Source organism: Pelecanus crispus, chromosome 2 (genome assembly GCF_030463565.1).
Source record: "Pelecanus crispus isolate bPelCri1 chromosome 2, bPelCri1.pri, whole genome shotgun sequence".
In the NCBI taxonomy this organism is placed as follows: Eukaryota; Metazoa; Chordata; class Aves; order Pelecaniformes; family Pelecanidae; genus Pelecanus; species Pelecanus crispus.
In genome coordinates, this window is record NC_134644.1 from 31195880 (window position 1) to 31484237 (window position 288358).

General features: G+C 37.8%; 2 protein-coding genes and 1 non-coding gene across 3 annotated transcripts; 2 read left to right on the forward strand and 1 right to left on the reverse strand.

Annotated features, from left to right (window-relative positions):
- Window positions 1-29059: 29059 nt before the first annotated feature.
- Window positions 29060-32474, reverse strand: COXFA4 (cytochrome c oxidase associated subunit FA4). Its single transcript, XM_075706073.1, has 4 exons — window positions 32372-32474; window positions 31680-31768; window positions 31282-31342; window positions 29060-29265 (listed from the first exon to the last, which is right to left on the reverse strand). Exons 1-4 carry the CDS (start codon window positions 32411-32413, stop codon window positions 29209-29211), a joined length of 249 nt encoding a protein of 82 aa, XP_075562188.1. The 5' UTR covers window positions 32414-32474; the 3' UTR covers window positions 29060-29208.
- A 20450-nt stretch (window positions 32475-52924) lies between these two features.
- On the forward strand, window positions 52925-193793 carry PHF14 (PHD finger protein 14). The gene is made up of 20 exons (XM_075728211.1): window positions 52925-53018; window positions 53873-54334; window positions 54958-55068; window positions 65575-66224; window positions 71095-71239; window positions 81531-81690; window positions 90023-90134; window positions 92676-92813; window positions 94696-94842; window positions 98460-98730; window positions 99320-99426; window positions 100937-101032; window positions 102638-102741; window positions 104218-104349; window positions 114128-114296; window positions 127801-127851; window positions 128025-128146; window positions 170695-170812; window positions 191918-192031; window positions 193722-193793. The coding sequence occupies exons 1-20, from the start codon at window positions 52925-52927 to the stop codon at window positions 193791-193793; spliced, it is 3375 nt and encodes a 1124-aa protein (XP_075584326.1).
- Window positions 142679-142842, forward strand: LOC142593087 (U1 spliceosomal RNA). Its single transcript, XR_012830888.1, has one exon. It is a non-coding gene; the product is annotated as a U1 spliceosomal RNA (small nuclear RNA).
- Window positions 193794-288358: the final 94565 nt, after the last annotated feature.

Sequence of the window (288358 nt, forward strand, 5' to 3'; positions counted from 1 at the left end):
TGGACAAGGGAGAGAAATGTAATGGAAGGCTTGTGGGTCAAGGTAAGGACAGGGAGAGATCACTCACCAATTACCATCACAGGCAAAACAGACTCAACTTGGGGAAGTTAATTTATTGCCAATCAAATTAGAGTAGGGTAATGAGAAATAAAACCAAATCCTAAAACACCTTCCCCCTACCCCTCCCTTCTTCCCAGGTTTAACTTTACTCCTGAATTCTCTACCTCCTCCCCCCAAGCAGTGCAGGGGGACAGGGAATTGGGAGTTGGGGTCAGTTCATCACAGATTGTCTTTGCCACTCCTTCCTCCTCAGGGGAGGACTCCTCACACTCTTCCCCTGCTCCAGTGTGGGGTCCCTCCCACGGGAGACAGTCCTCCATGAACTTCTCCAACATGGGTCCTTCCCACAGGCTTCAGTTCTTCACGAACTGCTCAGCGTGGGTCCCTTCCATGGGGTGCAGTCCTTCAGGAGCAGACTGCTCCAGTGTGGGTCCCCCACGGGGTCACAAGTGCTGCCAGCAAACCTGCTCCAGCCTGGGCTCCTCTCTTTCCACAGGTCCACAGGTCCTGCCAGGAGCCTGCTCCAGCATGGGCTTCCCACAAGGTCACAGCCTCCTTCAAGCATCCACCTGCTCCAGCATGGGCTCCTCCACGGGCTGCAGGTGGATATCTACTCCACTGTTAACCTCCGTGGGCTGCAGGGTCACAGCCTGCCTCACCATGGTCTTCACCAGGGGCTGCAGGGGAGTCTCTGCTCTGGTGCCTGGGGCACCTCCCCTCCTTCTTCACTGACCTTGGTGTCATGGGCAGAGTTGTTTCTCTCACATATTCTCACTCCTCCCTTCTGACTGTTGTTGCTGTTGCACAGAAACTTTTTGCCTTCTTAAATATGTTATCACAGAGGCACTACCACCGTTGCTGATGGGCTCGGCCTTGGCCAGTGGCAGGTCCATCTTGCGGCCGGCTGGCATTGGCTCTATCGGACATAGGGGAAGCTTCTAGCAGCTTCTCACACAAGCCACCCCTGTAGCCCCCCCCCCCCCCCCCCCCCCAAACCTTGCCACACAAACCCAAAACACCCCTTTTTTCCAGCTTCCACCCTTGATTGACTTGATTTGACCTTCACTCATCTAAGGAAGGTGGTGATGATGATGATGGTGATTAAAATGTAGCTATTCAAAAAGAGGCAGCAAGAGAGCTCACTGTAAAAAGTTTACTTCAGGCAGTATGTTTCATAGACCAAGCAGCTGCTCTGCTCCACACAGGCAGCTTCCAAAAACACCATTGACAATCCTACTGATGCTCCTCCAGCCTTATGCTCCTCCAGCCTTACCATCCTCTGTGAGGTATACTGTCCCCATCAGATAAAAGACTATATATTTGCCATCATGTTATTCGCTAATGTCTTTGATATCCTGAAGGACAAATCATTGTTTTAATGCATGATATAGTGTAATTCATCATGCAGCAAGAACAATACTAATCACCCTTCCTGCTTGCATCAGCCATCACTCTTCAGTCCCTATTGTATCTGAATCAATCTGAGCTCATTTATATTAATCATGAGTTGTTTGTATAGAAAAAAGCCAGTTGCAAATTGTATGCATAGGTACCATACTGCAGAGAAATAGAGAGTTGAGTATTAGAGAAGATAAAAAGAGGAAGTGAGAAGGATGTTTTCTTTTCTTAGGTTTATAAAGAAAAAAAATAGATTAAACAAACAGCATATAATCAAATGTTACAGAGAAAAAATATTGAGGAAACCTAATGTGAAAATGCACATAAGCTCATTTAAAAGAAATTGAAGAAGAACTTTCAAACTATCAGAAGACTCAAAAATTTCCTTCTGATTCGCACTCTTGAAGAACTGCAATATGAACACTATGAAAACTTGCATATACCTTTTCAATGGCACAGTCTTTAAGGCATAGCTCTGTACCAAGTTCAATGCATTTGCACTGAGATTTATCAACCTCCTCTCCTAAGCGTGCAAGCTGGACATTTATTTATTTTCATTTCCATTATTAAGGGTTTCTGACATGATACCTCAGCTACTGGGATTAATGTGGTATTCTATTGCTTATAAAAGAAGATTAGCTTTGACTCTTCGGTTTACAATTAAACCTAAATAAATGCTTCTTGCAATTATTTGTTACAAAATGCATTTGCCTAATTTTAAATCAAGAAATAATTTTACATCCAAAATAATAACATTGAAATGAAGTGTGCCATCAGAAGTGAACTATATCCTTAAATAATTCTCTGACTCATGGCTATTATAGTTTTCCATGGACATAATATGTCATAAACCAGTGTATTTTAAAGATGACGTTACTAAATAACCCTACATAATATTTCATATGAATATTTCCCAAGGCACAGTATAAAACCAGGGTGTAAAATGTGCTATATCATTTAGAATTAAGAGTCAAGAATTCTTATTTTTCTCTTTAGCTTTTAGTATTTATTAACCTGTCAACCTGGAAGCAAGCCAAAGCTGATTTCCATATTTTTACTAATGACTAAGGAATTTTCTTTTCTACTCTTAAAATTTATAGTGGAATAGCTCATAGAAAGCAGTTTCAGACAACAATAAGAGTAATCTAAAAGTACAGTTCAGCTACAACCATACTTTTTACATTGTCAGTCCCATTTCAAAAGGTCAGTTCCCCCAGAGTATTCATAAAATCCCATATGAAGTTAATATCTGTTAGGTATTAGGAAACCAAGGGGAGAATATAAGCAATCATGATATCAAGACAATATTTATCACTAAGCTAGTTTAATGTACAACAGAATATTAGCATTCAAAAAATCACAGGGAAAAGAAGAAAGAAAATTCACTATTTTGAGCCAAGTCATTGGCTGACATTTTGGTAACCAGATCCGGTAATGGTGTCAGTTTAAGTGCCATGAAGATGCCTTGATTCTCCTCTTTTTTTATTCACCAAATGCTCACAAGATACAGCTCCTTCAAAGATACTCAAGTCACATTTCTACCTGCTAATGCCCAAATATATGATGCAACTAAGATAAGGACTCAGACTGGGGAAACAAACAGAACCTATTCACACTGAAAAATTCCTAGCACTGCAAGGCTTGTATTTTTGTGTAAACTATTCCATTATTTTTTTTTTTGGGGGGGGGGGGGTGTTTGTTTGTTTTCAATGTTTTTTAATAGAGAAAGAAAATAAGAAGCTGTCCCATTACTGTGATATGTAAGAAGCTGAAGAAATTACATTGGCAGCTGCCCTCAAAATGAGACAAATAAGGGTGGTATCACTCTAGCAGTGTGGTTACACTGGACTTAGATCCTAGGCTGAAAGTTTCAGGAAAGCAGTAATAAAGGCATTTAAGGCACAACAACAGTCTCACAAGTTTCCAGGCATGACTTACAATATGTATCAGACTGTTAAGAGCGCTAGAGTTTTTTAGGAATAGTAAAAACAAAATTTCAGAAAGGTTCAAGTGAAAAAGGCTTGGCCTGAGACATATCATTATTGATAGGAATTATTGAACAGATAGGCAAACCATTAGATTATTACAAGATACAAAAATGCCTTTAAAGGATTCATCCATCTGAAAGGATTGGAAAAATATTACTGAAGACATTCTTTTTGAGCTGGGTATATGTTCTGCAATGTGATTTATGAAATAGGAATTCCATCATCTTTTTTTTCCGCTAGCTAAAAAGAAGACTTTGAAATGGCAGATTTCTTCTAGAATTAAGATTTATTGAAGAGATAATCAGAAAGATTAGACTTGTCAATGTCTCCTGGATGTATGGTCTGAGCAACTCATTTTTCATTTTGCCAAACAATTCTTTAAGCTCATAATATTTTTTCTGAAAAACACCCTTCTTTGCATGAAGTCTTATTTTGGTAACTTTTTTAAAGAGAGTAACAAGGTAACCACCAGATTTCTAAGACATCAGAAGTAATCCAAGACTCCTAACCATTCTTTTGTTGCTTCCAGGAATATAAGGTGAAAAACTTGTGCCTTACTCATTTTTATTTCTATTTATTCCTTTCTTCAATAGCTTTATATAAATACACATAGAAGAAACCTTGATAAAAGCACATGTTGTATTTCTCAAGTAGAAGAAAATTCTACTGGTATCCCCACTATTTGATTCACTGTAATAATTAATAAGTGTAGTCACATAGTAGCAGCCCTAAAACATGACAGGGAAGTAAATTGCTCCATGTTTTAAGTGGTAGGGTATTTACATATTTGTCCAATTTTTCCGCTGATCTACAAACATATGAGTGCTTTACATGAATTTTTTACTTTACAACTTGCACATAATGTTTCTACCTGACATCAGATAAAAACTTAAAGGAAGGCTTGGTGTTTTAAAGGAAAACTCTTTTCCCACTTAGCAACAGTTCATCATCCAAGCCCAAGACCTCCTGAAAGCAGCTGCAAAGAAAAGAGTGGATGTTCTGTTTTTTCACTTGCTTTCTGGCTGTCATTTATTTTATTAGCAACACTACAGGGGACCAATTATAACAAGAATAAACAAGATATCTATTTGGGTTTTTCATTATTTGACTGCTGCAGCTCCTTTTCCTCCATTAGAGCTTTTCAGTTGAAAACACCCCATGGTTTTGCCTATAAACAGGATTTTGGAAGCATACTTAGAGTAATGGTATTCACTGGTGCAGAATAAACTCAATCATAATGTTAAAATGAAATCTGGGTTTTTTTCTGCACAACTGCAAGCTTCAGTGTGAATTTCAGTCTGGCTGCACCTTACACTACCTTTAAAAGAGTAATTGCAGTGCTGCCCTGTTTCAAAGACTTTGCCAGAAAAGAACAGCTTAGCCAGTGGTCCCCTGTAGATCTTTCAGGAGATTTACTTGAATTAAATAATAGCTGTGGCCATGTGTCTAGGTCAATGTTGTCAAATTTACAACCTCTGTCAAAGGCAAGGCCAAGTCTTGCCTTTGTTGGCCCATGACTTATGACTTATCTTGTATATCCTTATGGCTTACACTATTTGCCCTACTATAATAACCTTGGAGAAGAAGAAAAGCATACACTACAAACAGAAAATTTTGACTATGTTACAGCCGTTTAGCATTGATTCACTGACATATTTAAGACTTAAATCTGTTGGTTCTTTTGAGTCAGCATGGAGGATCTTTGTGGGTTTTAAAAAAATGTAAAGATGTTGCACTAGGCCTGCCAAAGAAAGGAGTTTATACCACATCAAGACACTGGCTAGTGGTTGGGCATGAAAGTTTGGTGAAAGAACCATAAAAATGAAGATATTTGTTCCTTTGATACTCCAGACACAGTCTGGATGCATCCCCAAGGTTTGCCCCTGCCAGAGTAATTTTTTATTATTATTATTACAGACATAATTTTCCACTAAAGCCCAAATATTTAATACCATATGGACACAAACTCAGAATAAGGGAAATTATTCATACACCTATTCACACTAATTAATGCTTACAAGATCCATGAGAGCCTTTGAGTGAAACTTTGCATTCTTACTTTCATCTTTGTTTTTATTTTGTATGAAGTTTTCCTGCCTTTAATGCTTATATGCTTGTCCTGGTTTCGGCTGGGATAGAGTTAATTTTCTTCCTAACAGCAGGCATAGTGCTGTGTTTTGGATTTAGTAGGAGAAGAATGTTGATAACAGGCTGATGTTTGTAGTTGTTGCTGAGTACTGCTTATGCTAGTCAAGGACTTTTTCAGCTTCCCATGCTCTGCCAGGCGCACAAGAAACTGGGAGGGGGCACAGCCAGAAGAGTTGATCCAAACTGACCAAAGGGCTATTCCATACCATATGACGTCATGCTCAGTATATAAACTGGGGGGGGTTGGCCGGGGAGCAGCGATCGCTGCTCGGGAACTGTCTGGGTATCGGTCGGCGGGTGGTGAGCAATTGCATTGTGCATCACTTGCTTCGTGTATCATTATTATTATTATCATTATTATACTGTTACTATTAGCATTACTATTTTACTTTATTTCAATTATTAAACTGTTCTTATCTCAGCCCAGGAGTGTTTCTCACTCTTACTCCTCCAATTCTCTCCCCCATCCCATCGGGGTAGGGGGAGTGAGCGAGCGGCTGCGTGGTGCTTAGTTGCTGGCTGGGGCTAAACCACGACAATGCTTCAGAAGTTAATTTGTCTCACAGCTGCCCCGTGTTTCTCTAAGTCTGTGAAACACCTTCCTTGCCACCATATGTAGACATATTTCTTCTAGAAGATGAAAAAACACCAGCATACCTATCATCTGAGTATCAAAACATGACAACATTCATATTAACTATTAATAATCATGTGAGCAATAGGATGAGTTACTGTCCTTGTTAAATGTAATTTCTTATCCCTCATATGTATTTTATATAGATTATAAATCTTCTGGGAAAGAACACTTCCTCTGTCTGAAAAAGGATGAATAGTTGTAGCTGTGTGTTTTGGATAAAAGTAGGCAGGGAAACAGTGAGAATGGTGGTGTAGATGCGGCCTGCACATCACAGTTTTTGAGTATAACTTGATGGCAGCTGGTTTTGTGATGGTGTGTGTGTTAGTCTGGAGGCCTCATGCACACACAGTGTTACTAATGTAGGTTGCCAGATTCTGTGCTGAAAATTGTATACAGAAAGATGATGGCCTTGGGGTATTTCAGCATATTTAGCTGCCATTGAACTTCGCACTTTCCTGAAAATAGCTGTTTCTTTCCAACTTATTACAGTCTCATAAAAAATACTGTTTCTTCATACAAGCTTCAATACAAACAAGTGTTTCTTATTTATTTTTGTTAAGTAGACTTGACATTTATATTGCACAGGCAGTATCTCTCCACTTGACGTAAAGCACAAAAGAGTACAATGATTCTGTTTCAAATGATCATTAATACGATTTTACATCCCTAGAGAATGAAGTGCAAGGAAATTTATGAACTGTGTTCCAGGTTCAGAAAAAATAAAAGGAAGATCTTTACCTGGTGAATTTATCAGATCTATGATGATTAACTGTAGGTCAGGTTCTGGCTTAAATTGTTGGAGCAGAAGGTAAGAAATACACCATTTGGATTTTAATTTGGCTTTGGATTTCACCCAATATCACTTACTAAGTTTATCAGTGTGCTTAGGGAGTTAAAAACAATCTGACTGTGGTATCATGACACATGTTTGTGAAGCCCTATCCTTCACGACTGACTAAAACTAGTGGAGAAACATGAGCTTCTTATTGATGAGATTGATACTAATGTTTCTCAAGAAAATAAGCTGCCAGTCCAACATAAACAAGCAGAACTTTTTGCTAAATAAGACTTGCTCAGATATTAACTATCTCACCAGCTGTTATTCCTTCTTGAACTTGGCAGGAGCATAGAAAGGCAGTCACAAGGTCCTCCTTCAGCTATATTTTTATTACACACATTTATGTTGTTTCTCTTAATCTAAGCTTGTAACTTCATAAAGGACTCCAATGATTATGGATATTTATGACTAATAATTTATTAGTCATGAATAAGAGATATCTATGAAACTCTATGCAACCTGTACTGTTGACCACAATCAATTCACTGCAAGACCTTACAGAAGTAAATAGAAAGGCTCATTAAGGAATTCATTCATCACTCTCCAAAAGGCCTTGAGGTTAATACTGTGAAACTGCATTTCTTCATCTGGGTCTGTGTATGCTATACCCTGTACGAATCCATCTTCTCATCTTTCTCCTTCAGTACAAAGATGAATCCCAGATATAGGTCTCAGAAACCTTTTCAAATGCCTTACAAAGAGAAGAAGCTAGATTAAAATGGCTCTAAGAAATTTAACAAAACACAGAAATACAAGTTAATACAAAAAAATATGTACTATACCCTGAGGATATCACAATGATTGTAGTTCAAATCCATTAGACCTATTGCAAAATGTGGATTCACACCACCAATAGCTTACATACCTGGTATGTGGCCACCTGGGAGATGATCTCTCTCCAATGAATACCTCACAGTGACCACCTACACCTCTGTTACACAGAAACTTCTCACTGGAATGAGCAGGATATTTTGAAATTTGATTTGTAGGCCTATGTCAAGCAGCACTGCTATGAGCATCACTTAAGCAACATTAATTTGTAATACATCTACTCAAGAGCTATCTGTTGGACTTCCTGTTTTTTCTAGCTTTGATTTATGTGTTTGACTGTGCTCTTTAAAACCCTCAAGTTTCAATACAGAATACCTCTTACATGTTTTACTGCTTTTCTAAAGAAGAGCAGAAAGCTTAACTTGTTACAGATGACACATGATGTTCAGTTTTGTTTGTAATTTCCATACTTCTTATTACTTTCATACTCAACAACAATTGCTACAGAAAAAGCAAATAAACAGTGTGTGATTTGACTGACAAACCACAATACTTGAGGTTTATCATTTGCAACTCAGAGCAATTCAGCCAACCAAAGCTGCTTCTTTTCAGCCTATTTCCTTAGAAGCTCCATATGGAGTCCTCACCCTCAGTGCAAGGGTTTATTCAGATAATAATGAAATGAAGAGAAAATCTTCGTTGGCTTTTGGTCCATCTTTGGACAGTTTCTGTCACCATTATTTTACAGAGAAGAGGAAGGATCAGTTGATCTAAGGATATGGAGGTCAAAGATAGCAAACGCTGCAATGCACTGGTAGAAAACTAGCAAAAAAGAAAATTATATTCTAAAGAACTAAAGACAGTTAATGCTAATTAATTAATCTAGATTAATTAGTCTATTCAGACCATAACACTATCAAGTTCTTTGACTTGATTTTGCCAAGCTTTCTGGGTCTACATTATTTTTCTCTTATTCTGTGTACTGAGTTCCCAGTACTCTATCTAGCAGCCTAACTGTAGTGGAAGTACTAATAGAGCCATCCTTGTTTTATTTTATCCTAATTTAGTGGCTAGGAAGAAAGTTTCACATGATCCATATAATAAATACAAAATACTAGAAATCTAAATTACACTTTTTCTCAATGTTTTTCAGTATTTCTTGAAAGAAAGAGGAGGTTAGGAGGATTAAAAGCTTTGTGCTGCCACAAGAATGAGATTTTGCCATTCTTCATCCTGCAAGACTCTACAATGGCTATTTCTTACACTGTACTGAAAGAGGAGACCTTTATATAAAAACAAATAAAGAAATTCCCTGAACAACAACAACAAAAGAAAATCTCTATTTGTAGTTTGGTCACAGGCTAAACATTGATATTTTGGTAAAGGAATTAAAAGAATTAAAATAATTAAAAGAATAATTATCTCAGGACAACTTTGACATGGAGTAGAGCACTAGGTAGTAATGAGCCATCAGAGGCCAATAAAGAGCATTTTGCTCATGTAAGAACTATTTTTCTCTGACATAACTCTTCCAGAGTTATCAGTCTGATGCCTCATATGGCAGCAATTAGAATCAGAGGTCTCCAGGAAAATAGCTAATAGATTATGAACAGTGTAATGCTACACCTAATCCTGAAAGCTGCATGAATGGCATAAACAGTTCCAGGTAAAGGTTTATTGGGGCAGAGAAGTCTGTGAAACATTGAGTTATCCTCCAGTAAAGCCAATTTCACACACTAATAGGCTCTTAATACTATTCCCACTCTATAATCCAAATCTAGTAGTCTCTCCCCACCACAGAGAAACATTTTTATATGTTTGCAATGCTGAAGTAGTACCATCATGATTGATTAAACTTAAACTGTGCCAAAATAAATAAAATCTAGCTGGTAATTGATTGTGCTTTCTTTTCTAATCAGCTTTTGAAAGGAAATTAAGGCTTCTTATGCAAAGCAAATTAAGACTTTGTTTCTATATCTGCTCATCTCCCCTACCAACATGTAAATCTGTTGATCTACTTTTACAAGACAGAAGGCAGTGGTTTAAGTTTCTACAATGATTAGGTTACTACAAGCTTCATGAAAATTGGCAACTGGAAGGAGGAGACACAAATATGCATCTCTGATGTGAAGGTAGACAGAAATTCAGAAGTTATTGTCTGTGGTTGGAATCAGCCAAATGGCCATGCAAGCACACATCTAGCACTGGCTAGCAACAGCACATGCTCCTGGTGGATGTCATGAGATGATGAAACACTTGGGCTTACTTTTCTTGGAAGAGTTAGGGGACAACATTAAAAGCTGCAGGCAATGAGGCATTAACAGTTCTACTACTCACAAACTAACTTGCTTTTATTGTGTTTATTCATGTACTTGATAGTTCGAAAATGTTAGGGAGTTTTTTATTTAAATGTGAATATTTATTACTAACATATAGCAAACAAATTGCTCCTGGAATAAGTGGACTTTAATAGGGTACTTTCAGAATCACAGAAAAAGTCATTTCTAACAGTGAGTAGGGAAATGTATTAGAGAAAGGAAGATGTTATTTTCCCAGAAACTAATTCTCCATCTCCTTGCCTCATTGCAGAGCTTCTGACTGTAACCTTTCCCACACCTCCTTCTCCCTAGTTCCTTGCAACAAACTTAACAGAGAGAGAGTCTGGCTGATCCTATTGTTTGACATGCAAATCTTTTGGGAGAAATACTACATTTCAGAGAGAAAGGAGAAATCTTTTGTGTAGCAAGTTTGGTTATTATTATTACTACTATTATTATTCTTATAGCTGCTTCATGCTATTCAAGAGCTAAATAAATAGTAATTTCTAGGGAGATGGAATAGCTGGAAGAGGACTGAGAAAATATTCAGCATTGCATGTTAAAGGGGTTTTTTCAAACTATTATGCCATTTCTTATGTGGCTTTAATGTCAATATGTATGGAACGTCTATCTACTTATATAGAACCCTGGAATTCTTCTGTATGTTGAAATTCTGACTTATTTCCTTTCTTCCTTCCAAAATGCTGAGATTTTCTATGAAGCAACCACTGTCTCCTTAATGTGTTCTAGTACAATCATCCTCATTACCAAAAATGGAGGATTTCTGACATAACTGATAAACTTCCAAGGAGTTTCTTGGGATTTAGAAACACTGCTCTCATTGACTTTAACAAGATCAGTGAGACTCTACTGCATGCAAAGCTTTGAAAATGTAGGTAGAACCATTAAATGTTTATGACTACAATGGTTAGACTCAAATAAATTAAAACAATTGAACTAATAATACCATAATGCCTCACTAGAATTTTATGATAGTTTCTCATAAAGTTAAGACTAATTCATCAAGGAATTTTATCTTGTCCTTCCTTCAAATATTCCTTTTTGATGTCTTCTGTCAGACATGACAAACAATTCCCACAGTAGTACTGTTTAGTGTATTGGTGCTATAGAACTGGGTAAGCTCATTTTTGGTTTCTGTTGTTTACAGACAATTACAAGTATTTTAGAGCTCTTATAAGCTATTGCTTAAGTATTTGCCATTGTGGTATTATAGTCAGTCCAGAATAGGTATACATATACACACACACACGCATACATCTTGAACTTTGAGGAGACAGAAAAATAATGAAGGAAAAATGAAAATTGGTGAACTGGTTCTGAAAATACAATATTTGTCTTAATGTTACAATGCATTTTAGTGATGGGAATGGGAAGACTGGTGAAGAAACAGTACTCATTTTCAGTGTGGCTTGAAAAAAGGAAATAATAACAAAAAGAACAAAAGGGGTGAAAAGCCACAGCATACAAAAATTAACAAATAAGCGACAGCCTTTACCATGATAACTGAGGGAAGAAAGGACCGTAGCCACTAGGAAGTCTGGAATCAGAGGTGTATGCAGAGGAATGTGAATTCTGCAGCAAGATGCATACATCCCACTGCATCATGGAAGGGAGTGGTGTGGACCTCAACACACAGAGCTAGTGAGGGAAGCATAAAAATAGATCAAGTGTCCATCTTCTATTCACTCATCTCTGCCTGCTCTTGTCCCTAACATCTCTCTCTAATAGCCCATCTGTGGATACTTCCCAAGAAACCTGTAGCTATCTGCTGGAAGCCTTCAGAAGTGGAGAATAGGAAGGCTGCTCTGATTTCTCAGCGGAAGAGGATGTGTATGGCATCAAGGAAACCCCAACTATGGAAGGAGACCATGACTGCTGTGCTGGTGTTTGCTCAGGTCTCTGCTCTCTGCTGAAAGTATCACAAGCTCCAAAGTGTCATTCCTCCAGAAAGCTTTACAGAGAACAGGACTGCCTTGTCTGGACACGAGACGAATCTGAGCAAGCACAGCTTCATGTGCCACTGAATGACGGGACTGTGAATTTCACATGTGAAGTAGCTGGGAGAGAGTGCAGTCAAAGTAAATTTTCTTGGTCAACTGCACAGACATCTGGAAGGAGAAAAAAACTGCACATTGCGTTATCACCCAAATAAATTCTGTATCCTTTGTTTTCTGAGTTTTCCTCGGAAGGCATCTTATTAACACGAGCTTTTAAAATAGCCATAGCATGTGACACAAATGAAGTGCTTAAAGTCCATGTCTTCTGGAGGGTGCAATTATAGGCAGTTAGAGAAGACAATTTTTGGTGAGTAGCAAGAGCGTGTTCCACACCATTTCAATGTTTCCATACTCAATAATCATGTTCCCTAGCCTGTAATTCACCACAAACCTCTGCAAATACTTGGGGTGCTGCTGATTTGCCAGTAGGATTTATTGAGTGAATTATGGGATTCACAGGCTACGTTGTCCTTCGTGGTAAAAGATACTTTTTGTCAAGCAGTCACATTAAATTTGTAGCTGGAACTAGCTCCACAGTAGCTAGACATGAAGGGTTTGATCCTGTGAAAACATACCAAAGCAAATAACTTGCCTATTGATATAAAGGTGCATGTTTTGGTTTCAGAGACACTAGTCATATCAGCAAAGCTGTGCATATTGTTTTACAGATATTAAGTTGGATCACATTGTTATCTCAGTTATTTCTCTCTTCATGCAATATATGTATTATTCTTGAATAATCTTCCTGGTTACACAAGCAGAAAAAATTTGCTCTAGACAATAAAGCTCTCCACATATGTTTATGTAATTCACCTAATTTTAAAGTAGCTGACTTCCCTCCTCCTCTTTTGTATTTGTCATCTAAATAAATTAAAAAACCAACAAACAGAAAGTATTGCTTCTGGACTTAAATTTTCTGACATTTTTCATCTTGAGACAATTTTTTTACAAACGAGTTAAAAGCTCCCCAAAGGTCTTCTAACAAAAGTGCTGATGTAGTTTGGTAGGAGCTTTGGTAGGAAGATGCTCTAATTGGTGCAGATGGATAGTCAAAATGTCAGTTTAAGTCCATGGCAGTCACTAAACAAAGGAGTTTATATATAAACTAGTATTTCCTCCTGAGTTAGTTTCGTTCTGACATTTATTTCCATTTGTACTCATTTTGTTTCTCACTGATTAAATTATATCCCAAATCACCTTGTTTTTTCCATAATTCCTTATAGTTAAGCACTACTACCAAATTGGTTTTGCTCAATTTACATATCAAATGCAGTAAAATGTGTTACCACAGAAGAAGTACATACCTCAGAATGTGACAACCTGAAAACATATAATTTTTTGTGTTAAAGTGGGTTCAAAAACTGTGAAATATTTCTTTTTTTTTCTTGCTAGGCAGCTAAATTTGCTCTATTTCTAGTCTGCCCTGGCCAGTCCTTAAAGTAATTTCTAACCATTTAGCTCACAGTAAAAGAAATGCTTCATTTGATAAAAAATAAGTTTATATTTTAAAGTTCAAAGTAGGTCATCTTGGCTTCATTAGGTTGTTATTCAAAATATTCTGAGGACAAGTCAAACCTACACTAATAACACTGGTGAAATTGCACTGAAGACAAAGCGACTATGCTTTAATTTGGTCAGAAACATAAGTGGAAACAGTAGCTTCACTACAGATTTTAATGCAAGCTCTAATCTCTTAAGTGAAAATTTGCAATGTTTCAGTGCAAGTTAGCTGATTTGAGTTAATCAAATCTGGTTAAATGAATAAAGATTACAGTCCTTTTGATAGTATAAGTGCACCTAAGTTGCTGGAGACCACTGGGCTCCTTAGGTCACTCATCACCCCATTTTTAGGTTGCTCATTCTCAGTCCTTCTCTGCTGCGCCTCATGCCTGGAGGATGTGCTGGCTCCCGCTTGGTTATAAACTGTGATACAGGAGCCTTTTAGGGCTTTACAGCATCTCTGAACCTTTTAGGCTGACCCTTAACAGCACACTGACTCCTCTGGATCTGTGTTGGGCTTAGCAAAAGGAAGCTCTGAGTGTGTCTGGGCAGCATAAGCATTTGCTGTGGTTGGCAGGGAAAAGAAATTGTACCGAGACAGAACCAAGATGCAGAAAGATAGGGAGTTCTGTTAATCCAAGTACCTAAGTTAGAAAAGTAAAATAATATTTCATATTAAATAGGTACCAATTGGTTTAATTTAAGGATGTGCTCTCCCTTTAGACAATACGCTACTAGTTCAATCCATTTCTAGAACAGAAGCTCACCTGAACCTCAGCTACCTGTACTTATCCAGGATCCCAAATGTTGTATACACACTATATTAATTAATAGCAATATATCTATATACATATTCTATCATGATAGCATTCTAAATTGAAAGTTAACAGAATACATTTGCTTTTTCATAAATGCTATTCCTAACCTCAGAATGGAAATCAGTAAAGATAATTCCTTTCACTGATTCCACTGAACTTGGAGGTATTTAGTAGATCAGCAAGTTTTACTATTTTAAACCAAGTAATGTTTTACTGAGCCACACCGAACTACATAAGCATATAGTGAACTGAACAGTGCTAATGTATACACACAAAAACTGATCCAGGCAGATACTGATCACAGTATACTCATATAGTCAAGTAATAAATATCAATAAGTGCTGGAAACTAAAAATAACCAAAATCATTGAGTAACTTATTAAATTAACTTATAATCATTGGTTATGTTTTAGTGCAACTACTATTTTAAAAAAACCCACATTTATTTTTAGTATCTATTTTGTGTTGATTCACATTTAAAACAACACATTTCTGACAATTTTGTAAGCTTGTATGTTAAGGTTATCTTAGTTCCTGTTTTGTCTTATGTATGGTATAAAAAGGAGTGCTTTAAAATACCAAAAGAAATTCTCAAAAGCTTAAGTTTTATATTCCTTTAAACCAGTGTTCTTAAGTTTATCAGAAAGAAGTATATCTAAAAGCATTCCTTAATTAAAATTCAGTATATGATTCCTTGGGGTTTCACTTAAAGGCATGCAAACTTACCAAGCAGCTTTCAGTTTTTCCATTTCTCTCACAAAGAGAAAGGGTCACTGAAAAAAAAATTGTCTTTTTTTTTATTCCCTGCCTTGGCAGCCACAGGAGATAGAAAGCAAGGCCTTGAGCCTGGCCAGGTATCCAACAGCACTTCTTATCCTGCAGTTTTCTTTTTAGTTCCCCCTTCTAACAGTGGATGAGGGCAAAGAATATCTACATGCAATTACCAAGTTTGGGGATTTCTTACAATGACTTTGGTTTTATGTACTTTGGTTAAGGTACGTAAGGCTAATGGAAAGATAATCAACTTCCTATTTCTGTTGGACCCTTGACAAATGACTCTCAGCTTTTCCCACAATTTATTAGCTACTCCAGTTTATACCTAGTACGTGGTACAGATGCTACAAGAAATATTTTTAATCTTTTTCTTAGCGAGAAGACTTGTTTTTTAACTTTTCTGCAATAGTAACCGTATTGCTCTATAATGTAACAATGCTCAGAAGGAAAACAAAGTTAGTGCTTGAACATTTTCTGCTGAACTACATATAATAGTTTTCATTTTACTCACAGAAACACTTGCTCAGGGTGGGAAATACAACAACACAGGAGAAGTGAGTCTGTAAGAATTTTGGGGGTAGATATTCATGTAGTCCTTGATATGGGATGATGGCTGTATGGTCAGATAACTTTGGCTAACAAAATGTTTGCTCTCATTTGACCTTCCATTTTATTAGGTCAATTCTTTAAATTTATTTTACGAAGTGTTCAGCTTTGTGTTCTCTCATGAATACCACCACCAGCAGTTAATCCCACTTAATGAGACAGGGAGACAAGAATTCTAGCTACATGCAAACCTTACTCTCAAATTATGTGGTTAGGCTTCAGTTTGAGAGACAGTGACATCTTCACAGAAATGTGCATGTTTTCTTCCATTCTCTTTAGTAGTTTCAGAGGAATGGCCATTTTGAGTATTAATGGATTCATAAAGAAATGAAATGAGCCATCCTTGCCTCAAACTTGATTATGCTTCACAGAATCAGAAAAACAGCAATAGGAGTCACATCTGGATGATTCTAAGCACATCTGCACTTACTTTGCATCAGGATTAACCTATAGGACATGTGGGTCTTGTGGAGATATGTATCTACAGGGCATGATGTATATGACGCAGATCAGACAGGGCTTAGCATTGGACAGGGTCTGCGGTGAGCCTGGCATTCAAGCAAAGTGCTCTACACAGTCCCAGTTTCTTAAATAGCAACCCTTTTTATTCCTCCACTGGCCTAGAAACCTTGTTCAACATCTATGCTGCCTGCTGGATTTTGGTCATCTGGTAATTCCGAAACTGCTTAAAATCAAGCACAAAACAATAAAATACTTACTGGTTTCTTCCCCCCCCCTCCTTTTTTTTTTTCCTTCCTTTTACCACGCTGGTCTGTATACAAATCGATTGAATGTGTATCTCCTATTCTTTTTATCCCCAGTGTGGCCGCATTGCTGAGTTTAGGGTTGAGGCAATTTTACAAATGTTTTCAGTTCCAGTGTTAAAAATAAATTGGACCAGCTTGGTGTTTTCAGCTCTCAGAGTTCAAAAGTGAGAATTATAGCCAGCTATGCTGGGAACCAGAGATGCGGTGAACCCTAAGCTTTTCTTTGGGCAGAGGAAGCTACACTCATGCTTGTCAAGGAGATTAACGAGAAATCTGATTGAGTCTGGAAGACTATTGCTGCAGTGGATTACAAGTTTGATCTTCTCATTTTTAAGGGATAAACAACCTCAAGGGCTAGGACACTGGCACGGAAAAACTGATAATATCACTGGCTGTGAAGAAAAAGTGTGGCCATATGGCAGGCCCAATAAAAGAAAGTAAATGAAGGTGAAGCAATCCATTCAATAAAAGTTTGGTTACATACTGTTGTACAAAATTGTTACTTTTATTTTCGTATTTGTAGATTAACATGTACACTTTCTCCAGCTACTTTTTATCTTATTTATTCAGACTGCATATTCTTTGGGAAAGGCCAATCTAGTATTAGGAATATGCACTGGATCCTGGAGCTATCATAGTGCAAATGTTTAAAATCAAGTCTTTGAATAATCAGGTTAGAATAAACACAGGGATCAAGATTTATAGCTGCTGGTGGAGTGTGAAATTTCTAAAACTGCACAGTACACTACATAATATGGAGGGAAATTCAGGAGAATTTAACAGTTGATGAAAGAGATGTATCCTCTAACTCTTTGATCTCAAAGACCGCAAGAGTAATCAGAGAATATTTACCAAATAAAAAACTTATATAAAAAATAGAGATTCTCACAACTGGTCATTTCCCTCTAGACTGCATGTGTCACTGTTTCTTAAACAGGCCATATCCCTGAATATAAAACCAAAAAACCCCAACCAAACAACAACAACAAAAAAGGTTAATGATAAAAAAAGCAGGATTTCAAAGTTGTTCTTTGCAATATTTTATTGTATTCAAACGCTATCACAAGAAAAATCCTCACATGTATATTCTATATATACTTATTAGCAAAAATAGGGCTACCTACCTACCCTAGAATAACACCCAAAAAGTAAATCACAGGAACACCCAAGAGCATTCATTTCAGTGATAGCATATCTGCACTAAATGCAGCTTTCTCACTTCTCAGTGAATGATTTCTGAGTAAGATCAAGAAAAGGATTCTGATGGTTTTAACTCTATCCTAAAGCAAGATGACCACTGAATCAGGTAAACTATTAATCTGTTTAAACCTTGTTACTCCTATTTTGCCAAGGCTGAGATGCTTTGCCGAAAAAGCAGCCAGGACGCTTCCTGCCAAGAACCAGACATCTCATGCATGTTTCATAAATATGTTTCTCTACTGAAAACACAAGGATTAAGCAAACACCAGTTCAGTTTGCAAAAGCTTCCACTAATGATTTTTAAATAACTCCAAAAGAAATCTTGGCTCTATTTAAATCAACAGGAAATTCTCATTGCATTCAGTATGTCCAAGATTTTATGTCTAATTTTTAGCCACCATACAAACCCTTCCAATTTTAAATGAGGGTAACAAGTCATACAGGTGCACTGTATATGATAGCGCCTATTTTTATTACACTTGTTAAACTTCTAAATACCTGAATAGATGCCTTTTTACTATTAAGTAAAATCTCCTTTAAAATTTGGGCAGATAGATTAAACCAAGCTTATGCCTGCATTAAGTGTTCACAGTAAATATTAACTGAAAGAAGCCAAGATTTCATAGTAAAGCTCTGCCATTTATAACATCACCACACACCAAAATTTTGTGTGGAATAGACCAGTTCCCAAGGAAGCACCTTTTAAAGCAAGATGAAAGACATTTCAACAAAATAGCAATCCTATATTTGAAAAAGTGTTGATAAAAAGTCCTCCTTTACTTAGAAAATCATAAAATTATGGAAGAATGGAGAAATAAATATAAACACCAGCAAGGTTTGCTTTTCAAGCATGCTGGGATACCAACATGGAATATTGAAACACGTTAACAAAATAGGTTTATTGCCTGATGTGCGTTATGAGCGTAATCACTATTGTAGCACCTCACACACCTGGGAGGGCCGTGGAGAGAAGACAAAGAGAGATTTTCCTTTCCAGGCAATAAAATGTAAGAGACCTGTTCATGAACAGACATTGGGTGACTGCAGTAGCCTCCGCTGCTCTAATCATGCACAGATGTAAGTGCAGCTGGAAGGGCTTGGAGGGTTGTCGCAGCACAGCATTCGGTGGCCCGCTTCCAGCCCCGGCGACGCAGAGCTCAGCCCTAGAAACCCTGCCTGCTGCTTGCCCAACGTGACCGCCCCTCTTTTAAGAACTGGGGTCCCTGTATGGATTCAGCTGCAAAAAGACACAGCATGCTCATGAAGGAGAGAAGAGCATATGCCATTTAAATGCTGCGGGAGATGAGTGCTCTGTAGTGGCTGCACGCATGTAACCATATTAATATGCAACATATCACCTGAAGTGCAAATATTCAAAAATATTCCATGTGTGTATACTATATCTATATATAGGATGTATTATATGTACATGTATGTACATACTTGAGTAGAAAGTATTTTATAATCACAGCTGTACAAAACCCACTTATTTATAATGTACATTCTTTGTCCTGTTTGTATTTTTTAGTGTGCAAACATAAAAAAAATCCCATAGCTTTTTTTCTTCCAATCAAAAAAAAAAAAAAAATCAGAGAAACAGCCTAAATCCTTCAGTCTTGCCCTTTAAAATCATTAAATATGTTCTAGTCTGCATAAATGCACAAGGCAGAGGGCAGTGCTGCACGGCAATAATTGAGATAGCTCTTAGCAAGCTGGCTGGAGACCGGCAGCCGTGTCCTGATGGTAGTGTTAGGCAGCTCTGCTAGCCTGGGCAGATGCAGTATGCTATGCTTCTGTGGCTAGACTGCTACCAGTGGGAAAAAATAGGCTTGTTTGCCAAAAGTCGTACTGCTGCGGAGTACAGCATTTTGCTGAATAGGTTTCCTTAAAGCTTAGGGGATACTTGAAAGTGAACCGTATGGATCCTTAACTGACGGCGTTAGCCAGAACACCCAAGCACACCTCTCACCAGAAATCAGAAGCTAATTTTTCTTCTCTGTTGGAAGCTGCATGTGTTAATTAGTCCTAAGAAAATTAATATAGTCAAGATTGCTTGAAAAGAGCAAATTTTATTTGGCTTAGGAAATAGAGATAAAATCCAAAATAGTACGCATTCTACAGAATTAATGGAGTTGCGTCAAAAGATTATGCAAAAACCACCTTGCCACGTTGCTAAAGTCGAATCTATTTGTATGCAGGTACAAAATAGTAAATATACAAAGTAGCTCTAAAAGTTATCTCAGACACCCTTGATTGGTACATTGTGTTTTGTGAACCATCTCTACACAACTGAAAATCCAGTCCTAAAGGGCAATGTTCATCTCATGCAAAGCAATCACAAAACTCCATTTGACTACAGTGGCATGAAAATTTCACCCCAGATGTTTCTGTGTTTCTTCCTTCCTCCCTGACCCTAAAAGAGTCAACAGCCTTTTAATACAAAGCCTGCTGTAGCTGATGGGGAACTCTCCTTTAATTTCAAGAGGTTTTGTATCAGTCCTTGTACAGTATTACACAACACTGGTTAGAAGCAAGTAACATTGTATACCTCACTTCTGAATCTACAAAGATCTCATATCCCTACTTGGTATTAACAGTCTTACAGTAGAAAACAAAACAATACAGAATACAAATACCTTTGTGTTCTTTACAGATGCAATTTTAAGTCAAATATATTTTTATTATATTCTTTGTGTATGTGGTGATAATTGTTTTTGATATTAAGATACTGAATCACATACAATCTTCAAAAAGCTAATAATCTTCCAGCTATTTAATGTACAGTGAGTATCCTTTTGCAGATATCATCGTGGCCAGGATTTGATATGCCTTCTTTTTCAGAGAGGTCAGGCTTCCACCAATGATCCTCAGTTTGTTGGTAGATATTTTTGTATCAAGGCAGTTTTCTATTGCAAATTCTACAAAGTTTTACTTGGATCACTTATCTTTCCTGCTTACTCAGAAAGCCGGTGTCACAGCTGTAATGAGATGTTGATGGGAAAAGGGGCGATTTCTTTTTAACACAAAAGTAGCCGGTGATTCTAGCATGTCAGGAAATAGCATAGCCTAACAGAAGGAAAGCTCCTGACAAGCAGAAGATATATGAGTGAAGAGGATTTCTCAGGTTAGTAAGCAGAAACCCTGGCTATCTAGCTGAGGAAAGGATGAGAGAATAAAGACTGAAGACAAGAAAAATGGAGACCTTAGGCAACATATCTATACACATTTATATACTGCTGTCACTGAGCTTTTTTTCATTTTCAATAAATGCAACATACAAACAAACAAAAAATCCATCCAATTTTCTATGTCAAAATTCATATACAAAAAAATTTCCCTGTGACAATAATTTGTAATGGAGGAATTCATTACACTTCCACTGCACATTTTACATCCTCTGCTTTCCTATGCCTGAGTGAGTAGGCCACTTGTTTCTGTTTCTCCATTCTCCTTGCTGTGGATGTAACAAATCTCTCTTTCTGGGGTCTCAAAAAGCTCATTCTTCTTTCCCGTAAAAGCTCTCTGTAATGACTGAGAAACACAGCAAAATACATCCAAGTAGAACTTCAGATATACTACTGGACTGTTTATTTTGCATTTGATGTGCACACAGGTAGATAATGAAATATTAAGCTTCATCCAGGTGAGCTCCAGTGTTTATGAAGCATCCTGTTTAAGCTCCATGAGCCTGTGAATGCAGCTACATGAATCATTTGACTCCCGGGGCAAGCAACTAGGCTTCAGGATTAGGAGGTCTATTGCTATGTACTGTATAAATCATATCTACCTGCCTGACCACTGCATGCTGTGCTCCGTGGTGGAAATATTTCTTTGGCAAGATACTCTAAATTTGAGAAGCACATTTTAATTTTGTCCGTTGTTCTCTATTCATTATCAGCTCAAGATCAGGTTAATAAATTGCAGAATTTGTAAATATTCGACTCATCTTTACTCCAGCTACAAGGCCAGCTGTGAAAGATTTGGTTTGATATGTGAATCAGGTAAGGTTTGAATCATCGTCTTTATCCTCACCATGTAAATCATAGAATCATAGAGTCATAGAAATGTTTAGGTTGGAAAAGACCTTTAAGATCATCCAGTCCAACCATTAACCTACACTACCAAGTCTACCCTAAACCAATCAAGGGTAGACTAGACTAAACCATGTCCCAAAGTGCCACATCTACCCGTTTTTTGAACACTTCCAGGGATGGTGACTCCACCACCTCTCTGGGCAGCCTGTTCCAATTCTTGACCACCCTTTCCGTAAAGAAATTTTTCCTAATTTCCAACCTAAACCTCCCCTGGCACAGCTTAAGCCCATTTCCTCTTGTCCTATCGCTAACTACATGGGAGAAGAGACCAACACCCACCTCCGTGTGGCAGTCTAGATCCCTCTTAAACACGCAGCTGTTGTAGCCTGGGCCATTAGTCAACTCCTGACCTTATTCCCCTCTGCCAGGAACTGATAAGCAGACAATTGCCAGGGCCCCAGATAAAGAGCAGGTCAGGTGGTGGTTCTTCACTACCTGTCCTTCCATCAATGCAAAAGATTTTTTTCATATTTTGATGTTGTGCCACCAGCATAAAACAGCTCCTGGAAATTTTGGCTCTCCTTATTTTGGGGAGATATTAAATTGCCAACTTTGTTACACTGCATTACAGAAAAAGGGACAGGGTCCCTTCTCCGATGCCGAGTAACAGTTTGCTGAACAACTCTTTCCAGCAATGCAGGCGTTAAATTTTCATACATAAAGTTAGATTTAAGATGGAAGATCTTCTGAAACCCTTTTTCTGTTTGAAGGTGTAAGACAAGTTTTGTTTAGGTACAATAATGTAGGGTGAGACATAAAATACTACAATCTTAAACTAATATAAGCAGTTACTGACACTGAACTCACTAAGAGAAAGCATATCAAATTAAAATACATACAGTTCAGACATGATTCATACATACAATTTACATTATTTGAATGTTTTAGAAATAAGTTAATCTTTAAAGAATGCCATTCTGAGGCTAAGTAGAAAGAGTGCTATTTTCAAAATTAATCATCAATTTGTTTTTATTTTTATTTCACACAATTGCACTAATACAAACTTGTCATTAGTAGTCTAAATTCAGAACAGGGTGCACCAGACCTTCTTCTGCAGTTATTCTGCTACTGCATTTTTATTTTGAGTAATAATTTAAACCCATTTGAATATCATGCTTTTGTTTTTACTCTCAACGTAATTCTCACTGCATCCTAATAGGGCAAGCAGTTACGATATGTGTAATGAACAACTGCTGCATCTGTCAAATACATGTAGAAATTGATGGACATAAACAGAGAAAGCTCCTGCACTCAAACCAAGAACTTGCTGTAATTGATGTAAAAACTGATGCGGTTCCATCTGCCTATTCTGTCACATGTATATTACTCCTTTTTTTCTGGAATAATTCCTGAACTTTCCTGGGCTTTTATAAATGGGAGAGACAGATATGATTTGCACGTGCAGAAAACCGCTTCAGTGATCCCTGGTCATTTTAAGCACATTGTCTCTATAGCAGAGATGAATTTTCCTCCCCTAAGCTTCCAAAATGCTAGGAAGTTAAATCTGTTTGACACATCATGAAGATAAGGACAACATCTGAAGAAAATTATCCCCTTAACACTATATCAAAATCCCATAGACTATCATGAGATGTAAGTGGTACTAGAGTAGGAAGTTTGAAATTGGGATGAAATTCCGTTTTCTTCCTGTTGATAATGAGTTCTGCTATTTTCCTACTTTCAATCTAGCAAAAAAAAGGAAAAAAGAAAAAATGTTATCAGTGCTGAGGAAATCTTATTAGATTCAACCCTATTTTTAAACAGCTAGGACCAAAGTCTTCATTCAGACACACTGGTGCCACCCCATTAAATTCCAGCAGTGGCACCACTGGTGGAGAAAGAATGGCACTCAGATTTTTCACCATTAAGTAATCTGTTTTCATTACCTTCTCAGCAGTTTGTTTCATTTGCCTGCAGTAAGGGAACTAAAATTAGAAAACATTTCATGTTCATAGTTAGTCTGCTTCCAATGTGAAAAAAACCAAGACTATAAATTTGTCTGTTGGGTTATGCCTTGTGCAGTTCTGCTAAAAAAGTTGTCTTTACATTATAGTGATGAACTGTAAATGGTGTAGTGCATTATTTTGTCCAAAGTAATTCAAATTAATGACCCTAGAAATACTATTTGAGGTGTCTAAGTTATAAAGCATTGCCAACACTCATGAATATTACCCGTAGAATTTCTATCCTCCTTTGTAATGTATGCATTGCTATGTGTTAATAAACTATTTTATGATCATCTTCAGAACTTGCTGTCTCTTGCAGGAGTTCCACATGCCAGTCTCATATCAGTTCTAGTAGCAAATGAATGACAGGTAAGTGCTGATAGCAAACTGCCAAAAGTTTGAATACATTGTTCATGCCTTGACTTGCATACTTAAGTTCTCATTTCATGTTACCTAAAGTAATACTGATTCTAACTGAAAAGAAAGTAGAAAAAAAATTGAGCAAGTCAAAGTGCAGTGATCTCATAGGCTCTTCAGCTGGTAACCGTGAGAATAACATTAGCTTAGAAAGTCTAAAAATTACTTTTTAGTTTCATTTACATGAAACTTTAAAATAGGAGAAAAAGAAAAGAATGTAGAATACTTTCCTTGTTTAGATAAATGTTACTCTGGATGCTAAAAATAGATTTGCTTCTCAAGAATGGAAGGGGCGTGTATTTTCTTGCATTGTACTGGCTCATGTCATTCTTACGAAGAAAGTGTTAAGCCTTACCAACCATAGATAATAATGTTTTGAAATGATTAAAAAACCCCCAAAGTTCATCCAAGCTGGATGGCACCAGAATTAACACATATTTGGGAAACATGCCATCATAGTGTTATCCAGAGACATTCCTAAGAAGCTTAGAGATCAGAGGAGGAGATGAAACGATTTTAGCTTCATAGGAATTTCTCATGACTAAGTACTGATGCCAAGACCACTTCTAAGGAAAAGTGGATGGATGGTGAAATCATGAAAGCATGAAGTCAACCAACTCCTGGATGTCAAAAGAGAGGACTGAAGAGTAAGCTTTTCTATGAAGTGATATAAAAAAATTACTGTGGCAACGATGCAAGTGAACACCTATTTTTTGGAGTTCTGATAGGCCTGTTGCTTCACTTTGTCCTGGAAAAGGGTTTTCTAGCTCATACAGTTGCTTTCACAGTAAGGCTGGCCAATGAGTAGAAACAGTAACTTTGTGTGCACTTGCACATATCTAATTTTTTTTCAATAACTCATTTTCTGTTCTAAATACCTTTTTAAAATTCCTGTAATAACTTTTCAACCTTTATTTCTGACAAAGTATTACAGTCCAATCAGCAGTAAACATATATTTGCTTAGTTTTAAAGGTCATTCAATAGTCACACACCAAACTATCTTTAAAGGTAAAGCAGAGCTTGGAAACAGATCTGAAATGTATTTCCTCAGACGACATTTGGCTAGAAATCCTATGCAAAATTTAAATTATTCTTTTAATATCAGGCACAACCTTCTAGTTTCTTAGAGGCAGTTAGATACTTTATACTCACGAGGAACTTGCCCTGTTGCAGGCAAATAACAGAAATCCTACTTAACTGGCTATACTAAAAATACAACAAAGGAAATATATTACAACATGCTGCATGGAGTATGTGTTCATGTGCCAAAACTACGGAAACCTACAGTTCTTTCTGTCCTAGGTGGGCAGAATTAATTTCAGATTTGACCACCCTGCTGTGTGTCAGGATCACTGATAAGGAGGCACACAATAACTGTGTTAACAGAGACCTGACAGTGGCAGGCTCAATGCTGTATTGTAAGAATAACAGTCAAACCTTCTGTACGTGGCTCATTAATCATAGAATCATAGAATCATAGAATCATCTAGGTTGGAAAAGACCTTTAAGATCATCCAGTCCAACCATTAACCTACACTACCAAGCCCACTCTAGACTAATCAAGGGTAGACCAGACTAAACCATATCCCGAAGTGCCACATCTACCCGTTTTTTAAACGCCTCCAGGGATGGTGACTCCACCACCTCTCTGGGCAGCCTGTTCCAATGCCTGACCACCCTTTCCGTAAAGAAATTTTTCCTAATTTCCAGTCTAAACCTCCCCTGGCGCAGCTTAAGCCCATTTCCTCTTGTCCTAGAGATGTCCTAATGAGAAATGCAGGCCAGGCCTACACTGATCATTCAAAAAAAATCTGCCACAAACTGGAACGTAGCAGCTGTATCCATCTTAGCCGAAGCGTAAGACAGCAGAATATCAGTCTCTTTCAGAGAACGCGTGACATCTGCTCAAGCAAAATTACATGCCATGGTGTTAATGAAGGACCTCAGTTTTCCTATTAATGATGGCATTTAGTTGTTTGATAAAAGTTAACAGCCAAAGATGAACATCAGAAGCTAGAATCCTAAAAATCCAAACTACAAACGTTTCTTCACACTGTCTTCAGGGAATACCATCTTTGACTTCATGAAGAGGAAAGAGGTAGAAGATGGCTTTAAAGAAAATGCTTGAATATTTTAATACAGATAGAATATTGCCAAGCTGTGAAAACGGTCCTCTTTCAGAAACAGCACACTACAAAAATGCAAAGAAATGTACTGGATACTGATAGACCGCTACCAAGCAATTATAAACTAGGGCCAAGCACGTGCTTTGGTTTTACATGAAATAAATGGTTCCTCTGTCCCCTAAGGAAAACGCACAGTGGAAAAAGGCAGGAATTTAAGGCCTTGCAGGACTGGAATTTTAAGAATAAAAACAATACATGAAATAAGAAAAAAAAGGAACCAGGAACTAACAAAATGCATTTGTATGTTTAAAAAAAAATACCTCACTCAAATTACTGAGGAAATAGTAACAGATCAGAGCTGAATTACTAGGATAGCTCTATCAACCCATAAGTCAATTATAAAATATCAAAGATTGTGGAACTTTTCTTCTAGGCAGTTGAAGAACACATATTGTCATACTACCAATAAAGCTGATAAATTTCAATGCTTCTATGTCTCAAAGCTGAAGATTTAAGCAAGTGCTTAATTTCTGCCCACAGAATAATTTAAGACAGACTTACAGTAGGTAGCATGGCCTTAAGTCTCTATGGGTGTGAGGGTTCAACAGTAAGAAAACCATCTGCAGTGAGAAATTAGTCTCATGGAGCCAAAAAATAGCACAGTATGTTTGTATGAAAATAACATGTTATTGGTTGAGGAGGTAAGCCACAGAAAATACGCAGCATTCTTCATTTGGCTGTTTCTTTTTGGAAATTACGTAACATTTTTCAATTATTGAATATCTCAAGCATTAAAGATTGAGGAAGAAACAAAATTCTTATGATGTTTATTAGTTTTAAGTTTAGCAGGTAATGGTGACTATTGTCTGTTACTATTTAAAATAGGACAGAAGCATACGTCCAAAATAGGAGCAAGTGTCCCCTCAGGATAATGGCCTTTAGAATGAAATATGATGGTGTCAACTTGAAAGACTTAATGTTTTGTGTATTTTCAGCAGCAAGCATGCTGCTATGAGGAAAGGGGAAGTAGCATTGAATGAATTGCCTTTTTGTTTTCTAGTCAATCCATATTTAAAGTTTTAAATAGCTTAACTACCTGTTAAACATATTTTGAAGTATGTCAAGGGCAGACTGTTTATTGTAAGCCTTTATTAAGAAAAACATGAGTCTACACCCTCTTCAGCTGTGACCAAAGGGAACACCCTTGTCTAACCTTACTAAGAATTGGGTTTAATTCCTGGGTATTGGTCTTTCTTGAAGTCCAGAGAAACGATCTGTTTGGAGACCACGGTAATATCAGTAAAATCCAAAAGGCCTACCAACTTGTAAGTTAAAGGAATGCTTCCCATTTTCACACGTGACTGACTTATTTTTCAAACTGAAGAGAGAATGTTGCAACAGAATGTTCTACTTCCTAAAAATATTTGGATTCAGATAGCAACCACAGTCCCCAAGGACGCTTACAGACTTTGCCCACCACTGTAAACATCATCTCTGTCATAACACTCATTTACTTCTTCAGACTCCATGAGAGCCTCTCAAACAAGCAAGTGAAAACTGGAAGTAAATCCACCATTTTGGTGTATACTGAAAAGTATGCTGCTACCACATCCAACTGACTTGTAAGATTCTTCCATATAAAATATGAAGTCTTTGCAAATATTTGTTATTTTGCAGTCAGTTACCACAGAACAGTTTTTCTTCTCCAGTAAAAGTTCTTGCTGCTCAGTTTCTTTGAGTCTATCCTTATAACAGCAGCTCTGATTAGCTACATTCTCAAAGGTCACTTTAAGTGGACTGAAATGTATCAAGATAGGAACAGCTGTACTCTGTTGGATAGTCCAGAATTGTATCTCTTAGCCAGGGAAATACCAGATGTTCACAGAAAAGCACAAAGAAGAACCTACCGTAACCTACCGTAAATTACAGACTTGCAAAAATATTTTCGTCTTCCCATAGCAAGACTCAGCCAAGTACTAAAGTATGAGCATTTGCCCTTGCTGAAAGACATTTATGCTCTTATATGAAAATCTATGTTACTTCTCAAATCCTGTACCCTGTTCTGTTTACTGTGTGCTTCCCTTCCTTAAAAGTGTGATCCACAGGAAATTCTGAATGTGTTCCTAGAATTTTATTTTTTAAATATTTAAGATTGTCATCTTGTTTATTAACAAACAACTTATGACTTAAAAAAAAAGAAAGAAAAGAAATGAAACCTTTTGCAGAAAGCTTGGACCGTTTGGTTTTTTTTTTCCCCCTCCAGCAACATATGGCAACATCTGTTGCCTCCCTGCTGGACAACTTGTTAAGTACTGACTTGTCTGCTACCACAGCTTCTTAAAGTGGCAAGTAGAAAAATTCAGGTGCGATTAAAAAACCCCAATATATATATACACACACACATAAGTATGTGCTTTCAAGTTCTTGCAGTTTGGTATACTGCATGAACATGCAACTAGTTCTCCAAAGTCAACAGACTGAGTATAAAGCCCATCAGGACAACTTTGCTTTCCTGTTGAGGAAACATGAATTGACTTTTGCTTACTATTTGACTGATCATACAACAAACTGTTAATAGGACGATATTCTCATTTTGCAAATTGGACTAAAGAGTAGACACTTCAAGTTTCAGACATTTATTAATCCTCATCAAAACACTTTCAAACACACAACCAAGTGCAGTGTGAGGCAAGTTTGACCATTTCCTGGATGATTAAGCTGACAATTGTGCGGATGGCTTCCGGAAGACCTTTCTGTGCGGCTTATGGAGATGAGTGTGGTGTTCAGAAGTCAGGACGGTCCTTTTTCAGCCTACTGTAGTCTACATTAACAGAGTAGAACTAGGAAAGAGGGGAAAAAAATGAGTAAGAAGCTTGACTATCCATTTTCCATGGTATTTACTAAAAAACATGTATCACTTGAACTCACGTCAGGAAACTGAAATCACAGTTTGAGTCTGTACGCTAGACATTAATAAATAAATACATAAAAACTTTGAAGAGCAGTTACTTTTTAATATTATCTTCATTCTGCATACAGTATTAGAAGCTCTGCATTTAAAATGAGGCAGTGCTCCTGTCTACAACTAGAGAAAACCCACAGTACCTCTTCTTCAATCCCCAAAATTAAAACTCCATTCACAGGGATTTCTTACAGTACTGCTAAGTTTATCCTTTTTGCCCAAAAATCTATGTGCTCCTGTATATTGAAGGCAACACCTAGCTTGCCAAGTGGCACAAAGCATGGTGTATGTGAACAGACGGTGTCACAAGGGAACATTTAAAGCAGTGCTGTAAAAGCCAAATTTGGTTTAAGTAGCTGCATCTAGAACTGCAAGGTATGACAAGGAAGAAGGAAAGCAAAAACAGATCCTTTCACACTCTCAGTTTATATTAGCAAAAGTTGGATCCCATTACAAGCAATTCAAAACAGCCCAAAGTCCCCGAGGACACTGAATTTACAGACTAAAAGCTTATTTTGGCATCCCTGCCTGACTAGACATCAAGCACGTGATGCTATAGCTTTTCTTTAAAAAAAAAAAAAAAGCAAGAAACATTTATCTATTACCTTGATTATTTTTAGTTATGCCCGATTTAATTTTTTTTTTTTTTTAACTTCCCCAGAAGAAACAAAACAGCCTACAGCACATTCAAATTACACATTTCTGTGCAACTCCTACAGTAATGATCAGGTCTTCAACTCTTTTCTTTGGAAAGACTGAGGAAGCTGATATAACAAAGAGAAGTTTACAAAAGAAAAACAAATTTCATCAAAAGCTAAAACTTGTTGTGTCAGAGCTTTTTACTAAACAGTCATCCTCAATTTAGAGTATCTGCCTTTCCATTTCCCACAGTGCAGATTTGGAAAAAAAATCCCCAATGATACACACACCCAAATATGGTAAACCCTTAGGTTGTGCTTGCATGCTAAGGCAGAAGGGGAACGCTACACAAGGCATGCACTCCTTTAAAGAATTTGTGCTGCGCACTATGTTGAATTTGCCTCTTTTAGATATTTAAGAAACAGAAACATTCCAGAAGCAGCAACGAAACCAAGGTGTTATGTTCTTCCTGGACTTTTAAGGGAACTGCGAGATATTTTATTTTGGACTGTGGGGTTTGGGTTTGGTTTTTTTTTTTTTTTGCATATTTCAATGATTGGAATAGTAAGATATGGTACTGAACAGACACTAGCTTTGAAAACATAGTAGGTTTGCTTTTTTAGTAGCTTGAGGATAATCTTAGAATATTCTTAACCGGAATCTACTAAAATACCACTTTAATAAAACATGATAAAAACACGACTTCTGTAAACTACCAGATGTTTTACACATCTTTACATGCTTCCTCATTAGTTCAATGAAATAACTTGAGTATTACTTAAATTTCTATTGCATCCAGTTACAGACAATTCTTTTGTTTTCAAACAATCAACTGTAAAACTGAATTAGTGTTTACATTAAACACAGACATTTTCCTGCTTTGCTTCTAAAGAGTAAAGGCCAACAGTTTACAGCTTAGAACTTCGGAGGTTTTGTCTTTCTCCCTGTAGTTTATGTCTGAGTATTATGAGCTAGTATATTCTTCCTCTCGCATAGAATTCCTGTTTTTCTTACAGTGCAATATATATGACTACTTCCATATAGACTCCTTTCACCCCATTATCAACCAGCTCTAGGAAAGTTTTAAATGTCAAACTCAGCTCTCTCTGCTCCGAGTTCTAGAGACAGACAAATGTTACACAGCAGAGAAAATACATCACTCATTCAGCGACTTCCCAATCCATTCAAATATTGTAAAGCAGTAGGCTACACCTTTGCTATCATGTTTCCTACAAATCTGTATCTTTCATTTTACCTTGTACTGGTCACTGGGAGACAGTTTGTTCCAAGGTTCTGGATTATTTTTCTTATCCCAGCTACCGAGAAAAAAAAGCAAGATATGAGAACATATTAAGAGAATCACACTACCTTCAAAATAAATAAAATTCATATGTGTGCTGTGGTTATTAGGCCATGGAGAGTCACCCATCCAAATAAGTTTCCACAGAAAAAGACACAGTCCTTTGGCCACAGTGTCTAAATATCACATGGTAAACAAATGTATCTCCAAATCAAGGAAATCTCCATACAGTTAGTGCCAGTGATATTGGAGCAAGACATTAAGGCCTCCAGAAACATAAAGAGCGAGGCAGTAAAGTTTACTTTAATATATAGAGCAAGAGGACTGGGTGCTGTGAATTATTTTATACATACCAGACATCAGGGTTGAACACTGCCAAACGCATGAGATACAGGGCTGCACCAAAGCCTCCAGAGCCAATGATCAAAAACAGAGGGATCAACTAGGAACAACAACAAGATTATATGTCATACCGCAGTGTAACAACATAGCATTACTACATAGCATTTCTGACTACAGCAATGACAAACCAAAGAACAAGCTCCCACACTTTGAACCGTAATGCACAGTGCTCTAAACCCCTAACATATGCTCCCTGTGTACAGGACATCCCTGAGGGCAGAGAGAAACTAGCAGGTACGAAGAGAGAGACATGAAAAAACATACTACTACATGCAGAACAACCAAGTGTCCCATAACAGCACGTTCTGGAAAAACGAACATCAGTCCCTGCACTGCCCAAAACAGCCCCTACCACCTGTACCCCCGATCATCAAGAAAATGGCAGCGAGGGGCTGCAGCGAAAGAGTCTAACAAGAATAGAAGAGCCACCTTGAGCCTTGCTGCTGCAGCATGAGAAAGGCCCAGGCGTACCAGAGGAAAAGAGGGACCTGACCCCGATCAGCCCTGAGCTACCCACAGGCCGTCAGCCGCGGCCCACCCGAGGGGCCAGGCATCCAAGGGGAAAGGAGACGGAAGAGCGAGGATGGGGGCGACGGCGGGGCCCAGGCCCCGCAGCCGCCGGGGCACTGCCGCGGCTACTCACGCTGGGGTGCTTCCTGGCGTGGCTGACCATAACGCGAAACATGGCGGCAGCAGGCGCAGGCGAAGGTCTCGCTCTCTACCAGGCTCGGGAGCCCGTCCTCCCCCTTCAGCCGCCGAGGCCCAATGTCACCCGAGGCCCCCGGCGCGGCAGGTGCCCGCCGCCGCGGCCCGGATGTAGCAGCTGCGGCGTTCGCCTGTTCGCCCTCCGCCGCGGCAGCCCCGGCCGGCGCCCCGCCGCGGCGCCCCGCCCCGCCCCCGCCGAGCGCCCCGGGCCGAGCGCCTCCCGCGTTAGCGCGGCCGCCGGCCGGCGGCGCCGCTCGGGGAGCAGGCACCCACCGGGGCACCCCGGGCCCGCTCCGCCGGGGGGGAGCCGAGCAGGCGCCAACGCCGCCTCGCCCCGCCCGCTGCTGCGAGGGGTGGGCAGCGCCTGCGCGGAGGGCGGCGGGCAGCGCGCGGGTGCCGGCGGGGCGCGGGGCACCTCCAACGGCCGGTTCCTGAGGGCCGCCCGCCTCTCCGCGCCTCCTCGGCGCTGCCCTCTCGCACCGCCTGCGAGCCTCGGCCACGCAGACGGGCGCCAGAAGCCGCCGCAGCCCTTGCCGACGGCGCCTGCCCGCTCCGCGGCGGCAGCGGGACGGCTCTGAAGGTGTGCGGCGGCGTGTGGGTGCGCAGACGTAGGCCCGCGTTCGCCTTCTCCTCTGCGGGGCAAACCTCGCTGTGGAGGTTTGTCTTTACCGTCACCCGGCTTAAAAAGTTGAGGGTGTGGATCATAGAGTCATAGAATCGTTTAGGTTGGAAAAGACCTTTAAGATCATCCAGTCCAACCATTAACCTACACTACCAAGTCCACACTAAACCAATCAAGGGTAGACTAGACTAAACCATGTCCCAAGTGCCACATCTACCCGTTTTTTGAACACTTCCAGGGATGGTGACTCCACCACCTCTCTGGGCAGCCTGTTCCAATTCTTGACCACCCTTTCCGTAAACAAATTTTTCCTAATTTCCAACCTAAACCTCCCCTGGCGCAGCTTGAGCCCATTTCCTCTCATCCTATCGCTAACTACGTGGGAGAAGAGCCCAACACCCACCTCACTACAACCTCCTTTCAGGTAGTTGTAGAGAGTGTGTGGTTTAAAGGTGAGATGAGAGTTAGGGTTTCGTTATCTCGAAAAGCACAAAAGAGTGAAATTCATCATAAAACTGCCCAAGCTAATTGCTCCGCTGCAGGCAGGGTGGCATCAGTTGGGTGCGTACGCAGCGCTGAGAGAGACCTTTGATGTTCAAATTTAACGTACACGTGACACACAATGAAAAAATTATCTTTGGCAGAGACGTTTATAGTGAAATGTTAGGTATTTTGGCCAAGGTTGGGTTGGATTTTGTTATTGTTAGGTAATTCTAAATGAGCAACAAGAGCTACTTACTGTATAACACAAAGCGTATCCAAGTGCCTTCCTAGTTTCATCTCCATTGCTGTGTATCTTATTTTATACAGAATTGGGAACCTAATGCCTGTCTTTGGGTAGGATCACCAGACACTTTGATGTATGATTTCTTTCACAAAAAGTAATCCAAAAGGTAAGTTTGCACCCAGTCATTAAGAAATCCATTTTTAGTTAGCAGGAATATCAGCATGCTGCTGACAGACAGCAAAAAAAGACAAAAAGAGTCCCTTTCTTAGGTTAGAAGCAGAATAACTTTACATGAACGCTAATGGTTTGTATGGGTGTATACCAAAGTAAAAATTAATTTAGTGAAATGTCAGAGAGCAAATGCATGTAAGCAAACAGATGTCTTTTATTTCACTTACCAGTTCCACATACTGGCTTCTGCGTATTTTCAACAATTGTCTCAAATTGTCCTTGTCACAATAAATTCTAAAAAAAAATTATGTGATTCCTTGCTTATCATTCCATAATCCAACATTTTTCAGTTTGCCAGAGCCAGTTTAATCTGCCTAACAGATAACCATGGACAAGACAAAAATGCTGGCAGTTGGCCATATTGAGTAACTCGTACAGATACATTTGACAAGTCATTGGATGACACCACAAAAATTAGAATACGTTTTCTTTGGAGCAATGCAATCCTATTACTTGTCTCTCTCATTTGTTTCAGAGTTGATGAACAGAAAGGAGCATAGCTGCAGTGCTCCAAGATTCTGTTAACCGTTTCAGTATACATTATGTCGTGGGGACAGTATTTTTCCAGTTTTTCCAAATTAAAAGAGCACTTTGTCCATCCAGTTAAAAGTATTGAAAATAACAGTATCGCTGCTATTTCTTTTATAAGAGAGAAATACCTGAAACCTCCAAGGGTAACCTAGAAGGTTATGCTGCTAACCCTCTGGTACAGAATTGAACTTTTCACCATGTATTTGGATCACAGGAAATACCAGTTCCCAAAGCAGCTGCAGGAAAACCAGGGAGAGACGAAAAGGTAGATGGATAGCCAGTAACCATGTGGGGCTGCTGAGCAAAACTCCCTGCAGATTGAAACAGTCTGCTTGCTTCTGCACAGCCGACATAAGGCTAAGTGGCAGAAATTCAGAGACTTTGAGTAGCCTGTTTCTACGCTACTAAGGGAAGAAGACCATTAGGGATACATTATTTCCACCAGGCATGTCTTGGGCACCTATTTTTAGGAAATACATCATGGGTTTTATATGCTTCTCAGTATATTTTTTTCCAATGATTTATACTTTTGCTGGCTTCTTGTGCTTTTATGAATTTAAACAGAGGCATAGTAACTGATCAATTTGCAAAATTTGTCATGCATTTTATGGGCTTTCATAAATTTTAACCATTGTGTACATCAACTTTTATTGCCTGGGCCTGTGTGGCTCAGCTGGTTCATTGTTCATATACATGTCTTATTATTTATGTTACGTGGACTTTTGCGTATGTTAATGAATTCTATAGATAAAAACATTGAAGTGTGAAAACAAGCAGAAAACAGATTTTTTCATTATAATTTTAGAAATCATGAGTTAATAGTCTTAAAGTACACTCAATGCAAGCATCGCTAAAAATGCAATCTCTCAATTGCTTGGCTTGGTGAAATTCTGAGTATAAACTCAAGCCACCTCAAGGCATCTTGATGGTGGATCTGTGGTTCCTAGAAATACCTACTTAGCTGCCATGTTTGTGTGCTTGAACTATGCTATAATTATATAAATTGTATGTGCTAATTTACTGTAATGCTGTCAATATATTGGCCATACTTGAAGACTAAGAATTTTCTATTACTCATCAGGAATCCATCCATTTCCTGAAAGAGAACGAACACTAGATAAAGGTAGGGAATTTTACCACTCTCTTATCTGTTGCTTAGCTACTCAAGCTGAAAGTAAACACATTTAATTCCTCTTAAAGTTTCATGTCTTTGTGTTCACACCTGACAATTAAATTTACGATGCTTTAGTTAGACTACACACTTCTTTTATTCTGAGTAAAGTTAGTTCTGTGTAGGTTTCTGCTCTTTTGCATAAGTGAATCTATAAATCCTTCAGGTATTTTTGGCAAGGTTTTGTGATGAACCGGTCCATTAAGAATTAAGGGGCTAGATTTGCAGCAGTGCTCAGCACTGCTGAAAATCAAGTCCTCAGGTTATTCCGGTGCTTTATAATTTCCTTTTTCCTCTTTTCTTTTGTTCTCCCATATAGCATCACCTCATGACTTCTGTCTCTGAGTTGTCCCTCTTTGATTGCTATCATATCTTGCTCCTATCCTTAGGCTCATTTGAGCTTTTGGTTTCAGAAACTTTTCTTCTATTCCAGATGCCTTGTTTTCATATTTGGTGGCCTTCCTGTTTCTAAAGCCTTTCTTCCCTAAACCTTACCTGTTATTACGAGTCATATATCCACAGATTTCTCTCTGTTTAACACCAGTTATGGTGTGCTTGATTTTTTTATATTAAAAGCAATCAATTTTAGCCACAGATATAATCATGTCTGCAGAACAGGAATATGAAGTCATAATAAAATCAGAGGTTATTTGAAGAATTGCACTTTTAAGGTTTGACAGAATCAGTCGATTAAAAAAAATCAACAGAGACATAGTCACTTTGAAGTTACATATTTTAATTGGAGGAAAATAGGAAGGAAAGACTTCTAGATTTGGAGACGTTCCAGCTGGTCACAGATGAAGAAACTAAACTCATTGTGAATTGTCCTATATCATCAAGGACACATCTCTGTTAATCAGAACAATGTATAAACTGAGGATTTTCTGTGGGACACACCAGTTTTGGTAAAACGGCAAAGACTTTTAAAAATAATCTTTACCAGAGAAAAGGAATTCTAGGAGAGCAAAATATATTTAACAACTTTGAAAAAAATGTAAAAATGTAAATGTAAACACTGGCTTACATGCATTAAATCCATAGGGATTTTTGTGATCTTTTTGTGGATTGTGATGATTTTTTTTTTTGTGTTGGTGACAGGAAAACAGCTACTGGAAATCTTGAATACTAACAAAATACAAGAGCCATAACAAAGAAGAAATTAATAACAAATGGTACTGAAATATATGGTACAGAAGTATTCTACTTCTTCTCTCATGTCTGTCAAAAGTATGGGTTGATAAAGCTTATTGTCCTCATACAGCCATTAAATGTACACAATAATCTTAGCATTATAAATAGATCATTATTTTATAAAAAAATACACTTGATTTCAGTTGGGATGAGTTTATATAAAAACATGTTATGCAGCATAACGCGCTAACAACCATATAAGCAAAATTTCTGTTAAATAAGGGTGCTAGAGATCTGGAAAAGAAAAAACTTGGTGACAGTGGTTGTATGTTCTATTATTAAGGGTAGAGTAGTTTTCTAGAGTTTATAATCTGCTCAGCAAGTCAAAGAATAATATTAAGACAGAAAACCTTTTTTTAGTTCACTTGCATTTACGTATATAACTTATGATTATTAGTTTATATTACAAATACAAATTGTGTCTCGGATTTTTACAGTGCTGTTTGTAAACTTAAAGACATTAGCCCTAATATAGAAAACTTTTGTAATATTACGCTTTTATTAAGTGTACAGCTATATAGACTGCTGTAGCATTAAAGTAATTATAGTTACTTTAAAGCAAGTAAATCCTTACTTTAAAATAAAAGTTTTTGTTTTAAAATGAAAATAAATAATGGTTTTACACAAAGAGAGCGAGTATGTGAATATGTGTTATTTAGCAAAAGTGAAATTACCGGTAATAAAATGAAGCAAGGATTTCCTTAATCTTTCTTTCCTGAAGTTAAGCATCTTCTGTCAAAATGTGGATGTATTTACAAGTATTTAAAATTTTATCCTTGAACATAATTTTTATAAAATACCAGTTCCTCAGCTGTCATAAATTTTTATTGGTGAAACTGCACCAAAAATTTAGAGGCAAGTTGTTTGTCCATACAGAGTATATAAAGAATCATTGGGCAGGACATTTTTTAGCATAAAAATGCTCTTATCCATTCCTTGCGTAGAAAACCCATTAAAGTTTATATTTCACAGGGAACCAGCCGCCTGTATGGGTTGTTCATAATGGAATATTGAGGTTTTTTACCTGTCAGTTAACAGATTCAAATCTGGCTCAATTCAGTCTCTTTTGAGATTTTAGAGCAGCATGGGCCGAGACAGTGGGAAGCTCCTCAGGTAACAGGTCCTGCAGGAGCAAACAGGTTAAAGCAGCTGTCACCAGCAAGAGTTCTTCTTAGCCTACTGAAAATAAAACATTTCAGTTGAAAGACTTCAGTAGTTATCGGAGAAAACCAGAAATAGAGATGTGTAAGAGCAGTAAGACATTCTGAAATGGATGAAAATATTCAGGTTTTAAATACCAACATTTATAAAATGCATGGGTTTTTTAAAATGTAGTATCGTTCCGTGACTATTAGGAACAGAAGGCAAGAAAAAGAATGACATGCCAAAAGCAGAACAGCTGAGAATCTAATACATAAAAGAAACTAAATTGTGGTCCCTGCTTATTCTCTAGGTTCAAGAGAGCAAATGAAACAGCTGGTCTTTATATTTCAAATATATTTTGTTTTAAATTATATAATCTGTCAAAAGTTAGGATGCACAAGTAGAAGCCCCACACAGCTCGCACCCGACTGGAAGGCTTGAACCTGACCAGAAGACCACAAGAAATTATTGGAATGATCCCCCTGAAAACTATGCTGGTTCAGTGCCCGTTTACAGATACTCTCTTTCCTGTCACTGCATCCATAGATGGGATTTCCCTGTGAGCTGCTCTTGTGTTGAAAAAGCATCTGAACTCTATAAATAAAAGATAAGTTTAATGGCTCAACAGAAAGTCGAAATCTTCACTAAAAATGTAACTAGGTGCTGCTTCAACTATTTAACAACCTGTTAGAGACAAATTAAAACTGCTTCTGTTTCCAATGCCTATAATTGTCTTACAGCTTTTGATCTTTCATCTTAATACAGGAGGTTAAAGGATGTTTTTTAAGTTTCTGCTAAGGAGTAAGGAGACACTCATTTGAATAATGTTTCCAGGACCATTCTGTGCAGTTTCTTTTACATATGCTAGTAAAAGAAATAGGTAGTCCTTACAAGCCCTCCTCTGATGTTCAAAATTTGAGTTAGCTTTTGATTAATCTTTTGTTGCGTACAGTTTTACCAAAGTTTACTCAAATCTCAGCTGATTTTTTTTATGCTGGGAATCTACACTGACTGAGGCAAGTCATGGATTTCCAGGGCTGGCATGACAGTCAGGTTCACGCCAGCAAAAACTATTGTATTTCATCAGCTATTGGCTAATTATTTATAAAAATCTGATCAGAGTTTGCTCTCTGAATAAAGCTGTTCTCCTTTACTGGAAAAGAATAATTTGGTATTGACAGCCCTTTCCAGGACATACTGCTGCTCAGGAGAAACTGATGCAGCTGCCATAGGAGTGACTCAGACGGTCTGGGAACAGAGCAAGCTGCCCATAAGCAGCTTCTGAAATGTAAAAATACAAAAAAAAAAAAAAAAAGTATAATTGACTGTGCAACAGCTGTAAGGAATGATATATGAGACCTCACGTTCACTATGTAGTCCAAACATTAAAGAACAATACAATATTAACAAAGAAACATGAAAACAGTGTATGTTTACAAAGTATAGTCTTACTGCTCTGTCATCTGCACAAGCTGTGTCAACAAAGGATTACACAGTTAGAAATAATAGAATAAATTTTGTATTCTCATTTATTTTTCTGTATTTTTTTCTTTAATGGAGAATGTCAGTATTTTAATAGAAACACAATTTATAGAAAGAATAAGGCTCCCAAATCTAACAGTTTCAATAAGCCAAAACTTGTTCTCATTTAAGACAGTGATACAGCCTTTAGAGGACAGGATTAGACATAATTCTGATCAAGCTATTTTCCACAAACCTAGGCTGGAGAAAATCTCATCTGTCTTCCACTAACATGAGTCGTCTGCTTTTGCTTTCTTTATGGAAAGGGTAAAGAGGGATTCTTGCGATTTATGAACTGGAGGACAGATAATGCTGTTCTGGAAGTAAGAATGTTGTTCATGTACTTTCCAGAGAAAACATTATTTGCCTCTCTTTTCTGCTGTAGTTTTTAGAGGAAGGTTAACGTTTGCAAAGTAGAAAGGTTTACTGAATAGAAATTGCATGAATGTTTTTCAGGTAGTTTAGAAATCCAGTATGTTTTATGCATTGCAGCAAGAAGAGACACGTCAATCCAGCTGCTGATACCAGATGACAGAACTATTATTGATTACTTTAGGAGTCGTTGAATTATGTCGCAGATCCTGGCGCTGTTGGGTAATACAGAGCTGTTGAAAAGCATGAATGTGGAGTGCGTTTTGCTTGTGTTTCAGTGAATGACACTGCTGTGGGGGCAATAAATTTCACAAAACTTTAGAAGTGCAAAAGCTAGTGGTTTAGTTTAAGCAAGTCTACCTTCTGAAATCAGTAGAAAGATACAGGTGGGCGGCTCCCAGAGGCGATCTAAACTACAGCTAGAATAAATCACTCTTTCAGGATGTCATCCTTGGCCCTTGCCAAAATCATTGGAGGTGCAAGTTGATGCACTGGGATAGGCTGCAACTGTGTTTCAGAAGATGCCACTGGATAAACCTCATGCTTTCATTACCCTTCAGAGCAAAACCAAGATACCTGCAGTATCCTGTATGAACCTGGTAAGACCTGGACAGCTTGTGCAGAACATCTAATAATATCTGTTTCTTGGTATTCTCACTGTGCAAAAACATTAGTCTTGGGGTTCGTCGTGCAAGGGCTGTGATGTCAGGCACTGCAAGGGCTAATCAGTTTTGTAAGCAGCCTGATTTTGCAGACAGTGGCATTTATAAGTCAGGATAAACGGTATCTTGGCAGTGGTTTAAACTTTTTCCTCGCTTTGCCACCTGAAATACCATTTAGAAATAAACAAAATCTGCATGGAAGGGCATAGTGCCAGGTTTTTGTAAAGAAGCAAGCAGTGGATCTCCAAGCCCTCACTCTCTTACACTTACAATATCTCCAGTTATCAGATTCACTCGAATCATTAATACTTTATGCAGATAATTTCTAGTGTAGCGGAATGTCAAATCCAGTCCCAGCTTGCCTCCTTTCTGGGTTTTAGCCACTAAAGAAATACACCGTACTCACTCTACTTGGGAGAAAGGAGATAGAGTGTGTTTCAGCCTGGATGCAGATCGAAGCGCTGCATTGTACTCTAACTCATCTGCCACAAATTTTGAGAAATTACATTTTTTGTCTTTATATGCATTTATCTAGATTAGTACAAAAGTCAGGGTTCTGTTTCTAAGAATACAAAGTGTCCCATGATCTGTCTTTAATGAATGACAAAAGCTTCATCAAAAGGTGCATGGAAGTAATTGCTTTGGCTACTCCCGAGTTTTGCTTGTGTTTTTTTTTGACTTTTCTGCTCTGTTAAAAATTGTGTCATGTACCACTTATCAAGAAGTAGTATTCCCCCATTATCTTTTCTTTAAATACAGTTTCATTTAAATGTAGGGAATTATTATATTTATGGGAGAAGGATAATAACGTTTTGATGTGTGACTGAGCCCATCCTCCTCCTTTGAAGGATATATGCAGTATATCTGTAAGATTCACATTGTGTGATTGCATGAAATATATACCTGTAATAAGTCTTCTGAGCAGGAATTTCTTATTTTATTTGAACAGCAGAGTCTAGACTGAAGTGCAAATTATGTGAAGGGGAAAACTACAGCATATCTTGATATTTTTTCTTCTATGTACTAAGACATCAAAAATTTTCCTTGAGAACAGGCAGAACATAAAAGCAAATTTAATTAAAAAGGAGTGAGTTTCATAAAGTACTTTCATTTTTTTCTGTGAAGTGCTGTTTTCGTCTTACATCGCACAAGAAATAAGGTTGAAGACAACAGAATGTTCTGTTTGTTACTTGCTTGTTTCAGAACATCCTTGGTCCAAAAAAGTTGACTCCTGTCTTTCACTAACATATTTGTCTGGCTAACTTACAAGCTTGTATACTTTGAGATGTTACTCCATTGATGCTGTCTCTGCCCATCTGTTTTTCCTCTTTGAGACTTGCCCTTAAGAAACACCTCCTTCAGGCTGCCATCCCTATTTACGAAGACATAAGCAGAACACTAACACTTGTGTGAAAGAGCTGTCTTAACAAACACATGTAGTACTCCTAAAGTGTTCAGGCACCCAATACGCCTGTCTTTTCTCCACGGAATGCAGAACAGATGTGGGTGAACTGAGTAAATTTTAAAATTTGTATCTTCTATAAGCACAATTTAAAATGCTGGAGCTCTGAAAACAAATACATATGACAAAAACATGTGTCATAGGAGATACATTTTGCACAACCTCTCCACAGCAGAATCATTGCTAATAAAAAAAAAAAAAAAAAAAAAAAATCACGTAAGGAGGCCAGTCTAGAGATGAACTAATTTTTTTTTGAGTAAAATAAATAAGTCTTTAAAAGAACAATCTTCCTTATCAAACTTGGATTCAGTATATTTGTTTGCAGGGTAAAATGAGCTTTGATTAAAACTTGGCCAAACTGAAATGATTCATGTGATTTAAAATCAGAAAATTCCAGTGCAATGGGTTTTAAAAGAAGTAATCCACACTGCATCTTCTAAAGAAACAAATCAGGACAGTGGGAATTTTTGCGCCCTGTCCCTCTCCACCCCCCCATTTGATCCATGAGAGGAGGAAGCATGATTTTCACGGTCATAGTTCTTTTAAATCGACTTGCTGGAATACTGTTTCATGACTGTAGAATCTGGAAGAGAAAGAAGAGTCATTGGAGGGGCAACAGAAAAGACTGTGTACTGTGGAGTCCATGAATCTTTTTTCTTTAGAGTCACCGAATACAAATAAATAGTAGTAAGAACACAGACAGGTATGGTTTTATTACATGGAACAGTAAAGCATGAAGTGAATCACTAAGGCCAAGGTTACACAGTCATTTTAATTCGCAGTGAGTCCGGAGTGCTACGCAGAGAGACAGTTTTATCCATCCTTTGGCCTTGGCTACTCATGTGAGGAAATTCAGACCTAACATGGACTTGCTGGTGAGCTGGGCAGTTGCACCTGCTTTCCCCTCTCCTTTCCCATCCCTGTGTCCCTGCCCCTGGCTTGCACGGGATCAGTTGGTCTTGGAGCCACAGGGCTTCTTGGTAGGGAAGCTTTCTGTCAGATCAGAATCTGGCTTACTGTGTGGTTGGATAATTGCAAAATTTGATACAGGTATTGAGAATGGAAGATGGCGGATTTTATGTGTAACTGCACCCTACCATCATTGTGACTAGGGAGATAACATTATGGCTGGACATTCTCATTTAAAAAAAGTTATAATCATGTCAGTGCAATTGAGAAAAAACTTTTATATTTTAATTTTTACAGCATTTCCTAAGTTTGACAAATATTTAAAGCAATCTGGAAATTTATTCCATTCTGTATTTGATGAGAAAAATCCCAGTGTTCTCGTGTTTTTTGTTTGTGCTTTCTTTCCCTTTCCAGTAGAAGTATTGAAGAGAGAGAGTTTAATCGAGGTCTCTCATTTCTCCCCTTCTTCTCACCTGGAAATGGGAAGAGGAGGGGAATGAGAAAGGGGGAAGGAATAGCAATCGTTATACAATTAAGATAAAACTTACAAAACATTTAAGAGGACAAAGAAAGGTGTATCTGCAACATGAGGATGTTGTTCCTGCTAAATTTCAGAGACTGTAACAAACAAGAGCTTCTCAAAGCTCCCCTATTATTTTCTAAAATGAGGGTATTTTATGTTAAATAATTTAAATACAGGGTTTCTGCTATTTCCCCTTATAATTATCACAGTGTAATATGCATACTTAATCTTTCTAAGCATAAAAATTATCATTGCTATAGGATGATATTTTGCATACAAATATCTTAATGGAAGATGGAGTGGAATCTTCTACCTAGAAGTCTTGCCCATGTTTGGGACTGGAGATGTTCAAATCTCAAGGATCTCTGGTCTATGAACCATTGCAATGACAGTACATTCCCTCTCCACGCACTACCACTATATCCTCTAAAACTGAGTACTTACCTAATGCTAAGCTAGTTTTTAAGTAATGTAGAATTAAAAAAAAAAAAAAAAAAAGAGTCTGTTTCTCTTTTTCACATGGAACAAGCCATCCCTCTAAATGTCTGGCCCAATATGGAAGAAAATCTGCTTCTTTTTCAGAACTCCCACAGCTCTGCAGGATTTCATCCCAGTTCTCAAGAAATGCTTGAAATTGAGACTGACCTGTAAAATATTAAATTAGCACTATTATTTCTTAAAGATTTATATATTGAAACATTTATTTCACAGTACCAATTACACAGAGACTTCTGAAGGTCCAGCTCTAACAGGGACTGTTCTGGGGGCTCTTCCATCACTTTGGAAGGTAAAATCTTTCTCTGACTTGCAAAATCAGTTCACCTTCCCACATTTGTTTTCACGAACTTGTGCTTCTTCCCTAGCAATTGATGGTCGCAAGCAGTAAGATTGGCCTTCGCTGTAGTCTATTTTCTCCCCAGCCACAGAATGAGATCAGATCCATCAGTTCTTGCAGCACTTTCCAGGCAAGATGCCAGTATTTGTGCCATGTGCCGCCAGCAGGGTACCTTAACAAAGACATGTCTTGGTGATTGTTTTTCTTTTTTAAAAAGCAAAGAAAACTGTGTATATATGTCTTGATGAAGCGGAACTCTAACATAACTGAATGGCTTTTCTTTTGCAATAAATTGGATCTTAAATCAGCTCAAATTCTTAAAATACATTTTTTCAAGAAAAACCTGCATAACTTGGCAAAACCAAATTAAAAACAGCTTAGTTTCTATAAAATCTGTGATGATAAAAGATGTCTTCTGCATCTTTGCTACACATTGTGCTAATCACTGAAATAATGAATATTAGAAAAAGAAGCAAATTGATTCCTAAATGTCACAATTACATTTAACAGAGAACATTAAAAGCAGTTCTTTCCTTTCTTTATTGCTTACTGTTTTTATTATTTCATTATAATTTTTCATACAAATCCAAACCAGGCCAGCTCAGCTTCTTTTGTTTACAGATAATAACTAAATAGAATTTAAAAGGAAGCTATAGAAACCCCTTCAGTAGAATTTATTTTCTAGCAATTCACAAAGATTTGTCAGTATAGCTGAAGCATCTTTTGTCCTCAGTGAGACCGAAACAAGATTGTATTGGAAAAGCTTTATGTGAGAAGCGTCATTGACACTCACATTCAAAGTAATTATTCTTGTAAAATTAATTAACTTTTTTTTTTTTAAAATCCAAGCCCTTAGCATACTTCCCATTAGTAACAGCAGGTCTGTGCTATGTTCATTGTAGCAGATGTTCTTTACATCCTAGATTTTTTCAGAACAACAGAATGGTTTGATGGATGAAAGGCTGCATCTGGAAAAAGTGTATCAGTCAGCGTCATTAAAAGCCTGAGCCAGAGCCCACTGAAATCAGTGGGAATAGCTGGCTTATGCTCACATTTTTCATATCTTGTTAAGAGGGAGTGAGTCTTGATTATTAAAAAAGAACGGAAGGATGTTCTTTACTTGTATTGCATCTAATTTCTTTCTCCAACAGTGAGGAAGAGAAAGGCTGTAATTGGTGGAAGAATCTGTCATTGCACATATAGATGGCTGGGTCTGTGACCCCAAGAGGCTTGTAGATTTGCACAGCAACTACCAGGTGGCAAACCCCCTTGGGGAGCCTGGATAGAGTCCTAAGAAGTGCTGGTAGGGGTAACTGGTTGTAGTGCACCACTACTATTGACAAAGGGAAGAACATTTAAGCAAACAAGAACGAAGCTAAAGACTAATGTTTCTATGACAGTATTCTGTAAAATGCTTCCTGCTCCCCTTAGGATCATGGGAAGACGTGGAAAGACAGACTTTCACTACCTTGATTGGATAGTATAAGTAGGAAGAATGCACATTCATCATGAATGGAGAACAGTTTCAGAATAAAGGGAGTACTTTATCTGAATGAAGTGTCAGGGAAGTCCAAGAGGGAGTTACTCCATAAGGGAAGGTGAACGAGGAGCTAGTGCTGACAGCAGGGCAGGGAGGACACAGTGCCAAGCCCAAAGAAGAAGAGCAGAGCAGGTCTGGTGATGGTAACCAGTGTCAGCCAGTCTCTCCAGAGCTGCAGAACCACCCCCACCCCCAGCAAGGCTTCTCCCAGCTCTTTCTCACACAGCTCTTTCTCCAGTCTGATCCCAGGTCACAGGGCTGCATCACATCACTGCTGGTCTTGAGCACTGACAGCCAAACTGCCCTAGGAGGGTGAAGAGCCTGCTGGTGCAGGTCCGTAACAGAGACCGACACTGTGTGATTTTAAGTTTGACACTTAAAATCTAGAAAGTCATAACTGGACGTTTAAACTGGAGACTGTGAAAAAGCTCACAAATGCACAAATGAAATGGTGATGCTCCTGCAAAGCTTGGAAGAAAAACTTGGAAGTTCTGTATCCTCCAGTAAAGGATTGGCCAGAGCATGCAAATACTCTGGTAGGACATGGGAAACTAACAGTATTATTTAAGTGAATTCCCAAGATGGGAACAAAACAGAGGTACACATGCTTATAGGCAAATGCTAGAAGTTTAAGAAGTAAGATGGAGGAACAGGAATGTCCTCCCTTTCTTAAAAAAATGATGTAGCAGACACTGGAAACTTGGTGGGAAGAAGACAATCAGTGGCACACAGTAATATTGAGACAGAAATATACATGAGATGATAGAATAAACTGTGCCCAGGCAAAGACACAGTATACAGTCAAGAAATCAGAATGAAATAAAATCAACAAATTAACCACCTCACTGAATTTGTCTGGATTGAATTCCAGGCCTGAATTGGACAGAGGTAGTACTAGGTCTCTCTTCGTTACCACCCAGAAAGGATAGCAACACAGACTGAAATATTCTGAGAAAAATCAGGAAGGTAGCAGTTGTACTGAGAGATTTCAGTTACCCCCCTTCAGACTGGATGAACATGATACTGAGATATAAGCAGAGATGAAAATGTTAGATGTTATGAATAACTCTTCCACAGAATAAGTGGTTAGTGAGCCCACATCCAAAAATACAAACCTTGACTTCGTACTGAATAACTAGCAGGATCTAATAAAAATCTTACTGCTGAATTGCTCTTCTCTAACAGTGACCATGTACTTAACTCAGCATTCCTACAAAGGCAGCATATCTCAAAAAAAACACACTTCTTGTGCTCTACTTCAAAAGGGACACAGAGAAAATGAGGAAGCTTCTTAACAAGGTATCTGAAAGGAATAGTCCAAGGAATTAAATTCTCATAGGCATGTAAGCTACTAGAGAACACTATACTACAATCACAGCATTAGTGCTTCTCACTTACGGAAATGGCAGAGAAAACATAAAAGGAAGCTGAAATCACTTTCCAGGAAATTCAAGGAGACTACTATAAACAGGAAGGAATCCTTCAAATTGTATTTAAAACAAGAAAATAAAAAAGTGTCATAAGCTCTAATAGATTAAATGTGAAAATATGATTAGGCAGAATGGAAAAAGAATTTGAGAATCAACAAGATAAAAGAATCAAAATTAGTACTAAGTCTTATTTCAAACACAGCAAAAAACATGCCAGCATCCATTGGGCCAGCGTATGATTTGTATGAAACGTACTTATGGAGATCAATTCATTCCATCAGTATTTTCTGTGGAAAAGACATGAAGATACTCCCGTGCTAGAATGCTATGCTCTGGTGGAAGAGGGCTCAGCAGACAATCTGGCTGAATTTGAAGTTATTCTGGAAGCAGATAAAATATTAAGAAAAAAAGATAAAACACTGATAAAATACTAGGAAACCACCACTATCACAAAAACTCTGAAAGAGCTCAGGTATGAAACAGTTCAACTACTAATTGTGTAACCTCTTATTCAACTGGGCAGTAAATAAAATAGCAGATGAAATTCAGTCTAGATAAATGCAAAGAAAGTGAAATGCAGTGTAGAAAAATGTTAAGAAATCAATGCTTCTGAAGAAAACCAATGCTCACTCTATATCCCAAGAAAAAAAAAAATCGTAAAAATTACTAGGAAAGGAATAAAGAACAAAACAGAAAACATTATTATTCAACTGAATAAATGCACTATTTGCCTGCATTTCAGTTCTGTCCCCTCATTACAGAAAGGCTACATAGAAAGATTGGAAAAGATTCATGGAAAACAAGGGTCATTGGAGAAATGGAAGTCTATCTCAGTCACACTATCAGAAGTGACTGTGTCAGCTCAGACTCTTCAGCCTGGGAAAGAGATGACTTGGGAGGTATAGCAGAAGATGGCAGGAGCCAGGTTCAAAACAAACAAAACAAAGGTTGTTTTCAAACATAAGGTAGTAGATCTGTGGAATTCTGTGCCAAATAATGTTGTGATAATAAATAACTCTACATGGTTTACAAGGGAGAATGGACAAGTTCTTAGAAGAAAGATTCTTAGAAGAAAGACTCATTACAGGCCACTGAATAGACAAAACACATCAGGATCAAGACATTTCCAAAGCTGAAAATAATTGGAAGTTGGGAAATCAGTAGATAGTATCATATATACTTGCTCTGTTCCTGCTTTTCTCTGACTGTCCACTTAGGCTAGATAGACCCTTAATGTGAACCATTACAACACCTCTATAGTCTAATACTTTCATAAGTCTTTATTATTATTAATTATTCTTATTTCTTTATACAGTGGCCCAAATTATGTGTACTTTGCAAACAAAAAGAACATGGCTTGCTTAATGAGCTCGCTATCTGAAAGTCACATGATAAAATCTATTAATATTCCTTCTGTAGCTTTTATGTCTAGGAGCTTTAATCATGACTCAAAATTCTGCTACACCTGAAATAAATCACAGACAGTAAAACAATACAAAAATGAAAATACTAAGTCTGCCCCAAATGGATTGGAAATACAAGCACAAAACAAGAAAGAGAAACAGACATCTGTAGCAGGGAAGCGCAAGTAAACTGTGAGACAATGTGAGAGGCAGTATCCATTGGACCTTACAACATTTTTTGGGAGCATGGTGGTAGAAGGGAATCTTGAGAGGAGAAATGAACTAAGTTTGCAGGTATTTACATGGAACACATTTTAAGTATGAAGGATGCCTGGAAAAAAAGCCACAAACTTGTCTGAAAATTTAACAGAGAACAGGAGGCCAATACATTGTGTCAAAAAAATTCGTATGGCAAGTGTCATCTGCTGTAAAGAAACGGCAGATGAGAGAAAGAGTAATCTGTTAAGTGTACTGAAATCAAACTCAAGGAATTCATGACTGATGCAGCAGAGGAGAATTTACTGGAGGGATAAAAATGGAAAAGGAACATAGTAGAAGCTGAGAAGAATCATTACAGTAGATATGGCAACATCAGAACTGCATTTTTGAAAACCAGAGAAAGGAATATTGATGTAAATGAGAAGGAAGATGAGCCTAGACAAGAATTTTAGCTGAATGGGTGGATAGGAAAGCTGCATGTGAGGTATGTTTTGCACTGAATCTTTTGGACATAACTTCAGTGGCAGGATCTGCAGCAAGGTCTGAGTTGAGGATGATGTCCTTTGTGTGGGCATGAGTGACACGGGGGTGGTCTCATAGTGGCTGAAAAGGAGCTACGCATATAGAGCCAGGGTAAGGTCTCTCTTTTAGCTCTGTCAAGCTTGAGCTAACAAAAATCTACAAAATGACTTTTTTTCTTAAGTTAAAATAGCTGTTTGATTAAGGGGTTGCAGGACTAGAACTCAACACAGAGTGGGGAAGAGAGGGTGTGGAAGGCAGGAGTCTGCTGCCTGTGAGTATCTATATGAGCACAGGTATCTTACATGGGACCTGACTGCAACAGAAATACATAGATCCATCTTTCCTAATCCTTGGGTTTAACAACTGCATCTTGTATCAGCAAGTAAGAGAGGGCGTAGGGCCCATCTCTACTTAATCCTAAAAAAACCCACACATTACTTAGCATGACAATTCAGACAGAACTAAAGATATAGGTAGCCCTAATTCTAATATTTTTTTAACTTTTGCAATCTTAATATATATCTCTTTAATTCAGAAAGCTGTTCTATTGAAGATATATACGGTTGTTTTTTACTTTTCCTGGACTTTTTTACAACATGTGTACCACGTAATCAAAAAAACCCCAAATTAATGGACTGAGGCTGAGTGTGGCCTAAGGAGCGCAAGAAATATCTTAATATCTGATGGAAGCATTCCCTGGCAGCATTTGACTGCAGTAGACCTTGTAGCAGTCTGCAGTTTATTATTTCAAAGTCTGTTGTTCAGAGACTATTGATACTGAATTTCCTCACTTTGTAATTTAAAACAGCAAGGACATCTGATTCAGTCTTTTTCTCTTTATATTTTACCATATAATAACTAGACAAAAGAGCAGAGATCACGGAGAGAGGTGCTTGTTGTAATGGCACAGTTAAAGAGTGAAAGCTGGAACAATTCTCTTTGGAAAGATATTTGAAGAGGTCAGTCTCCCTACTACACATGGTAATGTTTTGATGGACAAAAAAAGAGTTTGCTGTTTGGATTCAGACAGGTAGGTCATGGCTTTAACTGTCTGCTCACTGACAGGAAAAAAAAATATTCAGGATTTCATACTATTATTTCTCCATTCACAGTTGATGGATGAGTGAAAAACATACTTACTCTTGAGTTTATTCCCTAGATGAGGAAATGTTGTATTATTGTATTTCTTTCTTTGAAAACTTGACACTTTCATTAAACTAAGAATGATATTTTTAAGGTAATTTATGTGAGTGTGACTGTATTCTCTGCTGACTTGCTATTGTGTAACTCTTTCTAAAATGGTCTTTACAGAACCACAACAAAGATTCTTTTTTTCTTAGGGCCAAAGTACAGTCAGAATATATTATTTTCTCTCTTTCTCCTGTAGTTGAAGAGCAGCACTGAAATGGAGATTCAGACACCTACTCTTGTAACAGGCTGGGCACTGAAGGCTCGACCTGAAGAGAACCACTGGAATGCTGAGATAATTGAAAGACCTGATGTACTTGACATGACCTGATATACTGAAATATTTCTAGACATTTTTTAAGTATTATGTTAGTGATGGAGCTGCCATGACATGTACATAGTAGATGTACTATTTCAGCTCTTAATAATTTTGCTCTAAAAAGGACATTTTAAGATAATTTTTTGTAGGTGTATGAGGGTAGCACTTAAAGGTGCTAAACTGACAACACTTACAATCTATTTAATGCATATAGTAATGTCAGTACAGTGCCCAGCTCCCAGCAGTGTGCCATTAATACCTCATTCCTTCAACCAAAAAGGCAACTGAACATTTCAACATCCTTGATTATCTGCTGAGATTGACAAAGGCCTTGCAGAAATACGGGGATCAGACAGTCTCTCTGAAGGCTTCTTTCATTTGGAGCATGAATTCTCCCTTCTTTTCCCCTTATTTGAAATAGTCTGACTCTACTAAAGGAGGTTAGCATCTACTAAGGGGAACTTATCTTTTAATAGATGTTTTAATAGCCAGAAACTTCCAAAGAATGATGATCAAAAGATAAACTGGTAGTTCTAGTTAATTTCTATGCCGTATGTTTTATTTACTTTTAATTAGTAAATTTGGAGGATCTGTTGGTAAGCATTATATTTGTAGTGCCCAGAATTTTAGGGAAACAGTGAATAAATTTTAGGTACTTCACGGTTCTTTTCATTTTATTGATGTGGTTTTTTTTCTGTTGAGGAATGAGGGCGAAGTATGCAAGCTGACTACAGCAGATAAAAAAGAATGTGTGCATGCTATTTTCAGAAATAAAAGTAAGTGTGAATATTCCTTTTGAGGTGGAAAAAAAGGAAGAATAAAAAGAAAGATTTGGGACAAGAAAGAGCAAGACAGAAGGGCTGAGAGGGCTCGAGTCATGGGACAGAGCACAAAGAGGGAAGGAGGAAGGAGCAGTTGGGCAATGTGAGGTGCTGAGGAGGAGCAGGGGCAGGCAGCCATTAATTAACATCTGCTTGATCACCTCTTCTTGCCAGAACTGTGTAGGTAGAAACTGGAATAATCCTAGCATTGCAGGCTGCCCCAGAGAGCTGAACTGAAAGCCAGACTGTCCATACATTTGCTTTGACTTTCATGTTTAAAGGAACTGTTAAGTTCCTCCACTGCTCTACAGGGCGCTCCCCTCCCCTTGCCTGTGTTACACGCTCAAAGCCCTCATTCTTCGAAGCCAGCTGTGTCCCTCAGTCTGCTCTTCTACATAAAGCCAAATCTGGGGTCAGTTCTGTTCACTTTTCCTTCCCTTTACGTGTGATTTGAGTTGTCCTGCCAATCACCGTGTATGGGACAGGACCAGGGGCTTGTCCCTTGGCTGGCAAGGGGTACTGCAGAACTTGGTGCTGCATGTCTGCATGGATCTGCAGAGTCTAAACGAAGGGATCTGAGCCCTGCTACTTGTCCTATTAAGACTGCAATTGTGTGTGAAGAGAAAGTAGGATGGGGATGCCAGTTGAAGGGAAAAAAACCCTTAAGGAGTGAAAAGCTAAGATATACGCAACTCCTACTGGAACAGGGAAGCTGATCAGAGTTTTGAAGGAAAGAGTAGACTGCATGGGCCAGTAGCATGTGCGTAGGGCTAGCAAAACCAGATTTAGGAAAGGAGTTCATTGTGCAGTCAGGCTACCTATGTAGCCAAAGAATTTATGGAGGAAACAGGAGGTACCTGTGTGAACACATCAACTATTGATGTGATAATGTGCTATAAAAAACCTGGGAAATTCAAGAACAGAATGAACATAGAATTCTCATTTTTCTTTGGAATTTTCTGCCCTTCCAAAATACTCAACATCTGAAACACATAAAATTATTGTTGAAAGTATTTTAGATGCATAATTACATCACACACTAACTGGCCAACTCTATGCTCTATTTAAAAATAAAGAAGACTAATACACCCATAACACACTAACTGTCTCTGCAATAGCAAGAGGCGTTTTGGCTCTGGGAAGGCTTGCATGGGTGATACACCTAGAGCTGTGCTAAATGTAGCGCAGGCTCTTGGCACGGACCGTATGCTTGCCAAACTTTACCTTGCCTCCATGCTTCATCGTAAAATTAGTTTGACCCTACTTGCATTTAGCCATCGTTAAACACACATCTTCCAATAAGTCTGAGGAAAGAGCCAAAAGACAGATCATTCCCTCAGGTTTTTTTAACACTTCATAAAGGTTTTGCGCAGCTTTTACATGTGGGACTGGCAATACCGAGCGTGCCCAGGGGCTGGGGGTAGCTCTCGCAACTGAGATGTTGGGACCCCTTTGCCAAAGGCAATGGCACTGCGTTGCTCTCCGCCATCCAACTCTCACCATTAGGTTTTGTGCTTAGCTCCTGGAATGGCGCGATGTGGTCAAACAAAAATCCCTCTGTTTGGGCTGGTTTTGGGGGGTTTTTTTTTGTTTGTTTTTGGGGTTTTTTTTGGTTTTTTTAATGGAATGGCTTGAATGCAATGGCTTGCTGTTTTTTCCTAGTGTGCAAGAACAAGTTTGACAATGCAATGAATCACAGAATCATAGAATCGTTTAGGTTGGAAAAGACCTTTAAGATCATCCAGTCCAACCATTAACCTACACTACCAAGTCCACACTAAACCAATTAAGGGTAGACTAGACTAAACCATGTCCCGAAGTGCCACCTCTGCCCATTTTTTGAACACTTCCAGGGATGGTGACTGCACCACCGCTCTGGGCAGCCTGTTCCAATGCTTGACCACCCTTTCCATGAAGAAATTTTTCCTAATATCCAACCTAAACCTCCCTTGGCGCAGCTTGAGCCCATTTCCTCTCGTCCTATCGCTAACTACTTGGGAGAAGAGACCAACACCCACCTCACTACAACCTCCAAGGAAGTCAGCTCTTAGAACAGGGGTTAACTGAAAGCAGTTCTCTCATGCTTCGTTTCCACAGGGGGGAACGGAGGAAGTGCCAGACTGCTTTCTGAGCTGGTTTTCCTAACAAAGGAGCTCCTGAACAGGCACCCCGCTGAGAATGAATGGGTCTGCACCGCGACTCCGCGTCAGGTCCCCCGACCGCGGGGCTACCCCGTATCTCTCTCCCGCGGGAGAGGCCAGCGCCGGCTCCGCGGCCTCGGCCCGGCGGGGGCGGGAAGCGCCGGGCGCAGGACGGGCACTGCCCCCTCCGCGCCTTCACCTCGCGCCGCGCAGGCGCGCTCGGAGGGCGCACGCGCCGCGGGGACCGGCGGCGGGCGGCTGCGCAGGCGCAGCAGCGGGACCGGCCGCCGCGGGCGGGCGGGCGCGGGTCTGCATCCGGGTCGCCGCCGTGCCCATTGTCTGGGGAAGGGGCCCGGCGGCTCCGCGGCGCTGCACCCGAGGGCTCCTGCCCGCCCGCCGCTCACCTGCGCAGCCTTTAGTAAGTGATCCTCAGCGGCTCCTCCCGCCCCCGTCCCGGGGAGGTGCGGGGGTCCGCGCGGGACGCCCCGCCCCCTCCCCCGGGCGGGCGGGCGCATCGCCGTCCCTCGGGCGCCCCGCGGCCCCGGCTGCCCCGGCTGCCCCTTCCCCGGGCCTCGCGTCGCTGGCGCGGGGGGATCGCGCCGAGGCGCCACGTCTGGAGGTGCCGGCGGCTCCGGGGGCCTCAGGCGAGCCCCGTGTCCGCCCAGCCCCGCCCCCCCCGGGGTCCCTGCCGGTGCCCGGGGCGGCGGGCAGCCCGCGAGCCGCGGCCGGCGCCGTGCCCTGTTGTTTGCCGGCGGCTGAAGGGAGTAGCGCCGCTCCGCCGGGCGGGCAGCTCCTGGCCGGCTGCCTGTGGGTAAACCCTTCCCGGCGTGCCCGCCGCCGCTCCGCTCCCTCACCTGTGGGAACGAACCTCTGCGGGAGCCCGGTGCCGTCTGCGTCTGCCGGCTGCTCTTCGGGCGGTGTGGCGGAGGCTGCCCCTGCCTGTCACGGCCATTCTGCCTTTCCTTCTAATTGAAATATCTTTAACGATGCTGAATTCTCGTTCTGGCACCTAGTAACAATACTATGTTTTTTTCCCTGCAGTGGACCGCAGTTCGAAGAGGAGACAAGTGAAGCCTTTGGCAGCTTCGCTGCTGGAAGCTTTAGATTATGATAGCTCTGATGACAGTGATTTTAAAGTTGGAGATGCTTCAGGTAAATATGCTTGCTCATCTCCTCGGTTCAGAATTATCTCATTTTTGTTTTATGGTTGCTCATTTAATATCATATGGGAAACAGAATGGTATTAGTGAACTGTTGGGACTTGGAGCCACTTGAAGTTCAGTGACTCGATTGGATAACAGGAAATTCTTATGCTGCAGATAAGAAACAACTGATTAAACAAAACATCCATAGAGTACTTCAATTGCAAGTAATTTTTTCTTAACGGCAAACTCATGATTATCAAACAAGTTTTGGCAGAAGCATCTGAATAGCTTCTGTGCTGACTACCTTAGCTTATCTATTGCTTTTTATTTTTTCGATGTGAAGATAATTTTTTAAATATTCACTGCATTTAGTATTGAAATAAGGATGTTCTAAAGCTATTTTGTTTTGAATCAGTCTGGATAATAGTTTGTTGTGGACTTAAGAACTTGCCTATTTCTCAAGGTTAATTCCACTCAGTGAGTGAAAACCTTAAGCAGAAAAATAATCTGTTCAGGTTTTTACTGTTTTTTACAATAGGCAAATTTAAGGTGTCCATTCCGATAGCTATGCAGAAGGGTGTACGCATTTCGTACTAGAAGGAAGTCCTTGCCTCAGTGTTTTTGTTCTGCAGTCTTTTCTATGTGTGCAGATTCCTGTACCTGCAGTGAACATCCACAGATACTGAAAGTAAACAAGATGGCAAAATAACACAAATAAATTCAAGTATATCGGAGGGAAGGGAAAGAAGGAGCAGGACCATCTTTGTGAATAAACTGCACATTGGATGTTCTGTGGCATATGCTCGGGGAAATAAGCAAAGGGATGCAGGATGTGTAAGATGTAAGGGAAGCATTATACCAGCTTGTCAAATAACTTCACTTTGTTATTTCTGCACTGGGGACGCTGATCTATGTTCTCATGTGAATGCATCTTGCAAAAATATTCCCCATCTCTATTTAAAGGCTGATTTTTTAACAATTATTTATTTAGCAATCTCTTCCTTATTAATGAACTTAAAAATGCTTAATGATCATTTTGCCAGTGCCACTTTTAAGATGCCCTAATGCTCCTTGGTTTTTTTTCCCAAGCTTAGACATATTTCCCTTGGTTGATCTGGGTGAAGCAGGCTGCAATGACTTAAGAGAGTAAAACTGATGTCATCTTACCAATTTCATACTAAGACATTTGGGGGCTTGTTTCATTTACTTTTTAAATCTTGTTTTGGGGGTTTTCAGTCCTTTGTTTTGAGTAAGGGCACTGCCTTTTGTAAAGACAATTTGCCATAAAAGGAAATGATTTTCAGTTCCCAAAGAAAATCTCCCTATTCTGGAACAGTAGTGTAGGCAGGATTTAAGGGAAAAGGAGAATTGGAAATGGAGTATGGGAGATGGACATGTAATCCAGAGCAATATATTATTTAATTGAAGACAATCATTAATTAATTAAAAATAATGAATAAAGCTTCGTGACTTGACTACGTCTAAATGCAGAGGATTCATTTGTAATTCATATCCCCTTTGACTTTTAGGATATCATATGTACACATGGCGGGGGGGGGTGTCAGTGTCTAGCCTTGAGAGTATTTCAATCTCAATTTCATTTTGAGGAAGTTGGATAGGTTTTTCCTTAAAAAAACAACACTGAATTGAAACAAGCATATGAGAAAAACCCAAGTTCTACTTATAAAATGTTTTTTTAATTACTGTTTTGTGTTCATATATCTCATGTAGCTTTATTTTAACATTTCAGAACCTATATCTATCACTTGGAGAAATTAATGTTCTGTTTAACAAAATTTAAAATTTAGTGAAAACACTTTGAAACAGCAGCAGAGTTTGACATTTTACACTTTATTCAGAAATCTTGCTTATGTAAAGAGAAGGTTGTGAGGGTTTGGAGAAGTTGGGGAATAGAAAGTTATTAAACATATAACCTCTTAAGTTGAAAGAAAAAAGAAACGTTTCTTATGTGTAATACAAGTTAAATGGATAGTTGTAGGATACTTGGAACAGAACATCTGTGCTGAGAATGAAGCTGGTATAACATAGCCTTAAATTTGGTTGTACCTAGTCCATTTAGATTTGGGTGGAAGAAGTGCTGAAATAAAGGGACTTCTTTTTACATGCACACACATAAAAATAAAATTGATAATTTCAAAGTTTTATATATATGTATATATAAAGAATATGTATGTACACACACAGAGTCAGCCCTACTACACAAATTCTGTATTGTTGCTAATAGAAAACAGATTTTGCTTTTTTTCACTGTCGATTCAGCCTTCAAAGCATAATGTGTATTTCTCCATTGCAGTCAGGCTATTGCTCTTTTTCTTCTTTCAATGACCGTAGAGGTCTCTATGTGCAGCCTGTTGCAAATCAGCTTTTAGTATTTGTTTGAATTCAGAATTTCATTGTGTAGTTTGCTTACAAAGGGAAATAAATGTGACAGAAGGAAGAAACAGTCTTTCTCCATTGAAAATGACCATGAATTCTACTCATGCACTCAGAAAAATCCCGTAAGTATGGTAATTCCACAGCTCTGCAATGTATGTTTATGTGATTCACAAATGGAGATATGGGTGTTTAAAAAACCAAAACTAACGTGAAAGTTAAGAGTTAAAGGGCTATTTAAATACTGAATTAAAAGAATTCTGAAGTTGTAGTTGTTTACTCCCTGTTGATTATGTTGCATCTGTATGTATGAGCTTTAGGTTGTTAAGTGATATTTGCTAGTAGACAATATTGTGCAAGTCTAGGAGACCTGAGCCCTGAACATTTAAGCTTTTATACATGTTCATTGTTCTATCAGATTTCTGGGAATATGAGATGCAGTAAGGATTTGAGAAGTTGGTATTAAGTATTTTTAGGAAGGAATTGGCATTTCTGAATTTTTGTATTCACAGGCCTGATGCCTTGGTAAATTATTTTAATTACAGAAAATATTTCTGATTACCTAAGGTCCATTTCCACCAAAAAAATCCATAGGAGATACTGCCTTTACTTACAGCGTAGTTAATTTCTTTTCTTTTGGATTTAGGTCACACCAATAGGCAATTACTGTCTTTTCCACTTTAAAGAGCTCACCATTCTGACATCTCTTTAGGGAAACTGATTTTAAACTGTTATATTCTTGTAAATTTACTTAATGTAAATAGTTTTCAGGCCTGTGGGCTTTTCATTATATTAATACTGAATGAAGTAATTTTTTAATGGCCTCTCTGTTTCTACGGAATAGAAGGTAGTAATGCCATATTTTAAAGAACTGTATTTTTCTGTTTTTTATAAACATCTTGAAAAATTTGTTCCTTAAGTAAGAATGTCGTATGTAATCTTAATGTGCGATCCATCAAAAAAACCTGTCCCTTGCGAGTCAAAGCATACAAGTATGTGACGTGAAATGATGGTACTGTAATATACTCAACTGAAGTTTTCTAATAATATGTTAAACAATACAGACCAGTTATTTAAGTCTTGCTTTTAAGTTAACTAGAGCATACTTTGGGGTTTTTGTTGGTGTTTTTTCTTAAAATTTTTTTTTTTTTGTTATTTAATGAGAGCAGCTAGAGATATACTGATGTCAGAAATCAGTGTATAGTTGTAGAGTAATTCCCAGCAGGATTCCAGAGCAAGGATTCACGACTTTTCTTCTCTCATCGGTGAAGTTGGTCAGTTTTGGCAGCACATATACAGAAATTAAAATGATGCAGAGAAATGTAGTGTGGTCCCTGAACAAGAATGATGTGTGAATTTAAGGACTGGCTCGCTCTCTCAGTGTAGTTAAGAAGAGCGTAATTGAATGCTGCCTTGAAGAACTGGATTCTGTCACTACTTCTGCTACAAGTCTCCTAGACTCAAATTTTTAGAGACATTTGTAAATGTTTGTTGTTTTGGTGTTGAGCGTGGAGCCTAACTTGCATAAATATTATGTAATATTATTGCAATCGAGGTCAGTAGGAGGTCTGTTTAAAACGTGTAATGATTTATATAAATGCATATATTAGGTATTCTGAAAAACCGATGACTTGATCTAGAAATAAAAAGTTGCAAATATCTTTATCTTTCTGTAATTCGTTTCCTCTTAGCACAATGGAGATTCCACTTTTGCTTTCCTTTACGGGATATTGTAACATAAAGATATGTTTGCGAAGCACCAAAATACTATAGTGATAAACACTACTGAAATATTGATGAAGAAACTAACTGATATGTTTGGTTTTGAGAATAAACTTAAGTGGTACGCAACAGAGAAGTTGTAGGGTGTTTCAGTAGACAACGAAGGTAAGAGAAAATATTGAATAGCTAATCATTAGTAAATTATCACGTAATTGCACAACCTTAATTGTAATAATCATTTCAAGCCTTGACTTTGCAAGTGTAATGTGTAGTCCCTCAGAGTGGAATTCCCAAGGGCTTTTTTCTACTGAGAAAATAGAAAACAAGGGCATTATGTTCTCTTGGGTTATCTTAATCCCAAGTGAGATCTTCTGTCTGTACAGATGTCTGCCATTTGAAGTAACACTTTGGCATTTGTGTTTGAGCCAACACATTGGCTCAAAACTGACGAGCATTTTGAACTTGCATTCTCTTTGGAAACTCCAAGACTGCTGCTGTTCTGTGTGTTTACTGACAGCAGACGAGTAATGCAACAGAAATCTAGGCTTTCATTCCAGTGTCTGGGCAGTGGGTTTAGTGATGGGGTGACATGATTTTTCTTTGTTTTCCCCCTCCTGTGACTCTTTGTGCCTCGTCTTTCCAGTCTGTCTGTCCTTTATGGAACCCTTGCTCATCAGTTCAGTGTCGTTCTGCTTGTTCAGTCAGTCTTGAACAGGATTGTCATGGTCTCCTACTTTACTACTCCTACTTCACTTTCTCTTGCATCTCCTCTTTTTTGTGCGTATGTCCATCTCTTGTGCATTTCCTGCCACATGGGGAAGGTTCTTCTGTGCTCTATTAACTCCAGTTTGGCAGGATGGTCTGTTTGCAGCCTGGCCACCTCTGAGAGTCTAGACATGCTCAGTGAGGATGGGATGTTTCAAGTGTTTCTTGAGCATATACTTGTTACAGTGCCTCGGAGACTTAGCATGTCCGAGACATATGTTCAACTGTCTCACAGATGTCACTTCTCTCCAACAAGATGTGAAACTCTTAGGTGTTTCTGGGAAAAATATATGTTCTAGTTGTTCTATTATTCAGTAATTTGTATTGGAATCCAATTTCATGGATTATTTAGGACTGCAACTTTGCTGAGGGAAGTCATGGGGTACGCAATACTTCATCCCAAACAAGTAAACTTTGATGAAGTTAAAAGCAGGGAAACTGGGAAATGTCAAGCGAATTCAGGAGGTAGGATAACCAATTCCATCTGTGTTATAATATTGTAAATAAGGCAGTTCCCAGTAAGTCAAGTCAGCAACCTTTAGTTTTGAGTGCTTTTACGACTTGAATAGACACCTGAAATAGACTGAAATGCTGTGTGATATAATTACTGCTAATGTAGAAGTGAGGAAGCTGCTTATTAAACAAATTTCATTTATGTTCCTCTTCCATCCTTTTTTCTATTAAACTAAATACTTGTCTTCTGAAACAAGTGTAATCACAGAGCAGTGATCAGTTTCATCTGCCTAGTCTACATCTGCAGTTAATACAGATCAGATACTTTTTTCAAAACATTATGTGAGCAGATTTTTCTCTCCCTAGAGCGGTAATATCTTAATCTATGTTGGGTTTGTTTTGTGTGTTCTTAGTTGTGTTACTTTGGACAGTTCCATTTTTTTAACTGCCAGCATTAGTAATGTTGAATTGCTAGTAGTCTACTAATGTTTAATCCTCATACTCTGCAAAACAGCATAAAAAGCCAGTGGCATATATCTAACTGGTGGTAGATTTTCTTTTTTGAAACTATGTTGCAAGTGAAGTATTAAGCCTTTTCAATTCTAGCTTTCACTATAGTTGTATCGGTCTCAGCATAATCGACCTCTGTGGCTTTAGTCCAATAGACAAATGTGATCAGGAATTTACCAGTTACACAACTCTGCCTTTGGCAATTTAAAAGTTCATATTTTCCATATATGATCTAGGTTTCCCTGCCTTAATTTTACAGCCATTTATTAAAATCAGAACTTTCTAGTTAGTTTAAGCATTTCCTTAAGGTATTTTGGAATCTTTAAAATTATTTGCAATTTCTAAATCAGATGCATAGGAAGTACAGCTGCTTTTACACGTTTGGTATAGCACACGTGCAAAGGAGTTTTTGTGACTATGGAGCTATTCTTGTAAGGAAGTTTGTGGGCAGAGGCTGTTGTCAACAAACACTTTTTGCAGTGCTTTCCGCTTTCCCTGACTGTCAGGATGAAGGTAGTCTGGGTGAGGAATTGTGCATGGTGTGTAACATGGTGTTTTAGCAGAGATACCTGGGTAATTTTACATCATTATGTCAAAGATTTGTTGTCCACCTTGTGATCAGGAGAAGGAGGCTAAGGGACCACTAGACAGGGTGATGGTGATTGAGTGGCTTTGACCTCCAAAAGAATTAACCCCACTTGTAGCCTGTTTTTTGTTAAAGAGGGTATCGTGAAGCACACTGTGGGCTGGACGACTTCTCACATGATGCCTGTAGATTATTATTGAACAATATTATTTAGTAGGAATAACTTCAGACATGGTAGTTGTTTTCTATATTGCATGCTCAGTTTTTCAGGTTTTTCACTCCTCTTCAATATTCCAGGATCCTGGATTGTATTCTTTGTATGTAGCTTTGAGCACCTGGGTAAGACTCAACCAGACAGGATTCAGTGCAAAACCAAGAACTTTCCAGAATGATGCCAGATGCTTCTCTTCTGCTATCTGGAGTTGGTTAGGCTTTGTTAGTGGAAGAGACAAGCCCAAAATCAAGTCCATGATTTCCTTTAACTAGCTTATCCTTCAGACTTCACTTAAAAACAAGCAATAAAACTGCTTTTTATAGAGTTGCTTGTTAAGCTAAATACCGCATTGAAGAATCAACTTGTCTTCTGTGAGTGGGTGGCCAGGTACTTACATAGTGTAGCACTTACTCTCTGTATCCGTGGATTTTCTTAGAATGTAAAAAAGAAAAATAAATAATTAATAATAAAAAAATCTTGGGGTACCATATTTAAAGTTGCTTGTAAAACAGTCCTGCAAAACTCTGGGAGGATTTTTTTTAACTGCTGTACTGATTTCAGTAGCTTCCCACTGAAGTCTTGTGCATAGCAGGTATTATACAAGGCTCCACAGCTGATGTGGAGATTAGTAGTCACTTTGTTTATCTTTATTACACTTTTTCTTACATTAATTCTGGAGCATAATGTTCTGTCCTGGAGAATTCTTCTCTGAATTACCCTCTTTAGATTTGACTGCTACCTGCTGTTGTGCTCAGTAGAGCTAAAGATAGAAGGTATACAGAAAAGAATGATGCCTTTCTCACAACCGTTACCTCTCATATTTGTTCTCAATGGAAGTCTGTATTCTTCGCTATTTGACAGTGTATTTGGCTCCATCTTTCACCGAGAGTAGCTTGACTTCTCTCCCATAGGAATGACATGATATGGTTGCCAATTTGAAAGAGCCATTCTTTAAGAATTTCTTTCAAGGAGAAAATTGTATACTACAGCCTCTTCCTAACTGAAAATGCATCAGACAGAAGAACACCTGCAAAAATAGCTGTTATCACAGAATAGCTCTTTCTAGAAAAGTACCTATTATGGTGGATGTATTCAGACAGAAGAGGGATATCCCTTACTATAGGTATCTCTGGTGCGTACATGCATGCAGAAAGGAGAGTACAAAGCATAATGTGCAGGCAGAAGGCAAAGAGAATTTGAAGGAGAGGTGAGTAACTAATGTTTATTTGTTCTCTGGTTTATATTATTTGTGTGGCATGAAGCAGCTAGAGAGTATTCTCAGTGCTGTAGTACTGATGTACCAGAATCACTGTTGCTGATTTAGAGTGCTGTTAAAGATCGAACTATATCCGGACTAAGATTCCCCCAAAAGTTAAGTGGAAGCTTAAATTCACAAGAAGTCTAAGCATATTTAGAGATGGAACAGCACAGTTAAAGCATCCAAACAAATTACTGTCATGGAGTTATGGCGGGGAAGTAAAACAAAACAAAATATTGTAAGGTAACTTAAAAATCCATTTAAATTAATTTTAACATGGCAAAACCCTATACTACCTTATTTAGTGAGACAAGTAGTGTACATTTGCACTCAGAACCAGTGAAATGAGATACAAACCCACATTTTGCTTTTAAACATATATATATATGGCATTCAATCTATGATATAAATGTCTAGTATGAGAGTCTAGCTTTAGGAGTTACTTGTAAAGTGTTTGTGAGAGCTGGCAAATACAAAATGCTTTGGATTGGAAGCCACCTTTAAAGATCATCTAGGCCAACCCCCAGCCATGGGCATAGGCATCTTTCACTAGATCAGGTTGCTCGAAGCCCCATCCAACCTGACCTTGAACACTTACAGTGATGGGGCATCCACAGCTTCTCTGGGCAACCTGTTCCAGGGTCTCACCACCCTCATCATAAGAAGTTTCTTCCTTATATCCAATCTAAACCCTACTCTCTTTCAGTTCAAAACCAGTCCTGCTTTTCCTGTCACTGCAGGCCTTGGTAAAAAGTCTCTTTCTTATAAGCCCCCTTCAAGTACTGAAAAGCCATAATAAGGTCTCCCCAGAGCCTTCTCCAGACAAACAACCCCAACTCTCTCAGCCTTTCTTCATAGGAGAAGTGTTTCAGCCCTCTGGCTATTTTTGTGGCCCTTCTCTGGACTCACTCCAACAGGTCCATAAATATGTATTCAATCAAAGCTATTGTAATTTAAAAATAATTTTTTAGATTACATTTTAGTTAATACTGTTTTTTATTTCTTGGGCATGCCTGAAGAGTGTTCTGCTATTTCAAAACTTCAGTTAATTGTCTTGTACTTCCATTACTACCATTAAGGATGGTAGGTGTAGGGAAATGACTTACTCTTTTCTCAAAAGACTGTACAATAACTTGTGTTACTGCATTCTCATTTTTTTTTCTGGCTCTCTAAAGGTTAGAACATTTGCAGGAAACTTTTACTTTCTATTAGCTTGTAAGGGGACTGATAACATTAATATCCTGATCAGTTGCAGTAGTGCTGATGGATATTTTTGTTTGTTTATAATTATATAATCTTCTCATCAAATACTTCCATGTACAGGTATATGCAGAAAAAGACAAAACTGATCATTATATCGAAGTAACAACTGAGTTACTGCCTAGTCATAGACAGTGTTCTGTGGGGTGGAAGTAAATGCCACGTGAAATGTGTAACATGCTGGCCCCACTGTTTGTTTATTTGGCTTTATACAGAGTTGGATGTGCACAGAAATTCTCTGTGTAAGGTGATACTGAGTGGCGGGGGGAGGGGGGAGTTGTGTGGTAACTAAAGTGATTAAGGATTTTTTTTTAATTTGCAAGCATCAACATATTTCTTCTTTGCATCTGTGTGACAGTGCATCAAGAACTTGGTGATGGCTCTGAACAAACTGAAAACTGTAGCCATTACCTAACTGATCCCTGCGTTGGATCAAGCTATGTTATGTTTTCTTGTTAATTTTAAAACAACATTTTCTGAGTTTTTCTTCATTAATACTAATACTTTAAATGAAAAGTAGTAGGTGAATATAAGATGAGACATAGTCAAGGGGGATGATGTTTATAATATTTAACAAGTTCACTTGTCATCTTTTTCAGTAATTTTTACATGTACTTTATAGTACAGATGCCTTATTTTTGTGATTTTTTTCATACAAATCCTCTTCTGTTCCTTTCTATTGCACAGATTGGCCTGTGTTAATTAATGGAAATAGTGACTACACACAGAGCAATACCATATGAGTGGTGTAAGGTTAGAATTTATGCATTGTTGTGTAGCTGCAACACTGAATAAAGGCATAATTTATGTGGGATTAATAAGTGAAATAGCATTGGAAATTAAAAGAGCCCCCAAACCCAGAAAAACAAACCTGTACTGAAAAAGGAGGTGACGGATTATCCATACTATTGTTAGTACTTGTTATGTAAACTCTTCATTTTGTAATTTTAAATCTGCTCTATTGGGTAGCTATTTTAATTTGAAGATTTAGAAAACGCCTCTGGAAATCAAAAACTGGAATGCTCTTTCTTTAAGATGTGACTTCACATGGAAATTATTCTGTGCTACTGCTTATTTTTAATATGAGCTGCAGTTCAAAGGAACATTTAATGTTCATTTAATAAATTCTGCCATCTTTTTTTTGCCATCTTAAAATGCACTCATGTTTAGCAGATTCTCAACATACTACTCGAAATAGCAGTATTTGGACACCAGCTGAAAAAATAGGTGGAATACCTTATGAGGGAGAAACATGCATCATTCTTTTGTTTAACAACTTGCTTCAACAGATTTTATTTTTGGGGGTACATTTGTGTCGGAACTTTTTTTTAAATTTTCATATGCTCAACAGATTCTGAAGGAAGTGGTCATGGGAGTGAAGATGCATCAAAGGACAGTGGTGAAGGTTCCTGTACTGAATCAGAAGAAAATATCCTGGAGGAGGAACCAGCAGAAGAGAAAGTAGAAGAGCAACAGCCAAAAAGCTCCACTGAAGAAGAGGTACCAACAGCAGACAAAGAGGTAATTAAAACTGAAAAGAAAGAGCAAGAAGATGAAGAAGAAAAGCCAAAAAAGAAGAAAGAGAAAGAGAAAGCAGCTGAACCTGATGCTGTGGCTGATGAGCAAACAAATGAACCAAAAAAATGGAACTTGCGCAGGAACCGACCTTTGCTGGATTTTGTATCAATGGAAGAACTAAATGATATGGATGACTATGATAGTGAAGATGACAATGACTGGAGGCCTACTGCTGAGAAAAAAAAAGGAAAAAACGCCCTGCGAAAAGAGGGCAGTGATGGAGATAATGAGGATGATGAAGATGATGGGAGCGGAAGTGATGAGGATGACAATGATGAGGAAGGAAATGAAGAAGATAATAGCAGCACAGCTAGTGATGGAGGATCCAAGAAGAAGAAGAGTAAAGTTCTTAACAGGAGTAATGCAGATGATGAGGAATTGACAAATGATAGCCTGGCTCTTTCACAAAGCAAGAGTAATGAGGTAGTGCAACCAACTTTCTATAATATATCTGTTGACAAATGGAAACTACTCCCCAGTAGCTATTCCGTTAATTTGAGAAGTTAAACTGATTGGCTGGAATTGTGTTTACAAGAATAAGTGAAGCAGCAAAATTGTGCTCAATAGGCACTGCATATTAAATAACCTTGCTTGGACCATTTGGTCAAATCTAATGCCACTAAAGTCAACAGAGGGACTTCTCTTGGCTTTAGGAGGGGTTGGATTAGTTCTAAAGCAAATAGGAGGTCCAGTATGCAAATCAACATGTATTAGCAAGACTTTTAATTCTGTTTTAGCATAAATGTTGTGTATCTGTGATGCTCTAAAAGTTAAAAGCATCTGTGACATATTCATAAAATAGCTAAATGATAGGTTATTCTTTATCCTAGCCCTTCTTTTTGACAAACATCAAAGACTGAATACTAAGTTCACTGGTAGAAGAATTCTAAGTAAAGAATTATGCACACTGGGTTTAAAATCAAATAGGATAATCATGATAATTTATTTTGGGTTTGCTTATAATGCTCACAAATGAAGTAATTTCTTACAGTACTAAAAGCTATTTGGAAACTTATTATTATATTAAATATCTTCTAATTGCAGAATGGGTAAATTATGTTGAGTGTTTAATTATGCAACTTTTTTTCCCTATGCACAATTACAGTTGCCTAAACATTGTGCCTGTGGAAAAATTAAGATATTAGGTTGTCCGGATGGTTGACTTTATGTCTTGCAGTAGCAAAATTTTGAACAAAGTAAAAGGAGTTGCTGTAAAATCTACATTCAATTTTCAGGAAATAACTGCAATGTCAACATAACATTTGATAAATGATAGTGGTATGGCACTATTTAAGGTTCTGCTCTTCCAGTTAATCTTTCTTTTAATGTGTAAAATGACAGGGAACTAAACAGAGTATTTGGAAGAATTGGTTGTCTCTGCTTCAGATACTTTTTTATGTATTTTATATATACACACATATATATAGATATGATTGTGAGCGAGCTGTGCTGTTTTAATTACTAGTAATAATTGTGATTGGAAAAAAAAAAAGCATAATTCTGTTGGGGTGTGGGGTTTTTTTTTTTTAATTTACTTTTTGTATAGGCATCTTCTTCACTGTCCAGCTCTGTAATTCTAGTGTTGTTACCTGTATTCTCTTGGCTGAGGAGCTGAAAGTGCTCTACCAATACTGATGATCAGAACTTCAAATACAGATAGGCAGTTTTCTTTCAGAGTTGTTTCCTGTATCAGAATGGAGATATGAGTCTACATTCTTAGGCATATATTCTTGAATATGTCCATAATTTCCATTGATTTGGAAAATTAGGCCTGTTTCAGAAACCCAGATCTGTCTCTGATGTATCTTTTGCAAAGCTTCTTAATATGCATGGACCTCAGAGTCTGTTCTTGCCTTGGATTTAGGACATTGATCAAAAGATAAAATAGAAATTTGAAAATTTGAAGTTCAGATTATAATTTTGTGACTGATAATTTATCTTTACTGCATGTAAAGCAAAGTACTGTTTATGAATAGGTCTTTAACAAGAAGTCTTGCAACAGTGAGTATCTGTAGACTGGATTATAGACTAATTTTTAGATTGATACTCAACTGTATTATAACAGTATACTCTTCACTACTACAATATTTTAAACAGTAACAAAAAAAAGTCTAGCAGACAAGTTTAGCAAAATCTCATTACACTGCAGAAGCTAAGTTCTTAGAAAAACAGATGTCTGAATGTATAATTAATTTATGAAAGAATGTTCAGGTAATTAACTCTGTACATGTAGCAGTGTCCTTAATATGCATTCTTCCTTTCCTTTACTTACTTTTTGGGGGTGGATGTTGCGGGGGTGGGGGGTGGTGGGGATGGGTTGTTTGGGTTTTGTTTCTGTGTGATTTTTATTTTATTTTTCTACATTTTACAAAAATATTTTGAGGTCTGGATATACAGTATTTTAGCCTGTGCTGTAATGAAATACTATGTGCTTTTCTACTGTATTAAGCACAGAAGACAAACTTGGCTTTCTTTTCTAGGGTCAAGCATCATTAGTAGATAAATGGTGCTTTTCTGTTTTTATAATTGCTACCACTTTATGGGATTCTTCTGTTCTCAGTGAGGTGGCTATTTTATTTTTTAATTTTTTTTTTATTCCTTTAAAGTGAGAAGTATATAAGCATATAGCTTGAAATGCTCACTTTCTTCATTAACACCACCATTTCTGTGGTGTTAAGGAAGAAATTCAGCTGAAATCCTTTCTGTCCCTTGGGTAGGGAATAGGACTTGTTCAGGAGTTGGCAGCAGTTACCATCTCTGTGTAGAGTTCCCATGCTTTAGACAAGCAGGGTCAGCTTCTGGGATGGGGTCTTTCAGGTGCTTACATGGACTAAGCAGGGGAGAGCAGCTTACATTCCAGATCACTCCCTCTCCATGTCTGCGTAGAAAATTAAGTCATTCTGCTGCTCTGTTTGACCTTTTGGCTGTCTTCATATAAGGTAAACCGTAATGGATGGGGATCCTAGCATTAGATCCAAATTTGATGCCCTTCCATCATTGGCTGTTTCTTTTTTTTTTTTTTTTTACCCATGTTTGCATATGTTCTCACTGCCTAAACAACAGCTATTCTTATTTCAGTGTTGTTTTTACAGTGCAATTCCGTTTGTTTAATTTAAAGTAATATTTTCGGGGTGGGTTTTTTTTTGGTGGGTTGTTTTTTTTTTCTTTTCTTTTTTAATTACCAGACCTTGGGCTTCTATAACAGTAGAGATTGCAGATTTCTTTTAAACTTCTGTTAGTGAAGCCAAATAACAGTTTAAGTCGAAGGTACTGTCAGAAGCAGCTCATTTCTGTCTCATTGTGAGATGCATCTGAGAAGCCTGTGCCATTGCACAATTAGTCTCCCAAAGTTAGGGAGTATCTACTGCCATTTTCCTATCTGTAATGTGAATGGTAAGCTAAATGTGGGTATTTTGAGAAAATATGGGCCACAATATTTTTGAAGAAAAATATGCAAGTTTCTTGTTTTCCTCAAAATGCTTTGCAACTTTGTCCTAAAAGGAGGATGTTGGAAGGAATGCTCTGTAAGTCTGAACTCTGTAGGGGAGAATCTTGTATTTTTCACAATTAGTGGACTTCCTGTAAGCAAGCATGTCCATGTGAATGGTTGTATAATCTTTCATTTTCACCTGTAGAAGAGTGGTTTTTATTTTTTTATAGGTCATGTTTCTGTATGTTGTTTAGAGAATGCGGATGGGAGATCCAGAAGCCTTTCCTAACTGCTAGGAATATGTGTGACCTTTCCTAGGTCAAAATTGTTGTAACAAGCCACCTCTATTACTTGAGGTAAACTATTTGAGCCCAGCTTTGGGTGGTAAGATTATTTTACCCCTTTATCTTGCTTTGAAATCAAGCAAAGATTCCACCCCCTTACAGCCCAAATACCTGCCCAGATAAACCTAAAGTACAAAGAGACTTCATTAATGACTCACTGAAAATTTTGTGTGGAGAGACTTACTGTATCAGATTGAGAGTCTATCACGAAACAATTGCATAGATTAGTGTGAGAATTTAAGATCCTTGAGGAAGGATACCTACTTCAGGTAGCATTCATGATACTTTTTACGTGCTTAGGCTACACAGGCACAGTATTGATGCTATGTTTTATGTCATAAATGGGGGGTTGGAATGAGAAAAAGATGTTTGAGAGGGCATCTTCTGGTGTGGGTTTTTGTTTTTTTTTTTTTTTTTTTTTTTTTTTTTTTCCTGGTAGGATACCACAGCAGCTTTGGAATATTGTCAGATCTCCAATATTTTGAATGGATGCCATTGAGGCATGAGCTGTCAGCCTCTGCTATGAAACTATTACTATTTCTTTATCCTGCAATGATTATTTTTTACTAGTGTGCCTAATTTTACACTTCCCTATATGCCTTCATATCACCAACGAAGGTAGTTCAAGCTCAATGTTTGCTTCTGGTATAAAAATAAAAGAAAATGTATGTAAGCCATGAAACTCAAAATGAAAATAATATGCCTAGCTGGTGTTTATGAAAAAACTAAAATTTACATACAGCTTTATTTGGTTTGTGAAACACTGCTCTATGTTTCCTTAGACAAGTTCCATATTAAAAGCCACATTCTTTTTAAGTAGTGTAGTTCACATTGAAGGCTGCCAAAACAGAGCAATGTGCTTGTTCTGAAAATCCTTACTCCTGTATATAATTAGAAGAAAATAAGTTGTTATAGCTTTAATAAATCATATGGTTTGCATAGAGACATATAAATTTACATTACAACAAAATAGAACTGGGTTGATAAGTTGTTATATTTTACATAACTGAAGTCTTGGCAGACTTGTGTTAGCTGTGTATTTTCAGATTTTTCAGATCCATGTGACTTTTCTTTTTGGAAGGTGCAAATTTTAACAAAATGAAGCAACTTTTCTGAATATTGGGACATTTTAAGGTCACCTTTGGCCTTGGTGTTTTTTTTTTTTTGCTTTTAAATGGTTTCTTAGGGGTGTGTGTTTGTTCCTTTTTGTAGAACATAAATGGTATAAAGACATATATGTTTCTGTTTGAGGAAATAAGACTGTTTGCTGGCCTTTGGACCTTAACAGATCTCTGTGTATATTGAGATCAGATTGTATCCATCCTTTCTCCCAGGTGTTACATTTGTGGATGAAGTGTTTAAATGTTTTGACAACAAAGAAGCATTTATTCTTGTGAAAATAATTTTCCATCTTTTTTTGTTTGTTGTTCAGAATTAAGCAAATAACAGGTCTTTTGCTTGTTTTAAATAAAATTAAAATTCCTGGCATAATCCTTGTGTCTTCATTTTTCAATATTAGGACTCATTGATCCTTGAGAAGTCTCAAAATTGGAGTTCCCAGAAAATGGACCATATTTTGATTTGTTGCGTTTGTCTTGGAGATAACAGTGAAGATGCTGATGAAATAATCCAGTGTGACAACTGTGGAATAACAGTGCATGAAGGTAATGCAACCCTTCATTCTCATTGTGGGAGGAAAGCATATGCTTTGCTTTTAATAAAATGTTGACTTGCTTTCTTCAAAAACAGTGAAGCCTTTGAACTCTGGCAGGTATTTTCTTGTAATACTATATGGATCCATTTTAGTGATGAAACAAGCATCTTCAACTTTAGCGAAGGAAATATAAGCAACTGTGGGACGGGACATGGTCTCCAGATACCTATATAATGAATCACAGTGTGCAAATACTGGAGCTATAGATTGCATTTTCAGGGCTGTAGTGTATTATATTAAATATATTTTTGTCTTACCTATTTCAGTATATGAATTTGATTGCATAATTGCAATATAAGATCATGAGAATAGGAGGTCTTCTAAAAGGGAAGGTTTTTTAACATATATTTTTGCTGTACCAAAAAGGCAGAGGGATGTGGAGGAGAGAAAGGAATTGTCCATGGCATTTAGTTATAAGTGAAAACAGCTAGCCTTGAACTTTCTCATGATTTTCACTGACAATTTGAAATGGGGAAATTCTAAAGTTAAAATGTACTCAAATTGTTGCTTTGCTCATTGCTTCGAAATCTAGTTTATGTGTGTGTTATAAATGTAGGAGGCCTGGTTTTAAAGAAACAATTCTGGAATAATTCTGAGGTGAGCGTGTAGAATAAATTTATTTTATTAATTTTATTAATTATTTTATTAATTTAATTTTATTTAATTAATTAATTTTAACAGCCTTACACGGAACGTGAGGCTGTATTGTGTGTTGTTGCTCTTTCTCTTGAGATGGAAGGTAGGGTAGATACTAACAGAGAGGCATACCTATTTTGTTGAAAAACGAAACCTGTTTTTTTCTTCATTAATAAGGTTCCTTTTTTTTTTTTTTAAGCATTTCCTGATATCCTCTACCTTTTTAGGGCTTTGCTTTTTTTGAAGGTTTCCCAGGAAAATGAGATAGGCTACTTCAATCCTTGAAATTAAAAGAAGGTAGACTTTCATTCTTCAAAAGCATAAAAGGCATTTATTTAATTTATGTAACTCCCATAATTTAAACATTTTTTGGAGTTGTTTAGCATGCGTTTTCAGGTAGGAATTGCTTTTCTTAATCCCCTACTCCCCTTCTGTTTTGTGATACTAGATTGAAAATTGTTTCGAAACAGTATTTTTCATGCATTGAGCTGTAGTTCAATTCTTCGCTTAGCATCAATTGGGAAACTGAGGATGGAATTTCTGTCCTCTGGTTCAGGTACCTTATGTTAAGTGTCTACATGTACTCTAACTCCCATTGTGGTCCTTTGAAGAGCTAGTCAGTACTGTCAGTGGAGCTCAGAGAGCAATTTACTTGGCCTAATTTATGATGAGCTGAATCACACTCTAGGTGCCTTTGAGGGCATTAGTCAGGTCTTCATTGACTATAACAAGTGTTAGACTCCTAGATTTAGGTGTCTTGTTATGCTTGCAGAATTCCTTCCTCTGTCTGTGAAGTTTTTGGAAAGTAATGTGCAGAATATATTCAGTTTGAGATGCAGTAAGCTATTAACAGTTAGTTTTATAGAATCTTGATAGACTTTTTTCCCCTAGCACAGTCTAATATTAACTCATGAGAAAAGAAAAAATGAATGAAAGTGTCTTTTGATTATATTTATGAATGCCTGTTTGAGATTTATATAAATTAAAAACATTATATACAGTCAATACATCTAAACCCTAAAGCCGTGGACCTCCCTGAAAATTTTTCTGTGAGATTTATTTAATGATTGTGCAGTTAGTCATGTTAAAGTGCAGAATGATTGTGATAGAAGAATGATCTTCTGCCTTTATAGAATACAATGATGGCAAATTTGTTTTTTATTCCAGAGGAGTTCCTTAAAAATCCCCAAAAGATTGCTTCCTCATTTTGTTTAGTTTGCTAAACCTTTGTCCCTCCAAAGGTGAGATTATAGCTGGCTTTCCTACACAGGAAAATAGTTCCATAGTTCAGAAGTCACTTGAATTTTAGTAGTTCAAAATCTGTCTAAAAGTAATTGCTACCATTCTTCTTTTTACAGTGTTATAAGCAAAGATTCCCTCTAGTCCCACTGATATAAAGAGTACAATGTGTATATGTTTCTTTTGTGTTATTGCAACAAAGCAAAATAGATTAATTCAGAAGATTTAAATTTCTAGTTCATTCGGGTAGGTTCTACAGTCTGTACAAGCTAATTGTTGGTTAATTTTTCACACTTATGGTTGAAAGTTTAGCTGTTTACAATTTATTTTAATAATAAATACTTAAAATCATATGTAAAGCAGTTGTGAAGTTCTGTTTTAATAGGTGAAGTCTTAGGAAAAAAGAATAAGCAAGCTGAGTAGGTGAAAATAATTGTTGACTGTGAAAGTGTAAATTTCCCTGGCAAGAAGCTGAACTTCAAATCTATGGTAAATGCAGTTTGGAAGTTTACTTGATATTTCATGTGGATATTTCATTGCTAGATATGTATATCAATTTGTAAATAAAGTAATATAGTTTTAAGTAGAAATGAACATTTATTTCTGTGTATTTTTTCTGTACTTTGATATTTTATAATGATAAGTAAGAGCAGGTACTATTTTAAAATCAGAGCTTTTTTCAGTAATTTGTTTAAATAGTTGCATGCAGCAAATCAAAATTTTATTAAAAAAATTGGAACATTTGAAGCTTTAGTTTGATTCAGTGATCTTTATATATACATATGTTCAATAACTTGGAGATACCTGCACTCCTGCCCAGTAGTCATTGGCTCATTGTATTAATTGAGTAATAAATGAAGACACAGACTATCATAAAGAAGTTCCAGTCAAAACCAAAATGCAATGCAACAATTACTTATTGTTCCTGTTAGCTTAATCATTCAACTCAGGTGATTTCCAAATATAAATTGAGAAGTAGTTGAAGAAATAATTACTGTCTAATCACATAAACATTGCATTTTCAGAAAATGCAGTTTCTAGCACAGTACTGAATGAAGAGGCTCCTATTTATCCATTGGATAGAAATCAGTGCAGTGATGTTTACCTGTGTTGGCCTGCAGTTGGGAAGGATAATATGCACATTTCCTGTGAACTGATTTTGATACTTAGCAGTTGTCTTTTCCCTAGAATCTCAAACCCAAGATGCCTGTTATCCTGAAATGCCCAGACAAAGCTGCTGGAATACCCCAGGGTTTTTCTTCATAGTTTTGTATGCAATTTCAAGTTGTATTACAAATTGGTATGTTTTCTCTACCTTTCAATAGCACTGTAGATATTTATTTGTAAGGAAGTGCACTCCTTTCACACCTTACTGGTGTCCCACCCAGGGACCCACATAATGATCATAGAATCATAGAATAATGATGATGTTGGTGATTTGATTATTCTTTCCCTGAAGACCTTATTTTCTCTCTCCTTGTTGACTATTATAGAAAATGTTTTACTTCACAGGGAAGGGGTCTTATACCCTTGGCTTGTGCCTTTGTGCTCTGCTGAAGGGGAAGTTTCTGTCTACCGCAGGTGACTGAAAAGGTTTTTCTATGGCGGCCACCTCTGTATTTAATATGAAATTATTCACTAGCCATGAAAATGCTGCCCCTGAGTCGAGCCTACTTCTGGACACTGGGGCTCCCTTCCTTCCCTGGGGTGGGCTCTTGCTCTACATATAGCTACTGGTCAAAAGGCAGGCCCCATGTGATAGTGCATCCCCTTCATGTGAAAGTGAGCCTTCCAGTTGCTAGCATAGTTGTTGGCAAGAATCTGTTACCCTCTTTCAGAGGGTAAGCTAATTCTGCTTTGCGTTTTGAGTCACGAGGGGTCTAGATCTCCATTCTCCCTTGCTGTGGTAAATTTTGTCTTTTCTAGCGCAAGGTAGCTTATCGCTGTGCAAACTGCTCCATTACTCATACACCTGGATACTAGGTACTTTTGAGTACCTGGTGCAGCGGCTGCCTGTTCATTCATGATTTCTATTCCTTTTGGTTTGCTCGCTTGTGTTAATCTGCTATTACATGAGGTCTTCCATGGGAAAAAGAGGGGTGGTAACTCGTCTAGGAGCAACTCTCCAGCACTCATGTGGAACAGAGCAACATGGCCAGGAGTTACAGGGGGATTCTGATTCAGACCTAGAGTTGTGGACCCTTAATGAACACTTTTACTTGCCTTGCTGACAAGTTTTGAGATTGCTGTAAATTCAGTTTTCTTTCCAATCCAACTATTTGCTGTCTGATGTTCAGATCACCTGCATGGCCTGCATCGCTTGTCCAAAAGCTATCTTTCTTCTGGAGACACATGTCCCAAAATCTATAAACACTGTGGAGCAAATAGCTGGTTCAAAATGATAGAAGTCTGTAACTGCCTCTAGAACTGCATAAGTAGCATATATGTAATGCTAATTTAATACCCACTCTTATACTTTGCATTCATCTTTTATGTCTAAACAGCCTGTAATTAATAAATAAGTCCATCAGTTAAAAACTTGTTCTCATTTCACATATCAATCTTTTTTTTTTAAAAAAAAACCAAACATTTACATTGTTGGGGAAATAATCTTTCTTACTGAATTTTTAGTAGTACCATTGCTTTTCAGAGTTTTTACTTCTGTCTGGAGATAATTCTCATTTCTTTTCATAAAAATCTTCTTGAGGCACTAATCTGTCATTTTGGATAAACGCTTTTGTGGTAAGATCTTGTAATAGCAGGACACCCCCAACTGTGGTGTCAGTTTTTTTGACATATTGATTGCAGCGTGTCTGAAGACAATGTCTGGTGCATATCATAGCATGTGCCATAACTGTAGGTAGTACACTTGCCAGCTATTGCCCTTGGGTTAGTTGCTGTGAACGAAATGAGAGTTGTTCTACATTTTTCCAGCTGTTTCTTTTCCATCCCCTCTATTGGTTTCTTACTTTACTGTGATGTGTATGGCAGGGAATAAAATTTCTCTTGCTAAAAGCAATAGTGTAGTCACCGTATGATTTACAGTGTAGTAAAATGGTTTTGCATTTTAATTTTGCTGCTTACCCTGGTCTGCTGCTGTTTGGTATAAAAATTTGTTTTGCAAAATCATGTACTTTAGTACTCTCCATTTACTAAATAAAAATACTGTTCTGAATTTATGGTGCGTGAATTGATTAATGTCTTTATTCTAAACTGGTGGTCTGATTAAGGATTGAATGTAATGTATTTTAAATACTGTGGTCTCACAGCATTTATTTTTGCAAACCTGCAGTTTACCTTAAAGTCCTGTTTTCACGATCTTCATAAGAAGTTCATGTTTCAGAGTATATGTAGATGTAGTTAGCGTATGCTGATGTTCTGTCTGACTGGCAAAAAATTACCCTCCCAAGAGAGGCAGAGGAACAGAGGCAGCCAAGGCAAGAATTAGGTGTCTCTTCCCGGTTCCCTCAGTGGTGTAAATTTCAGAACAATTGTTTTAGTGGTAGCAGTTTAAAGTGTTTGCAATTTCATTTTAATGACAATCACATAAAAAAATAAGCTATTGACAGAGTACAATGACTTTAAAATCACGGAATAAAAAAGTGCATTTTCTGTATAAAATGACATACATTCGATAGACAACTTGGCTGTAATTGTAATATATAGATGCAGTTTGTGGAACAGTAAATGTTGTGAGAGTTTTAACTTCATTTTAACTTCTTGGCTTTCGTGTGTTTAAATTTGTAAGTTAATACTATACTAAAGCAGTTTTATTGTTTAGTGTAAGAGGTATTCAAAGAGGTAGCAGACATGGAGTTGTGATACAGTAATCTAAGAATATACAATGTGAGCATTTAGTGAACTTTAGTTGAAAAGGGTCTCTAGGGTATTCTAAAGAACCAAAATTCATAATTTCTGTGAAAATTAAGGAAAGGCATCATGCATTTTAAGCAAAATGTTTAAAAGTTGTTTTATTTTCTTCAACATATTTTCCAGTCAAAGGGGCGGGTGGTTGACTTAATGCCGAATAGGTCACAGGTGCAGAGATAATTGAAACCAAACACGTTGTTTACAAGATGTGTATGCTGTTCTCTGTTGTCCTTTTAAATCCTTAGGTAGCACCACAACTGTGGTGCTTTTAGAAAGAGGCTAAAGATTACCTCCTGATGTTGCTTGGGAGATTTACTTGTAGTGAGCCCTTAACATTGCATTCTGTTCCTATGCCAGTAATTCCCAACAATTCATACAGGAAAGTTGGATTGGACAACTTTTTCTTGCTCATCAGCTTAACTGTTTAATACTAGAATGGAATGATTTATCAAATAGCAGCTTCATATCTCCATGTCTCTGCATTTTAGTCACAAAAATAATGCTTTTCAAAATTGTTGTTAATAGGACCAAAATAATTCTTTTAGCATAGGAAAAGAAGACAGACGGTAATAAGTGGAACCTCTGTTGTAGTCAGCAGTTTTAAGGATCCTAAAATGACATATTTAAAGACGTAATTGTCTGTTACACATAAAAGAATATTACTGTGGTGAAAATCTGAAAACACAGCTGTTTTGAAAAACTCTAAACTCTTCATCTATAGATTGTAACTTTTCAGACAGATTTGGACAAAAGTGCATTGAGTTTTTTTATCAAGTGCCTTTTATACTGTAGGTCTGATTTAATACACAAAAATTCAATTATAGCCATGCAGTAGAAACCACTTTTTTTCCCCCCAGTTTCAACTTACTAAGGGAAATATGAGTCCCTTGCATGACTATCGTGAAGTTACTTGAAATTGGAAAGTGAAAGCCGCTGAAAGTGTGGTCTAGAACTGCAAGTTCGTCTTTTTCACTAGTGTGAAATTGCATCTGCTTGCTTGAATGTATTTGATAATCTCTTTATCCGCAAGTCTATATTTTGACAAGGTGTGTATAGCATTCTGTTGTTTAAAAACGTGATGTTAATCTGATCAAATTCGTTCTTCTGTTGGCAGTATTGCAACTTGTGATAACAAGAGAAAAAATAAAATTGGTATATTGAGAAATTTTGAAAATTTATTTTTTTTAATTTTGACACTAGAGGCACTAGGTGAGCAGCATTCCTCAACTTTGCCAGGGTTCTCATTATGGTTGCTAAATAATAACCAGAAAGTAGATTTCCATTTCTTGAAAAACCATAAAGTATTGAAGTTTTTTTGTTTCACAGTATGTTGGAACAATTTTGACCTGCTGCAGTTAGGCTGCAGAATTAGAGAACATCTAGTGCAATAAATACCATAATGTTTACATATGGAAGTGGAGGAACTCGCAGAAGAGACTGAGATATTTATTTGGAATAATGACCACCTGTGATCAGAGCACTGGCTGTGGGAGAATAGATTAATATCCTTGCTCTGGTTTGGACTGGGCAGAGACTTCAGACTGTTTCACATCCCAGGTGAATGCTATAATGATCTTAGCTTTTCATTGTTCCAAATACATTTACTTGGACTGAAGTTCAAAGTTTTAGCAAAATTGACATATTTCTACATAGGCTTTTGTTCTGAAACTGCTTTTACCTTCATATCTCAATTGAAGTGAAATAAAGTGTTTTTTTCATTCCTTGTACATTTGAAAAAACAAGCCTTACATCTGCCCCTGTACATATCTGGCATCTTAATGTCAAATGACATCATCATTGTGTTACCTGTCCTTCTTTGAATCAGGACAAATATATTTTGTCATTGATTATTTTTTGTTTCGAATTATTTTACTGTTTTTGAATCATGAAAGTTTTATTAATTAAAAATTGAGCTAGTAGTTATTTTTTGCTTCATTATATATTTTTGGCCTGCAAGGAACTTTCACTGCTATTTTTTAAAAGGAATTTAATTCTCTTTATATACATATTGATTATTGGTGTCAAAACCACATACAGGGTTTGTCATCTTATTTATAGATTGTAGCTTTACAGAAATTTCATGAATACAGCTGTTCAACAGATTTGTATTATCCATATGGATATTACATTGATGAAATCTGATCTCTCCTTTGGTTTCTGTTCTCACTTAACAACCCAAAAGCAGCAAATGATTCTTTATAACAAACATAAGAAAAATTCTGTGCTAAAATACATGCGTATCCTTAGCAAAAATGCAGCTTAAGAAGTGGTTTGTAATTGATTTTGGGACTCAGCTCTTCATTTTAAGTATTACTAGATCAAATTTAAGCTTCAGCTGTTGGGTCCCAAGACTTGAGTAGAAATTGTTAAAGTATTACTGCTTCTATAGTGTTAGGCAGTGTTTAATAAGGACATTTAGGAAAATGTTAATGTTAAGAAGTCTGTAGGAATTATAAAAAGCTTAATTATTCATCAGCTCTATGATATCAATGATATCAATGGGCTGTGTACATTAATGTAATTGCTTAAAAGTTTTTTAAAAAGTTTTAGCTTTACTGGCATGCATTCAAGATTGTGTTGTTAGAATTTAAAAAATTACTTTCTGGAATACTACTTAATACTACTTAATACTACTGGTACCGCATTATACAGAAAACGGAGTTACCTATGTGTAAGCTGTATGATATTTTATATACCTAATGAAACTTGTCTGTGAATGTACTTCTGGGCATTCCTAGTACTTTGATTCTGGAATGCTTTTACAATGAAAAGAAACATTCTGGCTTCTTATTTTAATTCTTATTGATGAACCTCATTCTGTAGTGGAAGACTATATTTCTTAAATGGTTCCTACAGTGTTACTGCTTATTTCCTGAATGCAGTTTTAGTCTATTATGCAGAGCTCTGTTTCTGTCACAAGGGGAGTTAGAGCACTGTTGCTATTTTATTACAGTCAGTGGTTAATGAACCAAAGTAACAAATCATGTTATTTAATTGCAGAATTCAATAATTTAACTGTTTTGCAAGCACAAATGTTTACTTGATCACTGTTTTTGACAAATAGCTGGATTTAATCTTTTAGTAAAATTTCTACTGTGTTTTAATAACAGATAAATGTTCAAAATGTGGCATATGCAGAAATAGTTTTGTGGCGATAAACTTTAAGATTTTCCTTTTTGTGATTTGCAGTAGTAATAGTACTACTCTTATCCTTGTGCAAAATTTAAATTAACAAGCTTCTAAATCACTTTAAAAATACCGTTTTCCTAAATTTGTGGTGATTAAGCATGCATAGACACCTTAACAATCATAAAGATTACAGTGGATATACGAAAGAAGAATGGAGAAACTGAATGATTGAGTTTAGCTATAATTTAAAACTAGGTAAAAATGAGAATGGTGATTGTATAGTTGTCCCAAGTATTTTTTTTTTTTTTTTAAGCAGTCTGGTGTCTCAAAACTGTCAATATCTGCTCTGCAAACTGTACTTTGGTTTTGAAGTTATAGGTCTTTTAAGCTCAGTCCTACTACCCCTAAAGTATGCAAATGGTGTTTTTTATTTCATGTGTATATTCCCTTTTAGTTGATTTGGATGCTGAATGCAAAGTGAAAAAGTGGAGTGTGTATTTGTAGACTGAATACTACTGGCATAATCAACCTCTTTAAAAAACAAACAAACCAACCAACACCCCATGCCACCCCAACCCCCAAAATAATGTTCATTTTCAGATTAAGGAGAAAGATAGAAATATCCAAGAGAAGCCTGCAAATGCTCACAAATCTGCAGTCTGAGCCATGATACTCATGGATTCTTCACTTGGTGCTAGTATTCAAGAAACCATGTTATAATTTGGATTAGGCTGTTGATCCAACTGAAAGCAGACTTCACAGGTTGCGTGGGAAGATAAGTAGCTCAACATAAGCACTACACAGCCACACTGGAGGAGAAGAGTGGGATATGGTATACAGGACCTTACAGGATAATGATAAAGGAATGAAGAACCGTTCTTGTAAATAGCTCCATAAAATAGTGTAATTGATCAGTGTGTTATTGGGATTTTTTAAATTTTCCTTAGCTTGTTGCATTTAACTTGAAATATATTTCTTGATTTGAAAAAATGCTTTGAGTTTTTCTCAGTTTTTGTTGGTTGTTTTAAGTCTTGTTTCCTTACTTTCCTTCTTAATGGATAGTCTGGAAGAACACCAAGCGTTGCTAAAAGAATGAAGTAAACCAGCCTTTTTCTTCTTGGTTTTCAGTTGTAATCAAAGACAGTCACATAAAATAGTTCGCTTCTTAGAATTAGGGTCTCTTTAAAATGTGAATTTTGCACTAAAGATAATCTGTGCAAAAATATTGTAAGCTTTCTTGGGACTTTCAGTATCATTCCTCTGAATGTATATGTGTGTGTGTGTTTCCTGCTGAAATCATAACTGACAACTGTCTACTTTTACAGTTGTCTTTTCTTATATTGGTTTTCCATTTTTTGTGTGTGTAGGTTGCTATGGTGTTGATGGAGAGAGTGACTCTATCATGAGCTCAGCTTCAGAAAATTCCACGGAACCTTGGTTTTGTGATGCATGCAAATGTGGTGTCACACCTAGTTGTGAATTGTGTCCTAACCAGGATGGGATCTTCAAGGAGACTGATGCAGGCAGGTAAGACTGAAGAAGTGATGTTTTGGATTTGATGTCATCTTACATTTAAAAGATTGGGTTTAGCCCTAGTCTGTTCCTGTAGAAGACAGTGTCATAAATTAAACTTTGTTGTTGATGTCCTCTCTCTCTCTCCCCCCTCACTTTTGAGTTGGGTGCTCTTTGGATAGTCAATCACCTAATTTTTTGTGTGCTCCTAATGTTTTTCATGCCCATTGTAATATTAGGAAGACGTTGTCTTAAGGTGAATTTGAGTATGAAGATCTATGGAGCTATGAGCAAACGATGTACCTAGGTGAAAAAAAGATCACCATTTACTTCAGGGACTGATAAATCCTGTTATTCAGTATGATGTCAGTGTATATTGTTAGATGTTTATAAATGTCTTACTGGATATACCAGAAGACCTTTCTTTGTTCCCTTGAAGTACCTGTGTGATGCATCTTTTTTGACAAAAAAAACACACTAGTGAAGGTGATGAGAGTCTTGAAAAAGAACCTTTTATTTTTTTGTTTGCATCAGGAACGCAGGTTACATTTAAACAAAAAGGTTTCCTGTGTAGAGGAAGTTAATACCCCATAAACTCTTACTCAGTATTCAGACATCTGCAAGGATAATGGCATGACTTTTCTCACTTGACCAACGGCTTGAAAAATTGATGGCAGGGACTGGGGATCAGAAACCTAAGAAAAATTGTGTAGTTGTTTTGGGTTTGCTCAAGGTTGGAGGTTGCAGTGAGAAAAGCAGGGTCTGAGTCCCTTGAGCCTCACTGCTTAATAGTAGTATTATGTTCTAGCAAGGACAGCTGCTGGGGCTGGTCACAGTGGTTCTCTGATGGTGACTGAGCTTGTAGTGTTTGGTATCTGCTGTCAATCTATGGAATTTGAGCATGTGTTCTGGTAGTTCAATTTTATCAGCTGCCAGAAAGCTGCATTTTATGCCTTGCTAGTATTGTGCTTCTTTCATGGTTAATCCTGAAGAGTAGCAAAACACCGAAGTGCTCTTCTTCAGTTAATAATGCGACAAAAAAGAATGATGAAGTCTGCAGCAGAGCAGGAAAACACCTTCCAGACTTCGTGTCATATTGGACTGGGAGAAGTATGTGGCCATTGGGAAAATGAAAGAATGTGCTCCATTTCATTGAAGGAAAAGTAGGCTTTATCCTTTCTGTAGTATTCTGCTTTGTGCAAGGTAATGTCACTGCAACCTTGTACAAACTCTGCTCAAGTCTACTAAGTATGATGGAAGTGGGAGGACAACTCCATGCTTTTTAGGAGAGCTAAGGATGGGTGTCGCTGATGTCAGGTAATGGAAAAAGTAACAAAATCATGTTGAAGTTGTGCTAAAAGTATTCAGCGAGACCTGGTGTATTATTATTATTTTGAATGATGGGAATTAATTCCATTCTTCATTTTTGAGAGTATGCTTCACTTTCACTTCTGATAATTTCCAGACAGCGATGAACTTTTTAGGAAGGACTTCAGGTCTAAATAGAGAGTAAGTGGATTAATTCTTATGTGATGTCTTCCATTCCTGTCACATTTGGAAAATAAATTAAGATGTAGGTATTAGTGGTAACTAATTTTCTATAAGAAAGGAGAGAGCAGGATTACCAGTGATGTCTGATCTATGGCTAGTGTTACTGTTTTTTGGTGTTGTTTTTTTTTTTATGGTGGTGTGTGGGGTTTTTTTTTTTTTTTAAGACCATGACAGTTAAGTTCTTCTTCCATACATTTTACAGTTATATGAATTGCAGGTGTGTGGTAACATACAAAGCTTTCACATACTGGGCCCATCATAAGCTTTTCATTGATTATATTAACATGGGAAGGCAATAATTAGTTGGTAAGTTCAGAGGAAAGAGCAGCTTTCTTAATCCTGTTTGAACGTATCTGTTTGAGAGGTAGGAATATAAAAGCCTGCAGACGTTATCTTACTGATGATGATGGATGAGCCAGAAAGAATCCAGTTAAATATTCAGTATTAGTACAAATACTTTAAAATTCAGAAATGTCAACATGTGTTACTGTAAAACCTTTTGTGTTTTTTAATATGCATTCATAGACACATTACAATTTACACTTAGCTATGTATTGCAGAACAACATCTTTTGTATTAGCAAATCACAAAATATAACCATGTCCTTGCTTTTTCTTCACCCACTGGTTTATAGTGGTCTTCATGGTTTTTCCTACTTGTTGTGAAGAGTTCCCTAGTTAGACTTGCACAAATGCTAGGAAGTGAGTTAAGATGAAATAAAAAGTTTAATCTTACCATCTGTGTTAGTAAGGTTTTGTATATGTTATCACTTAAGTATACAGCTGTCTTGTAATGTGTGCATAAGCGTATCTGTATCCGTATCTTCCCCCAGTTCTTTGGTGTTTGCTGGTTGTTTTGGGTTTTTGGTTTTCTGGTTTGGTTTTTTTGTTTGTTTGTTTTTTTTTTACTTTCTGGTCTTACACAGACTTTACTGTTGCTAATACTGTAACAATCTGGTCCTGCCATCATTAAAAGCTCAGCAGAGCTCAGGGTGATGTTTTGGAAAATTTTTTTTGACATACTGTGTTGTCTGTCTTCAGTAAAGTAAATACGTTATTAAAATGTCGTAAGTTGATTCAGGTTTTGTGGATGAAATTGTACATGCCCTTTCATTTCTCCCTTAGTTTGTATTTTTTTCTGATACCAAAAACAATTTGAGTTTGTGCTGGGAATAAAGAGATAACGAGGGTATTCGTAACACTGAACTTTGACCATAGGATGCAGATGCTAGCAATAACCTTTGGAGGCATCTACCTTTCTCCACTGAATATACACTGAGCTCAGCTTCTCAATTTGTAGCCGAGATGCATTTTGAAGATATACATACAGTATGTAAAAGAAATCTTTTTTTTCCTTCATGTCTTCTACATGCATCTTATAAAGGGGAAACAATGAAAGTAGAAGAAAATACTGTGCTATTTAAAAAAAAAAAAGTGACACAAGTGAGTCAGGGTTTGTAGTGAATAATTTTGATTCCACAGAAGCAGTTGTGCTTCTTTTTAAATACTTTTGGGGTTCAGATGCTCAGTTTCTGGTCTGTCTTAAGTTCGACAGTGTCTGTGCGTCTCCCTTATAAAGCTGTTACAGAATTAAACAAATTGTACCTCCCAGTTCTGTTTTCTGTTTTAGTAATAATGTTGCTATGTGGAAAAAATATTTTGAAAGACTAAAGTCAGTTCTCTAACAGTTAGGAAATTTGAGAATCCATATCGCCTGGCAAATCTTATTTCCACCTTTTTATTTCCATGCTCTGTAAGTCAGTTTAAGCACTATATATGTAATTTCCCCTATAACCATAATAGTCAACATTTTAAAAATTGTTTAAATTTCTTCTTATAAAATGGTAGTATGCTTTTGGTTAATGTGGAAGCGTTTTCCCTATGACACTGGTTCTCTGTGCAGAAGCACATGCCTGCTTTGGTGATTGTGGGCATTAACACATTCATTTATTATTGTTATTATTGCATTTTTACCTGCTAGATAATGTGATATGGCTGTTGTCAATAAGTATAAGCTTATTTTCCCAGATGAATAGAGCTTATTTACTATAAAAAACAAATACTACCTACCATGTGCAAATTTTTGTGCTCTCTTTCTGTTATTTGTTTGCAAATTTGAATTCTGAAGGGTAATGGGGCACTGCAAGCTAAGGGGTAGGGTCTGAATAACAGAATTGTTTAACTCACCATTGCTCTCCATCCCTTTACCACCTCTTTAAAAGAAATTCTTCATATGCATCGGTACTAGAAATTGCACAGAGGCGAGACCAAACCTATTCAGTTTCTTTTCATAATCAAGTTGGAATAATTTCTCTGTTCCTATGTGAAAGGTGAATCATTAGAATGAGGTGCTTAATTTCTCAGCAGAAGCATTTTCACATTAACCTCTTGGTTTCACAAGCGTAAATGTGAATTTATGAAATTTTATTTCTCAAAATGCTATTATCCAAGAATATGAATTCTGTCCTTGTTTCAGTATGGAGTTTTTCTTCTTCCCTAATCAACATCTGTCATCATTGCTCCAAGCTAAATGGATGGTAAAGTAACAAGGAAGATTATTATTCTTTGATTACCCAATTTGTCTTAATTACAAGCTTCTAAAACATGTGCAGCTAAACAAATGAGCAGGAAAATATTTAGAACTGGTATTAAAAGCAGCTAAAATTGCATCAGCTGTGAACTTGACTGACTTGTGTATGTTTTTTAATAAAGATTCAGGTCTGAGTTTGCATATAGGTCGTTAAAGAAATGAGGCACTTTTGTGCCAATCACACTGAAATGTCAGCTTAAATCTGTAATACTGTAATACTTGGGTGACATGTACTAAAACATTTTGAGAAGGTCAGTATGAAGCAAGCAGCCAGCTGTTGGGTTTATCATAGATAAAACTCCTACAGAGTGCAGCAGCATTTAATACACCAGTGGAGCATGAAAAAACTGTGCAAATTAAATTGAGAAGCAGCTGCTTGTAGAAGATGTGTATCTTTATATTGAACTTTGGAGGGTACATTTAGGAGGCTGTATTAAAACTTGCTATCAAAAATCTCCAACCAGAACCTTGGATTTTTCTTAAGAATAGTAATTGTGGAGATGTGTATCTTCCGTTTATACAAATTTGTTCTATATAACACATCTTAAATCAATGGAAGGGTATAGAAAATAAATCCTGCAGAATTCAGATGTTTTTTATTTACAAACAAGCAGTCTCTTTATCTCAAGGCTACAGGTCTCATTCTGCATGTGGCATTTGCCTTTTAAAAAAAAAAAAAGTATTTTGATTCCTTTTGAAAACAAGTAGAGTATGCTCATTTAAATGAGGTATTTATTTTACTAAATGCATAATATATACCAAAATACACATTCATGCACACACATGCGCTTTTTTTGTAGAAGAATATTTCATAAAGGTATGGTAGTGATTTAGGCCAAACTATAGCCAATTCTGGATACAGTATGGAGGGGCAGAGATGGTACCAGGTGCTCCACTGCTTCCCTGCAGGAATATCTTGTGCCTCCATTGCTTTTGTGGGGAGGTAGACAGAAGATGCACTTTTCATATAGTAATGAGAAGAATCTTATTTTTTGCATATAACACTGTATAAGTTCGGAGGTTGTGCTGGCATGCTGGAGTGTTTATACTGTAATAAAAACAGTGGTGAGCTTTACTCACTATCTGAGCAGCAAGAAGTTTGGCAGAACACTTGAGTATCTCAGCTTATTCTCTGGCAGTTAGCATGCTGTCATATTTGTACTATGTTATTTAAAGACAAGGTTGTAACTCATCTTTAAACTTTACATTTTCTTTGAGTCTTCCAGTAGTTACAGTGCTGTGACCAAACCGTTTTGTGGATGTGGAAAACCACAGTAAAATCTGTAATGACAAAGCAATGCAGTTGTTGCATGTAAATGTGTATTTAGGATATAAATTCTTCTCATTGATTTAAGTTTTCATGTGTTAAAGGGAATTTACCACTTAGCATCTCAAACCTGAGTGATTTAACAATAGGGTAAAAACTTGTTTTCAAATATGCAGGTGAAGAGTCTTGTCAGGTATGACCCTATGGATCAGTCAGTGTTGTGACTTATGTTAGATTTACTGAGAAATTTCTTATAGAGTGAAGTGAGTTAATGGTTTCTAAGTAGTTTCTTACTGTTACTGGGATTTTTCTGTTATTCGGTTATTATCACGGACTATTTTGGGGGAAAATCCTAAATAAAGTCTGTCCACCCATTTTGTACATTGCAAGATCATTGTTTTCTTTTGTAAAGACTTCAGTGTATATGTATTTTTGAGCTTGCTACTGAATCTTTCATATCTTGCTTTTTTTGAATTTCTGTTTGGATATATGAGTCATATATAATTAGCATGAAACTTAGTAATTCTGAATATGGTAAATTCCAGCATTGTAGGTCTGAGGACCGCTGATGAGAAACCTGCTGATTTGGGAAACGTGCGAAATCAGGGTTACATGTAGCTCCTGATTAGTATAACCATCAACTTCAGTATTTCTCTCATCTGTAGACAGTTATTAAGCAGTTAATAACAGCTTAATAAACATGCTGTTTAAATGCAGCTGAAATGCAGCAGATCTTATTGCTCTGGTCCAATTGAATTTTTTTTTATTGACACACAAAACAAAGAGGAGGGAGAAGAGATAGGCTAAACCGTGGTAGAAGATTGGAAAAAAAGAGCACGGCAGCATGGATGCAGATTTAAGTAGGTGGTGACAGGTTTGTGCTGAGCCCCTGGTATTTAGTGAGATTGGAAAATTGCAGTACATGGATATTGAGAGCCAAGGGAAAAAGCATTTCTGGCAGCAGCATGAGTCGTCTTGAACACAGGGAGTAGATTCTATGATTCTATTAAAACAGAAGTTTTAGTTTTCACTAGTGATATATTCACTGTTAAATGTTAATGACTGGGAAGATCGTAAAGTGCTGAGTTAACGTACTTGCTAAGTACGTTGTAACAGGATATTTCAGCTCAGTTATGTCCAAAGTCTCTAGTTGTATCCCATGTCATCTGGGAGCTCATAGGTTGAAAGTGGTAGCTGCATACCTCTGCAGTTTTAAGGCTGTTTTCTCGAATATTTTTTAAGATAACAGAAAGTAGCAATCCTGACTTCCTGTCTATGACAGTTTGCTCCTACCTAGTGACTTAGCAAGAGGTAGCAAATAGTTTCTGGAGTTCTGATAAAACAGAAAGATTATTTTGGGGAGGAACACTTCATTTTTTTGGAGTAGTTTGTCTCAGTTGACTTGTGCATGCTGTGTAGAACAGATTTTGAGTTTGTCACTAACTGATGGTTTGTGACAATGAGAGTTGGATCTTTTAGAAAGTGTTCATTACCTAAGAGGAAGAAAATTGTCTTCTGCTGCAAGGCTGTCTTCTGGTAACTGAGAGTTTCAGGAGATTATGAAGATGTCTGTATGTCATGGTTTAATCCCAGCCAGCAACTAAGCACCACGCAGCCTCTCGCTCGCTCCCCCGCCCCAGTGGGATGGGGGAGAGAATTGGAAGAGTAAGAGTGAGAAAAACTCCTGGGTTGAGATAAGAACAGTTTAATAATTGAAATAAAATAAAGTAAAATAGTAGTAGTGATAATATAATAATAAGAGTAATAATAATATACAAAGCAAGTGATGCACAATGCAATTGCTCACCACCCGCCGACTGATACCCAGACAGTTCCCGAGCAGCAATTGCTGCTCCCCGGCCAACCCCCCCCCCCCCCCCCCCCAGTTTATATACTGAGCATGACGTCATATGGTATGGAATAGCCCTTGGGTCAGTTTGGATCAACTCTTCTGGCTGTGCCCCCTCCCAGTTTCTTGTGCACCTGGCAGAGCATGGGAAGCTGAAAAGTCCTTGACTAGCATAAGGAGTACTCAGCAACAGCTAAACAATCAGTGTGTTATCAACATTCTTCTCCTACTAAATCCAAAACACAGCACTATGCCTGCTGCTAGGAAGAAAATTAACTCTATGCCAGCTGAAACGAGGACGTTGTCAAAGGCAGGCTTGAGACTGAAGCCATTATCATTTGTGTTGTATTTAATTACTAGACACTGTGGTCCAGATTCATGTTGTCTCATTTTATGCCCTCAAGGCTGAAGATTTAGACCTATTACCTTCCAGTTTGTTTATGGCCAGTGAAGAAGAGTACAGCTAAGTGACAATCTGTTCATCTAAGTTTCAGATAGGCATTTCTGTAAAACAACTCAGGTATGTTTATAACTGAATGCAGCTCCTATCTGTGTTGCTTAAAACTAGTTAGTTTTGGTGATATTAACAGGTGTAACTGTAACAAGGCAAAGTCTGACTGATGCTGTGTTGTAGGTACTTCATAGCTCTATGCCTGGAGCTCAGTGTTGCTGTGACTACCTGTATAATTTTGTTCCTCCCCTTCCCACCTCCTGCCCCATCATGAAAGTATCTCTGTGCCTTAGCTTTTTATAAGTAGTATCAAACTCTTCATGTACGCTTCATATTACATAAAAAGTGGTGTGGAGCCCCACGTAAAAGCCATCAGAACAGAAAGGTGATGGTAGCCCAGCCCTTTATCCAGACAGGCAGAGCAGTTGTGCTGACTTTGAAAAGCCTTACTCTATCGTTCAGTGTGTGAGCCGCTGAACTCCAAATACACATGCTCTCCCTGCTTGTAATGTACTTTCCTTCAAACACATTTCTTCTAGCATCTGTAACATTTACAAGGCACTTTGAAATGTGCAAATGGTGAGTATAATATAGGAACAAAATGTTGATAACAGTAACCTAATTTTATCTGCTGTTTTAGGTGGGTCCATATTGTTTGTGCCCTCTATGTTCCAGGAGTGGCATTTGGAGATATTGACAAACTGCGGCCAGTAACACTTACAGAAATGAATTATTCAAAGTATGGTGCCAAGGTAAGTTTAGAAGAGACAAGTGGCTTTATTTTACATTTTTACATGTAATAGAATAACATACATCTTCCCAACTTTATTTTTCCTGATTATAGAAATTGCAGTGAGGTTCAGGATTAAAAATGAGATTAAGTTTGTTCATGGTTGTTACACCGTTGCTCTTCCCTCCCACTTTCTTTCTATTTTCCTTACATCTGTTATCCATAATTTCTGTCTTCATTTTCCCCCTAATTTCCATTATTTTTTACACAGGTGCTAATTACTTTCTTTTAAAGGCAGTTAGTGGCAGATTGCCAAAACGTGGATGGAAAGTGAAGAGGATTTGTGGGATGCGAGATGGAGAAATGGAAGTTTAGGTTGATTAAGAAAGTGACAGAGGTACATTGAGTAAGAATTACTTTACAGTCTATGTAATTATAAGCTAGAATGGATACAAAAAGGTTGCTGCAAAGCAGTATTTTAAAAAAACCCACAATAACATGGGGCCCTCAACTTGAACAGAAAAATGGCTGTAAAATTAAAATGGTTTTACATATAAATGTTTTCAATCCAGACCAAAAGTGATCACACACAAACTGTACAGAAAACCAGTGCAATGGGCAGAGGACAGCGCTCAGTAATTTGCTAAATACTGTTTCTGTAGCTAATGGGGACAGTGTGGAGAAGCCATATCTATCAGGCTAATGTGAGGGAAGGTGGTTGTACTCCTGCTGCTCTAATGCTTCATTTGTGCACAGTCAATTTCATTTTCTGGAATGTCAGTTTGTCAAGTTGAATACTAAATGAAAATATCTAGTACATTTTTAAAAATACATATAATATCTGAAATAAATTAAAAAACTGTGGATTGCCTGTGTGCAACATGCCTGTATCAGGAGCACGTGCAGCATGGGCCTGCTGAGGCATTTAGCATTGTTTAGAAATGTTTATATAAAAACAAGTCGGAGCAAGCTCCCAGAACCCTACAAACTGTTGTTGTAATGAATCATCCATTTTATTTTTTTTTTTAATTAAAATGAGTGATGTATAGGAGCAGGGCTAAGAATTTGGACGTATTTTATTACTGTGAGTAAGGTGAAAGTGAACTGCACAAATGAGGACTCATTACTCTAGCAGAGCTGTAAACAAACGCTGTTTGCTGTATCAAGTGTGGAAGTTGCAGCTTGCTTAGCAAAATTTCCTCCTGCAAAACCAGCTTCATATAATATTCTTTTTCACTTATTTTCTTACCTGTTTCACTCATTTCCTATCTGTTACGTGTTGCTGTTGCACAGCTAAAGGGTGCCCTTTTATGGTAGTGTAGGCAGTGTTTTGAGATTCTTCAGTCACTGAGTTTTCTTTGCCATTCCTTTCTGTTGTTTAACTTTCTGCATGGAGATATTTTCTGTAGGTGATGCACAGCTTTGCTCTGTATTCAGCTTGTGAGAGATTAAGAAACACACACCTGTATAATTTTAGATCACCTTTATGCACTGGATAGCAGCACTGCTTAAGCAGCCCATGTTCCCATTTGCTTGTTCCTGCTTACGTGCTCATTACTCTAGTTTGCTGGCACAGCTGTTTGGTATGAATTTGTGGTGAAACAGACTGAGGAATTGATCTGGCTGAAAAATAAGTGGTGGGGTTTTTTTCCAGGTCACATTAGGGGATGTCAGTTTGCTGTGTTGTAAAAGGCTGTGCCTAGAATGCATGTAGCTGAAGCCCTAGTGCAGTGTTTAAGTGAATCACAACCTTCTTTACTGATATTTACAGTTCTTGAGTTTTCTTTCTGCATTGTCACACATTTGCTCCTCGGTTGTTGCTTATCAAAGGACATCTATGTAATTATCTACGGTTTTCAGTCATCCAGAGTACTGCTCTCTTTCTGTTGTTTGTCCTCTGAACTTATAGAATCACAGAATCATGGGATCATTTAGGTTGGAAAAGACCTTTAAGATCAACCAGTCAACCACTAAACCAATTAAGGGTAGAGTAGCAATTTCAGTTTCCTGGCTTGGTGGCTGGATTATTTATAATGAAAGTAAAAACTAGGAATCATTAAGATTGGAAAGGACCTCTAAGATCATCAGTCCAACCATCAACCCAACACCACCATGCCCACTAAACCATGTCCCAAAGTGACACATCTACCAGTTTTTTGAACACCATCAACTTGTTGAACAATTGAATATTGCTGAGCAGTAATGTTGTTTTATGATACCATACTTCTTATATAAGTAATTGTGCATTAATTGCTTGGGTAGTATTTAGTTGTTGCTCTGAAGGGGAATACAAGACATAGAAGTTCATATAAGAATTCATCCAACATGCTGTTTAGGTTGTTTAAGCACTTTTTCCTTGCTAGGTGAAAATTAAATCAATAGTGGGGGTTGGGACAGAGTAAACTTCTTAAGTAGTGTCAATTGTCAATAGTATACTTGGCTTCTGTACCACATAGGAGTAAACCTGCCTGTTTGTTTTTATATGCAAGATGTGAATTATCAAATACTAGGCAAAACACACCTGAAATATCTACTGTGGCATTTTCTGCTCTTCTTTATAAAGGAATGCAGTTTTTGCGAAGATCCTCGTTTTGCCAGAACTGGTGTATGCATTAGTTGTGATGCTGGAATGTGCAGAGCTTACTTTCATGTGACCTGTGCTCAGAAGGAAGGCCTTCTCTCAGAAGCAGCAGCAGAAGAGGTAGCTATGGAATGGGTAGAATAAAAGACTCGTATCAAAAGCTTGTGAAGATGACCTGAAATTGTGCGCTGAGCAAATTTTTTTGTAAATCAGTAGCAAGTCGTAGGCTGAGTAAAGGGACTATCCAGGGAGGGCTGTTTGTTCACAAAATTGTCCAACTCTGAGCACCTTTTGAAATGGCCTGGAGAAAGGGATAGAGAAGGTTAACACAGAAGTTGGCTCAATAGACTATCAATCAATACAGACATGAATTCTAACCCTAGTTGGTGAACTTCACCTAGGTTGACATACTTACCTAGCTGTTTATGTAGTATAGTAATCTGTTTCATACCAAATAGGACTGTCTTGGGGAATTAACTACATATCTAATGCCATTTTTTTTCATGCATTTTTTCCAGTGTTTTCTTCAAATTGCAGTACAGGTATATGACTTTCCTTGTGGTAACATTAATCTTAGGAATCAGAATGAAAAGCAAACATTTATAACCTACTGATAACTTTTTATATCTGTTCTTACCAGTTTTCTTCCTGTAATGTGATTAAAGCAATTTAGATTTGAAGCTCCTACTTCTGAATTCATTTTTACAGTATAAGTACTTCTAGGTTGCCCAATTTCATCCTGATATGTATCATTTGCATTAAGCCTATCACGTTCGTAGCTGCACAATTTAACTTCTCATTGCTTTGGGAAGTACTACAGGTAGCACACAAACAGGCATTACTTGCACTATTGACATTGACACTTTTGTTTCTGAAAACAGCGGGCCTCTAAGTGATTCTTAAAGGAATCACAAAATACTTTCTTCTGTTAGACTGATAAATGGGAAGATAGTACAATTACCTCGTTGTTGTTGTCCCTGATAAATTATGTGTAATGTTGATTCTTCAAACACTCCATGTGAATTTCTTCTAGGCATATGCATTTACTTGTCTTTCCACCTTAAAGTTTTCTTACATGTTTTCTGTCACCAAAATATATTTCATCAAGGCATTACAGAATCTTAATTTTAGGGTGCTGCTAATTTTTGGAAGTAAGTTCTCACACACTCTGAAAATATAAATCAAAATAAAATACGTTTGTAAGGAAAGGCTGTGTAGATTTTATTGCTCTGTGTTTTATAGGTGGAGTAAAGTAAAATTTGATAGGCAAATTATTTTTTTAATATTTTTATTACTTTATGAAGAAGACTGCTTTAAGTTCTCCTTAGTCTATCGATTTATGATGATGTTTCTGCACTTTTGAAAATATACTGGCAATGAAATATAGTCAAACCATATCTCTGCATGGCTCAGGTATTTGCAAGTTTGCAAGTGCTAAAAGTGGCTATAAACTTAGAGCTATGATAATGTGCAGATCTGATGGAGTGAAGAATGAAAAATGGGAAAAAAAATCATCTGAGATATGATAAATCACATGGAGGTATAGCCACAAAAACATTTGGAAAATCTTTTGAGAAAACAAAATATACTGTTTTTTCTGTTACTCAGAATTGTTAATCCCTTGTAGGATATAATGCAAAAGACAGCACAGTGAAGCAACAGGAAGTTAACAATACATGTTATATGTTAAATGGATTTATACTTAGTAATTTTTTCTGCTGTTTATTCTGGGAATGAGCAAATAGAGACTGAACAGTAGAGAGCTGAATAGTTAATGTGTTTAAAAAAAGTTTAGAGTCACACAGTGAAAAAAATGGAAAAACACTTCATACGGTAAATTACATGACAAAATGATATAGAAACATACATATTAGCTATTTTTAAAAACATGTCTATTTGAACATGTGAACTGATTGCCAGAATGTTTGTGCTGTTTAGAGCCTTTTGACCTTGTATGTCTTACTTTATTTTTGTTCCTTCCCCTTTGTTTTCTCTGAAACAGGACATAGCTGACCCTTTTTTTGCTTATTGTAAACAGCATGCGGACAGGTTAGACAGAAAATGGAAGCGGAAGAACTACTTGGCATTACAATCTTACTGTAAAATGTCCTTGCAGGAAAGAGAAAAACAGCTCTCGCCAGAAGCTCAGGTATTGTATTCATGACACAAATGCATCTGTATTAGTCATCCGTGTTAAACAAGAAAGAAATGAAGAGGATGGGAAATTGTTATTATAGTAGGAAATGAAATGTGAAATATATTGATAGTGCATGGTCATTTAACAAAGCAGTGAATTATTTGTAGGTTTTGGTCTCTAAGAACAATTCTCAATAAACTACTTTTCAAATAGGGATATCTATGCTTGTCTGAATTGGAAAATCTTACTTTGTTTGGCTTTGTGGCAAAAAGTTGATAATTGCATTTTCATTGTAATTCATAGATTCTGTTTAACATTTTCTTCAAGATTCTTAACAAAAAAAGACAGCCAGGCAGGAAGTCAGGTATAGTTCTACATCCAAGTTCAGTAAAAATCCACTTTTCTCCCTTAGTAAACGTGGCAGAAGAGTTTAGCCTAAAATTTTTTCTTGTTGGATCCTTTTTCACTTTTTATAGGCCTAAGTAGAATTCTGTGTGCTGGGTTTTTTCATAGTAAAGATTTCCTAAAAAAAATTATGTAGGTATAGAAACTGAGTCTCTGCTGCTGACTGAGAGTTGTCTGAAAATCTTAGGCAAAGTCTGTATCCCTGTCTAGTGGCAGATCCGTGTACAATTGTTACTGCATAAGCTCAACGGATAAATATCCTGTTGATATAAAGGTTTCAATCCTTCTGAGGGAATCTGCATATTTTGATAGGTTTTAATGCACGTACTTTATTATTTTTTCTGATTCTGAGGAATTTATAGCATACTTTGCTTTCACTACTTAGGCTGAACTGCATTCTGTGGAAAAATCATACCTATGTATAAAAGCAGGTCATCTGAATGAATCCTGCCTGATATGTTGGAGAAAGTAGCAGATGCTGTAAATAACGGAAGGCAGTTATGGGAGAGAAATAACTGCTTTTTTTTCTGAAGGGAGAACTGTAATGTAATGATCAGAAAATAAATCTTCATATCATCTGACTTTTTATTTAAAAAACCCATAACTTTCTAGTTCTTCAAAGATCTTTGAATAGGAGAAGAGAATATTAATCTAAAATGACCTGTGCATTTGACAATGAATATGGACAAACTTTATCATAGAAGAATTTTGAATAACATATTTCTGTGGGGTATGTATTGAGCTTCGTGTAGCTTCATTTAAAACTAGTTACATAATTCTTGCTGAATGCACTCAGCTCTCAATTATGTGAAATGCACCTATGTAGCGGAGAAATTGCAGTAATATGAATACTACCCAACATAATGGTAAGTGATGGTTGTGCAAAATCAGTTTGGGTCCAACAGGGCTTATTAGCTCTGTTTTCAGGTATTTGTTATGCAGTGCTGATAATGCTGGTAAGTTCCCAGCATTTCCCTCTTCCTCCTCTTTCCCCCAAACCAAGACCCTGCAGATTTTTTAATCTAAATTATTTGGCTTAAATGTTTAGAAACTGAAAGAATGAATGCTGAAAACTGCAGGTGGAGTTACTTGACATGGTGTCATAGGCATCTTGATACAAATTTGATAACTTGCATACATTTTTGTAAAACTATTTGATTTCACTGTTGATGGCTCTGGTGTTGTATGAGTTTGCATTAGTATTGTGTGTGCCTGAGTTTACATGGATGGAAACAGATTGGATGCTTGAAAAATACATTTCCGTGTCCAGTTGTGTGTATTGAGATTTTATGAAGTAATTGTTTGAGTAGTTTCTGTGCCTTTTTAGAAATGCACTGTAAGGGGTACTTAATACATACTAGAAACGTCTGACTGGGTGGTTGACAAAAAGTATGTATAAACTCACCCCTTACCTTACCATATATTGTCTGCATGAGGAAGTTAAAATCCCACCAGTAAATTCAGCCATCTTTGTTAAATTGGGATTTTGTCTGAGAAATAAGAATCTTGAGACACCTTAGTCTGAAAAAAAAGATTAAGAAGTAAATAGATATATATATATAGTGTGTATTTGTATGTACATACAAAAGCTCACTTCCAGGGGAGTTTGTAGGCTTATGTAAGGTTTACAAACATTGAGCTAACATAAATACGCAGTTGTACAAATACTTTATTGGGTATTGTGAAAGTGGATTTTTGAGGCACACTTTTGAAGGAGAAAAAAATGCATATTTGGTGCTTTGTAGCCCAGGCAGGAATAACTGAGCCAAGGGTCTGGCAAGTCCTGTGGCCCAAGAAAGTAAATCCCTCTAAAGAATATATGTAAATCGGTCTAGGGTTGTTATGGATTGTTGGAAGATGTTCTACATTGAAATACTTTTTTTATATCAATAAAGGAAATGTACATTCCTTGAGTAAAGTGTATGCTTGTAGATTACTTAAATCCAAGTAACTTGAGTTCAGGATTCCATTTAGATGTTAGTCATTTTAATCTGTCATCTCTTTGTGGAATAAAGCTGTGGGTATGCAGTTGTATGACATCTTAAATGACCCCAAGGGTTTCAGAACTGAGCATGTAATCAGTAAAGAAGCATCTTAGCTGAGAAAGCTATAAACCTTCTTTGGAGATTCACCACTTTCCAGTGGAGAATAAAGCGAAGCAGTAGCTTTAGGTGGATCTGTTGCTTGCTGCTGTGGGTCCAGGAAAAAAGCCCTTGGGGTCAGAGCTGGCCTGAAAGCCACATTTGCCGTGTTTCTTGAACATTAATGACCAAGACCTGGTAAGGTAACGTGTTTAAACTGTCTGTAATATACCTTCAGCAATGCTATTTGTAATTAGAGATGTTCCTCAACCATAGCATCTGTGTGTGTGTATATATATATATGCACGCTTTTTTGCTTTTGTCTCAGGAGCATCTCATACCATATGGTGGGGCAGTTGGATTAGTTTAGTTTCTTCTTTCTGCAGGCAAGTAAACAACTTCTGAGTCAGCTGGAGTTTTGCCTCTGAAGGTTTGTATGTCGATGTCATTTTCTGCTAGAATTGCCCCTACATAGAGTTCCTCAGACAGTGTTTTCCAACGTGATCTTCTGGGGTTGATCTCCCAGATGGTCACAAATATACAGATGTCATCAACAACATACATCGTGAGCTTCTCTTGCCTACTTCGCTTCTGTTTGGGTTCTGGTTTTGGCACATTATAATCAGCTAGTTTAATATTTATAAGGAGATATGGCATTGAGAAAGGAGTTCCTATGAAAGGATGTCAAATATGGCAAAAATGCTATTCATCAACTTTTATTGCTCATGTAGATAGCAATTTAAAGTGTATCTAAATGTATTTTTGATAGGTGAGCCAAGGCTCTTCCCAGCAGTGAGTTCTCACAGTCCCATCAAATTATCATTATTAAAAGGGCTTGTCTGAAAGCCGGCAATCATTTGTGTTACTTTCATTGGTGGGGAAATCTCATCAAGAAACCTGTGAATACCTCCAAAACCTACTGAAAGGATAATGTTATTTGTGTATGCGTTTTGAAGTAAAATCAAATGTCTGTATCAGCGGCTGTTTCTTGAGTCTTAGAGTTACAGAGTGAAAATAGCATTGATTAAACCGTGCAGCTTTTAAAATACAAATAAATTACAGATGTGTTCCAAAAGGGTTTAACTCGAAACGAATTTTGAATTGTTCCCTTACATTTTTAATTTATGGAATTCTTTATTGTAGGCTCGCATCAACGCCAGGCTACAGCAGTATCGTGCCAAGGCAGAGCTGGCTCGCACCACCAGGCCTCAGGCCTGGGTTCCCAGGGAGAAGCTACCACGACCGCTTACTAGCAGTGCTTCAGCCATACGTAAGCTTATGCGCAAAGCCGAGTTAATGGGAATTAGTACAGACATTTTTCCAGTGGATACTTCAGATACTAGTTCCAGTGTTGATGGAAGAAGAAAACATAAACAACCAGCTCTCACTGCTGATTTTGTGAATTATTACCTTGGTAAGAATGAAAATTACATTTTTTCTTTTCTCAATGAAAAATTATCGCTTTGCTGTATCTGTACTGGGCTGATTCATTGGCTTTTTTATTTTACTTGTATTTGTTCATTATTAATAGATGAATATGAATTATGACTTCATTTTAGATCAGGTATATTATTGCTTGGTATCTGTATTTACACAGAAAGTTAGTGATTTTTTTAAAAAGATTTTAGAAAAGAAAGTTTTTCAATATATAAATAGTAGGCAGTGTCTTTGCTAAGAAGGGAGTGGAAGCTTAGATACCTTTAGTGTCTTTTTTTTCTTACGTTTTCCTGCCTTTCTGTGTGGAATGGCATGATTTTGTCTTTGGGACTGTTCACTAGATGACTGATCAAAGCTCACCATTTAAATAACTATACCAGTTACGCAGTAGAAAGTAAATGTTATGACTATTCATTCTACTCAGTCTCTGTAATAAAACTATAGGCTATAGTTTTGTGGTTTTGTGTTGTTACTGTTTTATGCTTTTTGTTGCTTCACTGTTTTCAGTGCATAAAACTTGAAAATGTAGCCAAGGATAGGAAATAATGCAATTTTCTTTTAAATAGAGAGAAATATGCGCATGATTCAAATCCAGGAGAATATGGCTGAACAGAAGAATATCAAGGATAAATTAGAAAATGAGCAAGAAAAGCTTCATGTGGAGTATAATAAGGTGAAGGAAAAGGGATAATAAACCGTTGTACTGTTTTAGTATTGCTACTGTTAACTTTGATAGCATTTTGCTTTCCAAACAAAATGACTTAGAAAGAAAGATAAAAGCCATTCTTTCTTTAAAATTAATATTTAAAAATATATTTCTTCTTTTAAAAATATTCTGTGGCCCATCCCCACCATGCAAGCAGAATCAACTTCTAAAAATGTCATATGTTGGCTGGGCACAAGTTCTTTAACTGGCCTCGCTGAGAGCTCCAGTAACAAATTGCACATAGACAGCCAGGTCCCTCTCATGAGTGAACTGTGTCGTAAGGCCCTCCTTTTTTTCATTCTTTTTATGCATTTCATTTAAGACTTTGAGACAACAGAGCTTGGCTCCTCTCTCTGTGTTTTTTTGTTTTGCTTGTGTGCCGTTCTAGGTTCTTTCTGAACCTGTTTGGTTCTCTGCTTGGAACCCTACTTGATAACTGGGAATCTAGGATTGTTGGAGTGTTATTTATTTATTTATGTCAACTCCAGCTCTAGTTGTTTTCATCCTAGATTTAATGACTTAGCTAATTTTTCAGGCTTAAATTATCAGTATTCACACGTCCATAGTGCCTTCTGAGTGTTTTGTTTGGGTATAGGAAATTTGGGGCCCATAAATGATGGCATTGCACCCCTAAAATGTTGCTAATGTAATTTTTTATTAACTCATCATCATGGTTAAAAAAGCATTTTGTGTTTTTATTGCATTTTTACTAAATAATTATTTCTTTATTTTAATCTTTAAAGATTTTGAAATGGAACATAGAAATACTGTATCTTTTGTGACAGATGACATGCTGCAATTCTTGCTGAATTCAGCAACCTATCAAGTGATGGTTAGTGATGACAAAAAATAGTGTTGCTATTAATTCTTAAACTGTTGGGTGTGCGTTTTAAATGAGAACATATGGAACTGAAGCAGCAGGTCCTTGTGAACTGCACGAAGATGATAAAGAGGAAGGAGATTGTGCGTGGGGCTTTTAACCAAATTAATAGGTTGTTTATGGTGTGTGGTAACTAACAGTTCCTTCCAGAAGAAAAAAAAAACCCTTCTTTTTCTGCTTGCATCCTTTAATAAATTATATCTCTTTCTATGAGAGTGAGTGAATGTTCTTTGGTAATGCAATATAGAGCTTTAATTCATTTATGTGGTTACTTGTTATAATCTTGCAGCTTAAGTAGTATGGACAACACATACAAGATGTTGCTGGATTTTAGTTTTGCCTTCTAATTGACTTTATTTCCATGCTGAAATGCTTCAGATCTTCTTTACACAACAGGTGGCTGCCCAGGTTTTCATCTTAGTTCCATTAAATTGCTGAATGATTGCACTGGTCTCAGCTACATTGACATGAGTTCCATTGTTGTTTAATCCCACAATAAAGTAATGTACCCTAGATAGGTAAGAGGTTGAATAAATTTGACTGAAGAACTCTTAATGGATTTTCACTCCTGTTGATTTTTTTTCTGTAACTTTTCAGCTGTGTGAGTCCTTGGAAGAGCTACAAAATATGAATGGAAAACTGCGAAATGAAGGGCAAGGCATTTGGGCTCTGCTGGGTAGAATCATTGGACAGGTTGGTTGGTTCCACACATGCCACCACCCTCCCCGCCCCTTTTTATAGTTCATAGGCAGACCTGGTTTTCCAAGAATAGGCCTTTTTGTTTCTGTCTGTCACTTCTGGGGCCGAATAAATTGATTTGATCAGACCCAGGCTTTACTCTGGGGATAATGTTTCCTGATTGAAATATCTAGACTTCTGCAAACCACCTACTGGGAACCTGTAGCTTAATCTTGTTGTTGTAATAGCGATCTTGTTTGCAAAATTCTTTCATTTGGTGTAACTGATTGAGCTGTCATTTGTGATGAATCTTAACGTGAAGCATGAGTTAATCCTACCATTTTTGTCTCCACATTGTCTTTAGTTACTATAGGCTTCAAATGATATGGTAATTCTTTATGGCATTTATAAGATACAAATCTTTAAAACTGCAGTATGTAAGTGATGGTTTTTAATTGGACAGAACAGAATGTTTTGGTCAAATTAATTTAAATATCTAGGAGAAGAGAAGGTTTGGATTACTTCCTCTTGCCAGCCATTATCTTTGTTCTCACTGATACAGAGAAAAGAGAGAAGTATAGATTCTTGCTGTGTTTTGATACATGTTTTATGTCAAAGGTATTAAATGGCACTGGACATTTTAGGTGTCAGAGAGAGATTGAAACGATTTCCAATTATGATTTTAAGGAAGATTGAAGAAACTGTTCATTTTGAAAGTGCAGACATACAATTAGGTCACAATTTTGTCATATCCTTTGATACTGCTGAGTTTGTGCTGCTGTTCAGAAAATGAAGCTTACCCTTTCTTTATGCAGTAGTAGTTCTTAAGGTATGCTAGTTTCTTCTGGTTCTAGTTGTCTGCCTACCTTTTCTACTTGTGGAGAAGGATTCTCATACAACATATCTCTTGAATCAAAATTCCCCCCCCCCCTCCACTCCTTTTTAAGATGGCTTTGAGTACGTATTCACAGATATATTTCCTGGTGCAAATGTTACTAAATTAAAAAAAAAAAAAGAAGAAGAAAAGTTAAGCAGAATTCATTTGCACAGCTTGCATGACACTTTTTTTCCAGTTGGTTGAACAGATGCAGACCCACGGGGCTGCTGAGAAATGACTTTGATAGATGGTTGCTGTCTGAGAAGCTACCATACTGCAGATTAGTAGAAACCCGAAGAGAATCTCATCCGCTTTGTGGAGGGCTTGGTCCAATAAGATAATTTTTCTAATTAACCTATCAAGCTCCAATGTAGCAGGGATGTTGGGGAAAATAAACTGCCTCAGTATTCTTCTGTCAGTTTTGTGAATTTCCCTTTGCTTGTTTCAGCTGCCTAAACAAATGCATCCTTTTCCATCCCTCTGTACTAAGCTTGAAGAAAAATTGTAAAGGTAGTATTTCAATGTGGTATTTATTTATTGACTTGAAAAAAATGAGTATAATATTACTTTATCCCAGTATGATTTTGTAATGTAAACATCTGTAGTTGCTCTTGTCTGCAAAACAGCAGGCTAAGCAATTTCCCACTCAGAAGTTGAGTCTTGTTCTTCATGCATTGAGATTGGAGTGGTATTCTCTAAAAGTCTCAAGACTCATGTATACTGCATTTGTTCAAATCCAATAGAAATTGAACATACCAGCAATTTTACGTGCTCCTAAGGAAAGGAAACCAAGTAAAAAGGAGGGAGGAACGCAAAAGACATCTATGCTTCCGGCTGTACTCTATAGGCAAGTAATGAAATCTTGACAGAATAGATACAATATCTAGTATGTTATAGTTTCACAGAAGGGCTAGGAGAAAATTGTTTGCTTCGGTTTTGATTAACAAAATGCTTCAGAGTTGTCTATGTGTTTTACTTACTTCTGAAGGCTAAGTTGAATAGTAGTCAATTCTTCACCTTAGCATGCATCAGTAAGTTTGGGGTTTTTTTTTGCTAATTTGACAGCAGTGCTTGAAGGACAAAAGTAACTCTTTACAGCTGAAATAGAAGCATCCTTTGTCTCTGTGGTGCAAAAACTTTTAATTGGTCATCTTGTCTTTTGAATGCAAATCATCTGTGTTGATGATTTTGCGAACAGTGCTGCTGCTTGTTTAGTCACAGTGGCTGGGTACCTAAAACACTTGTCATATAAGAATTTTTACTTTTTGCTCTTGGGTTGCCAAATGCTTTGGGATATCTTGTGTTTTAAATTTCACTACTTCTATTTCTATTAATTCCGAAGAAAATAAAATGCATTTAGCTACTCTGTCATTGTTTTGCCTTTCCCCCTCTTCTGTAAGTTGTGAAGCTACTGACTGGGTTTTAACTAAGCCTAAGAGTGGAAAATATACAAGGATCCCAGAGCATGACTGTGCAAAATATACATATCATCTTGGATCATCTTCTCTTGCTACCAGCTGAGAAGTGTCATGGTCTGCCGCTTACCTAGAGAGCAGCAGCCAGGCCTCCAGCCACAGCAAGTGGGCAGCATCTTGCCCAGCTAGCAGGCTAAATGAAGAAGATGGGTTAGATAAGCAAAAGTTAATTCTAGTGCTGTAGAGGTGGAAATCTTGAGAACACGGCATTGGGCTGAGGATTTGGCAATTTAGACATATACACAAACAAATAATATGAGTCATGCTTTACTAGTTCTGTTTCATTCAAATCCAGTAATTTAGTTCCTCCCATTTTATAACGGAATCAATGAACACCTGACCTTTTTGAAATAACTAAAATTTCAATTCCAGTAAAATAGTAATAATAAAAAGGAAATGTAATTTCCTGTGAGTTGATACATTGCCCAACACAACAGCAGCACAGAACTATTTCAGGATGCTTGCATTATTAAAATAAGTGTATGATTGTTAAGACTGATAATAGCAGCATGATTTTCTATTGAAGTGTTTGGATGGCACAGGTAGTATTTTTTCCATTTGCCACTGGTACATTTTGTTGAAATATCAAGTAATTACTTACTGGTTAGAAGTCCTCAAAAATCAGATTGAAAGCCATTTTATTGTTAAGTTAACTATATTAGGTGCCTTTTATTCTTTACTGTGTATAGGTAGACGCTCCTTAAAAAGTAATTATGCACTTAAATGATGCATTCAAATTGAAGTTGCCACATGTTTGTATTGAAAATGGGGGATGTGCTGGGATGTATCGTTTATTCTTTATGATTTCAAATGTAATTATAATGCTTTTCTGCTACCTACATTAAAAGTTGTGGAATTTGCAAGAAGAACCACGACCAACACCTACTGCTACTGTGTGATACTTGTAAACTCCATTATCATCTTGGTTGCCTGGATCCACCTCTTACAAGGATGCCAAGGAAGACCAAGAACAGTTACTGGTAAGAATGCAGTTGATGTGTTGTCTTATGCTATCTCTGTACTTAAAGTAGGACATAAACATGAATAAACTTGCAAATTCTAAGTGTTTTAGATATTGATACAATGCAGTCTGGACTGAGTTATTTTGTTTTCAGGTTATTAGCAGCAATATTTCAACGTGGAAAAAAAAAAGGTGTAAAGATTTTCTCATTATTAGCCACTGTGTAGAAATAGATTATAGCTTTAATTTTCTTAGCTTTTGAGTTCATTTGTGATTATTAGTGCTGCTGTATAATAATAGTAGGAAACTATAGGCCGCCTTCAGGAAATGAAAGACTTAGTCTTCTGTTTATCTTAGGACCCAGATATGCAACTCTCTGTCCAGATCTTTAGGGAAATACTGGTAAATACTTAAAAATAAACTTGTCAGTAGTAGGTCAGTTTATTGCAATATGGGAAATCAGTTGGGTTTACTTCTGTCTTATGACTCAAATCTGCAATGGCAGAAGCCTGTGCGTAACCATACTTACTGTAGTTACGTTTCCATGAATTAAAGTTCTTTTTGTGCCAGTGGAGCAGAACAAAAGCTAAGTGGCACAATGGAGAACTGATAACATGGTAAAGGTGCTGATTTCCAACCTGTCATAAAATTAGTGTGCTGCTGTGTTGCGTTAGCGTTCTGCATGTTTCTGAACTGCTCTGAAATGTGTTAGAAGCACTTACTCAGAAGCAGTTTTTATCTGGCAAGAAGTTAGTCTACAGCATCTCCAGGAATCATCATCACCTTGTCTGAACCATAAGGTATCAAATCAGAGTAGTATAAGAATTCCTTCTAAAAATACAGTAAAACTATTTTAATAGGGAAAACTTGGTTTCCATTTTTCTTCATGTCTCTATTTTTTAAAAAACTTCCATAAAACATTTACTTAAGTCATCTTTTTGGGTAGTTTTGATGACTGTGTGCAGGAAAGATGGCCAGTACATGAAATGGGAGGTCCCTCTCTTTTTTTATATCCTAACAGGACAAAACCTGGATTTACCCCAGTAAATTTAATTAGTAAATTAATAGACATTTCCTTTAAAAGCTGAAAATCTCAGAAAGGTTTTCACCATTACTAATATTTTCTGAACTTAATTTTCCTTTAATTATTTAATGTAGTCTGTGTTTTGGACTTTTCATTATTTCAAGGGCAATCTGAGCTCTTTGGTCAAATTTACCAATCAATTATGTTACATGGAAGCTTTTTGGGGTTGGGTTTTTTTTTTTTTTGGTAGCTTCTGCATTTGTGCAGGAGGTTCTTGATTTTTGTTCTGCTTTTTAACTAAGTTGAAAAGGCTCACTAAAAACCATCAGCCCAAAAGATGTAAGACTACAATTCTCAGTGGGTGTTAAAGGCAGAATAGGTCAGGTTAGGTAGTAAAATGCTTTTATTTCAAAGCTACAACTTATCTTTGTTGTGGATTTTATAGTTCAATTATATCTCAGATCACAAACTTAGCTTTTACTTCTAATTAGCTAAGGCATATTCTGGAGTGTGAGACAAATTGAGCTGTATTGATTGCATTCTTTTCATCATTGGGCATGCCTTTATGTATCCTTTTCAGGATCAGTAGAGAGCATATAGAATGGACCCTTAATCTAAGTTTGAGTTCAGCAGGTCCCCCCCGCTGCTGTTTTGAATACAATTTTAATCTTTTGATTAAGCTATGAAGAAAAGTGCAATTTTTTTTAAATTTTTTTTTTTACAGGGGCTATGTACTTTTCAGATATTTATATAGGATATAATGAGAACTTACTGAAAAAGATACAGTAGGAAAATGGGTATAGTGGGAAATTCCTTGAAACATTAGGCAGGTTGAAAGACTTTATTTAAAGGGGTTAAAAATGTTGACTTTAGTCCTCTTTAAAAATATTAAGCAGGAAACAGTTAAAAATAATTCTTTCTTAATTTTTACTTTCTGTTCCATTATCAGTGCTAACCATTTACTCATAATTGCTAACTTGAGCCTTTGCAAAAGGTTTGATGATTAGAGTTGTATACTTTATCAATAAATATTTATTTAAACATTGGGTAGTTTAGCATGAGTTTAGTCCATATGCTTCATATTTTATACTGTGTTTGAGGATACTAAATGATTCAACTTGTGTGTGATGCCACATAGATTAGTTAATAGTTATACTTTTTGTCCATTTGGTGCTCAGCATTTAATAGAAATTTAAATTATAGTATACAAAAAAGGATTTTGAAATGAACTAGATCCACTATTACATGTAATGGTAAGAAAAAAAATGAAATCTTTTTCATATTTAAAAGCTAATTTGTTAAAGAAAGCACAAATTATAATTAGTTATCTCAATGTTTCTAAACATTAAAAGGAAGTAATGATTTTAGTCTTAGTGAAATCATAGTAAGAATTTAGAGCTGGTGAACACCAGTGTCTCACAGCTTGTTAGAAACTGGTTTCGAGCACTTAACACTAAGAATTTCCCCTGTTCAGAGGCCTGATAGTTTTCTCCAAGGTAACATTTATATATCTTGAATATTTTAGAAAGAAATTGTTTGTAACATAGTGGGGTGGTTTGACCGTGGCTGGATGCCAAGTGCCCACCAAAGCCGCTGTGTCACTCCCCTTCTCAACTGGACAGGGGAGAGAAAATATAACGAAAAAGCTCATGGGTCAAGATAAGGACAGGGAGATCACTTGGCAATTACCGTCACGGGCAAAACAGACTCGACTTGGGGAAAATGAGTTCAATTTATTACCATTCAAAACTGAGTAGGAGAGAAGAGTGAGAACCTGTGTAGGGTGATGATAAATAAAACCAAATCTTAAAACACCTTCCCACCACCCCTCTCTTCTTCCCGGGCTCAACTTCACTCCCGATTTTCTCTATCTCCTTCCCCCGAGCAGCACAGGGGGACAGGGAACGGGGGTTGTGGTCAGTTCATCACACGTCGTCTCTGCCACTCCTTCCTCCTCAGGGGAGGACTCCTCACTCTCTTCCCCTGCTCCAGTGTGGGGTCCCTCCCACGGGAGACAGTCCTCCATGAACTTCTCCAACGTGGGTCCTTCCCACGGGCTGCAGTTCTTCACGCACTGCTCCAGTGTGGGAGCAACCTTCCACAGGGTGCAGTGCTTTGGGAGCAGACTGCTCCAGTGTGGGTCCCCCACAGGGTCACAAGTGCTGCCAGCAAACCTGCTCCAGCGTGGGCTCCTCTCTTTCCACGGGTCCACAGGTCCTGCCAGGAGCCTGCTCCAGCGTGGGCTTCCCACGGAGTCACAGCCTCCTTTGGGCACATCCACCTGCTCCAGTATGGGCTCCTCCACGGGCTGCAGGTGGATATCTGCTCCACCATGGACCTCCATGGGCTGCAGGGGCACAGCCTGCCTCACCATGGTCTTCACCAGGGGCTGCAGGGGAGTCTCTGCTCCGGTGCCTGGAGCACCTCCTCCCCCTCCCCCTTCACTGACCTTGGTGTCTGCATAGGCGTTCCTCTCACATATTCTCACTCCTCACTCCAGCTGCAGTTTGTGTCCCGGGCCTTTTTTTTTGTTTGTTTGTTTCCCTTTCTTAAACATGTTATCCCAGAGGTGCTACCACTGTAGCTGATGGGCTTGGCCTTGGCCACCGGCAGGGTCCGTCTTGGAGCCGGCTGGCATTGGCTCTGTCAGACATCAGGGAAGCTTCTGGCAGCTTCTCACAGAAGCCACCCGTCTACCCCACTGCTACCAAAACCTTGCCATGCAAACCCAAGACACACAGTAAGTTCAAAGCCTGTCCTCATTTCAAATGGATTTATTTTGAGAGGAAGAGGGTAACAACTCTATGTAATAAAACATGAAAGCATTAATTTCTATCTGTTTTGATGTGATGCTTTCAAAGTAGACCAGCAGTTCTAATCGTAGAGTAAAATGCCGTGGCATACTTTTATTGAAAAATCTGGAAATTTTCAGTTTTTTAGAAATCCTGTTGAGTAAACACTAGAATATTCTTTTGATTCACATGTTATCATAAAATTAAGTCTTGTCATTCTCTCTGACAACTTGTGTGCTTTTATGCTCCTGCCCATTCTGGATGGACTGGGAACTCTGTATTTTTCTGGTAGAGAATGATCTGAACTGATACAAAAGTAATACACACGTGTTAACAGACAATACAGTGAATCAAAATTTGGTTGTAAAATATTGACTTTTTGATTAAGAAAATACTTGGCGGCTACCAACAGGGACTAGCTCTTCCTATTGAAATGAGATTGCTGAAAAACAGTGGTAACTTCTGGTAGCATATGAAATGCTGGAGACTGAGATGAACCAAAGAAGGACTAATGATCATATTAGGCTTGGTGGGTTTTATTTTTGTTTTGGGAAGCCAAGTTATTTTAGTGGTAACTGCTGTGGGGAGTATTTGCTACAGGACAGAATAAGCTGTGTAGTTCCTGACCAGCAGTCCCATGAACACTCATTCAGTATCTGGACAGTCATTCGTATTCCTTACCACACTCATTCAGTACTGATCCAGCACATCTTGCTTGTTTTTTCATCCTGAGTCATTAGATAATGATATAAAATTACTACCTTACATAAATGTGAGTGCAGTGTACTATTGTATATAACATAAATTTTTATGTATTTGTCACTTGTGCTAATTGAAGGATGTTTGGGTCATTGCAAATGGCAAATTTTCAGTACCTTTACTGTCTGAAAGATGCTCTTTGAAGCTCTTTGACAAACTATTTTTGCTTCATATATACTGTCTTTTACCTCCAGAATAAGAGCAGTCCTTTTTTTTTTTTCCACTTCCAGTACATCATTCAACATGTGTGATTTGTTCAAATTAACAGAGCATAGGTGTCATCTTAAAGCTGTGGTCCATGTTTCTTAAATTGAAAGTGGTTTAATTCATTGCTAAAATTGCAAGAAGTGATTTATCACAGAGTATGTCTGCAAGACCTGTTTCCTCCTAATTAAAAACAAGCCAAACTCTAACTAAGAACTGTACAGTTTTCCTTTTTAAACACTGAGGGCAGAACTATTTTCTGGAAGCACTTTTGTGGTGTTCACTCAGCAAAGAAGATTTAAATTTACTCTTTACAGTAAGCACAGTATGCAGTGGATGCTGGTTTCTTCCAAATCCTCCTCTGGTCTAATGCCCAGATGTGATTAAAAGAATGACTGTCTTGTTCAGACTGAGTCCTTTGTATTTTCCTCACAGAAGCCACTCTGAAACTATGTACCATGATGCAGTCAAGGCAGTCTAATTCATTTTTTTCCTCAATTTTTTTCCTAATTTTTGTAGTGTTACCTTTTCAATAAAATACTTTCATATGTTTTTATCTGGTTTTCTGTCTCATATAGCAAAGATGCTGTTTGCTTTGTTATTAAAATTTCAAAAATAAAAACGGATTCATGTTAAGTTTACCAGTATGTTGACTTTGAGCCCTGTTTGTGAGATCTTCAACTTCGTGACCTTTCATTTATAAAGGAATGGTGTTCAGTGTTTCTTCAGCTCTTCTCATCATCATTTCACAAATTTCCATGTGCCAGGCCCTTCAGTTAAAATGGATTTAGATTTTTTTGATGCGTAAAACTGCCGCATAAAGAAATGTCATAATCTCATTGTTTGCACTAAATTTTTGGGAAGTAACAGGGTTTTCTCTCTATGGTTTTCATTGCCACTTCACCAAAAAACCACTTCATCTCCAAACTATCCCTTCCCTCCTTGTTTCTCACTGATGTATATGTTCACTTTTTTTACTTTGTAAATTTCTAGGTTAAAGGCATCATGCTATCAGTTTCTAAAATTTCGTAAACAGAAAGCACTGTTTGGTCTTTGAGTGCTTAGTAAAACCCCAAAGTAAAGCCCCGTTATAGGTTAACACGTTTCTTGAAGCTGCCGACGCTCAAAAATCTATTCACCACCAGGCAATGCAGAAACATTTGCATCATGCAGTTACACAAAAACAGTGTTTCAGTGTTAGCCTGGACCATTAATCTTTTTTGAAAATTAATAATGTGTGTTCCTTCTCACTTGCTGTTCTTGTCTTTCACTAGTGAGTTGAGAAGATCCGTTTGCATTGTGAGATGGGAAGGTATCTCTGGTACCATTGGTTCTTTTACCAAGTCAGATTGAAAACACAACAAAACCATGCAACTTTTTTTCTTCTGTACGATGTTAGCGCTTAATCAAAGACTTTCTGTATGATTAAAAGGTTTCAAATCATCACTGAGATTTCTTGACGGATCAAACGTTTCCAGTGATTTTTAGTAGTCAGCATATTATTGCCTACTGCTGATTTTCTCTGTGAGTCTAGATTAGGCAAGTCCAGACTAAAAGCAAAGCAAAACCTGTGTACAGAAGTTGAATCTTTGGCACCATTTCTCCTGTTAATTTGCTTGTGCTGCATGGCCATGCTTTCTAATTTAGAGGTAGTCGCAGATTGTTGGAACAGTTGGAAAGGTGACCTGTTGTGGTAGTTTCTCTATTCACTGATTGTCCTTGAAGAGGTGAGATTAAATGAGCATGACTTTAGCGTAGCCAAAAGGAAGAAGAGTCATATGGCTGCTTTCTATGAATATGTTGGGATTAAACAGCAGAATGAGAAAAGAGTTCTTTAAATTCAAGAACCGTGTTGAAATAAACCATAATAGGAGCTGAAAGTTAGAAGATTGTTTCCAAGTCAGAGGAGTGTGTGTCTGTAATAGCTTTTCTGTGGGCGTTATGGGAGCTAACAGCCAAACTACTTTATAGTTGAAGCTTGACTGCTTTATAATAGGGTTGATAAGATGTGGTTGCCTGTGATAGTAGAGGCTATTCCAGTAAATCAAGACGTTGCTTGTGAGTTCATGTTTATAACTTTCCTTTTTTCCCCTCACCTTCAGTGTATTTGTGAAGTTTTGTTCTGTGATTCACACCCCCCCACCTCCCCCATCATACTATGGTTTTGCAGCTTGCTTTTTGTCAGTCTAGCTTTTTTCTAATTTTGATTGCTGTGACACTTGCACCACCTGTTTCAGAGCAAGCTCGATCACAAAAATGGAATTTCAGGAACTTGCATGCAATACCTCATCTGCAATACCTCATCTGTTGATGGAGATGTTTCTTGTCTTCCTCGCTAACATCAAAGTTAGAATACTTCATTTATTTACATTTAAATAGGGCCCTAATGAAACTAAAGTACTTTACAGATCTGCATAGTCAGTTTCTGTACAACTGTCTGAGCTTATGTAGCAGAAAAACAGTGTCTTTCCCTTTTAACAGTGCAGAGCTAAAGAACAGGAATGATTTAAATCATGGGTGTAGGGAGGTAGATCCAAGAGGCTGGGTTCCCAACTCCAAATGTTGCGCTAAAAATCATACTACTATTTTTTTGTCTTATAAAAACTTCAGGGTTTTTTAATGCAGCTCTTTAGTTGTAGAATGCTTATTTTTTAATTTATACATAGTACATATTTTTACCATAATAATGGGGAAAATAAACTTTTTGTAAGAATTGCTCATCACAGTATTTTTGAACAGTTCATAGCTATTGCTTACATCTGCATAAGCAGATCATAGTAAGTACTTTCAGTTGTGCTTTCCGTTACATAAATTAATGACACAACTGATGCTGCAATATTATGGAGGGCTGTGCTTTCTAATGCTTACCAAACAGAAAATCTCCTTAGAGTTTTGAGTTGGACAACTTCAAGACAGTGCATCATATAAAAGTACAGAACTAAAGTAACCTTTAGCTAAGCAGACACACAAAATTTTGAGGTAATGCTGTTACGTCTAAAGCTTCTCTCTCCTGTTACATCATTGGAGAGCCTTTTGCCATAAAATCTTACAATAATAATAGTTTGGTCTGTGTACTTTTGTTTATTTACTTAAGTGCATGTGTATACATATTTGTGGGAGTTTATAAACACAAAAGTATGTAAACATAACTGTAAGAGTAGTGTTTTGTGAAAGTTATTGTACCTTATATTTTTTTATAGGTTTTATATTTTAGTGTCCTAAGGAGGCCTAAAAATGTTATTAGGTACTGTGTCTGTAGCGAACTGAGGTTTGTGTTTGTAAAGAGGAGGAAGAACAGAGTATTGCACACTTGTATGCTGGCCCAAAACTGTTTGCAAAGTATAAAAACTGCATAAACTGACTTCCTTGTGTTTTGGCTACTAATGAAGTCTCTATACTTAAGTAAGGGAGGGGAGAGACACTGTTATCTTTCCTGCAATCTACCCTGCAGTAGTTCTGCTTTTTCTAGACCAGCAAATACTTGTAGCACTGGCATGTGTCTTATTTCCAGCGGTCTCAAGTGCTTTAGAGGTAGAAGGTGATTAATCTTCATGACATAATGATGTAGCCACAATTATCTTAATTTTGCATACAGAGAGATTGAAGGAGAAAGGTGTTGACTTAACCAAGGTTTCACTGATACAGTTACCCAATCCAGGATTAGATCCCCTCTATTTTGACTTGGTAGCCACTGGTCTGTCTAGCGGACCATGATGACTGCGGTTGTCTTTTGGTATAGCCAGGAGAGATCTGAGGTTATACTGTTTGGATTAGTTTGAAAGAATTAGAAAACATGGAAAGTTGATGGAGTTGATATTGTGTTAGCCCTTGCTGAAGTTTTTAGGAGAAACTGTATTCCTGTTGAACATGTACACATGAAAAAATCAGCTCAGACACAACATACATACTTGAATTTGTCCTTTTGTTTAGATACGGGATGAGTATGCCTTCTTGTCACAAGTGTGTATTAACATTTAACTTCAAATAATTAAATACATGTTTTTTGTTTGTCTCCTTCCAAAGCAAATTTGCTCCTTCATTTAGATAATTTTAATGTGTGTATCACTGTTAATGCCAATTAATAGCAGAACATAACGTTGATTTTTTTTTTTTAGTTGGTATTATAAAAAGAACATTGTTAATATGAGAACAGTGATGAATTGGAAATTGTTTGAAAGGATTTACAGGTTTTTTTGAACTGGAAGTATAATGTGAGAAGGAATTAAAAAATAGCTCTTAATCAGTGCATATAATTTTTAAATTTTCATTAACATATTTTTAGTTAACATCCACTTTTATGACTTTGCATAAGATGAGTATTTTCTGCAAATGAGAACAAAACTTGATGACTTCCTATCTTGTTAGTTCTGTCATGGAACTTGTTAATAGCATTACTTTAGCATCTATTCACTTTTGAATTCTGATTTTGTACTTTTTCAAAAACACAACAGGCATTTCTTTCAAGTCAGCGTTCAAAGTTTGTTAATATAAGTCTCCAGCTTCTATATCTTTAATTCTCTTAGCTGGTTTTTTTCAGATTTAAAATCCACTCTCTTAGAAAATACATACTAAAATTGAATTTCATAACTGATATGTCTTCTAAATCCCTGCCACTAAAAAGTGCTTTCATCAGAATTAATTCAGCAGCGTGTCATTATAAAGATTAAACTGCAGCAGCAGTTACAATAATGAATAGATTACAGATCAGTAGGCACCATTAAAAATGGGGATATGGTGGGATGCAAATGGTGTAATAGGGTGCATCTCTCTTGAAGATTAAATCCTACTTTCAAAATCTTGGTTTTCAAAAAATAAATACTGTCAGAAAGAAAACATCAATAAGAATGTCATGCTTGTTTTTTGCTTATTTGCTTAAAATATCATATGTTTGTGGGACTTTTTTAGGTGTCCATTGGGTTTCTTGACTTTTGAATTTATTTTAAACCCAAACACTTTAATATATATCTTCTTCTACTTTTGTGACTGCAGTTTTAAATAGAAAATCTGCTACTTTGCAGGCAATGCTCAGAGTGTGACCAGGCAGGTAGCAGTGACATGGAGGCTGATATTGCCATGGAAACCTTACCAGATGGGACCAAACGATCAAGGAGGCAGATAAAGGAACCAGTGAAATTTGTTCCTCAGGATGTGCCACCAGAACCGAAGAAAATTCCAATCAGAAACACGGTAAATGATGGTTGAGTTGTTGTTACGCAGCTCACATTCATAATAATTTTGTTTAAGATGACATGTTTTGGATATTCTGAATTGTGGGATTTCAATTTGATTGATGTGCTGTTTTTCTTATAAATTCCCTTTCCTCTGTTTAATGCTTTATTACTTGTGTTAATTATATAGTTTTGCTACAGTAAAAAGCTGGGAAACAGTCCTGAACTGAGAAGCAGTACAGGCTTCTCCTTTTACCTGGGTCACTAAGTCCTCTGTTAATTGCAGAAAAAGGGAAAATTCAGTTTGCACTTAAACTTTGTTCTTGAATGCTAAGATTTAAATATATTAAATTGCCAATTACAACTGTGAAGTAATTAGTCATTTCCTTATGTACAGGCAACCTACTGACAGACTGCACATCTTGTGGCTATCACAAGACCCTGTTATTTCAGTTTGTTTAGCTTACTAGTCTTCCTAGTCATTGTATGTTTTCTCAGACTTTCCTGGTGGATAGTTTTTAGAGAAGCAAAAGCTCTTGCTTCCTGTACTGATGAAATATTAATCACTGTATTCCGTTGTGTTTCTCTGGTGCTCTAATCCTTAAAATTTTGCTCTCCTACTTGCTCATAAAACAAGTTTTTTTCATGTGTAATGTGTCACATCACCTATAAAATGTACATAAAAGGATCAAAGGGCTTTTAGGTCCAGTTTAGGGAGTGAGTAGCATTCCCATGGCCCTTTGGACATGAGTAGTAATTATATATAAACTCATGGTTCATCTTCCAATATAGTTCTTAGTATTAGGAAATACTTAAACCCTCTCATGTTAGGGTTACATGTACTTCATCTCTCATGCCACTCAACTTTATTTTCCTCACAGGGCTTTCCAGACTTTTTATGCTTATACTAGCAGATACAATACTTAAGTCTTCTGAGTATACACTGATAGGATTAGACAAGTATTTTCCTGACCGAACCTTAAATGTTTGCTTTAATTACATTTAAAAATTCTTGGAATGTTTGGGCCGCAGCTTTGATTTACCTAATGGCTTCCTTTTCCTGGACTATGACTAAGAAGAACTGTAAGAATGACTGAAGCCAAAATGATTAGTTTAGCTCAAACTATTAGGAGTGTGAGTAATCCAAAATTAAATTTTGTGAATACTTGAGAACCTCCACAGGGGAGAAACTTGTTTTTCTTTCTGTCATTGAGGGAAAGTTCCCTTCTTCCCTATGTGTAGGAACACATAGGTTCTTACAGCTGTGTAGGTAAGTTGAACTGACTGTTGTCATGCTGTTGTTTACACTGAAAGAAGACTTATCTGGTGTTCCTGCATACTGAACCCTTTGCACCTCCTCTCCCTTTTTTCTTCTTTCTCTCCTCTTCCCTCTTTTTACACCTAATTTAGGTGTATTAGGGGTTGGGGAATCACAGTTATGGGACTAAAGAGAACTAAAAGTATTGCAGGGAAGACATTCATAGTATTAATAGACAAAAGAGTGATATAAGGCATTGTACGGAAATCCGTAGGAAGAAAAGACTGGTTTATTCTAATGTGCATGTAATAACTGCCCAGCTCGTTCTGTGCTAAATGGAGAGAAGTCTGATTGCTCTGAAGTGTTGCCCTCACACTGTGACACTGGCGTGCTACACTGGTGCTACATCGGTGATTTGGGACCTCATGTGTTAGAGAGTATGCCTACATACGTTGTGGTATGTAATATAGAGATTAAATTTACTTTGAGTGGACTAGTATGTTGGCATGGTACAGAATTGTACTGTGGAAGAATTGCTGCTACCAGTCTGAGAACGACTTTGTTCCTTTGCTTGAATTTTTAGGTTCTCTTCCAGTTCTCTCCAGCTCTCTGCTTTTCTACAACATACAGATTTGCAAGATAACATCTTTGCTGTCCTGTCCGCAGAGCTCCTCTATCAAAGTTATCTTCACTCTTTTAGCTTTCCCATACTTGACAGGTTTTTTTAATTACTACCTTTTTTTTTTTTTAATTTTACTTGTTTCCTACTGTCTTCTACTTAACTACAGAAGAGAAGGTTCACACTCTTGACACCTGCTGGACTTCTTTCTCTGAACTAGGTTGGATTCCTTTGTTTCAACCCTTTCATGGTCTTGATGCACTTAGGCTATATAACAAAATGAAGATAACAGGCCTCTGAAGACTTGATAGATACTTCCCGGCCGCATGGGATTCTCATTCACCTTTGCTATGAGCCCAGGAAAGTTGGTGTTAGTTTTTGTTGCTTGTTTGTTTTGTTTTGTTTTGTTTATTTAGGAAGAGACTACATTTTAATTCCTTAGGTCTGGGGCTGTCTGTATTTTTGAGGGGGAAAAACCTGACCTTTGAAAAACTTCTCTTATGAAGTTTACTTCAGTTTGACTACACAGAGAACATCTGTGTGGTGCTTTTCAACAACCATGACTAGATACTTGTTTTGTCCTTTGTATACTCACTTTTCAAATCCTTTAAAACTGTTTAAAATAAAGAAGAAAAAATTAACAATTTGAAAATACACGTACTTCACCGTCCTCTCTTCGCAGTGTGCTTTGTATCTCTAAGCATGTTTTATTTGATCTAGTTTTATTTTGGAAGGAATTGGCAAGCCTGCTTAGCTAACAGTGTGTAATCAGCCTTGCTTACATTTATAATCAACAAGTGCAATTATAAGACTGTTGAATTGTGTATTTGTTGCTCTTAAGGGAATTTCCATTTGTTTTGCATGAATTTATCTTGAATTGATATAATTGAAAGCAGGTTTTTTTGCCACATGCCTAAGAGAACAGAATGCGTCTTACATGTTTGGATTTCATTGTAGTGGTTTATCATAGTTAAATCTTCATTACTTTGTTGACAGAAATTGTGGGTAAGCCCTAATATTTTATTTTGATAAAGATGCATTGGGTGTTAGTAATGACAATAATAGCTGGTGTCTGTAAGACATTTTATACCAATGCATATGATTAGCTAAGCCTATATGCTAACTATATGAAAAAAAAAAATCATGTTAAATTGTACTTTCAGAATTAATATTTTGCAATCAGCTTGTCCTGCAGCTCCTATTTGGTAACACTGATTTCAGAAATGATAAAGGATACCCCCTTTCATGAAAAATTCCTTTTTTACTTATTTGTAGTATTTTTTTTTCTAATTTCTGTGTGCTTGGAGTGTACTATGAAAAGACACTTTTAGAAGTATTCATAATAGTACCATTGTTTCTCCTCTAAACTAAGTATGTATGTACACTTAAGTCCTGCCTTTTTCTTTTTTTTTTTTTTTTTTCTTTTTACTCGTTTGAAGCACCAGAATTCATTGATGTTGTGGATTTTCTTTTTCAGGGCTAAATTGTTTTTTAAGGAAAATAGTGGTGGGTTTTTTCTGCTTTAAAAGTAACCTTACAATTTCCTTTTGTTTTGCATTATTGCAAAAAATAATAAGGACATTTAATTTTACCTTCTGCAACCTGTACTATTTCTCCTTCTTTTGCTTTCTGAACTTAATGGTTCTTTTCAGGTTTTTCTCATCTTAAGTCCCTTAAGTACTTAGCCTTACATCTCTTTCAGGATACGCTTAGCAGAGGTTTAGAGTGGGATGCTCTGCATTATTTTTGAATGGTCTAAGTAGATTAGTTTTAAAAAATACTAACAAAAAAATACAGACAAAGCACCTACAAACTGGTTTTAGCACAGGGAGATATTGTGTATAATACTTTTGTTTTACAAATAAATACTGTTATTTAGAATAAATTATTATTTCTTGCTTTTGTTTCAAATAGGATAAGATAGTAGAGGAGTGATTATTTTTTTTCTTACCAAGTATATTAAAAGATAAACAAGACTGTTATCTTGTATTTAACTGAAGCATTCCCACTGAGGTGCTTTCCAAACATCTATTCTGTAACTTAATTGTGTGATGTCATAGATACAAGTTTTAAATAAAACATGGCTACAGGAGGCAAACAGAACATGTTCCAATTTGAGTGTAAGTATCAGTGCTTCATAAAAACAGCAAATAATTTTAAAATGCTTATCTATACCTGTTAGTAATCATTTTAATGAACATTGTTCAATGATTGGTCAACCACTTAAATATGACTTCTAAATAAGTACCTGGAAGACCTTTTAAAGCAACTGTCTAATATTCAACTTAAAAGAAATTGCTGTCAACAGGACATTAATGCTCTAGAACAAAATAGTCAGGAGTTACTCAGCTCTGTGAAACTTAAGGTTTTTCAACACTGAATGTAAAAGCTCAACTGAGTCTATGACATGTCAATACGAGCATAAAAGCTAGATCAATCAGCCTGCCAAATACATGGATACATGATAGTATGGGATTCGTTCTTTTGGCTTGAGGTCAGATTTAGAAAGGAGGAAAGTAAGATGAATTAACTCAGCACAATGCTTGAAGTGGATGGAGTATATCAGAGTTTTGCGTTCGGGTTTTTTGTTTGTTTGTTTGTTTGCTTGGTATTTGGGGGTTGTTTTGGTTGGTTTGTTTTTGAAGAAAGCAGGGGAAAAAAACCCATAGATGAAAGATCACTTTTTGATGTAGTAAAGGCATGAAGAGATGGCCATATTCCAAATGGTATTCCAATGGTGTAAATATTGATATCTCTGTAAGTAAAGGTAACTACCACATCTATCATTTCTGCAAATAAGTACATTTAAGTTCTGGAAAACTGAAAAGAATCACTTGCTTTAGCAACAACTGCAAACTGACTTTTTTCTGGCCTTTTTGCTGCCCTGCTTCTGTTTCGCTTCTTGAAACCTGTGTGCTTTGGAGGATATTAGTGTTAAAAAGGATATAAAGCAATCCTGCTAGTTCTCAAATTCTGTTATATGTTTAAGTCTTAGAAACAGTAGTTTCAAATTAATTGCCAGATTCAGTGATAGTACAGCTTGACAGCAGGAATGTTGCAAAATTATTTGCTTTTCTAGAAAATAAGAAGTTCTCAGAAGAATGGAAACTAAAAAAGAAATAGGGAGAAATTGTAATTCTGTGTAATTAAGCTTCATGGTCGACTTGTTTCTCTTTATAATCATATTTTGATTTACTGCTGTTTCTTTTTGTCTGGCAGTTCCCTTGTTATTACTGCCAGCTTTCCGGAAAAATAAAATAATTATTTCAGAGATATATTTTGAATAGTAGTGATTATACCTGAAATGGTACATTCACTTTGATCTGTATTGAGCGAGTGTGCCATCTGGTGTCTATATATCTGTCCTTACCTTTATTTAAAATAATTTGATGCCTGTGTGGTGCCATCAATAGAATATTTTTTCTGCCTTTTAACAAAACAAAGGAAGTCAAAGGGATTTTTCTGCAACTGGCTTGATTGTAACTTTTTCATTGGCAAAGCATGTTTATAACATTGAACTCTTAATACGGATTGGGTGACATCATAGATTAAAAACTGTATGTTAGCAAAATGGTCACGGTTTGTGTTTAACAGGAAAAGATCTCATTATCTGTGCAGTTTCAACTTTGGTAGGTGGTTTTTTTTTTTTCTCAGGCTTTTGAAAAATCTATAGTTTGCTTTATACGGGACCTTGATAGCACAGTAATTTCATTAGGTTACTTTTTTGGTAGTTGTGGAAGTTTTCCCAATTCTGTTTTCTGAGAGCATTCTACTCTGCTGATGTTTCATATCAGAGTTGTCTTCTGTTGTGTAGTAATGAAATGACTCCTTGTTACGACCTCTTTGTTTGGAATGATTCCATAACATTCTCATATTTACTGATTTCTTTTTTTTCTTTTTTTTTTTTTTTTGTCTTTAGATTCTCATTAACAAGCATCTGTTAAAGTCTGTATGAGTGAGAGGGTTAAGGTTAGAAAGTTTTTGTTACGTGTGATATATGTGTCGATGAATCACAGTTTGGTACAAGGTAAAACTGTGGAGGTTTGTCATTAATAGTAGTGTGTCAACTATAAGGTGACATAAGAGAAAAATGAAAATGACTGAAGCATTTAGATAGGAAACAGAATTAAAACACAGTTGTAATCTTATGCTGGCCCTCTTCGATGTGTATTTCATGTAGCTGCATGTCTTTCTAGAGCAGTCACCATAGCTGCAGGTCAGTTGGAGAAACAAAAATCAAGTATGTGCTATTTCAGAGAAGAAATGTGAGATTTACAGATCTACAAAAATCAAAGCATCTTAAGTTCTTCACCTTTGACCCTCTAATAATTACAACACAAAACATTATAAACTTTTTACACAATAAAGAAATTGTCATAGTACCAATAGTTTTGTCAGGTGTGTATTAAGTAATTTAATCTATTTTTTAATGTGAAGTCTGTGAATAGTTTTGAATTATTTATATGAAATCCTCAAATGAAAAGGCATGCCTTCCTAATGATATCCTGGGCCCCAAAACTCCAGGAGTACTTGGAGTACTGACTGAATTTCCTGTGCTCCCCTTTACAAAGAAAAGTAATACTGCTAGTAGTGCTGGTTACCACAAGGTATCAGAAACTCAGTGCTGAAAAGAAGAGCCCTATGTATATGAGAGTATTGTTTCTGTGACATCCAAGAGGTACAGAAGCACCAGCATAATACGGAACATCTTTCCTATTAGCAGAAGCAGTACACGCTAATGTGAAACCCCTGAATTTACAGAGATGCAACAGTATAGGCAGATGTGCTGGGCCTCTGCTGCCTTTGTGTGTGTGTGCAAACAATTAAAAGAAATTATAACCAAGTAACATATTAAGCAAAGGAGAAACTGGGTGCAGTGCTGTTTACTGTGATGTTTGCAACAGTTGGCAGAATGAGCATGACTTCCGCAAATGACTGGGAATCTCTTAAGTTCTGTTGAGTATCATTGTGCTCTAACCCCTCCTGGGTTTAAATTCGCTTTCTCAAATAACTTTTTGGAATTGCCATGCAGAAATCACCATGGGCTTACCAAAACCCACAGTGACTGAGCAGATCAAATCCAGAACCATGCTAGTTGACCTTATATGAAGTAGATTTGAAGCATTGCTGCTAACCACAGATGTGTTCAGTATTTCATATTATTTTCCATGTCTTTGTGATACTGATAACTCCTGTATATCTTTGTGTGTAGAAGAAGAAATTAAATAGGTGACAGTATACATTTTTATCCTCCAGGAGCACTTCAGGAAATGCTCAATATTTAAAAGGAGCACTTATGACTCTTAGGAATCGCCTCCACCCTTTTGGTCAGTTGACAAGTTCTTGGTTTTCCTTTTCTTTGAGCTGGCAAAGCAAAACTGCTCCAAGAGAACCTTCTACCTTCTATTGAAGTGTTTGGATGAACCGATTTAAAGCACGTGTCTTAAGGACAAAGGAGAGAGGCATAACGATGTGGTTTGCTGACAGCCATGGTGGTTTTGGGTCATGCGGGCACCCATCCTGTCATGTTCACCATTCTGCTTTCACTCTTTGAAACTAACATACCAACGCGCTGCATCTGTGAGTGACAGCAGTCAGTCTGTTGCCTTTGCGGCTTTGCTTTGCTGCTTTGTTTCCTTTGCTGTTTTGCGAACAGTCTGTTTCTTTTCAGAGAGTTCATCCTAGGCTGTATTTGTTGCTTACAGATGTCTTTCATTTGTCTCATGTATGGAATTTGTTTTTCTAAGAATATCCAAAATCTTACAGTCAGTGCGTTACCTCATCTTTTTCGTTTTACGTACATTTTGTATTGTTGTCCAGTTGTTACTAAGTTGCTTATGAACAACTTGAATGTGAAATTTAAGTGTTCACTTCTAGCTTTTCCAAGTCCAAAATGGAGACTCCCACTCCAGTCTTTCTTCTTCTTCCTCTTTTGGGTTGACAATTTGATCCCATTGTTGATCACATTTTTTTTCCCCTCAACATTTGTCATTCAATTTTGGACAGTTTTTTTAACTGTCTGGTGTTGCAAGTGTCTTGAGTACAGCATTTCCTTCCATGAGTTGGAATCACGTTATCCCCACACTTCTACTAATTTCTTGTCCATATATCTTCTACAAATGTCACCCTAGTTCCAAATTACTCATGCGTTTGATCCAGATCATGTTCTATCATTTGTTGCTTCATCGTGCATCATTCATTTCTTATGTTAGCATTCTATTTTTCAGCCATATATGTCCTAATTATTTTTAATTCCCTAAGCTGATATGCAGGTTTCCACACCACAACAGTAGAATGCTGCACACAACAGATGCATACTTTTGTGTCACAAAACATGACGGCAGAAAGAAACCCATTTTTTATTTACCTTTCCCTTGCCCCAGTTCTAATTTCTTCTTGTTTTCTAGCGGCATTCCCTGACATTCTTTCTTAATTGTGTTTTATTACTTACATTATATATTAAAAAATACTATATATTTAACGGAATATTTTAGTAACTGTCAGCTTAGATCATTACAAATTAAATTAGAGAGGGGCAAGCAAATGCTGGTTTTTTTCCTACTTCTCTTTGTTTTCAGGTTTGATAGCTATTTGCATGTCGTGTCCATCACAGTTTCTCTGTAGGTAATCTTGTAATATTTTGTGTGGATTTTTAAAACATTGAAGAGGCAAAAAGCAGTTGTGTGGGGGTTTTGGGTTTTTTTTCCCAAATTTTGAATGTGAAGTCAGAAGTTAATAAAATAACTCAGAGGAATGGTGTATGTTTTAATACTCTGGGATGGTTCTCCAACTTCCATAGAAGACAAGCTTTGAAGTAAAAGACCAAAAGGGACATTTTTAATCTTTAGGTTTCATTACCCAGAGCATTACTCTTTTCTGAGGGAGGGCATTAAGATTGCTGTGAAAGCTAAGCGTTAGTAAGATATTCTCGGAAAAGATGGCTTGCTTTCACCTCGATGATTTCATTGAACCAAATGGCTCAGTCTGTTTACCTGAGAAACACCATCTTAAGTGATTTTAAAGAGTTTAATTAGAAGCCACTTTGCAGACATATAGAGGTGGGTTTTTCCCTCAAAATGTTTTGCTAAAAATTTAATCTATTTTTATCTTTTATTATTTTGAACTTTTTCATTGATTCCCCCCCCCCTTTTTTAAAAATACTTCAATTTTATGCTTGCATCTTAATTTTAATTCATTGATCTTGGTCTGCTCAGATTATTTTAGGATGTATTGCTAATGAAATAAAACACTATTTTTCTCTTTCATTTCCGTTCAACGTAAGGTACATTCTATGTGACACAGCAGCTAGATCTTTTGACTGTTTCTTCATTTCAGAAAAGAATAGCTTTTAACTTGGTTTTCTAACAAAAATAAGTTATACAGTTGCCTACCATTCAAGTACCGTTGCCTCTAGTAACCTGTTGACCCATTACATCACGATTTGATAGAGAGGTATATATGCCTAAGGTAATTAAGTTCTTGGGTAATTTTTAGAGCAGCTGGATGGGAAGGATGAGTGCTGACTAAGGAAGAGGTTTTAGTTATGAGCTCGATTATCCTTTACGTTTGGTCTCTCGCTGTCCAGTGTAGAACATGTGTAGTTTGGAACCTGCCTTAGAGTGTCCTCACTTTAGCTGGGGAGCATAGGGAGAACGTGGGGATATGGTGGGAGACATGGTTTGAATGTAGTAGAGAAGGAGAGGTTAAGAAGTCACTAGAGAAGGGGAGGAATAGGAATATTATGGTATAGTATTAGGAATTCAAATTTCACTAGTTTTGCTGGTTTTAGCATCTATGTATGTATTTATTTTTAATTTTTAAGGGCCCTAATTGTGAAAGGATATGAAATGAAAAATAGCATCTGCCTTGTTTGTCATGATTACGACGTTGGCATAAGTTTGTCTGATTTTCTGGGGTAGTTAACCTTATATAGGATCAGTACTTAATTAGCCCTTAGCTATAGGTATATAGTTTATTTGCCAACAGAAATCTTAAGTTGTCTGTGTAGTAACCAGAATGTATGTGCCTGCATGGCGATTCCATTGATGCTGTGGGATCTAAAGCTCGGTGGCTGGAATCCTCCAGGGAAGTGTCAGAGCACACAGCACACTTAGCTCGTACTTGAGTGCACGTTGAATGAATTCCAGAGTTGTGCAAGTACAGAATTTAGGATGAGACTCAACCAAAGACTTGCCAATCAGCTGTCATTAAATGTCAACATTTGAAATATTTTTTTTTTACAGAAACCTTTTACTTCTACATAGAGGAAATGATATAGTTACACATTTTGAACCACATTCCATTGCTCAGTACTTTTTTTTGATTCCTGTCCTAAAGTGGCATCTTGAGGCAGTTGCCATCTATGGGCTGCATCTGTCTAATTCAGATCTAGCTGTGTTTTGTTCTGGACTGAGTTGTCCATTCCAGCTGGTCGATATTTTAGAACATATCTATCTTCTGCAGTGAAACAAAAAAACCTGCTGGGATAGCACTGGTATTAATGGGGATTTTGCCTGGCTGATGACAACATGACTTTTTGTTTTCCTGACTTAGTCTTTGAGCACTTTGGAAACGCGGGGACAAATTTCACAAAACTGACTTGGTCCGTTTTATGATACAGAGAAGTTGTAATTTGAAGGTATGTCTATAATATTGAATTGCCCAGTGTTTTGATTAAAAAATCCCTGCCTTTATATGCATCTTACACTGGATTAACATCTTTTTCCAAATAAGTTCTGAATATGAACAAGTTTCTCTCAGTTGTAGTATTTACCATTGGACATATATAACAACACTGTTCCTTTCAGCTTTTCTTTTATAAGAAATCTGAAATTTTAAATTGTTTATGGCAAGTACATGCAGCTCTAATATTTGATGTTTATAATCTCTTATGTTCTGATTCTGAGCCCACTAATGACAGAAATCATTCAAAACATTTTAAAAATGCCGATACAGTACTTTGAGGCAAACAGCAATGAAAAATACTGGACAAAGTAATCCGGGTTTATCTGATTCTTTTCTGTGAATGTGTAAGGTAACTTCAGTGAAAACATGTAAAATTAAAAATGCCTAATTACTGGAAGTCTGTTGTTGAAAATCACAGAATATTCAATTTTCAGTTGTGAATTTGATGTTATTTTCCATTGTGAATGCTGGCAATAGTATAATGATTCTGAGCAGAAGTTAGCACTGCAAATATGTTTAAGTGTGGAACTCAATTTGGAAAAACATTAATGTAAAATTCTGTTACTTTAAAAGCATATAAAATACCCTACAAAAGTGTATGTCAAAGGTGTTGATTTTAATGTTTGTATTCTAGTGATTGTCAAACACATTTAAGTATTTTTGAACGTTTAGAAAACTAATGTATGTCTAATGGAAGCATAATGCAGGCGTAATTTAATGTGACTTTCCTTGTCATATACATCACACATTATATAGCAGACAGATGAAAACCAACATTTTCTTGACAAAGGTGACTTAAATAATTTATAAATCTTGTCTCTCCATTTTGCTGAAGTTTAAATATGATTCATCTCTTCTTAAAATACAGTTATTAACTTGTAATCTTTTCCACTTAGGGTAAAAAATAATTTCATTGTTAGCTATATTTCCAAATTTTGTATCAGTTTTCAAGATGGCATTACTCTGACTGTACAAAGCATGCATAATGGTCTCTTGCTGCTTAAACATGGAGAATGCCGACCATAACTGCACATATTGGCATGCACTTTTACACCTACTTCTTTTTAATCTTTACACAGCTGCATTCAACAGGGCCCACATGGCTTAAAATTGTCAAAAGTTTGTAAGTGTTCTTGGGACTAATGCCAGAGGTTGAAAGTAGTAAAATTGGCAGTTAATGTGCGGATGTCTGATCAAACTTTTTTCCATCTAGTTTTAATTTACAGTGACCTTGGGTTGTGTAATGTGTAGTTGACATGTAGCCCATGTTATGTTAATACCTCTAATATTACATTGAGAAATACAGTTACTTGTAATAAACCGGTTCTTCCAGATTTGGACTCTTAGGTATCTACTGTGTGGCTTGTGGAAGGTAGAACACCTCAATTATGCCTGTATTATTAAATGCGTAGTAAATATTGGTATGTATTAAATAGATAAGATTTTACAATTTTTTATAAATCGTCTTTAGGGAAATGTGAAAGAGAAACCTCAGTGGTAATTAAAGTATTCTAAAGTGGCACAAAATAGACTGGTGTTTTCCATTCTACTACATTCCTTTCTACTACAGAGTTAACTCTTGCCTAAAAACAAAAAACACTTCCCAAACAGTATGGTAACGTGCACAAATCAAAATCTGTATAGGTAGAAAGGTATAGATGTGTTGAAGTGGCAGGTTTATTTACAGTATATTCAAATGCGTAAGATAGTTTAAAATAGTGAACAGTCTTAATTTGAAACTAGTATAAATCCCCTTCAAAGAGGACCCGAAACAGGAGAAACATGATAGTACTAGCTTCTTTGGAATTGGATTTATGGCTCTTTGTGATTCTCAACTGGCTTAAGATTTTTTTGATCAGCTGGTTTTTACTTCTTCTGAGATGAACACTAGCTACTTCAAAAAAAGTTTTAAGAAATCATAAAGTAGTCAGGTTTTTTTTTTATGATATGACAAATTACTTCCTAAGATGATGATATCCTCCTAGAAAAACAAGCATTTTAAAGTTTGTTTGTTTGTTTGTTTGTTTGTTTTATTCATGTCAAAGTATCACACATGGTGGGTTAGTGGAATAGTCTCTGATGTTTTTCATTTCCGTCTGCATCCCTTCTAATTTTCTTTCCTTGTTAAACAAGGAGGAGAGAGTGTGATATTGTCAGCTTGTGGCAGTTATTTAATGCATGCAGGTTATAATGCTGCTGTTTCAGAGATAAAAATGTAGTGACTGAAGCTGGACTCGTGTGAGTTGCTCAGAGCTGCTTATAAACCTTTGGTGTTTGCTGTTACAGTTCCTGGAAACGTCTTTTCCTCGATGTTGTTGGTATTCAGAGTTTTTGGCCAAGTGCAATACTGAAATAATTTCCACTTTTTGCATTACCCATTCCATCAGTTTTGTACCAGTCATATGCTGGTATATGCTACAGCTTTATGAGCATCTCCCCTATACCCATTATATTGAGCGTCAGTCTGAAAGCTTTAATTCTTGCTTACTCCTCAAAACCTATAAGAATTATTTTCTGTTTCTGTTTTGATGAAGTTTTTTAATTTTGATTTTTTTTAATCCAATCACTTGGCTTACAAATAGAGCACGTCTAAGTGCTCAAGGAATTTACTGTAATATACTGTTCATATAAATTTTCAAATTACACATTTTAGTATTGGGAAGTTTGTGCAAAGTCTGTAAGAGATTTGTAATTCTCGTGGCAGTCTTTTTTAGAATAAAGCTTCACATGCTCGGGTCAACAAACGTATTTATATTTATTTTTTGGCTGGTTCTGTAGATTTATATCCAGAATCTGAAGCTGTTGTTCTAACATCTGTTATTGTAGTTCTCTTGCAGTGGTTCTGTAGTTAATGCTTTAAATTATTTCCTGCAGTATGTTTTTGTTGTTGTTATGAATAATAGATAAACAGCAAAAACATTATGTTACCTAATACTGAATTTTAAATATATTTTCTTCTAGAGAACTAGAGGACGAAAACGAAGCTTTGTGCCTGAAGAAGAAAAAGCTGAGGTTGGAATATAGTGTTTTGTTTTTTTGTTTTTGTTTTTGTTTTTTTTAACAGTTTCACAAAAAAAAAATTAAACTTTGGGCTGACGTGTTACTTTCACTGCTATAATTGGAAATATTTGCTTTCCTTCCCTCCTTTCCCCCCCATTCCTTTCTTTTGCCTTCTGCTATGACAGGAACGGATTCCCAGAGAAAGGAGACAGCGACAGTCTGTTCTGCAAAAGAAGCCCAAGTCAGAGGATTTAAGGACTGAATGTGCTACCTGCAAAGGGACTGGAGATAATGAAAATCTAGTCAGGTAGGTTTGTTGCTCTGACCTTATAAGGAATTAAAGTTCCATCTTCATCACTTTGTCATTGTGATTATAATGAAGAAAATGTGTTTTTTTAAAAAAAACAAACAGAAACTTATTTAGGGGAAACATTACATCAGAAATATTGACTTGATTCACTTATTGACCTGCCAAACACATTTACACTGTGGATTAAGATGTAAATAACCAAGATAATCTGTTTTTCTAACACAAGAGAATTAATTTTCTCTTGTCAGGGTGAATTGTCAGTGTTTTAGAGCAGGTCAGAAAGATAAACAAACCAGCAATTTAATGATATTAAAGCTACAGGAGCATCCTAAAAGTAATTAAATTAACATAATTAACAATTTTATGAGCTGAAATGTGGATTATGAGGAATCTATGTTTATAAAAATTTATTAATGCTGCCTTCATTAATGCAGATCATGCAAGGGTTTGATTATCATGTTTCTTATCTGAAACAGAAGTGAACAAAAAAAATCTGTTGAACAGTGTTTTAGTAGATGCAGAAATCTAATTAAAGTGTAGAATAGCTGCCATTGAATAGCTAGTGTTGACCACAACTTCTTCTGATTTTGACTTTATAGCTGGCATTGTGCCCTCTTCGCAAAGCTGTAGAAACTGCTCACAATTCTTGAAAGAAGAGTAATAGGGCTTAGCAACCAGAAAGCAGACTTTAATTGAATCTGCTGGGCTTTCATTAAAATGATCTCATAATAAGTTTAGATAAAAAATTGTGTTGTATTTAGGTCCTGTATGCTTCAATTAGATTTTTCTGGACAAGATCTCCTCTTTAGCTCAGATATAATTGTTGTTTTTAACTGGAAGGATTAGTACATCTTTAATTTATTTCAAGGAATCAGAGTTGTGAGAAAAGTCTGAATCAGTGATATATTGCAAGCAACACATACCTTTAGAATCAAAATGTGTCGCATGTACAGATGTCTTGTACTCAGAATAGCTGATTTTAGTATCAATTACAGCATATGATTTACTGTAGAAGTTGATACAGTTCAAGGGCTGTGTGCCAGATTGTATTTTTATTTCCAAATTGGAGGCAGATTGCCTCTTAGAGCTCATCGGTAACTTTGTGACTCTCTTACCTAGACAAGCTACTACTGCTAGGTACTCCTGGATCCTGCTCAGTACCGGACTGTGAAATAGAGGCAGGATGTTACAGTGATTGCTGATACAGTTATACTGATGAGAACTGATGGCAACAGTTTTTAACTGCCCACAAAAAGATAAAGGGCTTTCTTCAGCTGTATTGTTGGCAAGAAATAAAAGATGCAGGAGGACCATTTTGCTGTGGGAAGGAATCCTGGGAACAAGTACTGTGCTTTACTGCAAAAAAGGCAGTGAATTAGTTTTCTTCTTCAGGCTTTTTCTAGAAGTGTTTAATACCACATTTGAGGACTTAAAGGATAAGATGAAACAATGCTGTGAAGAACTGTACATTTAAGTTGCAATTAAAAAATATGGTAGAAAATTAGTGATATGTCTTGTTTACTACATGAAAAGATCTTAGTAGTAATTTAGATGGGCCAAAAATAAGCATACGACATGCCAAAACCCAACAAATTCTCTCGTAAACTGTCCTCATAATTAGGCTTGGAAACAGAATAGTAATCCTGCATGGGAGGAGAAAAGGAGATTCTGATGTTCTAGTCCTTTGTTCATAATTATCTGAAAAATATTTTCTTCAATCTTCTGCCTTATTTTCCATATTGGTTTTTAAAAGAGATTATGAATTTTAAAACTTGCTTTTCTTCAGATAATTCCTATAAACAGCTGCAGTTTTATCCAAATTAGGTATTAGGTAACCACTGCTTCTAAAGTGCTGTGGGGGCTTATTTTTGATAATTACTAAATGATGGTAAAGTATTTAGTAAATTTGAATTTTTTTAGTTGTTTTTTTTTTTGGTTCTTAAAGCTGTATTTCTTTTGATGAGAGTAAATTTAGGGACTGTCATAAGATGCTGGCTACCAGATAGGCTTTCTGCTATGCAGCCGAAGTTGTGCAGGGGTGTGATCCACAGAAAGTTTTCAGAGTCCTTTTTTCTCTTCCTTTATCACAAAGTAAGAGAAGCGACCTTCTGCCTTCACTGCTTCTTTCTCCTGCCTGTACCATTGTGCAGGACTCGGAAATAGTGTTATTTTAAATGCAAGTTGATAGGGCAAGAGATGTTTAGGATGGGAAAACAAAAGTATTTTTTCAATATCCATTTTGTTTGGCACTGTCTGTTATTAAAGACAAAACTTTGTCAAAAAACTAGTGATCACTGTCATCATCTTTGCTCTTCACTCAACAAATGTTTTCTAATTACTGGATTTTATTTTCACCCTTTCCTACCCATCTGCAACTAGGAAAAGGGAGGTTTGTGGGAATGTCATAGAAGAGATTTTTCTGGTTGTGAAAGTTGATCACTAAGTTAAATGGAAATACGCAACTGCTGAAACTGCAGATTTCAGGAATAATCTTGGTGGGTCTTCTAGCTTTTCCTGCTGTGTGTTACCTCAAACAGGGCTGGTTACATGACTCTTGAACAATCTGCTTTTAAAAATTATAGGTTTTTCTAAAATTTCTGTGGCTCTCACTTTGGGTTTGCTAACTGAGTAGGGATTAGAGGAAAATAAGCAATTATTATTTCAAAAAATGTAGCAGAGTATCTAGTAACGAATCTGGAATAAAAAATATTAAATTGTTTAACTAGTTATTACTGTTTGACTAATGGAGATTAATTTTTTTTAAATCTCCATTTTAGGTGCATGTGTGTAGCATTGGATGGCTGAGGAATTGTTTGTTATATGTGCAGTGTCTTTACTTAACCTGCTGTTCATATGGTTTAAAATCTTTAAGTAATTGCCTGTGAAAGGATTTAAAATTCTTCCTAAAAACGTACGTTTCATTCTGATAAATTATAATGGTTCATTAATTGGCTGAAGTTTGCCTTAGTGACTATAGTTTTGTACCAAAAAAAGTTATTGAAGTTAGAATATATTTAATTATTAACATTTGTCTAAAACATATTGACATGTTCTGTACTTTTATATGTGCTAGTAGTTGCCATACATCAGATTATATAGATAGACCATTTCAGTATAGTAGCATGCACTAGAACTGAAAGTTTAGGTTTTGTGGTTTTGTCCACAAAAAAGGATTAAGCTTGTGATCCTTTTGTGACACACTTTTTTTTTTAGAATTTACAGTGAATTTATTTTATAAATTATTTTATATACATCTGTTTAAGTTTTATTGAACTAAATACTTCTGCAGTTTTTACCTTTTAGAAGATTAGTGAGTGGCACAGTCAAGATTTACAAGTTAGTCAAACAGTGAAATGTTAATTGAAAATATTTACTCAAATGAGGCGAAGTCTGATCTGTAACATAACTATAAGGAAGCTATATCTGTAATTACATAAAAGTGTGGATTTTGAATATCTTTTTACTCAAATGAACTGTAGTTGGGTTTTGAGAGGAACACTAAAATATGGAGGGGTTTTAATATTTTCTATTTGATGTAGATAGGTTTGATGTAAGGCATGGAGACACAACACTTTTAAAAAGAGATAAGAGTTCAGTGAAAGGAGTTATAATGTGCACTTGAAACTAAAATATTGTGAAACCAGAGGGTACCTATAACAATATACCGCTCAATCTTAAGGAGTAATCAAGTATTGAAAATATTTGCTTGAAATTGAAGACATAGTTTGAAATACAGGAGTTTCTAAAGCTTGATATGAAAGATAAATTTTCTAACAAACTCAGAATGTAATTTTAAAGGATGTATTTGTTTTTAGAGGTGACGACTACCGTTTGGTTTAGAAAACATTATGTAATGATGCTTTTCTTTTGTTTCATTTTGTGAATATTCTAAAGGTTTACATAGTTGAGACATTAAATAGGTTTCCTGAGTGCCTATTTACAGTCTTGCATGAATCACTTAGAATGATAGCTCTTGCAAAGGAATTGCTTGATTCATAAGTATCTCCTTTTTTGTGAGGCCACATGCAAATCTTTAAAAATAGCTCCCTAATAGCTCCCTTTAGAACTTAACCATATCTAGGAGAAACATGGATGAGGAAGTATATTTCAGGTGGCTCAACATGCAATAGGTAAAGCTTGCCCTCCATCTTGCACCATACTTCAGAGTAAGTGATTGTGCCACTGTAGACACAAAGTGCTTCTAGCATTACTGTCTATTCTGTTTTGGCAAAAGAAAAAATTAAGAGAAATTGTGTATTTTATTTTGATATGTAGAACAGTTTTTTAAAGAAGAATGCACAGGCTAATCTAGTGTAAAATCTTCCAAAGGAAGACTTCTAAATGACTTCACGTCTAAAGAAATGGCCTCTTCCCAAAAAAATAATCCAGCTCTCAGCTGCCGCTATTAAAAAAATAAATATTATAGCTTCAGTTGTTGGCTTTAAGATGTGCTTGGGTAATGTTTAGGAGTATAGCGCATTAGCTAAAATTGATATCTCAATACTAGATTTGAGAAAAGCAGATTAAAATTAGAATATTGTTTACGTATGGGGCAAGATCATATTTGACGAGGTTAAAGAAATCTCTGAAAAAGCATTATACTTCTTCATCCCACAATTTAGAGCAAGCATATAGTAATACATTCTTTTATAGTTTTGTGTATTGAATTTCTGTGCTTTATTGTCAATTAAGTTAGAATTTTCCATTTCGTTTGATTTGCAGCAACTGAGGGAAAATTATTACTTCAGCATTACAGAGAGGGTAAAATAGACTAAGGTCATGTATTTGAAAGAATATAGAATAGAATTTTTTGGAAACATAGATTTGAATGCTGGTTATAAAGTATTCAAAAAGCGTAAAGCTGCAAAGCAAATTATTAAGGATGTATTTAGTATTTATTTTTAATGCAGATGTTTACTAGGAAATAAGCAATTGTGAAAGTGTTTCTTTTTCCCAATGTACTAAGTCTCACATTTCAAGCAAGTGTAATGTTCTGCATGTGCAGTCGGTGTATCAAGGCAGGCCTGAAAGGGGAAGGTGAGGAGTAGGAAGGGAGAGAGAAGAAAAAATATGCAGTGTCATATTTACTAAAGAAAAAAACTCTTGAGTAAAATTGACTATAAGATTTGTCATAACTTTGAGTCACCAAATCATACTATAACTGAAAATCTTTAAAATGTATGCAACATCTGTAATTCTGGTGCTACAAATGTATGTATCAAATGTAGGATAATAATTTATGCTGTATAAAGGATTGAGTCCTTAGCTGCACAAAGTGATCTACTTAATTCTGGTTTTGACAGAAAGTATGTTCTAGATAGGCTTTGCTGAATCTGGAAATTTTCTCTCTGAAACTGTTATTCGCTATATTTCCTTAATTGCATGTCTTGTATATGTTCATCTTTGCATTTTTGTTTCTTACGCTTCCATGCAGAGGGGCATGCCAGCCTTCAAGTTAAGGATTTCTTCCTTATCTGTTAGCTGCTAGTTTTGAAGCTCTGCATGAGCTGAAGTTTATACCAGAACAAGCACATTAATTGCTAATTGCTTTAAATGCACTGCAACAAAATTAACAATCCATCATAGTAATTGAAAGCCTATGATTTACAGTAGTTTCAGAAGTTTAAGGCTGCTAATGTAGAGATTAATCACAAGGAAAATGTTAGTTAATTCAGCCACAATTTGCAACAATCTTATGTTTTACAGAGGATTACAAATGCATTATTTTATTGGAATGAACTACTTGAATGAAATGAAACTTAACGTTCAGTTGTGTAGTGTATTTCTGCTATATAATTTACAGGGATTAATTCTGCGTATTAACTTTTTTAATTGCTTAAGTTACCTGATAGATGATTTTTTCCTGTCATTTACCTCATTTTATTGCCTTCTAAAAAGTGTTTCTTTTTATGCTAGATAGCAGGATAATACATACAAGGGCAAATGCACATTTTTTTATTCACAGTGGACTTTATTCAAACTGAATTACCTATGCTGCATTTCATTTTACTGTAAAATACCACAGATGTTTCGTTTTCAGTAAATTCATGTGCTAGGGCAGACATTCAAAAAAAGCTGTAGGCATTGTGAAGCTCTCTTGTGAAGTACCTAAAAGTCAGGCATAGGTCTGGTAGCAAGACTCATACTGCCATCATTCAGGGCTTCTTTAGAAGCAGAGTGCTAGGCACATTTGCATTTGGGCTACCCAGCTACCTAAAGCTACGCATGCCTGGAACATTTGAAGTTGTACTGCAAAAAGTCCATGGCGGACTCTTGAATTTTCTGTTAATTGGGAACCAATCTATTTACCTGGTACCTAGAGGAATTCTTTAGTACATTTGTCTGTTATTTTCCTGAAATAAGACAGCAGAATCTGAATTGAAGCCCAGATTATTTTTTCCCCTGATTGTTTTGCTGGTTAACTCTTAAGGAAATTTAAGCCACTTAAAGAATAGAAGTTCAGGTCTTTGGATACTGATTTTGTGTTCCATTTCTGCTTTGGTTTGATTCTTGATGTTGTATGATCTTGAAGGAACTATCTTAAAGATAGTCTGTGTAGGAGTGACCCAAAACTGAAATTTTGGAGATACTGCCATGATTAAGAGTTGTTTCCATTCAATTCTGCATTATCAGAATTGGGAAAGCTAGGTTGGGATATGCACAGGACCATCTAATGTTATTTTTGTGTAAAGCTTAGCATTGAGCCTTCATTTTGAAGAAAGGAGTAAAACTGCATGAAGGGTTATTCTGCCTACCTGTGCTTTCTGATCAAATGCAGATACAGCAAAGGATGACCTTCCCCCCTGCCCCCAGGAAAAAGGCACGATTTCTGTGAATTTCCTTTTTTTTGTATTTAATGGCCTTTCCTGTTAAAACATTGTGAAGTAGCATTTTTTTTTTTCCAGGATCTAGAATAGAGGAAAAAATGCATGTTTATTTCTCTTCAGTGTTATGAAAGTTCTAAACCACTGTTGGAGTATTATTGTGATATTTGGCAAGGTTTGTTAGTGTTCCTCTTACCAGGTGATTGGCGGGGGGGAATCGGTGTATGCATCCCCAAAATGTTTTTCTTTATGTTATTTCTTGGACTGTTCAGTGATCTGTCAGTCAAACCTCCTTGAAGTTTCATGTTAGATCTTTTTACAGTTGTAGACCAATGACTCCTAAGCTCTTGTATACTGGGCTTTAATCTGTAGAACCTTTGTGAACAGTGGTAGTTTATGAACTCTTCAGGTACAAGTTTGGTTCAGGTGTTTAATTGTCAGAAGTTCTTAGCATTGAAGTCTGCTGATCTGAAAAGCTTGTGTACTGGTGTTATGAACTTCAGAAGCATGTAACAAGATAACCACTTGTAAGTAAGAATTTCAAGCAATTCTTTCTACAGGGTTACTTTGTTTTCTACTACCAAGTAGTATTTTACCATTTTTTTGATCAGTGAATTTTTAAAATACAGTTATCCTTTTCTCTCCTTCAGTTACAGCTGCTTGATCAAGTCTGTGCTGCAGTCATGGATTTGTACATTACAGCTTGAAACTATATTTGGCAGTTGTCATCTGTTACCAAAGCAGCTATGTGTTTCAGGATTTGTATATTATTTTTCTGGTTGCCTTAGCAGATACATGCATCAGAGACCTTTGCACCTTTTTATCTTCTATAACTCCTAGGATTCGGAAGAATTTATAAAATAAAAAAATAAAATGCGAAGTTGTCATAATTATCTTTGCTGTAAGTAATGAGTGAGTTCTTTAGATAAAGCGGTCATTGAGTGAGGTACCTCTTCAGAAGACTAAAATTACTTTAATGGAAAAAGATGCAGAGAATATGAAATCACATCACCTGTGACAGCAGAGGGGAGGCTGATGACATACCAAACTATTTCCCAGTCTGGTTACCAGTAACAGGTTATGGCTGCAAAAATATCTATCTTGATGGGGTCAGTGTCTTCTTATTTTTGTGGGCATTCTTAAGAGTTTTTTCTTACAGCATCAAACTTGCATCAAATAATTCAATTCAGTCGGCATTTCAATTTGTCAGATACTCCATCATTCTGGCCAAACTGCTTCAGTCACTTTCAGTGCAGCAAGGTTATCACATCAGAGTATTTCCTAGTATAGGATGCTTAGAAAACAAATGTCAAATTCTTTATCAGTTTAGTTGTTTGCATCGTTAAGCTGAGCCATTGCTACAGAAGTTATGAAACTGAAATTAATAGTTATGAAATGTATAACCTGAGAATGTTCATGGTCAGGTATTAAAATAATGTGGTAGAAGACCACAGTAGAAGACAATAACCATTTAAATGCTGTGTTGCAGCATCAGTTTTGACTTGTCACAATCAGTGTCAAGTGAACAACTGTGCAGTTAGTCTTCTGAAGTAAATGTCTGTCCACAGAACCATAATGTAAATTATGGACTATTTGAGTAAGAAATCTTAATATGCAAAACAGTGATTCTTATTATTACACACATTTTTTTTTTCTCACTTTTGGTACAGCTGCCCAATACTTTTACAAGTCTTTGATCTGTAGTTAGTTAATCATTGTGGGGTTTTGATAGTACGAGGCCTGAGGTTTGGGTCCACAACTTCAACTACAGTATTCAAAACAAATTTTATCTTGAAGTAATGCGAGAGTATGTTTTACATTACCAAAGAATCCCATACATGAAAAGCAGTTAGAGGTACAGGGAGCTTAAGGATTTTGAGTCACTTTTCTCAGCACTGACCATAGTTATTCTTCACATGATGAAAATGGCATATAGCACAAGTTTTCATTAATAAATCAATGGAGCAAAGTTGCATGCAACTGGTTGCTAATTTGGGTCTAAATCAACAATTTTCCATATGGTGTTACTACCTGAGAGGCTGTAGATAATCTACATGTATATGGGATACTTCTGTTCTTTTTAGCTTAATAATTCTATAGCCTAAGATATTTCAGAGCTACTTACTGGAGAATATACTTCTAAAACCATAAACAACGAAAAATGGAAAAAAAGCTCTTGTCGTAAAGCCTCTTCAGTGTTATGATTTGGTAAAGACTGCTTTTTTCTTTTCAGCGTATGTTACAGGAGAAATTCAGTTTTATTATTGAACTTTGTTTTGAGGTAGCTGAAATAATTTGCATGTAATAACATCTAAATAGATAATTTGAGAATGGTGAAAGTTAATATTAGTCTTTTTATAGAATGTAATGTCTCTGGTTTTGGGGGAAAGGAATAGAGTTATAGGTTTTATTTGTTGTTTGTATATATTTCAGCATAATTTTGATGTCCACTAGATTTTTTCGTTTTGTCTAGTGTCACATGTCTTACTTTAGTTCCCTATTGGTGTGGCCATTGAAATGACAGATTGAATAATCTAGACTACCATACTTTTTTTTTTCTGTAAGCAAATCTTAGGAATTTGTAAAATAGAATTCTGTGTTTTTAATATTTTTTCTGCCATATTAATAATTTTGTTATTTTCTTTTACTTGATTTTTAAATTTTTGTTTGTTTTTATTTTAGTTTGATTAATTTGTGTTTTAAAATGTTTGTCATCTATACCATATCCAAGGTTAGATTCAGATTTTGCTTTGCCTTACAATTAGTAAAACTGGCTTCTCCTTTAGAACAGCTAAGATTGTTATTATTAGTTATACTTTGTGTGATTCCTTTACATTATTATCTCAATGAAATTAAATTTTTGTATCTGATTTGCTTCAGGCCATTTAAAATGCCAAAGACAAGGTTTCATATTAAGTCAGGAATTCAGTATCGCTTAATGTTTCAGGTAGCACTTCATTATTTTACAACCACCTCATTCTTCTTCTTCAGATTTTTTTTGTAAACATTTACCCTTGAATGGATTTTTAAAATACTTGCTCTTTGCCTTAAAGTGGTTTTTTTTGTTTGGTGGTTTTTTTTTTTTTTAATGTTGTAATTTGAACAAATGCTCTTTGGATATTGTTGTCATGTGGAGATGAGAAAAATGCAATTTAAGAATTTTGCCATGCTGTCTTGAATAAGGTTACAGCTAAATTTTTAAGCCTGTCTCTGACTTCATCTTGACGAAGGCCTAGTGACTTCACTTAGTTTTGAGAACAAAGGCTGTGGAAAGGATATGCAAGAAAAATAGCTTATATTTTCTTCAAGGATAGCTAAAAGGTTTTAGCAGGGACTAATACGGGTCTGTTCCCTTTTTCATATGACTGGTTGTAACAATGCAAAGGTCAAGCGTAAATTAATTTGCAGTTCTTTAATTAACTGGCTGAACTGATGTTTTATTTTCAGTCCGTCTCTGTCCCGTGCCCACCCCGAATTGTCAGTTGAACTAAGTATAGTAATGCTATTGTATAGCATGTGTACTTACAAGAACAATAAATCCCTCTAATTCTGGCTTTGAGATCTGATGAGATGCCATATTAGGGAAATATGCAGTAAAGTGTAAGCTGACATTGGAGTATGGTGTAGTAACTGACTTTTACCATCGCACATAAACAGAGTAATTATTCTAAATCATAGCATCACTTTCAGCTGGGTAACCACTAAAATCACTGTACTGTGGTTTCCTGAAAATGCCACAATCCTTCAACTGCCAAATTAAGCCCAGGGAGAACAACCATCAGTAGTGCCTGCACAGTTATGTAGAAGGATGAGCCCTGAACCAAGTGAAAAGATGTTCTGGAAGAACAGTAACCTTTCCCATGATGTGCACATTTTCCATTACATTTCTGACACAAAATGCTGTGAAATGATTTAATGGTGACATTTTGTTTTGCTGACTTTCCTTTTTCTTTATTAAAAAGAAACAAAAGTTAGGTTAGGCAAGTAGAGGAAGGGTGGCCAAGCATTTGAATTCTATTACAGAAATCTCTGTTAAAGACAAAAACAAAGCCGTTCTAAATGTACACTGTTTCTGACATTGGATTTTACTGGTTTGGGGGGAAGGGAAATGTACATATCTCCAGCATCAATATTGATCACCTTGTTCTGTAAGGTTAATTTACATTGTTGCTTTGCAGTAATTGCATACCAGGTATGATAATTCAGTAAAGCATCCTTTCTAATTAGCAATCACAGAGACCTTTACACATCAGCTGTACAGCACAGTACACACAGTACACTTGTTTCTGCTTGTCATTTTTGCTGTATATTACTAGAAACGATTGTAGAAAGGAGCAAAGCATGAGCAGACATAGTACACTGAAAGGTCAGCACTTGTCACTTGGCAAAGGATAAATTTTTATGGAGTGAGAAAACAGAAATCTGCTACCCATTGATGTCATACAGGAGCTTGTCTGCATCTAAAGTAATACCTGTAAGAATGGTTGGACAGAAGAATTACTTGTCTAAAGTGTGGTTCATGCATCCTTTGGCGGCTTTTGATTTCCTGTTTCAGAACTGATGAAAAAAGCCTTGCTTGTTTCTAGCACAGTGTATAATTTTATCGTTGAAAAACACAGTTTTGCTTTTGTTTTCTTAAGGATGTATGAAGTTTGGCACCTCATTTATTTTACCCTTCTTCCATCCAGTTTTAATGTGTTGGATGATGGTTGCTGTCATTGTAAGTCATTCTGTTTCCCTTAGGGGGCATGTAAATATGAATAAAATATTTTAGTTTGGAGTCACTGGAAATAAACATAGAATTTCAGTCATACAGTAACTTACTTGAGAGAAAATATATATTTTGGAACATGTTTGCTGTCACATTATTTATTGGTTGTTCAAGAAGGCATGCTGGCTTTGACAAATTCAGAATAATCTTAAGTTCTGGGCAGAGATCCTCAGTTCGTTTAATTGAAATCTAAAACCAAAATCAAATACAGCTAAAAGTGAACACAGACAGCTAACTTCCTACTTTTTCTGAAAGCTAATATGTACAATTGTTTTTTAGGGGTAAGATGTGTCTTACAAAAACTGTGTGGCTTCAACATCCCACATATGCTAAAAAAGTTTTGATGAGTTTTTTGTGGTTTTGAGAGGAAGCTCAAATAGTAGTGATAGCCAAAGGGGAATATAGTACTGATACTTAAAAATTGACGTATTGCTCTGTTTTAGCTTGAGTAGATAGAAGGTAAATACAAGTATAATTCAGTGATAGCAGTGGACTGATAGCAAACTTAGTAAATTCTAAAAAATAATGTTCTAATAAAGGCTGAAATAATTGTAAAAATCCTAATGGCAGTAACCTAAATGATACAATTTGCTGACGTTTATTTGACCATAATATGTAAACAATAATTTCAGAGCTGTTTCTTACAAAAGGCTATTAAAAATGAAATAGATGTGATGAAATTGTTTTGGCAGCCTTTCGTTGTTTGCTAACAATTTAATACAGCAATAAAAGCTAGCAATAGCAGCACCAAAATTGCATAGCAGAAACTTGATTATAATTTGGTAAGAAAATATTGTATGAATAAAAGTGCACACTTCAGTGTAAACTGCAGCCAAGGTTTATCCTTGGGTTTAAAAATCTCATAAATTTGAAGAGCTTTCTAAGTGTTCTTGTTACTAAAAGTCAGAGACAAATTATGCCTGGTGCTGATGTCGCTACATAGGGAAATAGAGGAGAGGAGTTAAATCTTCTGTTCTATTAAGTATGCCTGTACTAAGCCTTCCTAGGCCTCAAAATGGAAGTCTCTTTGGACCTTGTGATACGGAATGCTTATTTAACCATTCCCATCTCCGCTCAGCAATCTAGGTGAATAAAACATACAAGGGAATGGATGAGACTGTTGTCTGCATTTTTGCGTATAACGGAGAGCATGCTGATTAGCACAACCAAGTAGGAGCACAGACTTGTGGTTTATGCCTGGTGAAAGGCAATTCAAATTAAAAAATTAATCTTTAAACCCCGTCTTTACGAAATTGTGAAGTCCATTGAAATTGTGCATTTGACTGTTGTTTCTTTTGTAGGGCCATTTTTGAGTTAATGGAGTCTATATGCATTTCTGAATTGGCTGTCCTTTAACTTGTGTATAGAAACTCAGACTACATGAGGAGGTGTGCAGAAGAATTTTCTGGAAGTGAGGTGTGTTTTATTGAACTAAACATTAAGTAGGTGCAACTGAGCACATAGATGATTTAATTGTCAAGAATCTGTGCAAGTGCAGAGCAATTTTTATTTGAGAACATCAGCTGGTTTTGAGACATTTAGGATATTTAAATTATATTTCTATTTCAATTATATTTTAAAAAGTATTTTGAGAAAAAGGTGAAAGTATGGAAACACTGCTCAAGAGGGAGCTTCTGGGAAACTGAGAAAAGAAAATGAGATAAAAGAAGGGCTAAGTAGGCAGAGAGGAATGTAAATGACTAATGAATAGAGGAGAAATCAGATTTCTAGTTCTGTAAACCTCGAAGTAACGAACAAAACCCTGAAATTTCACATGGAGGCAAGAAGGAATTCCGGTCTAGAAACTATTGCGGATGTAACTTACTGACTGTATGTTTTGCATTACCATTTGATGATGCTGAAATTGAGAAGAGGAAAGATTTGAGGATGGTACAAAATGTGACCAAAAAATCAGCACTGGAAAGGTATAGTTGATTTTTTAAGATGTTCAGAAAGAATAACAAATGGGATTCAGTAACAGTATGAGAAATTGTGGCAGGGATAACCTTATTTATAAAGCTGTTTGCTTCAGTATTGAAGACTGTTTTGTAGTAAATGACAGGAAAAGAGAGCAACTTTTAGCTTTTTCTGGCTTGATGAGGACTGTTTGTAACTGCCAAATGTATGAGTCTGTGGAGGGATGTTAAGAAAAGCACTTGAGGAAAAAAATATTTAGAATCTCCTTCTTTGAAAGCAAATGTAATATATGTTAAGATCTTAGGTTTTCATGAGTAAAATCAATAGTGCTAGTTTTAGTAGTCCAGTTGTGTGATGTGAATCAGTCCAGTAATATTTCATTAAAGTTTTTGTACATTTTGGAGAGATTATGCAAGTACTGGTGTATAAAAAGTGGGAAAGCAGCAGTTTACTATCTTAAGAAACAGAGCAGATGAAAAAAAAAATGTTACTTTGGAACCAGTCTTAGTAAAAATTGTTTAAATTTACATAAAAACAGCCTGTTGTCTGCTGGTACCTACTGACAGTTCTTTTAATAACACTTGCTGTGAAAAAGAGATAAGAAAACCAGCGGGCTTTTAAAACTCCAGTGGTAATCTTAGTTTTTTGCATTAAAGAACAATAAGTAAACTGCAGGACTTTAATGTTGTTTAATTCTGAAAGACTTGTCTAAACCATTTCTGCTTTTATTAAAAGCAGAATTACAGAATAGTTGAGATTGGAAGAGGCAAGAGCTGGTCTAATCCCCAGCCCTCTTGCTCCAAACAAGGTCAGATAGAGCGTGTTACTAAGGGCAGTGTCGAGCTGGGTTTTGAATATCGCCAAGGATGGAGTCTGCAACCTCTCTGGGCAGCTTGTTCTGTTGTTTGTCCCTCCTCACAGTACAAAAAAGATTCTTCTTATGTTTAAACAAAGCTTTCTTTATTTCAGTTTGTGCCTGCTGCCTCTTGTCCTTTCAGTGGACGCTACTAAGAAGACATACTTACCTGGCAGGGGAGACACCATGATCAGGCAGGTGGTTTTCCCAGGGCAAGGCTCATCTGCTGCACTCCGCGTGTGCTGACCCCTGCGATTTCCCCAAATGTGGGAAACTCGACTGCATAATTTGTGGTAGTGAGGGACTGCGTTCATGCTGTTCCCCGGCTTTTCGGGGACTGGACTAGATGACCTTTAAAGGTACCTTCCAACCCAAACTATTCTATGATTCTATGACTGGCTCTGTTTTCTTCCCCGATCAGATATTTATACACACTGAGAAGATTCTCACTGAGCCTTCCCTTCTCCAGACTAAACAATCCCAGCCCTCTCAGCCTCTCCTTTTATGACAGATATGCCAGTCCCTTAGTCATCTTCATGATCCCTTTGCTGGACTTACTCCAGTAATTCCATTGTCTGTTTTGTGCTGGGGAGCCCAAAACTGGACACAGTGCTCCAGTGCTCCAGATGTGTTTTCACCAGTGCTGAGTGAAGGGAAAAAGCATATTTATTGTCCATAAAGGTAAAGAATTAAAATCTTGTATTGTGTATAACAGGCAAAACTTAGTTTGTTATAAAAGAAACATCTTCCTGTGGTCAATATACTGAGCCATTAAGGACACTACTTAATAATGCTTATTTCATTCTTACTTCATGCTTATTAAATCCATGTCTCAGGAAGACCTTGTTGTAGTTGTAGTTTAAAGGATTCCTTCATTGAGCAACACACTGGGGAACTACCAATGCTAATGCTTTTAGTTTTTTGTTGAAAGTTTTATCACTTTGTTGAGGGCTCCACCCTTCCTCATCAGTCACCTCTATGTAAATTAAGACAAGACATCCACGGTTCCAACCCCTTCCTCTGCTTTCTCTGAAAAGTGCCCTTTCCAAATGTTTCCAAAGTAATTGCCTTAGAAGAGCTGTATCATGTATCCTGGCAGTGGACTGAGAGACACAGAACCTCCCAAGAATGAGCTGTGAAGGGCTGTGTGCTAATTCCTTTCAACTGCAGAAAATAATAAATGACAATGTCATAGCTGAAACTCTACATTCTCTCTTGACTACGAAGTGCTAGGAGAGAAGGTCTAGTGGTGTTACACTAGAGGGGTAATGTCCCTTTTTTGAGGGACAGAGAACATGAAGGCAGGAGGATTGTCAGTTATCCTTTGCATCTTCTCTGGTGGATGGTGGGGTACCCCACAAAGTGGGGTAGTGGGTGCAGTTAGTGCTAAGAGTTAAGATCCCCCCCTTCATTCCGAACAAAAGTGGGAATACATGAGGTGGCTTTCTGTGGAGTGACAGAAGAGTACTAATAGTAAATTTTTTTTCTGATACAGATCCTAGTTCCTTGAACAGTTTTTGCTAGTTAGGCATTAATTTCTAAGCTATACCAAAACCATTATGGCCTCTCTTTCACGTTGTAGGTAGTAGCTCATATCTGTGTATAGCCTGTTGATAAGTATATCTGTGTGTGCACATGTGTGCGCGTATGTGGAGCGGTCAACGTAAGAGATAACAAACAGTGCTGGGCATGTCCTGTGTTCCTGTTTGCTGTCACTTGCTCCAGATTCTTCTGAAAGAAAATGACACCTTAAAAAAAAAAAATCATTAGCTTGTGCTGGCCCATTTGATAGCCGGGTATTTATAGCAGTGTATGTTTTGAATCTTTTGGGAAAGGAAAGGTGAATTAAGTTTACAGTATATAATACTTGGTACCTAAACATTTTTCCTTTTTTCAGTTGGTCCTGCTTATCATAGAAAACGTGTAAGGTTATATTTTTAAAAAGACCCAAGACCTTTATATTGAAACTTCAGTTAATAGTTTATATACTTAGTTCTACGTAAATATCTTAATTGTCTCATTCCAATTATGAAAATACCTTAATATTTCATTCAAAATTAGTTTCCACAGTTCCATGAGATGCTTTATAAAAATTCCTGTGCTCCCTTTATTTTTTGCATTTAAATTTTATATTAAACCATGTATATGAGGTGATAATTAGCTTTTTTAGTAATGAAGATTGATAAAATTCTGAAATTAAGCAGCACAGTATTTTCAGTAGTGATCCATATTATAAATTTTTGAAGTACATTTTCTCTGACAAATATGTGTAGAAATGTTTACATGAAGCTGGTGGGTTTTATAAGTTAAAATGATAAAGTTCAAAATGTAACTCTTGTCACCTTAAGCAAAATTTATTAATTGACAATGAGCTTAATGCATATATTTAAGAAGTTACTTGAAGAAAAAGAAAAACTGTGTTTCTAGTAAAATATTGCTGCAGTTGCCTTTTTCAGTAGCTTGAGTGTATTTAATGTTCTCTGCCAGCCCCAGAAATGGGAATGTTCTTAGCATGTTATTTTTCATTTTGCTATTTCATAAGATGTATGTAACATTTTCATTGTTCAAACACACAAAAGAATTCTGTCTGTCTTGGGCACCAGGGCTTTGGGAAAAATAGTGCTTCAGCTTCTGTTGGTCATCGTATTTGAGGCTTTCTGTGTCTGTTATTGTCAACAAGGGGAAAAATTTTCTGGAATTCGTTAGAGAAGTCATTGCTGGATAAACTTAAAGTTAATGTTTAATTACATTTCTTTTAAGAAGCATTTTCTTATGAAAGTTTGGTTCTTCTTTTAGAATGGCAGTTTCAATTAATTTCTTTTAAATTCATATTATTATTTTTGTTTCTGAAATAGTGAAAGCTCACCACTCCATTTCATCAAGAATCATGAATGACGCATATTCCATACAATGATTGTATTATGAAATACTGACTTACAGGCAGTGAAAGGAGAAATGGTGTAATGTTCAAACAAAATGTCCATGACTGAAACTTAGCAAAGAATTTGAACTGGCATTGGTACAGATGAAAGTTAGATATGCTGGGCAGTGGTAATAATTGCAGCACCAGACCCCATTTTCAGTTTCTTATTACTTGTAGAACTTTAACCACTTGGATTCAAAATTCTCTGTCTCTCTTGTGTATTTATTAGTCTGGATGTTTTTAGGCAAAATTGTTAATCTGAGATTTGGGCAAGTCTACTGTCTTGCCCGGGTGTTCCCCGCCCCCCTGCAACAAACATACACACATAGGCATTTAAGAAGAAAAGCGAATTCAAGGCTTTGATCAGTAAATTGAATTTTGGCAAAGACCTTCCTTTCTTTCCCAAGTATAGAGAAGAAACCTATCCATGTCAATCTGATGAAATCTGGAAAATTGGAAGCCTTTAAGAATATTGTGAGAGGAATAGTTTCCTTGTAACTACCAGAGACTTGGTACAGCAGTTTTTAGATCTTTTGTCATCTATGCTTTGAGTGTGCTGTGGGCCAGATGAGCATGCTTATCCCTGCAGTTACAGCACTAAGTTGCTACAGGATGTGCAAAGAAAAGAAATGTGGATTGAGAACAAAGAGCTCAACGATGGTGTCAGTGGCTGGTAATTTGAAGTCTGTTTGATTCAGATGTGCAGTGCACAAGTGCTGCACTAGCTGAGAAGAATAAAATGAGGCAGTGAACTTTGGCAGGTGTGTAACTCTCCCTCTTCTGGGTCACTTCAGTCATCTTTTGTCATGCACGGAGAGATGTGAGCAGGATATACATAACTCAAGAATACACAAGCAATTATATATTCACTTATGGTGAAGACTAGCATGTTGCTGGGCTAAGCTTTAGTATGAATATCATGCCCAATGCAGATGTCTGATGAATCATTGCTGGCCAGACAGTCATTGGTAAGATGAAGATGTGTCAGCCTCTGTTGTTCATTGGACCAGGCTGGTCCTGATCTTGCTGAATTGCCATCTTCAGATTCTCCACTGTCTTCTCAGGAGTTTTATGTTCTTCCCCCCATGCCACAGCTTACCTCTACGCCGCCCCCTCCCTGGTCTTGAGTCACTGCTGTACACCATTTCAAATAACAGACACCATGAAATTTTTTTCTTACCTAGCAAAGTTTGCTTTTGTACTACGGCATCTTAACTTGTTCGTCATTAAGCTAAGCCAAAGTCATGCAGATGTACTTATGAAACAGGGTGTTAGGTTAGAAACAGATGAACCCGTGAGTTCTGGTTGCGTGGCCGAAAAGACTGGTACTCGTGGCCACATTCACAGATCATGGTGGGATTGAGGCTGGTGGGCTGGAGGACCTGAGTTTGGATGGTAAATGTGCAGAAACAGAATTGGGAGACAGTGGTAAGCTCATGTGGAGAGGCAGCAAAATCCAGACTTTTCAAGCTCCAGGACTTGAAAGAGGGAAGTAAGGCTGGTTAGAGAAAGACATTGGCACAAGAAAACCATGTGGATGGTGGTCAGAGGAGGGGAGATACTGAAACTGTTTAAAGAGCCGGGAGAGGGGGTTGTGGATAAGAATCCTATGTGGAAAGGAGAGGTTTGCTATGGTCAAGTCAGTGAAGCTGAGATGGGGAGTGGGTGACTGGAAAATGACATCTTAGTAAATTTTCAGCTACTTTATTGGTATAAGTGGCAGAGGATATTTTTTATGATCATAAAAGTTCTCTTTGATACTGATACATTATTTTGAAAATAGTGAAAATGCATGGATAGAAGACCTTTGTCATCCCCAGTCTTCCCTCAAGGTGTTTTGGGGGTTGTTTTTTCCCTTTCTGTTAGCTTCCCAGTGGTACATTTGAGCATCAGCATGTGCAGTGTCATCGGAGATAAACTGTTATTTAAAACAGCTTCTGTCAAAATTTCTTACAAGTTAAGAGGCACAGAACACAAGCTGGACAAATTTGCCTCTAAGGTGTTTATGTTCATATACATCGCTGTGATATACAGAAATCTCTAACACAAGTACAACAAAAAGATCAAGACTGATTCTGCTGAATCATTTTTACTGACTAATCAAAATATTAGTAAAGCTCCTAACTGAACAAGAAAATATTTTTTAAAAAAAAGATTATGAACAGCAAGCATTAATGAAAAAACAGTGCTAAACTGTAATTGACATTGCTTATATAATTACAGTTACAATGTATGCAGTTTGCATACTTAGAAACACTTTATTCTAAATGCAGAAAAATGTTGGGTATATGACTGAACTAATCAAATATATACTGATTAGTAATCCTCCATAAACAAGTTTTTTTTTTCCATAATTCCGTGTTTTAAATTTTTATATATTTACTTTGATGTTACATGGCATCTTTAATCTATCTTGACCAATTAATTTAAAAATACATAAAATAGTCAAGGCCTCATTTGGAATATTTTTATTTTCCTCTGTTCTCTGAAAACAAGTGGGAAAGGAGAGATTTCAGAAATCAGTTAATCACAGTCACAGATTCAAGCACTTTGCAGTTTTCTTGAAATCAAATTCTCTAACTTCTTTGTGTCCATCATTTTTACCTTTTGTATGTCCATCATTCCAATGGGTTGATGCATTCACATTCTGTGGTGTTTTCTTTTTGAGAAGAAAAAAATAGTGAAAAGGAATAGGGGGGGGTGCAAGGGCATTTCAGAATGACCATGACCATTAATAAGGCACAAGGCCAAATCTACTCTCTGTAGTTCCAAAGTCATGCAGAATGACATAGTCTTCCTTTATTTCATATTTTTCTCCCTAAATTCATGTTCTGAAGACAGAAACTTATATAGGTGTGTTGTTTGAATTGAATTTAAACCTGTTAATAATTGCTTTTAAAAGCAGTTTTGTTTCTGCCTGGACTAAATGCTGAGTTTGCTGATGGGTTGCAAGGGGAACTGCACCATGGAACAGATCTGGCTGAAAGTGCCCAACAACAGCAGTAACAAAAGTTTAGGAAACTGGTAAAATTGAAAAATACTTTGATTCACCTTACACCCAGCGTGGCATAGGGTGAGGCATCAGTTCACCCTACTGGTTTGTTTTGCGTTAGGTTTTGTTTCATATAGATTTTATTGCCAAGATGTAATATAAGAATATATATTACAAATAAAATACTGTTTTTCTATCTAAAAAAGTTACTGCATCTTTTGATTCTGTTGAAACAAACCACACTTCATGCTTTGTCACCACTAAGTTTTTGATGTACCTACTGAAAGTAACATTCAAGAATACACTTATGTGGTAACGACATTGCGAAAAATCTGCAAAAACTCTCTTACTTGACTTCCATTTTTGTCATAATGAAATAATTTTGTTGAGGGCCCTTTTTTATATTATTTGAGAAAAATATTAAGTAAACATAATACAATGTGTATCATGCTATTATTTCACTGATTTTTTTAGTTCTCTTGGAAATGTTTTATATAATACTTAGCCCAGGGTTCTACAAATAGGCCATCTTCTTAATATACTTTTAACAAACTTCTGGCATTGTCTTAAATGCTATTAATTAACAGATATTTGTATATAATACAACTAGTCTTTGTCATTGCTTTTAAGATTTATGTATGATATCTGAATTTTATTGGCATGCATGCTTTCAGCCATGGCATAGAACAACCATGTTACAACAACTGTTCTAAATCCTTTGTGTAAATAGTTCTTTTCAGAAGTGCTGTATGATGCTTTTTGTATATAGCTTGATTATGATATAAATGTAAATATATCTGTTGCTTATACATATTGGTTGACTTTTGGCTTCATTTGAAGAAACTACTACTAAATATTGCATGCTCCAGACCTACTTTGAAAGAAAACTGTAATTCCTGTTTTTCTGTATTTCAGATTTATGCTATTCTTAGTCCTTTTCTGCTTAGAGACCTGTCATTTTTGTTTTAGAAAGTTTTAAAAATGAAGACTGAAAATGAATTATGAAATTATAATGGAATATATGAAATGTTTGCCTTGTAAGTTAAGCAAATATATTTTGAAACACATCTTTCCAGCCCTTCTGTGTCTGTCAATCAGTTTGAAAAACTTCCTGGCCTTTAAAAAAAAAAAAAAGGTTCAGTGTTAAGATGTGTATTTTAAAATACAGGGATGTGTGTGTACTATGCAAGTGAATGCATTACATTTTCCATACTTTGCTGACTTACTTTACTCATGTGTAAAGTTGTTTATTGTGGAGTTGTAAATATACATGAATAATACTAGTTTTCTGGGTTTTTATATTTTGATGGCTACAAATATGCTTTAGATATGCTCATAGTTATAAAACTTACCCACATAAACTTTCCTGGCTTTTACTTGGTGAAATGTTTATAGTATCTAGGTTTCAGTAGAATATAAAATCACCTTTCAATCAAATAAAAGGGCCTTTACTGTGGCAAATACCGTTGAATTTTAGGATGGCGTCAGAGCACAATATTTTACTATTGGTGCACAACATGACTGATTCTAAATCAATCTTGGACACCACTTAGAAATCTACTGTTGGCATGTGGACAGTCAGATGCTGTCTGGGACGGCTGGGAAGCAAACTTCTTATTCCTTGTAAGTGACAGAAATCCGCTACTGACCCAGGCACTGAGCATCACAGGTTTTTTTCAACATAGCTGCTTCCCATCCTAATCATAAGAATCAGCAATACTTAAAAATAGTAGCTGAAGTAGGGATTACTCTTCTAATACCTGAAATGAAAGCTTTTAGAATATTGAGAACAAATTATCATAACTTCTTGCTTGACTGTTTCCGTACAGCTGAGTCCTGAGTACCCCCTGAGCTCACTCCACTGTTCCTTGTAATGAAAAAGCATCTGCTAATGTCCACTCTGAACCTCCCAAGCTGCGGGTTGTCGCTGTGAGCCTGTGTGGTGTCATCGGTTGTGAGTGAGAGGAGTTTGGCTGTGCTGTCTGTGTAACAGCCCTTCAGGTGGTTGTGGGTTGCAGCTTGATTTCCCCCACCTTGCCCCTTAGCGTGCTCTTTCCCAGACTAAATAAAGCCAGCTCCCTCATCCTCTCCATGTAGGCTGTATGCTGCAGGTCCCCTGCCGTCTTGGTAGCTGTTAATTGGACTCTGTTTTCTCATCTCTCTCGAAGTGGTTGGCCTGAAACTAGTTACAGCATTTTAGGCAGAGTCTCATTAGCTCTGAGTAGAGAGGAATAATAACCTCTGTTCATTTGCTGGTCCTGCTTTCATTGAATCGTACCGAGTTTGACATTCATTGTAAACCCCAGGTCCTTTTAGCAGGGCCAAGGGCAGCTCAGCCAGTTGTTTCTCAGTCTGCACTGATGCATGGACTTATCCCCCCTCCATCCAAAATTTCATACTACTTCTCAATGAACTCCCAAGATTATCTGCTGGTCTAGTCCTCAAGTTTCTCAAGCAAATTTTGGATTGAAGCTTTACTGTTCTATGTGTCTGCCACCCTTCCTAACTTAGCATTGTTCTTGAAGTTGCAGAGGTTGAATTTTGTGGCATTATGATGATTTTTTTAATGAATTTTGTTAGCCCCAAAATCACCCACTGTGGTACTTTGTCTGTTATTGGACACCCCTCTAGATATCAAGCTATTTTCTTTTGTTCTTTGATTCCAGCAGTCCAACTGGCTTCCAGCCCATTCATCCAGCCTTGTACTTAACTTGGTAAGGAAAATGCTGTAGGAGACTTTAAAAAGCCTTATGATGAATACGCTTTGGTATGTTACCACCACTGCTCTTCCCTCTTTCGCATAGCCAATCATTTCATCATGGTCATTTCAAACATGACCAACTCGTCTACCCATGTTAAATCTTTGCTGCTTGCTCAGGGTTACTTGCTTGTCCTTCATGTGTTTGAAGATGGATCCTGAGAGGACATGCTCCTTGATCTTTCCCAAGGCAGAGGTGAAGCTGACCAGCCTGTGATTTCCTAGGTCCTACTTACTACCTTTTTTTAATGGGCATGTCTTAACTCTTTAAGATGAGCTTGTCTTAGCATTTTTCAGTTGTCAGAGACCTTCCTTGATTGTCATGATCTTACACAGGAGCCTGACAGAGGTAACAAGCGTCCTGTTCAGAACCATTGGATAATCCCCTTGGATTTAAATATATTGAGACAGAGTAGACCCTGACTTATTGCTTTGCTGCTGTTGGCTATCCTTCTCTTTCCCAGGTCACGCTGGTAGACACAGAAGTCTGAGAGCAAGTTTTCACCATGCAGACTGAGGCTTTGAGCACAAAGGCATCAAGTACATCAGCTCCTTCTGTGTTATCTGTTGAAATCCAATCAATACTGAACTTCCTTTCATTGCTAACATTCTTGTAGAACTATTTTCTGTTTCTTGTTGGATCCATCTGGGGTTATGCCTTCTGAATTTTGTCCCTAAGGGCTCGAGCAACCTTTTAATACTCCTGTGTGACTTGTACTTCTTTCCATTTCTTATGTGTTTCCATCACTCATTTTGCATATCTAGTTGAGTAAGAAGCTTCTTGGTTAAGCAAACAGACCTGCTGGATTTCCTCGTCTCCTGTACAATGGGATGATGTGTTTCTCTGAGCTCTGAGTAGATTTTCTTTTAAAAATCATCCCTTTCTTACTTAGTAACCTTCCCTTTCATGACAGTCACCTGCAGGATTCTGCCTAGCAGTTCCTCTGACAAGCTAAGGTTTCCTCTTCCAAAGCCATGATATAGCTTTTTGTAGCATTTGCAATTAAGTAGTAGTCAATTCTTCTGTAATTTTTAAATGGTAACAGTGATAAGAGACTACTTACACCTCCCTTTGTTCTCTGGACACAGTGTTCCAATAAGCAATGAAGTTTCAATAGTGCCATTAATCTTCTCAAGCTAAACCATAAGTAAAACCTGATGTTAATTGATTTCTATGTTTCTCAGTCATAGCAGCAAGTGCATCACAGATTTTGACCTGGGCTATGATACATGGCAGTTTGGTGAAGAGGTTCTATGTGATGCTATAGAGACTTGACTGGCTAACAGTAGAACTGTTACAGTTTTAAGGTTTCTAGGAGTGGGAGTTTTGGGAGGAAAAAACCCTATAAATGTCTTGAAGAAGAAATTACTTTAAAAAGGAAGGGAAAAATACCCATCTGTTAGCTCTGAATCTGTGTTTTAGACTGAGCAGTCTGATATAGTTAGATGAAGCCTGTTACCTACAGCAGGACAGGTCACATTTATTAGACACATGCTTGATAGAGCAGCTGAGCATGAAAACAGAATTCCTACTTTGGCTCATTTTGTGGCACTGTGATGGTGATGCTTCAATTTGAACATATTGACATCACAGAGGAGGTTCTAAATGCTTCACAGATATCAGTAAACCATCAATAACTGGTTGCTAACTTAGTGGCTTAGGCCTGCATTTTCTTTAACAGCAGCATGAAAGCCATGCAGTCCAGTGCCTTTGCAGTTGGCTCACCTGATGGTGACTGCCGAGTGTTAAAACTTAAGACATTGCAATGAAATTTAGATTTTTCTTTTCAGAAGTCATCTCTCCCCAGTGATAAAGAGCCAACCCACAAAAATTACTTCACCTACTTTTCTGTAAAAAATAAACAAAATAATAAAATCTGAAGTAGTATTATTACCGGAAAGATTAGTGGTATGTTAGTGTTAGTATGTAGTACTTAAGAAAGAGTACACTGTTCTTACAATACAGTGAGTGACAGTACTTACAATAAAAAGAAATTGTGTAATATATAAAATATAAACATTTTTACTGAGTTTATGCTGTTGACTTCAGTGATAGATTGTCTTAATTACACACAGTTTGTACAAGAGATAATTTTGTTGGGAAGATACTCTGTGACTATTATCATCAACAGAATCCGAAGCCTTTTTAGCCTGCTTTGGGATCAGGCAGGCAAAGTGGTTGATGCTGAGGGTCGGATTGTGGGTTCCCTGTGCAGATTTTTCTACGGGCATGTCTAGGGCACACGCTGTTCCCTGTGCAGATTTTTCTACGGGCATGTCTAGGGCACACGCTGCTTCAGAGCAGCCTGAATGTTCCTGCTGCTATAAATACCTCAAAACTCTTAAAACTTTAGACATAAAAACTGAATTACCTCCTATCATCTTCTGTGATACAAAACGTTGGGAAGGCACTGAAGGACTGTCAGTTGATTTTTAGCTCCATTTTCATTGCTACTTAGGTTATCAGAGGAAAGCTCACAGTTTTGTCTTTAAGCCAGCTAGCATGTTTTGTGTGCACAGACAGCCTAAGGCTAAGACTGGGTGAGTACAGGCCAACTTAGTTCTGCAGTGAAAACGCTTTCCTAATTTTTTGTTTCACTTCATTCCACCTTTGTGAGATAAGAACAAAACCAAGGGGGAAATAAACACCTGCCTGTGTAAGGAAATACCAAATGACTTTCTTGTAAGGCAAAGTTTTACTTTTCAAATCATATGTGTACTTATGTAGGGAATCAGAAGTATTTTGAAAATGATATTTCAATTGTTTAAGAAGTACAAAGTTTTAATTTAAAAGACCAACTTTCAGATAATTCAAAATTAAAACATTCTGTCCTTAAATTGGTGTGTACTTCTTTAGATAAAACAGCTTTTTTAATTTCTGTGCTTATATTGCCTTTCCCTTTCTCTTTTGTTGCTTTGACATTTTTGCACATTAAATCCATCTTGTTGGGTGAAATAATTGAACATAATATGTAACTTCGCTGTCAGGATAGATATGCATTTAATAAGACTTACCATCTGTTCACTTTCAAAACCCAGACAGCATAGAAACTGAGAAAAACTAGGCATGTGGTAAAGGCATTATGGTAGAGATGGTGCATTCAGCTACTGAGCTCCACTGTTTCAGGTCAGTTTTAGTTGTATTTTATATTACTGCCTTAATAACATGGTTAATTTTGGCTTATTTGTACTAATGTTCCATTGATAAATTTGCCCTGCAGGTGTATGTTAAGGAAGATGACTCTTAGTCATTTGAACAGGAGAGTGAAAAGCAGTTTAGTATATTAAAATAATTTTAAATATAAAATTCTGTTTTATATTAAAACTGGAGGCTCAATTTCTTTTTTGAATCTCCACAAAAGGTTGCTTTTTGAAGCAACGCCTGTTTTCAGGCAGCAGTTAGGCCTAACATTTACAATTTATATTCCAGTTACTAGCAAGTCATTAATGAAACTGAGAGACCTTTCATGAAATTCTGTTTTGTAATCTTAAAAAGCTTGACCTGCCAGCTGTATATCGCTGGCAACACCTATTGCCACATCCTGATTCAGATATAGTTTCATTACCATATAATGATGATTACATCATTCATCAATATTCAGTTTTCCAAGTATCTGAAAAAGATCATTTCCTGAATGAGAGACAAAATGACTCAAGTTAAAAAACTTGTACTGAATTTTGGAGAAAATATCTTTGTTAAAGAATGCACTGATACATGTAAATCACTCAGAGTCTGAGGTGCGCATCAGTGTCAGTCTGTGTTCCCCTTAATTCTGATGAAATATAAACAAGGTGTCTGTTGTTGAATAGTGCTGCAGCCTACATGAACAGGATCTATGGATAGCCGCCCGCTCATTTCTGCACAAGGCTTTGTTAACTCCCCATCTATACCACAATTTTTTTTTTCTTTAAGATTTATGCTGTTTAAACTTAACTTTAATTGTGAAGTTCCTACTGTTACACCTCTTTTTCTGTTAAAACTGTTGTAAACCAAACTTGTATGGGAAGATATGATTTCATACATATCTTGTATGATTATGTTTATAAGTTGTTATGCTCAGGTTTTTTTTTCTTTTGAACGCATCTAATTACTCAGCTGAAAATACGTACAATCTGTTACAGTGTAGATTACATGATATTGTGCAGTTGGGATTGAGAATTAGTTTTGTATTGTCATATGACCTTGTGTTATACAAGCCCTAACTCTATTTCAGTAAATAATAATAATAATAAAGTTGTATGACCTGTTCTTTTAACCACATAATGAATATGCTAGCAGTCACAAGATTCGGTTGAATTCAGGGGTTGGCATTCAGTTGAGTATATTTTTTCTTACAGTGAGTGCGGAGATTAAATTTGAAAATGCTCTCCTCGTGTGCTCATTCAAAATAATAGCAGGAGGAAGGAAGAGTTTTCCTTTAAGTGGAAAGGGGTAGTCACTCCTTGCACTTGCACACTGAATCAGATAGAGACAGCTGCAGAGGGCAGATATGCATTGCAAAAACCAGATCAATTGGATTCAGTCACATCCAAATGAAATTACATCAGTCAATAACCTTCCTTTCAAGTTACTGAAATCTTCCTTGCCCAAATTTCTCTTGTCAGGTTACTGAGTTTTGCCAATGATTAAAGTATCTTGAAATTGCTTCGATAACATCAAGGACCTTGTTGTGACAAGGTCTGTAAATGCAGTCTCTTAAAAGAGAAAGCTGGGTTTCATTGTAGAGTATTGAGTGTATTGACTGAAATTTTTTTCATGGGTTCTCAGAAGCTTGTATTCACAAAGACAGTGCAGAATGAAGGCAAATGACACTTTTATTACCAAATGAAACCACTGCACGTATGTGATACCGATATTTTATTTGATCTTTTGTGTAGGATATGTCATTTCTTCTAGGCTTTGAAATAGTTTGAAAATGTGTTCTTGTTTTGAAGTGGGCATAGTAATACTTGGCGAACAGAATTTTGTAAATCGGGACTACTGTTAGTCATACTTGTTTACCTCAGTCAACGCGTTTATGCAGTGACCAGCTCGCAATGTTGCTATTTATGCTCCAGTGTGCCAGTTATTAGAATGAAACAAAGCTTTTCTATTCCAGTGGTACCTCAGATGCTGTGATGTTTTGTTCTGCAGATAACTTCTACAGACTGATCAGTGTGTATATTAGCAAATAGAAATCTGTAATCATTGGGAAGCATTTATTAAGATTTATAACTTGATCAATACTGAGAAGAATTGAAGTAATTAACGGTGTCTAGAAGACACATCGCTCGTCATTGTTTTGGGGGTCTGTTTCCTTCACTAATGAGCTCTGTAACTCTCATCCACTTAGTGGAGTTGTGGGTACACATTAATTCCTGGGATCAAGAGGTATACCTTGAGCAGCCTGAATTTTAAAAAAGCGTATTACTTATATCACCTTCACATGGTTTGGTGTTTACTGCAGATACAGTTCCTTGCCTTCTAAAATTGGTCTTTGTCAGAACTTCCCAAATACCTCTTTAGGCTTGACAGACTTGTTTCAGAATTGGTAAGGTATGCTGAAGCAGTTTCCTACCTTCAGACCTTTGAAGATAAACTAAGCTTACATGTGGTTGCAAATGTATTTTACTTGTGCCCAGTTAGCAACCAAAAACATTATTCTCACAACAGGTATTTAACCTGATGAAAGCAAGTGTTAAAATGACTAAAAAAAAAACGAGGATCAAAACTACTAACGTAAGCATTACATTTGTCTGCAATTTGCACTTTTCAGTAATTGTAACACAAATGAAGAGGGCCTTTGGCAACTCCTGTAGAAAGTATTGAAATAATTTGTGGGATTTCTTGTCCTGTAAATTCCTTTGAAAAGGGCATTTGCACATATTCATAGACACCTCCCTGTTACATAGTATTTACTTAGCTGAGGAAGCAGATTACAGCCATGTGTGGTTGGGGAGGAGAATGAGAGAGGTTGATGTGTTTCTCTGCCTTTGTACCAAAACTTGAAGGAAAGTGCTTTCACAGTTACTTTTGTCCTGGAATGAAGGAGAGCTGGAAGAGAACAACTCTTACAAAGGACCAAATATGCAATTGCAAACCACCCTGTTGAAAACATCTATTATGGCATTAGCTTGGATGCTTTTTTCTGTCTGATATTTGTCCCATCTACTGGTGTGAAAGGAAGGCTGTTCGCTTTTGCTCACTGTCCTTATTTCAGATTTTTGTGTTCAGTAAATCCTTTTCCCAGCTAAGGCTGAAAATGCAAGTTCAGATATAGCAGGCAGCTCTGGGTACCGCAGTCACTAGAAATTAGAGTGGTTGTATAGGTGCCTCAATTCAGTGTAAAACCTCTATAGTGCATTTCATCACGTTTGAGAAAGTGCCATAAGGTTGTTAAGGATGTATAGGCATGGGAGCAGTTCTTTGGATGAGGAAGGGTTGGGCAATGGTATGTAGGGGTGGGAGAAAAGTGAAAGCAGAGAATAGAACAGGAGAAATATCATCAATATGGGAGGTCCTAGGAAAAATTTTTAGTAAGTAGTTCTCCAAAATCAGTAGCCAGTTATCGTATGAGTTTGAGGGTTACAGGCTTAAAAAAAGCTCTTGTATTCATCCATTTATATTCCTTTGCCTTCTACCAGTCTGTTGCTGGATAGAACTGTGTTTAAAATAAGTCAGTAGTGATTCCTTAACTAAATAATACTTCAGAGATGACAGGGGTGAAGATAACCCTAAATCATGTAAAATAAATAATGTCAAGTCAAATTTTAAAAACAGTGGAAATGGAGAAACTGTCCAACCATTTAAAAAGTATATTCCCTTTAATGTATCAGTAAATATTATAACATTCTTTAAAATGTCTTGATATGTTGTTATCAATAAAAATGTAATACAAAGAAATGCTACAGGAATCACTAGTGCAGGTATAGGGTACTTACACTTCCTACTTGATACCAGTGTTCTTACAGGCTTACCTAAATTACTACAGTAAATTAGGATCTTGGCTTTGCTCTATAGTTGCAAGTTTCCTTATCAGCCTTGTTTGTCTTTTATTGCTTTGATTTGTGAGCTTATTGTTAAAATGTAACATTATTTTATTGGTTCAACTATGAAGTTTATTTCATATATAAAAACATATGTTTACATAAATATAATTTTTATATAAAATACTTTATAAATATAAATTTATTTATATTTAACTGGTATTAAAAGTATGGATCACTGTATTCATGTCCAAACCTTGCTAGCCCAGATAGAGCATAGCCCAGCACATTCTGACGACCCGACTCCAATGGTGCAGTTGCAGCTACTCATACTGTTGCTGAGAGGACAGAGGTGGCACAAAGACCTTGAGCTTATCTCAAATTGTTTGCTGATGCTACCCTTCATGTTTCTGCATTTGAATGTGCACCTATGTCAACCTCACCCATTCTGAGGTGATCAGAACAAAACCAGTTGCACTTGCTAAGGGAAGGGGATTGTAGTAAGATGACTATTAAAAGTATTTCTATTTATAGCTCAGGTTTTCTTCAGATTTCCTAAAAAGTTCAAAATTAGACTGTAGTATAGCAGTGGAGGGACACCTGATTTAAAATTCTAATCAAGTCCTGAGTAAGAGATGAAGTGAGAATTGAAATGGATTTACATATACTACTTCCCTGCTGTCCCTCTAATTCTTAGACTCAAAATCCTTATACTCAAAATAGTTTGCAAAGAACTGTTGTTGGAACATGCAGCGACACTATCGCTCCTGTTCATCAGATTGTTATTTTTTATTTTATGAAAGTATGACAGCAGTTTAGAATTCCTTTTTATTTACAATTCTACTGTAATACATTTCAAAGTAGAAAATAAAACAAATGCAGTGGAGACTTTATAAAGGTCTTTCTTTGAAAACTGATGTGTATTTGATACGCCAGCACAGCTTAAAGACAACATGGATTTTTTTCTACTTAAAATCTGACAATGCTATCAGTTCCTTTAATTTGCTCTATTGCAAGGAGTTTTAGAGTTTAAATGTAGAGACGCAGCACTTTAAAATTGTATTTATTTAAAAAAAAAAGCATCCTTGAAAAGTACGTATGTCATGACAGTGTCAAAAGACAGGAAGTACATGTAGGGAAAAAAAAGCTGTGAAGACTTTTGAGTTATTGCCTCAAAGACATTGTTGCAGAAGTGACTAAAGCTTTCCATGTACTGAATTGTTGCATTACATTATGAAAGAAACCCTCCCTTGCTTAATGCTTCCTAAATCCTAAGATTATTTTCTTTCAAATGCTATTCTATAAAACAAGCATTTTTTAAGGTTGCAACACGGTACCCATGTTGTTTGTGCTTGTCATGTAGTCAGTCCCATAGCTGCATTTGTGTGGGTTTCAAATCTGAGGAAAATCCTAGCTTCGCAATCAAGCCTACTTGTATTAAATTGTTGCTTTTATGATTTAAAAAAAAAAAAAAAGAAGAAATTATCTTCTCTGTCTTATGGTGGACTGCCTTTGTTCTTTGAGCTGTATTGAGAAAAAGTTAAAAGGATGCTATACTTAGTTTAATGTTTTGACACTTAGATAATCTTGGAAGTTCAGTATGAGTGTCTTAAACTATTTGGATCTGGGCATACACATTGCTTGAATTTAGTGTGATGTTAAAATGTTTCATAAGACAGAGCAGAGCTGCTATGATCTTTCAATGTTAATATTTTTTTCTTATCACTTTACTGTGTAGATACCCTTCATGAGACACAACTCTGCCACAACTCATCCTCGGAGGCAATCGTGGAAACCTTTTATAATAGGATTTTTAAATGTGGATAAAGCTCTCAATAGAGTACCTAAAGTAAAGGAGAACAGCTACCTTGTCTCTACTATGAGCTTATTATGACAAAAAGTTGAGTTTGCTTGTCAGGCTTGGATAGAATGTAATTGATTGGTTTGTTCTTTGGACTGACAAGGTAGTTAATTTGCCTGCATTTTTTTTGCACTAATCAGGAACATTTCGTATGTGCATTGTTGAAAAATCCCGGATAAATGTCTTGTCAGAATTGTCCTATTAAGTAATGTCTTTTTCCCCTGTGCTTCGTTGGCAAATGATGTTATACAATGCTTGGATTCACTGAAGAGTGACAGAAGCCTGTGGGACTTAAATATTGTGCGTTCCTCTATGGTGATACTGAATGAAATAAGCAACGGTTTGCCATCTGCCTGCCGCTCTACTTATATGTAGTTTAATAAGAACATTTCTATATAGCACCATGTTGTACATAGACCTTACTGTAAAAAGGATTGTTTCAAAAAAAAAAAAAAAAACCAAAATGTTCAGTGATAATGAGACCTGTAAAACACTTGAGACTTACTATTCTGAAGGAATAGATTTGCCACGAAAAAAATTGATTTTATGCTTATTAGTATGAACTAATTGTTTCTGACTTCAGACACTCAAGTAAATAGAACTATACCTATATTGTTTTCTGAAAAATTTTTAAGAAAAAGAAAAATTTGAGTATATGCAGACATTTGTTTTATTTGGCTTACTTCTCTGGCAGTGTTCAGGACAAGCTTATCTCCTCACAATACAAATATGAAATTGTTATGTAAGTTGGGGAAGGAATGAAGAACTGATCACACAGCGTGACAGCTGAGATCTTCGTCTTCGTCCAAATATATCCTGGTAGATGCAGACATAGTATTTTGATCTACAAACGGTACCGGTCCAGTTCTTAAATCTACAGTAGCAGTGTGTTGACATCTTCATCGTTTTCATCTTGAACTTGCTCGGAAAAATTCTGCTCAAATGCAATCATACTTGTAACTTCATGACATATAATCTTGGAATTTCTTGAGATATGGTGGTTTTTGTCATCTATCAAGGCACATTTCCATTTGAAAATATTTTTTAAACTTAAGAAAGAAATTAAATGCTGTAATAAGTAATAGGAGAAATATACAAATTTGTGTATACTTATCTACAAGTCCTATCTTACCAGGGCATTTCATGTTTGGATATTATATTAAATAAAATTAACCTGATGTCTAACACGTCGTTTTGTTTTAAAAAGGGGGTGGGATGATATCAGAGTAAGGTTTTTGTCTGCACTATCAGAAATGCTTAACATTCTGTATTGGCAAGGCACACAAAGAGACCTTTAAAATAAATTTGCACTAGGAAATAGACATTAATGCAGGAATTTGATCTTTAGGAATCAATGAATCCATTTTAGGAAGAAAAGACCAAGTTTAGTGACCACTTGTCCAGAATTTTGACATACAGTAAAAAGTTATATCCAAACGCTGTGCTAACGAGGGGGGAAATAAAGGTGTTTGCCCATACATCATATTCAGTTTAGGAAAAAAAAATACAAAGTAATGTTTACTGTGATTTATGATCAGTGACTAAACTAACACAGTATAGGTATCATGAGTAGCAGAGAATGATAAATGTAGCATATCTTGTCTTTAGTAAGACTTTTAAAATACTTCTGTGTGACATTGTGCTAATAAAGCTAAATAATTTTTCTGTTAATTAAGCTACAATAAAATATGTAGCTGATTAGAAGAGCAGACTAGTTGCCATGGACTCACTGTCAAATGATATTCCACTCACTGGGTTCCACTCAGGACTGTCCTGGATTCAGTATTATTATATTTTTGTTAAATTTTGCTTTAGTGTGTTAGGTGCTGGAATAAAGAGTTTGGGAAAATAGGAACTATTTAATTATAGAGGAAGTGCTGACAAAGACCAATTTTATAAGGCAAGGAACTGTATCTGCAGGTGTTGTCAGTATGATCTAAGGGATTACAGGGTTAGGATTAAAAATGAAATTTTAAGAAAGCACCCAGAAAAGCATGCAGTGTGATAAAGGAAAAAGCAAATCACTGTTTAGTGCATGATTATGATATGAAGAGTAACTAGGTAGGAGATGTAGCTTCAAAAAAGAAGATATGGGGGATGCTGGATCACGAACTGATCATGAATCAAACTAATCATATCTGAGATGTACAAAGAGAGGTGTTACATTTAACGCATGAAAGTACACCTCCTGATTATTCAGAAGACAGATATCTCAGCCTTGCAAAAGCCTCAGGTAGTGTATTCTGTCCACTTTGGCAAGAAACGTGTAGAGAAAGTGCAAAGCAAACTGAATTGAATGGTAAGAAGACTACAGGAGACATAAATGAATAAAAAGGCTTAAAATAGTTGGATTTCTTTTATTTAGAGAAGATTGGGGAATCTGTCTTCAAACAGCCTAAATTAATACAAAGACGACAAAGAGAGAAGTTGCTGCAAAGAAGGCAAAAAAGAAGTTGTTCTTCAAATCTGGTCAACCCAAAAATAAGTCTGAAGTTGAAGCAAGATGATTTGGCAATAGAAGAATTGCACTAGAGAAATTTGTTAGAGAAGTTGAGTAATGTCTGCTATTGGAGGCTTTTAAGGACAGACTAATGTGTGCTAAAAACTGTTTGAGTATTGTTGATACTCCCTCGGGCATGCTTGATACCCTAAGGTGATCTGCTGTATTTTGCATGTTTGTGCCCCAGTACAGCTTCTTTGTAGGATTTTGTTCCTTCCTTGGCACTTTCTTTTGACATTAGGTATTAGATCATTTTTTAATCTCTTTCTTTCATATGATTCATTATGCGTCTTGCCTCTTTTTCTGGAAAATGACACGTTAACACTCAATATTTGACCTTTTGAAAGAAGTTTGATGGCAATCTTCAAATCTGTAATGGACTTCTCTAGTAGTTCACAAACAATACACTGTTCAGTATAGCTAAGTATATTAGTCTGAATACCTGAGAATGGCACTATAGATGCAATCGTATATTATGACTGGAATGTACTTCAGAAAAACTAATGCAGCATTTGCTAATAGCTTTCTTAAATTTTACACTCTTCCATTTGTCAATGGGGGCTATCCTGGTTCTTTCAGAATTTCCTGTCTTTCCTAAGAAAATATTTTGGACTTTTTTGGGAGCTGTAATTTGTGTAGCATTATCTTAATATTATGTCTTGGAGGTATTGTCTTCACAGAAATACTTAGTTTAAACTTAAAAATACTGTAAATACAAGTTCTATACAGCAGCTGTAGAATATTAACAAAAGCAAACACATTTGACATAGTATTTACATCAGTATATTTCCCGTGTATATGTGGGCCCTTAATGAATTTTGCAAAATAATTTATCAAATCCATGTGTTATAATTTTGAAGTACTGTAAGAGAGAGAGAGAGAGAAGTGAGCACTTCTTGCTGCAAGGAAGCTGTTCACTTACGGGTATAGTAAATAAAGTTTCTTTATAGCGTTCATATAATTAATTTTGTACATGGAAACTAAATTTCATAGAAGCGATGAATTGTGGACCATTCGGAAAAAATCTGGATTACCTAGAAATGTCACACAACGATAGCCAATTCAGATTCTTCCTTGCCCATAAATAATCAGTGTTACGTTTTTGGGTTTGAGGGTTTTTTTTGTTTTAGCGTGAATAAAAGCAAGTAGGAAAGGTAGCAGTTTTGTGTTTAGCATAATAAATGTAGCTACACAAATGTCTGCCAGATGAATGCTTATTTTCTTTTGCTCATTTGTGGTATCAATGATCGACACTATTTGTCAGTTCTGTTAAAGTGAAGTAGTTGATTGATGTTCAGGTTACATGATGATAAGCGTCTGTGGGGGAAGGTAATAGAAGCTATATAATTTTTTTTTTTTCCTTTTGAGTTTAGAGGTAGGATGTTTTGTTTACCTTTTTTGCTTTAAAGTGGAACTTCCTAAAGGTCAAAACCATAGCAGCTCATATTCTCGTGTGTTATAAATAGTATTAAATACATGATTTTTAAAAAACTTACTTCGTGTAGCAGATGCTGAAAAGTGTAGCAGAGATCCTCTAAGTGAATGAAGGTTTTTCCACAGGATTATTGTACTCTAAAGAGAAACATTGGTTATTTTATTAATACCCTTGAGTTTGGACAGAAATCTGAGTAAGTTACAGATTATACAGTTTCCCACATCCAGAACCATATAGGTACTTTATCCTGAAACTACTATTAGCTGATGATCAGAAAGCTCATCCTGCTCTGTCAGGCCATGTGTCCATCTTTGCCCATACACTGTCTTCATCAGTAGTAGGTAGATAGAAAAACCAGAATGTAATAACCATCCTGTGTCTGGTATATTCTCTCACCTTTCAGAAATAGCTGTGCCCCCGTCTCTTCCTGTCGTAACAGAGCAGTCTACTGGCTCATCTAACATTATAAACTGTGGAAGTCAGGGACTTCCTTTTGTATGCTTGCATTGTACCTGGCATAATAGAAATTTGAATGTGGCTTTTAGTTACTTTGTGTGATACCATAAGCATTATCCTTCCCAGAAAGGGTATTTCATTTACTTTAAATCAAAATTACGAAAATATTAGAATCCAGAAAGATTTAGGTTGGAAGGAGCCTCTGGAGGACGTCTGTTCTAGCCACTCACTCAAAGCAGGACTGACTGCAAAGTTAGATCTAACTTTGAAATCAAGTTCCTCAGAATTATATCCGGCTGAATTGTGAGCACCTTTGGAGATAGAGAGCCTTTCAGGATAACCAGCACCTGTGTTTGAAGAGGCTGTATAATAGGGTTATATCCTGGTTTATAGTCAATATTGTATGCATGTGCCTTCATGTAAGAATTTTAGTGCTGGAAGCTGTCACAGTCCTGATGCTGAAGTCACCTAAAGCTTCGCTGGCCTATGTGAGAAGACTTGTAAATTATCCTGTTGCTAATAATTTCATAAAATTGTTCTGTAGATCAGGAACTACAAGATGACTTGATCATCCATTTTTAGGGGATATGCCACTTACAAGCAAGGGAAAAAGTGTAGAAATCAGGAAGACGAAGAACAGCTTTTTCCATTTTATACTTAATATGGTTTTCTCTTGACAGTATTCTGCCTAAAAACAAAAGACTTGGTAAGGATCTAGACCTTATATTTTAAATTAGAGTCTAAATACAGCACTGAATCATTTTTGTTTTGTGCTTGGCCTATGACATATCGCAGCAAAATGAAAGCAATTTCTGTTGGAATCTATGAGGCTGAATTGAAGAGTTTTGGTGTAGAATGGCAGGGTAAGGTATGAAGACTTCACTTATCTTCACTTTGTTTCAAGAGATGTCAGAAGAGATAGCTAAAAAGAAGGTTTTCCACATATTCTATAATGAAAAAGTACTATTGTTTTGGGTCCTCCCTCAGTAAGTAGAATAAATGCACTCTTTGGACAGCATTAATAACAATGCAGTAAATACACAATTATACTGTTATTTCACCATGAGGTCTTTAATTAATCTTTTTCTTTAAATAAGGGCACAGGAAGGCGCCTTCTTTGAAATTACATGTAAGAGTTGCTGTTGTAACCCATCCCATAGTGTTCATTCCTATCGACCGGAATTTATCACTTCCATGGCCTGGTTGCAATTAAGGTGTCACAGGAGCACTCCTCACCTGCTCCAGTCCAAAGTCAGTCATCTTGGGTTCTACGGTTTGAATTCACTTGAGATACATGAGCTTACCCTCTTTTTTACATGCCTCTTTCCATCGGATCTGTCATACAGCCCCTAACAAGAAACAAAATGATGACAGTGCCTGAAACTCTGATAGCTGGTTTAAGTTGTTCCTCTGAACCCAAGAATGTGCTGCAATCTACAGTGAAGCCACTTGTGCGTGTCTCTGGCTGTTTGCCGTTTCGGAGGGGCCCACCAGTTGGGCACTGAGGGATGAAAGGGGAGGGAGGGACCAGTGCCTGAGAAGAAGCATCAGTTCCTCAGGGTTAAGACCCCCTAGTCAGAAATAGGGTCCAGAACAAGCCAACAAGGGAAGATGCATATCAATAAAGTCAAATCCACACAGGTGCTGGAATAGCCATCGTGTTGCATCCCCCCAGCTCATGGGTGAGTGAATCCACACCCATCTCTGCCAGTTCTCTGGGAGTTCAAAAATTCTGGATTAGATTACTTATAATTTTGGTCTGAGGTTACCGGAGTAAGGTTTGTATGACAGGTTTGAATGGTGATGATGGTTTGTCACTAGTGTATCAAACTTCACTGTCTCTTTGCCATTAAAGTAAATCTTTCTAAGCTGTTGTGATGAACAGGGAGTAGTATATATACTTTGCAATTTTGTATTTTGTTCAACTTGGTACCTTTTGGCATGGCACTGCAGACGATGTGCAATGATGTGTACATAAGTGAGAGATTTTCTGTACTCTCTGAAGCATATTTGGAAAGTTGTATTTAAAGATTAGCTTATTAATGTTGTGTTTCAGGGACGCGTAGGTAATTACTTTTACAGCATAGATGGGTGATGCTGTCTCGCGAATGCAAAACAGGTTTCTTCACTCTGGCTGAATCAGCTTTTCGTGGTTTTCAGTGATATTAACCAGTGACTTACAAATGTGCCAGTGATGGGCAGCTTTTGCATTCGCTGTTCCTCTGTGAAAGCACAGGGCTTTTTCCCCCGTGCTCACAGGAAGACTTCTGCAGGCCAACTGATAAGACTCCCTCCTGTGCAGGTAGATGCGATGTAATGAAATTGGATGTGTGTGCTGGGCTTTGTAAATAAAATGAGATTGACCCCAGCCATTATCTCATTTATCTCATTTACATTGTAAAATCAGTATCTACACTATTGATTAGAGGATAATTAGTTAATTATGAACAGGAAAATGCAGAGTTATGTAGGGCTTGAGCACAGCCAGCTGTCCTGCTAAAAAACTAATAAAAACAATCCAAGGGCATGAGCAGATGGAGATCACTTTATTAAAGAACAAAGCAGACGTGTTTCAGGTATGGAAATGCCTAATCAAGCTTTCTTGCTGTGAAGATGTAGCTGACCTGCATTCTATATTTTTATAAGTGAAAAATGTTTTATTTTATTATTTTTTAATTTATTAACATGACTCCTTCAGAATTCATCTTTCTTCTTCATACCCCATTTTCTCAGTATTATAGTGGGCATATATCTATCCTCAATTGCTGGAATGAGGAACACAGCGATTTCTGATTTTGATGCACAAAGTAATTTTGGGCTTGTTAAAACATTGATGGTAAGTAATTACCTGTCAGTTAGAGGTAATTTAGGAGGTTAGGTTAGCTTATCTTGGTGTGGAGCTCTGTTTTTATTTTCACAAAGTTTTCAGTACAGCTGCTAGCCAGGCCGCTGAAGATGGCTGTGCACTTAATTACATTTGTAAATTGTGTACTTAACCACAAAAAAAGTTACCCACAAGTAATAGCAAGATAAAATAGTTGCTAGTTTAAGGACTGTTTTGATTTTGTGACCTTGAATCCACAAGGGTACAAATTTTAACTGAATCTTTAAAATGGAGGAAGTGGTTTCTTTCCTTTTTTCCCCTCAGCGCAATAGTTTAACTTGAACTATTAAGCCATCTTCAGGATGGAAGTGGATGATATTTGTAAATGACAGTGGAGTGTGGCTCCTTTGCTCTTTAAATGTCCGTATTGTGATTGATCTGTGAGTGTATTTACTGAAAGGCTGCGAGACTGTCAGCATGACACCTTTTGTGACCCAACAATTTCATTCTCTAATTAAGTGGAAAGTACTCCTTATTTTGTGTTGCTTTCTTATTTTCTGAATCTTGACAGTGGATTTTCTATCATTTTACATTGCTAGACAAAGGAACGCAAGTAATAGTGTACGCTTGAGAGCTTAATCTCATTTTACTAGTGCCATTTTAACCTAGGTATGAGGTTTTCTTTCAGAATTAGGAATTAAGAATGCCAGTTTTGTTTTCTATGCTGTGATGTGTATAAGCTCCACATTTTGTCCCAAGTCAGTCTCAGCAGACACGACTGTTGCCAGACAGCTAGGGCATCATCTTTAACCAAGGTACAGTGTATATTCATCTGTTTTCCCAGCATCATGCTCTGGGAACTTCAGAATCAGTGGATTTGTGTTTCACAATACAGAATTTGTATTCCAATAAAAAGCAGTATGAAGGAAGTGTTTAAAAATATTTGGTAGAGTTTCATTTTTATCACCATGCAGCTTTTTATGTTTTGATACATGAAAATATGCTTTAGTTATTTGCATTTTCTCAGCTGTGCAGATGCAGATAGAAGCTATTAGTATCTGAAAACTTTCATATAGATATTTTTAACTCATTCTAGGAAATTGCACTTTTTCTTCTGCCAAACTAAACAGCTTTGAAGTGATAAAAATTAATGACAATAAATATTAAAAACATTCAGCTTTAGAATGGCGCCTCCAGATCTGTATTTAATTTCATACTCTTCTGGTTATTTCAACCCAGCCTTGCTAACTCCCTCAGCATATTTCTGAAATGTGGCTGAAGGTGCAGTCAGGAAATACCACATTCTAGATACAAAATGGAAAAGATGTAAGAAGAGATGGCAAAGCATAATTTTAGAGGAGGAACATTTTCTTGAACATATAAACATTTGTGTTTATAGACAATCACTTCAGAAAAAATCTAAATTAATACTGTTTGAAGTCAGATGTAGATTTTAGGATTAAGCTATGAAAATACACTAAATCAGTCAGAAATAGTGTGATACTTTATTTTGTGTTACTTAGAGGATCCCAGACAGTTTACAGGGGAGTTCTGATAAGCACTGCTCAAATGCAAGCACTTATGTAAATAAGATTCTAGATATAGAAATAGGTTAGTAAAAATATATTCCTTTACACATGAGAACATTGAGGCTCAAAGGAGGCTTAATCTTTTGCTGAAGGTCACATATGCTGTTGGGATGTAGGAGTGTAACCTATCTCATCTCCCACTCTCAACCTTTTTTTTTATTTTAATATGCCTTTCACAAGAAATAAAACTGCATATGTTCTTAATTGTAGGTAATATATTTCTACATTAGAACTCTTGTGTCTTTAATAACGGAGAATGGTTTCCCTTCCTTTTTTTAAGTGTTTTCTTTGTCCTGGAATTACATTGAGTTATTACTAAAAAATCCTAAGGATATGGATTGTAATATGGTATATCCCATTTTTTAAAAATGCCAAAACCACATCAGTCCAGTATTGCACACTGTTGATAGGTGGTAGATAATAATTTTTAATTTCTACTTAGCAGAAGACAGTACACGCAATACCCTTAGCAGTGGTCATGTTTTACATATAACTGCTAAAACCAGAAGGCTTCCCTAGCAAGCACAGCCTTGATAGCAAGGACAAAAGTATTTACTTAGATTAAACAATCATAATCAGAAAACAGTTACTTCTTTTTGTTTGGAGACTAATCCTTGGAGAAAAGTCACATGAACATTTTCTTTTAATACAGCAGTATGTTCTGTTAGTTGAATCTTCTTTCTCTGATGCACTGTGTGTTCTGTTGATAAATTATATCCCTCTGTCTTTGATCTGATGATGGCTGTACCATGCTGTTATTGCAATTTTTAGAGAATTTTGTGTTTCCATGTTTTGTAGAGGAGAAAATGGGTGGTCAGGGAAGCAGAGAAAGAAAGTGTAGGGGATTTCTTAGGAAGTCTGATTTTTTATTTTTAAACATTTATTCTGTTTCCTATTTTGGATCATTTGTATTGGCTTTAATTCAGAGTTTAAGGGCATTTAATGAAGAGAATATTACAAAGTAAATTTGAAAAAAGCTTTCTTTTTCACACAAAAGAATACAGGGGGATATGCAAATAAAGTGAAGTTCAGCAGGATATATGAAAATCTCTATTATTTGCTCTTAAAAATCTCTTTCTCATTTTGAGCATATTATTGTACTGAATTAAAAATCCTTTCATGAAGCACTTGTCATACTGTAGCATTTCTTCAGTGCTGGTACATTAAGAATGGGTGAACAATAGCTATGCTATATGTTTGAGCTTTTTATGTGGACCATACATAGTACAAAACACTAATGAAAGGTTTATTAAAAAAGAACATAAAATTGTTGTGTGTACATAGGGCAGCTTTATAAGTGAAAGATCACAGTGAAATCCTTTTAAATTAATGCCCTTTTCCAGAAGATTCAAAGTGAATCAGAAAATATTTTGTGCATTTATTTATCAACCACTTAGTCTTGGTGTAAAAAATTCATAGCTGTAAATTGTACTTGAGTTGTTGAATATGTAAGTAAACATTTCACAGAGTTTTCCTTGAAAAAGTAGATGTGTAAAATAGTGTCTTAAAACATGAAAAATCAATATTGTCACTGTCTAAAAAAATGACAGATTTCTGAAAATAAATGGCAATGAATGACATTGAAGTATCTAAAAAATTGAGCTGGGTATACATTTTTTCTTTAATTTGCAAGTCTCTGAAATAATGTCATTTATATAAGATGTAGACAGATGTGATGTATGAGTGTCTGCATCAGAATATTCCAAATTAGGCAGAACCTACTTGAAGTGATTGTGTTTGAAAATACCCCTTATAGAAAATGGATTTTCTGTATCATGATACTGGATCAGGAAATCTTGGGCTGAGACTCGCAGGGAAGCTCAATCTAAAATAGTATAAAAGTACAATTTATATCTAATTTTTTCTGTTGCAGGTGTGATGAATGCAGGCTTTGCTACCATTTTGGCTGTCTAGACCCTCCCTTGAAAAAGTCTCCTAAACAGACTGGCTATGGATGGATTTGTCAGGAATGTGACTCTACGTCCTCCAAAGTAAGTTAATTCATCCTGCGAAATAGTTGAAGTATTCTGGTTTTAGCAGTCTTACTTAGTGTCTGAAGTTTTTGTTGAAATGCTCTACATAGGTCTGCTCTGAAAAACAGTACAAGGACATAAAATAATGATTTCAGATTCTCTGTAAAATAGGTAAAAAATCAGAATGTATGCAAACTGGAAATATTCTTAATAAAAAGAAATTTGTTATCCCAGTTAAATGCTTTCTTTACACATTATCTCCTCTCTGAGAAAGGAATGAGTATGGATACTGTATCAGGATCAGTAATACTACTGACAAGTGAAAGTCTTTCAGGAGTAGTATAGGATACACACCTCTAAGGACAGAGGTAGAAAATACATGTTTTTCTAAATAAATGAAGATGATTTGAATTACTAAACCTGTTTTTTTCGCTGGAAAATCATATGAACGTTGTTAATACTTTATATTGATTGGTGTGCCTTGATCAAATATAACATTTTAAAAGTAGAACTACATTTTTGACATAGATTAACTCTCTTTAACAATATTGACAGTAATAGTATGCTTCTGTAGTACCGAATTTTCAAAAAATAAAGATTTTGATTCTTTGTTTGTCTGCACAGAAGCTTCTTTAGTACTAGCATTCTTTTCTATCATCACCATAACCTCTGAAGAGACTTTCCAATTGATTTTCAAAATTGGATTTTTAAATCCATCTGATACCTCAGTGTTAAAATAACAAAGCATTCTAAGAGTCTGTAAAATTTTACAGGCTATTCTGCCACTTTGTTTGTATTTCACAGACTTTTTAAACTAGTAAGAAAGAGACTCAGTATTTGGATACACAGGGACGCAGCTATGCAGAGCTGTTGTTGTAAGTTCCCTGTTAGCATGCTTGGATACTTAAACTCTTTCATGATGTTACTCTTAAGAATGGAAGATACAAAATGCTCAGAGAGAGGTATCATTTTTTGGCTTGCTAGTGTCCCTGTTGCTTTCCAGCTGGAAAAATATGGTATTCAGTTTCACTCGGGGTGGGGTTAATCGAATTGTTCTTCTGTAAGGAGATACAAAGACAGACATCGGAAATTAGCTGTCCACTACAGTTTGGACATCAAGCAATCTTTCTTGAATGCCACTTACATGCAACAGACTTTCCAAGAGTGAATTAAAATTGTTATTGAATTTCTGTCACCTGCTTAAACTAGAAGGGGTTCTTGATAACGTTAGTTAAAATCTTCCATCTCCTGTTTTCTTGGCTGCTTCTGAGTAAACAAAACAAACAGGGTTTGTAATTTCTAAATGTGTTTTCCAGAAGATTAGCACACAATATACCAGGTGAACTTTTCAAAATACTTTATCATGTAAATTAAGTATGATTAGTGCAGGGTATGTGTTAGTTTTAAGGTGCGTGTTGAAAAATACAATGTTCTGAAGACTAAACAATGTTTATCATTAGAATGATGATATATATTGTATTTTCTTAGTGATTATTACAAATTTAAAAAAATGCTTGTTATTGTGTCTAATTTTCTTTTTCATTCATAGAGATTTTTAATGAGTAAATTTAAATAAAGTCTTCTGCACTTTCAAACACAGGCAATTTGAATTGTATATGAGTGAAAATGTAATGAATATGAAAGATACTGAAAAATTGTCTTATGGGGACTCCTTGTGGTTTTGCTTAGTCACTTTCCCGTAGCTTTTCCACAGAGCTGCGCAGAGAAATTTCTCTGGAAAAGCTGTATTGCTCTCTGTGTTTTAAAAAGTTTTTTTATTTAGCTTTTTTTTTGTTTGTTTTATTCTATACTGCATAACAAATTCAAACAACATGGTGTTGAGTTAAACTCCTTACAGACCTTCCTTATTGTGAACATATTATTTAAAGGATTAGGGCTTTGTTTATGTACTTAATCATTTTCAAATTCCATATTCTGTATGACTTTAGGATTTTGTACTGTGTGTCTGCGATTTTGCACAGCTTTTCACAGCCAGGAGAAGCTGATATGGTAAAGGCTTTTTCTGCCCCTCACTAGAGGGGGTAGTCTCTCAAATGTGTACGCAGAGCTCGGAAGAGGAGAACCGTAAAGAAGGTTGTGGTGTTGTTGCACTCTGCCTGACCTGTGGATGAATTGCAAGCCTGAGCTACCAGCAATTTCAATCTTTCAGTCACTCACTAAATCCAATTTTTGGTGTGTCACAGTGAAGTTTCTTGTATGGATTATAGCAGCAAAATGGGATTGAATTTCCAGCTTTGGCCAAGGAGACTATTGTTTAGTTTTCATTCCTTCAACTTTGTTCATCTGGTTTGATGCAATTTAAATCACTGTTATAGTATACATTTTAAAATTCCCCAACAATGTCTTCTGTAGCAGTACTGGGCCTCGAAAACAATTGGTAGGTAAATTACACTATTTCAATGACGAGAGAGATTATAGTGCATTGCATATAATGGTTCAGTTAGTTTTTATCTCTAATTATGAATTCAGTTTTAGATGTTCAGGAAGAGTTGCATACTGCTGACAGCGAAGAATGTGATTTTATTTTCAGATTTTGCTAAACACTTGTGGGTGTCAGCAGTACAAGGGATGTAATTTAGCGGTAATAAACATATGCTTTAAATTGTTATTGATCACAAGTGTTGGACATGCTACTTCCATTTTGCTCATACTAGTCACAGGACTCTCCAGCAATTGTGTCAGTTTTCCCACCAGCATAACATATTCCCATATTACCCTGCCTGTCAAATAATAGACAGTCAGTGACTTTGCTGTAGGGCATCAGGGCAACAGCTTCTCTGCTGGTAATACTCCCTGTCACTTTTATGGAATGGGTGATCCTCACTACTAAGGTCTGACAAGCTCTCTCATCTCAAAAACATTGTGGATTTTGTTACATCACATGAAAGCTGAAGTAAACCTCTAAGCTCTCCATTTCTCTAACATTATCCATCCACCCTGCAAAAGGATTACAGTGCGCTTTCAGGATTGCCGAACAGCACTCTAAATCATAAATTTGCTGATAGTTTCAACTAGTGATATTCAGAAGGAATACAGAACCATATTTTAGTTGAATTTAATAAAACTTAAATAAAGAAAATATAAAGCAAATTATTCAATATTATGATGTGGTAATATTCAGTAGGAATAAATGTGGCCTCTCCATTTGTTCTTTATGTGCGATAAGGGTCTCATTATGAGGCCTCCTTATTATTAGATGTGGATTCCTTTCTGTTGCCTTCTATTTAAAAATTACTGTTTAAATATCTCCTCCAATTTAAAAATTTTGCAAAGGACCAAGGCAACAAAGAGTTTAAACATATATCATGGTGGTTACAATGACCGTGCTAGTTAGGCTTGTATCTGCTTATCTTTGCGTACAATCTATTTTGCAAAACGCTGCAGAGTGTACATGTCAGGTCATTATTTGGATGCTGCAAGATCAGCTGCCTTGTCTCTAGACTTCTGTTTAGCTTGCCTTTATTTCATCTTTTTACTGTATTGCATTTTTTCAGTGGAAATAAATTGTCAGTATATATATGCACGGAATTCTCATCTAAACCCCTCAGAAAATATTTTCTGGAACGACAAATACATGACACGCCAACCCTGGCAAGTAATATTTTTTTGTACACTTTTGTGGTGGAAAGCAATCATGGATGATTTTAGTTATTAGCCAAGTAGAAGCATTTCTCTGGGTATATCTTGCTTTCACATAGTGAATAAGCAAATGTAATGGACGCTGTAATACTAAAATATTGAAATAATATTTTAAATTAAAAACAATTTTCAAAATGTGCAATTTATTTCAAAGCTCTTAATTTGGTCAGATAAAACGAAAAAAGTGAGCAATTCAGTTTAATTCCAGTAGTCCGTGGAAATTTATTCTAGTGAAAAATGAAGTGGGTGGTTAAGAAGGTCTGTGAGGAGTGTAGAAGTTCCTGATCTACTCATGAGTTGTGCAAGTGACAACTCATTATGGTTTATCTAATTTAATTTTCTTCATTATGCCTTTTTTCCAAACTCAGGAAGCATTTCCTCACACATGCGTAGTTTCACACAAGTGTATTAAAAAATAAACAATGAAACCAAAAATTCCTGATGTCAAGCTCTCAAATTTAGGAAATATCAAAATTAAGGTGGCATGACGTGCTTTAAGTCCTTTTGTGGCTATGCATGAATTTGCAGCCTTTAATCACCTCACAGTGTGATTTCCCCCCTCGCCCCCCATCTTGCCTTCTCTGATTTAGCTGTCAGGATTCACTAAAAGGAATTAATTTGGGTGGAGTATTAGGAGAAGACACTGTCTTTAGGTTTTGCAAGGCATCAAAACTGATGATTTCAGGAACAGAAAAAAAAGGAATCTTGACCTTATGTTTGAAGTACTTGAGTTGTGACCAGAAAATTGAATTTTATCTTTGTCTCACCCCAGAGCTCCTGGGAATGCTAGACAAATTAAAATTTTCAAATGTTTAGTAATTTTTTTTCTCCTTGCTTGCTGTTGTCCTGCTTGGATCCCTTGGCCCAACATGCAAAAATGCTGAGTTTTCAGAGCTGTGGTGGGTGATAGTGTAAGCTGTGTTTTGAAAGTACTAAGTCTCCCTAATGATGTGGTCTGGACTATTGCAAATTGAGTAACTGATTTAATAGAAATTTTAATTCTTACTCTCCTTTGTTTCTTGGCTTCCGTTGTGCAAAAAGTCAATACTGCTCCCTTATTTTAGACGTTTTCCTTGGATTTGGATGAATTGTTCTCTGGAGCTGCCTTTTCCTGTCCACTGACTATAGGAGGGAGCCGAGACAGGTAGTTTAGATTAGCAAGGGTTATAGTTTAGGTGGGATTCTCCTTGCTTGAGTACACACAGAAGATGATTGAATCAGCGTTGCATGGACAGACTTTATCTGGGCATTCACTAAACATTCGGAACAACACATTTTCAATATAGCCAATGTCTTTAACATTTTATATACACAAGAAAACCCTATTTGAATATAATATGTGAGGTTGGCACACAGTGGTAGTATATATGCATGCTAAATCATGTCTTTAATGTGTTTTATAGTGCTTTTGTAGGTATCATTCAATACAATGTGATTTTAAGAAGCTATGTTTAAAATACATCTTTCCAAAAATAAACCAAAAATCTCCTTATCTGTAAAGGTCTTTTGTATTAATTCAAACTTGTTTTGGTTGCATATTCTGACAAAGGGTGACTGCAATGCTTGTAAAGAAACTGTGACCCTAATTTACTCAGCTTATATCAGAGAGGCTGTTGCATCAGAGCACCTTCTTTTGAGGACACAACATACAAGCAAATGAACTGCCACCATGGAAAACAGCATTGCAGCTGAAAAATGATAAAAGAATACTGCTAATAAATCTGCTTGCTGATACAAGCAGAACATAATGTAATGGAAAAAAGTTCCATTTTTATGCAACATTTTTCAACCAGAAGTTAAGTATATTTCAAAGTGGTTTGCAGAATAACAAATTGCATAGTGTAATTCCCTGTCTGCATATGTAAAGGTAGAATTTGTCTTCACTTTTACTAGGTGTGGATATTATGATCTATTTTATTATATGGTCATCAAGAACAATAGAGTTAAACATTTTTGTATATATTAATATATTTTAAAGTTGGTTGAGGAGAGTTGAATTATGCTACATAAATCAGATTAGGACTTTGGTTTCTTGTGTGACACGGAACAAAAGATTTTTTTTTATATAGCAACTGGAAAATGTGTGGTTATTTTGAAATCATAGTTGTCTTCCTAGGTTTGTGAGGAGCAGCCAAACATTGGCACTGGAATGTTTTCCTTAAAATTGAACAAGAGAAAATTATCCAAATCTGTAAGGCTGTGTGAAGATTTAACACAAGTCCTTATGCTACTTATGCCCTGTTTTAAGAACTTAAGTAATGCCAAACCTTGGCACAGAAATTAATTTCACTGTCAAGATAATAAAAAAAAAAAAGGGTGAAATTGCAGTGTACAGTAATTCTTATCAGTTGGCTGAAATATTGCCAATTGTGTTTTAATATTTGCTCCCCAGGTATCATATTTAAAAAAATGAGTTGGCACAGCCTCTGTTATTTTCTGGCAAACAGGTATAATAGATCTATGTAATGAATAATTTATACCATAAAATGTTTCAAAAATAATCAGCCTTGAAATTAACTTAAGATGGGACTTGATTTATGAATAGTGGATAAGCTCAGCATAAAGTTAGTTGGTATTAAATCCCCAAATTAATCCAAATAATCAGATACACTTAGTTGGCAGAAGAACATTCCTATAGTGTAAGTGGGAAGCTTAGATTTTAATGAAAAAAAAGGTTAAGCATTGTAAAATGTTTCTGGAACAGATGATTATTTTAAATATTTTAATTCTTCTCCACATCAAAATCAATTCTACCAGTTCCAATACCCCATGTTACCAACTGCCAGATCCTCATCATCACTGGTGCTTGTATTTCTTCTTAGGTGCAGCTTAACTGTATCAAAAAAGTATAGTAAAAAATGACAGTACAGTACAGCATTGTCTTTCCCATAACCTTGTCTGAACAATCTCTTTTTGACTGGTTACACAGATGGTGATAGATCTAATACGAGCCAGAAGTTTAAAGAAATTGGAATACAGGGATCTTTCTCTTAATGAGGTATTGTTGTTCCAAATGCAAAAACAAATTTCTGATTTTGAGGCACAACACTGGGATAGATCAAAGAGTATTAATTAAAACGTTTAAAAAAAATGAAGTACCAATTAGGAGTGCAAAGTGAAATACATAATTTTTTCTTGCATTAAACTTTGTCAAGAACCAGCCGCTGTAGAAAACCTGATAAGAGTCTGTTTTCCTGTGGTATATTCTTAGAAAATTAAGATTTAAACTATGCCCAGTAATTTTAAATTAGTACTTCTGTCAAAAAAGCCTCGTTTTAATGGTACTTGGTCCAAAAATTGTTTGGTTTCTGAGGTTCATTTTCTTCTTCCCCTTTTCTTACCCAGGACAGTGAAGAAATCACTTGCTGCTTAACTTCATTCACTCTTTTTCATAAACAACCCAGCAACGCAGAAATTTTTCCAAAGCTGAAACTTTGCACACTGTTCTAAGCTCTTTTTCTTAATGGGAGAGCAGTAGTATCATTTAATGCCTTGCATAATGCTGAATGTTTTATGACAAAAGCAGGAGGAATAAATGTTTCAAATACTGCTGAAAACAGTGATTCATTCTGATGCCATTATACACACACACACACACATCTTATACTACCTTTAAAATGAAGCAAATTATTTTTTCAAGAGGCTTTGTGAGCATCTCACAAATCAAATTATTACAGAGGTAGTCCTGCTTTTCATAAGTTGTTTTGATAGTTTTGCTTTTTTGCAATTAAAAACATGTTACTGAAGTAAAAACAAAGAAAGGTGGCTGAAATTAGAAACAAGCTCAGTAATTAATTATTGCTTTGCTTAAAATGCACACTCATGTCTAATTTCCATTGGAACATTTAAGAGGTACCTGATTAGTAAAGTACTGGACTTAAAAAAAATTAAATCACAAATAAACCGTAGTGTTTATACATTTTTAATGCATCTAATCTGAATATACACAATCTGGTATTTAAATGACTAAACCTCTAGTTTAGATGTGATTTAGTTTAGATAATTCTATAACTATTACCTACTCTAAGGTAGTGGTTAAGGAAGCAAAATCTCTTCGTGGACAGCTGTTAGAAACACCACTGCTACTCCTTACCTTCTGTAGGTTATGCTTCTAATAAAATCTGCTTACAATTATGGTTTATCTGGGAAATGGTTCTTCTAGTGAATTATGACTTACACTTCCTAAGCCATGACAAAATGAATTTACAGCCTACGTTGCCCGCTACTGTGGTGCTGAGTGGTAAGTAATCTCTGCTGGGACCTGTCTGCAACTGAGAAAAATCCGAAAAGCAGCTAGCATCGTGTTTGAAGTAAAGCCACTAAACCTGGTTTTATGCTAACGCAGCGTGAGAGAATAAAAAACGAGAGCACTTTTTCAGCCCTGAGCAGCACCCCGCAACAGGAAGATTTTCTACCTCCTTTTTGGTATGCAGCTATGTGTACTCTCAAAGGATGCGAGAAGGCTGATAGAGGACTAGTGTCAGGGGAAATGCTTGCTCCTTAAAGAACTGGAGGCTTTCTCTTCCTTGCTTTTGAAAATCAATTGCTGCATATTTACAATACTGAGCAGCATTGTGACGGTGAATTTTACATATTGAAGATGCTAAATTGAAGCATAGAAGACATGGAGAAAGTAGTTTTAACCCAAGTTTTCTCCGTTTTACATTCCTTTTCAAGTGAGGTCACAAAAGGAAGCTATACGCATGTGAAAGTCTCCAAATGGTAGCTGCCAAAGCATCATAGCTTACAGCACTGATACACACTCAGATCTACTTCATCAATCCAGTTGTCTTCATACTTCTAGAGTTCCTAAAATAATGAGCCTTTTGAGTATTGATAATTAGGGGCTTCATGCTGACAGTAGAGTCATAAACAAATTTACCAATATTGTAATTGACCATTACTACTTTCTATTAACAACCCTATTGGAAATTTTGATTGTTATTTACTTAATGAGTAGAACGCATGTTGATTTTTGGAAGTGTCTGAAAAAAGTGTGGATGAAAAGCTTGTAACTTGACTTTTGAATTTTTTAACCTTTTGAGCCTTGATTAAATTCTTGGTTTAGATGATACGAGATGCCAGGAGGGCAGTATTAAAAAACATAGCCATTGTGCATAATCTTTTCTAATTTGAATATTCATGAAGAATTGAAGACTCAAAAGAAAATAGCAAAAGGTGTGTGCTTTGCAATGACATAAACAGAGGGAATCCTGAGAAGTGCAAAGGTATCTCTGGAGTCTAGGGGCATCCCATTCCACCCTAATTTTGCAAAGCAGTGTTCTGTTGCTACCAAATTCCTGAGATAAATTTCTTTACCTAGAAATACATTTCTTGCCTTATGTTTTAAATAGGACTAGAAGGTATGTAATTAAAGAAGAATTATATATCTTAGTTCCTCACTAGTCCAACTTTATTACCCTGCAAATTATCTTAGCACATCACCTGTAATCATATTCTATATGACGGCAGAAGAATTAGATCTTTAATTGTTAGTCTCTGGATAAGATCTGAACACATTATCATAGTTGCCTAATTACCTGCTCATGTTTACTCTCAAGGTTGATTTTATTTTAAAGTCTTTCAAAGAAATGCAGTCATACATGTCACTTTAAGTAATGTGTCACTCATTAGGATAAATTACTAATGCTTCCTGGGCAAAATCTAATAATATTGAACCAGGAGAGAGGAAGAAGAGGGGAGAAGAAACCGAAAAAAATGCCGTTTTATGAAGTGCTAAGCAAGTAATGAGTTTTAGCAGAGTCAAGATTTGCTTTTCGTTGTCGTGTTAGCTAGTGGTAGTGAGGTTTAGTCACCATTCTCAAATAGAGATTCTCTTAGTGCCAGCCGCATTTAATCACATTTTGCAGAAGACAGCTGGGCATTGGCAATTTGTGCTGTGTCAGCCACTTTCTGTGCAAAGGAGTGTCTCATCACTTGGATTTTAGCATTCTGTAGCAGAAAAGTTCCCTCTTCTTAAAATTGGCTCAGCAAATAGCTTGTGTGGGAATATAACTGTAAGAGCATTGCAATCAGCTCTACCAAGAAAAAGCACAAATATTATGTGGAATTTTAAGATGGCTTTTGAAAAGATTTTCACAAACCCTTTAAAATGTATAGTGCATTGTTAAAATTCTGGTAGCAATTAAGTTTATCTTAGATTTTTTTTAGTAAATGTGTCTTTGGTAACGGTTGAAAATTATTATCTGGTTCAGTGGTTTGAAACACCTTTGGGCGTGTTTGAAAAGTCTTAAGTGTATTTCAGCTGTGTCAAACAGTACCGAAAGATTTGATATGTGGAAAACCTTGGAATCTGTAGATACCAAGATTTCTTCTAGCTACTAATCTCATGCAGACTGAAGGGCAGATGGTATCCTTTCAGATGTGGTATAAATAGCCAAAGAAAAGAAGTGGCGAAAAGGAAATAGCAAGATAACTTAGTATTTATGGAAGGTACACACAAGTGTACTTAGAGGGGGTTAATCACATCACATACTTATTTTCGGAAATAGAAGGGCGCCAGCAGATTGATACAGTCATTGACATAATGAATATTAAATGTGTAACCAGTCGTGTGCAATAAATAAGGATGCATATCAGGTACTATTTGCAAGTATACTGTGTATTAAATGAATATGCAGTTTGTCCTACCATTTTCTTCTAGTGCATAATATCTCCTCTGCTTGTTTAAGTTGAAAGTATTGCAGAAGGCAGAGGAACTTCAGAACAAAATGATACTTTAAATACTTTTTTTTTTAATTGCTGGTGGTAGGGAACTCTATTATAAGATGTCTGTATTCGTGTGAGGATAACTTCAAGAATCTTACATTTAAAAGGGGATTATGAGAAAATACAAAAAGTTTGAGATTTGGGAGCGGTGATTTATTAATCTGTTATTAATTCTCCCACTGGAATGACCTATAGACCTATTGTTGTTTATGTGCTTTCTGGGTACAGCATAGACAGAGACTGAAAAGCTCCTTGATATAGAATACTAAAATATTCAGAAGACAATTTGTATCCTTTCTCAGGTACCCTGGTTAATATACAATGAATCATTTTACCTACTGACTTATTCTTCCATGCAAAGCACCCTGCTTCAGCTAAAGGCTAGTAAGATGGCTTAAGCAATCTCTTGGGAAATATGATTTTGAACCCTCTTAAGAAGAGGAAGAGGGAAGTGAACCAGGATCTTCCCTGTGATGGTTGAATGCATTCAGCAATTAATTTAGGGCAGCAATCAAACCATCGTCTAAAAGTAAGGCATTAAGTGTGTCTGTGTCTCTTTTTTTCTTTTTTTAATTTAAAGAGGGAGGGGAAGTTGTTAGGCTCCAGAGAGCTTTCAGCGTAGTCAGTCTCAGGAGGAGGAAGGGAACTGTTGATAATCCAGGGTAACACTACTGAATTCTAAATAAAGCTGGTATTTAAAATACCCTGTTATTTTTAACATTTCCTATTGATTAGCTTAAATAGTTCTGCATTCCAGTATGCTCATTTTCATGGATCATAGTCTGAGGTATCTTAGTGTGTACTTATCTTAGCATTTTGGTTAGGATCAGGAATGCATTTTTGAAAGGAATCGCCCAGTTGCCACCAACTGCTATGCCTTGGTTCCCATTATGGAATGGTCTCAAGAGTGTGCAAACCGGAATCCTGTCAAGGGACACTAAAGCTGAGGATGCACTCTGACGGCTATTGGGCATGCTGTCTCTCTGACCAAAGGAGTCGTATCTTTGAAACACGTATAGCACGTCTGGCTGATCCTCAACGCCAGCTGCTTTGCTCTACAGAGCTGTTCCTGTCACACCACAATAGTTACTGGTATGAAGTGACTATTAAAACCACTCTTATGTTTGCTGTATCAAAGGTATATTTGTGGTTTAGTCTCATTGACTACAAAAGTTATTTCATTCCTATTTTGATAAAAGAATTTGTGGAATTCACATATCAGTAGTCTCAAGGTCAAAAGCCTAAAAATTAATACACGGCTATATAGTGCTACGGTATTAAATTTTACCGTTTGTATAAGCACTGTATGCATCTGCTTTTAACTGAAAGAATCTGGTCTACAATGTTATTAAGCAGCTATATTTAAGAGTAAGGGACTTGGTGTGTGTTTTCTGCTACAGATGAGAAACATAAAAAGGAACTTTGGTAGATGTAATCTTTAAAAAAAAAAAACACAGGGAAGATATTCATGCCTCCTAAAACAAGGCAGTAAAGTTGACATTTCGAGTGAATTTAGCCTCATCATTCCATGTATCATTTACAGTGTTCTTAATTAGGGAAGAATGAGGAATTTCCAGGCCTTTCTGAGGTTGCTTTAAAACAGCGGCACTAGTTGTGACCTTTCAGTTCCTGTGGGCTCAGCAAAAGATGGCTGATTAATGTCATATCTTAAACTGTGTCAACTGGGCTGTTCATTCCCTTTTTAGGAAACAGCCCGTTGTCAATGTAGCTCAGTTTGACAGAATAAAATATCCTTGTGTTTGAACTGGCTACTTTATATTAATAAAGAGTATGTGTCTCTATTTAGTAGTATAACGTTATATGGAAATTTTCTTTAATTACTCTAGTGACAAGTGTGAATGAATAAGTCAGGGGCACCCACAAAATAGTGTTCCTAACATTTGTTTGAAGCTTCTTAAAGGATGTCTGAGAGATTTTTTAATTTGGCACATTCTTATGTTGAAGAGATCTGAAAAGGAGGATATAAGAAACATTTTTATAGAAAGCTTTTCTTTAGATAGATTCATTTTGTAAAAATATTTTTATAGCCTTGAATTAATGTTTTGTATTTCTGCTTTATCAGTTGAAGATACATGATGGTACTTTTTAAGAGGAGAGAGAGGGACAAGAAGAGAGGGAGAGAGAGAAGAGAAGAGCAGGATGGGAAAAAATAATGGGAATGCAAGAAGCGCCCTTGGCGTAGAAGGGGAAATGTGAGCACACACACGCTCATAAGAAGGAGAAAGTTCCCGTTGGAGAAATACACAGAAACCCTTATAGGGGAGAATGGGGTGAATTAAGAAATAGGGCCATGGCAAAGCGGAAAGAAGGATGTGGAGGGCCCACAGAGAGCCTTCCCCCAGAGCAGGGCAGAGTGTCTATAGAAAACCTCTGAAACACGGGCGGATAAGTGGGTGCCATGTAAGGAAAGTTTAGGGAGCTATAAAACTTGTGTAAATAAACTTAGACTACAAAAAATGATGTACTGTGCAATCCCTTTATTTCATCTTGTTACTGGAAGAAAAATTCTGGAAGTGGGGAGAGATGAAAACCAGTCTTGATTTAATAAGTAGCCTTTGATGATTTTGTGATGCTTTTGGTGATCACACATTTTAATATCACTCTGTTTTGCATTATGTTGGGAAAATCTGGCCTTCAAGGAGTTGAAAAGCAAGAATCAGTGCTGATGAAGATGTAAGGAGCTAAATAAATATTACTTAAAGGACTTCTCAAACGGGAAAAAAACCCAACCCTATGAATTTGCAGACCCTGTCTTGAGAATTAAGTTAGATGCTACAATTTAAAGCTTTGTTCCAACATCTGACAGACACACTCTGCATGCTGATGCATAATATCTGAAAATTGTGTGCTTGAAAGAAAGCCTTTTCTGAGCTACATTCTATTTTTGTTAGAATAAAGCAGCTGCTTTTTGGAACAGAGATCTTCTCAAGTGCTTAATCGTCACGTTAAGTATTAGCCAAGTATTGTGAGCAAATTTTGTGTATGCTTTCTCCCAAGCTGCTGAAGCGGAGTAAAGCAAACTACTTCGACCGTAAATTGTGCAAATGTGCAGCTTGACCCTGAGAGGTGGAAGTAAGTTTGCTGCTGCACCTTACTCCCAAGTTGTCACTGCCTCAGCAATCCAAGAGCGTGGAAAGTTTGGGGCCATTTAAACATGATTTGAAAATAAATATAGATGGAGTAAACTATCTTTTAGAGAGACTGTGTGAATGGATTGCTGTGGTCTGCCCCGATCATTTCTGAATGAAAAAATATTGCTTAAGGAAACATAAAACTGCAAACCCAAATGTGGCCTTACTCATGGAGCAATTGTAGCTGCAGCACTGCCTTCCACAAGTAATAGCAGGTGGCTCTGTACATTTGTTGTTTATAAAATCTTGTTTTAAATGTTAGGTGTAAGGTGCCCGTATCGTTCTGTAAATATGTTGAAGTCAGCAATTGCGGTTATATGCAACATACATACAGCTACACTTAACTGTGGCTGTAGATGCTGGTGATGTGTTTGAGAATTTGTTCTGCAATTTTGGTTTTGTTTTTTTTCAGACAGGGAAAAAGGGATCAGAGACATCAGAGCTGTACAAAATGGATACAGGGAAGATGAAATATCCTGATCCAACAGTAATAAATTCTATGTGTATTGTCTTAAAGAGCTTTTAGAACTCCATAAAATAACTTTAAAAATCTGTAAAATATAAAATTAGGACAAAAATAACTTTCTAGGCTATAGTATATGCCTGTAACCTAATTCATAATAAGGAAAAATAGGAGAACAATATATAGGAAGAAAGCGGTGTGGACAAAAAAAGCAAAAAGTATTGAGCTACTCTTACATGCAGTGATAATGGCATAGTACATCACTCTTGCCAGTATATTAATATCCTGCAAAAGGATACTCATATAAAATCTGTTGCTCTGGTGCAGCAGATAATTACCAAATTATGCAAGACATAGGAGATTTAGGACAAAAAGGATAGATACTGGCTTTTTCCCTTTATTGAAGAAATTCTGAAAATTTCTGATGGTGATGTTCATGTTCATACAGAAATTTTTGCCAATAGTTTGAGCCATGCTGTACCTGCGATCAATGACTTTAATTCATGGCAGTAACAGGAAAGTTGTATTCCTTTGCGCGTTATATATATGAGATGAGATTAGTGTGGTGAATCTGTATTTTGACGTTTAATAGCAGCTTTTGTATTCTAATGAGGTTTTATTAATTGCAGTGTTTTAAGAGTTGATGTTGAATACATTTCAGAGAATTCTGGGGTCAGAAAAAGGAGCTATTGAAAGGGTAGCTAAAAGAACAGCTTTTGAACGTTGGGGAAGGATGAATGATGAGAAAGTAAAAGGGAAATACAATAATCTAGGAGAGTTTGATTTGAAAGGTGGAGAATTCAGTCCAAAGAGAGGTAGGATTAATACACTGAATAATGGAAATGTAGAAAATATGTGCGTAAGAAAGGGGAAACTAATTCAGGTTCTAGAGGTCAGTGAATGAGAATACCTTCAAATGGCAAAACGTTCTCCTTTTTGCTGTTTCTATTTGCATGTGATAAAGTTGGAAGAATAAGTAAGAAAAACATTATTTTGAGAGTGCTCTTTCTAGCTTTAAATATATGTATTTTTTTTCCATTTGAAGAAGACATCCAGAGAAAACGCCTGAGCCTCTTTCCTTTCATACTTTGTTCAAACACTTCTAGTAAAATATTCGCAGTAGTAGCATACTTATTTTAAAACAACTGTAAAAGTGGGATTTCACCCTTTGACATTTGGACATGTAGGCAGATTTCAAAGATGCAAGTTTGCTTTGTCAGGACTGTAGTTTATTGAAAGACAGATAATAAATTGAAACAGATGGGTATTTATTGGAAACTTCTTGTAACTTTATTAGTTCCTTCATATTGCACAGTGTGTTTGAAGAAAAAAAAATAATGTGAGGCTAAAGAATGTAATTAAGTTTCTATATTTGGAAAACAGAGAATTATAAAAGTTTTTTCTTTTGTTTCTGTCTTGAAAAGAAGGCAGAGGTTTTGGAGCTAGGTTAAGGTTTATTACCTGAACTGAGGTTGTTTCAGTCAGCTGAGAATGAGACCCTGTTGTGTTAACAGTGTATAAACATAGAAGTCATCATCCCCTTCTCAAGAGAGAGAAAAAATAACCAAGGACATAACAACGGTGTTGCCTCTGTGACTGGCGGCGCAGGAGGTTAGCACGTGTACGTTAAAGGTTGCATTTGTAATTTCCTATCTGGAGAGGGCAGAGGAAGAGAGGAGATTGTCAGATGTTAAAATCAGCATGAGAAGAGTGACAAAGGCAGAACAGAAAGAGGAAGGGAGCTCTTACAGCTGTGGAGCGTGACTGAAAAGTTTAAAGCCCGTGTTCTTACCTCATTAACTAAGGCAGGGTAAAATCCTAGGAATGGCAAAGTGATTGATCTCACGTGTAAGCAGATTGAGATAAACTCTGCATTTCTGCTGGGGATTTGCTTTGGCCAGCTGTGAACCATGGAGAACTACATATATCTCGTCTTCACTAGATTTTACCAAATTCTGGCTAGGATGTGAATACTTTAGAAGTACACCCCGGGGGTGTAAGAGAGAATAAGGATGGGTAGGAGTGGTTGGTCAGCTGGTGGAGGGACATTTTGCGGTCTGGGCTAGAGAGGCACCTTTGGTCTGACCCAGGAAGGCTTTTCCTGTGCAGCACTAAAAATGATGCTCTGTGAGGCTACGAGCACTTTCGCACGTCGATAAAGATGTGCTAATTTCTTCCCGTAGTCCTTCAGCCTTAAGAAGCTGCCTTCATGTTTCAGAAAGGGCTTTTTCTTTCCCCACCCTTTTATAAGTCTAAAGGGGGACAAATATTTCTACTTTGTTACTGTTAGAAGTCTTTGTTAGTAACTTTGGCTTCCAATTCATTACTGCAGTCATGTTTTCAGAGCCTGGTGTGAGAGATAAACCCTTTGCAAATGAAGACAGCATCCATTTTCTTTCTACCTCAGGCCACACAGAATTGATTGGGGTAATAAAATGACAGTACCATGTAATATACTGACGGCTCTTTAATTTGAAAACTAGTTCCAGGCTGATTCAAAACTTGTTTAAAGCTAATTTATGACCTGTGTAATTTTCAACTGGACCAAGGTAGAGATGATATATGAAAACTGATGTGGAGTTAACATAATATATTCAAACCTGTCAGCTTGAAATCATCTAGAAAGGCTTTGTGGGTTTGTGGGTTGATTTGGTTTGATTCTTTTTTAGTTTTGTTTTGTTTTAAAGTAGCAATGGGAGAAAAAATAGCAGATGCTTGGCTGGTATAAATACAATGTAAGAAACTATTTTTCCATCATCTTGTTTCAAATGCAGATTCTTATGCTTTCTAGCAAAGTATTTTATGCATACTTTTCTATATACATCTGTTCTCCATTTTCTTCAAAATCAGAAGCTGTGTAGAGTTTCTATTTCATATGAGTCAACATCTGTGCTGACAGTAATATGGATTGGTAAACAATTACAGTATTTTGTTACTATAATATTCCCTATGAATATACATGTCTGTATATACATATCTGTATCATATTTGCATATACAATACATGTCTGTATATGTGTATTGATCCTGTATTTAATGGTCTGTTTTTTAAAAAACAAAAAGTAAAAATAGTCAACTCCTCAAATTAAGCCACAACATCAGCATAGTATAAAATGTAAATATTTTCCTCAGAAATCTGTCACTTCTGTGTAGCTCACAAATGAAATACACATCTGTTCTGTATGCACTATTGATTTTTCAGTGTACTGTGTCAGTGATACTTCTGCACAGCGAAGGACAAAACTAAAAGAACAGTTTGCTTCTATTGCAGTAGATGGCAAATAGCAAATATGTCAAATGGGATGAAGGGGAGAAGAGAACTGAATGCTTTGAGGGAGGTGCTACAGTTGGATGTGCCTTGCGCCTTTGATTTCTCACCTCCTACCAGTCACTGTCACCTTTGATCTCTGCTGACCTGAATTAAAAAAAAAAAAAAAAAAAAAATGCTGAATGTCCAAGACTCAGAATTCAACCAGCTACACTTCTGTGTCTGCTGCCAAGACTAGCAAGCAAGTTCCATCCCAGGACTAGAATATCCGATTTATTATGTATTTGTGTCAACTTGTAATTCAGATACTGGGTTTTTTTGCAGAACTATGATTGATTCAAGCCAATGCTGTTGTGGTATCTTAAACTGTGTGAACATTTAGGTCATGTGAAAAGAGACAGTTCAAAGCAGGGCTGTCTTTCTTGCATAAACATAGTAGAATGTCAACACATTTCATGTTTCCTCTTCAAGGTTTCATAAGTCCAAGAAGAATCATGTTCTGAGGAGCTTTGAGCACAATCAGCATTGTGCAGGAAAAATGTAGTTACTGAGCACTCTGAATTTATTTGTTTATGATGCATTTAGATTTCGATAAAGAATTTCTGTATTTTCAGGAGACTGAAAGTACCCCTTAATAGTGGTTTTCCCTCGTAATTTACTAATTAATATAAGTAAATATTGTGATCCATTAGAAGGCTGTGTCTTGATCTGTCCAACTTGAAAATGCAGATATGTGAGCTTTCATATGTAGGTTGGAAAATATAATAATATTTGAATTAAATGGGAAGGGCTTAAGCAGTGGAAAAGATGTGTACAGAATTACTTATTGTGTAGGTTACATGTTCATGAACAGTCGTGTCCACCATTGCTACAGTTGAGGCTTACAGATCAATGAGAAGTGCCATTGACATGGTTTTCATCATACAAGGCCTTGAAAAAAGAAAGAAGTGACTTTTTGCAAAGTCAGTCCCATATGTAATGATACAGATAATAATTAGGAAGTACAAGAAACTAATTTTAATTATTTTTGAAATAGATATTTCCTTTTAACACTTCTTCAATAAAAATGTTGGTTTAGGTCAGAGATACAGATTTTTTGCTTTTCTTTACAGAAGTAAACAATACTAATACATTTTCAGGGTGTTTTATTTGCTGAGTACAAGTCAAGGTACCAGGATTTGTTACCAGAACTATTACTCATTTGGCCATGTACTAATAACACATTGAGAAGAAGCTTTATGAAAGTTCTTACTTGCACCTTGCAGCATTTTTATCATTGTACCTTACATGAAAGGGTCGCATTCCACTTACTGAATATGTTTATTTCTGAAAACTGTACTTCACATGTTGCCGAACTAGTTCAGAGCAACATAGATTGCCTTTCTTACATGTGTTCAGGCTCTGTACAGTTTTCCTAAGAAGTGACAGTAGTGTGAAAAGAGATAGTAAAACCAGTGTATTGGAAAGGGAGACGCATTTTCTCAGCTTGGTTTCTGAATAATAAAGTAAATTTGATTTCCATCCATCTTCTTAAAAATGGCAGTGTTATATTAGCTAGCTGGTTCTTAAGAAAACTATTGAGAAGGATGGCCAAACTGCTTGGAAAGAAGATACTCGGGACTTGATGGGGGAAGAGAATCCATGACATGCTGGTCCTGTTGAGGCAAGAGGAATAGAACAGGAATATATGTTTACCAAATTGCAGTTGCTCAGACCATTTTTGAAAACCTTCGTTTATTACTTTCAAAAATCGTAAGTACAAAAAAGTGTTGCTACCACTGTCTGGCCACAGGTAATAGCAACATAATAAAAGTTTGTTCAGACACAGAAGACAGGCAGAATACAAGGAGAGAAATCACTGAACCAAAGAATTCAGACAAGTACATCATTTTCTTCCAGCAGATGCGGTTGTTACTTTTGGTTTTGCAAGTAGCGCAGAAGAGCTTCTGGAAACATATTGAGCTGATAAATTGGGTGGCGATGATTTAACTTTCCAGTTCTCAAGGAGAAAACTAAACAGTGCTGTTCAGTACTCAAGAGTCAGTTCATGGCTAATTGGGTCAACAAGAAGAGATACTCTCATCGTCATAGTTCACTGGGAACCAAACTGAGGCAGCCTTTGAGAGAGAGGATGTTTTCCTGTGCAAGTCCAGATCTGGTAGGGAAAACTGAACTGTCAGGATGAACATGATGCAGAGTTTATTTTGATGGCATATAGAGCGTGGGGCTTTTGTACAGTCGGTAGGGGAAAATCAGACTTTTATTATCAGAATGCTACAGATGTTTCTCCTTGTAGCTCACTGTGTTTAGCTGTGGTGTTGATATTCTTTTGAGGAACTGAGAAAGCTGAAAAATAGTGTTTTATTAATCTCGTCATGGAACTCTTTGGGATGGTAGCTCTACCAAGGTATCTGATTTTTCCTTTTGTTCCACAGATCCGGTGCTTATGCCCGTAAAACAGTTCAGTGCAATGGCAGTTGGACTTCATTGTTAACATTTTAATCAATGTATTCTTTAGTCATCACTGAAAGCTGATTTTTCCTAAAATGTCTTTCTCATACCGAACCTTAAACTTAAGGTAGTAAGCCACAGAATGGGGCATCTTTCTAAGTCACAGAGAGGTGATGCAACAAGAAAGGCATAAAAAGCTTTATTTGAAATATTTAAGCTCAGAAGCTATTTTAAAGGGATTCATCTGAAGAGGTATATGGAACAGAGATACTAGAGTACTCCCCCTCCAGGCCCAAAGGGATTTTTCCAACTTTCTAGCCTCCAGCAACCCCCTCCATGTATTAATTCTTTTAAAATATCTGGGCTTACCTGTGATCCTCCATGTGATTTAGTGACAGGTGTTGGACCACAGTGTTCACTTTTTCCCTTCCAACAGTCTAAACATACATTGGATTAAACTGCAAATGCTGAATATTATCATTATGAAATTTTAATTTACTTTTTAGAGGTTGTTATATGGAAAAAAACTTAATAATGAGCTTTGCAGCTTGCAGTTTCCAAAAGTATAATCTTGATTTCCTTGCAATTAATGACTGTAGAGAGAAAGTGATATATCAAAAGCACATATTCTGCTTGCTAAGCGATGACATCTAAAATATCTTCTGTAATGAGCATTACAAGAAGCACAGCAGAGATAGTACCGATTAATGGATTTTTTTCTCTGTAGTAAAATATCTCAATCTATGCAGTTATCAAAACCACTGTGTGAAGCCGTGAAGGTATTAAAGTGGGTTTTGTTTTGACTGATCTAGTCGAGTTGCATTGCAAAGTCAAGGTAATTTGGAAAACAGAATGTAAACTACTTAATTTTTATTTTATTTATTTTACTGTAGTGTTAAAGTGACTAATAGACAGCCAACTCTACTAACTTTTCTGACTTTACCAGGTTGTGTGCTGTATCGATTTGCAGTAATTGATAAAATACATTTGTGTGGGGTTGTTCTAGCATGGCCCCAGCTGTTTTGCAGAAACCTCCATCTTGAATAAGGGGATGAAATATAATATTCCCTTCCTTGCAGTTCAGGAGCAGGGGTAGGTATGGGCAAAGCAAGCCTGTGTATTCAGAACTTTGCAATTCTCAAATGTTATATAGCTATTTAATAAGTCTTACAATGCTCTTGTGAAGAAAGTATTACCATTTGAAGAGAAAATATGAGACACATGGTTTTGCCTCTGGGGTCAGAGAAGTTGCCCAGGGTAAAAAGAGTAGAGTTTTAGACCTCAAGTATTTTTCCTTTCTCTCTCTGTGCTTAGAGCGCAGTTCCTCTGAAAAAGTCTCATTTTCTTGGCGTGCCACGTCAACACGCTGCTGAGGGGTCTATTTGTCTCTGTTGCCCTCAGGACTCCGAGCCGTCAAATGAGGTGGTCTCAGAGGCCCCAGGTAATGTGGTACCCTCTACCTCAAGAAGTAGCTCTGAAGAGCTGGTATCGGTGGCACAGAAACGTCCAGAAGAGGTAGGACATTCTGTGTCTATTCTTTTCCAAGATTAACTTTTGATACACGTTTGCCTCTGTTTTTCATGCCTAGTGTTGTTTTACTCATAGCAGAGACTTTTTAAAGCTAAAACTCGATTTTATCCTCCCATATCAACAACATGCAAAACCAAGGTAAATCTCAGGACCTTGATTAATGGTACCTATAAGCCAAGTATATTTCATCTGCTACCTTTTTAATACTGTTTCTTATTATCAGTGATTGGGAAAATATTTTTTCTTGTTCCTGTCTTTCACGCCATGACAGTAACAGGAGGCCCGTTAGATTTTGCCAAATTAAACTTTTATGACACTAAAGAGTCAGAAGTAAAATCTGTACGTAGGAATATAGGTAGATGTAAAGCTTTTGTCATCCTTCACTAAATTGAAATACAGCTAACCGATGGGTTGTGCAAAGGAAAGACCCTTGCTAATACTGTGTCTTTTTTTGTGCCCTTGTTTTCCAAAACATGATACTAGCTGCTGATGAGGTAGTATGATCATAAGTCCATACTCCCTACTGTTATAAGAAAAGGTGCCGGCTTGTAAGGTAGTTCAGCAAAGAGGCCAATGACTTCGGTTTTTTTCTGTCCCTGCAATGCGTACTTGTCACAGTACACCATAGCTGGAGGAGAGGTTGTCTGCAGAATTCAGACTCGCAACTTCATTTTATGGTGGCAGTCATCCTTTCAGAGAACCATTGTTATCTTTAAATTAACCATTCCTGTGGGAAGGAAGTCCTTCATTTGGAGTATCCTTAACATCATTAATCTTGGCTTCCTCAAAGAGTTTAGTTGTTATTAAAGATATTCCAAGTACCAGGTAATATAAAGACTAGTCTTTCCTGCTTTTTTCTCAGATTTCTTTTGACTATAATCTTCCCAGTAGAGTATGAAATACTAGCCATAGGAAATACAGTGCCATTTATTAGTTCTTTAGTGCAGCCTTTAGATAATTATCAAATACCTTCTTGAATTTCTCCTTTCCTCTGATAGTCTGGTCACTTTCTCTGAAGAAGAGGGAAGTCCGCAGTACAGGGCCAGGAGAATTCTTAAGAGTGTCTTCTGGATTAAGACCAAATAGGTACTTCACTTATTTTGGAGTATCACCACATATTCTAAGATAGAAAGTCAGTTTATCAAATCTAAGCAGTCTTGAGGATAGGGTAATACAAGCTTTTAGTAATACTTTTGTTTATATTCTTGAGTAGAAGAGGGACCTCTAGTCTATGGAGGGCCATGGGTTCTGCCTCTTAAGTCTCAGCTTTGCCAACTGATCTCACTCCACTGGAGAAATTAAAATTGAGAACACAGATGATATTTTGAAATAAAAATAGAGGAAAAGTGCTGCAGAAAGAGGAATGAAATATGGTGAGTTAGTAAAAGGTGACCTGGAGGAAGATGAGTATACAATTTTTGCCTTTGTGGAATAAAAACCAGCTAAACTGGGGGGGAGAGGAAACTTCAGAGAATTGAAAGATGGAAATATACCTTTTGAATTTTACTAAATATCTCAGTAATAGTTTATGTTGAAGCTGTTCTACTGAATGTGGGGTCATAAAGTATTTTATGTGTTTTATAAGAGAATGAGACTTTCTCTAATCATATTTACTGCAGTTGATGTAAAAACAGAGAGAGGTGAGTCAGAAAGAGTTTTGTGGTTGGATTTGCAGGGAACCTTGAGAGGGGAGCACCAGTATGCTGAATTTCCAAATTCAGAACCCACCATGAAACAACCCATCTAAGTTATGCATGGGTAAGTCAGCATGGTAAACAAACATTTGTGAATTACACCCTAAAAAACAGGTAAAAAAAAAAAGTGTTTGCAGAGCTTTACTTCAACTAATGCCTTTTTTATTTCTCATTTTATTTGAAGTCTCCTGGTACATCACTCCCTTATATTCTTTCAGTATCTGCTTAATGAGTTAATATTTGGAATTAACTGCAGCTGCTAACTGATGCATTATTTGTATAATAATTTATGTCTCCTCTGAATTCAACCCATCAGTATTGGTGAGAAGGCAGTTGTTAAATGCAGCCATGGAAAAGAGAAATAGGAGAGAAGTTTAAAGATGACAAAATAGCTAACAGCTAAGGATTTCAGGAAGGTGGAGGAGAATTGAGAAGGATGTGAAAAGTGGTGTTCAGAAAGACTCTCAGACTTGCAAATGTGAGGAGAGACAACTTCTAATAGGAGAAAGTAAGGAAAATCCCGTGCGTTGCCACATTAATCTGTATAAAGTGTAGTTTTCTCCTGCTTACAATTTGTTTTCCTCTTAGATAGGTCAGTCTGAATCTAAGACTCTGTTACTGGTGTCATCAGTTTTAACTTTGTGGGGTGTCATTTGATCCCTTAGATGAGGCTTTGTTTTGCTTGTCCAGTTGTTCCTCCTAGTAGAAATGATGGTTGAATTTTGAGTTCTACTCAACAGGAGGGCTCCTCTTACTGCCTCCCTTCTTCCCAGCCTCTTTTCATGCTCTAAAATCAGATTTAACTTTGTGTATGATACAGACAGTGTCCAGCTATGTGGCATATGACAAAAGTCACTGCAGAAATAATTAGCATGTTCTGTGTTTAGATTTAGATACCTGTGACATTTTTGTAGCTGTGGGGGATTCAGGAAAGTGTGTGTATTGATCGGTGTATTTCAGATGCAGAAACACTTTGGCTTACAAAATAACCAAACAGTGTTTAAAGTTAGAAAGATACCTTATTCTGTGTTTTCAAAAGCTGTGCAAACCTCAATAAAATTTAAGTTGTATCGATTTGAATGCTTGAATGATTTCAATTAGTATCTATACTAAAATAAGGAATTTTCCTATGTGACTGATGAGTTAATATTGTATGTATTTATTGTCCTTTTTAAGAATTGGAATTGAAAAGTGGAATTGAAAGAAAAATTCGATGCATTTGAAAGGGGACAGATGTGTGCCATCCTAATTTCAGTGTCCTTTCATTAGACCTTCTTAGCGGTTTCTTAGGAAACTGTAGAATAACACTGCTTTTCATAGGATGTTATACTAAATCATATAGTTTTGGTGGTTTACCTCCAATAGTAGTGCTTAAAACAGGAATTCTGTTCCCACAACCCTTTCAAAATTCAGAACTGCAGTGTTGTTGGTATGCCCTGAGTCAATACGTTAAATTCTATCTCTTATATCACACATTCTTTACCGTGAACTGATGAAAGATCTCTGGATATGTTGATTACTTAAGATTCAGACCTTTTAAAATGTTTTAACTGTGCGACTACAATTGTTTGAATAACACTGTAATTGATAAAATTGAAAGGCTGATCCTGTAGTCACTTTTGTGGTGCATCTGGCAGTTGCAGTATATTTAGTAAATACTTTTATATATTTTTTTAGATTAATATACAGTGACACTGAAGAAAGTGAAGGTTTGTTGTTAAAGTAGTTTTGCTTTCCCTTTTTCACGTAGTGGCCAAAGAGTAAGATGGGTGGGCTGTATCTTGATACCATTTCTCATAAGCAGCACTTTAATCCACGGGGAATGGTGGCGTCAGTGGTAGGTTATCTAAGAAGAGACTAGTTTTGACAGTTCCCTTAAACCTGAGCCTCATAAGAGGCATATCCTCCTCTTTAATTAGAAGTAAAATAGAAATACATGAGTTATGTGTATGAATTTCCTTTGCCGATCCTGTGGCAAATCAATTAATCATGTTTTAATAGTGTAAGCGTAGAGGCTAACAGAGCTGTTGTTTCTGAATGGCTGTGTTGCCAGAGCAGTACAGATACAGATGAAATGCTGTGCCCTTCTCTCTCTTGGATATAAAAGTGAATTAAACAACCAGACCACCCCCTGCTTTCCCCGGCAAAAAAGCATGTATATACATTCTGGAGCATTTTAGGGTAAAACATGAATGACGTGATGGTACAATGTGAACATGAATAGCTTCTGTATCTGTGGTGCTTTCTGAGTGCTGTATTAAAATTATAAAAGCTGTGCAAAGTGTTGTGATTCTCAATTAAAGAAGGATTAATATAGGTACCCATTAATCTGTTTCTGAACTATTAGACATTCAGTGCTTGCAGTTTATCTGGATAGAGCACAGACTTTTTTCCATTAGTAATGTACAGCTGAGTTATAGTGTTTTGTTTTATAGGAAGAGATGTGTCCCACACTTAGGTCATCCGCTATTAGTCACAAGTACGGTACAAGCAGCTTAAAAGGACTATAGAATTCAGTGTTAAAATCATTGCATTATTCTTGTAAAATCTGGAGGAGCCATCTGCATTATTTCATATATAAGCAAAGGGAATCTTTCTTAATTTTTATGAACACAGTGAAGGCTGATATCTTTTGTTTCTTGAGTTATCTTCCTTCCTTGATCTCTGGATAAATCCTTTCCCAACAAGTCCCGTTGCCTCTTCAGGTTAGTACAAAAAGGGATTTTTTTTTTAAACCCCAAAGCTATAAACTTCTTCACCAGAGCATCCAATCCATCCTTAGGCTATTTTATTACACTGAGGTATTTGCTTTTTAAACAAAGTCTGATGTAATATGTTCTGAAAGAATTGAATAAAAAGTAATTCCATGGCAAAGCTTGTAATAATGCTCGTGTGATATTTTCTCCATCTGCTGTTACTAGAAGACTGTTAAATAACTGGATTTCCATCACCAACATCTTTCATTTGAGAAAATAACTCAATCATGTTGTAGAATAAGCATTGGCAAGAAGCAAGAAGATGATTTGCACTCTTAGAGAACACAAGAAAATATTAGTGAAGATATACCTTTGTATATCTATCTGTGTATAAATGCAAAGCTTTTATGTTTGTGGTTGTGAAAAGGCTGTGCATTCTTTTCTAAACTTCCTATGCATAACAATATTTTCCCTCTGTTCTGTGTAGCTGCTAGCTTGAACTCATTTAACAGAAGGATTGTGTCAGACTGTTGTTGCTATAAATATGTTGTTCTTCTTGGCACACTGTTAACTGAAGAAAAAAAATACAGTTACCCATTGGACTGCATATTTACTCTTGAACACTAAATTTTTTTGTTTAACTGTTAAAGAGCTTTGCTGCTTAGAAAAGTCATTGGAAATTTCCACGCTGTTTGGACCTAGCAGACTGTTTGCTGATGAAAAATCATAAGTGCTAATTTACTAGTTGTTCTGTATCATAGATAAATAATCCTCCTTTATACCAGAAGTTGTAGGCCTGTGATTTTGGAACAGAAGCTGATTTGTACTCTGAACCTGCTGCTACACTGAGATTGGAATGTTCATTTTGTGCAACATCACAAATGCTACGTGGCATACTTTAACAAAGAGAAGAAAAAATATATATCTTTATCATCCATCACCTAGTAGACACAGGCTCGATCCCTCAGGTGCATTTGTTAGTACTTTATTCTGGTTTTAAGACTTCCGAGCAATGGTGGTTTTCGCACTTTCAGAGCCTTTTACACTCCTGTTCAAAGCGCCTTACAGAAAATGTATTGCACCTCTTTGTTTTCTTTGTGTTGCAACTCCTTGTTGCAACAGATTGCAGATCTGAAATTGCTGTGCATTAGAATATTTTCTGGACCTAAGTCAGATTAGTTGTAAAGAAGACTGAAATTTGGTTACTTGACTGAAATTTGGTGATTTGGCCCATAATCCAACTCTTTGTGTCAAGAGTGTGGGTTCCAACCATCAGAATCATTTATCAAGAGTTGAGTCACCCATTCAGATCATTTGGAACTCAGGAGATTTGTTTGATTTTACTTTTTATGCTTCTACAAGTAATTATTATGATTACTGTAGTTCCCATTAATATTTCATAACAAAAGTGCTAAGCCACATGCCTAAAAAGCCTTAGACTCTAACTGTGTTAAAAGTGAATCAATAATGAACAGAGAAGAGAACATAATACCTTTGACTACTGAAGTGATTCCTCTGTAAAATAAACGGGGAAATACAGTAAGCATGCAAATGCTCTGGAGTTAGGAATTCATATTTTCCGTCTAATCTCTTCACATGACTGTTTTATGTAATCTTCTTAATAACAAAACATAAAGGTCGCAAGATGGCTGGAAAATGCTGTCATGCAGTTCTGCTTTTGAAGTCAAAATTTATTTATGTATATTTAAGCTGTAAATGGCCTTATGGAATGAGGGCTCCTCTTAAAAGAACATTATTCATTTAAAAAATGAATTAGGTCTGTTTAAAATTTCCACAAATCCAAGACATTTTTCTTTATTTAACCTTTTCACAGTCTCTGCCCTTCTTTAAAGTACATTCAGTCCTATATCATCTGTTACTCAGGAAGGTATTTAATACATGACTTGGCATCATTTGCATTATACAAGAAGATTAACTTTACAAGCTCTGCTATTAATCTGAGTAGCTCTACATATTGACCTATGAAAGAACATAATTAAGTTAGCTTAATTAAGTTAATTAATTGTTACACTCTGATGAACTTACTATTGAGAGGAAATTAAAGGCAAATAGAAAATGGCATTCATTGGTTTGAAATCATATTTTAAAGGATTTTACAAAGATACATTATATTTAGATGACGAAAATATCTATTGTGTAATAACCAAAGCAGAGGCAATTAAAAATGTCAAAAGCTAAGAATCCCTGCAGTATTCTCTCTTATTGCCTGACATTCTAAAAGCATGTTCTCTAAAAGCATCTTTCAAAAAGCATCTTCCAAAATGCAGTAAAAAAAGTGACCTAGAAATTTAGAAAATAACTGTTGTGGAATTTTTTGCCAAATACACAAATAATGGAATTCAGAAATTGACACCACTGTCTACACATGGACTACAGAGAAAAGCACGCTGTAAAAGTTAGGTAAGTGTTATGATCTGGTATCGGACTCTCCTTTGGGGGAGAGAAAAGCGCGGAGGATCGAAAGACGGCACAGGGCAGCAAGCAGTACCCCATCAAAAGTACATACTTGCACGTCAGCTTAAGAATGCCTTTCTCATGCAGTGATGGAGGGGAGAGGAGGCACTCCTGGAATTTCCTCCGTCAGCTACATTTCAGTTGTCAGGAGTGCCTGCAAGTCTGGTGCAGGAAAACGTACAGGGTTACAGCCCATATCCTGTACATGGGCAGGCTCTCCGCATGGCCCCAGCGTCTGGGGCGTGTTCATCGATCTTGGTACGCACTGACGTGTACCCTGGAGATCATCAGTTCCAGGTAGACGTAATTAATAAAAAGTAAGAGAAAACTGGCGAAACGTGCACAAATGTGCCATGACAAACGCTGCCAAATGGACAGTTTATTAATCTGTCAGATTCATTAATTTTACCATGGCTTTAGTTTGAAATTAATTTGTCTGAGCAATTATTAGTTCTCTACTAATTTTTTCCCCCAGATACATAGAATTTCTGGATGGCATCCTCAGTGATTTTAGGATTTCACGCTTTCTTTCTGTTGTAAAAGTGATTATTTTAACTCAAGTGAGAACAGTATTTTCCCTGAGGTACGATTCTTTGGCATTTCCAGATCACATGAAAGGGTCATTGATCTGTGGATACATTCTCTGAAAAAAATAGCAGCACTGAAAACGGGAAGCCAGTGGCATTTAGAATCACTTGTGTACAAATTTGTATTCATATTCTGAATACAGATAAGTTAGAATTTCATTCCTTCAAAGAGGAAAAAAAAATCTTTCCTTGAATGACACTAGGTTCTTTTTTATTTGAAAAAAAATCTGAAACATTCTTTAAAATGGATAGGATCAGAAGAAACAATTAAATTACAGCTACTGTATATTTAATAAGACATATTGTTTTTCTTTAGCACCTTGCCCACAAAAAAAATTAGTTTTAAATTTTGCAAATTTGTTGTTGTATTTGGGCACTTTAAAGTGTTACAGAGCGTTAAACAACCAGTTATATTCTAAGAAGAAAGAACAGCTTTGATATCAGCTTAAATGACATGGTTTAAATCAATTTATTTTTTTTTTTTTTTAGCTGGAAAATGGAATGAAAAATTAGAATTAAGCAAGCTTTAGGTGAGAAAATAGCAGCAAGTTGTACAAGTTGAAGACTGTTTCCCACCTGCTGCATATTTTGATAAATGAACTGATGTCAGTGGACTTCAGTGTACCTGTGTGCACTATGTGGTCAGCTATGTATGTCAGGATTGTTTTGAGGTATTCATGCCATGGCATGGTACGATGTCATGGAAGCTACTGTTGTCATTTGCTGTGTGGTACCTGTGATACACAATGGAAATTCTTTCCTGGAGGAAAGTAAACATAACTCTTTTCTTCAATATGTTATGTACACACAGTTAGTGTTCTTTTTTCTTTCTTTTCTGAGGGATTTGTTATCTTCTCTCTTATCTGTAATATTTGAATGAAAAATTAAGCAAATACATTTTCTGGTCATTGTATGCAGTGTAAATATTAGATTTCACATTGCACTATGTGAACAAAGCAATGATCCTTCTTCTAGGTGATATATAATGTCAGAAATTTTCTGTTTTGTTTTAATATGACAGGTTGAAAATATCATCAGAACCCTTTTAAGTTATTATAGTCTAGATTTCGGATAATGAAGCTTGAGCAGAGTTGCAAATTTCAATGTCATCTTTAAGGTAGTGAAGATAAGCAGAGGTCAGTCAGTAGTCATTAATAACGTAGGTTATATAGATTTTTCCCTACACAGTTGTTTCAGGGTTATCTTTGAACTGCAGTGCAATCCCAATAGTGTCGCAATGCTGCTTCATCAAGGTATTCTTTCTGTAAATATCTCTCACTGTTAAGCAGAATGTTTAGATGTTGAATAGTTCGTATTACCTAAATATTTTAGCACAGTAGGGTCAGTGATGTGTTATTTATTAGAATAGCTCTTTTTGCTATTAATGTGTATTTTGGTGATAGTCATATATACATTAACCTACTGTAATTAACAGTAAATAAAAACTAAATTTATGTTAACACCAAGTGTGTATTTTCTGAAGACTATGAAGTAGATTAACACACACCATTGTCTTTCATAGTCCTCATTGACCTGCTAAATCCTTCTTAAGCGTACAGTTTTCCTGTAATTAATTTTTTATTTTTTAAAAGTGGCTACTCAGCTATCTTAATCTCCCAAAACCTCTAGATTACCTGGAATACCCAGAGCTACATGTTCTATACTATAGTTATGGGCTTTGTTTTATTTAGAAACTGTGAAAATGTTACCGAAAATACAGTTAAATTCAGAGAGACTTAGACTATGCTGAGGATTGGTATCTTTGGGGAGCTGGCTCTCCATTATCCAGTCCTGATGTGTTTTACTCTGGTAAGGTGCTTATTTAAATTGATTGAAGTCAGCACAGGAAATTGAAAATAAGTAGTGAAAATTAGCACACACCTTCTGCCACTAAAGATACTTTTTTTGTCCTCTCAGAAGGGACTGCTTTGGTATTTTTCTGTATTCTCCACCTACACAAAAGAGGTGGAGACATGCCTCCTCTGCAACTTAGCTGGCTAAAATTATCTGTGTAAACCTCCATAGATTGTGCCAGCGTTCACTGAGAAAGATGCTGGCAGAGGGCTTTTTAGGGCACCCAGAGTAGGCTTTAACCCAGGGGAATGTGTTTCACTGCTGGCTAGGACAGGGGCCTGGAGATGCTCTGCAATTCAGTGGCCAGCAGAGCAAGTCCTGGGTCAGTTTGCACCAGCCCAAGGCCACACTGCTGCTGCAAGGGCGGTCTCTTCCTGCAGCCAGCCTGCTGGTCGTGTTGGACCAGAAGATGAGTGAGCTGGGTCCGTGGGCTGATCTGGCAGAACATGGGGTGACATCCATGGAGGGCAGAGGGATTGCATAGCTGTGGACAAGGACCTCCCTCTTCAGTGGCAGCCTGCAGTTAAATGGTCCAGGACTGATAGTGAGAATTCATTGTCATTTCGGTGCTCTAGAAAAATTAAATGAAAATAAACCTCAAAATACCCATTAGTGTTTCTGGCTTTAGTGTATTGGCCTGTTCTTCTGTATTTACCCATTCAAAAGGAGCACTTTTTCCTCATTTTCCAGCTTTTCCCTCAGATTACCCCATAAGAGTAAGCTTGTCATATTTGCATTGTTCAGCAGATTGACAACAATTGAGAGCTACTGCTTAATGTGATAACTAATGAAAATCCTGCTCTTCTTTCTGCAAAGTAGGATCGGTTACTACTTGTAAGAATCTCAGGCAGGTGATTAGTTACACAAAATTTAGACCGTGATTTGGTATCAAGAACCGCAGGCGTTGGAATGCACAGAGAGTGGTATATGTGTGCTTGTATCCTTATGATGTTTTTTGTGATCTTTATCCGAAGAAATCTTTTCGGAGTATTAGTGCACAGAGGCGTATCCACACCTTGCTTGTTGAAAATCTGTCACTGTTGGTTTGGATTCAGCAAGGTGTAGGGAACCATGTTAAAATCTAGGACTCTAACCTGAGCATCCTCTCCAAAAACAGAGCAAATTTAAGTAGTAGGTTCTAATTTGGGGGAGATTTACAACCAAAATTCCAAAATGTGCAGTCAGTGTAGAAAGTTACCTTAAATCTGTACAACTGAATGACAGCAGAATTGTTCCCTGTATGTTTTCCAAACCTTCTGTTGTACTTGACTCCAGTTTCCTGCAAATTTTCGATAGACTTTTTGCATGTAGGCACTCACTATAGGTAAAGTCAGTTAATCCTATATTGGTCACACAGGGTGGGTATTATGAAGATAAATATCTGTAGTTTAGGAGGATAAAGACAGGACTTTAGAAAATACCTTCTTAGAGAAGTGTAGAAAAAACCACAAAGTCAAGAATAAGGGCGTATTTGTTCTGATGTAGTTCTGAATCTGGGAGGTTTGATACTGAAAATGGAAGACAAGATATGAAAAAGTAGGAAGCATGAAGAAAGAGAACATAAAAAAAGGAGCAGAGAATTTTTTCTGCATTTTAGATGCTTATTTTTATTCTCATTTTCTGACAGTCTTTATTTATATAGTTAGCTCTGGGAAAAAGATCTCAGTTAGTCAGCATTTAAAAATGGAGTCAGCCATAGAATATAATTTGCGTGTGTGCATGCTGTGCAAAATTTTAGATGTTTGTTTCTGCAAAATGTTGCTTGTTTTAACACCCTCTTTGTAGTTTAAAGGGTGATATGTGGAATGGAGTAGAGGCAGAAATGATGCAATGTCATTCAGAGCTTGTAGATAATCCAAAAATCACCATTGTTCATGTTTTAGCCTGATAAGCAGCAGAGTAAAAATAACCCAATTTTGAAGACATGTTGTTACTTGAGAAAGCTGTCAGTATCTGCAGAGGCACCACATTATTCAAAAAGGGGAAGCACATAAAAACTTACAAAAAACCAAACTCAACCCCAGTTCCTGTAAGAAAGACTGAGCAGAGGAAACTTCCTTCTTCACCACAAGTGTGACACCTTGCAGAATCTCTCCTTATGCCATGGAGGGAAATACATTTTATCCCTTCCTCAAGATTTCATGTAGAAACACTGAACGCTTAGAGAAAATTTGAAAATAAACTTTTAATTGAATAATTTTATCTGAGATTGAAAGGTGGAAGAATCTATAGTGCTCTTTAAAATAATATTACCATTCCTAAAGTCTAAGTTTTCTAAATTCCCGTGTGATACTAAGTATTTTCAGGTGAAATTTCTTTATCTCAAAGGTTATTGTATTTAGTCATAACATTTAATTTGGGAAATTAATAGGGATAAATTTGATTTGTTCTTGCCTTCATCTTGCAGTCTTCCCTAGGCAGCTGCCTGTGGCCATTGAAGGCGACAAGAAGGTGGGCTAGATAAACATCTGTTGTCACCCAATGCAGCTCCTTATTTCTTTATGCCAAAGTTAACCTGCCAGTGTCTGGGTGGAGTAATGAAACCAAGAAATAGTGTAGAAAATTAAAACTTTTCAGATGCAATATTGTGTATCTGGTGTGGTTTCTGTTCTTTTTCTCATAAGTTAGCATCTGTGTTTATATTTCACTGTTTAATACAAATGCAGCACACTGAGAAGATGGCTTAACCAATTTTTCCAGAGTATTATAACTTTAGAACTTCCTGATTTTTATTTACTGAATTAATGCTAGTTCATTATAATTTAAATCAATATGCATTTTAATTTGAATTTAATAAGCAAGGGGTCTTTATGTTACAGTTTGTGAAGCTCCCATAACACAAATTAGCAAATAATTCTGTTCAGTTAAATATTCTACTTTTCTCATGGTGGTCTTACCCCAAGAGCTTGTCATTTTGAGTATTTATTTTTAACTCCATAATTTTTCTTGTGAATACATTTCGATTTTACAGTGAGGGCTATATGGTTAAAAGTACTGAATCAAAAAAAAAAATGATCCTTACCTCAAAGAGCTTTCATTCCTAGTATAAAACCAGACGTTGTGGATAAAAAAACTTAAAAAAATGAAGTTGTGTTCTGTTTACTGCATTTTGGCTAGGGTTTGCACTTAATAGGAGGGGATTGCTTTTTTTGAAAGGAAAGAGAGATAATAAGACTGATAATATTGTTTCAAATATTTGGAAATTTCACTGTTTTTTTTCCCCACAGTTTATTACTCAGCAGTTTATAATAGCCTGTACTTCTCTGCATAATATAGAAACTTAAGTTAGTAACAGAAACAAGATTAAAGACAGTGAACAGATTGCTTAATGGAACAAGTGTATTCCTAGTCTTTAGTCTTATTAATTGGTAAGCTTAAGCTAGACAAGTATTGCACACGTAAACTGGGAAAATGGAAGGCTGTTTGCATAAATATTTTTCCACTGTTAAAGCATGTCATTAATAGACTTTATCAAATCGGACCAAGGGTCTGTATCAAGCAGCTTCATCATCCATGTAGTCATGAAGTGAATGTCATCAGAAATCACTGGGCTTAAACGCTTATCAGCTCAATATGATAAAATGACTGCATTTTTATTTACACAATAACCTCAAATCCTCATATTAAAAAGTGGCAAATTTTTTTGCCCTTTGCTGTTCTAAGTGTGACACATGTAACAATTATTCATCATTTCATAATGGATCATTTTTATCAGAGTTCTGTGTCTCTTCTGTATATATAGAATAAATATTTATGTTTTCTCATTTTTCTGAACTAAAAGATACTGATAGAATAGGTTTGAAGTGTCAACTATAATTCATTGCCTGCAAAGAAAAGCTTTATACCGATACTGCGTGAAAGGAAAAGAATATCTAAATCATTTCAGCAGCGAGCTTATAACCAAGATAATATCAGCATTTTCCTTCTTGAAAATATATCTGCCATAAATTAAAGAAGGTCTTCAGTATTTTATTAAAATGCTTCTGACAAGTTTAACCCCATCTTCAACAGGAATGTATGTATGAATGCGAAAACCTTTTTTTAAAAAAAAAAAGTGAAGGTCAAGTGAAAGTTAAAACAAGCTTGAGGTAAACTTCATACTAATTCTGCAAATATTTTGTTTAGAACACATTTAAAAATTATGATGCTTATTTAGTATCAATCTAAATGTACACATTGTTATAGAAAGCTTAAGATATATGTAGCACTTTGCTATTCTGTGGAATAGTTATATAGTTTGCAAAAAAGCCCACGAAATATGTGTATACTGAGTCTATTTCAATGAACTCTTAAATTAGTTAAAATTAGCCTTAGTAGTAGACATAATAGAGGAGAGGTGCATATCACAGTATATAATTATGTTTAAATATAAATTGGATTAATAGGAATATAATTAGAATTCAAAATATGTTTGTAATGAAGCATTTTATACACAAATACTATGGGTCAGTATCTTAACACATTTTCAGCTACGCTTCCAGTTTCTTTAAGAAGAAAATGCAGGAAAGTGTTGGTACTATTTGTAAGGCAGCAGTAGCACGAGAGACAACTTGTACGTGATGAAGCCTTGCGCCTGTTTTGCAGAATTCGTTTAAAGGGTCATATACCGCCTTTCTCTGACAAGGGGAGAAATGTACCTGCTTCCCATTCAAGGGCGAGTGGTTAAGTTTCGTGTTTTCTTTGTGAGTGCTCCTTCCCCAAGCCCCGCGCTGCAGCAGCAGCAGCAGCAGCACCTCCCGCATGTACGGCCGCTTGCTCCGTAATTCCAGCTGCAGCTGGAGAGTGCGCATCTTCTGAGAGAGCTGCTGGCCAAGGCGCTTGGGCAGAGGAGACATTTCTTTTCTGGAGCCAGTCCCATCCGCAAAAGACCCAAAGCTTCCGTCACAGGCTGGAACAGCTTTTTGCAAATAAGTAGAAAGCTGAAACGAAGTCTCCATGTTTCTGATGTATATGAGAACTTTATTTTGAACTCCCAAGTGGTTTTTTCCTGCAATAAATTTAACTTTAATCACTCACTAGTATCACATCACAGTGATGTTGAAACAAGCTGGAAGATTTTGTAAAGTTATGTATTTAATAGGAAAGTTATGAAAATATAATTTTATGAGGTATACCCAACATTTCCGTTTAGAACTGCTGCCTAGAAACTCGGTAATTGTTTTCTTTAAAAAAAAAACAGATATTAAAAGACAATGTGAGAATGAATCCTTCCTTTCCATGACAAAAACACAGAAGCAGTCCTCCATTTTGGAAGCAATTAGTATGTTAGGAAGGTCATTATTGTAAAGCTATGCATTTGTCCCTGCTAGTGACATGAATAAGGTAAGTGATCTTATGGTATTTGCTGTTGTCAAATTGCATTAGCATCTTAGGCATGATAAGAATGTCATTAACGTGAAACCAAAATTAATTACTATGATAAGGCAATAAAACTTGTTTAATACTGCATGATCAGTAGCTTGAAAGAAACTTGCAATTTTAATTTTAATTCCTTCTGTAAATATTTCCAGTGCCTACAGACTCTGAATCTTTACCTTTTGTGATTATTTACAGACAGAGTGGAATTTACTCTTGGATGGGCACCCTGTAGAAACAAAGTGTTAGGGGTGACTCCATTTGCTTGCCATCTGTCCTTGGCGTAATGTTTTTAGCATATGTATTAGGGAATTGTTACAGTATCCCATCCTAAAATCAATGTGGAAGAGAAGGGTGAAAAGTTATGTTCTGGACATTCCTTCTACTGTCCACTGAGTGCATTTGGTGTAAGTAAATTGTCTGACTTTCACAGAGCTCAAATGCAGGAAGGATGAATCTGAGTCACAGTCATTGAAATTAACAGCTGTTCTGTAGCCAACTGCATAAAAATGAATTGATTAGCTCTGTTCACATTTCATTCAGGTTTTTATGCATCTTTTTTAAGATTATGCTGTTTATGTACACTGAATTTTGGTCCGTCACCTCAAGAAGCCTCAAAATAACACAGTACTTCAACCCAAACAGCTGCCTACACGCGGGATGAGAACCTCCTTTAACTGGTTGGTTCCACTGCTTATTAGAGAGAAGCAATGGCATCGACCACATTTGGATCTATAAATTCTGCACACTCAATTTACAAGGAGCATAATACCAGAGAGATTGTTATTTTCTGGACAGCAGACAACCATTTATATTTGGTCTTGTCCTGCAGATCCACTAGGTCCTCTTACCTTATGAAGAATCTGAGTAAATTAATGGTAATAAAGGCCGGAAGTCAATTGAATCATTCCATTTTCCACTGACTGCTCCAAGTGAGATTGTAAACATTTTTAGGGTAAAAGCTTTTCTCTCAGTGTTGTTCTACTCAAAACAAAGACATCTGATGTTGAAAATAAACCTTGACTAGGTAGACAACACACAATTCAGAATCAATACACTCAGCATTTCATTCCAAAAAATCGTTCTGTCTGCATCTGTATGGGTCTGCTTCTGGAGAACTATCTAGAGCTTTCAGTTGCTTGCATACAATCAATGCATTCTGAGAACTTAGCATTCACAACAGTCCGTTGTTCTTTCCTTTAAAATACCTGTTTCTTTTTCAGTATGAGAGAGATACTATATGAGGATATGTCTATATTGAAGCATGAGGTCATACCTGTAGGAAATGAGGCAGTCATGTTAGGCTGTCACATACATTTGGCTTTTGGCTATGAAGAGGCGTGCTAGCAACTTAGTATTCACAGCACATCTTTCAAAGAATTGGCTTCTGGTGTACTGTGGGACAAGTTCATCAGACAAAAACTGTATTAGGCTACCAATACATATACTTGCATGTAGAAGAGGATTTTCTCATTCTTGAAAAGCCTCTGTATCTTCTGTTCCAAGAAAGTGGATACATTAGATGAATTGATTTCATTACAAGTCAGCTTTTTGTGCTTTGAAACAGAAGTACTAAGAAATACTTGGTTGTCTTCATCTCTTCCTGAACCAGGGGAGCCTGCCTACGTTGCAGAACAAGTATGATGCCTTCATGGCAGATTGAGCAGGCACACTGACTGCTACTTCCTTCATACTTTTCAAACATACAGCAATACTTCTGAGGCAAGCAAACTCCAGGATCGTATAATCTGATAGACTTTGATTAACTGCTGGTAACTTCTGAATTTCAGCATCAGAATTCACATTTTCACAGCGCTCTCTGAGCAGCTTGCTTCACATCTTCCAGCACCAAAAAACTGCATTAAGGAAGCCTACTCTTGGTCAGAAGTCAAGTCATATTGCTCTCTTCATAATAGTGTTCCAGCTAGCTGTAAGTGCACGGCTTAGAAATTTCAGCCAGCCAGCCAGTCTTGCGTTTGAAAGTGGTGTTTTGGTAGAGACAGTCAGGAGGAATATACCTCCTGACTTTCTGAAGTGCTAATTTCTTAGACCACATATGCTTGAGTGTGCCTCTTGGGGAGTATGAAAAAAAAAATAATGTTAACTGCAGAGTATCTACTGTTTGATTTTGCAGCGCTTGATAGATCACTGGTTCATAAACGGAGAAAGCAGGAGAATGATGCACAAGCCAAGCTATTGAGGAGATCTGGCCTTTCATTTGTTTGGACAGGCATGACATTTTGTTGTCAATTGATTCTTCTTATCCTTTCCTGACATGGGTTATGAAATCATATTCCCCGAGGGAAGGAAATTCAATTATGCATTTAACAATTTGGATTAGTGGGGAATATGCATCTGGTGTGGTGAAGGCAGGATGATTTTATCTATAGAAGTTTTTATATATGGTTTATATAAAAAAAACTTTTTATATAAGTTTTTATAGATGGTTTTATCTATTTTTATCTTGCTATAAATATGATCACATCTTGCTGTATTCCTCAGAAAATCTGTAACACTTGAGACAAAGGCTGTTGTTATCACTGTTAGAATCTAAATCTTTTTTCAGAGTGATGAAACATTAATGTGATGAGTGTTCTAAAATATTAAGAAGTTTGGCTTATGAAAGTGATGATAGAAATCTGTCACTGTGTCCAAAAAGGATTTAGGGGCAACGGCTGACGTAACAGCTTACCACCAAATAGACCAGTACAATGCGACTTGAGTTCTCTGCTCCACCCCATCCCAGCCCCACTAGAATTTTTGAGTTTTTTGACAATTCCTTTTGCATGAAAAGAATGGAAGCTTAATCTTCCAGGTACAGAAGAAAAATAAAATAAAATACTGGAATGAGTAGTGACTGGATGCTGCTAAGCGAGAATTAGTGATTTAGTCATGGACTAGTTCTCTTCCCAAAGGAAAGAATAAGGACTGAAGTCTGGCAACTGCTGTTATTGGCTGTGGAATAGATAGGTGGACTGTCATTTCAAACAAACAAACAAACAAATGAAAAAGCTGAACACGTAATCAGTTGGAAAGTTAATTTCTGTGTTGTATCCTTTCATCTGAAATATTTAATTTTTAGACTCCCAGTCATTCCTATTGAGGTGGATAAATTATGTTGCTCAACAGAATAAACCTGAGGTTAAATATTGCTTCATTTCATATTCCCTATCAGAAAACAGGACTTCTGACTTAAAAGGTCTTTATGACAGATGAATGAGTGGAAAGTTACATTTATCAGTGAAATATTTAGTGGCTATATCAACCGTTATAAAATAGACACCATAGGTGGTGGTTTTCTGGTTGGAACACATTGCTGTAGTCCCCAAATGTGTTTCTAATTTTTTAGAGAGACTGGCGCCTGTTTCAGTTTTTCCTCTTGGATTCCCTTAAATGTCAGATTAAAGGAAAAATTATGATTCAGAATTTTAAAAAATCAAAACAACTGCCAGCTATTTCCTTTCTAGGAAAATCTCCTCAGTCCCTCCACCTTTAACATATCTGTAAGTGGTAAGCTGTTATTTCTACCTTATCCTTGTACCAAGAGAAGATGTTCTTCTAAGGAAGTAGACAGAGAATAGCAACAACAAAAGAAGAGTTTGTGTCTAAAGGAAAGGATACCAAGAAGATTTTAAGCATTATCCTAAGGATCTTCAGGAACTTTCCTAGTTAAAAAGATGAGAATTTTGTGAGGTAGACTGTGAAAGCTAGAAGGAAACAAGCCTGAAGGTGGTGGAACATCCACCAAAGGGTGAAGTTCTACACATGTTGAGAAGGCAGCAAAAGGAAGTAGTTTTTGGGAGGAAGGTGGCATGGCCTTGAGGCATGTTATTTTCACCTGCTTTCGTCTAAAACTGTCAGCTCAAAATAAAACAACCAAATGGGCATGGAGAAAATTCCCTTTTATTCTTTGTATCAATGGATAAGACCTTGAAAATGAAAAAATATATTTGGGACTTTACCCAAGGAGTAGGGGAGGGCTGTGTTGCATTTAATGAAACTATTCAGACAAAATAAAAATCTTAGCTCTCACCTCAGTCACTCAGAGAAACAACAGGAAAAAGAGAATCAGAGATACAGCCTGTATTTTTACACAGGCCAGGAATGCAAATCCTTTTCATTAAGCAAGAATACTAGCTTATTGCTGAGAGCCAGTGCAGGCAAAGTGTAGTTCAAATCACCTTGGAAAGAATAGTGCCAGGTGTCATGGTCTAACCCCAGCCGGCAACTAAGCACCACAGCCGCTCGCTCACTCCCCCCTGGTGGGATGGGGGAGAGAATTGGAAGGGTAAAAGTGAGAGAACTCGTGGGTTGCAATAAAGACAGTTTAACAGGTAAAGCAAAAGCCACACATGCAAGCAAAGCAAAACAAGGAATTCATTCACTCCTTCCCATCGGCAGGCAGGTGTTCAGCCATCTCCAGGAAAGCAGGGCTCCATCATGCAGAACTGTTACTTGGGAAGACAAACACCATCACTTGGAACATCCCCCGCTTCCTCCTTCTTCCCCCAGCTTTATGTGCTGAGCATGACATCATATGGTGTGGGATATCCCTTTGGTCAGCTGGGGTCAGCTGTCCCCGCTGTGTCCCCTCCCAGCTTCTTGTGCACCCCCAGCCTGCTCGCTGGTGGGGTGGGGTGAGAGGCAGAAAAGGCCTTGACTCTGTGTAAGCACTGCTCAGCAGTAACTAAAACATCCCTGTGTTGTCAGCACTGTTTGCAGCACAAATCGAAAACCTAGCCCCATACTAGCTGCTGTGAAGAAAATTAACTCTATCCCAGTCAAAACCAGCACACCAGGAAATGTAGTTTGCATTTTCTGGGGTCGTCTTCCTCCTTCCTGCACAATTTTGTGCTTCTGCCAGCTTAACTTTGAAATGCCCTGTATAAACAAAATCCTTATATCTTGTGAGAAATTATAGAAATTATTTAGGAACAATTTACCTTTCTGTGGAGAAGTGTGTAAAACTGGGAAGTTTGGCTGTGCAAAAGAAACTACATTAGGAAAACGTTTGCTTCACAAATTGTAGAAAATACCATTTCCTTTTTGCCAGTGGTAGCCAGTTGAGAACTTAGCACGGATCCCCAGACTACAGAATTAACTTGTGTTACCTACCCTTGTCTTATATTTCTTGTGTTTTCCCGCTGTGAAGGGAAGTAGGAGAGCTACAGTTAGGTACTGAAGGTTGTTAGAGTGAGCTGCCAGTGAGCTCTGGCACCCGATGCACTTGTGTGCTGCTGTCTGCAGATTCCGAGTTGTAAGACTGTAATCCATTACTTTATTGATACCTGCTTTCAGTTTGGGTAGGTACCGTTTTCTTTCTCCTGCTTCTGCTCAAGGCATGAGTTAATGACAGAGACCTCTATGAATTGATATCAGTTTGGCTAGGATAAAAAGGTATGTGGCACTGAATATCACGATGGGAATATCTTAGTGGTATGCTTTCATCATGTTTAAGTTGCTTAAAGATTGTTGGGGTTTTATTTCTTATTTAAATACCTGGTGAATCTCGCTGTGCTGACAGATAGTCTGGCGTCATATCCACAAGCAACGAGCAGCAACGTTGTGTTGCCTTTGAGTCATCGCTGGACCAAGAGCTTCTGCAAAGGAGAGACAGTGACGCTGGTTTTCTGGCCCTTCGTTGCCAGGACACATAGATAGCAAGCCACTGGTGTCCACAAGTGTCTGGTTTTTTTCAGGACGTTGTCCAAGTTGTTAACCTGTGGTTAATTAGAATCATAGAATCATAGAATCGTTTAGGTTGGAAAAGACCTTTAAGATCATCCAGTCCAACCATTAACCTACACTACCAAGTCTACTCTCAGCCAATCAAGGGTAGACTAGACTAAACCATGTCCCGAAGTGGCACATCTACCCATTTTTTGAACACAAAAAGTCTAAGAAAGAAAAAACAAAAGTAACAATGTTTGTTGACTAGGAAATTATTGTTTTCCATGGCGGTAAAATACGAATAAGAGTTTTCTGAACAGGCTTCTGTCTGCTGTGGGGCAGCTGTTTAGGGTACGCATGGGTGCTTTGGCCTATAGAAAAGAGGAGGTGATGCCTGCTAATGAGGAAGCTCTTGCTGAACAGGGTAGTTTACACACTCGTGGGCTGTACCAGCAAAGTACCTAACGCTGTAATAACCTACAAATCGGGGCTATTCCAGTTGGGATAAGTGTTACGATCAATTAATGTGGTTTTCAATAGAGTACCTGTTCCTTTTCTTTTTGTCAGCCTTAGCCTCCTACCTGCCTTGTTGAGTCATATCTTGACATGTGATAATTGTACCTGGTCATAGCTAGTTCTGAATGCTGGTTCCTGTGAAGCTATCTGTAGGTTAAACTTCTCAGTTAACGAGGAGCTGACTGTGTGGGATTGGATTACCGCCTGGATTAGATTTCTAACGCAATTCATTTCCAAGCATCCTCTTACAGTATTTTCACTACACTTCAGTCTATATTAAGGTGGAAATTGGATTAAAAGGACAAAGCGTGAAGTCATTTGCTGAAGCAAACAGAGTGTTAGTGCCAAATTTTGTATAAAAGGATGATTCTGAAAGGACTGTGGGTCTCTCTTCTAATCCACAGAGAATCCCTCCACCTCTGAGTTTAAGGACTTCATTTCCAAATACAATGCACAGGGGGTACATAAACCCCTGTTAAACAGTTCATTTTGTGCATTCATCTCTTGTTTGTTTACAGCATTAGAAATGTTGTTTTCCGGCTGGAACAATCCCATTCATGCAGAAATCACTTTGTAAATGTAAATGCTGTACTAGGGACAGCTCTGTTCAGAGCAAGTATTTTAACCTGTTGGGCAGAATCAATAGCTCTCCTCCTGTAATTAAAGTTTTAAATCTGTGAAAGAAACTTCTGCCTTTTATTTTCCCCAGTGAAATACAGATTTTCAAGAGGAAAAAATGGTTATATAGGTAGGCAATGCTTAACTATATCTGAAAATGTTGTGTTGATAGGGCAAATGAGGCAAATGAATTATTGCTGTTCTTGGATGAAGGGAACGTTGTGTGTGAAACTTCCACTGTCCATTAAGTAAACAGCACAGTTTGGATTGTAAGCACAAGACAGGACATAAATGATACATTTTGAAAATCAAAAATCAGATACTAAATATCCAAAAGTTTGTGCACCCAAAGATGTAATTCTGGACCACAGCCTTAACAGTTATCATCACACGATGCAAGGCAGCCTAAATATGAAAGTATATTCATGTAGAAAAAAACTGATCTAACTCAAGCTGACCGCTGCAGCTTTCACAGAAGAGGATATTGACTACCACTTAAATGCTATTAGGATCTAGTCTTCCTTGGAGAGCAGGTACTTGTCCTTCTGAAAAAGAGGAATAGACACATCAATTTCACTTGATCCCGCTGGCTGGTGTACTAGCGCTGACTTGGTGGTTACTTCCTTATTTCATTACGTTTTAAAAATTGACTCCGATTTCTTTTCATCATTCCAAAGCAGACACCTTTTTTATGCATTGCCTTCTGATTGCTTTCAAAGCATCTTTCCAATTAAATAATTTCCTGATGAAAAACAAGTCTATATGAAGTAGAACTGTTTTTCATATGGTTTATAGCTTGCTGCATATTATACCATATTGTGTATCATAAAATTCCTGCTATTAATGGTTGTTTACTTTTCCTAGAGACAAAAAATATGCATCAGAATTTTAAACCAGACAGTTTCTTGCAATAACTGCACTCATTTTATGTCTTCTTTGCTGGTTTCAGAAAGAACAGGTGATGTTCTGTACTAGAAAAGTTAATGCTTTTAAAGCCTTCTGTACTTTCTGAATGTAATAACAATGACAGCACTTAGCACTTACATAAATCTTTTCATGCACAGAGCTCCATCCTGACATTGAAAGTATTATTATTCACATTTTATGGATAAGTTCTTTAATGTAGCAGTGAGTTACATTTCCACACCCTCCAGGCCGAATACGTATTGTAGTAGAGGGGCAAAGGTCAGAGATTTTAGCTGAGAAATTCCTCATCTGAGTCTCAGACCTTGCTTTGCTATAGACACATGCATTAGCTTTATCCCAGTTTCTGTTAGTGACCCTCCTCTACATTATAAATACTGTTACATACCACTCCTCTATTTCTTCCTCTCCTCCAGTGACATTTTCCAGCTCACTATCCAGAGGTTTTCTCAGCTTTCTCCACACACCACGCTTCCTATGGGGAGTTCTCACCTTGACCTTAACTCTGTTTCTCCCCCAGAAGCACACCTCTACAGACTGACTGCTCAAGGCCCCGTACTGTCTTGAAGACGTATCTGCAATAACTGTCTGATTTTTTATGTCTGTCCTGTATAGTCAGTATATTTGTTATATGAAGAAATATACAATATTTCTATATGAAATAGTTTTATATACATTTTGATCATAATAACTTTTTAATCATTCTTCATTTATTAGCCATACTTGGCACAAAAATGTGATTGAGATGCATGCCCATTTTCCTGACCCACTTAGCTTTTATGATGTTTTCCTTCTTGTCCTTTTTTCTTTCATGTTTTTCATAACTGATTTTAGACTCTGCAAGATCAGACTCTTCAGATGTGTTTGTACAGTATGTGGCATGATATGACTTGGTCAAGATTTGGATTATTAATTAATATGATAGTTAAATATTGATATATTACCATTTATCAAATTGAACAGCAAAATCTTGAAAGGAGCTAGAGAGCTTTCTATATCTAGGTCTTAAAAGGCATCATTTTGGGGGTTTTGAATGGACAGGGGAAGCAACAAGTAACAAAATTTTTCAGGTTTTCCTTTTTTGAGAACTTACCTCCCGAAAGATTTCCTTGAATTTAAATGAATTGAAAATACTTCAGTCCAAGTCACAAATGATTAATGCCAGTAACTGTCACTTACGTTAAGAAAAATACTGACAGACAAAGGGAAGCATCAATTAATATAGGAAGAGTAAGATCCTTGATTTGTAGTCTAATTTGCTGTATTTTCTTCATAGTCTTCATATTCTTATTAATCATATTTTAAAATGACGTTGGCAGATGAAGTAGTTTAGTTACATGTTTGTTTCTAAATTTAAATGCTGATTTAAATGTCAGAGCTACAGACTTTTGTAGTTTTGGATGTGTTGCATTGTCTAGGGTACATCTAGATGACAGGAAGCAGGCAAAATGAGTTGTATCAAACACTAGGTAGCATTTGACACAGGATAACATGAGTCTGTTTTTTCTATGTACCTGTTCTGTTTTGTGAGTAAAGGAGACATATGATGATTATCTTAAATCATCAGTAAACAGAAAATAATCAAATAGTTACTGGCTGTTAACTCTTAGAATCGTGATATCCAATTCCTGGAGCTCCTGCATGTGCAGAAAGAGAAAAGCCAATGAATAAAAACAGGCAAATAGATTGCAACTAAGTAAAATGAATGAATATGTAAGCATGTGGTTTATATTGTTAGGTAATACTGACAGTTATGAGAGCAGCTGTCGTACAAGAGCAGAAAGCAGCAACTACCAAGCATCGCTGCAGGGCCATTGCTGACCCTACGTAAGGTGCTGGGCAGAACTCTTTAGAGGCAGCTGCCTGGCAGCACTAAGATTTTAGGAAAAAATAGCCTTCTGAAAATAACCTCAACTTCCTCTTAAATACCCATAATTTAAATATCATGCTTGATCCAGGGGCTGTTTAAATTCGATATTCCATTCCAGAGAAGCCTTGTTCTACAGTATATTTCATACATAACCCCAGTAAATAGTACTGTTCAGTTCAGTGATCAGATGAGTTGAAAGTAATGATGCATGTATACATGTTTGCAAGTTGTGGCCCTTAATGGTTGTGAAGAATATTATGTCTTGGAAGCACTGTGATATAATGTAATGGGAGACAAAAAACCTTCTGAGTGAGTAGTCTTCTGAGGAATGGGGTTTAGTGAGCTTCAAAAGGAGTTTCAACAAATGATATTAAGCGGCTTCAGTGTTTTAAGGAAAAAATAGATAAATAATAATTTGTAATGTGAGCTCTGTAATGAGTTCTTCTACCATAAAAATGCAAAACACTAATTAGTTATAGCCAAATTTCCCTAGCTTTAGAAATCTTTTAGAATATAGCTTTTCAGTAATTGAATCACATCAAAGTATTTTTTCTCCCACTCTTCTAACAAAGTTATGTGTGATTTTTTGGAGGGCGGGGAGAGATGGGAAGCAAGCTGTTGACAAACCACAAGATAGCTTTGATGTAGTACAGTGAAACAATAACTTCTAGATTTATCAGAAAGAAATGCACCATGAACCTGTAAGGAACCCTGTTTGTGGTGAATACCTGCAGCGAGGTGAGGTTTGTCAATTAATTTGATTCTAAATTTCTGAAAGGCAACTAATCTGTTTTTTTTTACAAAGTGGATAAATATTGTTAGAGAAGAAAGTTTGGAAGGATGTCAGTGTGTGTTTGGAGGCAGATGCTGCTGTTACAGGGCAGGTTTTTGCAAAGTTCCTTTTGGTGACAGCATTACCTTAAATGGTTGGACATTGCATTATTTCCAGCTGAGTTTCATCAGATTCTGACTTCAAAAAATTACAGTGAAGCAACATCGCTATCATGACAAATTACCAAAACGTCCCTCAGTATACCCACTGAATTAAATAACATCGGGCTTTAGAACCACACTCGGAAATGCGAAGACGAGTGGAGGTTGAAGAGAATTCATTCTACTGTTAAACCTAATACATTCATTTTTTACTTTAGAAGCTGATCACCTTGAAACTATTGAAATCTTTCTCTATTAAATGTTAACAATTTTGACTCAAAACTGGCTATGTGTTTATTACCAATACACTCTTGATGCTTCAAATACAGCTGAGTTGATCTATTGTATGAAGCAGGACTGTTCAGGCATCGTTACAGGATCAGAACACTAAGTGCTATCTTCAAATTCAGACATAACCTCAAAATGTAAAACCAAACAGATCTACAAGCCTTCCTTTGTCGTCAAACCAACTGAATTCCAACTTCTAAAGCCATAGATTTCTTGTCTTGTTTTATTTCAGTCCATAGCCATATGTTTGGGTTATATTGTCACATTAAAAGTATGTTTATACAGCTTATAAACAAATGATTTTGACTTCTGGGTAGGTCTGGAGTGCTAGTGTTAATTTAGATTAAATGAATGATAGCAGTAGGGAAGGTGTAAATCTTCCGTGAGGAATTGTACCTGGGTTGTTAGCGTGAAGATGTGGATCTGGTCCTAGCCTAGAATGCTCTTTTGGGGGTTTTATTTAACGGGTGTTGAAATCATTGAACCATCTGTCTAGTTATAGTTGTTGGATTCTGAATTTAAATGTCAAGATGTGTTTTGGGGGACCTACTGAAAGGAATTTTGTTGGTTTTTTTTTAAAAAAAAAAGCAAAAGTCTCTTCCATCCCTGATTGCTTCATCAGTAGCACAGGTTCTATTTGCTGTCATAGTCTATCCTCCATCTACTTCTACAGCTTCATCCATTTCTATCAGTTTTGTATGCAACTTCATGGATTGTGACTAAGTATAGGCATTCAGTATTACAACAAAGCCATTTTTACAGCATTTGCTTGTATCGCATTTTGGAAAACAGGTGACTAAAATAAAGGCCTTTGCTGTGTTGTTCAGACACCTGTGTCATCATACTAACTCCATTGAAAGATCCATCTTTTATGCCTTGAGCCTAAACAGAACTTCATGGCTGTACTCAGGTGAAATGTTCTGATGAAATATAAAAGAAAGGAGAAAAAAGCTTTCTGAATTGTTAGCTGTCACATTATAGCAATATTTTCCCAAGTTATTAGATTTATAATACTGCAGTAGACTTCTTCTAATTAAATGTGCATTTTCTTTTGTCATAAGGAAAGAAAAAACTTCGGTTATGCGTTTTACAGTAATTTAATTAAGCATTTCCTGTAAGTTCATTTCAGTATCTATCATGGCTCACTAAAGTTGGAATTCAGTATAGAATGGTAGATTAATTGCCCTTTGTCTTAGATGAAATAAGAATCCTAAATATGCCGAGTCATGAAATTTAATTGTGTTCCTCAATTGCTTATTCAATGCTTTGGAAACCTGAATCAAGAAATACTGAGGAAGAGGGCCAAAGGTTGTTAAATGTAGCGAGTAACACAGATTTTGAACTTTACTTAATGAACCGAGTGTTTATTACTATGAAATAAATGCACCATTTAAAGAATTATGGTGGAAATGTAAAACATTAAAACTCTAATTAATTTTGGTCAGAAGCATGCAATGCACTCATTTTTCCTAAAACATTTTCATTAGGGTCTAGATTTTCTCTGTTATTGAGATAAATTTATTCCTTTCATATGGTAGTGCTATCTTTTGCCTTTAAAAACGTGTACTTCAGTCATGTTTAGAGTGATGTCTTTCAGCTGCCTTTGACAGTAGGCAGCATGTCTTGATTGTAGCTTACAGAAGCATTTTTATGTAACTCAGTTGTGCCTACTTTTCTCTTTGATGTTGTTAAGCATTTTGGAAACAAAGAATGTTCAGACCTCTTGATAAAAGGCTGTCTATAGCCAAACTTATTTGTGAAAACAGTTAAAGCATGAAAAAAAAATCTTCAGCTGTCATTTAGTAACTACCAAGATACATGTATAGCCTAACAATTGAGCAGTTAAAAATTAGCCTTTTTTTTTTTTTTGTTAAAGAGTACTTAGAAATAAAGTTGTTTAAAACAGCTATTAATTCCTTATTGTTGGCCTGAGCACCTTTTGTTCTCATGTAGCTATTGTAAGAAGAATCCATTTAATGTCTTAGTATCAAGAATACAAACGTGAAGTTTTGTTTCTTATAATTTAGTAAATGTATAGTGTAAATATGGTGGGAGTATAACCATGAATGTTTAAAATCATCTTGATTTGATGAGAATATGCATTTCTAGGCTATGGAATATTGTTCTCTAGTAGTATTATGAGTATATATAAAGGGGAACTTTCTGTTTTAATTTATAATTCATAACAATAATGATTATATTGCCACATAAGTAGAAAATGCTATTGTGGTTTCCATATATATGTTTATATATGCACAGATGTAAGTATTATAATTGAGTGACAAATTTGCCTTAGAAAGGATCTTGATCAGGACAGTGTCAGACTTGAAGGCTTGAAAACTAATGCAAGTGTGCACTCTGAGACCGGAGTGGAAATTAAGGAGGCCATCGCATACAGGCACAGTACAATCCCGTTAAAGTTGCTTTTCATCTATTTCTTAGTTGATGTTTCAGGTTTGTGATAACTAAGCATTTATATATACAGTCCAATGTTCATAAACCTAAACCTTTAAAAACTCAAATTGTTAAAGAGGAAATATTTTCCTCTACTTTCTTCAAGGAGAACCAGCTGAACTTGTAAAACAATGGTTGGGTTTCAAGCACCACCTGCCCTGAAGAGCATCCCAACTGTAGTGGCAGTCAGCCAAAAGGGCCACTCAGTGGAATGGTTGCCTCCTAAAAAGGAAAGAAACAGATGGAGGATTTGAAATCTGGCATGAAATTCCACTTCTGTACTAAGTATTAAATGAAATTTGACTGCAAGGGCTCTTGCGATGGTACATTTATCTGTATAATCAGAATTAGAAACAAGGAAATAGAAAATACAGAACACTGACAAACATTTCAGAAAGACTTAAAGTTCTTGTACCAGCGCAAGTTAAAGGAAAGAGTTTGTGATAAACATGCAGCTGCTTGTAGCTTCGTAAGAGCTTTAGTATAAAAATAGTTCTACTAGTCTTGCATTGCCACCTAGAGCAGGATACTATGTACTGCACAGGTGAAGGAAACCTCCAAGAGTTAAACGTTGCTCTTTTTACTAAACAAAATGGGGTGGAAAGCTGCTTCCAGTTAATTGATGTCATGTTTACTTACATTATAATGGTTAGTTCATTCATAGCCTCCATTTTTTAATGTACCAGATCAGCAGAGATTTCGTTGTAGGAATTTGGTGGGCTTTGACAGTAAGAATTAATGGAGATGCGCATTAAAAGGTACGACTGTCAGCTTGCCAGTGGTCCCAGAGGGGGCATTTTCTTGATGGCTGCTTCAGAATACTTCATGAAGCAAATGTCAAACTTGTCAAGTCTGTCACTATGAAAATGATCCATGTAGCAAGGGTCTCCTTTTCTTGGGAAACAAACAGCTGCCTTATCACTGCAGAGCTACGGTGACAGAAAACTGTCATCTATCACAATAAATTTATATTTGCTTCTAATATCCATTGGTAAAGAACTGTTCCAGTTGTAATCTGTATTTTTGCACCACTCTTCATTGTAAGAGTTGTCAGTAATACATTGAAAGAAGATAGCATAGGCTTTGGAAGAAAAATAACTTTTGAATTTTAGTGCTGGATGCTCACCTTCTGCCAATTTAACAGAGAGACTGACTGAAGTCCCAATTTTTAGCCCTGAAACAACTTTTCCTTCAGATTTGGCCTGTGACATTGGAAAGCTAGACTTTTAACATACACAAAGAAAAGCTTGTGTAGTTTCTAAAGTCCTTTTTTCCTGATATATTTTTGAAGAGTATTAGAAGTATTTTTACCTACTTCCAACTGGTGTTTTGCTAGCTAGAATCTGTGAGGCAGGAGATGAAATACTAGCTGGACACCCTCACTGGAGCTTAGTATATTGGTCATATTACAGCTCTCTTGGGTTAAGATACTATGAAAAGGAATAGTATCTGAATTTGGTCCTGAGTATTTTTGAGATTGTATTTCTAGATTATGTTATAGCATTGAGAACCCTTTAGTCATTCCTCATTATAGTAGGATATTTTTGTGTTTTGCATACTTTCTTATTATTCAGATGTTCATATACATCATACTGTAATATATAGCTGTTTATTAAGTTTAGAATATGGGTTACAGTTTGCAAAGCACACAACAGCAAATTTATTTTATTAAGTATATCTTTGTAATGCAACTTTAGAAATTACAGGTGTGGTGTAGTGCATTTCCTAGCACAGTTAATTGAGGTGTGATCTGTTCTACGTACATGTGTTCTACAGGGTCACATTCCCTGTAGAGTTAAGAACTGTCTAATTCACTGTCATCTTCCACATTTCATATCATTAACTAATGGAATAAAAAGAAGTTCTCAGACATTTTGAATGAAACTCGTTGGAGCGGGGGAAAAAAGAGAAAGGGACACCCAAAACCCTATCTCTAGGCTTTTTGTTTTCATGCCAGAATTTGTCTACAGGGGAATATTCTGGAATAATTACTACAAAATTAACTTTCCACATGGGACCTGTTATTCTCTGCTTGGAGCACCATTTGTAGTTGACCTTAAACATGCTTTCAAAGGGGATGAAGCTATATGACAGTCTCTCTCAACTGTCAGATCAAAATTTTCAGAAATAAGATCTTAAAAGTCAGCTTCTTACCTTTAGTTTTTGGCACCTGAAGACATCTAACTATCGAAGTATTCCCATTAGCTTCAGCAAAGCTATTGAATGCTCAATACTTGAATAATAATTAATTTTTAATAATAACTAGAATTCAGTATTTCATCTGCTGTGTAGCCACTGGTAATAGTAACTTTACACACTGCCATCATGGATTGTTTTTTAACAGTTAACATGAAAATAAAAGGTTTTCCTTTGCTATCCATCAGAATTAAAATCATAACAATGATAATAATGATAGGTAGTAATTAGTAAAACAAATATATTAAATATGTTTAATCTGCAGTCTGTTTGGCATAATTTCTTGATAATTAGGCTATATAGGCTATTTAGCTGAAAATTCAAACATTATTAATGACATTAGAAACTCCAACCAATTAAGTATTCTATGTGCAATCATTGGGATGCCTCTTGGGTTACTGGAAAAAAAGATAAAAAATTTCATAGAAATTTTGCATTGTCAGCAATCTGAAAGAATAGTGAGTCTTCACGTCTTGGACTATGGTTATTATGTGTGCTCTAAATTGCCAGTTCAAATCTTTCCCAAGTATACTGGCAGTGATATTGCACTTCTTATAATTCACAGGAGTCCACAGCTCAACATTTTCTGATAGTTCACAGTCATTACTAAGTTTGCCATTCTCAGACCACTGCTGTCACTTCTTTTCTGGCAGAAAGCTGCATGAGTGCCAGAATTGCTGGTTCATACTTTCCAGTGTCCCCCAACAATCATTTCTGCCATCTCTTTTGTGCTGGCACTGTGGTAGTGCACAGGTCTGGGAACTGATCTGGCTGAAGACATATCTGACAAAGAAAAAGGCTTTTCCCCTTGTTAATTCATACTGTGAGAAAGATCAACCATCATTACTCTGCCTTTTGTGCAGCAGTCACCCATGTGCAGAAGTACAGAACTTAGATTTCTGTTTCAAAATAAAATGTGACTGTTTCTGTTCTTGGAAAGTGGAGTTGGAATAAAACTGCCTCTAAGATGTCCTATGTGGAGCATGGTTTAATACAATACTATTCAGAAAGCTTTTGTGCATAAACTTATCAAAATAACAAAAAATAACAAAATATCAGTCAGGGACCTGGATGACTTGTGTGTGGGAATCTGCCCGCATAAGTCCAATTTGCAGTCTCCTGGTAGATTTTACCTGTTTGGGTATGTTTTACCTCGTTGAAGCCACAGGGGTAAACAAAGGAGTTGGTGAACAAAGTATTGGTACTGCAAAATATCCCAAAGTGGATGCTTCCATCTCAAGTATTCACGCAGAGCAAATACTAGACTTGCCATAGCCACTCAGCCATCATTTCTCTATCTCAGAAAACACTGATTACTGCAGCTGCTGCTGTAACCTAGGAAATCTGCCAGAGAGCAAGCATGACCTTATAAGCACAGAATTAAAACATTTCAAGTCCACACAAAGCCAGAAGATTCTGTTGCAAAACCTCTTTCACTGGATAAAACCTTTTTGTCCACAAAAAATAGGCTCGGGAAGCTGATGTTCAGTATTGAGCCTGATATCCCTTCACCCTCTTGTACTGCTCAGTGACGGTACACCAGGTCTTTTTCCTGTAGTGTCTGAAATTTCTGTGTGCTCCCACTGTTAGAAGAGGAAGCCCTAGACAACATGTCAAGTGTGCTGGGAAAAGAATGATTGTGTAGGGTTTATATTCCCTGTATGAGGGAGCACAAGTCGGGATGTTGGAATAATGGCAGGTTGTGTGCTAGGAAGGTGGATTAGTTGGCATTGAGATCAGTAGGCATACAACTTCTGTAGGTAAGGACCTTCAGAAACATGCAGATTTGCTATTCTTTTATTAACAAACCCTTCATGAAAGAGCCTGGATGTTTTTCTGTAGCATCCAAAAGTTTCTGTGGGTGGCTTCTTCAGTCCAGAAAGATAAGGGAAAAAAAAGCATTTAGCCTTTAGTGGTCAGTCATGTAAATATTTCTCAGTGCCTAGCCTATCCCCAGAAGGGGGGAGGATTTAGAAGCAGAATGGTTTGGAATGTATGTTTCTTTAATAGAACAACTACCTTTTCAATTTTATTTTAGCATTGTGTAACATAATACAACAACACATTTTTTTAATGAGATTTTCCATTGCTATTCCATTTTGTGCTGCTCTTGTGATCTTCCTATATATTTTGTACCTCTAAATCTTTATTATAATTATCCTTACAAAACACCCTTTGATGGTGAAAGGAGGACTAGGAAGCAAAAAGATAAAGTTAGTTTCGTAGAAGAAAGAAGGTGCTGTTTTAAAGCAGGAAACTGCACCTTGGGTTCCTGGGTCCCACCTAATGTCCCTGACATTTCCTTTCTCTCAAGTGTTGATTTGTGATGAGCGGTGTTACAGCAGCCAGGACACTTCTTCGCTCCCAAATGTCTATTCGTTTGCTCCCCTTTGTGTTTTTGGAACAAGGAAGATTCTCTGTATATTGAACTAAAATGCAGGCAGGAAAACTGGCCATACTTTGAACGTGTGATAAGGACTGTTCATGATGCGATGGGTTGCAAGTTGCCTTATAAAATAGTTTTCTCAGTCTTCCATAATTTATACTTTAGAGGTCATGATTTTGTACTGGACACAAAATAGTATCCATTCCTATGGAAACGGGCATTATGATGTCACTTCATTTTTTCAGTGAGATCCAGAGGAACCCATAGTGAATTATGAGCCCAACTCTTGGAGCTGAAGCTGTAGAATATTGTAAGCATGCTGCTGCCTGACATGCTCATGTTTCCTATTTTAGACCTGACTGATCTTCAGATAACATATGGTGGTACAAGTAATTGGAAAATTGGCAGACCTGTCAAGAAAATATGCTAGATGGGACAAAAATACGATGCTGCAGCACATAAAGTGTCTCTGAAGTTAAATTTATTGTCTTTTATCAAATGGTGAAGTAAACGTATCTGGTCTCAAAAAAATGAAACATTTTTCAGTGGCAGATGCTTTTCAAAAGTAATTCTTAGAACAATGATGAAAGTTCTTGCATTTAAAAGTAATTTAGTGGAAACCTCTGGTCAAGAACAAAGGAAAGGTGTGTAATACTGTCTGCTGCAGACGTTTGAATATCTTGTCATCCGTGTATGGTTTAGTAATTTCTTTATGTAACCATCCAGTAAATTGGTCAGTGAAATATTTACTCATTAAATTATTTTTCTACTGTAAATGTAGGTGATTAGACTTGTTTAAATTTTGAGTGTTCTTATCATTTTTCTTTCACCTCTTGAGCAAAACCAAATGCTTGAATAAATGACATTTTTTGCTTATTTTTATGCTTATTGGTCAGGCAAAAGATGACAGAAGTCTGTTAAGAATTCTATACATATGCATAAGTACGAAAAGTGTACTTCTTCAATAAGTTGATTAATGTTCAGGTTTTCATTTTCTTTTACAGGAAGATGAAAATGAAGCTGAAGCAGAAAATCCATCTCAGGAGCTGAATTTGGAACAGAAAAAATCAAAAAAATAGGAGATTGCTGTCTTGTTTGAAATATTTGCAAGTTGTGTAACAGTGATTATAGTTTCTCATTGTAAAATTAACAAAAAAAAGTTCTCAATAAAGTCATTGAAAATTAAATTCTTGCTGCACTGGGGAATTAATTAAGTAGCTCCTGGTGATATTCTTGATTGCTTTCAAAACTGAATTATCAGAACTGAGCACCATACCAGTAAAATTCTAAAAGCTTTTTGAATACGGTATAGAAAGCTGATGGGTTATTCATCACTAATAGCATTTACTGAGCAAACAGGTCAATTGTTTTTTTACTCTACAAAGCAGTATTATCCTTAAAGGATAGTTATAACTCAGACATATTTTGGTATTTCTGAGCAAGAGCTTTGATTCTTAAAAGTTAGAGAAATATGTTCTACTAAATGAGTTCTGAAATTTCTTCTGATCAGTGATTAAAATAAATGTTGCGGAGGACTGGGTGGAGGCAAGGATTTTTTGGTATGTACAGTATGTTTTCATAAGTAACTAGTTTTACATGTTTGTATCTCATGTGGTTTTTAATTGGCTTCATGTTGCATTAGCATTTTCTTCCATGTAAATCTTTTCCATCTTCACGTGATCATTGTCTTTTAATGAATGCTAAGCTTTTGTCTTGATTAGGCCATCCTACACAGATCCAGTTCCTTCATACCAGTCTTTCCATTGTGACAGAATGAAATAACTTCTTGCTGTGTCATTAGGCCTTTAAGTGAGTAGTGAAAATCTAAAATAAAACCCCCTTCTTCCTGTACTCGTCATTTTGATTTCCAATTTACCTCTGCTTTTTAGCCTGTGCAGGTCAGTAAATGGGAAGGTTAGTACAAGAAACTCAAATGCAGGTTTATAGCCCGATAGTTGCACAGGTGGCAATGAAGAAACCAAAATCTTACTGATTCTGTTTTAGGGTTAGAGCAACACTCACTGAAGTCCCGTGAATGACGTTGGTCTTGTTCTAGGAGAAATGAATTGTCTTCAATTGAAAAAGTTCACCTCTTCTCCCACTCTTCCATATTTTTACTGTTACTCTGTATATTGAGTGTTAAATCAGATTGTAAGTAGTATTCATCCTCAATTTTATCCTGTCTGTATAAATTATAGTTTCAGATACTTTAAAAACAACATGCCTGTGCTTAAGCAATATCTTTTATAAATTTTTTTCTGGTTCATGAGGTTCAAATGTGTGTAGCTCATGGACAAATTTCAATCACAATTACCCTACAGGAGTTTAATAACACCAGATCTCATTTTAATGAATTCAGCTATCATGTAAATTAGCATATAAAATAAATTCAGCATTGGTCCGTTTGGTGCAGATCAACCACTGTAGCCATCTCAGAAAGGAGGGGGAATATGATTTCGACTTCACTGCAGTGGAAGAGACAGATTTGGGAAAGACAGAAGCACATGCAGGACCTTATGGACCATTCTCTGCGCAGTGGTGTGTAGGATCACAGGGTAGATGAGAATGAAGTGAACGTTTTGCCTTTTTTTCAGGCTAAACCAGAAAGCCAAGGTCAGTTCTCAGAGCTTAGTACTCATCAGGATCTGAAGAAGGTGCGGGGTTGCCATTGGAAAGGGCTGAAAGGCCTCTGAATTTTAAAGGACAGAACAAGTGACTTGTAAGAAAAGGTGAGAGAATGACATTTTACACAGGGCTTACACAAAGGCAGCGTAATGGCAGGGGGAGTTACTGGCTGGGATGGATTATGGCCATGCCTTGGCCTCTCTGCCTAGCCCTACCCCTGGCGCACCTGGTTTATCCACCCAAATTATCCTGTCTGAAATTAGTAGATAGGGTGTCATTTGTGCAAAATAATCTATTCCCATTCAGTCCATGGCAGCAGGTTTGTCCTTTAGCTGGGAGTCTAAGCTCTCTGACAGCCTGGGACTCTACGGATGCATAAGATGATGAAAAATGGAGGAGACCTATTTAATGACTTGTGTGTAGACATTTTTACTAACTAGAGGGGGTTTTAACTGATAAAGATCAAATAAAAACTATATAAAACAGGTGACTTTACTTCCTTTATCTTGATTCTGATCTAATTAAAATTTGCAGCTGAATTGACTTTTTATGTGTTCTTCAGTTTTCAAACTTTCAGTATGAATTTCATTTTCATCATATATTTTTTTTCTCAGTGTCCAGAGGTTTTTTGAATGCAACACACTGGGTAAAGCAGATGGCTGCAACATTCCTACATGACTATGATGCGATGCTTCTGAGTGTTACTCTTCATCAGAACTAAGTTGAAAACCTGATGCAAAATATTGTGGCTTTTATTAAAGGTATGCCCACGCTGCAGTCAAACACAAGCCAGTCTGGATACTGAAAGCAGCCTAGCTCCTGTAGGATGAGGCTCAAAGCTTATCTGAATATGCTCAAAGGCTAACTTAGAGATGGAATGAGCAAAAGTTTAGACAGCTTTAATTCAGCTGGTTACAGCCATTTTTATGGAGCAGTATATTCCTTGTATGTAAACATACACAGACATCTCTATGCACGTGTGCCCAAGCAGCCAGTTATAATGTCCTTTTTAGTTTATTCTCTCTCCCTCTATGCAGTTATTTAATAATAAAAGTCTGCTGTGAAAGTCTAGATGGAGAACTATTTGTTTCCCACTCCATCCCTTTCATGCATGACAGTAGTGGTGCTCCCCAGTTGGGAATTGCAGTTTTCTGCTTTGCGCCAGAGATAGCTATTTTAGGGTGGCTTAGGGGATAATTATGTTTTCCATGCTTGAGGAGAAACTGTCATTTTCCTCATATTAAAGCAAATTTACTGCTTTTTGTGCAGTTTATGATGGATTACCATTGTTTTTTGTTCAGTCCTCCCTGTTTGCTCTTTCCCCCCATGGAACAGTGGGCTACTGAGAATTTTGTGGACTCAACACTGTGTTTTCTATTACAGACAATCACTTCACCCTCAGAGAAGAGCAAATTTGTCTATTACTGTAATTTTTGTTCTTAGGAAATAATGTCTGACCTTTCCATTCCGTGGCAGGCTCCTGCCCCACTCCCTCATATGGGGGCCAGCAATTTGAGGTGTGGAAGTTCTTGCCAATCACCCACAGAGCAACATTTCTGATTTATGAGAGTACAGTTTATGTTGTATCATAGATATATCATAGATATATGTGTGATAGTTTGCTATTAGATGAATTCCCTTAGTATATTACCTAAATGTAGTTGTCACACAAGATTTGTATTCTGAATGCTACATTCGCATGTTAAAGGTGGGACTCCAAATGATTGGCATGAGCTAAAACAGCAAAGCTGCTTTTGACACAGATGCTGTTAATCTCCTGTTTGTAGTCCCACAGACATTGGAATAGTTGGACCTAAAATTTTGTGCAATCATAAGGATTCTGCACAAAAGGAAATATATCTTGGTATTTTAATCCCAATATATGTGTAACTTCTTACTGGTTAAGTGAGAATCCACAGTATTTTGCTACTTTGTTAATGATACATTGAAATGTATTGCTACAGTGGACATTTGGTGCTCATTTACGTTTTTTCTCCTGAACAGCACTAGTCGTAGTGCATTATACGCATGAAATGTGACATACAACAGCTAATCTTAACACAATATTAATTTTCTGCTCATTACAAAGCATCTGTATACCTTTAAAATAAGAAAATGATTTAAACATGATTATTCCTTCTCAGGAGCATCAATATTTGCACAGTCAGAATTTTTAAAGGGAAAAAACCATACTGACAGAGAAGTATATCACTTCAATGCTTCTTTGTTATTGCAGTCCCATAAGCCGTCTACCTCTTGGTTGGTTGCTCTGCATCACGCTACAGAAACTAACTCTCCCTGACATTAGGCTGGATAGGTTTTACTCTGTGAAAAGTGAAGGTTGATAAGAAACTGACTCTATTTCACATGACCTAAAGAAAACAATTTTTACATAGCAATGAGTAAACGACTTGTATCACCTTTCTAAGGCTATAGTGCGATATCATAGCAGGTAATAAACGTTTCCCCACAGTGAATTCAATGTGGATTCTGCAGCGATGCTATCTGGAGAAGGAAGTAAAATGCTGAAGGCAACAGCATGAAAATGCATGCAGCTATGGCATAATTCTGATTTGTTTTGGAAGAACTATTAATTTCCTTGTTACAAAGCCAAGTAAGAACAACCCTTTAAAAATGTTGAACCATGAAAGCCATTTCCTTAAGGGTTTTAAATTTGGGAACAGACTCATGAAATTTATAGCTTTGATGAGATATTCTTTGCCTGCAGTCAGAATGAGAGCCAGATCATTGGTTTCCCAGCATGACACCTATGTATTCTTGTGTGCACTAGATATCATTAGGCTCATAATAACACAGCTATCATCACATTAATGTCTGAAAGGTTCAGTTTCGATGCTTCGTTTAAGTCTCTCATTTATACCTACAGCATACTAAACAGCTGAATAAAAACAAAAGCTATACCATACCTATATTGTGTTATTGTTCTGCACTTTAACCAAAAATACAGTCATTTTATGCCTGATCAAATTTTTATTAATTTTTTTCTTGCCAAATCATGTTGTTTTGAAAGAGCTGCAATGATGAACTAATAGCATACCATGAACACAGTAATAGGTAATGGTACAGTGAGACCACTTTTTTCTGGTTCATGCAGTAAGGACAGTAGGGAACATCTTACACATATTGATCTAATAATTGTAAGTCAAAGTATATTATTGAAAGTTTATGTACTATGTCTGCCATCTTATGGTAGAAGAGAAGTGTATCAGAACAAGCCAATAGCACCTCGTTGCCTATATTCTTTCAGGTAAAGCCGAGCAGTCTGTAGTGTTCTAGGAAGGCACCAGCAATTAGAAGTCACACAAAGAAGGAATTACAGCTGAAAGCAATTATTGTCACCACCCTGCTACATACTTCTGCTAGTTTCTATTGGAAAAATAAAGTGTATCCCTTTACAGCATAAAGTTGCCACCAGGTTTTACAGTGACTATCTTACCATTTGTACCAAATTAAATTTGCAGAGAGATACACTAAGAGAAGTCAGTTTTCTATACTGCCATGTGACTGAACAGGTGGAAGGAGTTTGGGAGACACTTCCTTGTTCTCAGGATGGAGAGAAAAGGTTTGGAGAAACACCAGTATAGCAAGTCTAGTAACTTGTAGCTTATAGGCAAATTACTTATTACTATGATCTGAAAAGTTTTTCCCAGATCAGTGTCAGAGCTTTCATTTCTATAGATGGGAGGTGATACCTGTAGGAGTTCTGGCTAGAGATGGCCTGCAGGTTGGGGCTGTGACATAAATGGAGTCAAAACCAGCCAATTCCAGTGATCTGGAAAGAAAAATATACACAGACAACTTCAATCTTTAACCATCAGTAAGTTGTGAAGGTTTTAAAGGCTATGTGAGACAATATTCAGCAAGTGCTTAAACCCCTTGTGGAATAAGAAACACTAATTAGCTGCTGAGGAGATGGGTTTTATAAAAGCTAGAACATAACAGCAGTGTTACCCACAAGAAAGACTTTGGGATATTTTTGGTTTAATTGTTGAAATACAATTGCTTAGTATTTATTTTAAGGATCATTGTTTCAATCACCAATATCTGAATTTTTTTGACTCAACACTGGATATTTTATTTTTAACATCTTGCTATGAAAGATGTGTTATGAAATAACATTTTTTTCTTAAATATTTTAATAGTTGAATTTTTTATGTCATTATATTTTCAGACATCAACCTGTCTTTCAAATATTGAACCAGCTGCATTATTATGAGGTGTTTTGTCCCTGAAAAGAAATGCAATGTTCATTCTTAATTACAAATGTCAAGCCAAGCGCTTAGGTGGAAAATGCCTCTTTTGGCTCTCATTTGTTCCCTAAAAGTTTCCTGCCCCATTTCGAATCCAAGCATAGTGCAGATAATACATGACATTGCAAAATCCACCTTTTAACCTGTATTGTTCATGTTACAGAATAGTCTTTAATTGCTAACCGGATTGCTTATCTAAATCTTGGTATGTATTTTAAGAATTTTCTTGTGCTGTGAAGTCACATTGTTGATTCACAGTTTTAAGATTTGGAGTCAAAACAAAACGAAGACTACCCTTTCTCCCTTGTGGATAAAACCTTTTCAGGCCAGCCAGGAGAATTGTCACCTTTCAGAGATGTCAGTGTGATGGGACCCAGCAGGGTGAGGTTGCTGCCAGCAGTGGGACAAGAGGACAGAGAAAAGACTCCCATTCCCCAGAGCTTCCTTGCCATTACAGATGCCAACAGCCTGGAAACCCAGACTGAAGAGGAGGTATAGCTTGGATCATGTTTTTTAGCACATCCCTATATAGTGCTCTGCATTTTTTGGGCCTTTGTTAAGAGAGAAAGGAGTAGAAGACTGCATTGCTGAATGCTTAAGTTATGTAGTAGGCCACTGTCGTGGTTTAGCCCCAGCCAACAACTAAGTATAAGGCAGCCGCTCGCTCACTCCCCCTGCCCTGGTGGGATGGGGGAGAGAATCGGAGGAATAAGAGTGAAAAAACTCCTGGGTTGAGCTAAGAACAGTTTAAGAATTGAACTAAAATAAAGTAAAATAGTAGTAGTAATAATAACAATATAATAGTAACAATAATAATAATATACAAAGTGATGCACAATGCAATTGCTCACTACCTGCTGACTGATACCCAGCCAGTCCCCGAGCAGCAATTGTTGCCCCCCTGGCCAACCCCCCCCCAGTTTCTATACTGAGCATGAGGTCATATGGTATGGAATAGCCCTTTGGTCAGTTTGGGTCAGCTGTCCTGGCTGTGCCCCCTCCCAGTTTCTTGTGTACCTGGCAGAGCATGGGAAGCTGAAAAGTCCTTGACTAGCATAAGCAGTACTTAGCAACAACTAAAACATCAGTATGTTATCAGCATTCTTCTCCTACTAAATCCAAAACACAGCACTGTGCCTGCTACTAGGAAGAAAATTAACTCTATCCCAGGCGAAACCAAGACAGCCACACTGGAGCAGAAATGGCAGACCTAGTCTCAATGAATATCACACTTAGGTCCAAGCAGTTACGTAATTTCTTCTTACCAGCTCATCTCCCAGGAGGAAGCTTGCAGACATTGCTCTGCTTGTCACTACACACAGTAATTGATGCACACTTTCACTACCTTTTAAAAAGCCATGCAGATGTGAAGAAAGGATTGTTAGAATAATCTTGTATTTTTTTGTAGGTTATTCCTCCCAGTTAATCATAACGAGAGAGACTTTCAGAGACAGACCAGACCTATTAAGTAACTTCAGCGCCACTTAAATGCAGGCACTGTTGTCTTACAAGTGGTTTCTGAGTGGATGAGGCTGGTCTTCAGTCACTTTGCTGCTTGCAGCCCCAGGAGCATCTCACTGGGTTGCTGCAGGCAGTAACTCCTCTTCCTAAGGATCTGCTGGGAGCAGCGTGCCACGGTGTGACTATCTGTCACATCTGCAACTTTATTCTCCCAAAACAGTGAGTATATGGGGGTCAGAACAGTTGGTATGGGGCAGCTGTAATGCAGCCTGCTGATCAGTATATTAGCTCAGTCCTTCAGCCAGAGTTTGACCAAGGTCGGAGCATGAACAAGAGTGAATTGGCTATACCGAGACAAGACTGAGATGATGATGAAAGTTTGGGGTCATCAGCTGAGAAGTTGGCAGAAGTAACAGTAGTCCTTTAGACTGAACAAATACATTTTTCCATTTATTACTATAAATGACAACTAGGTCCTTAGACCCACATTTTCGGGTCATCTCATCATTCCATTCTCAATCTTGTCAGATTTTGCCTTCTATACCTGTTCAGGAAGTTACAGCTTGTTTGATGTAGACATCAGGCCTGTTACCTTTCCGCTTTTCCTCAAGGCTGGAATTCAGTGTAATGTTAGTCCCCAAAACTGATTGGAGTCTCAAGTAAAGGTAGTGTCTCACTAAAGAAGGAAAAATACACAAAGCTCTCTCTCATTCCTGGCTTACTTGTTGCTTTCTGATATCAGTTTAAATACAAATGTATGACCAACCACCCTGCTTCTGCCCTGTAGCCTGGGACTGTCCTTTTTTCAAAGATTTCCTCTTGCCTCGCATGCTGCCACCGCTGAAGTCATGCAGGCTCACTTGATTTAGGTTTCCTCACCACAAAAGACAACAGTTCCAAGTATTTTCTGAGAGGACACCACGGCCAAATTAATTTCCCACCTTTTTGCTGTCCAATGCATGTTAACCTTCAGAAAGCAGCAGAGTTTTGTAGTAGGGCAAAACCCATCTTCATTAGGGCTTGAGAGAAGGCTGAAGACATAACCCTTATAACAATGAAAAGAACTGTTTTGTTGGTATGATTAATTACTAAGTCATTTTTCCAGTGTAATCAATCACCTTGTATTCTTGTTTGAGCAGTTAGGCTTGGGGAGAAGTTTTTAGATTATTTTAAAGCTAAGTATTTACTACACACAAATAAAGTGCCTAGTTGCTGACTTGCATGCAAGTTCATGGCCTATTCCCTTTACTACTTCGTTCACAATTAGTGAGACCTTTTTATTATGACTATTTGCCATTATTATGGTCTTCTTTTATTAATTATGGTAATACCTCATCATCGACCTGAGGCCTAAATTTTTAGGAATAAAAATAATGAATAAGTAAAAATGAATGAAAATAAATCAGGCTCCATTCTATTGTGAGTTAAAACTTAAATGTGCTTAGCGAGGGTTTGGCTCTAGCCTATGGGGTTTTTTCTGGTGTATGGTTAGATTTCTTTGTTTGGTGGAATTACCTTACAAAGCCTTAGAAATGTTCATAATTAGCTCTAAAAGGTTTGTGCAAAGGAAATTGCACAAACCTGAGACGATTGCACAAACCCTACGGGATTTTAATAAAACAGTGACAACAGTGACCAGTTACATTAGAGAAACAATCAGGATAAAACATGTAATTTTTAATTTTAGTGTTTTAGTTTTAGTATTTTAACTGTTAGCACAAGATAAAGTGGCATGTCAAATTCTAATACCAAGGCTCAACATTAACCATGTCAATGTTTGACATGTTATTTAAAATTTTGACAACTAAGAATCTTAAAAATGTAGCTAAAATGTGGAAAGAAAAAAAAAAATACAACTGTTACCTCTGTGTCATTTATTCTATGTTGAACAGATCTGTGGAGTGTGAATGGTTTACCTTTGGAGTCATTTAGGACTGCAAAAGAAAACAAATGTATGTATCTCAGACATACTGTTTCAGAAGTGGAAAAATGCACCGATTTTCAAAACTTCATAGTTAAATTAGAAAAAGTAGACTACTGTTTCTACCACAGATGGTAAAACCAGAAGAATAATGGTTGACAAGCATCAAGGTTCTGCCTGTAGTATTGATAGGAAAATCAGATACACCATTAACATGTTGAAGCTACCTGTATTTCGGTATATCTGTTACAGTCTAGACATTCTGTTAGGTAGCATTGACTATAGCATTTCCCTTGCCTACTCTTTCTTCAAAAGGATGGATGTAAGCTTTTGCTCTGTAAGGATCTGCCTGTCTCACCGTGCTGACAGAAGTGCTGTGCACATGTCCCATAGAGACTGCTGGCTGCAGAGCTGTTTTAGTAGCTGTCACCGTTCTGTGTTTCTGTAGAAGTTGCTGGTCACTGTTTCATTACATCTATGTTAGCCAAATGCTCTGTTAGAAATATAGTCATCCCAAAGTACAATCTACAGTGTTACTGCTTTAGGGTACATCCTGCATAGTCTCCTTTTAAACAAAGATGTGTTCATCTTTTGATGATTTTGTTCATTAGAGAGTTCATCCGTGATGTATATAACATCTTAATAAAGCCTAAGGGTTTAGTATTTATGAAAGAAAAGCAGTGTGGCATAAGGTGGTGATTCTCCAGTGAAGCGGTAACCTCAGGACCTGCGATTCAGCAGAGGCTTCTTGATATCTTTCCCTTGGGTCAGGTCAACTGAGACTAAAAGCATTGCAAATGTCACATACGGAGGGCTGTTGAAGATAGAAGTGACACTTATTTACAAGCCTTTGCTGGCTGGCTTATCTTTGAAGCACTATTGATTACCTCATGAGGAAGAGGCTGTATATTCTTTCCCTTCTGCCAAAGCAAGGTAAGTTATGTGGGCACAGGTAATGGAAGCAGTGAATTTGGGGGAAAAGAGATCTATGGGTGAAGTAAAGTACAACAGACACTCATGTCAAGAAAGACGCTGTGATAAAAAAGAGGGGAAGAATCAAAGCCACCAAGAACTCACTGGAGGTAACCTATGCTAGTATGGCAAGCAGCAGAGCCATTCATATGACAGATTATTATACAAGCTGTCTTGTTTTGCCTTAGTAAATTATTCTACACCCATGTCTTGTGAAGAGAGCTGATTTGCTATGACACTGCAAGTACATCACCATGGCAGAAGGGTTCTAGGGAACTGTGGGTCATATGTCTTCTTGCAGGCTTCCGGGGCTTTAGCACAACGTGCAGGGCAACAACATCATTAGGCAACCCATCCTGCCCCCCCAACACATTCACCTCTCTTAGTATGAAAATACCATGGTCATGGGTAATCTTCCCTACCCTAACAAGCGTAACCACGAAGACCTTCTCACATGGTACAGCGTTCAACCCTGGTGCATTAAGCATGAGAGAGACGGCAGGCAGGCTCGGGCTGCACAGCCAGCAGCATAATGTTTATGCTACACAGTCACGTTAAGCATGCTAATGTGGGTGGAGCTGGGGTGGGGCATCACTGGAGTCCCCTCAGCCCTCTCTGCCTCATCTCTCTGCTCCAGGTGGGTCTGCTCCCGATGGAGCCCACTAGTTCTTCTGAACTGAAATATTTCTTTCACCACCACTCAGAAGAAAGCTGAAGTGACAGTTGTGGACAACAATTTTCAGCTCCAGTTAATTTATTAGGTAACAGTGTTTAGATGAAGCATATTGGCTCTGATTCAGCAGAGGCTGTGTTCTTTCCCTAAATACTTTACATATTTGAGGAAATCAATTATGTCTATAGATCTAATCAAAAATCCATGTATAGTCATATATTCTTTATTCAATGACAACCTTTTTTTTAGATCAGTACGGTGTTATCAACACTGTTCTGCTCGTGCTTCTGAACCCAAAGCTGCAAAGCCTTTTCTGAGTTGGACTCCTCTGAAGCAGAGACAAACCTTGCTTTCATTTCTGCTAAACTGGAAATGGTTTGCAATGCTGACAAGTGTCTACACAGAATTAAGATGGAATAAAGAATCATTTCCTCTGATCCACAATAACATGTGTGTGCACGTGGGCCTGCACACTTAGAAACACACAAACGTGACCATTTGCTTGACTTTTACTTCACTGTAAGCCATAAGAAATACTGGTTTGTTGTTAAACTATATTACAGAGTGATTTAGTTTATAGTAGGAGCTGGATTTTTAATTTCCAATTGAAAAACCTTCTTAGTTTATTAATACAGTTGTCGTCATGGGGAAATAAGAGCTTGAGAAAGTCTCACCCTTTTGCTTTTGTAGAGATGCTAATGTAGTCTTCTAATAGTGATAAAATCTAGCATAGTTCATGACATCCTATCTAATGAGTATTCCCGTTAAAAATATTTTAGAATGTGGTCAAATTGCATTTATGTCATAAAATGAAGTTGTACTATGATAGCACTCTAATCAAATTACAATTATTTCCATTTGGCATAAAAAGAAATTTCAAACTCTTGCTGTTTATCAACTTAACTTTGCTAATTCAAGGAAATGGGTTTTATGTCCTTTATAGGATATGCAAAGTACATTTGTATTGCCAAATCAACTTTTTCAAGATTGTTGCAAGGTAGAGTGTAATGGCTGTTGAATGGCTGCAGAATGATTCTTCTGCATTTAAAGACTAGTGCTTTTATTTCTTTTCTTGTGTAAAACCTAATTTGACCTGTTGATTCAACTTATATTTATAGCAAAGCAAGTGAATAAAAAAGCTGATAACAATTTATTTTTGTATGCTAATTATACACAGTAAGCAAAGAGGTGCATATGACTAAGGGCAGAATACACTGGCTTTCTGGCAAATTTACATATTTTTATTATGCCTGTCCATAGGCACTCTATAGAATAATAGGACCACTGTAATGAGAAATGACATCAAGTTGTTTGCCGCATATTACAAATGTCCAGTTTATTTAGAAGATTAATTCACAGTGCGAGAGACAAAAATGTGAGAACTTTGCTTGCTTAGGATGCTGGGGAAACAGTGTGTATTTCTCAATGCAATTTTGATTTATTTTAAAGTTCTCATCTAAAAAATTCCTTGAAGCTTCTATTTTGGCATTAGACATTTCTTAATTGTGCCAGTCACTACACAAAAGAACTTGCATTCCCATGTGAGAGAATTCAGCAGAGACTGATTTTAATAGCATCAAGTGTTATAACAAAACATGTTGATTTCCATACTGCCACTATTTATCCCAGCAGGAAAGCTCTTATTTCTGAATTCCCCATGGAACTTGCTCTTGTACTTGCTAATTACTGCACCACTTCCCTGAAGCTTATCTTCACTACGGTTTAAGTTTCTAGTAGAGTGCTTGACTGTAAAGGAAATCTCAAATAAAGGACATTTTCCACCAAACACCGGTAAATTATAGTCCACATTCTTATAATGCCTGTTGTCCTGTAAATATGTACACATGTACACAGACTGTAATTGCACCTGAAATTGCAATAGAGATGACACATTCTAGCGGTGCCTTCTTACTTACTTACTGCTTGGATGTTTGTTTAATGGTGTAGCATGAAGAGCCACATCATGGCATATACAAAGTATGTAGCCAGGTCTTGAATATTAAATTATGAAAATATATGCTTGTATTTGAATGCATGCCAGAGCAATCTATTTTTCTATCAGTAACATATAACAAATCAAGCGAGTTTCCCATATGCATAAAGTTAAACTGTGAAGATGATTAATGATTATTTTCTGAAGGATTTTACATCAGATCATGTGTCTAACGTAATATTAAATTAGGTGCACAGAGGGGATATTATATTAAATTATATCATTTTTGGACTGTGATTGTGCCTTACAGTCCAAGTTCTTTTATACTGGATACTATAAAAATCACAGAATATTTTATTTTTTGATTCATGTGGTAAGTATATCAGGAGATTATGTAAGGTAAGAGAAGACCAGACATGTGAAAAAAATACTATATAAGCAGATAAGGGTAGCAGTGTGTCCTGGTTTCAGACTGGAGGCACTGTTTAAGTCAAGAGTCTAGAGTCTGTAGTCAAGACAAGACATGACAGGTTTACTTCATAATTTAAAAGAATACTATGGTAAGTAAAAGAAGACTTTGATTAAAAATGTATTTTTTTACAAAGAGGAAAATAGGCTACAGCTTGCTATTACAGCAAAAAGAAGTGTTTGATTCCATGCTGAAGGGACTGGTAAGTCAGTATATAAAATAAAAGATTTAGTAAACTTGCTTTCATAATCTGTCCATCATCTAAGGACTCTCTTTTCAATGCAGAAATGCTACATGCAAGTGGTGTGTAGTTACAACTGCTGAAGAATGCTACTGACATTGCAAGGAACTACACCACACAGTAACATTGGCTATTCATCTCTATTTATTACAGGTCACCTTTAGGTATTTATTTTGTCGTATTTAGTAGATAATACAAGGTGTTACTGCATCAGATCTCAGATTCATCTCCAAAATGTTGTCTACATTATCATGTGTATTATACACATAAAGAAATGTTTGGGTTTTTTTTCCCCTAAGACATTAAGTATTTAAACGTAATGTACTCAGCCTTATAATTTAAATGCATGTAACTTAGACAATGTGAAAGACGCCTTCCCAGGAACAGTCTTAATATGTTCTCTTTATAGGCGTCATTTTTCATTCAGCAGATTGGTCCCTATTTAATCACCAAAATAAAAATCTCCAAATTCTGAAAGTTGCTGAGTGTTACAAAGCCCAGTGAGTCCAGAAATATCATGTTGTAGTCAGGAAAAACATTGCTAAGAATCGGCTGTCAGCTTTTTTTAACTGACATAAGAGAGCTCCAGGGCTCATGGTCCTCAATTTCTAATTGCTGGCAGGAACAGAGGGGAATAGGTTTTACCGTATATTCACAGTAAATGTTGTAAAATAGCTACTCCTACTTTCAGATTGGTTAGGATATTTCTCTCAGAAATTTGGGAATTAGAAATTGCTGCTGGGCTGCATACTAGAATATGCGACTGTGCATATTTGATATTTGTCACAGTAACTTAATTTAGCCTAACAGGCTTTGCTGGTGACTTGGGGCCACAGGCAGCAGCCCCCTTTGCTCTGCTCCCTGTGCAGCTCAAGTCCCACATGGAGCACAGCTCTGGCCCAGGGTCTCTCTGAAGCATTTACTGATTCCCTTGCATCCTAGCATGTTCCTGTAGAGCATACAGCACGTGATTCCATACAAGGACTTGACAAGGAAAGTATCTCCTGGCGCCGTTACTTCAGGTAATTCAGATGAGTTGCTTCTTGCGCTCATCAGGACATTCTTTTGTGTTTTCCCCATTAATTGGGGGTAGTCAGCTGCAACCTCTCTAGCATTTTGTTTTGATCACTAAGATGCTTTCCTCCCAGAAGGTAGAATTATGTGTTCCCTCTAATTTTATAGGGTCTCAGCACTTAGGTGTGCCTGAGGTGGCGTTTAACTTATAAAATGAGATTTTCTCATTTGGGTTATTCTATTTTCTGAGAATCTCTGCTATACTGTAAATGGAGATTACAAGTAGAAAATTAGGGAATTTCTGTGGGCAGGTTAGATTTGAGTGCTAGTTGATACCAGCTTTGAGGAGGCGACACCTGGACTCTTCTTTGAAAATGACACAACGAAACATGCCAGGTGCTTTTGATGGAGAGTTTTCTTCAGCTGTTGTAGCATCAGAGCTCTAACCGTATTTTCTCAAAGGTTGGAAAGACCAGTTGATCTGCCCTTAAAGATTGATAATAGGAGAAATCTGATAAGCTCTGTATCTGGAATACTACCACATTAAATAACAGTATATTGTGTTTGAATGATTATAAGAATTGTCCTGGTAGGTAAAAAAATTTATTTTCTGTCCATTGTTTGAACTTGGCAATAAATTATTCCTTATTGAAAAATAAATAGAATTTTAGTACTTAATTCCTCCTATCACTAGAACATTGCCATCACCTTTTTGCATGTTTCACTGATCTTTAAATGACACACAATATTATTGAGCTTAAGGGTTATTTTGAAGGAGAGTTTTTGTACGTACTGCCTATCTTTTGTTTAACAAGTAAGCATTTTCTACTTGGAAGGCTGGACTTACTGTACCTTTTTTCCTTCAGCTCTTTCACTACTAATGTGATCAAAAAGATGGTTAATGTGCAATTTCAGGAACAGCTATAGAAACCTTTTTCAAGTAGGTTTCATTCTTGGGCTCTGGTCATCTTGTATACAAACTGCTGAACTGTGAAGTTATTTTTTGCTGTCTGTTGAGCATGGGCATCTTTCAGTGTAGTCATATCAAATCTTTCCTCTGCTTCTGACATTGCACTGACCCATGGCAATTTTTTTTCATCCAGCCTTTGTAATTTTGAATGGGTTTGCCTGGTACTGTTTAAACTTGCTTATATCTTGGTGGTTGCAGTGTTTCAGACTGGCTTTGAAGAACTGATGCTTATATATCAAATAGATAAATGCTTTAATAAATGCCTAAAATAGGCTTCCATCCTCAGTTATTTCCAGGACTCCCCAGAGTTCCTGGATTTGGTCTTAATTTGCTTTATTCTTAGAAGCCTTCATTGGATAACATCTAATTCACAATGCAAAACACTGTACCATGTGCTGATGGTTATATATAGGTATGGATTGGTTCCTTTTCTTCCCTCAGGGAATAAGTTGTAACACATTCACTCATACATATTTTGAGGCACGCTGTTAACACAATTTGTTTCACTTGGTGTCTTTTTTTATCCAGCTCCTGGGTATGATTGTAGGTACAGATAAATTAAATTCCTCCCCTCATAAATACAACAAATTGTTCTATTATTCCACAGACTGTCACCCCAGACACTATGGGTGTTTAAGCATGTGGCTTATCTTACTTACATGAATTTAACATACTGGGTTTCTTTTGGTAATTGAACCCCCAAAGTGGCTCCTGGTGCCTGAGGACATGACTAGGACCCAGAGGAAATGTATTTAGGTGATGTTTGGAGTGCTTTACCATTTGCAGGCTCCAAGCCCTTGGGGGATTTAAATGCTAAGGTTAAATAGGCAGCTAGTTAACTTAATTGCATTTAAAAAAATTATATTAGTTTTTACAGGGCATTGATTTTGCACATCATCTGAATCGTCTGAGGAATCCAATTTAACTGATCATTTGCACAGCCTTCCTAGGCTGAAGTCTTTTGAGATAACATACCTAGAAGTAAGGAGAGCTGTGTTTCCAAACAGCGGTGGCACAAAGGGGTGAGGGATTACTGTGAGCAACCCTGCCAAGATCATTTCAACAGCATGAAAACCGCTGATAAACGCTGTGGAAAAAAACCTGAAGTCCCCAGTTCACGCAGGCCTGCTTGTCCAGATAGGCTTGAACGGCTGCCAGTGGGTGAATCAGATGTCGCTTGGGTTTGCACTAGAGCAGACAATCTGTTCCAGCAGCGCCCAAGCCTGAAAAGAGGGAATGAATCAATGGGAAGAGACTCCATACACAATGTCCTTTTCATGTTACCGGGAAAACCAGTTTTATGCCAAATTACTCTGGGATCAGGCTTGTGCCATTTACCTTATTGGAAAGCAATAGCTCCCCTTTATCAGTCAGTACAGTACTCATTTTCATTCCCATCTTTGCATTAAAGAAAGGGATATGGTTTCTTTGAGAATAGCGTTGAATTGGGTTTCATTCTGTGAGGCCGTGCAACTGTTGATAAATAATTCTATTTGCTGACATTTAAATCACCGTTGTTTTCATGATGAGGAGAATTTAGATTTTCTTTTGAATTAGCTGAAATTTTATGGGTTGCAGGTTCCGTTCTACCCCTGGGGCACTATCTGCCCCACTTAGAAAAATGCCAAATTAAATGAGAGCAAAATAAATTAATCTCAATTTTGTGATTTCAAGCTTTATTCCTCCTCCAGAAACGCAGATATGCATGTGCACGCACACACACACGCACACGCACTGTCTATCTGAATGGTGGTTTTGGTCATTTGAAAGGCTGCAAATGGCTTGAATTATTTAAAATGGCCACTGAGGGACCCACTAAGTTTTATATTCAGTAGTGGATAACTGTGTTTCCACCTTGGCTCTAACAGTCCATCTTTTCTGCTCCGGTTTGGTTTAGATAGTTTTCAGGGCTCTTAACTATATTCATTATTTTCTCCAAAGCTGACCTTTAAATAATGACCACTTTCTCTCAAGCTTTTTGAAAAAATTTTATGTTGGATGCAGACAGAAAAGAAGGACTTTGAATAATCTATCCTGCCAGTCAGTGAAAAGCCATTCCCAGGTTTAAGTTTCTGAGGGGACAGATTATTGCTGAGTGATAAATTTGTACTTGCTATTAAGCAAGTAGTGTTTGTACGGAAGCAGCCACGATGGCAGCTAGTGGTTCCTGAATAGGGAGACAAGACACAGCTAGAATTTATTGGCTCATTGCACTGCTCTCTTATCCATTCCCATTGCCCATATTTCTAAATAAATTTGTTGCTTTGGGTAGTCTATTTACTAATCAGGAAAATTGCTATCAGGGCAGAAATGAACAGTATGTAGAAGAGAGGAAAGTGTCATTTAGATTTAGAATTAATCCTTTTAGATCTTTTGCAAAATACCTTTTTCTCTCTCACAGTGTGATCACTTTTGTGGTATCTTCATGTCTTGCCACTCTTAATAATTGTACCTCTTTCCATGCAGCACTTCTCAAATGTGTCACAAGTGTCCCCTGTGCTACCTTTCCGATGCATATTTTGTGTCTGTTGCTGATTTTAGCCATAAATGTTTCAAAAGCTTTAAGTTAAAAAAAAAATCAATGATGTCAGTGTGCATAATATATAAAGACAGTGATCTGAATTGGCCATTTGAAAGTTCTGGAAAATTAATCACCATAATATTTATCACAGAACTGTCTCCTTTATCAACACAATTGTTATTGTTACTGATATTACTATAGGCATCCTATTATTGTAGCCTTGTGCTTATTAGGCAGGAGCCCGCTTCATACGTGAAGGCAAAGCTCCTACAGGGTTTTTTTTCAAGCGTGTGAAATACTGAGATGTATTCAGGCTTAGCTGCACAGAGATAATCCTGTGTCCTCCTAAGCATTTTTTTATCCGCCAGCTGTACTTTCTCCTTTGGACAGGGGCAGAAGAACCTTTCTGCAGCATTGAACCATGGCTACCTTCTGCTGCGCTGGACACCAAGAGTGGGACTTCACCAAATAGCTGAGCGCAGTGACCACACCGCTCTCCAGCCTGTAAGCACAAGTGCACAAAGCAATAGAAAACATATGCTCCTTATGGCCTCCAGCCCTGAAGTGTCTGAAACACATAGGTGACAAACAGGGGATGGTGTCAAAACAGAGCCAGAGCACACTGTTTCTGCTGTCATGCTTGTGACTCCAAATGCTGCCATGAATAATTGAACCTCATTTAGGGTGGCATCTTCCCTCTGTCATCCTGTTTTAGGTGACTATGAGTTTGGAACCTCTAGGAAAAGGGATATTTTGGGCATGTTAAAAACACAAATTCCTTTATTCCCTCAGCTTTTTGGTTGGTTGGTTGTTTGGTTTTGTCTTGTTTTGGTTTTAATTTTGTTAAAAGTAAGCTGCCAGGGACTATACTGGAGTTCAGAACTGAATAGCCATTAATTTTATGGCTCCAAATAGGCGTCATAGTTCTGATGTGATACTGAGAGAAGCCCATTGCCCAGGCCTAAAGGGTGATTCTGCCACAACAGTCTCAGTGGGTTCTGTGCTCTCTGTCTTTTAACACATCAGTGCCGAATGCACTTAGCTATACAGAGCTCTACTAGCTCTAGCTCTACTTGGCTGGATTGCTGTAGTAATTACGATAACAATAGTAATGTGGATTTTATTTTTCTGTTGGGGGGGGAACAAGCCTGATTGCCAACCCTACAAGTTTCATCTGGATTTCCTCCAGCATGCTCTTCATTGCCAGTAGTGAAGGCTGCGCAGCTCCAGTTATGCCCTGTCCTGTTGCCTACAGGCTATATCTGAGAGGCATTTGTGTAAAGCTAATGGGGCTATCCCCAGAACTGTGGCCCTGAAGGTCAGGGACAGTTTAAGTCTCAGGAGTACTACAAAAGCTTCTGAGTTTGACACCTACAGAAAATTAACAACCTATTTAGACTTGGTAACTAGAGATCTTTATGGTTGTAATGAAAGAATTACTATGGATATAAAGTCTTACACTTCTTTTAGGTCAGTTTTGGAAGTTCACATAGGCAGAAGTATCCAATAAGGGAATTCTGACCCACAGAAGGGTAAGTACTGACATTTTTGTGACTTTTCTTGCATGTGAATGCATTCAACTGTTAGCAGAGCTGACCAAACATGATTTTCTTTTCATAAAATGGTAAGATTGGGTAATCTGTTGTACTTTCTCAATTAGCTGTAATGAGAGACATTTGACTACATTATTAGAAAACTAATGTAATTATCAGATGCTGTATTGGAAAATTCATAATGATTTGAAGCTGCTGGCAACATTTAATGAGATTTCCTGTTTTGCTTTCATTCATTCAAGTATGTCCTTTAGTAGTCAGGTTGGTAAAGGTTGAGATATTTTGGCATGAAAGAGTTTCCTGAATGCAAAATTCTTGTATGGTGGGGACTGTTCGTATCCCAAACCTTATCTGAACATGATTATAATGGAGAACATTTATTGGCTTCTTTATTGTTATTTTTTTCCATTATGAAGTTTATGTCATAAATGATGAGAAATCTAGATTTTTCCTGATATCAGATTGCTACTTAATCTGCAAATGCATTATGAAAGAAAAAAATTAAGGCTCTGTTGGAGGGTTTAAATACTCAGAATGTTTTTCTTGAGTATAAAAAAGGGCAAAATTAAACAAAACAAGACCCAACAATACTTATTGTATGCACTCTTATTTTTAGATTCTAAATACAGCTTGTGACTATACAGTGCTATAAGACACACTTCAAGACTGCATTTAAATATAATGGTAACTCGACAAAAATATATTTATGCTTCTCTATTAGAAAAATGACTTGTGAAGAATAAAAGTTGTCTGCAGTTTTAAGCAAGCTGCACATTTTAGTGTAACTTTGAAGTAATTATTTTTATGTTGTATAATATGACCCAAATATTGTATTTTTGTCAGCATGTCTAATAGGTTGCTCAATACCCTTGTTCTGTACAGGTCATTGAGCCCATTCATGTTCAATGATATACAGTATGAATGTTCATGGGTAGTTTGATACATCTTTAATAGAAGGTGAAGGAAATGGCACAAGTTTGTTTTTTGACCTTCCAGAAATGCATTTCCAGCTGAAGTGAATCGCACTTCTAGCCTCATCAATGGAAAGAGAAATTCTGGAGTAGAAAATGCTTAATTACTGCAGATAAATCTCTGAGAGCTGGCCAGTCATTTCCTGTGATTACCATTATAAAGCAAATTAAAGGAACATTTGTTTTAGATAAATTATTGCACAAAGTGAAAGGTCATCACAAACATTTTCCTCTCACTTCTGAGTTCTTGGATTAGTTTATGGTGCTTTGCCCTCAGTTCAAAATGCTCTGAATAAGTTGTTCTGCTGAGGGCCCTTAGCTTGAGAGTACATGAAAGTACTCTGAATACTTGATCATAAGTATTATTTATTAAAAACTGATGTCAGCAGATGTTAAAAAAAAAGTGGACAATTTGCTTCTTAGAAAGTAATAATATAATATGTGAAATCATGATGAGAATTCATATGAAGATGGAAAGTCTCACCAGTCAATAAAATGCATATTATATTGAACAGACAAATAGGAAAAGAACCCTGAAAGCCTAGTCCAAGATGACTATTAACTTTATTAATGCAGAATGAAAATAATTTGTTGTCATTCTGACCCTTTTTATAATACCAAGTTGCACAAAACCAAATTCATAAGACTCAAGACAGGCAGTCCAGGCATGATCCCAGATAAATTTGGTGGAGTCCCAGCATAGAGCTGGTAGAAGCTAGTGGTGGTTATTTGGAGGATGGAGATACTTGTACTCTATGGCATGTCACTGAACTGATGAGGGGAAGAATTAATTGGAGCAGCTTAGTGGAGTGTGACTGTGAATTGATCAAACTGGGATAACTGTCCACCTCTCGATGGCGGTGCGGGGAGATGAGTCTGACCTTGTGCAGTGAAAGGGAAGAGGGGAAGGTGCTCCTTCAGTGTGCCTCTTCTCTGGCAGACCACTGGGCTGTGTCTTCTTGCTCTGAAAATTGCTGGCGGAGGAGTGTGGCAAGTGTTCAATGACATATTAATAAGAGATTTGTAGCATTTTGTATCAGTGTGTACACAGCATAAAGGAGTTTTAAAACTTAGTGGAGGTACAATGTCACATATTCTGAAAGACTACATGGAGTGCTCATGTGGTGGGGTCTGGTAGCGTAATACAATGGGAAGAAGCACAAAACATAAGTCTGTATTTAAATGTCTTTTAACACAATGTCTCTGAGTATAAGATCCTGTGAAAGAGAAGTTTCTTTCCCACTTGATGCCTGGTGTTCCTGCCTAACACAAAGTGGGTTGATGGATGGCAGATGACAGTAATGCTTATAACTTGCACATGGTAGGAAAAGGTGCAGACTGCAGCAGCATACTGCAAATTAATAGCTGAAAAAGACTGTGAAATGGGTTAACAGTGCAACAAGTATAAATGGTGACAGGCCTGAGAATTGGATTTGTTTCTTTTATGTGAGGCAGTCTGTATTGCATGTTCCTTCTAGAAAAAACAACAGTCTAGAAAACAAAGATTAAAATTTTTCTCTGCAGGCAACAAACCAGAGTAAGAATGTCCATACAATGTAGTAGCTTTGCCTTAATCTGTAACAAACCCTGTGCAGCACGAGAACGGCAGCCCATGTTCATTGCAGAAGCGGGACCTTTGTTCTCAGCTTGAATTTGACAGTCTGGTGTTAGGTTCAAAGCACTGATCTCCACTACTACTCTCTATGACCATGACCCCAGTTTTCTTACTTTATTTAGAATGCCTATAAGAATGACACGCTCACACCACAGTTAGTTTGTGGGTTTAGTTTCATTTTTTCAGAAAAAAATCAGCTTATGAGAGTGTTACACTTCTCTTCCAGCTTCCCCTCCAAAGAGTCTTCAGGGAATGAAAGTGAGACTGTCATCATTTAGAGACCAATTTACAACTGGGTGGCATTTGGTAACACTTGTAACATTGTAACATTCGTAACAAGTGCTGCACCATTGAGGAAGATGGCTAATGGGCAGTTCTGTGACGTTGCTGGTCAAAATATCAGCAGTTTTCTTTTTATAGAGAAAGGAGGGTTATGAACAAGGAAGCATATACATTAGGAAAAAGAGAAGCTGAGAAGCTGTACTAAAATGCTAAACAGCACTTAAGAGACAGAATGAAAACATTTAGAACAGGGTTTGCCCAATTCAAATGTCACTGAGGTTTAGAGATCAAATACAAAGACAGTTTGTTCTCACCTTATCTTTGTCACATTTGTGCTTGGACATGCGCTCTGCAGTTCCCGGCATATTACACAGTTTATTTCCAACCTAATTGCAAGGGAGTGGCTGTTCTTTAACTAGTTCTTTTGATTTTTACCTCAGGCATACTTTATTAATTATGCCACAGTACATTGCAGGCATTATAAATCTTACTGTGCACATCCCAGTGTCCTCTAAATTGATCTTATGGGTGTTTATGTTGGACTTTTGCCAACTCATTGGTCCAGTTTCAATCTCTGGGGCGTTTTTTAATCCAGTCTCAGTTTCACCCCTGAATTTATTGTTGATTGTATAAAATGGATTTAAAGGTCTACTTGTCACTGTGCTGTTGTGTTTGACAGAGATATTTAACTGTTTGAGGATAAACAGGTGACAAATTACTAACACGTCCATAGCAAGTGACAGTTTTCAAAGTTTCAGAATGGAGAGTGAAGTGCTCTTCATGGTCGCTATAAGTAAGACCAGGATTTTGCCTGAGATAAGAAGATGCAGTAATGCCAAGGCCTTTACTGTTAGAAGGTGTAAGAGAAGTGACTAATTGCTTTGATACACAATTTTGGAGAGGGAACAGATTACCAAAGAATGCCAGAAGAGAAGTACCAAAACCATGGTGAGAGATGGAGAGCTGCACATAGTGCTGTGCCATCAGACACCAGGCAGCTTGGGCAGGAGAGAAGAATTCAGAGGTGAGGCTCAACAGACCCATCAGAAGAGCTATAAATGAAACATAAAAAGTTTGCAGATTGATTTCAGGAGAGACGGCTTTCTGGCTCTGGTTTTACAGCTGGTATAAGGTCATCTGGATCCTCGCTGACACTGTGAGCACAGCTGTGGCTGATCTTACCTTTCCCACCTTTGCATGGGCTCTAGCAGTCATGGATGCTGGCTGTGAGCACACCAGATGGACAGCTTTCTGGGCTCCGTGGTTCATGGGCCCGCTCTCATCTGACGTGTGTGGTGGGGGAACCACGTGACTGATGTTAATTCTTTTGTCTTGTCTTTACCAGACTGCTTACTGATTTGAATCAAGAGACCTTTTCTAGGCCCTGGGGATTTTACATGTGTGTAACTGCATGATCATTAAATAGATGTAATATTAAATAGATGAAATGTTTTCGCTCCCTCTTTCCCCTGCTTTTTTTCCTATCTTCTTTCATGAAGCAGTTTTGGTTGGCCACATGCTGAGTCTCTCACTCATTGCAGCATTTAGCAAGAACACTCTGGCAGACAGGCTTGGCTTATGAATTCATTTTCATAATGTTCCAACATCCACATCATGGGTTTTTTTGCCTGACAAGTGGGAGATTTAAAAAATAATAATAAAAAATAAGCGCATTATAACTCAGCAGGAATGATTTTTGCAAAGTTACATCTTAATGCAAGAACTACATAGTAGGAGGCTTTTTAGGTCAGTGTAATTGAGCTCTAGAGTTGGTTTGGTTTTTACTTTTCTTCGTGTTTGCTTTTTTAATGCCTGCTACAGTTTGATGAACTGTGCCATTTGTGCTGTTTCAGAGACATCACAAAGAATTAGCAGATGCAGAAGGAGCATAATGGTGTCAAACTGGAGCAACAGGAATTTGTGTATGTGTGTTTTGTTTGAGCGCAGTGACCCCCCAGGAAGAGTCAGACATTCAAAGAAATCACTGTGTAAGACCAGTTTTGTGTATACATTTTAAAAAAGCTTGCAGCTGCTATGTGGGGGAGATAGGAGCAATCATATTAAAAGGACCTGAAGTGCCCAGGCTGAAGAGATGTTGCAAGTTTACATGATGCCCAGGAGAAAAAGAAACCATTATCACCTCAGGCAGTCTCCTAACATATGTGGCCCTCATTTTTCTGTTAGGGAATGAAACCATATAGAATGGGGCTAATTAAAGTTTTTCAGTCTTTAAGAACAGTTGCAAAGGATTGTACTGATTTATAGGCTCTTTCTCTTACTCAGCAAGTCATCAAAGACTTCCCTTCCACCCTGCAAAACATGGGAACCTACCAGCAAAAGCTGTGCCACCAGCTACTCCTGCCACAGCCTGCGGAGTAGTGTGTTTCTACAAATCAGTGGACAAATTTCTCACTTTTCAACAAGCTAACTGGAAGCTGACAGGAGCAACAGAAAACCTGTCTCCTCTTCAGTGCCGCTGGCAGGATAAGCAGCTCAGGAACGTGTTTGCCAGGGAGACGCTCATGCTGTCAGAAGGCAATTGAAGACTCCAGGCAACTTCAGAGCCCAGTATGCAGGATAGCATGTGCACAGAAAGCCATGGGTTGTTTCTTGATGTGCTCACAGTTTAAAAGACACATTTTAAATGGAGTTTCTTGCAGAGAGTCATCTTGTTTGTTAACATCTCTTCCTCTTGAACTTGGCACGTGCAAAACAAACACTGTGGAGTCTGAATATGTGGGTTTAAATTATTCATTGTGTTGTTCAAATCAAACATTGTATTGTGGCATGTAACATCAGAATGTGTCAGAATTTTTTTGAAAGTGCTTTTTCTGTGTATAGAATGCCTCGCACAAGTGGCCACAACTAATGAGTTATGACCTCTACTTTAATGGCCTCTATTGGGACTACTTTGATGAAAATAGTAAATATATTTCAAGAGACAGATGGGTTTGCATTTTTGCTGAAATATGTATGTTCATATTTGTTTTAATAGTGATTGAAGGTGTCTTAGATACAAGACACTCTAAAAAGTTCACTTAGTTGAATGGATGCTTCTCTAGCTTCTTATCAGGAAAAACACGGTTCTTCAGAGCATATATAAAGTATGAAAAAATTCACAGAAATGTTTACAGAATAAAAAATATAGTGTATTTATGAAAAATGTTGGAAGATATAAGGGCCTGTAGATTGTCTTTATTATAGATACTGTAATTTTTACTTACGTTTTGTTAAATCAATAATTTAAAATATTTAGAAGTGTTTTCATTTCCTCATTACTCATTCTCTACAATATCTGACATGGAATAAAAAATGGTCAAGACAGTTTTCTCTTAGCTAGTTCCAACAAACAGGCCTATTCAGTCTGAGATTTGAAAGGCTTTCTGCCCATCTGTTTTCTTTTTTGGTCTTTGGCGTTTTACTCACTGAGATTAAGTGATCGAAGAGGTAACATCTGTACTCTTTCCAAACCTGGATTACACTCTATGAGAAATAAACATAGGAAATTTGGTGGAATTAAACTTTTATAAAAGACCTGTAACAGAGAAACTCTTTAAGTCTGTGCACACTGTAAATACAGGGAAATCATCGCTTGTTCTCTGGGCTTCATGCTGGCATACAGTGAAAGGCTCAACAGAAAAAAGAGAAAGGGTGTTCTTGGATTATGCATTTTTATAAAAAATTTCTGCTTCAGCTAACCTATAACACCAGTTTTCTGCTTTGTGGGCTAAAAACAAAAAAGGAAATTATAGACAATACGGGAAATTCCAATTTATAAAGTAATAACTGAAAGGAGTGCCACTGCTTTTCCTTTTGTAGCAACAAAGATGGCACTCTTAAATGGCATAGTCTTAAAACAGAGCTTTTATGCACACAGGGCTTCGTTTATACTCCACTTCATTACACTCCAACTCCTACTAAAATTAGTGACTCAGAAATAAGGCATGTAGTCTTCCTTTGAAACAAACTGCTACCGCATGAATATTTCATGAGGCTTTCTAGACAGATGGAAGTAGAAAACAAAAACTTGCCTTGGCTACACAAAGTGTACCTCAGAATGAAAAGTCACTGGGCTATTTTCTACAAATCTGACAAAAAAGGTCCTGTCCACATTTCTGGAAAAAAAGACCAAGCATCAAGCATACTCCTCCAGTGACCAAAGGGAAGTTTCTAATACTTAATATTAGGAACTGTTGCTAGGAACAACTTGAAAATAGGAGTTTCAACTTGCAAAAACCTCAACAGTCACTGCTATGGGCTTTACTGTTTGACTCGGTTTCACAATAGAGTGAAACTTGGCTTTTCAGGTGGTGGTAAGGGAAAGTCACCCACTTGTCACGACAGTTCATGGCAGAAGTAAATAATCTGAATAACCACCAGAACTGTGAGAGATTTAAATCCCTTCTCTGTTAATTCAGAGAAAAAAAATGGAATTTGTGAGTAGCCCAAACCTGCTTAGTCATCTTTTTATCACTATACAATCTTTGCTCACTCTGAGAGTATCCCCCACGCAGTCTTGGACAAAACCAGTGTATTTCTTTTGAAACTTGTGTCTAGCTGATTTGACCATTTTCTACCAGAGGAAGAAATTCTCCATCAAAAATTTCCCAGGCAGCACCTATGTTCAGCTCCAGGATCTATCTCTGGTCCAACGTAGGGAAAAAACCATGATGACACAAATCATACCTAAGTAACTCATGTGCTGCTTTGATGAGGTATGCATTTTGTCCTGTAATGGGATGCTACTGAAAGCAGAGGAATAGTTGTATAAAAAAAAGTAAAATATTATAGAGGAAGCGGATACAAAAGAGGTGGTGTTTAATAGATGAAATTGTTGAAATTATTTAAATGTTGAAATGGTTCTCTCAGCATCTTGGAAGATCTAGAAATTTTCTATTTAAGATTAATTAAGCACATAAAACTCTGCTTTGTGCCCACCCCCATCCAACTGGGAAACATCTGGCTTCAAGCTATCAGAGATCATAACTGTGCTAATAGAGAGAAGATTCTGAGAGTCGTGAGGATTATTTAACATTTGTCTTAACCAAGGGTGTAAATTGTCTTTTCTTAATGATGTTACAGCTTCAAAAAATTGCAAAAAAATGAAAGTTCGAATAGAATCATAGAATAGAATCATAGAATCATAGAATCATCTAGGTTGGAAAAGACCTTTAAGATCATCCAGTCCAACCATTAACCTACACTACCAAGCCCACTCTAGACTAATCAAGGGTAGACCAGACTAAACCATATCCCGAAGTGCCACATCTACCCGTTTTTTAAACGCCTCCAGGGATGGGGACTCCACCACCTCTCTGGGCAGCCTGTTCCAATGCCTGACCACCCTTTCCGTAAAGAAATTTTTCCTAATTTCCAGTCGAAACCTCCCCTGGCGCAGCTTAAGCCCATTTCCTCTTGTCCTATCGCTAGCTACTTGGGAGAAGAGACCAACACCCACCTCACTACAACCTCCTTTCAGGTAGTTGTAGAGAGCGATAAGGTCTCCCCTCAGCCTCCTCTTTTCCAGGCTAAACAACCCCAGTTCCCTCAGCCGCTCCTCATAAGGCCTGTGCTCCAGACCCTTCACCAGCTTCGTTGCCCGCCTCTGAACACGCTCCAGCACCTCAATGTCTTTCTTGTAGTGAGGGGCCCAAAACTGGACACAGTATTCCAGGTGCGGCCTCACCAGCGCCGAGTACAGGGGGACAATCACCTCCCTGCTCCTGCTGGCCACAGCATTCCTGATACAAGCCAGGATGCTGTTGGCCTTCTTGGCCACCTGGGCACACTGCTGGCTCATGTTCAGCCGGCTATCTACTAACACCCCCAGGTCCTTTTCGGCCAGGCAGCTTTCCAGCCACTCCTCCCCAAGCCTGTAGCGTTGCATGGGGTTGTTGTGACCGAAGTGCAGGACCCGGCACTTGGCCTTGTTGAACCTCATACAGTTGGCCACGGCCCATCGATCCAGTCTGTCCAGGTCCCTCTGCAGGGCCATCCTACCCTCGAGCAGATCGACACTCCCACCCAATTTGGTGTCGTCTGCAAACTTACTGAGGGTGCACTCGATCCCCTCATCCAGATCATTGATAAAGATATTGAACAAGACTGGCCCTAAAACAGAGCCCTGGGGAACACCGCTCGTGACCGGCTGCCAACTGGACTTAACACCATTTATCACTACTCTCTGGGCTCGGCCACCCAACCAGTTCTTTACCCAGCGAAGAGTATGCCTGTCTAAGCCGTGAGCTGCCAGCTTCCCGAGGAGGATATTATGCGAGACGGTGTCAAAAGCTTTGCTAAAGTCGAGGTAGATGACATCCACAGCCTTTCCATCATCTACCAGGCGGGTCACCAGGTCATAGAAGGAGATCAGGTTGGTCAAGCAGGACCTGCCTTTTGTGAACCCATGCTGGCTGGGCCTGATCCCCTGGTTGACCTGTACTTGCCTGTGGAGTTCGCTCAAGATGAACCTCTCCATAATCTTCCCCGGCACCGAGGTCAGGCTGACAGGCCTGTAGTTCCCCGGGTCCTCCTTCCGGCCCTTCTTGTAGATGGGCGTCACATTGGCAAGCCTCCAGTCATCAGGGACCTCCCCTGTTAACCAGGACTGTTGATAGATGATGGAAAGTGGCTTGGCAAGCTCCTCTGCCAGCTCCCTCAGTACTCTTGGGTGGATCCCATCCGGCCCCATAGACTTGTGAGCATCCAGGTGGCATAGCAGGTCATTAACTGCTTCCTCCTGGACTATGAGGGCTCCATTCTGGTCCCTATCCCTATCCTCTTGCTCAAGGGCCTGAGTACCCTGGGGATGACCGGTCTGGCTGTTGAACACAGAGGCAAAGAAGGCGTTAAGTACTTCAGCCTTTTCCTTGTCCTCGGTGACAATGTTCCCCCCCACATCCAGCAAAGAATGGAGATCCTCCTTGGCTCTCCTTTTATTGCTGATGTACTTATAAAAGCATTTTTTATTGTCTTTTACCGCACTGGCCAGATTGAGTTCTAGCTGGGCTTTTGCCTTTCTAATTTCCTCCCTGCAGGACCTAACAAGATCCCTGTACTCCTCCTGAGCTGCCCGCCCCTTCTGCCAAAGGCGGTAGACTCTCCTTTTTTCCCTGAGTCCCCGCAAAAGCTCCCTATTCAGCCAGGCCGGTCGATTTCCCCTCCGGTTGGTCTTACGACACACGGGGACAGCCCGCTCCTGCGCCCTTAAGACTTCCTTCTTGAAGAGGGCCCAGCCTTCCTGGACCCCTTTGCCCTTCAGGACCGCCTCCCAAGGGACTTTCCCAACCAGGGTCCTGAAGAGGGCAAAGTCTGCCCTCCGGAAGTCCATGGTAATAGTTTTGGTGCCCCTCCGCTTAGCATCACCCAAAATTGAGAACTTTATCATGTCGTGGTCGCTAAGCCCGAGACGGCCTCCGACCTCGACATTTCCCACAAGCCCTTCTCTGTTGGTAAACAGCAGGTCGAGCGGGGCACCTCCCCTGGTAGGCTCGCTTACCAGCTGCATTAGAAAGTTATCCCCCACATGCTCTAGGAACTTCCAAGACTGCTGCCTCTCTGCTGTGTGGTATTTCCAGCAGATGTCTGGCAAGTTGAAGTCCCCCATGAGAACAAGGGCTAGCGATTGCGACACTTCTGCCAGCCGCTTATAGAATGCCTCATCTACCTCTACCTCCTGGTTGGGTGGTCTATAGCAGACTCCCAACAGGACATCCGCCTTTCCAGCCTTCCCCCTCATCCTTACCCATAAGCATTCCACCTTGTCATCACCACTGTCAAGCTCTATGCAGTCGAAACACTCCCTAACATACAGAGCCACCCCACCGCCTTTCCTACCCTGCCTATCCCTTCTGAAGAGCTTATAGCCCTCCAGTGCAGCACTCCAGTCATGAGAGTCGTCCCACCACGTTTCCGTGATGGCGACTATGTCATAGCCATCCTGCTGCACAAGGGCCTCCAGCTCCTCCTGTTTGTTGCCCATGCTACGTGCATTGCTGTACATGCACTTAAGCTGGGCTGTCGATTTTGCCCCCAATGTTGCCATGCCGCCCCTGGGCTCCTTACTAGCGGGCCTGTTTATATCCCCTTCCCCCTTCAAACCTAGTTTAAAGCCCTCTCAATGAGTCCCGCCAACTCTTGGGCGAGAATCCTTTTCCCCCTTGGAGACAGCCGATCTCCATCAGCCGCCAGCAGGCCCGGTGCCGTGTAGACCTCCCTGTGATCGAAGAACCCAAAATTCCAGCGATGGCACCAGCCTCTGAGCCACCTGTTAATCAGGTGAGTTTTCCCATTCCTTTCAGTGTTCCTTGCTGCCACTGACGGGATAGAGGAAAACACAACCTGTGCTCCCGATCCTGCGAGCAATCGCCCCAGTGCCCTGAAGTCCCTCTTCATTGGCCTAGGACTTCTCTCTGCAATCTCGTCACTGCCCACCTGTATAACCAGCAGTGGGTAATAATCGGAGGGCCTCACGAGGTCAGGCAGTTTCCTCGTAACGTCCCTAACCCGGGCCCCAGGGAGGCAGCAGACTTCCCTGTGGGATGGGTCCGGGCGGCAGATCGGGCCCTCAGTTCCCCGCAGGAGGGAATCACCCACCACAATCACCCTCCTTTTTTTCTTAACAGGGGCAGTCGTAATCCGTGGGGGTGACTGACTGGCCCTCGGCACCCCCCTGGCTGGACCTTCCCCTTCACCTCCCTCCCGGCTTGCCTGGCCCTCAACCTCCAGAGCCCCGTATCTGTTGTGTAGGGGCAGCTGGGGAGGTGAGGGAGGCCGGGAGGGGATTCGCCTGCCTCCCCGGGCAGGGACCTGTTTCCATTCCCCCCCGTCTCCTGGATCCCCTCCTTCTGCTTGCCGGCAAGAGGGCAGGGGATCCTCCGCTCCTTGTGGGGCCTCCGCCTGCTGCCCTGGCCCCAGGGACGGCAGGGTGCGGCTCCACCAGTCTATCTCCTGCTCGCACTCCCTGATGCTCCTCAGCCTTTCCACCTCCTCCTTCAGCTCTGCCACCAGGCTGAGCAGATCATCCACCTGCTCACACCGAAGACATTTGCCGTCCCCGCTGCCGTCTGGCACAAGCGACAGGCCCAGGCACTCCCTGCAGCCAGTGACCTGGACGGCCGCGTGTCTGTGCGGGAGCTCCGTCTGGGTCGCCGCATTCCTTTTGGCGGCGGCTTTCGGGCGGGTGGTGACCATGGCTGCCAGGTGTTCTCCTGGAAGGACGGTGACCACTGCCTGGGTTCCCCTTTGGAACTTGGAGGGGGGGACACTCAGCCTTTCCTGCGCGCCCTGACTGCGCGAACTGACGCGCAAACTGACGCGCCACGCCCTCCTGACGTGCCACGCCCTGTTTGCCCGTCCTGTTCGCCGCGCTCCTGGTCGCTCGCGCTCCCTGGGGGCTGCTTTTATAGGTGGGGGGGGTTTGCCCGCCGTCACTCCTGGCCCCGCCCACGCCGCGTCAGAGCTGCCGCACGTCAGCAGCTCGCCCTTTCCCGCTCTTTCCCGCTCTGGGAGGGGGGCTGGGCTGCCCGCTCCTGCCCTTCGCGCTTGGTTTTTGCCGCCTCAGCAAGGGTGCCCCGGCACGAGCGTCCGCTCCGGAGCCCTTCGCCTCGGTGACTGCGCCCAAGTGGCAGTTACACCGGGTTTTAAACTGCCGCCGTCACTCCTGGCCCCGCCCACGCCGCGTCAGAGCTGCCGCACGTCAGCAGCTCGCCCTTTCCCGCTCTTTCCCGCTCTGGGAGGGGGGCTGGGCTGCCCGCTCCTGCCCTTCGCGCTTGGTTTTTGCCGCCTCAGCAAGGGTGCCCCGGCACGAGCGTCCGCTCCGGAGCCCTTCGCCTCGGTGACTGCGCCCAAGTGGCAGTTACACCGGGTTTTAAACTGCCGCCGTCACTCCTGGCCCCGCCCACGCCGCGTCAGAGCTGCCGCACGTCAGCAGCTCGCCCTTTCCCGCTCTTTCCCGCTCTGGGAGGGGGGCTGGGCTGCCCGCTCCTGCCCTTCGCGCTTGGTTTTTGCCGCCTCAGCAAGGGTGCCCCGGCACGAGCGTCCGCTCCGGAGCCCTTCGCCTCGGTGACTGCGCCCAAGTGGCAGTTACACCGGGTTTTAAACTGCCGCCGTCACTCCTGGCCCCGCCCACGCCGCGTCAGAGCTGCCGCACGTCAGCAGCTCGCCCTTTCCCGCTCTTTCCCGCTCTGGGAGGGGGGCTGGGCTGCCCGCTCCTGCCCTTCGCGCTTGGTTTTTGCCGCCTCAGCAAGGGTGCCCCGGCACGAGCGTCCGCTCCGGAGCCCTTCGCCTCGGTGACTGCGCCCAAGTGGCAGTTACACCGGGTTTTAAACTGCCGCCGTCACTCCTGGCCCCGCCCACGCCGCGTCAGAGCTGCCGCACGTCAGCAGCTCGCCCTTTCCCGCTCTTTCCCGCTCTGGGAGGGGGGCTGGGCTGCCCGCTCCTGCCCTTCGCGCTTGGTTTTTGCCGCCTCAGCAAGGGTGCCCCGGCACGAGCGTCCGCTCCGGAGCCCTTCGCCTCGGTGACTGCGCCCAAGTGGCAGTTACACCGGGTTTTAAACTGCCGCCGTCACTCCTGGCCCCGCCCACGCCGCGTCAGAGCTGCCGCACGTCAGCAGCTCGCCCTTTCCCGCTCTTTCCCGCTCTGGGAGGGGGGCTGGGCTGCCCGCTCCTGCCCTTCGCGCTTGGTTTTTGCCGCCTCAGCAAGGGTGCCCCGGCACGAGCGTCCGCTCCGGAGCCCTTCGCCTCGGTGACTGCGCCCAAGTGGCAGTTACACCGGGTTTTAAACTGCCGCCGTCACTCCTGGCCCCGCCCACGCCGCGTCAGAGCTGCCGCACGTCAGCAGCTCGCCCTTTCCCGCTCTTTCCCGCTCTGGGAGGGGGGCTGGGCTGCCCGCTCCTGCCCTTCGCGCTTGGTTTTTGCCGCCTCAGCAAGGGTGCCCCGGCACGAGCGTCCGCTCCGGAGCCCTTCGCCTCGGTGACTGCGCCCAAGTGGCAGTTACACCGGGTTTTAAACTGCCGCCGTCACTCCTGGCCCCGCCCACGCCGCGTCAGAGCTGCCGCACGTCAGCAGCTCGCCCTTTCCCGCTCTTTCCCGCTCTGGGAGGGGGGCTGGGCTGCCCGCTCCTGCCCTTCGCGCTTGGTTTTTGCCGCCTCAGCAAGGGTGCCCCGGCACGAGCGTCCGCTCCGGAGCCCTTCGCCTCGGTGACTGCGCCCAAGTGGCAGTTACACCGGGTTTTAAACTGCCGCCGTCACTCCTGGCCCCGCCCACGCCGCGTCAGAGCTGCCGCACGTCAGCAGCTCGCCCTTTCCCGCTCTTTCCCGCTCTGGGAGGGGGGCTGGGCTGCCCGCTCCTGCCCTTCGCGCTTGGTTTTTGCCGCCTCAGCAAGGGTGCCCCGGCACGAGCGTCCGCTCCGGAGCCCTTCGCCTCGGTGACTGCGCCCAAGTGGCAGTTACACCGGGTTTTAAACTGCCGCCGTCACTCCTGGCCCCGCCCACGCCGCGTCAGAGCTGCCGCACGTCAGCAGCTCGCCCTTTCCCGCTCTTTCCCGCTCTGGGAGGGGGGCTGGGCTGCCCGCTCCTGCCCTTCGCGCTTGGTTTTTGCCGCCTCAGCAAGGGTGCCCCGGCACGAGCGTCCGCTCCGGAGCCCTTCGCCTCGGTGACTGCGCCCAAGTGGCAGTTACACCGGGTTTTAAACTGCCGCCGTCACTCCTGGCCCCGCCCACGCCGCGTCAGAGCTGCCGCACGTCAGCAGCTCGCCCTTTCCCGCTCTTTCCCGCTCTGGGAGGGGGGCTGGGCTGCCCGCTCCTGCCCTTCGCGCTTGGTTTTTGCCGCCTCAGCAAGGGTGCCCCGGCACGAGCGTCCGCTCCGGAGCCCTTCGCCTCGGTGACTGCGCCCAAGTGGCAGTTACACCGGGTTTTAAACTGCCGCCGTCACTCCTGGCCCCGCCCACGCCGCGTCAGAGCTGCCGCACGTCAGCAGCTCGCCCTTTCCCGCTCTTTCCCGCTCTGGGAGGGGGGCTGGGCTGCCCGCTCCTGCCCTTCGCGCTTGGTTTTTGCCGCCTCAGCAAGGGTGCCCCGGCACGAGCGTCCGCTCCGGAGCCCTTCGCCTCGGTGACTGCGCCCAAGTGGCAGTTACACCGGGTTTTAAACTGCCGCCGTCACTCCTGGCCCCGCCCACGCCGCGTCAGAGCTGCCGCACGTCAGCAGCTCGCCCTTTCCCGCTCTTTCCCGCTCTGGGAGGGGGGCTGGGCTGCCCGCTCCTGCCCTTCGCGCTTGGTTTTTGCCGCCTCAGCAAGGGTGCCCCGGCACGAGCGTCCGCTCCGGAGCCCTTCGCCTCGGTGACTGCGCCCAAGTGGCAGTTACACCGGGTTTTAAACTGCCGCCGTCACTCCTGGCCCCGCCCACGCCGCGTCAGAGCTGCCGCACGTCAGCAGCTCGCCCTTTCCCGCTCTTTCCCGCTCTGGGAGGGGGGCTGGGCTGCCCGCTCCTGCCCTTCGCGCTTGGTTTTTGCCGCCTCAGCAAGGGTGCCCCGGCACGAGCGTCCGCTCCGGAGCCCTTCGCCTCGGTGACTGCGCCCAAGTGGCAGTTACACCGGGTTTTAAACTGCCGCCGTCACTCCTGGCCCCGCCCACGCCGCGTCAGAGCTGCCGCACGTCAGCAGCTCGCCCTTTCCCGCTCTTTCCCGCTCTGGGAGGGGGGCTGGGCTGCCCGCTCCTGCCCTTCGCGCTTGGTTTTTGCCGCCTCAGCAAGGGTGCCCCGGCACGAGCGTCCGCTCCGGAGCCCTTCGCCTCGGTGACTGCGCCCAAGTGGCAGTTACACCGGGTTTTAAACTGCCGCCGTCACTCCTGGCCCCGCCCACGCCGCGTCAGAGCTGCCGCACGTCAGCAGCTCGCCCTTTCCCGCTCTTTCCCGCTCTGGGAGGGGGGCTGGGCTGCCCGCTCCTGCCCTTCGCGCTTGGTTTTTGCCGCCTCAGCAAGGGTGCCCCGGCACGAGCGTCCGCTCCGGAGCCCTTCGCCTCGGTGACTGCGCCCAAGTGGCAGTTACACCGGGTTTTAAACTGCCGCCGTCACTCCTGGCCCCGCCCACGCCGCGTCAGAGCTGCCGCACGTCAGCAGCTCGCCCTTTCCCGCTCTTTCCCGCTCTGGGAGGGGGGCTGGGCTGCCCGCTCCTGCCCTTCGCGCTTGGTTTTTGCCGCCTCAGCAAGGGTGCCCCGGCACGAGCGTCCGCTCCGGAGCCCTTCGCCTCGGTGACTGCGCCCAAGTGGCAGTTACACCGGGTTTTAAACTGCCGCCGTCACTCCTGGCCCCGCCCACGCCGCGTCAGAGCTGCCGCACGTCAGCAGCTCGCCCTTTCCCGCTCTTTCCCGCTCTGGGAGGGGGGCTGGGCTGCCCGCTCCTGCCCTTCGCGCTTGGTTTTTGCCGCCTCAGCAAGGGTGCCCCGGCACGAGCGTCCGCTCCGGAGCCCTTCGCCTCGGTGACTGCGCCCAAGTGGCAGTTACACCGGGTTTTAAACTGCCGCCGTCACTCCTGGCCCCGCCCACGCCGCGTCAGAGCTGCCGCACGTCAGCAGCTCGCCCTTTCCCGCTCTTTCCCGCTCTGGGAGGGGGGCTGGGCTGCCCGCTCCTGCCCTTCGCGCTTGGTTTTTGCCGCCTCAGCAAGGGTGCCCCGGCACGAGCGTCCGCTCCGGAGCCCTTCGCCTCGGTGACTGCGCCCAAGTGGCAGTTACACCGGGTTTTAAACTGCCGCCGTCACTCCTGGCCCCGCCCACGCCGCGTCAGAGCTGCCGCACGTCAGCAGCTCGCCCTTTCCCGCTCTTTCCCGCTCTGGGAGGGGGGCTGGGCTGCCCGCTCCTGCCCTTCGCGCTTGGTTTTTGCCGCCTCAGCAAGGGTGCCCCGGCACGAGCGTCCGCTCCGGAGCCCTTCGCCTCGGTGACTGCGCCCAAGTGGCAGTTACACCGGGTTTTAAACTGCCGCCGTCACTCCTGGCCCCGCCCACGCCGCGTCAGAGCTGCCGCACGTCAGCAGCTCGCCCTTTCCCGCTCTTTCCCGCTCTGGGAGGGGGGCTGGGCTGCCCGCTCCTGCCCTTCGCGCTTGGTTTTTGCCGCCTCAGCAAGGGTGCCCCGGCACGAGCGTCCGCTCCGGAGCCCTTCGCCTCGGTGACTGCGCCCAAGTGGCAGTTACACCGGGTTTTAAACTGCCGCCGTCACTCCTGGCCCCGCCCACGCCGCGTCAGAGCTGCCGCACGTCAGCAGCTCGCCCTTTCCCGCTCTTTCCCGCTCTGGGAGGGGGGCTGGGCTGCCCGCTCCTGCCCTTCGCGCTTGGTTTTTGCCGCCTCAGCAAGGGTGCCCCGGCACGAGCGTCCGCTCCGGAGCCCTTCGCCTCGGTGACTGCGCCCAAGTGGCAGTTACACCGGGTTTTAAACTGCCGCCGTCACTCCTGGCCCCGCCCACGCCGCGTCAGAGCTGCCGCACGTCAGCAGCTCGCCCTTTCCCGCTCTTTCCCGCTCTGGGAGGGGGGCTGGGCTGCCCGCTCCTGCCCTTCGCGCTTGGTTTTTGCCGCCTCAGCAAGGGTGCCCCGGCACGAGCGTCCGCTCCGGAGCCCTTCGCCTCGGTGACTGCGCCCAAGTGGCAGTTACACCGGGTTTTAAACTGCCGCCGTCACTCCTGGCCCCGCCCACGCCGCGTCAGAGCTGCCGCACGTCAGCAGCTCGCCCTTTCCCGCTCTTTCCCGCTCTGGGAGGGGGGCTGGGCTGCCCGCTCCTGCCCTTCGCGCTTGGTTTTTGCCGCCTCAGCAAGGGTGCCCCGGCACGAGCGTCCGCTCCGGAGCCCTTCGCCTCGGTGACTGCGCCCAAGTGGCAGTTACACCGGGTTTTAAACTGCCGCCGTCACTCCTGGCCCCGCCCACGCCGCGTCAGAGCTGCCGCACGTCAGCAGCTCGCCCTTTCCCGCTCTTTCCCGCTCTGGGAGGGGGGCTGGGCTGCCCGCTCCTGCCCTTCGCGCTTGGTTTTTGCCGCCTCAGCAAGGGTGCCCCGGCACGAGCGTCCGCTCCGGAGCCCTTCGCCTCGGTGACTGCGCCCAAGTGGCAGTTACACCGGGTTTTAAACAGATAAAAGGCAAGAAAGTTCAGCACACACAGAGAAGAATATTCTTTGAAGTTCTTCAGCTACCAAGGACAAATTTTGCCATTAAACCATGAGCAAAAAAACCTTTATAGCTAAAGACTTGAAAGCTTCTAAATGTTGCAAACTGCTGAGGCCATCTCGGAGCAATAACAAAGATTTTGCATCATATAAGACCAAACTAGGACATAGTGAAATTGATCTCAGGAAGTCCATAGACTCTTGAAGGTTTCAGAAATCATTTTCTACTAACACTTCACCTGTGGTCTTTATAGACATTTTTTATCCACGCTTCAGCACAATTGCTCTGTTATGATCCGTCTTAGGACTAATATGAACTTATCTTTTGGTGCAAATGTTCTTTATGTAAATTATAGAATGGAGAACACAGTAGTTTTATATCCTTTTATTGCTCAATGCTTCATAATATGGAACAAAGATTTTATATTACGTTTTGGAGATGCTGATATAAGGAAAAGGAAAAGAATGCAAATAAATGCATCTTTAACACTATGATAATTTACAAAAGGACAAAAGATATCAATGTTTGTTTCATTGACTTTTGCTAACTAACAAGTTTGTGAAATTATTTAAAGTTTTCTGTAAAGCATACTCTCATCCTCTTTTCTCCTGTGTTGATATTCTGTGCAAGCAAAATGTCATTTTTCTTCCATAACCTCTTTCACATTTGGCGTTAAAATAATTTTTCAGGTAAAAATTCATTAATTTGTCATAATTTCAAAATATTCTGTAATCTACCATAATTCCAAATGCTTCTGCAGACATTTTCTGAACTTTAATCCTTGTTGTAAAAATAAGGCATAGGATATTTGTGGATTAACATGGCATTTATCTGGGATGGCTTGAATAATATGTTTTCACATGCTCCCGCTACTTATTGCAACAGTTGTACCAAAATTAAATTATTGATATATATCTTTATAAATTTTATAACTTTTTAAAAATGAATAACTGGGTGAAGAGAGGTTATATTTGCAAACCTGCCTGAAATGATTTTGTCTGTTTCAATGGTAAAATATAATGATAATTATCTGGTATGCTTAAAATATTATGTACTTACAGGTTGGTAAATCCACTCCTACAACACTGTTTAAGTAATTATGCACAGTTATTGCTAGTAGTGCCAGTCACTCAGTACTGTACCTGATTTAAAGAAAAAATATTTGTGGCTGATTTTGCATGTTTGCTGCTAAGAATGAGAGAAAGAGCTTCCAGACAGAAATTTTACAATGTTATTGTATGGCAATGATTTACTGGTACACCTGATGTTGGAACTATACCTCATGTCATTACTTCTAGCCGTGAGATAAAGGAAATGGGTATAATTTTTTGGCAAAAATTCAAATGTTTCAATGTAGATACCTGCTTACATTTTAAAATGTGGAAATCTGGGTGATGTGGGGTGAAACGTCCTCTCAGGAAGGGCAATTACTAGTGACAACATGGTCAGAACTTGAAAAGTTAGAATCTAAAATTCAGAATAAAATTTTAATCTGCTTATAAACAAACCCCCTCCCAAAATAGGAAAAACACTCTTTATGTTATAATCACCAATTTTGAAGCAGGAGAGGTGAACTGAAGTGGAGAACAACCAAGACTGGAAAAGGGTGTGGGAAGCCAGACAGGAATGCTGAAAATAGAAGAAATGCTACAAGGAAAAAAAAGGTTACTTTCCTCTGCTTGTTTCTTTTGTTGAATGCATTGATTCTTGGGTTCAACCTCCTCAGCAATGTTCAAACTGCTGATTATGGCTGCAATTTTTTTCTTTCTGCTTTATCTTTTACTGTTTCCAAAATAGCTGGTGCTTTGGAGTCAGCAGCTGATAGGATTTAGCTACATACTAGGCTGAAAGTTGCACTGTGTTGAAACCATTTGTTTGCTTCTTGTGACATGTAGTCTAGTACTAATGGGCGTGTATTTCAAAATGGAGTGCCTTCACTAAATGAATGGAACTGGCATTCAGTCAGTCCCAGGGAGTTTGCTACCTAATTCTGACTCAATAGTGTCTTCTCAGGGTCAATGGTGGGATCAAGGGTGGAACTGAGGAAAGGACTCAGTGATGTTGTTTAATACAAAGGAGGATGAAGGCAAAAGGGTGACTGAAAGTAGTATCACATGGGACTGCTATTTGAACAGAAGGGTGGTTTTGGAAGCTACTCTCTCTTATGTTGCCGCTTAGTACAATGAGGGAAATTAATCTTGATGTAGGACAGTATTTGTGTGCCTTAGGAGAGTCTTTGGAAAGTAACTAGATAAAATGTGTAGTACACGAGAAGTGTATAGAGGGCAGCATAGAAACTGCATAGGCAAGAGTCTAAGGAGGACATTAAAGGATGATGATATGGTGTGCTTTATTTTTTATATTTCTGACCATATATATATACATACTGAACTCACACATTTACACTGACAATTTTTTATTATTCCTCCTGAACAACTGGTTACAATGTCTCTGTTTACTGTTCATACTCTGTTGTAGATGTATAGTTCGCAAGATGGTTGCTCAAACTCATCACCCTTCTTCCCTTGAAGTATATGGTACCAAAAAAACCTCTAAAAATCAAGATTTATTGTACCCATTTGAAGCTTCCACCCAGGGGAATTTTCTATCAGACATGTCAAAGAAGTTCTATTTGTTCTGCCTAGTTTAGCATTTTTTCTACTTTGTGGATAAAATGAAAGACACTTCTTTTAAAAGCAATTTTCTCAAATCCTCTACAAAAGTCAAAATTAATGGGTTTAATGATTCTCTTGGCAAATGGCTCCTTAGGCAACAATGCAGCAATTGTAAATAATACCAATATGTTCATCTGATGGCTTCTGATAACAAGTCAATTCAGAATTCCTTTTTTCTTTTTATAACATGGAGCACTGGTTGTTGAGAAATGGCAGAAATGTTTGTATGAGTATGTGTGAGACAGAGAGAGAAGCAGAACTGATTTGCATACTGAGCTACAAGACATAACTGGAAAGAGAGGATCAGGAATTAATTTTAAGAAATTTACTTATAGGGATGTTATGACCATCATCTCCAAAACAGAATAAAAGTAAGGACCTAAACCTAATTAAAATTGTTTGGTATTCAGTAAAGAACCCATTTGAAAAATTTAATTGATTTACCATAATATAAAAGGGAAGAGTGTCATAATTAAGTTTTTTAAGAAGCAACATGGATACTTGCATTTCTGTGGCAGCCAACTTGGAATATTTCAAAAGCTCTTGATCATTCATTAAGGGGACAGTAAGAGATTCCTGGCTGCTGCACCCAAAAATCTGACTGACATGATTAATTGCTAATTATTAAAAAAAAAAAAAAAAGAAGAAATAAAAGGAAAATTAAAAAAGAGGAATAAGAAGGATCCAGAGGAAGAAAGCTTGAAATTCACATTCCTGAACCTACAATTGTATGATGTTTGCTGTTAAAGAAAAAGAGGTGTAGATGTGCATAACAGAACTTGTACAGAACATTGTACAAAAGGCCTGGTACTATGTAACACCTGTGTATTCAAGAGCTATTATCTGAAGTAGAACTAACCTGCTTTCATTCTTGCAATATAGTTCAGTGGGTTTTTCCCCAATTACAGAAGTTAAAGTAGATAGAAATCTCATTTGAAATAATGTTTCAGTAATTACAGCTCCTAGAATAAATATATTTATGTAGAACAAATATAATTTGTACTTCACAAACAGTGATTCCATTATTAGAGATGGATGTATATTAAGTAAAAAAATGCTGATAATAAAATGTTTGCCTGTATATCTTCTTGAAGCTGAGTATACACAATCATTTTTTTATAGAAATATTGCTGCATAGATTGTTAGGTACAATTTTCCGGCATAAAAATAAATGTGATTTTATTGGATACAAAGGTCATATGAAGAGGTTCATCTCTTTCATAGAATTTTCATGGACTTAAATAGTAGCTGTTTGACTGAATCTGATATATCAGTAATGGCTGTTCATCAAAATGGCCTTCACTGTTCTTTCACAGCCCAATGTTTTTTCTCATATTTAGCCTCAATAAGCAATGATTTGATATGTCTTCTAGTTGATTGCCTGAAGTTATTTAGCACTTTCTAGCCAAGAATCTAGCTCTCTGGGATGCAGCTAGATAATTATTTCCAATTAGCAGTTAATTTATTGTTACAGTAAAAATTAGATGTATTGTTCACTTTGTTTTTTTAAATTCTTTATTTTGTAATTTGCAATATCAGGAAGTACCAAATCAGGTACGTGACAGAAGACCAAGAAAACTTAAAACAGCGTAAGTTAATTTTCATAAAGAACTATTGAATAACAGCCCCAAAAGCATATAGAATTGTGTTATCTTGTGCAGGTAACTTAAAAGTATAACAATTTATCCGAAACCTGTCTGATGCCCTAGATTTATTTCTGTTAACTTAAAACACAGACAATGTTTTGGAAAGTCTTAAACGTTCCAAATGTCTCTTGAGCAGAAGATATTAATTAAAAAAAAAAAAAAACAAACCCTTGTACTATAATTTCCAGCCATTACAGTGTTAATCAGGCATTGGAAAGTAAACATAAAACTCTCATGAAGATAGGAATACCAGACTTCTGTGAAGATAATATTGTCAGTGCACTGTACATACATGAGCAAGAAGCAGTCAGGGTCTGCTAGGTGTCCTGGTTTCGGCTGGGATAGAGTTAATTTTCTTCCTAGTAGCAGGCACAGTGCTGTGTTTTGGATTTAGTAGGAGAAGAATGTTGATAACACGCTGATGTTTTTAGTTGTTGCTGAGTACTGCTTATGCTAGTCAAGGACTTTTTCAGCTTCCCATGCTCTGCCAGGCGCACAAGAAACTGGGAGGGGGCACAGCCAGAATAGTTGATCCAAACTGACCCAAGGGCTATTCCATACCATATGACGTCATGCTCAGTATATAAACTGGGGGGTGGGTTGGCCAGGGAGCAGCGATCGCTGCTCGGTAACTGTCTGGGTATCAGTCGGCGGGTGGTAAGCAATTGCATTGTGCATCACTTGCTTCCTGTATCATTATTATTATTATAATTATTATACTGTTACTATTAGCATTACCATTTTACTGTATTTCAATTATTAAACTGTTCTTATCTCAACCCAGGAGTGTTTCTCACTCTTACTCCTCCGATTCTCTCCCCCATCCCATCGGGGTAGGGGGAGTGAGCGAGCGGCTGCGTGGTGCTTAGTTGCTGGCTGGGGCTAAACCACGACACTAGGTTAAATGAGTAACATGCCACAGCATTTAGATTCTGCTTCATAGTAGTACTTCTCACAGTAATGCTCCACAACCACTGGAGATGCTGAGGTTCATAAAGTAGCATCTCTATATGTCAGCCTACTGTCTCAAACATGAATCACGATGATGATTGCCTTCATCTTGAGCACAGGTGCAGATGGATAGGTTTAATGTAATTTGCCAAAAATGGCTTAAGTGACATTATCCAGAACGGTTAAGGAGTGTTAGAAATGTAAAAACTACATTTCTTTATGTCAAAGAACAAAACAAGACAGGAAAATGATTGTTCAGGCTGAAATGGTATAGGAAATCTCAGATTCAAAAATCCCTGGTATAAATGAGAACTGTTTTACCAATGATTTATATAGCATCTTATTTGGAAAAGCAAAGGATTTAAAAAAGAACATTTATTAATCCCTGTCACTGAATTCTCCTTTCTGTTACTGTTGTACATAGTGAAAACCAGTGATGATGACATTTCTTTCCACGTTTGTATTTCAAGTACTGGACGAGAATATTTATTTATTGAAAACCCATTGTCATCTTTTCATTGTTGAAGGTGGTGGGGGTGGAAGAGAAGTAATTTTGTTGGTCCTGATGTTAGTGGTAGGCACTGCAATTTCCCTGGGGAAATGACTGACTAGATTCTGTGAAATCTTTAATGGGTCTTTTAGCATCAGGCAAAGGAAGATTTGAGGCTTTCAAAAGCGTATGAGATAAGAAACTGATAAGTAATATGTTCAGAGCTTTTTTTTTTTTTTTTTACTGATTTATTACTATGTATTTTTGCAAGTCATTGGTCTCACAAAATCTTCTCCAACCTCTCCATCTTCTCTGTTACCATAGGCAAATGCTGGTTACATATTATAAGCAACAGTACTCACAGGTAGGTCTGCAGAGGATTTTGCTGTAGTGCACGACTGTGATACAAAGGGCAGGCTTCAGGAAGAATGCCTAACAACGAAGGGTATGAAAGGTTCAGAGAAGAGATCTATTCCCTAGTTAAAGAAGGAAAAAATGATATATGCAGAAATTGGAGGCTTTATGAGCTATAAATTAGGGAAAATGCGTCAGTTAAGCTTAGAAAACTAGACAGTAGCATGGAAAATATGGAGATTCAGGGACCAATGTACTTCTGCTAAGTATCCTGGGAAGCAACACCTATGTCAAGGTGCATTCCCACATGCCCATGACATCTTGGGGTTACATGTGTGTGGGAAAGAGACAAAGGAAATTACTGAAGAAGCAGAGGGAAACAGAGGCTTCAGATGGAGGCTGCAGTCTGGTAGGATTTTGGTGCTGAGACAAGAAAACCAGCCTTTGGTTGTTTGTTACTGTCTGTGCAAAGAATGCGAGAACTTGTGCTTTCCTATAAATAAATGGAATTACAGAGAAGATAACTGGCTTAATTACCAATTTCTTTCAAACTGAAGTAATTTCCAGAGTTATTACAACCAACTGGACTTTAAAAAAAAATAAAAAATAATTTATTTTTCCGTGCAACATTAATTTAGGTCTAATTTAAAGGGGGCAGACACCAGTGTGGAATATCTGTAACCTGCCAAACCCATCATCTACATGAAAAGGTAAATACACATTCCACCAATAGCTGGTGATGGTAGTTACCTGCTAGGCAGAGGCTGCTGTTTGAGTCAAAGTTTAAAAAGTAGAGAAAATGTATTTAGAAACTATTGTTCTGCCACTATTAGTTCATAGTACTACTGCAGATAGACATAGTTAATATGGGCAGAACTACATTTCTCATGTATATATAGTGTCTGAACAATATATGAAAAAAATCCCTCACATACCTTTAGTTAGGGTTGCTTTATTCAAAGGGATTCATCTGCCTCTGACATAGATTACAATCTCCTCAAAAGATGAGGAAAACCTGCTGAACATTCCCAGGTATGCACTGTTTTGTCTTGTAAGACACATGGTTAAAGTAGTTATAAAATCTTATTTGTACATAATAGCCCATGTGTAAAGGCTACTAACAAGAGCTGTGGTGTGTCAGTAAACACTTGGATTAAATTTGACCGCTTCGGTGGTGTTACGCCTGTAACAGTACTCTCACTAGTAGATGCTGAGCACACTGGAGCACCTTTACAAATTGCATCATGCTGTCAGCTCCGGAAGGCATGTCCTTAAAATTTCTGTAGAAAAAGTGTTTCTCACTTTGATAATCTAAAGGCTTTGTGCTGGTTTTGTTTTTCTTTTTAAACGTGTTTCACCACGATTAGTACATTTGAATGCCACTGTTTGCCAGACGACTCCCTGATTGAATTGGGGACCATGTTAGTTCTCCCCATGACCTGTCAGAGATAAAGAATTTGTTTACTGTAAATTGCTCACTACTCACTCTTATGCACCATCTGCCACACTTACCCACCAAGAGCTGCATTTCTAATAATAGCTCTTTTAACTTAAGAAAAATAATACAAGATATTTCATGGACATGCATGGGATATAACTGCAATTTTAATCTTCCTGGTTACTTTACCCTTACATATTAAGCTTTAGTGTCAGTAAATCAATTTATTTTAGATTTCAAACTTTTTCTGTAACAGTCAAAGTTTTGCATCATCAAGGAAACAAATGAGGAGTAATTTCCCCATAAATTTGCCTCAGCTGAACCTATCTGTATGTTTAGACTTCATTTGCAAATTAATGCCTTTTAACCAGTAATAGCCTTTTCTCATTCCGTATCTGTGAGGTCCTACTTTATGAACAGGGAAGTAAGATACAGTGAGGCAAGCACTAGGTATAGTAGAGCAAATGAATGCCTACGACTTGGGTGCAAAACAAGTAGGTACCTGACCCTGGAGCAGGATTCAGACCAAGCTGGATGCCTGAGATGTGTTAGGAATGGAAGCTGGAATAGGAACTGCCATCCTATAATTAACAAGCAAGAGACATTGCAAGGAGAGGAGAGGGAGTATCTGAATTCCTGCTCATCTCTATGAAACCTAGACTTGAACTCAGGAACGCTTGGGGGTGCTTCTGTCCATTTAGGGTCCTCAGTCTATAATTGTTTTATAAGGTAGGCTCCTCCTTATGTTCTTTAAAAAAAACCAACCAACCAACCAACCAGAGACACCATTACCACCCTGAATAGGCTTGCCTCTTTATTTAAAATCTATCTGAAAGATGAACTGCTGCTCTCAACTTCTTATAATCAAATTCAGGTGGTGAAAACCAGAAATAACATTGTTGGGTTCTGCCACAGGTGATGACAATCTCTAGCTTTACATCTGGCAGCCCCTCACTTTGAAGGTTTGGGGTTTTTTTACATCACTTTTGCCAGAAGTACCAGAGTTTGGAACACCCTTGTTACACCTGAAATGGGACATCGGGGTTCAAATTCTTTACTGACTCATCAGCATGGTATCTCCAGCTTTTAAGGGATTCTTAGTAACTATTAGGCCAGGCCAAGTGTGGACACTTTCCACTCCTTTTGAACTTGGGGCGCTGCAGCAAAGTACGCAAAGCAAGAATGGCCAGTGAGAAGTAGCATGAGAAGACAACTGACGTTACACCAAATGTTTAAGATGCTACCCCCAATGGATGGGGTCATTGCAACTGGAGAGTATTTTGTGTGTTTCACAATGTATAACCAGCCTTTAGTAAAAGGACGCATTCCTCTCAGCTAAGTATTTGGATCATAAATCCCCAAAATGGCAAAAATGAAATGGGCTTGGTGAGTTTGTGATTGCAAGTGTTTTCTGATGCTTGGCTAGTTGTACATTTCTGTCTGTATTTGCTGTTCATCTTACTCTGTGCATTAGACTCATGTAATCACATCTTTTAACAGCTTTGACAGGTGTCCAGTGGGTTCCTGCTTTTAAAGGCTCACTAATTGATAAATGTATTAGATTTGCCACCCTCAAACCAGTTCCTGGTTTAAAGCTAATCTTTCACTATTCTAGTTGTGCCTGTGCACTACAGAATGTTTAAATGCTAGAAAATTGTGTATGTCAATATAGTGTAATTCTTACTCAGAGTTATTAGGTGCTGCCTGAGGGAATGGAAGAGCCCTAAATTTCTTGCAATTCAGACAAAGGAGAAAAAAATATTCACATTTATTTATTAACTATTTTTTTTTCCTCAGTATTTACTTTAGTTTGGTTGAGGAACAGCTTAAGTAGACAACTGCACTAAGGTAGCTGGACATGCCTGCTCCAAATTAAACTCCTGTTTCTTAATGTTTTTAAACTTGGGACAGCTTCTGACTTCCTTTCAATTATACATCTTTTTGCCAGAAAGTTCCACAGGTTCATAAATATCCAAGAAACATTTAAATTTTGTGAACATCTTCCAGTCTTCTCTGGACTTTTGTTCCAGATTTAATTCTAAAATTGATTTTTCAAAATCTCAGAGAACTAAGACATTTTCATATAATTTTATTTGAATTCCATACTTTTTCTATCTTTCCTAGCACTCTTCTAGAAGTGTCTGTCTAGACATGCCTTTCTGTCTTTCTTTTAAAATTTAGGATGCTCTAGTTCACCAAGTCCCTTTTCTTCATTTATTCCATGAGTCCTTTTGTTCCACGTGGTCCAAGACTGTATATTGTTTAAGTGTATTATTCTTTTACTGAAAGTAATTTAATTCACTGGGTATGCGTCATGAAGGAAATTCTTTTTCCTGTGTAACTATCTTTTTTTTTTCCTGTGTAATAAAAGCATTATTCAGCAAATCTTTCTGTATTTTGCTATTTTTATAGACTTACTGCTTTCATGCTTTTTACGTATTCTGTCTCTGAAGAACCACAAATACATGTGCTCACACAGATTATTTTAATACTTTCTTCTTTGCAGAATTCTGTTTTCTTATTTCAAGTAATCAGTATGAGTTAAATAAAATCCCATTATTAATACAAGTTCTGATTCTATGTATATGGTGTTTAATTATTTTCTTTTCTTTCAGAACAATGTGTTACAACAGGTGCAAAGACCCAAAGATTTGTCAGCCTTCACATAAAATGCAACTCCGAGTCTATCACACCGCCTGTTTTCAAGAGCCTAGGAGCCATAAATGGAGGTAAACAAAATATGCTTCCCAGTTTTATTGTTATCTTGTAACATTTTTACTATATATTTTTCAAAGCATCTGTGGCATCACTTTCTGGGCTGATTACACACTTGAGGCTTCCATGGTCCTGTTTTCACCTCATGATGACTGAGGGCTGGTTAGGGTCCCTGATTGAGAAACCTATTTCTATATCTTAAATATCTTGTTTACAAGATATCCACTATGTTCTGTATTTAAAAAATGATTATATTGTTTATAAAAGTCCTTCAGAAGTTGTCAGACATTTCCTAACAGGCAATTTTATCTTGTAAATACTGAAAGGTATATTCTTCAATAGCATTTTTCCTGTAAATACAAGCAGTGTTGGGAACACGGGTGAAAATTTTGAGGCACAGTCCTTTCTTTCCCTTTTCGATCTTTTATACCTGACTTATGACACATCTTCATTAATTTAAAGTCACCTATTTCCATTTTTAATAAAAAATAACATTAATATAAAATTCCCAGAATTCCCAGATTATTTACATAACAAAAAGTTAATTTGGTCAAACTATTCAAATGTGACTACTACTGACTACTAAAATCAAACTATATCTTAACAGGATTTTAAATACAGATTAAGAAGCCTGATAGTTTTGGCTTAGTATTTACTTTTATAGTTCATTATTAAGAAACCCATCTTCCATATCAGAATTCTCATTGTTTTAAGCTAATACTATTAAAAATTAAAATACATTTTTATTTCATTTTTTTAATGCTATGTTTGTTAATCTATGTTATTTCCTGATTCTGTTGCTAGGTTTGTTATTTGTAGATAGTATGGGTGATATGCGAAGCCTTATCCTTTTATTTTGTATTTTAGTAGGCTAGATCTATTGATGAGTGACAAACATAGGACTTTTTTTTAAGGCATTTGACTTTGTAAGGCTGTGGTCTTAGTTTGAATACACATGGAAGACAAAAAGCAACCTATTTAATAACAGTCAGCAAAGTTTTACATGAAACTACATGTTCATATATGTCAAACAGCATAATTCAATAGCAAAAAATCAAACGAAGCAAGTCAATAACAGAAGGATTCATATATACAAAATCCTCGTTATTTTTGTAACTCTCATATTGCATCCCTATGACAATTTTTGAGGGAACAAATCCTGGGATATGTTCCTTCAAAGGATTGACAAAACATCATTTCCTTGAGTGACAGAAAGTTCTGAAATATCAGGCTTATGCTATAGTCTAAGACTAGTGAAAAAAGCAGGAAACCTGATACATAACTGACAAATCAATTGGTACAGATTCTTCAGAGGGAAAAGGAAGAGGATAGCCTGCCCTTCCTAAACATGTCATCATAATTCATACCACAAAAAAAAGCTGAAACCATGAAGCAGGACACTGTATAAATTTTCCTTTTTTTTCCCTACCATTAGCTTATTGATGTAGCTATGATATGATCTACCATGATTAAGTCAATCCTTTCCACCTTTAATTGCAAAAATCAGTGACACGGGTTTGCCACAACTACAGGTCTGCCTAGCAACACACTGTGCGAAAAAACCAAAAATCTTTTCCAGATTTGAATTTTGTCAGGCTTCACTTTTGTTGACTATCCCCCCGCTCTTGTGTTAATGAGGAGCTGCCATCGTCCCTTCCCTACACCACTCATTATCGTCTTTGATGCCCCTGTTGCTGTGATGGCTCAGGGTTTCCTGGGAGCGATGGGATTTGTCTTAGCCATCTGATCATGGCAGGGGGAGGGGTTGCTTCATGCTTGCTGGAGTGCACTTGTTCGTAATCATCATGCCAGGACCCTAAGCTGTTTCTTTGCAATTGGGAAGGAAACGCTCTGCAGAGTCCAAATTCCTTCTTGTGTGGCTTCAAACACTCTGTTTGCATGAAACACTGCAAATTTGCAGGTTTCAGACTTACCCCCACTGCCTCCAACACCAGGCAGACTTAATTGTGAAGCAAAAATTAGTTTTGTATGTCTACAGGTCTAAGTTTGGAAATTATAAGTTTGGAAAGAGACGATTACAAAGAGGCAAATAGAAAACAATTCCAGCTGTCCAGTTGCTTAACTTCTCATGCAAGTCCCCAGGGCTTGTCCCTTTGTCCATTTTCCCTGTTTCCTACCAGCCTGGATTCCTGTTTCTTGTCCAAAGAAACAGGCAACATTAATGAATAACATTTCACATCTCTGCTGTCTTTTCAAGACATGAATGTCTTGAAATGTTTCAGCTTGGCGGCTCAGTCTTGGAGCCAGACCAGCTGGGTATTTATAGGTGACTTCCCAGCTCTGTCAAGCAGCTAACCAGGCAGCCAACTAGTTCCCCCACAATTTGGATTTTTGCCCTTTTTGTAGGGCTGCTTACACCCTCATTTTAAATATGGTATAGCACATCACTTATAAATAAGCTTTGTGACCATTCTGATTTCTTTTTTTAATAGCTTCCTATAGAAATCACATGTGATGGTTCACTAATACAGATGGCAACTTTAGCAACAAACTGTTCTTCCATGGCAACATAACATGAGCTTATCCCCTTTGGTGTTTCTGTTGTCCAATATGATAGTACCGCTTCTTTTTCATTTTCTGTTATAAGCAATCAAGGTTGTCAGTTGCATTTAGGTGAGCTTTTCCATGTTTCTAGTTGTTCTAACTTCTGTAGTTTTTTGTACAATGCAGTGCACATCCCTCCATGCAGTGCTCTAGAACAGGGCTCCTTCTGTATTTAGAAAAACAAATGTCATATAGCTCTTCAGCACTACTCTGAATGTTACAAATGCTGGATGAATAGTAATTTTTTTTTTTTTTTTTTTTTAAAAAAAAGCTCTTTCATCAAATACCTGGCTATAAATTTGGGTCTAATTCAAGTAATAGTTTTGTCTGGATGTTGAATGAGGTTTACATTTTTATTTTTAGTATTTAAATGTTTCAAGTTTTGCTTTAAAATTTTCAACTCAAACTAAATATTTAGTTTTTGCATCCATTTAAAATGTTAAGAATGTTTTGTTATCTCAAATATATATACACAATTTGAAGTACATACAAGAGAAATATATTACAGTATAAATATGCATTCTATATCTACATTTTGAATATGAATATGTATGTGTTTGTATGTATATATGCCCCTTCTCCTTCCGACCTTGACCGTAACATCTGGGTTGCTTTTTACTTTCTTCCTGCCACCCCACTGCACATTGGGTAGATATATACTGTGTTGACAATATACAGTGCTGTTTGAGCAAGAAAATGTGAGAGATCACTGCTATTCCTTTAATTCCACTTTAACAAGAATTTAAAAACCAGTTGTATATAGTCATTCCCATTGTGATTACAGCAGAATGTTCTGATTTGCTTATCTTCAGAATGGTTCTTGTAAAATAAGCTGGTTTTCATTAAAATATTTGTGGTGGTAAAATATGAAAATGAAAACAAATAGTCTTAAAATACCTGGGGATAGGGAGAAATGTTAACTATATTTCTTTATTTTAACCAAGTTCACAAAGGGAAAACTAATCTTTCACTGAAAGAAATTATAGTATACAAATGCTTCCAAAGAAAGGCTGATTTTTATTATGCTATTCACTTGATTAATTATTCACAAAGAACCTTTGAACAGAAACTGGCCAACATATGAGCCAAAATACTGACTTTAAAGAGGTCTTTTGGCTGTAATTCTTACTGCCCTGTGAAAATCAGCAGGGAATATTGCAAGCATGTAAAACTTCGTGTTTGAAAGTTAGATCTGATAAAAGTATACTTACCAAAACATATATAGTAAAATAAAATGAAGCATTTCTCTGATATTTTATGTTCTTTCTCTTCTGAGGAATAAAGAAACACATGTGACTCATTCTGTCCTGCATTTTCAGTTTTTATATCTTACTAATTTCATTTTTAGTTTGGAAAGAAAAGTAAGAAAAATATTAGGTCCAATCTAATTTCATTTTAATTTGGCTCAATATAATGATTGCCAAAGGATGGTAATCAGACTTGCTAAAAAAGAACGCAACATGGAGAGGGGAAAATGGCCTTACAAAAAAATCTCTGAGACAGGAGGAAAGCTGTAGTCTTTTCTTAGACCTTATGGACAATCTTCTGTCTCCCAAGGTGAGACGTTTAGTCTTTGTTACCTCAGCATTCCAACCCTTAAGTAAAGATAATACGCTGCTGCCTATGGGGGATTATGAAATAAGTGCCTACAAACTCTTGGAGCATGTTGTAATTGAACAATATTCGCTTTTGCTGTTAGATGATAATTATACCATCTGAGAGAGACTGATGGCCTATGTACTGTTTTCAATTGTATTATTTGTAAGAATTTGTTTTTACAAAGTGCTTACAAAAAAGGAAGTTCTGATATATTTTATTTAAAGATTGCAGAAACCACTCTTACTCTAAAGATAAGCTTTTTTTTTACCCCTGAACCTCACACTAACCAATTAGTGAAAAGGAGGCAAAGGGTTTTGCTTCTTCTGAGCCTATGTGCTGTTCGTCTCAAGAACTCAGTCCCCCACCATTGACACCTCTGGAAAATACAAATTGTACCAGGGTAGCCAAATGAGCATCAGGGAGGTGCAGCCTCACAGCTGCTGTGACTCGAGGTTCAGCCAGGAGTGCAGGCTTTTGTAGTCAATCCCTGCTTCAAGCCAGTCCTTACAGGAATTAAGAGGAGAATTGTCTTCCTCATTATGCTTTTTTCTATACCTGCTTCTCACAGCAGGAGCTTTTAAATTGCCAGAGTTAAGCAGTTTAATAATTACTTCTGGAGAGTGAAAGTGCACATGGTTAGGCAATTTAATTTTCATTTTGAAAATATGTTTTTCCTCTTGTTTCTGAAAAAGGAGGTGGAAATTATTCTTGCTTATAGCTGAAATTAGTTTGTGTAACTGGTTAGGTATTTCGTTATTTAAGCATCTGTCTTTAAGAGCTGAGATATTTCTGTTGCCTTAAGGAGAAATCCGTGAAGTGAGAGCAGATAGTAGGAAAGAGACAGAAATTGCTCTCAGGCTATTTGCCACACTAACAAGAAGTCTAGTTGCAGAGGTGTGCTGGTTTTGCCTGGGGTAGAGTTAATATTCTTCATAGTACCTAGTATGGGACTATGTTTTGGATTTGTACTGGAAAGTGTTGATAGCACAAGGATGTTTTAGTTACTGCTGAGCAGTGCTTACACAGAGTCAAGGCCTTTTCTGCTTCTCACACCGCCCCAGCAGTGAGTAGGCTGGGGGTGCACAAGAAGTTGAGCGGCTGTGTGGTGCTTAGTTGCCAGCTGGGGTTACACCACAACAAGAGGACAGTTGTTGGACTCAAATGTTGGATGTAATGGGAAAATCAGTGAGATACACTTTAAAAATGCACATTTTTGCAAGTAGAAATAATTCCAGGTGCAAGTCATTTGGTGTGAAATTCTTTTCCTTCCCTTACATATAATACCGTGATGATAAAGAAAATCTTTGGTAAAGGAAAATAGTTGGAACTTCAGTGAGAGTCTTGTGTTTCCCTGCCTTGCAGTAGTCCCCTTTGTGCTTTGCAGTAGTCCCTGGCCCCCAGGATCCTAACAGACATGTAAGACTGAACAAAAGTTACCAAAATGTAAATGTGTTCAAAAAACGGGTAGATGTGGCACTTTGGGACATGGTTTAGTCTAGTCTACCCTTGATTGGCTTAGAGTAGACTTGGTAGTGTAGATTAATGGTTGGACTGGATGATCTTAAAGGTCTTTTCCAACCTAAATGATTCTATGATTCTATGATTCTATGAAAATTCAACCAGCAGAGAAAAAAAATTCTTTCTTGACATTTTAAAATATTTTAAAAATTAGTCGCTTCATATAATTTTTCTTTTTAGGGAACACCATGATTTTTGTGTTATATCATTCCTTCCAATTCTTCCAGTGCAGGCCACACATCTTTTCTTGGTCTCACGTCCCACACCTGAAAAACTAAATAGGACAGGGAAACTGAGAAGAGCAGTTAGCCAGCCTCTCCTCATAAACTAAGCTCAGAGCTCTGTTGCTAACCCAGTTTCTGACAGAGTTAACCTTGTTTGTCCTTGGCTAGTAGAGGTTAGATACATGGATCAGGAATGTGGCATGGGAGGTAAGGAAACACCAAAGCTCGTATTAATGTATTAGATCAAACGGAAGAATACTTTGCTCTGTCAAAGGAATGAAGTAAGAAACTAGCATATTGCTGTTGCTATTCCTCATAAAGAAGAAAAACAAAAGTTAAAGTAGGTGATGGCCATAAAATCATGAACATCCTTGATGTGGGGGCAGTGGGAATGGATCTCAAATGAACTGTTGGCCTCTTACAGGACTACTACAATGTTCAGTAGAAAAAGGCAAGTTAAAAGAGTTTGTTGTACAGCTATTCAAAATATTTTTCTTTCAGAAGAAGTGAAGGACAACACTCCCATGACTGAAAGGGTACGTCATCTGCCAGCCCAACATCTGCCTTCTGACAGAACCCCCAGGACCTTAACCTTCAGAAGCCAAAATATCTGAGAGAGGTAATGTTCCCCACTTAGACAGCAAGTGTATTTGAATGATAACTAAAGTTTCCTTTTACAGTTCATATCACATAGCTATGCTGTACCAAGGGAAAGGACAGAGTTTCTCAAAATAAAGCAAATGATGCATGAACAGTAAGTAAAATATGCCATGTCATTTCTGTCCAAAAACTCAGAATGGACCATGCTTTGCTAGACAACATGGCACATTTCTTTCATCTCCTCTGGAAAAAATGGCTAAAATGTGTAAAATATAGGAGCAGCAAAATTAGTGTCCTTAAATCCTTATCTTTCAAAAGTGCCACAAAAATAAATGGCTCAGCTCAGCTCAGCTTGGAAAAAGTTTGATGCACTATCTCTGTGTTATATAAAGTAGTGATACTTCTATTATTTGAAAAGCTATTATTTGAATCTCATGGTGAGTTGAAACTAATAAAATGTAATATGCAGCCATGAATACTTTCTGTTTGTGAATGTATGGTCTTACATGTGTACAGTCCAGAGGATAATTCTGCTGCTTATTTTTTCCCCATATAGTATCACAATAATATTTTTTACATACAGTATGATAATAATCTGTGAGTAGTTGAGAATTTTTTTTAAGAAAAAATAAACTTGATCACAGTTATGGTTAAATTATGGCTACTAATATGTATTCAGCCTATTATGTGCAACAAAGGAAGGAAGAAGTTATTAACCAGAAAGGTGTATGTTAAACAGCAACAAACCGTTTTACTGTCCTGGGAAACAGATTGGAATTGATTGGAAAATAGATAGTAGGCAGGTGGGAAGTGTATCATTACCTAAAATGCAATTTCATACGTGTCAAACGCACATGACTGTCCTACAGTACTCTGGCTAGCTCATAGATTGTCCTGAAATGAGTGTCTACCTACCAGACCAATCTATCTCCCAAGTATCAAAGTTCTCTTGCACTCATGTCTTTTGCAAATGCTTGCAGCCTGTAACAAATAATAGCATAGTGAAATAAACTACTAATGTTTGCAGAACCGTGATAACCTATAATATAAAGTTCCTTTGAATTTGTAATGGAGGGCTTTTTTTCAGTAAAAAGAAGGATTACAAAGAGCAGAGACCCTCACCAACCATAAAATCTCTAGGAGCAGTAGATTACATGTGCCGATAGCACAAAGGGACATCTAAATGGTGCTGATAAAACATGGAACTTCTTTATCAGATATTTAGAAAACTACATTTATAAAGAGTAATATAAGAGGAAAAAAAATCCGTGGACCCTATTGTTTTGCATACAAAACACACCTGAATTTTGCATCTTTAAATTGATTTAAGAAATGGGAAAGGGATTACATGAATCATTGCTATATCCTTGTCATTGTTATTTTAAATATCCTGCAATTATAGGGCAAAAGAATAATCTCAGTTTCTGACTGAATTGTATCTAAAGGCCCATTGGTAAATGTTTTTTTTTCTACTGCTTATCTTTGATAGACTCACGTGGCCTAATCACCCACAGAGCTGAAGACTAATATGAATCCTCCAGATCATGTTAGTGATCCTGGACTGATGCAGTTTTGGCATTTAGGGTATGTTTAGTGTATAGCAAGAAAATAATATCATATGTAAGGGTACTTATCTGTCCATTTATAAGGCTGCTCTGGCACAGTTGAATGCCACCTTCAGACTGGAAGATGCGAATTGCAGACGTTTGCATTGGTTTCTTTAAAAAGATTATATGTGACAGACTTTCTGCGGGAGTATCAATCTTGCCACAAATTTCTTTGATGGGGTTGTATCTGAGGCTCTGAAACTTAGCTTTAGAAAGACAAAAAGCTAGTCAAACAGCTAGAGCCGTCCAGATGGCGGCTTCTTTATTGATGACCCACCTCTTGTAGCACAATTCCTCTGCTGCTTTTGGAGAAAAAAAGATCAGAAATCCCTGTTTTGTTTCTTGTATGATTCTCCCTTAATAGTTCTTTTCATTATTCTGGAAATTAATATCAAAGGGAGAATCTGAAAGACATATATAACACAAGGTTTGTCTCCGCAGATGCAGGGGCAGGAGGGAGGGGAGTGCAAGCATCATGCCCAAATAATGATAAATACTGTGATTTCCAAATGCACTGAAGTGAAGGAAGAGCCCGTGTGTCATCTGCAGATGTTTTACAACTGATCTGATGTTAATTGACATCCATGATAGCTAACTCTTTTCTAAGTCACTTTCAAAATCGAAAAAATCTCCTAGTTCACCAAGCACTGCTAGTATTTAAATATTTGCCTCGTGTTTTTTCTGTTCTTTCGGCCTCCCAACTTCTTTCTAAATCTCTGTTGAACGGATCCTGTCTTCCACAGAACATGATAGTGGTGAAAACCAGTGTTCAGCACAGCAGTTCATTAGCAAGAAATGCTAATGGGAGCGGTCAGACATTTCGGCTGCTTCAGTATAAATCACAAGAATTTCAGCCTAATGCTCGCCATGGCCCCTTCAACAGGATCAGCCAAGGTGTATGTGTTAGACACAAAGTTCACTCAGTGAGGGGGACTTAATCAGACTTTTTAACCTAAAGAAAGAGAGATGTCCTCCAAAACACATGGATTTTTTTCTCAATGCTATTGCAAGTATTAGGGTGTGGATTTTTTTTTTTTTCTCTGCATTAACATGGACGATTCTGTTCCCTCTTTTTCCATAGTGACTCAGCTGAACTTCTCCTGCAGTTCTGCTTTAGCATTGGAGAAGTTATGATTGTTTCTGTACAGACCAGTAACATTCTCACCTGAATTACAGGATTTATGGAAGTGTGGAAAGCATGCAGCTAGAGGCACTTATAAAGCTGTTTTGGGTTTTTTTCTGGAATTTTCTGAAAAAAACTCTGATGCCTGAGAGGTTTAAAATTCCTTTTCCTTTAGGAATACAAACCTATAGAAATACTCATGTTTTTGTGTGCTACAAATGTAAAACTCGTAGCATGGTAAAATGGCAAACCCATCTTTATCTATGAACTGAAGATAAATTTTTTTTTTTTTCCTACTCATGCTTAGTTTTTTGAGTGATCGTGAAATAATTACTGAATTATTCCACCTAAAAATATTTTCACATATTTGTATGCCTAAACATAGATTTAAGTGTTCCATAATACACCTGTGATACTTTAATAAAAATACATCCCTTTCCTACAAGTGAATATGCCCTTAAGAAGCTGCATGGTGAAACATATTTCATAATTTTTAATATAGCCTGTCTTAATAGTTATCATACATTTCACGTGACCTCCTTCTACTTTGTCAGCTTGGAGCGAGATAGCAGTCCCCCCGACATTCAGGAACTGCTGTTGTACCAACTGCCTGGGCGTGTTTGCATTCATTACCTTTTTGCAGTGGAATAATAATAATGGAAGAGGGAAAAGGATGGGAAAAGAGCAGTTCTATGTCATTTCTTTCTCAAAGTCAGGTATATACTGCTCTCTTGTGGAACTTGTATGGTAGTTACCAGCACTGGATAAAGGTGTCCTTGCCTTTCTGACTGTTTTATTTTGTTCCATTGAATATCACTGAGAGAGATTTAGTGCATATGATGTAGCAGGGTTTTTTTTTAATTCTGCGATATAAATGCCAGTCTTCCTTATCAATATACTTTATTGGTTTTTTTGCTTTGATGATCAGCATCCATTGTTGACATAGCTGTGTGTGCTGCTTTTGGAATTAATTTGTGCTGTTTTGCAAAAAAACATGCATTTATTAGTACTGGAAAATTGCCTTTTCTTCTCTTTAGGTGACACTAAAATACATCTGTAGTTTGCTCTGGTTCACTCTTTTAATTAGCCTCCATAAGAAAATAAGTGGTTTAAAAAAAGGAATGAAAACTTGGTTATTTGTCTGCATGATGTTTATGTATGGGGGGGGGCATTGTCCAAATTATGGACTCTAGAATCTTTTCTCAAGTATTACAAAACCCTGTGCTGATTGAAATTTTTAGAATAACGCTGCAAAATATATCACTGTCCGGTCAAAGAATGGAGGTGGTCCAGTCACAGAGCCATCCTCACTGGATGCCCCTGGGAAGCAAAGAGCTCCACAAGCAGGAGAACTTCTGATGTGTGGTTTTCTGAGGACATCTTCTGGGTGAGATTCTCTGCTTTCCTAAGAATATGTGTGTTTGAGTTTATGCAGCAGTCATTAGGAGCACCTTTCAACCTTGTCATCCATTTTCATTACAAGATAGAAGTATTTGAAGCTGTTGTCCTTCTGTCAGATGTGGTCAAAAATGTTATTTGTGATTAAAGGGTAGAGAGGCAGAGCATTTTTATTGCCATATTTACCTGGAAACCATACGATAGATATAGTTGTGCCTGAACATACCCTACATCTTACATATTTTGCAGCATATTTTCTCCAGCGGGATCCTAAAAAAATACGCAGGCTACAGACTAAACTTCCCCCTTCTAGCTCACTTTGAGAATTTCTACTGCAAACTTTACCCTCGATCTGTTTCTGGAAAGGCTACTTGAGTTCATTGATATAACACATACACAGCAAAATGCTCGACTGGAGAGAAACACTTCATTCCCCTGATATAAATTCTTGCTGCCACCTCTGCTGAGGAAACAATTCTCCTTAATGCGAGTACTTATCCCTGTGAGCACCAACGATTTTGAGGATAAGTTATGTAAGAGTATGACCATCGTTAAAACCACACAGGCAGCTTTAAGGAGGCTGAATTCACCCTTGCCAAGTAAGCCCTGTTCAGTAAGTTGGAGTAGGAATTGGACATTTGGTCCCGTCTAACCCTTGGATGAGTACAGCCCATTTTCAAAGGGAAATAAGGAAGGTCCTAGAGGTATCTTTCGTGCAAACCGTGCTTCCATGAGAAATTACTGCAATGGTTAATGTGCTATAAATGCAGCCTCTAGCTCCCTGCATACCAGCTTCTCTGTGTAGCCAAGCCTTGTATTCTTTTACTTGTAGACAGGATATTTTCCAGTGAAAAGAGGGAGTCTAAAGAATCAAGTCATAATCAGCGTGCTTTTGTGAGTCTTGTGAAATAGAGTGGGAGTTACAAAGGAAAAGCAGGTAGATTTTGAGTGTACAATATTTCAGGAGAGATTGGAGAGCGTGTTTTTACGATATTCTATTATGTCTCCTCTTTAGAAAGAGGCTAAGCCAGTGCCAAAGGAATAGTTTCCCGAAGTGCTATTTGTTCACAGGATGGATAGGAGCTGACAAGCCAACCATCAGAACGGCTTCTTTGTCCTTGGAGCTCCAGGTGGTTTAACAGTATAAAGAAGTTACGTGTTTTTACCAAAATGACTGTTCATTCCTTTTTAGGTGTTTTTTTCAGCCCTTTCCAGCGTATTTTCAAGGGCTTTTAAAGGAAAAACAAAGAAGCACTGTATAAGGGGAGGAGGGTGGGGAGGCGAGGGTAAGGTAAGACTGTGCGTATGCGTGATGTGGAGCGGGTCTCTCTTGCCTTGTCTAGAAATACATTCACGCAGAGAAGGCTCAGAGGTAGAAGTAGTATCAGTATTCATGCTACATAAATAAGAATCATGGCAGAATCATGGCTATAATCAGCTTTTCTAGCAGCAGGATTAACAGGACTATATCGCATCCCATGCATATTCTGAAAGCATATATAAGGATGTAAACAGCAGTATTAAAACTATGCTTGAGAGCCTTACAAGAATGTTTTTAATATAACATTTTATTGTTTATTAGTTTTAATAAAATATTTGAAAGGTCAGCCCTTTATGACAGGTAAAGATAATATGATAATTACCTAATGTAGAGAGCAAATAGCATTGTTGACATTCATGATTATAGCCTGGTTTAGTCCATGTAGAATAGAATCGAACAGAACAGATTGACTTAGTACTATTAAAGAAAGAGGCGCTATTGGGGTTGGGCTCGATGATTTCTCAAGGTCCCTTCCAACCCAAAACATTCTATGATTCTATGATGATTCTAAGATTCTATTCTTGTTTACTACTTCTGGTTCTGATTCTGAGCAGTTTGTAGAGATATAAGCTCAGGGCTGAGCAGAGGGGACTAAATGACCTCCTTCAAGCTGTTCTAATGCAGCCCTGTGTGCAGTTGCCTCCCTCACTGCCAGGGTCTGCAGCTGAGCCATGGTCAGCGTGTTGTCCACCAGGACCCACCTCCAGGCCAACCTCTGTAACCTCTCTGCAATGTTTGTAAGGATATATTTCTTTTTTTAAGGTATCTTTTCATAATTATCATTAAATTCTTTACATCTTTTGAAATAATCAAGCAAAGGGTATCACTAGTTTAGCAAGTGGTGATGATTCATTTCGCCCAGAAAGGGGTAGGAATAGGGAAAAGCAACTGCATGTATTCTCTATCACCTACTTGGGGGTGGAAAAATGCTGACTTCCATATGCAGTAGTTACACTGTTAGCTTTTCAGGCAAGAAATAGGGAAGAGAATTGGCTCATGTTGCACAAATTGGGCTAGAGACCTCTAATCCATTAACTCTCAGAACTATGTTCCCTTGGCTGAAGTCTGGGGACCACTGGAAAACTGGAGACTGGCACTGGCCACCCTGAATTTCTGATAAAACTATATTGGCAGTTCATCCAAAGAGAGGAAAAGTATCCACATACTTTTGTGGATATGGCATGATGGAGTGATTACATTTTATTTGTATCATTCCTAGGAGCCAAAAGATGGCTGTGAAATTTGATGGAAACTAAGTCCCTTGTTTTGGAAGGTTTCACCATTATGTGTATAGCAAATGGTTGTGCCCAAGCTGCTTGCCTGCACGGCTTGTCCTCTTTGTTGAACTTCTGCAGGGATTAAGAGTGGCAAAATCTCTCTGCAGATTTTACTTTCTGCAAGAATGCTGCTGCCTTTATAAGATTTGTCTTTTAACCAGGATTCACTTTCGCCTTTGCAAATCAGTTTTCCCAAAATATTTAATAAACTTATTAAACCTCTGGTCCTTATTCCTTTCTTCTATTTATTTAGTGCTTCTGATTGTACCTGCTCATCATCAGTAGTGTGAACTGCGCTGTGCTTTGTACCATCTCTTCAGAAAATCACATTGTATTGTTTCCTTCTATCTTAGGACTTTAGTTCCATCTTCTGTTTAAAGCTTATTCATAGTATTGAAGTCTTTCCTCAAAGCTGTTGTGTGTTCACTAGGCTTTTACCACATGCGCTAACCTGATTTCAGAAGGGAGCTCTATATACTGCTGATTTCCATGTCAGTGTTTCTAGGAGTGCTGAATCAGAAAAAAAGGAGCATAAAGGGATGGGGCAGTGGCAATGGCGATAGCTAAAGCCGAAGGAAACACTGGCAGAGCAGGGATTTGCCAGATGTACTGCAGTGGATAGTGCAATTCCGTATTCAAAGACATGTAAATGAGAGCAGGAATAGAAAAAGGAGATTTTTGGTCTCTGATGTGACCTTCCCACTGCAGTAGTCTGTGTCTCTAAACCTCCACATTGTCTCGATTTTATTTCTGCATCTGCTACAAAGACAGCATCTTGGGAGAACTGACAGGACGTGTATCTCCAAAATCTAACTGCGTGTGTATTTTCGGCGAAAATGTTCATCTGCTGTGTTCAGTGCTACACAGTGGAATTGAACGAACAGAAAACGGAGGGTTTTAACGCCTGCTGGTAAGAGAGAGGCTGGGAAATTTGGCAGGAGTGCCACCTCGTGGGAGCGGAGCCGCCTCGCCGCGTCCCCTCCGCCGGGGCCGGGGCCGGGGCCGGGGCCGGGGCCGCCCCCTCGGGACCGCCCCGTGGCTCTTTTAGGGGGGCGGTTGCTAACACCCTAGATGGTTTGCCGTGAGGTACTGATACACTGGACAAAAACCTGACAAAATTTGAAAACTTAGTAAGATTTGCTTCATGTCAGATTCTGTTTGATTTTGCAAAAGGTAGCGCGCTCGTTACGACCTGAAAGGAGGTTGTAGTGAGGTGGGGGTTGGGCTCTTCTCCCAAGTAGCTAGCGATAGGACAAGAGGAAATGGGCTCAAGCTGCACCAGGGGAGGTTTAGGTTGGAAATTAGGAAAAATTTCTTTACGGAAAGGGTGGTCAAGAATTGGAACAGGCTGTCCAGAGAGGTGGTGGAGTCACCATCCCTGGAAGTGTTCAAAAAATGGGTAGATGTGGCACTTCGGGATATGGTTTAGTCTAGTCTACCCTTGATTGGCTTAGAGCAGACTTGGTAGTGTAGATTAATGGTTGGACTGGATGATCTTAAAGGTCTTTTCCAACCTAAATGATTCTATGATTCTATGAAGCTGCTAGCTGATACCTCGCTACATTGCTCCTCCCTCCTTTCCCCCCCAATTACTTTTTTTCTTTTATCCCTCTGCATCTTGCCTTCCATAGTTAGCACTGTAGGACCGTCATCTTACCGTAGCTGAGAGTA

Excerpts from the sequence above, each read along its gene's own strand:
- COXFA4 (XM_075706073.1), bottom strand. The coding sequence starts at position 32,413 with ATGTTTCGCGTTATGGTCAGCCACGCCAGGAAGCACCCCAGC. Across the intron at positions 31,343-31,679 it reads GTGTTCAACCCTGATGTCTG|CTGGGATAAGAAAAATAATC; the intron begins GTATGTATAAAA and ends TTTTCTCGGTAG. Across the intron at positions 29,266-31,281 it reads CTCCCAGTGACCAGTACAAG|TTCTACTCTGTTAATGTAGA; the intron begins GTAAAATGAAAG and ends CCTCTTTCCTAG.
- PHF14 (XM_075728211.1), top strand. The coding sequence starts at position 52,925 with ATGGGTGATACACCTAGAGCTGTGCTAAATGTAGCGCAGGCTCTTGGC. Across the intron at positions 128,147-170,694 it reads GATAATGAAAATCTAGTCAG|GTGTGATGAATGCAGGCTTT; the intron begins GTAGGTTTGTTG and ends TTTCTGTTGCAG. Across the intron at positions 170,813-191,917 it reads GTGACTCTACGTCCTCCAAA|GACTCCGAGCCGTCAAATGA; the intron begins GTAAGTTAATTC and ends TGTTGCCCTCAG.